This window comes from Strix aluco, chromosome 13 (assembly GCF_031877795.1).
Source record: "Strix aluco isolate bStrAlu1 chromosome 13, bStrAlu1.hap1, whole genome shotgun sequence".
NCBI lineage: Eukaryota > Metazoa > Chordata > Aves > Strigiformes > Strigidae > Strix > Strix aluco.
This window is the reverse complement of record NC_133943.1, coordinates 336,780-585,059: the sequence shown is the minus strand read 5'-3', so window position 1 is coordinate 585,059 and position 248,280 is coordinate 336,780. Positions and strand designations below refer to the sequence as shown.

Sequence of the window (248,280 nt, the reverse complement as noted above, 5' to 3'; positions counted from 1 at the left end):
ATTGTATAAATAGAAAAAGCTGATGTTGTACACTTGTGATTGCATGAATATTGCATGCGCGAGGCAGGATGGTTTTGGCACTCTGCAGGGAATGACCGTTTCCACTCTGGCCAGAAGCAGCGTGCCCTGACCGCGCTTGGGTCCCTCGCGTGGGGATGGGTCGGTCCGTCTTTACTTCGGTCCAAGAAGGCCTTTGCCATAAGAGCTGCTCCGTGGCACGCAGTGAGTGCGTGTGGTGCTTGGCCTCGGGTGTGACGGCGACGTCCGGCCTGGCCGCGCCGTGCGGGTTGGGGTTAGGCGGTATCGGTGTGCGATACTGCTGCTCCTGCTCCGCCTGTGTCACCACACAGACCGTGGGTTTCACCGTGAAACACGTCGACTGAAGGGCAGGAACTGTTACGGTGAACCCCAGAGGTGCAGCAAGAGCAGTTTTTGCTCTGAGAAGGCGGCGGTTACGCTCTGCTGAGAAAACCCGCCACGGCCCCCGAGACCGCCGCTGCTGGCCAGGCACCACGGAGGCATTTGGGTCCAGTTGGGCGGGCTGCGGCGCTGGGACAGGTCCAGCGTCCCGCCAGGGACCAGCCCGTCATCCCCACGGGCAGAGCAGTGCCAAGCCGGGGTGAGAGGGGATCCCTTAGGGACGGCGTCTGAGTGCGAGGACGAGCCGCGGGTCTGAGCCGGGGAGCAGAGGGCAGCCGGCCCTGGGGCACCGAGGGATTCCCTCGGCCTCGTGCTGTTTCACCCCAGCAGGGTCGAGTGGCAGAATCGCTGACCTCCCGGAACGCCCCGCTTCACCCGGGCCTTCCCCCTTCTTCCCACAAAACAAAAACAAGAGCTTTTTCGCTACTTCTTTATGGCACCTGGCAAATACGCTTTTTGTCAGAAACAGCTTTTGAACTTCAAAAAACACTTTATCTGGCCAATTTACTCCAACCCAAACGAGGGCTGTGACAGAGTTGGCGTCGCCACCCTCGGTGCATCCAGCTGTGGTGGAGGCAAGTGACCAAGGCCAGAGGGGAAACCCCTGGCAGTGACAGTGACAGCGACCCCAGCTGAGGGGTTTGGCTGCTGTGGTGGTGTTCATCTCCGTTTTCAGGGGTCGAACCCCTTTTGTACTTTGTCTTGCTGTGCCTTTATCGCGTCGGTGTGGCACCGCTGAGAGCTCTGCACTCAGTGACGTTTTTGAGTTAATTATAGCCTCGTCTGCGCATCTTGCACCGATAACCTTAAAGCACTTCTGCTCTGTGATTTATTTAAATGCTAATAAATTATACATTTCTGGCACTTTAGTAATTCATGTGAAAATTATTTGGAGTCAACTCAACATAACGTACCTCTGTGTGCTCTCTGGTGGCTAAAGCTGTGTCAGACAACAATTTCATCCACTCTTCACTTTTTAACGTGACTTTGGCTTATCTGTGCATCAAAGAGGAGTGAGGAGGACTTCTTGAACAAGCACACTTCCAGCTGTTGGTGCCTCTATTATGAAAGAGGGAGTTAAGTGTAAAACAGTATAAAAGTATGAAACAGATAAAAGTATACATGGCTGTAAAGGTACCTAGGCCTATGAGGCAGTATTTTCAGGCTGTATTTGTATGCAGTGGGAGCTTTAATATCAGCAGGTGGAGATCGATGTGACAAGGAGAAAAGTAATGAGACTTGTTAATTGAACTATAAAATGCATTATTGTCTGAGGTTTGCCTGGGGTGGAAGGAATGGATTCTTACAGATTTACACTGCCCCAAAACTGTTTGATTTTTCGTTGGGGGAAAAGCCTAATTAAGGGGCTGCAAAACTTGATGCCACGAGCTCTAGGGCGCTGCGCTTCCCTAAACCAGGGGAGGAAAGACCTCCAGAACACCACATGTGTGACTTCACACAGTGAAACCTGCCAGGCTGTGCAGGGCTGTACACAAAGCTTTGCTCTGCAGCTGAGCCTCGCGCCCTTGCGGAGCAGAGCAAAGACTCTCCTGCTTCCTCAGCCAGGCGACGCTCCTGCCGCAAACCCTCGCAAGGGGCCGCACTGTTTTCCAGCTCCTCTCGAAGCTCTGGGTGGGAGAGGGCCCTCCCTGCCCTGGAGAAAGCCTGATTTCATCACGAATTCCTGTGTAGCTGTTGACGTGGCACCTTTTGGGCACTCTTAGGAGCAGGGACCCGCTTTAAACAGTTCCCTCCATCACCCGCGCTCTCACCGGCTTTGGGAGGAGCCAGCACCTTCCCTTCAGCCTCTGCACTCCCTGGGTTGCCCGTCTCTGGCAGATCCCAACTATAAGTATCCCCTGGACGTCTCACGTCTTTGTGTGGGCGACATAAACCTTGCCACAACTGGTGGGAGCCTGGGCTGTGTTACCCAAACGCGGGGTCAGTGCTGGGGAGAACCGCGTCGCCTCGGGGTCCCGGGACGCGGCCGAGCGCCGGGTTAAGAGCCGAGCGGGGCCGTCCCACAGGAATGCTCCCCAGGGGCTTCTCGAACGCTGCTAATACAGAAACCTTTTGCTACCTTGGAAATATTTCTTGCCTACAGGGCTTTCTATCTGGGATGTTTGCATCTAAAGGTAAAGCAGGTTAGGAACGTGAGACTTTCTCCTCCTGGTCACAGCAAGGCGTCCTGGGGTGTCTGATGGGTGAAAAACTGTGCATGAAGCAAAGAGATGTCACCTCCAAGAGAGGCCGAGCTGCTGAGACACCGTGTAATGCGTGCAGCCGCCAGGCATCGGCCGTGGCAAAGGGCAGCCGGTGTGCGGGCAGCCGGCCCTGCACGGCCCCGCGGCCTCTGCAATAAAACATCGCCGAGAGCTGCGGGAAACCGCGGCCCGTGGGCGCTGGCACCGGCCGGGGCTCGTGAGGGCGCGGCGCTGGCAGCTCCCAGGCTCTGCCCGGCGGCCGTTTGTTTGCCCCGAGCTGAGATGCAGCCGTTGGTGTGACTTCTTCAATTTAACCCCAAGAAATGCGACCGTGGAAGGGATGAGTTTAACGTCAGGTGACAGGACTTCTCCCCGCCCCCTTTGACTGTTACATTTTCATTTCAAATTTTAATGAAGATTTCAGGGAGCATTAATGTAACCGGGATGTGAAGGCAGCACAGAGCTGAATAATTTTGCAGCACTACAGGACACAGCAGCACCCAGCAGCTCATGACGCGGGTGCTCTGGGCAGCCTGGGGCATCACTCGCCCCTGGGGGTGCAGACCCGCACAGAGCTCCCCTCCCAGAAGCAGCCCCAAACCCTCAGTGCGGGATCCCCTGGTGCCTCATGGAGTCGGAACAGATTCAAAATGAATCCTGAGGCAGATGCGATGGAAAGTGTTTGTTAGAGCACCCAGAGCAGGAAGATTCTGGATTTGGTTATCAAACTGGTAATCAGCCTGTCTGGGGATGCTGGGAGGGCTGCAGCTACAGCCGTGATGCAGCTCTGGCATTTAAGCAGCTTGGCCACCTTCTCGGACTAGTTTTAAGATGCAGCAACTCTAAGAGAATTTTGAACCATGTGGGCATGTAGAGGAGAGATTGTGTACTATGGGCAAGTCTTAAATCCCTTTGATTTGGAAAAAACTTTTGGAAATGTTTTGGCAAAATTTTTTTTTTATTATTTTATTTTCCAGTTTGAAAGCGGGAAAAAAAAAAAAAAAAAAAAAAGTAGGTATTTGCTCTTACTGGTTTATGGATGCTGACCAAAGTGTGGTAAATACGAGGCAAACAGCTGTGCTGGGAGCAGCGTGTGAGGACGCTGAGCTGCTTTCTCTGGCACCGTTTGCCTGAGTCTTCTTATTGCTGCGTTTTGCTGGGCCGTGCAGGATCACGACTGGTTCTGCTCCACACTGTGCTCCTCCAGGTGGATGTGGAGACAAACGCCCCTTCCTGAACCAGCTGGAGGATGTTGAAGAGTCTCTGCTTAAATGTGTGCTGAACAGTCCTCGCTCTGCTCTCATTCAATGAGCAATTTCACAGTAACTGAAAAAATAGCTTTGGGCTACCGAATTTTGGCAAAGCAAGAGGGTTCTAAGTCTTTTTGTGGCTATGTAACCTTTGTCTCTTTGAAGGAAATACATTTTTAATTTTGTTTGCCATTTCAAGCTCTTGTTTGAAAGCAACTTGTTCTCTAATTATGCTTTGATTTTTTTTTTTAAATATTTGTTTTCTAAACAAAGCCATTAATTTTTAAGTGTATTCTGTTAGGGAAATGGCTAAACAGCAATATTTCTGCAGGTTCAATTCATTATATTCACCCAGATAAAGGCCCAGCATGAAAAGTCAGTCCTAAAACCTGCCTACCATCACCTACAGTTTCCTCTCCTGCTGTCGGTGTCCCTGGTGCGGGGCTGCCCCAGGCCCCAGCCGTGACCCCACCGACCCCCAACCAGGGCGCAATGCACGCGAAGAGCCAAACGCAGGTTTTGTTCAAATATTCGGTCTCTGTTTCAGGCCTGAGCAGCCAAATCCCAGTTCTCCCTTTTTCCTATGGCTGGATTTCTGTTTTTCTTGTCTCATTCCCTTAGTCTTTCCCACGAAGGGCTGACTCCAGAGGCCTCAAGCCAGCCAGGGAGCTCCCCGGGGGTTCTTCACCAGAGTTGGGTTCAGTCTGCAGCTGATGGTGTGCTGGAGAGTGTCTCAGTTCAATCCTGTGACAACGGACGGTGTTAGAAAGTATCAGGAATCCTGGATTCCTGATGGAGAAATGTGTAAATTAAGGGCAAGGCTTTGGGAGCAGTCGGGTAAAACATATCAATGTTGTTCTTTCTCCATCCTCCCCAAGATTGCCCTGACAAAGATACAGCTGTTTGACTTGTTGATTAGCAAAAACATTAGCAGACCTACTGTTTCAGGACATGAATAATTAATGTTTGTTCCTCATTAATTTCTTGTGGAACAGAGTCCTGTTAGACTACATTTAGATGTATTTCTAGAATTAGGAGCAAATATAACAAGAAAGAGATGCCTGACAGATAAGTGCTCTGTTCCACCTACCCCCACCCCCCCGGAAAATACTGTCATGTCACTCCTATTATCTCCGTCAGGAACAGATCGGGTTTATTTTTAACAAGCACCGATGTGTCCTTTGTTACAATTTTAATTTCAGGGAATGATACAAGAAACAAGTTCTATAATTCATGCACATTACAAACGAGTACAAGGAAGATCTCCCAGTTAGCGTGAACTGTCTGGCATCTTGCATTCCTGGGACCTCAAATCAAAACCTTGTTTACTGAAAAATTCAAAAATAAGATTGCCTCGGCTTTCCACACGCTGCTGCTGGCAGACAGGCTGTTTGTTCTGCCTCCATTAAACAAGCGTTTCAGTGCTGCAGTGTAGCTTTGGCACCTCTGATTTTCTGATATGGCCACAATACTTTTCTAGTACTAAAGGTTTTTTAGTTTTGGTCTGGAATTAATACAAACACCCACTCAGCCTCCTGGAGCTGCCCGTGCCCACTGTCGGTGACCAGTAGCACAGCCAAGACTTTGCTCTCCCAGAGCTCCTCTGCATGCAGCCAGCAAAACTTCGCTTTGTTTTTCAATTACAGAAGATGAGAGCCACCACCTATCATTTAATTTGAAGCAATGCACAAACCCCAGGTATTTCCACTTTCCTCTCCTTGGAAGGAAGTTCAGCAACTGGCTGGGGTGCCCAGTCCTTGGGGAGCAGGCCCGCTGGGCTAGTGTGTGGTAGCCCACACCGAGCAGACCCGCAGGGGAAACCCATCCTTGCCAAGACAAAGAACAGCAAGAGATGGGAGGGGAACTTCGCCACTACCTCCAGCACCCTGAGCAACAGGACCTGCACGTAGTTCTTCTGCTTCCCACGAGCCTTCCTGTGCTCACAGTTGCCTCCCGGGCCCATTCGGCCCAGACTTCCCAGGCCTCAGCCAGCGCGCAGAGGTAGGACCCGTAAAAGACAAATCACGGAAGAGAAAAACACGGGCTGAAAGCCCACGTCACGAAATCTGCTTGTTGAAGGCAGACGAGCTGGTGCGCGGCTGATAACGAGTCAGCACCGAGCCCCGCAGCCGGTGCGGAGCCTGCGCGGTGAACCTTCCTCTTGTCTCAGGAATGCCACACCTTCGCGGGTCTCAAACCCCCGCGAGCAGCAGCAATCGGGCAGTCACAGAATGGTTAAGAGACGGTGTGTCCAGCTGTGTAACGACACACACTGCAGCTGTCTGGCTTTTTATTGCCACTCTTCCAGGCTCCAGCACGCGGGGGGTCAGTAGTCCGTAGCTCAAGCTGTGTGTCCTGCCGCAGGCTGACGTTCCTTCCCTGAGGAGCCTTTTCCCTGGGTGGATGCTGGGAATCAGCTGCCATCCCCCTCTGCCACGTGGCAGATGCCTGGGTGCCCCCTGCCCGTGCGCTCCAGCCTGGGACGAGCACCGGCCATGGCCCTTTGGGCCAGCGCAGCTCCCCACAGCCACGGCTCCGGGTCCTGCTCCCCTTCCCTGGCACCGCAGCACCTCCGTTTCCCTGCGCTGTGCCGGGTTGGCCAGGCCAGCTCCAGCTGCACGGGGGCCGTGTGTCCAACACCGATTTCTGGCTGTGTTTAGTGCCGGGGCGCAGCTCAGCCGCTGGAGCCGCGGGGCTTTACCAGGTGCCGTGGGACGCGCTGCTGAGCGCCGCTGGCTCCAGCTTCGGTGCCGCAGCTCATCTCCGTGACTATCAGACACACCTTGGGTTCACCCCTCCTGCGGCTCTGCGCCTCGTCCCATCTCCGAGTTCATCCCCGGGCCGTGGTGACCCTCGGCAAGCCACTGAGCCCCTCAGCACCTGGCCCCTTTGCACGGGGAGGTGACTCCTGGGCGGTGGGGAATGTGCTTTTGTCTTAAACTGCCTGTGAGTTCTGTGCTGCGGGACCCAGCTGAGGGTCTCTGCCGAGCAGTACCGCTGTGGCGATGCCACTTCCAGCTTTTCTCTCTGAAATCATCTCCATCCCACCCCCACCTGTATGAAAAACTTGCCGTTCCCCAGCCCCTTGCTTTAACCCTTCAGGTTCTTCTTCAGAACAGCCTGACAGCACCTTCCATCCTCCCAGGGCCTCTCTGGGTCGGGCCCAGCTGACCTCTCTCTGGACCCTCACCCAGGTGTGGTTTCAGCCCCGGCGCAGTCCTGCCTCTCTCTTTAACCCTGTTGCTTTCAGCCCTGCAGAGGAATGGGCAGCTCCAACACCCGAGTGCTCTGGGTGACACTCTATACCCTCGGAGACTTCCTCACTGTCAGACCCCGTCCCTTTGAGAGCCTGACACGGTGTGGCCCCGCTACTGAGCCGGGCAGCTCCTGTAACTTAGCAACTTTCTTTTTGCTTTGTTAAGTTGGCCTCTTCAATCTCCTTAATGAATAAGAGAATCAAGCCAGGTAATTGATGCTTGGCCGTTTAGCTGATGAATAATTGACTGTCTGGGTAATCCTAGATATTTCCTTGATCAGATTGTGCAGTGGAACAGCCATATCATAGCGGGTGCAGCGTGGCTCATGCCTTTAGGGTAATAGAAATGTGCTGTGCAACCCCAGGTTCTGCTGGAACCTTCCAAAGTCAGCGCTCATCACCCAGCCTTCACACGGATCGGGCACACAGGCTCAAGAATTGGCTCTGTGTGAACTTTGTGGGGCTCAACAAGGGCAAGGGCAAGGTCCTGCCCATGGGTCGGGGCAATCTCAAGCACAAACAAGAGTTGGGGGGGTTCAGCTGGAGAAGAGAAGGCTCCGGGGAGACCTTAGAGCGGCCTCCCAGGACTGAAAGGGGCTACAGGAAAGGGGGGAGGGACTCTTGATCGGGGAGTGTAGGGATAGGATGAGGGGGGAATGGGTTTAAACTGAAAGAGGGGAGATTTAGATGAGATCTAAGGAAGAAATTCTTCCCTGTGAGGGTGGAGAGGCCCTGGCACAGGTTGCCCAGAGAAGCTGTGGCTGCCCCCTCCCTGGAAGGGTTCAAGGCCAGGTTGGACGGGGCTTTGGGCAACCTGGGCTAGCGGAAGGTGTCCCTGCCTGGGGCAGGGGGTGGGACTGGATGGGCTTTAAGGTCCCTCCCAACCCAAACCAGTCTGTGTTTTTTTGATAACAGGCTGCATCTCAGCAACAGAATTTATTTTATAATGTGAATCTTGAGTCAGGTCTGAAGAACACGACTCCTTTTCAGCTACACAGTGAAGACAAATGCCAGGGGGTGGCAGCAAAATCCCCCAGGACTCGGGATGGGCAGGGAGGGAGCAAAGGCTGCAAAGCAGGGGACAACGTGGGTACACACGACTGGTTCCCCCAGCGAGGAAAAGGAAAGTGTCTGTGTTAGGTGTGTGTGCTTTAGCTTGCTCACGGATCTTGAAAGATAAAGTATTGGAGTGGTCTGCTCCAAAAGAGCCGGATCTGCAGGAAATTATGTGGTTGTTTTAAATAGCACTTGAAGAAAATTTAATGGGGCAAGTTATGTTGGCTTTGTGATTGTAATAGTGCTGTTTACAGTCATGGACATTAGCATGAATTGTGTGTTAAATAACACGTTTGTGTTTTGAACTTCCCATCAGTCCTGTGTAAGCATTTACTGTATAATTTTTAAACAAAATTGAATTAGTACAATGAAAACAAGAGCCTATCGACAACACTCTGTGATGGGCTTTGAATTAAATTCTAAATAAGAACAGAATATTTTGATATATTAGGAAAGTGGATAGACATCTTTGAATTGTGACAAAGAATACAATAGCACACGCTTTTAATCTGACTTTTACCTTCAGATTTTCAATGAGTGACTAGCGATGTATCATCAGGGTATGGGTTTGGTGAGGTGTTTTTCCAGAAATACCATTAATTATTTACCAGTAGGTGAATGATCTCTGAAATCTATTGCAGTGACACCGTTGAGTCCGCAATGGTTTCTGATGGCAAACCATCTGGGCTCTCTTAGCTTGTTATTGTTTATCCTTTGGACTTCTCTCCTCTGTTTGTAAGGTGTAACGTCAGTAGACAGGGCCAGGAACATCAATATTTTACAGCTTTAATTAAAGGGAGCTCCACAGCTCCATTACCCAGCCCGGTTTCTTTCGAAGCGGCTGCCTTCAGGAGGGAAGGAGAAGGCTGTGCTGGGAACAGGCGCTGGGGAAAGGTGTTCCTGGGGGGCTGTGCCGGGCCGAGCCGACACCAGCCCCGAACCCAGCCCTGTGTGCGCACGGGTGCGCCCGGCTGCCGCGCGTCCTCCCAGCAGCCGGGCGGCTTCGCGGGGAAGGAGGTGTGCGAGGGCCCCGGCATCTCCTCCTCGCTCGAAGGGAAGGCAGCAACGGCGCAGAGGTGGAGAAAAAATGCCCAGTGCCAAAGCTCTCGGAGCCGGGGCTGGGGGACGCGCTGCGGCGAACACCTCGGGCTTCGTACCCAGCTCCCCGTTTGCCGCCTCTTATTTATTTACGCTGACCAGGGAGCACGAAGGGAGGATTAAAAACAAAACAACACAAAGGACTGAAATTTATCCCTCTATTAATTACTTCCAACGCACAGAGCTGCCTATAAATATGGTGCGGCTTTGGATAAAACTTTCATGCAGCTATTTAGGCCCTTTGAAATATAAATGATTTCCTTTAAATTTTTTATCATAAATCAGGGCACGGAGCTTTGCGACAAGGCGCCGGTTCCCCAGGACGGGCGGGAGCCGCTTTGCCAGCCCGGCCCCCGCGTCCCTGCCCGAGCTGCGGGGGCAGCGGCCGCGGGTGCGGAGGGACCGGCCGTGGAGCTGCGCACCCGCGCACCCGCTCCGCGCCCCGCGGCAGGCGCTGTCCGCGGTGCTGACGCCCGGCGGTGCCGGAGCCCCCGGCGCTGCCCCCCCCCGACCCCCCCCCGGGCCCGGTTTGTGGCCGGGCCGAGCCTCGGGAGTGCGGGACGGGCGGTAAAACCCGCGCTCAGACCCTCAGCGGGGGGCGCAGCCAGCGCCCCCCCCCAACCTCCGCGCTTTGTCGGGGGGGGGAACAGCCCCCCGAGTGTGCGCCGCAGGCCGCGGATCTTCCCGGAGTGAATTATAAAATGGGTTCTTTTCTGGCATTGAGGCTGAACTTTCGCCTGTTTCGGGACACCGGGGCCAGACGCCGCATCCCGGGGCCGGGCGGGTTTCCCGAAGGGGAGGGACCGCAGCAGCATCCCCCGCGCTCCGGCTACCGCCGCGGGACCCCGGGACAGCCGCCCCCCGGCGCTCGGGCTGTGTTTATTACGGCTCATAAAACTCTCGGAAACTTTAAATCCAGGAACAGATTTTATTCTTGTTTAAGAACTTCAAGTTTCACACTTGTGAAACACGTCCCCGGGCCGCCGAAGTCTCGTGGCGTCCGAAGAAGTGTGAGATCAGAAGGCAAAACCAACCCGAACCCGCCGCTCAGCAGCAGAATGACGCAACTTCGGGACTCTTTTTCGCGGAGGGGGGGTGGTTGCGCGTTTTCTCGGCCCAGTCCGCCGCGTCCCTGCGAGCGCGGCTCGGCTCGACGGCTCCTGCTCCGCTGCGCTCCCCGGCACGCGCGAGCGGCCTTGGGGGGTTCGGGGGTGGCGGCCCGTGTCTGCGGAGCAATTCCCGCCGCCGCGGGAGGGGCAGCGCCGGCATCACCCCGACACCCCCCCCGCGCCCGCAGCTGCGGCCCTGGGCGAGGGGTCGGGGCCCCTCTGGAACCTGAGGCGGCTCCGAAGACGTTGAAGAGGCCCCGTTTCCCCCCCGGACCGATTTCTCACAATTTCCTCTCAACTCTCTGTCTGCTCCGGTTTAACCCGCCGGCCCCGGGGCGCGGAGCTGCGGGACCCGCCGGCCTGGGCAAGGCTGGGCCAACCCTCACCCCGGGAGCTTTACCCACGGAGAAATGCCCCCCGCTTCCCGTCCCCCTCCCTCGGGACCTGCCCCGGCCCCCCGGGAAGGGCAGAATTCGGGCGGGGGGACCCAGCCGGGGCTGCCCGGCGAGGCGATGCCCGGCCCCGGCCCCGACGGCGCGTCCCGCCGCCCCGAGCGGGGTGCGGGAGGGCGGGGGGCCGGAGCGTCCTGCTGCCCGTCTGCTGCCCGCACGCTGCCCGCGTTGCCCTCCGCTCCCGCGGCGCATCACGCGTGCGCAGGGCGCGGGGCCCGCTCCTGGCAGGCAGCGTGTAAGATGAGTGAAGATGCGGGGAGGGGGGGGGGGGGGGAGCGGGCGCGCAGGGGAAGCTCTGCCATCGAAAATCGCTCACTCGGGCAGCAGCGAGGCAGAGAGACGCCCCCGAGCCGATGCCAGGGGCTGCCCGCCCGCCAGGATGATGGCCATGAACGCCAAGCAGCCGTTCGCCATGCCCGCCGCCCTCCAGGAGCCCAAGTTCCCCGCGCTGCCCGCCGGCGCGGAGCCAGCGCGCAGAGTTTGCCTCCCGGCCCCGCAGGTACGTAGCTGAGGCATAATTACCGCTTTAAGGCACATTTTCTGACAGGCACCGACTTAATGTTTTTTTCATGTCGCCAGAACAATCGCGCGTCGCGGCACCTCGCCCCCCCCTCCCCTTCCTCCCGCTCCCGCCTCCGATCCGCACGTCTGCGATGAGCGGGGCCGCTGCCTCCGTATTAATTTTTATGACCCGAGCTCCGCGGAGGAACCGCGGTGCCGGGGCAGGTTTTTCATCCGGAGATGACACTATTCCCCACTGACCCCGCCATGCGCGTTCTTGCTCGCAGCTGCAGGGCAATATATTCGGGAGCTTTGATGAGAGCCTGCTGGCCCGCGCCGAGGCTCTGGCCGCCGTCGACATCGTCCCCCACGCCAAGGGCCACCACCACCACCACCACCACCCCCCCCACCACCACCACCCCCCCTTCAAGCCGGACCCCAGCTACCCCGCCATGAGCGGCGTCCCCTGCGCCGCCCTCCCGCACCTCGCCGCGCACCCGCACCCGCTCCCGCACCCGGCGCTGGACGGCGGCGACCTGCTGGACCACCTCTCGCCCTCGCTGGCCGTCGGCGGCCTGCCCGAGCCGCCGGCCCTGCCGCCGCACCCGCTGGCCGCCGCGGGGCCCTTGGCCGTGGCCGTGGGCCCCCCGGGGGGGCCGCCGCCGCCTCCCGCCGCCCCGGAGCCCGAGGGGGACCCGCGGGAGCTGGAGGCGTTCGCCGAGCGGTTCAAGCAGCGGCGGGTGCGGCTGGGGGTGACCCAGGCCGACGTGGGGGCGGCTCTGGCGGCGCTGAAGCTGCCGGGGGTGGGTTCGCTGAGCCAGAGCACGATCTGTCGCTTCGAGTCGCTGACGCTGTCGCACAACAACATGACGGCGCTGCGGCCGGTGCTCCAGGCCTGGCTGGAGGGGGCCGAGGCCGCGCACCGCGACCGCGCCGCCGGCCCCGAGCTGCTGGCGGGCGCCGAGCGCAAGCGCAAGCGGACCTCGATCGCCGCCCCCGAGAAGCGCTCGCTGGAGGCCTACTTCGCCCTCCAGCCCCGGCCCTCCTCCGAGAAGATCGCCGCCATCGCCGAGAAGCTGGACCTCAAGAAGAACGTGGTGCGCGTCTGGTTCTGCAACCAGCGCCAGAAGCAGAAGCGCATGAAGTACTCGGCCGTGCACTGACGGCGCCCGCCCCGCCGCGCCACCGGCACCGCACCGGCACCGCCCCGGCCCGGCCCCCCCGACGGCGCGGCCCCGGCCCCGGCCCCGCTGAGCTCCCGGCGCGGCCCCGACGGACCCCCGCGACGGGGCGGGACGGCCCCGACCGCCCCCCCCGCCCCGCCGAGGCACCCCGGGACCGGAGCCTGCAGTTTCCCGCGGAGCGCAGCGCCCCGGCGGGGTTTCCGCGGTTTCCCGGCCTCCGTTCCGCCCCGGGAAGAGCCGCTCCGGCAGCGCGGCCCGGGCAGAGCCGCCCCCCCCCCCTCCACGTCGGGCCGTGGCCCCCCCACCCCGTGCCGCCGCGCGGAGCTCCGAGCCAGCGCCGCTCCCCGCCCCGCTCCGAATAAAGTTTTATTTTTCAACCCGAAGGGACGCGTCTTTCCTCGCCGCCCCGCGCCGGGGACACCCGAAGAAAATAATTAATTTTGCGAGCGCAAAACCAACGAACGCCCCTCGGCGGGACGTGTCGCCCCCCGCCGGGAAACGGGACCGCGCTCCGCCCCGCCGGGCCCCGCGGTGCCACCGCCGCGACCCCCGCCCCGCTCCGCGCCCGCGGACCGCCGCGGAGGGTGACAGCAGCCGTCGCCCCCCCACACCCCCCCGCCTCCGCTGCGCGCCCGTCGGGTGGAACCGAACGATCCCCCCCACAAAACCTGTCGCGGGGTCATTTCTGACGCTGTTTAGAAGGGGAAACGGCTTTTATTTACGACTCCCAGAAGCACCTTAACGATTAAAAATTAATGATCGAAGCGCGAGCCTCCCCTGAATATTTCACTTCAGCATTTCAATGAGCAACAAATATCAAACCTGGGAACCGGGTCTCGCCCCCCCCCGCGCCCGTTAGGGAAGGACCTTCCACCCTCAGCCGGTTAATTGCGGGTCGCTCCCTCGCTCCGGGTTTTTCCAATCGGCCCCGATGATTTTTCCCCAATCAAATGTCCTTTAATAATAAATGCCCTTATGCCATTACATTATATTGGGGGTTCTGAAAATTTAAAATACGGGTGATGCAATATTCATCGCCCACCGTAGCGTATAAAAGGGCCGGGAGGCAGCTCAGACGGCGTCCTCCCCCCGCCGGACTCCGGCCGTGCGGCCTCGGGGCGTTTGGGGGGGGGGGGGGGGGGGGCGTTACCCACCCGACCAGGTAAGGGGCGGTTTTATCTCTTCCCTCGTCCCCGTGCGTGGCCGGGAGCGTCCCCCGCCGCCTCCCCCGGGGGTCGCGGCCGCCCCGCGCTCCTCCGCCCGGCCCGGGGGGGGGCTGGCGACCGGCCCGGCGGCCGTCGGGGCGCCAGGCGAGCGGGACGGGGCTGGAGCGGCGCTGGGGCCGGGCGGGGGGGTCGCGGGCCGGAGCCAGCCCCCCGGGCGGGAGGGGCCCGCCGGAGCTCGGGCAGTGCCGCCGCAGGCCGGTCCCCCCCTCTCACAAGCCTTGGGTCTCCCAGCGTGCGACAGGAATAGCCCGTCCGAAAACTGCCTTCAGGCGGGATTATCGTCCTCCCCGGTTTGCGCTGAACCGAGTTGAGCCTCGCTTAACCCAGCCTGAGCCTCCCTTAGCCCGCGCTTCCGCTCCCCAGTGTAAGAGAACCTGTGGCAGCCGCATCTTCTTGCCTGTTCCCTTCGGAGAAGGACGTCGCGTCGTGCTGGTTCTTACCACGGCAAAGGCATCACTGCAGGTTTACTTTTTGTGGCTGTTCCGGTTTTGCCCAGGTCTGCTTGGTTTTGTGACCATTCTGCATTTGTCCCTTTTGGCTAGGTCCAGAGAATGGCTTAAAGATGTAAAACGAGCCGTAAACGAACTTTCCCAAACCTGCTGTTACTGTTCCAGAAACGAGCTCCTGTGTGCTCGTCTCGCCGTGCCGACCGGGGAGACCCGAAGCCCCTGGTCCTTCTCGCCCGCCCTCCTTCGTGGTTCCCCTCCGCGCGGGGCCAGCGCTGCAGAGCCTCTCTTGGCCCACATTTCACTCTTTGCAAATTCCGGGTTTGTTTTGACTCCGCACGTGCAGGTTTGTGGCTCACTCTGCCCAGATACCACACACGGACCTGATCTCTTCACCTGGGATTCTACAGGTACGTGCTGCTCTGGCCGTGGCTGGTGCCTCAGTCCTTCCCTGGGTTTGGCTCCCAGAGCTCCGGGGCCAGACAAACCCGCCGTGATGCAGGAAACGCCTCCGATCCTCCCGGAGTTGGGGGCTACGTTCCGTCGACTTCAGTGGGAATAGTTCAGAGCCGGTGTCTGCTGCTGAGGAGGCCCAAAGCAGCAGCTTTACCATTTCCTGACACAACAAGCAGTCCCCTGAGGCCAGAAGGCAACGCCGAGGGTGGTGGGAGCACTCGGAGGAGCCGGTGCTGAGCGGGACCCCGGCTGCAGCCGAGCCAGGCCCGGGCACGCAGCTCCCTCCTCCAGCCTCGCAATCCCACAAGCATCAGCACCTCCGGCTTCTCTGCCCCCCCTCCCCACAAGGGCTGTTCTGGCTGCAGCTGGGGGCTGCAAAGAGGGTTTTAGTGGCTGCTGAACGGTAAGGTTTGCATTTCTGATCCCAGGACCCTGTGCCCCGGATGCAGAGGAATGCGTTCCGCGCACGCGGCACCGCTCACCTTTCGGTATCCGTAGTGCTGTGGAAAGGCTCCGTGGGAAGCTGCGTCCTGCCCAGCGGCCCAGCAAATCTGGTGAGAAATGTCACCAGAAGCCCGGGAACAGGGTGCAGCCCCTCACAGGCAGCCTGCCTGACCCCCCTCCTGCCTGACCCCCCTCCTGCCTGACCCCCCTCCTGTCTCCATCCATCCCTGCACACCTGAGCCCCCACCCCTGCCTGTGGGCCGGGGGCTGCCTGCCCTGCCTGGACCGTGGCTGGAGGCCAGTGCTGGCCCTGGCTCTGCCGGCTGTGCCGGGTCACCCTCACCCTCTCAGGGCACGAGTTCTGCGAGGAGCTGCCGCTGAAACGACGACCCCCACTCGCTCGCACCCTGTGGATGTCTCCAGGAGTGAGGGTCAGGACTGAGCTTTCCTGGAGGGCTGGGGCTCCTCATCCTGGTCAGCCTGGGACACATAATTCCTCAACACCCCCCCCAGACCCACCTCCCACAGGTAAAATGAAAGACATAGGCCAAACGCGCCGGGAGAGGGAATTCCCTTTCAGTGCGAGCCAAAGGGGAAAGTGAAACCTGCTGGGCTGGGGGTGGGCAGGGAATGCCCAGTACTGCCCGTGGTTCAGCAGGCAAACCCCCGTCTATGGTTTCTGAACTACTAACAATTGATTTATTATTTTTTTCCCCATTCCATGATTGTTCCTTAATATCCTGCTCTCTGTCTCCCAGGGACTGCGCACCAGAGATGAAAGCACAGAAAACCAAACAAGCCATTGGCGGTGCTCACTCAATTGATTTTTACACAAGATTTGCCTTCATGCACGAAGGATGGAAAAATGATCCCATTAATAATGAATAAAAAAAACAAATGCAGGGAGGAAATCAATAGAAGCACATCTGATATCATGGGAGCTGGGGGGGGGAGCCCCCAGACATACAGAAGAGGGAGGGGAGGGGGGGTAGGGAGGTGAGGGCCTCGGGACAGGGCACGTGGGGACACGCGGCAGCGGTGGGTTTGGGGCTGTGGGGTCAGGCAGGGTTGGGGTGTGCAGGGGGGTCGAGGGGCTGCAGTGCAGACGTGAATGGTGACGGCCTAGCAGGAGCGTGTGTGTGTGTGTGCGTGCACGTGTGTGCGTGTGTCCCTGTGTGTGCACACATGTGTGTGTGTGCGTACACGTGTGTGTACCTGTGTGCGCACACGTGTGTGTCTGTGTCCCTGCCTGTCGGGGTTCGGCCGCCGTGTCCCGGGGGGGCTGCAGGGCCCTGCTGAGGGTCCCAGCTCCTGGCGGCTCCCACTCACCCGCGCTGGGCAGAGGTCCCCCGCTGGCAGGGGAGCACACGCTGGGCCCGGGGCCATGCTTGTTTCCCAGAGAAAACCAGTGATTTTCAGCTGCAAAGCCCCTGACGTCCAGTCTCTTTTTTCTCTGCGCTCCCCCCTCCAGCGTTTCACTTCTCCCCAGTTGGCAGGGAGGAGGCTCGTCCTCCTCAGGAGACATGTCCAGTCTGGGACGAGGAACGTCTCTTGGGAAGGTGGTTTGTGCCAGACCTGACCTGTGCGGAGAGCCCGGCCCCAGCTCCAGGCCCCGTGCGCGGGGCCAAGCTCTGCAGGGCTGGAGCCAGGGTTGGGTCTGCACCCGAGAGACACGGGCCTGGGGCTGGGGAACCCCAGAGCTCTGGGAGTCCCAGCGCCACGGGCAGCCCAGTCCGGCCCAGCCCAGCCTGGCTCAGCCCAGTAGCCAGCCCAGCCCAGCTAAGCCCGGCTCAGCGAGGGAGCAGTGGGCAGAGCAGCTGCAGGACAGTCGCCTGCCTGCGAGCAGGGCCCCCGGGGGAGAAGGGAGCTCTGCCTGGGCAGCCTGGCAGGTCCCCAGCAGCCCGGACAGCCAGCGGGGACGGGACTGCGCCCACCGTCACCCGCCGGTTCAGCCGGACCAGCTGGGGAGGCCGAGAGCGTGTGGCCGTGGGCTTCGCGGGGTGTTTGCATCCGAGAGAAAATGCCGCTTTACACCAAGACAGAGCAGAAGGAATTCATCCCAGCCATGCAGTTTCGCTAGTTATTCTCAGAGCAGAGTGTTTTAAAGCAATTAAGCAAATTTGTCTTTAATGACACTGGTTGTGCTTTGCAGTTTGCCTGGAAATGTTAGATACAAATTGATTCCATCATCAAGACATGGTTTAGACTTTGTTTCTTTAAGCAAATTTAGAACTATATTTGGAGATATCTGTCACAAGATTTTCAGTTGAATTTTATATGAAGGAGCAAAACAATACGCAGAGGAAAATTAAACACTTTGACTGGTTTTAAATCCAAAGAGAATTAAAAATGTACAATAACACTACATAAATCTAGATCAGCTCTTGTAAAACAGTTCTGACATACAGTAAACGTCTTCAACCTTCAACGAGCCTTGTGTGTGGATGGAAATACCAGTTGCTGGATGCTGAGGGCTGAGGGGTCTGGACCTGCACTGGGGCTGCACTGGGGCACCCGGGCTCTGGCCCCGCCATCGGGGTTACTCCTTTCCTCCGTGCCTTTAGTCCATGCCTTTAGTCCGTGCCCTTAGTTAGTCCGTGCCTTTGAGGTTTCAAGTGTTACGTGTTTCCATTCTCTCCAGGCGCACAAGGGGAGCCAGGACCCAAGTGCCTGCATGAGCCATGTCACCCAGCCTGTGCTCCTGGCTGCTGGGGACCTTGCGGGGGGCAGACCTGGGTGACACCAGGACCAGACACCCCGTCACCCCTCCCACCCTGTCCGGGTCGCAGTGGCAGAGCCTGATCCTCACGCGGGTTATTATTTATAAATGTTTGAGGAGTGCGGTATCTCTCCATTTACTCACTGTCATAACAGAAGAGCTGGGAGGGAAACCAAGCCATCATCCACCAAAAAAACCCAAGCATTTGGGTAGTGCGAGGGCACTAAATAATTCAGCTCCTATTTAAAAGTGTAGCGTTTTGTAATTTCAGTGGAACCATCTTGGTTTCAGTCCCTACATCCTGGCACTTGAAGGATATTCTCCCACCAGGCAGGTGAGCCAAGCTTCTCTTTCCAGGAGAGAAGGAAGCAGGGAGCAGGTGGGGAGGTTAATCACGCTGTCAGCATTTACTTGCTTTTTAAACTTGCATGAGTTTGGAGATCAAAATGGAGAGGAGATGTAGGGCAGATGGATTTGCAGGGAAACCTTTGATTTTTCTCCTCCCGAGGCTGGTGTGTCTAACACGTGCCTTCTGTGAGTTTGCCGGGGCTCTTGTTTATGCAGGACGAGCTGGGCCACTGGGTCCCGAAAGCACTGGGGATGCTGCGGGGGGAGGACGGCAGCGCGGGGGACAAACCCTCCTTCTGGCCGGGACCGAGAGGCAGCACCCTGGGCTGCCGGGGGAGAAGCACCCTCCGGGGCTGCTGCTGCTCTGCTCAGTCAAGAGCCGCCCCGGTGCCCTCACAGCCCCAAACCAGGTGGCTGTGATGGCGGGTGTGAGAGGCCCCGTCCCTCTGCCCCCCGAGCTGCCCCTGCAAGGGACCGTCAGCATCCTCCTGCGCGGCTCCTGCCGAGCTGTGAGCACAACAGACGAGGCGCTCCCCAGAGTCAGAGGGGAGCACCAGCACCGCGGAGGGGCCCGGTGTCCCCCGCGCTGGGCAGGTGGGATGGTGGGATGCTCCTCGGTCTCCCATGGTACCCCCCTTGGCCTCGCAGCAAGAGCCCCACCACCTTCGCCTTCACATCTTGATGCTGCTTCCGAACAGCAGCAGGAGCCGTTCTTTGGGCTGAGGAAAGGCGGGAGAGGGAGGCTGGGCGAGGTCCTGCGGCCGAGGGCTCGCTGCCACGTGGGGCTGGGGGCAGGCGGGCGCTGCGGGGGCTCCGGTGCCTCTCGGCTGGGCTGCGCTGCCCGCTCGGGGAAGCAGAGACGAGGGGGGATCATCGCAGCTGATCGTGCTCTTCAGACGCGCAGCGAGCGGGGCCGCGCTCGGCAGCCGCAGTGTTTGTGGCACGCAGAGAACATCCCTTTCATCTCCCGTGTTTGAAATCCTCCTCCAGAGCTACCTCTGGGACAGAGCACGCCCAAACACACTGTATAATTCACACAACAAAAAACACATAAAAGGATGTTACGCCTAGACGACAAAGCCGCTAAAAAAGCAGGAAATGCTTTGGGAGGGATTAAATTTTCAAGACCTCTGCAGAATGCAGAGCTAAAGAAGCTTCAGCTGAGCACCCGTCCTTTGCCAGAGGCTAAAGCATTTTTGCAGGTCACCGGCAGCTCTCTCCTTTGGGTCAGCTCCACGCACACCAGCCACGACCAGGAGCAGCCTGGAGCTTGCACCAACACGTCCCCAGGCCGGAGCAGCCTGCCCGCCGCAGCCCGGGCTGAGGGTGCCCGGCTGGTTGCCCACGCAGCCCCCGTGCCGGTGGGGGGCCAGTCGCTGCCCCGAGCCCGCGGGCCGAGCTGGCCCTGAGCTCACCGGTGCTGCTCCAAGGGAGCCGGGTGCTTACACGTGCCCTCAACAGCTCTGCGAGCAGGAACACATGTCAAGGATCTGAGTCAGAGATGATGTTAAAGATTGATATCGCCATTGTTTCAGAATACATCTGGTTTTCCCCAAATGCCAAAACACATTAGTCTACAACCGTTACCACATTATGGCCTGAGTGCAGCTTTCTGCCTATAAAAAAAAAAGCAAAACTCAGAGATCCTCCTTTAAGTAATGTAGTGAGAACATATAAAAGCATCTGAAAAAAACCCTTGAACTTCTGTTTATTGCTTGGCTGGTTCTGTGCTGTGCGACTCCCCAGCCGTGGTTTGGGGACTGGCAAAGGGACAAGCAGCATGCAGCATTTTCACAGCCCGTGTCCAGTCTGCTCCAGCCGTGGCTGAAAGGTGCCTCGCTGCCTGCGGGCAGGATCTCCTTCCATCACAGAATCCCAGAATCATCTTGGCTGGAAAAGCCCTTGAAGCTCCTCCAGCCCAGCCATGAACCTCACACTGACCGTTCCCAACTCCACCAGATCCCTCAGCGCTGGGTCAACCCGACTCTTCAACCCCTCCAGGGATGGGGACTCCCCCCCTGCCCTGGGCAGCCCATTCCAACACCCAACAGCCCCTTCTGGAAAGAAATGCTTCCTAAGAGCCAGTCTGACCCTGCCCTGGCGCAGCTTGAGGCCATCGCCAGGGCGTGACCAGCTCCTGTCTCTGCTCCCCTCGCAGTGCCCCGGGCTGGTCATTCCTCCCTGGCTGGCCTCTCCTCCCGAAGCACCGTGCTCCTGCGGAGCAGAGGGACGAGCGTGTAGCAGTGGGCCGGGAGGTTGAGGGATGGTGGCTGGGGGTGGGCAGCAAGGATGGGCTCTCCTGGATCCCTTTGCTGGGACAGGAACCTCAGCGGCAGCTGGAGATGGAGGGGAGCTGGGGCCCGGCTCTAAGAGAGGGGTTGACCAAGTATTGATGCTGCCAAGGGGGTTGAAATGCCTTGCAACTCAAAATAACTCTCGTCTAAAGACAGAAGGAATTATTTAGGAAAAATTTTGACATTTCTTTAAACTCTGCACTTTTCAAAGGCAGATTTTGTGCTTCCCTTCAGTAGCTTTTTGGGGGGCATGCAAGCAGTGAAAGAACCCAATATATTTTGGATAGAGCAAGTGTTTTCCTTGTCAGAGACACTGGGGTGGGAGGAGTTGTTCGGTTCTTCCTTTCATGAGGAAACCTGAAATATTGTGGATTTGGGGTCAGTCCAGGCCCAAGCTGTTTGGAGGAGCAGAGCAGGGGCGATGAGCACAGCCCCTGTCCCCCCACTGCAAGCAGGGCACGTGAGCCAGTCCTGCAGTATTAGCGGCTCCGTCTTGCAGTCGGGTTGGATGCCACGTGCAGGCACGCTGACATGGAAAACACATTAGCCCCCACCGAGGAAACCTGAGCAAATTGGCCGTGAGATGCGGTGTCCCGGGATTTAACATCGATGCCGTTCCCCGGGTCAGCACGGCGGAGCTGAGGCGGGGCCCCAGCAGTGGGTTTGCCCCAAATCCCCTCAATCTTGGGCAGCCAAACGAACTCCCCCCGAGCAGCACGGACCCCCCTCACCCTGCTGCAGCCCCCCTGCATCCCAGCGCTTCAGCCCCAAGCAGGTGCCACGGTCCCAGGGCACGTCCCCCCGGGAGCAGCCCCACAGACACTGTCACAGCGCCGTGACCCTCTGGTACCGCTCCAGGAGTGGGAGATCACGTCTGCCCTGTCCCTCCACACTCAGCTTCTATCCTAAAACCGCCTCATGAAATATTAACCCCGGAGATGGAGCACTGCTGGTCTCTCAGGGACAGCGGCACATTTCCAATGCTCCGTGGAAGATCTCCTCTCCCCGCTACCCCGTCACGGGGACTGGCACAAGGCTGCCATGTGGCCACCCCCGGGAGGGGACACAGAGTCCTGACAGACCCCGACCCTGCTCTGCTGGGGGGACGCTGGTGGGGGGGTTCGTGGGGGCACTTCTGGGGTTGGGCAGCCCAGTTGTGTCTGCGCCCTGCACCGTGGGCCCTGTGCTCTGAGGGAGGGAGCTGAGACGGCACCGAGGAGAAGCCCCTGGCCGCGCAGGCTGGAGAAGGGACCTGGGGACCAGCAGAAGCCGTGGTCAGGAGCTGGAGGAGACAAGCCTCGTGCGGGCAGAGGAGCTCACAGGGCATCTCCACGTCCCTCTAAAGCCCTGACCTGTGCCAGCCAGGAGCTCGGGGGCCAAGCGGCTCTGTCGTGGGGACACGCTGGGGACCGAGTCCCTCCTGCTGCCTCCCGGGGCATCGTCTGGCAGCAGCTCATCCCCGGGACGGTGCGGGGCTGGCACGGCTGCGGCAGCGGGAGCAGCAGCGGAGGAAACGGGAGAGCAGCAGCACCTAGGCACATCAATAATTCATAAAACGCCAGCAGCAACAAAGGGAGAGAGGGACCAGAAGCAGGAGAACAGAATATCACAGAGCTTTTTAATGGTCTTTTTCTATTAGTGTCAGCTCTGTGGCTGGTCTCAGGCAGGAGGAGTTGCCCTGGATGCCCCCAGAATGTGGGTACAGGGGACGGGTGTGCCCTCCTCGGCCAGGGCCTGCTCCCCAGCCCCACGGCGGTGGCTAGCGGTGGTCACAGGTCTCAGAAGGACTCGCAGGGTGGGGTGGCACGGCCTGGGCACGGTCCCTCCTGGCCAAGGAGCTGCAGGAGATGATCATGCTGCAAACAGGGAGCAGAGAGCCTGGGCTCAGCTTTGCGGCTGTGCTCTATCCGTAACCTCCATCTCTAACCTCCAAACTGCTTTGAGCACAACCCTCTGCTCTGGCTGGCTCTGGGCACCTCCACAGACCTCACCTCCTCCTCTGCAGCTCCGCAGACCCCTTTCCCCATGTCGGGGGGGAAACTACAGACTCTCCATGCACAGAAAAAACAGGGTTTTTTCATATAAATCCGGGGACAGCATTAGGCCAGATCGGGGAGCTCCGTGCCCGGGGCTGCGTGCGCCATGCCCTGCGGCAGCTGACGTGACGGATGGGGATGCGCCCTGTTAAAGTTTAACAATGCCCAGACCCACAACGCCCAGACCCATCTGCTCCCCCCCGACGCCCGGCCGGTGCCTCACAGTGGCTGCGGGCACAGGCCAGCCCCAGCCCCGCCGCTGAGCAGGAGCACGGCACACACGTGGGGCAGGGGGTGGCCAGCCCCACGGTTTCAGCTCCAAAATCCACCTCTGGAGCCCCATCACAAGGTTGCTGAAGGGTTTAAATGACATTATGCCCATAAATGATATTACATGGCGAGCGGTGCGGCGCGGTGCGGCGTGGCAGGTACCACCACCGCAGCCTGCGTGCGAGGGGCTGGCCTCCCCATCGCTGGCTCCCCGAGCTTCCTTCAGACAGCCCCTTTCTCTCCATTTCCAAGGTATAATTTCCAAAACCAATAATTATTTAAACCTCACAGAAAAGCACAACCATAAATTCCTTTTTCTGCCCTTGGTTTAATAACCTAGCAGTCAGAAAATATGAAAGGATTGTTCTACAGATACGTTCACCATGAAATGCAATTAGCCAGAGTGAAGCCAATTAACGTTTTAACCATTGCTATTCTGCAGAAAAAAAATTACACCAGGAGAGAAAACAGACAGATTACCAGAAGAGTGAGGGCTGGATCCCAATCAGAACCACAGCCCAAGGCCCTTCTGTTTATCTCACCCTTGGCAGCAAGAGTCTGCTGCGCCGGTGGCTGAGCCCCTGCGGAGCCCCCACTAGCCCCAGGGGACGGCTGGGCCAGGGGTGGGGTGCGGTGGGTGCTCCCCTCACCCCTGTGAGCTGCACAACCCCAGCCCCGCTGGCCTGGCTGACCCTGGACGCAGAAACGGTGTCTGGTTTGCCGAGGGCCGTGCTGTGGCTTCACCAGCGCTGCTCTCTTCAGGGATGAATGTCTTCAAGGGACGCCCAGGCCCGGTGGCGGCCACCCCCCCTGCCAGAGTCGTGCCCAGCTTTTGCGGGGACCTTCTTCCCCTCAGGGACCTGTGCTGGGCCCCACACGGGCAGCGGTGAAATGCGAGGCCCTAGGAAAGCGACGGCACCTTCGCTGGCACCGGCAGGAGCCTCCCCCACCCCGCTGCCCGGTGCCAGCTCGGGGCTGTCGCCTTCCGACACGGGACCGGGGGGTCTCCCCAGCAGATGCTGGCGCAGCAGCAGCCGAGAGGCCCTGCAGACAGCCCAGGGCAAAATTTTTAATTCGGCATCACACTTCAACCTGAAATCTGAAAAAATTAAAAAAGAATGACAAGATGTCAGCGTCTGGGAGCCTGCACGACCGAACGGCTCATCGCGGCGCCACGGACAGGGCAGCGCTCGGCGGTGGTGCGGGGCCTCTGCCCTCGCGGGAGCCCACCACGGCCCGAGGGCTGTGACACTCGCGACACCACAGCACTGAGCATCAGCTCACCTCACAGAGCTGCAACAAGGAAGAAAAAGGCCGCTCAGTTTGGACCCAGGAAACTCCGGGACTTGGGTAGATTTGAGAGGGAGTCTCCAAAACGTGAAATTTCAAGCATCTTTCCTGCAGATCTGGCAGAGAAGTTGGACGAGGACAGAAACAATCCTTTAAAAATTACGGAGATCTAAACATTTTAAAAGGTTTACAGCTTAAAAATCTCCACGGAGAATGCTCTCTCTCGAGCAGCAGCTCCATGCTGTTGCGTGGCAGAGCGGAGCCAGCAGTCCCCGAGCCACCCCGCAGCAAGAGCCCGGGGCGGGTGGGCGAGGGGGGAGGAAGGCTCTGCGGGCGCCCTGGCCACGGGCTCTTCTGAAAAACTCCAGGGACGCCCAGCTGGCCCCAGGGCTGTCACCCTTGTGCTACCATGTCAGCCGCTCCAGAAGCACTGCGGTTTGGGTTTGGGGTTCCCTGGGCGGACTCAGGCCCCTGCCAAGCACTGGCTGCAGCCCTGTCCCCCCGAGCATGGCCCACGGTGCCCTCCCGGCCCGGGGAGTGGTGCCGGGGCTTTCTGAGGTGATGAACGAGCCGCGGCTCATCGGTCGCCTCTCACATCTGTGCTCCCGGAGCCTACCCTGCTGGTTAATGAGCGAGGGCGTCCCTGCAACCAGCAGCCTGCGCTATTAGAATCCAGATTTTTAATGTGATCTGGGGGAAGTTCACATTAAGCGCAATAAATTGTACCATTTCCAAAAGCCACATCCAGCTGAACAGGTGCCGTCAACTCTGTCAAAATGACTGGCGTTTTGCAGCTCACAATCAATCACTTCTGATAGAACTGCAGTCCAAGAATTACTAGCTGCAGTGCTTTGAGAAAATAAAGCTGAGCAGCACGGGGGGGGGCCATGGCGCAGCAGCGCGGGGCCCTGTGCGGAACGGGGCCAGCTCTCCCCAAACACAGGAGAGGGCCCTGCAGATGCTCCTGCCTGCCAGCCTCTAATTAATAAATTAATGAGACAATCCTGAAACAAGCAGATGAAAAGCAGGATGAAAGACGCTCCTGGAAGACAGACAGCCCCACTGTCTGGGGAGGATCTCAGCTATCACATCCCAAAACCATTCTCATCTCCTGCCGTCAGAAAGCGCCGAGCGCTCGAGGCGCTGGCGAGGGGGACGGGGGCTGGGGACTCCCGGCTCCATCTCCTCTCCCCCCACGCAGCTCACCCGTCGCTCGGGCTGAGCCTGCGGAGCTTGACCCTGGCTCCTTCCCACCGCTCCTTGGAGGGGCCGAGGACACGGGGAGGGCCCTGGCTCCCCAAGCGGCTGCCAGCCAGGGCAGGGTGGGCCGGGGACCCGCTGGGATGGAGGGGGCACGCACGCACCCGGGGAACCCCAGCCACCCGTCGAGCTGTCAAAAATCCTCCCAGCAGCAGAGACTTCAAGAAAAACACATGAACAAAGAAACCCAGCAGTAAAATCAAAGTGTGCAGGACTCTCTTTAGCACAGTGCTATCAAGAAGTCCCTTAGTAATTCTGATTATTTTTATTATTTAAGAAAAGACGTCTCTTTTTTTGACAGAAAGAGAGGAACAGGAAAAGTGGGATCACAAAATCAAAGCAGTTAGAGATGGAACGACACGATGGCTCAGCGAGGCTCCCCACGTCCTCCCCGCAGTGGGCAGTGTGGCAACATCCCCTGGCACACGAAATGCGGCCTTGCAGGGTTGTTCTGTTTCTTTTTTTCTTTTGAAATGTGTAATTCAGCTGCAGGAGGCTTTTCAACAGAATATTTTATATCGCACTTTGTCTCAAACATAACATCGGCGCCACAGCTGAGCTCCCAGTTTCTGCAGCGGGTTATTGCAGGCTTTACCCATAAATTGAGAGTTTTCTCAGTCCTCACCTGATGAGTCAGGCTACTGGGCCATAAAATAAACACAGGACTGAGCGTCTGAACCAAGCGCGTTTGCTTCGCTGACCGCACGACTTCTCACGTACGTTACTCGGCCGTAACGAGTCCTCAGTCCGTTACCTGCCTGCCAGGCTCCCCGGGGAGCCCTGACGGCCACGTCTCAGGGGAACCCGCCAACACTGCCTGCCAGCGAGGGCTGCGGACCCGGCCACACCGCGGCCGCCCCCCCGGGGCCCTCTCCCGCCCCAGCGGGACCCCCCAGGGCAGCAGGAACCCATTCGCGTCTGCACCAGCCCCGCGGGAAGCACGGCGCAGCAGGAACTCTCCGCTTTCCAGGTCCGCGGGGCACCTCAGGGCGCACACCGCGGTTTGCCACAACCCGCGTCTCGGCCCCTTGGCCGGCTGCCGCGGGGAGGTGGCCAGGCCAGCAGCCCCCACACGCTGGCAGGTTTTTTGACAACTGCAGCCGCGTGCCATTATGGTAAATCAAACTCCAGCTGGAGAAATGAGCTACCCCAGTCAAAACAAGGCTTTACTGCTCTAATGGCATCTTCAAGGAGCTTCTGCCAGTGCACCGTGTGTACGTCAGGCCTTGTGCCAGCAGTTATGTCAGTCAGGGCCTCGGGGGTGGCGAGGCGGAGCAGGATGCAGCCGCAGCACTAATGGGGGCTGAGGGACCCAGCGACAGCCCCTCACCCTCCGCTTCTCGCTGCACCCCCCGCTCCAGCTGGCGCTGCTGGTTCAGCCCCAGCGGCTCCAGCCCTGGAGATGGGCCCGTGGTGCGGGGAGAGGGCGCGCAGCCGCCTCCTGAGCCCCTCCGGCCCCTCGCTGCGGGGACCCCGCGGGCTGCGGGCGGGCTCACGCTGCCTCCTGGCGCCGCAGAACGTCCCGAGCCGCTCCTGCCGCCAGCGCCTGGTGCGAACACTCGCCCGTCCTCTTCCTGCCCCTCGACAACCGGCGCGGCCGCGGGAGCGAACCACCGGCTCCCTGAGGTGCTGCCCGGGCCGCTCCGCTCCTGCCCGGACGTGCGGAGCGGCCCCCGCCGGCAGGACCCGACGCCTCTGCCCCGGGGCGCGGTCACCGCCAGAGCAGGGCCGGACCCCGGAGCCCCCTCAGAGCCCCGCGCCAGGCCCGCCCGTCGGACGGACGGACAGACAGACGGACAGTGTCCCCCGGCGGCCGCGGGCGGGGCCCGCGCAGCTCCCCATTGGCCGGCAGCTCCCCGCCGCCTGCCCGCTCATTGGCTGCTGCTGCTGACGATCTTTCCTGGGCGGTTAAGCCCCGCCCTCGTGCCCCGCCATTGGCCGCTGCTCCAACCCCGCCCCCGGAGGCGGGGCGGGACGTTTCTGATTTGGCTTTTCTGGTTGGGAGCGCACAGTCGCCCGCGGGCCGTGATTGGTGCCCGGGGCTCGCCCGCTGATTGGACGTAGCGCCCGTCCCTTTTTTTCCCCCCGCAGCCTGTTCCGTCTTACGTGAGGTCAGTTCCGCTCCTCTCCCCGGGTCACGCCTCACGTGACCCACTGCCGCAAGCGGCGCGGGACGCCCGCGCTCAGCCAATCCCGGCGCGCCTGGCTTCCCCCATTCAAAGTCGGCGGGCGCGGCGGCCAATCGCAGGGCGCGCCCGCCCCCGCGCACGCTGACGGGCGTGGGGGATGGCCAATGGGGTGCGGCGGGGCCTGGCCGGGGCGGCAGCGGCAGCGGGTGGGCTCGGCGGCGCTGCGAGGCGGCGATGGCGGAGCGGGGCGGCGGCGGCGGCGGCGGCGCGGGGGCTGGCGGCGGCGAGGGGGAGGCGGCGGCGGAGCGGTACGGCAGCGAGCTCAGGTACCGCGTGGCGGCGGGCGCGGGCTCTCGCGGGGGCCGCGGCCTGGCCCGGCCCGCCCGCCGCGGCCTTCCCGTAGCGCGGCCCGCGGGCCCGGCCTGCTCCTGGCGGGCGGCCGCCAGCGGTGGCGGGGGAGCGGGCCTGGGCCTGGGCGCGGCCGGCGGGGCGGGGCGGGCAGCCCGGCGGGAGCTATAGCCTCGCCGCCTCCATTTTCTGTCCCCGCGTGGAGCCGGCGCTGGGACGGGCCCCGCGGGGGCGGCTGAGCCCTCGTCGCCGGGCCGGGGCCGCCCGCCGAGCTCCGCGCTCGGGCGTGGAGCTGGGCTGCCGGGGAGCGGCGGCGGGCGGGCGGTCGGGGCGCCTGGCGGGGTCCCCCGGGCAGCTCCCGCCGGGAAGCGCCTGCCCTTGGCGCTCTGCGCGCCGCTTGCAGCCCGGGTCGGCAGGAGCAGGGGCTGCCCGCGCGCTCTGGGCGCTGAGCTGCGTGTGTGTTGCCGTTCACCTTCTCATAACCTTTGTTTTTTTCAATTTTGAGTCATCATGCCAACATTGGTATTGCACTGGCACTAAATGGTGGGCAAAATTGTTTTCCTGAGAGCAGCAGAAGAGCGTTTGTTGGTTCCAAAGGTGAACGTTTTTTTCTATATATGCATTTAAAAGGCTCCCCGTGTAGAGGGTTGGGTGGCACAGCGGGTTTAGGCCTTACCGTAGGTCACAAACGTGAGGGATGTAGATGGTCCTGTCGGACACTTGTGCTACAGGACAGTTAAAGCCCTCGGCACGATTGACAGCCGCTGCTTGAGAAGTCTAGGATGTACATGCAGACAGGAGTCAGAGCCGCAGGTCGTGTTGAAGGAGCTTTGGCAGATCTGGATGCGCTTCCGCAATGCCTGCCTACCCCGATCCCAGCTCTAGGTTATTCATTTCCATGAGTAAAAATTAACAGTTGAGGACTAACAAACTTGAGCTGTGGAAGGGGAGGAAACTATTGAAGTAGTGGCACGCTTAACTTTGTTTATTCAAACTTGGCATTTTTTCCACACCCTTTTGATTTTTATTAGGGTTTTTCCCTGTTTATCATAAGAACTGATTTTCCTACAGCCAAACAGCAAATGGAAATGAACGTTGTTTCCCTTTGGCCTTATCCGCAGAATGGCTCAGCAGCAAGCACTGAGATTCCGTGGCCCAGCTCCCCCACCAAACGCAGTCATGAGAGGCCCACCGCCTCTCATGCGACCACCTCCGCCTTTTGGTATGATGCGAGGTCCTCCTCCACCACCTCGCCCCCCTTTTGGACGTCCTCCCTTTGATCCAAACATGCCTCCGATGCCACCTCCAGGAGGGATCCCTCCACCAATGGGACCTCCGCATTTACAGGTAAAGAACCGGGGATTCTCTTGTTTTGCTGAGTTGGGATTTAGGGATTTTCCTTGTTTATTTTCACATGTGGAAACGATAAGAGGAAAGACATTAAAATGGATGAGAAAAACAGTAGGACACGATGAAAACATAAGGCTTGCGTATGGTATTATGAAACTAATGCATAGCTGTGGTGTGTAACTGCTACTTGTGTAAGGCTCCTTGAGGCAGTTCTAAACAAATCAATTACGCAGTCAGGATACACGCTCACCAGCGGAGTCTGTGCTGAAACCTGACTTCATGTTGGTGCCCTGTGGCCGTGCTGAATGCAGGATTAAGGCCATGCTCAGACTTCTGAACGTGTCAAAGCAGGCACGCGGAGCACGCGTCAGCCTCCCAGGGTTATCTTAATTTTGCCCGTATTCGCTTAGTGAGGTAGTGAGGGACACGCACAGGGACCGACAGCAAAGGTGCAGCTGAATCCTGTGGGGTTCCAGCACGAGCCACACCTGCTGTCGCTCTGGTGGTTTATTATTGCTGATCACCGAGGGATTGGTTAGGTGGGCAGGCAGCAATTCTGAGAAGTAGGTATATAATCAGTGGCAGGCGTGTTTTGCTTCAGGAGGGCGCGTGGTTCCTAACGCACCCAAAATTGTCAACACACTGACAAAGGAAAAGTTAACATCTGGAAACAAATGGAAGAGTGGGCTCGGTGTTTGCCTGGAGCAGCTGCAGGTGGCCCTTGTGCTGACATAAGTTTACTCTTGGCAGAGGGAGAATGCTCTTTACCTTTTTTGTTGTTGTCTTTGGTTTGTTGGGGTTTCTTTGTGTTTGTTTTTTTTAATTTGGAGCATTCTAGCACCTACAGGGATAGCCTGAGCCTGTTGGGCTCAAGTAAGGTAGATTTCTGTCTGCATTTCATGGTGATGTATGTTTAAGTTTTTTTGTCTACTTTTCAGAGACTCGTACTGTTTGAAAGGTACAACACGTTTGTGAATAAGAAATGTATTGTTTTAATAGCACTGTAGGAGTGTAGTGCTGTTGGGGCAGTGTAATCACTGTGTGGGCCTGCAAGGAGGTGAACAGTACTATGTGGTTTATAAATAATGGTTTAAATCCACTATTTGTAATAAAACAGTAAAAACTTTAGTGCTGTGAAATTTATTTTAAAATGTAGGCATGCGGGCAAGATGGAGAGAGAAGATGCTGACATGGGTTACTCCTTGGCGTTTTAGGCTTTGCTTTGCCTATGGTTTTTGTCAGCAGGGCTCTGGGGGCTTTTTTCCACATACCCGTACCGTGGATCGGGTCCCTGTATGGCTCCGCAGAGAGCTGCGTGTGAAATGGGGGAGTGCTGCGGGAGGAGGCAAGGGAGCGGTGAGAGCAGGAACAGGGACTTAAGCTGGACTTAATCTAAAATAAATGAACATCAAACTGTAGTCTGATTTTTGTGTGCTGTCATCATGCTGAGCACAAGAGTTCAAGAAGAAACCGGTGCACGTTTTCCATAGCAGTTTTCTCTCTGTGTGTTATTAGAACTCGGGCTGTTCAGGGAGGTGTGAAGCAGCTGTTCATTTCATTGAAATGTTCTCAGCTGAACAAAAGTCCTGTGGAGCTGAAGACTGAAACAGTAGGTTTGAGGGGTGTAAAGAGCCCCACTCACCTCGCTGACTGCCATCTTTTCCTTTCCTTCAGTACCAGGGGCGTTGTTCTATGGTATGTTTTCATGCTCAGCTTAAGTTTATGTAAGACTATTTCCACCTACTGTGCCTTTCTTCTGGTGCTTTGTGCTCCCATTTTCCCTCTTGGTGTTAGTGTTCATGTGCCCATGTGCTACCTTGAAAGCTCCTGAAGCAATGAAGAGGATCTTGTTTCTTGCAGTTTCAAGAATCAGCCAGAGTTAATTTGAAGCCCCAAGCCTAGCTGCTGCTATCTCCTTGATTTATGTGTTTGAATTATATTCTGAATGTGCTTCAGCTCTCAGCTGTTACATCACAGCAGCTTTATCATGCCATGCAGTGAGCACGTCTGCTACAACTCCTTACCATGTGTGGAATCCATGCACCAAGCACGTCTGAGTCTTTCATGTCAGCCCCGTGCTCTGCTTCCCACCGAATGTTGGTTTTTAGCTTCTCACTCTGCCACTGGTGCACGGGGAGACACGATGTTGAAAGGTGCTGCGGTTGAAATGGAGGAGAGGGTGCGCTCAGAGCGGAGCCGAAGGGCATTCAGGATGCCCTGACTGGGCACCTGGCATCCCCTCCTCGCTCCCAGGACCGCCCTGGGGCGGTCTAACGCCTTTTTTGGGGGAAAGCAGCAATAGAAGGTAAAAAGTGAACTCTGCTGGATTCTTTTTACAGGTTGTAGAGCAGTAAAGAGAAAGATCATCTTGTGGCCAGCTGGAGGAGCTGTGGAGAAGAAATAAGGAGGCAAAGAAAGACTGTAGTTACTTTAATGGCCTTTTTGTTTGTTTTGAATTCTGTTCATGTACTCTTGACTTCCTTTATAATAGCATTTAACAAAAATCAGAGTAGGTACGTGAGTTCAGAAAGCGGTTTAAAGTATCACTCTTATGGCAGAAATTTTGATCTGGGGAGTACTTCTAAAAGAAGCCAAATGCAGGCAGAAACCAAGGGCATGGCACATGCTGGAAACCGCCAAGGGTGGGACTGCAGCCCTCGGTGTTTGCGTTGTGGCACACCGAGCCGCCCCGTCCCCGTGACACGGGATTCCCCGCACACATCCCGGGTTCAGCAGCACCCCAGGCTCGCTGCCCCTGCGCCTCTCACCCAGCCTGTCAGCTCTGAGCGCAGCACCTGAAGGGCTTTACCCGTGAGCTGTCTTGGCACTGCCTCTCTGAAGAGGAAACCTTTTGAATCACAAGTTCAATTAGAACGGGAGTGATGGAGATAATTAGGTCAGTTGTAGGTGTATGCAGAGTGAGTTAAAGAACTTGCTGGGTTTTGTCGACTGTCTTTTTTATAGGGAAGTATTCACTGTACTTGTTACGCACAGGAAACTTCAGAACAGTCCAAATAAATAAGTAAAATAAAAGAACTTAATGTACTTTGAATTAGAAAGCAGGCGTTTGGGCTTTCAGGTAACGATGGTGTGCAGGGCAGTTCCAGATTTCTTACGATGATGCAATAACGAAAATGTAATTTGATATTTTTCTTTTTTTTAATAATTGGAGCTAGTTAGAATTTTAGTTAATGGGAAAGCAAGAAGTAGAATGGATTGTAATGAAATCCGCTGCTCTGCTATGCCAATAAATTTGGTCCTTACTTTTGATTTTTTTGTATTTCTTCACTGGGAGGATCATTGTGTAACCGTTTAGTAGTGTATTTGATTCCCAGCTGGGGATGTCGTGAGTGGCAGTTATTCAGGAACAATTCTTTCATTCTTTACTGCATTGGGATATTTTCTCCTTTTCAGGAGAGGAGTTTTCTGTCACCCCACTTCTTTTCATGCCACTTTTTTCTGATGCTTTGCATTTACGTTAGTGTCTCAGCAGTTAAATGCTTATGCAGGTGTTCTGCCGTAGGTGGTGGCTGGTCAGGGAGCGCACTCTCTGAGCTGGTAGCTTTAGATTGTTAAAGAAGCTCTCGAGGCTGCCAGAGTTAACCTTCCTATAGTTGTACTGTCTGTTGGTGCTCTAATAAAGGAAAACTCTGCTTGAAAATTGTATTATTATTATTATTATTATTATCATCATTATTGTTATTATATGCCTTTAGAGACCACCATTTATGCCTCCTCCCATGGGTAGCATGCCACCACCTCCCGGTATGATGTTCCCTCCAGGAATGCCGCCTGTCTCTGCCCCTGGAACACCAGCCATGCCCCCAGCTGAAGAAATCTGGGTAGAAAACAAAACTCCAGATGGCAAGGTAAGGCAGTTACCAGAAAGAGCGAAGTAGTGGGTGTAAACGCGTTGTCATACGCAGTCTGGCACTGTGGTAGAATCCTACCCTCTTGTCTATCCTCTTACTAATTGTTTTTAAAACAGCAGGAACTTGGTCATTTATAAACCTCCTCCTCCAGATCAGCAGTGGTTTGATGGTGCCATTCTTCAATTGTAGGTCTATTTCTATAACGCGCGTACACGTGAGTCAGCGTGGACTAAGCCAGACGGGGTCAAAGTTATCCAGCAGTCGGAGCTGACGCCGATGCTGGCTGCCCAGGCCCAGGCGCAAGCCCAGGCCCAGGCCCAAGCAGTAGGTGCCTCCACACCAACCACCAGTAGTCCTGCATCTGTGGCCTCTCCATCCACATCCTCGAGTACTCAGTCCTCCACAACCGCTACCACAACCACAGCCACTTCCGTTTCACAGACGATTTCCAGTGAGTAACTGCGGGCTTCTCAACCTTTGCGATGGTGGGGAGCAGGTGGTGGGGTGCTGCTTTGGGGAATTGCTGCAGCAAAAACTTGGTATCCAGGAGGAGGTTGTTTCAACAGAAAGTGGAGTATGAGTTTAAAGTGCAGTATTTAATCTAGAAGAACTTTGCATGTGAACCTTTTTTTCTTTTTTCTTTTTTTTTCCCCCGCAGTCTGAGTTACTTCAGGATAATAATACTAGATCAGCATGCAACCCTTTTTCTTTAGGTCTTTGTGTATTTTTCTTCTGCTGTTATTGCATCATCTCAAAGCTATTATGCATCCATTTTCTTTTGACTGTAGATAAAGCTAAATTGGGGTTTTTTAAGTATTTCACAAGAAAAGTTAATCTGAGGTAGGAATTCTAGTTGTAGCAATTTCTGCTTTGTTTCCAAAATGGCATCTGTTGCTTGAAGAGGCTGGATCTTTGAGTGCTGCTCCTGGGCTGTGCAGAATTGGCTGATTGCAGAATAGAGCTGCTTCTGGTGTATTACTTTTATTAGCATTATTCTTCTGACTAAGCCTCATAAGTTCCGATTTGTTAGAGTTGCACAAAAGAGGAAAAAGAAAGTCCTTAGAGCCATTATTGTTCACTCATGACCTTTGAATAATAGCCTGAAGATAATTGCTGTTTACATGGGCTGAGCCCTTGCTTTTAAGGGTTTTCCAACTGAGGGAACCTCAAGAGAAAAGGGGTCTGAATTTACGCAGCATGCACATACTGCATGTTTGTACGTGGTATCTGCATATAATAGGAGTAGTGTGAGTTACACTATGGCATCTAGTGCAGAGCATCTGTACAGAGGCGTGTGTTGTGTAGCACAGATCTGTTTGCACGAGCGTGTGAACAGCAAACCCTAAGGTCACCTGGCCTGGCCAAGCAGGGCACGCCTGCGACGGAGCGCTTTGGCTGGTGTCGCTGGCCTCACCAGGGCTGCGAGAGCACGGCGGCTGTGCTGATCCCCAGTCCTGTTGTCTGGCAGTCTTGGGTGTTGTAGCTGCGCTGGCAAAATCGTGTGCACTGAGTCAGGCCAAAGAGTCTGCAGATGATGGGTGATTGCTGACCTGTTCTGACTCTAGTTGTAGTGTATAGTTGCATCTGCTGGAATTGCTTCATCCTTTTCCTGTAACAGGTGAGGCAAGTCAAGCTTGACTCACCATTTAATGCAAACTTTAGAGATCTGTGTGTGAAAGGGAGGTGACCCTCAACTTCTGCTTTCAGTTAACACTGGAGGGAGGACAGATCTTCAGGGTAGCAAATAATTTTGTACCGCTCAAAGCATTTTAGGGCTCTTACTTAATTTGACAGGTAACTTAGTACTGTGTTCAGCTGCCTTGTTGAAATATGGTCTGGTCTAACTATTTTGCTGAGTAACGAGAATCAGGTAGGAGGTGAATGTTAGCTTCTGGCCTAATGCCAGGCTTTGGAGAACTGATCCTGTGTGTGGAATAGCACTTTATGCACCTTCTCTGAAACAAGATTTCCTAATATCGAATCTGTTCCACTTCTATCTGTTCTACCTGCTACACTTTGTCTTTGCTTTCAAGAACTGTTACTGTTGGTGTCTGTGCCTAGGTGATAAAATTCTATCATTTATAATTTTATAACTCTCAAACTTGGCCTGGAAAAAAAAAAAAAGGGACTTCTGGCTGAGCTTCATTCTTGTCTGGTACCTATTTGACTTAGGTCTTAAAACAAATCACATACTGACTGTCTGCTCTGTTTCCCTAAATTTTAGGCAGTGCTAAGAACTTTCACCCTTTCTGAAACACTTAACATCAGATCAAAAAATCTTTATTTAAATGTGCTAGTACTGGTATGTTATTGGGAATGCTTCTGTAGTCGTTAAACACTGAAGAAAATGCACAGTATGCCCATATATAATATGGTCATAAGTTGGTGTGGCTTTTTTGTAGGTTTTTTTCAATTAGTTCATTTTTACAACAGTTCCTCTTCCCCTCCACCAAATTTTACAGTGTAAATTCTCAAGGCTGGTCAATGAGTTGAATCAGTCACGTCTCCAGCTCCTGTTTGCCAGTGCTTTGATACGTAGCACTATTTATTCTGGGTTAAGTGCTGGTTTCAGTCATGTTGCAAGGATTATGGAATTCAATGCTAGTAGTGTATTTTCCCACTGGGAGGCACTGAAGACCAAGAAAGTTCTTGCAGCTTCTGAGCAAAAGTATTTCCTTTTCCTTGCTTATTTACACATGATTTTTTATTGACCTTTTTCCATTCTTGGATTACAACTTAATAACATAGTTTTACAGACTGTTGTCACACACATGCTGCTTGTTAAAAAGCAGAACCTGTGTTCCTTTAGCATAAGAACAACCCTTTTCCCTTTGAAACTCTCTGTAATATTCCCTTTCTGTTTTTCTGAACAGGGATACAGAGTAGAATTTCATTTTGGGCTGTATTTGTCCTTCGATACACCCTTGCTACTGCTATAGAGACTTGTTAGGTGTAAAGAATGGGACAAGGAAAATTTGAACTTGACTTTGTGAATATTTAATGTTACAGAGAAGACAAAGTTTTTTGTCCAAGAGTGTCTTCCTGCTGATTATACCTAAGCATATCTGCTTATATAACGTCTGTTGGGAAACAGAGAGCCAGTATGTTTGCAGCAAATATATTGTAGTGTCTAAGATACAAGGTGTTCTTTGTTTTTTTTTATCAGCACCTACCACACAAGACCAGACCCCGAGTTCGGGTGTTTCAGTTGCCACACCATCAGTCAGTGTTTCAACCTCTGCTCCTTCTGCTACACCTGTGCAGACTGTACCCCAGCCAGTCCCACAGACATTGCCTCCTGCAGTTCCTCATGCAGTACCTCAACCAACTGCAGCAATTCCTGCTTTTCCACCAGTAATGGTACCTCCATTTCGTGTCCCCCTTCCTGGCATGCCTATTCCACTTCCAGGTAAATTGGCAAACTGTAATTGTCTTGTCCGCTACATGTCCATGTTGTCAATTTGTTTGCACTCATGTGTCCACTGTGTACGGAACTTGCCTGAATCCTCTCCACTCAGAGTATTTTTGAAAGAATTCAGGGTTAGCAGACAGACTTTTTAATTAACAAAGAACGTCAATCTTTTTAACCTCTAGTTCTTTGGTGTATATATATTGGAAAAAGCTGCATTTAAACATGTAAACCTTTTCTTTTAGGTGATAGGAAAATTGCACTAAACACTTCTTAATCTCATGGCACTTGTCTATCTTGTCATCCTATTTTAAAAAAAGTGAGCTTCTGGACAGAATCCTTATGTGACTCAGAATATTATAGCACTATATTTTACTAATTGCAATATTGCTATAATTTTTTTTCTACTTGCTTGATTTAGACCTTAAGTCTTGTGCATAAATATTTGTTAGGACGTGTATTATAGCTGAAAGAAATTAAAAGAAAATAACATACTTATGAGCAGGAAAAATGCCCATTCAAATGCATTACCTCTGAATGATGATTGGTGTTTCCAGTTCTCTTGGTTTGCAGCTGTCAGGTGTGATGGGAATGCATTAAAGTGGGGGCCATAATGAAGGTGTTCAAGATGCAAGGGTATTATTCCTGGGCTTTAGATGTAAAGACCATGGAGAAGAAATCTTAGGTGGCAGCCCACTGACTCCTGGGTAAACTATATTTTCTTAAGTTTTTATAAAATATTTAGATACTTAAGGAAGTCATGTTAGGCTGGCAAAATTTTGGACTCAACTGCTGTTTGTAATCGCTGCAGAGGCCCTCCTAGGAGGTCTCTAAAACCACTCCTGGCTTAAATACCATGCTTCAGTTTGCACAGATACAGCTGAGTTCCTCTGCTAGTACAAAAGTAATTAATGTTTTTTCAGTGTGCAGTAGCACTAAATGTATACCAAGAGCTGATGATTTTCTGTTGCAAAGGAAGGTTTGCAATTGCAGACTGGTTACAAGTTAGTTTCTGATTAACATTTACAAAGAAGCAGCTCTGAGCAGCATCCCCCTATTTTTGAGCCTGTACAAGCTGAGTGAGGTGACGTCTTTCCTGAGGTCTTGGAACAATCCAGTACATGTGAAGGGGGGCCTTTGCCTTCCATCAAACTGGCTGGATGACAAGTAATCCTTTAGAACACTTCTTTGAAGGATATAAGCATCAAAGTAGTTAAAACGGGTATTAGTTCTACTAACTACAAGAGAGGACCAACTTTTAGTTACCTCTGCTTTTAGGATAGTCTTCTAAAATAACTGGGCGGAGCAACTTTAATCTGTAATTTGCTCAAAAAGGAAATGGCAGTGTAGTACTCATTGTTTTAAGACAGGAAACAAATACGATGCTGAACATGATAGTCAAGACTGAACAAAAAATGGATAAAGGATAGAGGGAGGATTCTGATGTCTGTATATTTGTGAGGTTTGGAAGAACAATAGAAAGGGTTAAGCCTTCAAGATGGTCAGCTGAATATTCTTACCTGCAATTTCTGACACTGCCAGCAAGGGATCAGTGTAGCGTGGAGGGTCCCTACTGGAGGGTCCCTGCGTGCTTTGAAGGATGTAATCATCTGCTGGGGTGTGACCTGTCAGGTTAAATGTGGGTGGTCAAAGCAGTGGAGAGGAGTGCCAGTGAAAACAGAATCACTGGGATGTGTGCTTGGGTTGGGGTTTTTTGTAAGCTTTCAGTCAAAGTTTTGTGAGTACTGCAATACAGAAGGAAAGACAGAGCAAGAACATCAATCTTCTTCAAGTAATTTTTGAAAATTTTTTTTTTTTTTTTTTCAGAACTTTCCTGGTATCAAGTCTTAGATCTGGCTTCTCCTGTTCTCACAGTGAGATGAGCCTTTTGGGTGGAACCCATAACCGCAGGAGGGGATAGCTAGCAGTGAAGTGTGTGCTTCCACTAATGAGTCAAATTTGTCGTTTTGCCTGATCACAGAATAAAATCAGTTTACTTCTTTCAGCTGATTCTGTCCTGAGTTGGTTGTAATGGTTTATAAACACAGTAGAAGAAAAGGAAACCTTTAAAATATTTTACAGCAACAAGAAACAAAAGAGAAGTCAAAATTACTTCATGGCAGTATATGGTGAATTCAGAACGGCTTATGAAGTTTTAATGTGTAGATGTTTGGGGCTTTCAGCACTAGATACAGCATCGGCCAGATTGCTTTCAGGTTACAGGCAGAGCTGAACAATACTGCTGTCAAGTGATTGCAAAATTAATCTCTGTATTATACTGTAGTAAGACGGAACAATGGAAGAGTTGATTAGTGATATCTCATAATCTCAGATCTTAAAAAGTAAGTCTGCTTTCTCTTAATTCATACATTAAAAGTTAGTTGTGTGTTTGAGAATGAACTTGGCAGAGGAAACAGTTGGGTATTTGCTAAGTCTTATCTGCGCTGCAGTACCTCTAATTTCAGTGATCCCGCAGATGGCATTATTTATACTGACCCAGTTTTAAGACATGCTGTAACTTCCTTAACAAAACGAATTTTCAGATTCATTTTCAAGTACATAACATGAAACAACACCACCCTCCACCCCCCAAAAAAAAAATTTAGACAAACACTTCATTCAGTGCTGTTTGAGTCAATGTTTTTGTGTCTCAATTCATACTTTTTTTTTTATAAAACTAGTTTTGGATTCTTTTACTGAAATTATTAAAGAACATTACAATTCTGTCTTCTCAAAAATAATTTTTAAAATAAATTAGCAATATTTTTGTATGCTTTTCATACTATATCTCTAAACAAGAAAAATCAAAATTACTTTGGTTATAAACACAGGGGTTTAATTTCACTTTGTGCTGGAGGATTTCCAACATCAGGTGATGGAATTGAAACCATTTAAGAGGAAGTTTCTGAAGTATTTCAGTTTCTGAGTGTCCTGACTGGACCAGTGTAGAGAGAACTTCTGTAGTTTCCTTCCATACCCTAAAATGAAGGTTTTTGGAGACGCATTCCCCTTACCCCTGTCCAACTTCCTACTGAATTTAGTGTCTAATTGAAGAGGTTGAGATGCTTTCCTCTTCGTGGCCTTTCTATGTCATTTCTTAATGAGCTGGAGAGCAGAACAGTGCATGATGCTACCTTTTTGAGGGCTAGTTATGCTGCTTTTAGAGCATTTTTCCGCTCGTGACGTTCCTGATAATGAAAAATAAAGAAAATGTTTGCTGCAACTGACCTAGTGCAGCTTTGTGTACCTCTGTTTGCAGCTTCGGTGCTTTTATTTCTTTCCCCCCCACCTTCTTCTGCCTCCAGCCTTTCCGTAATGACCCTCATAACCTCAGCTTTCCCTCTGGGTTGAACTTGGCTTTCACCCTGCTACGCCTCGCTAGTCTGACTAGTTTAAGTCTGCCCTTCTCTTACCACTGCTTTCTAAATGCCGCAGCAGACTGAAAATAGCAAAGACTGTTGGTTTCACTTTGTTGCTGCTCCCTGACGGATCTGTCTGAGCAAAGGCTGTCAGTGGAAAACAGCACCGTTAGTAGAATATTTTCCCGTGGTCCTGCCCTGCAAGAAGAGCCGAGTCCCCCCTTGGATGAACTTAAACCCCTGAGTCTTCATTGAAATACCTTTTTTCTTTTTAATGACATCCCAATAATTTGCTAAACAGCTGATTTAATGTAGGCAGAAACTGTTGCTGCAGCTTAAAATTAGTTTTATGTTTGATCTGGCATAAAATGTTGGAGCAAGAATAATTCACATTTTCTTGCCGGGAGGCTTTCTCTTTGCCAGCTGGAAATGGCATTCCAAATTGTAGCAGGGAATCTGTAGCGTCCAGACCCCCAGTGGTAGCCGACATGCAATGGCAGCTTTCCAACATGCTTGCTTGTCCCTTTTGCAGGTGTAGCAATGATGCAAATAGTCAGCTGCCCGTATGTAAAGACAGTCGCTACCACCAAGACCGGTAATTTTCAAAACCATCTTAGTTCGTTTTGTCTGTAAGTTGGCATGGTAGTGAATGTTGTTGTTTATCTTTTATTTATTTATTTGCTTCCCCAATTGAATGAATATATATACTTTATTTTCAAAACCAGTATAAATGCAAATATCATATTTGGCCAGGAAATAGTTTTCCCACATAACTGTTAGTGTTAGCTTATTTTATACGAAAAATCTAGTACAGTTTTCTGTAATCATTGAGTTCTGTAATAACTGTGAATCTCTTCATGCCCATACTTATTAGTTTCTTGTGTGTGGATTTTTGTTTTTCCTACTTCCACATGTACAGTGACATGATTGTGCTCGCATGTTGGTGTGCGTGTATGTGCGTCTTAGTATAAATTTTCATTTTTCAAATTGTGGATTTAAAAGTCACTTACTGAGAATACGGCAATGTGTAATGTGTGCTTTCCAATATTTAAAAAGATAGATTTTTTTCCATATAAATGTTAAAGGCTCAAAATTACAATCTTGTAATTCTAGTCCTATCCAATTTGTTTTTCTAGAAGTTGTCATTCAAAATACGTTCAGTATGTACCCATTTTGTTGGGATGAGTACAGAAATAATAGGATAACGTAGCATTCTGGCTTTCTTATCTTTGGATATTTACTTGCCATTTTGCTTTAGGATGTGAGTAAAATGTTTTTTCCAATCGGTCTGCAGTGCTAATCAAAACCACCACGCAATCTGAAATCACTTAATTCTCATCAGGTTTTATCCAAGGCTCTGAATTAATGTTAACTTTTTTTAAGTCACGATTTAAGATTTATCAGAGTTCTGCTCTGTATTATATGGCTCAAATTCAAGCCACTGTTGTCTTTTTAAAAGAGCAATAGGAATATCTCTTAAAATGACAGCATAATTAAACAGTGGAGTAGATTTAAAAAAAAATAATTATTTGCTATAGAGATCTAATAAAGACTTTAAAAATAAATAGAGCACTCAATTTTGAAGTATTAAAGCAAATGTCTAAAAGCTAACAAGCTTTGTGCTGTGCAGAGTTACACATTACTCTAATTAAAATAAAAAGCTATCTAATTTGCCTGGTAATATGGGCATTACTGATTGTAAAACACAGGAAGGAAATCTAGTAACAATGCATTGCTTTCCAATTTAACTTTGAAAACAATCTTTATATTTATTTATATAGGTTGATTGTTTGTAAATTAAGTCAGTAAAGTGCTAGGTTTTGGTTCTTACGTACTTCATTGTCACTTACTGTTTTTTATCCTTTTCTTTTTTTCTTCTTTTTTTTCTTTTTTTCTTCTTTCTCCAGGTGTCTTGCCAGGCATGGCCCCTCCCATTGTACCGATGATCCATCCTCAGGTCGCTATTGCCGCTTCACCTGCTACCTTGGCTGGAGCAACAGCAGTCTCTGAGTGGACAGAGTACAAAACAGCAGATGGAAAAACTTACTATTATAACAATAGGACTTTGGAGTCAACGTGGGAAAAACCCCAAGAACTGAAAGAAAAAGGTACTTTCTTTTTTTTAATACAGCTGTATACTAGGCAAAATTGCTTAGTCCATTAATGGTTGTGTTTGAAAATGTGAACGAGAATATTTCTAACCCCTTATCTCCCTTACGAATATTTTGAAATGCTGATTATAAGTATCCGTTTGAGTTGGTCTTGAGTCTGAAAGTTACAGTTTCTTTTGTTTCCCACTGTATTGTAAGAGTATTGGTTCTAGAGTTGCTTCCCAATCCTGTGACACGTGGGTAAATGCGTGTTTCTGCTCCAGTAGAAAGTAAGTACTTTACGCACTCACGTGTTTGAGAGGTTCCCAGTTGCAGAAAGACAGAAAGTGAGGGGAAGATTCAGCTGTTCTAAAGACTGTAACACAGGAAAGAATGAAAATCATTGAGATGCTGCATTTCAGATCTTCAAAAACTAAGTATATAAGCATCTTTGGAATATGAAGAAAAAATAAATTACCTCCCCCTATCCATTTTCCAAAGTCATATTCTGGTCATATTCTGTGACTTGTGTTTATTTGAATCCACATTATATCCATGGGTGGTGTGATACTGGAGGGAAACTGTTCTTGGATCATAAATAAGAAGGGGCAAAAGTCCTGTGGCTTTTATTCAGTTTATAAAGTCTTTTAGAAAAACAAATCCAGTTGAACTCAAATAGTTCTTCCTTTTATGGTCTGCTGAATTTTTTTAGTTACAAGAAATCTTTGTTCAGACAAATTCAGAACACTTACACAGTTAGCTAGTTTAATACCCATCCTTCTAATAATTCAGGTTTAAATAATAGATCTTTTTACTGACGTGAAAACATCGAAGACAGCAAATATCAATTTTTCCAAGTAAAGATTATGCGTTTTATAATTTTTTTTAAGCGGATGCAGAGCAATCCTCAGATGATTCTCCATGAATTTTCTCTGTTGGTTTTTTTATTGTCAATGGCATTTCAAATCTGAAAGTCGTCTTCAGTGTTGCACTGTTGGTTGATATTTTTATTGTTTTTTCAGCTATTTCTGTTGGTACACTTGAGGTAGCTTTTTAGTAGAATAGGCTGCCTTACGGTATTTTGTTTTCCAGTCCCAAGTATATCTTGGTATAGGAGATAATTATGTCTATAAGCAGACACTGTAAAGCCCAAGAAGGACAGAAAGTGGTGAAAATACAATAAAAATAAGTTTTGTTTTGCTGTTGAGCTTAGAAAATCATACTGATCAATTTGTTGGGGTTCTATAATGGAAAATTCTATCTTTATTAAGAAAAAATGGAAGAGAAGATTAAAGAGCCAATTAAAGAACCTACGGAGGAACCTTTACCAATGGAGACAGAAGAAGAAGAGCCAAAAGAAGAGCCTATAAAAGAACTTATAAAGGAGGTAAAAGACCTTGCAACCAAATAGTCAGTATCGCCATTTTGAATCCTACATCCTACAGGTGTGGATGCATCTGTAGACCAGGCATATTGACAGGAGACATGGTTAGTAATTTGAGTTCTTAAATTCCTGGGGTGATTTTGAAAGCCTTCCTTTTTGGACTCATAGCTGCTTTTTTTTTTTTTTTTAACATAAGGAAAAAAGGACATTTAAAAGAAAAATACAGAGTATGCGAGTTAAGAAATTAGTAAGAACATGGAAAAATTAGCTAATTACATAGACATGGTGTTCTCTCACTGATTTTGAGGTGCTCAGAAAAATTAAACTTGTCCTGAATGTTTGAGATCTTTACATTAATAGCTAATAGCTTTTTTCTATTTCTCTTTATTTTGAACAGTTTTGAAACAAAGCTTACAAGTTCTCCATCTGCCATAACTGATGAGTTTAGTCTGTCAGGAACAAATGTCCTAGAAAATGTCTGTAGTGTTTGCATTGCAGAAAACAAAATTAACTAGTTTCTTGCAAGGCATTTTGTCATGCTGAGAAGGCCTAGTTCTTGAAGATGCTAAGGTGTTTGAATAAAAATTAAGGCTTTCATACTGATTTCTGTGAACTTCAACGTAGCTTAGTAAGCAGAAGCGCAGAATTCAGTTGCTGGGTTTTATTACCACTCTACCCTGTTTACTTTTGAAGTAGTTGCTAGTTTGGTTCTTTCTGCTACAGAGGTGGCTGCAGATTTTTGACTGTTCTGTACCCTGTGTTGCACTTACAAGTAAATTAACTTTAAATCAAAATTTCTTTGTGAGAAAGTACACCCTTGCCCCTGTATTCAAGCCTTGATTCAAGGACTTCTGCAAATCTAGGAAGGCATTTAAATAAGGTTTCATTGAAGTCAGAGGTTAAGTAAACACTTAGAGGTTTTCTGAATTGAGATTTCTGAATAGCAGTTACTATAGAAATTTCAGTGCTTCTGTTTTAAGCATGGCTGAAGTGTAATTGTGAGCTGTTTCTTAGCATTGTTTCAAAATACATTTGCTTGCTTTAAACAAGTTAGTTACTTTATAATAAATAATTAGCTAGCTGTCATTGCCTGAGTTCTGTAACTCGCTTTTTCCTCGAGGAGCCAAAAGAGGAAGAAATGACTGAAGAAGAAAAAGCGGCTCAGAAGGCCAAGCCGGTTGCAACCACTCCTATTCCAGGGACCCCCTGGTAGGTAACAGTTTTCCCTACGGTGGGACCGAAACGTCGTTTCCTGTTGCCACTGGGAAGGTTGCTGGGTAGTTAGAACAGTAATAGTGTGTGAAGATCCCGTTCTGGGTATGCTTCTGTCTCAAGGTTGGATTTCTCCAGCCAGCGCTGTTCACGCTGTGCCAGTGCTCGGGTGTTCGGTGGTGTGAGCGCAGCCTTGACTGCAGTCCTGTGAGGTGTGTTACCCGTATAGAGTTCATGTCCTAGCCCCCTTCATCTGCCACTGCTTCCTCCTCATCTGGTATGAAATATTGGCCAAAAAAAAAATTAATCTTGGACTTGTTTTGTCCTTATGCCTTGGGGAACGAATAGGTGCAGCTGCTGGCCAAAACAATCTTTTTTTTTTTTCCACTTGGCATAGATATTCATCAGGTGCCTATGTGTATAATGTCATGATGAGGCTACTCTTGCTGTAATATACATAAATCATCTTTGTGTGTTTGGATGACCAAGGTAAAAATCTTACCGATGGGAAGGAGATACTGATTTTTGCAATCTAGCCATTTTATTAATATTTAAAACTGTCTCCCTTCAAATTACTTCTGCGGTTCTTTCATCCCATCACCTATAAAGTCCTGGAGGGCTCATTAGGTTGCTTTTTCTCATATTTAGTGAGACATTGAAGAGATGAGGTACGTTTATGCCAAAATCTGATTCAGCTGACTAAAACATTTTTCTAGAGAAGAACTGAGTATACTGCAGCTCCTGATAAAAAGCATTCTTAAAATTGCATTTCAAATCTGCTAGCAGAGAAAAGCAATGATTTGGTCTCTCATTGGGACAGTAGGAGTGTCTGGTAGTTGCCCAGTAAGTACGACCTGGATCTGTCTGTGACCGTTCTGTTCCAGGTATATGGAACCGTTCTGTTCTGTGGTAGCAGGTATATGAACGGCTGAGGACAAAGCTAATGCAGGACTTCCCGTCTGACTGTTAATTTCTAGGTGTGTGGTGTGGACTGGTGATGAGCGTGTGTTCTTCTACAACCCTACCACTCGACTTTCTATGTGGGACCGACCAGACGACCTCATTGGAAGAGCTGACGTGGACAAAATTATTCAAGAACCTCCTCACAAAAAAGGGATGGAAGAAGGAAAAAAACTTAGTAAGAGCAATCTTACTGCCGCCTTAAGAAGTCTGAATATAATTTATCACTTATTTGGTGTTGGTTTCTAAAACTAGTAACATTTAAGTAAGTGCAATAAATGTAAAGACATATTGAAGAATGTATGTAACTTTGGAATTTAAGAAGGCTGGTGAGAATGCAGATTTATATAGTCCTTTGGAAAAAAAACAGTCTATTGAAGAAAGTAGATATTAACAGGGTTGACTTTTTTTCTAAATGCCAACAGGCTGAAAAAAACCCCACAGTTTTTACTGACTAAAAAAAGGGACTGTGTTTGTTTTACAAGCAAGAGGAATTTGAGGGCCAGAAAAGATTAATCATAACGTACAAATGGGCTCTCACAGAAGAGGCTTTAACTTAGAGAACATCAGCTGGAAAACAGTTTTGGAAGCAGCTGCCCAGAGCAGGGAACATGCAGGAAGCTGCTGAGATGAGACTTCTTTCTGGCATGAGTTCTAGTAACTGATCCTGGGATGACATGTGGGCTTGGTAGTTGGAGGAGGGCAAAGTGCAAGTAGGTGATCAGGAGATCCAAATGTGCTTCATTAGACTGTTTGGCCTGAGGTTATTTCCCTAGAAATAAGTGGTCAGTGTCTGTCAGTTTAAATCCCAAGCTGGCCACGAGTCCGTTAGTCGTGCCACCACATTCCACAGCGACTGCAAGCTGTATGTCCTCCTTTGTCAGGATACGTTATCGCTGTGTGCCCTGTCCTCTGTCCTTGCACAAGGCTTCATTTGTAAATCACAAACTTTTCATAAATATAAAATCTAAAGTATTATTGAAATCTGTTACAGTTAGAGAAGAGCATGAATCTACAGAGGAAGCAAATGAAGATGAGCCTATTAAAATCAAAAAGCGCAAGTAAGTTTGCTTTTTCAATACTTAATGGTCTGTGTAGATAAAATAACTAAAGTTTTTCATCTGAGCAGTGTGTGTACTGTTGTATTCAGCAGAGTAGAGCAGTGATAGGATCGGTGAACACAATCATCAACTTTCTGCTATTTTACTTTAGCAGCTCAAGTATTTTATGTTTCTCTGAGATAGCTGAAATTCATGTATAGAGGAAATAGCATCTCCTTTGGAAATCATTCAAAATGGAAATAAATGGTACAAGTTGGTGAATGCAAGGAATATTTTGAGTGCGGTTTAATAACTTGCTTCTGTTGCTTGTTTATCTAGCTTGTTAATTTCTGTGCACAAGATTTTGTTGCCAAAAAATCCAGCCATCCAGATTGTCATAGTGATGACTCTGTTTTCACTCTTTTGTAAAGGTTTAAGAGTTCTGTTTAGGTCTTTTGGTCTGTTTTGCCTGTTGGAAGGGATACATGTCACTTTGCTCTGAGTTACCTACACACACTGTTCTAAAAGTAGTTTTACCATTTTATTTGTTATTGTGTACTCTTAGGGATGATGATAAAGTTGTTTGCAATTAGAGCTTTGAGTTTGGGACGAAGTGTGTTTGCTCGTAGTAAACGTAAATCAACAAGGAGCACACTTTTTTCCAAAATGCTTTGATGGGTGGATGTATCACTTGTGTTACAGCATCTTCTGTTGTGGTGATTGTGAGGTGTTCTCCGTTTGAACTAACTCCCTCAGCCGTAGCCTTTCACAGGGCTTCGTGCTCTTGAACAGAAGGTCAGAAAATTTGTGCAGTTAATGTAATATCTGTTGCACATCTGGCGAGACCATTGAACACAACCAGATGTGCTAACTTACTGGAGTCGTGTTGGCACTGAGGTTACTGAGAACACCTTGGGTCTTGAGCTCTTCCAGGGTGGAAGCATCCATACCCAAGTCTCAGAGAAGGGCTTTCATGATGTGTAAGCCTGCGCTTCTGAAGTACTCTGTTACATCCATTCTGGCCTCGTGAAGTTCAATTTCTAACCTACAGCGTTGACATACTACTTCTAAAATTATACTGTATAATTTTTTTCAGGAAAGATGATAACAAAGATATTGATTCAGAGAAGGAGGCTGCTATGGAAGCTGAAATTAAAGCCGCCCGAGAGAGAGCCATTGTCCCTCTGGAGGCTCGGATGAAGCAATTCAAGGACATGCTTCTAGAAAGAGGGGTCAGAAATCTGTGTGTGTGAGAAGGGGAGAGAGGGAGGGGGAGGTTCAGGCAGAGGTCTCGGTTCTTAGCAAATTCAGAACCTGTGGTGCTTTATGGAAGGAAAACAATCTCATCCTTCCTCTGATTAGTGGATGCATTTGGTACAAGACTCCATGTTTCGAAGAATGTTACGATTACAGCAAAATTTTGATTTCTAAGTAACTGAAATTGAACAGTATCAGGACAGTTTGGGGTTTTTTTAAGCTTTTTTCCAAGTTAATTATGTAATTGAAAGCTGCCATTGAAAATAAATAGGACACACAAACTGGACACATTCTTAATGTTTTTGGAAATGTTCCTACATGAGAAAAGCAGTAAGTTCCACTGTGGTCCCTACACTCTTACCCTTAAATGGGAGAATTTTTGCTTTTAGTGAACTAAATTTGAAATCTGCTTGATACAAATCAGTTTTGATAAATAAATTACTCTATTAGAATATAACTTTATATAGTAACTTTAAAAAATGGAAGTGGTTCCAGCTGCCTATGCAGCTTTCCTTTAGCTTCAATAACTGGATTTTACGGGGAGGTTTTAGTAAAGCTTGTTTAAGATGACCTTGAATGTGTTTAAATCAATCTCTTCTGTAGCAGAACTGTCTGCACTCATAACACTTAGAAAAGGTATAGAGGACATGGGATGTGAGAGCACAGGATCTCGAGGCTTCCTTCTGATGTACTTTTTTGTAATGCCACACAGTAGTAGTAATTAAGCATGTGTTATTATTTAGAAGTTTTCAGAGCCAATTAGTGTTGAAACTTGCTATGACAGCTTCTATCATCCATTAGTGATGAATACTTCAGGATGAGCTTGTTTCTCTCTTTTCATCAGATGTACAGTTTTGCTTGAAAACAATGGGACAACCAATGTATATTTGGGAAACTTAACCATTAGTTAAAATCTGACTTTTTTTTTAATTAAAGGTCTCTGCTTTTTCAACATGGGAGAAAGAGCTACACAAGATAGTTTTTGATCCTCGTTACTTACTTCTCAACCCGAAAGAAAGAAAACAGGTAAAAGAGAAGTCAAATTCACTCCCCATCCAGCGACTACAGGCTCTGTCCAAATCCTCAGTCTGCCGGTTTTGTTCCTGCTAACCTTCCACACTAATCAATATTGGAAGGGATTTTTGTTATGATTAGGGTTTGTCTGGAAATGGAAGAAGCCAGCAAGGAAAGAAGTGACTTGATAGGTTTTATTTTTCCTGTGGTTGGAAGATCTAATATTTTAACCCAGTGAAAGTTGCATGCATACAGAGAGCTCCCAAAACCCGAACAAAATGGTGAGAATTGTCAGTATCTCTTCAAAATATTTGCGTAATGAATAGCCTATCTATTTATTAAAGAAAAAAAAGTGGTTGGGGGAAAAACCAAAGCACGTTTTTATTGTTAAGCAGGTTCTCACTCCAGAAGCTTTTCTTCAAATGGTTGTAGGGAAATGGAAAACTTCAAGAATACAGGAAGTGTCTGCTGTCTGAAACGTATGACCCAGAAAAATGTTAACGTAACGTGAATGCGTAAGAAACTTCTTCACAGGTCTCAGATCACATGTTTAGATACGGTTACACTACGTGTTCATCAGATTGGAGTAGTTTGCATATTCAAATACAAAGAGTATTTACTCTTTGTATTTATACAAGTATATCTACAAACCCTTCTTTCTACCTCGTCTATGTTGGTTCTGTGGTGAGAGGAAAGGAAACAGGAGAAAGGGAAAGAAATGTGATTTTTTTTTTTTTTTTTTTTTTTTTTTTTTCTCCTCCCTCTTGCCTAGAGCTTATGTGCCTTCAGGTTTGTGTGTTTTATGTCGGTGACTGGTGTTTCTGTAGGTATTTGATCAGTATGTGAAAACCCGAGCAGAAGAAGAGCGCAAGGAGAAGAAAAACAAAATAATGCAGGCCAAGGAGGATTTCAAGAAAATGATGGAAGAAGCAAAGATTAATCCAAGGTAGGAGCTTCTTGTTCGTATGCATAAGCTCTATTAGAACGGAGTATGTTGGGTGGTGTTAGGTAGGTTAATCTCTTTCAAAATGGGCAAAGAGGAGAAAAATCAGACACTGTTGAAATCTTCTTTTGCCTGCTTGTATTCACCTAACCGGTGAAATAGTAGAACTTGAGATTTATAATGATTTGCATATTTTAAGTTGTTTTGAAGAGCTCCCCAGCATGCTGACCGGATTGTGAGAAAGGCCTCGTGACCCACCACAAGTTTTCTTGAATAACCCTGTTTCTTCTTAAGAATATTAGTAGTTTCTGAGAAGTACTAGACAGGTTTCTTCAGTTTGGAGGGGGCTGAAGGGATGTCTTCCTGGTTACAAAGTATGTTAATGATAATAGGACAGAATATTCTGGCTGCTTTAATATAGAAATTATTACATACCCCTCATATTCAGACCTGCTTGCAGTGATAATAGCAAGGTGGTGACAGTGAATGTAGTAGCATTCAAGATCTTACTAGAATTGTTTGTTTCGCAGCTTTCTGACATAGAGTTCATGAAATATGTCACCAGATGAGCTCTAAAGTGTTCTCTTTCAGCATCTCTTGGGTTATCTGGCATTAATTCTTTTACAGTGAAATAACTCATTTGTTTCACTTCAGCTTAATTTTTTTCAGTGTCACGCTTTGGAAATCTGGTGGAAGCCAGGGTTATGTTCACTTTAAATTACTTCAAGTCTGATTAATAACTCTTATTTAAAACACCTGCCTGCTCATTTAATAAGGGTAGCAGTTTCGACAGTAGTGGGCTGGGAAGAATGGAGGCATGGAAATGTTTTAAGAGAAAGTTCATCAGTAGTAAGTTTAACATACAGTTCAGAGATTAACGTAGACTATTGTGTTAACTTGAGTGTCCTCAGCTTCCAAGATATCTCCGATGTGTCATATTGGGATTGACTCTTACCTGGTTATGGGTTGGGGTGGGAAAGAGAGTTCCAGTTGAAATACTGTCTTGTTTAATCTTATCCTTTGTCTTCTGGTTTCAGTGTTTGTCTAAAGGTATTGCTGTACTTCTGTGAGTGCCAGACTGGTTTTTTATCATCTATCTCAGTCCAACATGCTCAAGAGTTTGTGTTCCACTTCACTTAAAACAGCTCTTGTTCTTCAATATAGCTGTACATTCACTTTCTAATCTTTTTGAATAAGCTACCAAATTCTCTTCTTGTTTCAATTTACCCTACAGCAACAGTAGGCTGGATTTTCCAAGTCTAATTATTTCCATGCTGTGATGAAAACATTCGTATGATTATAAGTGTCTCACGTATTCTTGGGGCCAGATTTGCATCAGAGCTTGGAAAAAGCACAGTAGTGGTTTTTTTCGAGGTAAGTGGCAGTACTATATCTACTGCACAGATTGGAATCTGGCCCTGGAGGTGAGAGAACAGTCAGGGAAGTGCTGTGGGGATGATGGGTTGAAAGCCCAGGATTGCTGCCTCTGCCCATAGTGTTGAAAATATTTGCAACTCCGAGTGTTTTAAGACTAGGCTATGCAGTGTTCACGGTAGGAGGAAAAACTGATTCAGCCAGTGTTCTGTTGTGACTAATACCAAAAGATTATTTTCCTGGTGAACTCTTAGCATGGTTTGGCTGCAAGTAAGTGCACGTAAAATCTTCGGTTTCACAGCTGTGAAATACCTGGACAGACTGGTGGCTGAACCGCTAACCCACAAAAAAGAAGACTTTTGTAGACAACTGAGGTTTTTAATTTCTTCTTCTTGGTTGCATTGTAATCTCTCTTCCTACACCTGCACTTTCTGCAGGTAGCTGTATTCAAACCAACCAACCAACCCCTGTAAGTCTCTAACAGTACCTTTCATGTGTGTGCCTAAACCTGACTCCTTTCTATATAGTACATTGATCAAGCATCTCTGTAGTGAGACCATAGGATGTTGCCTTTTTTTTTTTTTAAATTGTGCTCTGGCATGTATTCTAGCAGAAGAGATTTTTCTCTGCTGAACCTGCTTCCCAGCAAAGACAGCTCTGCCAAATGAGTTCACTTGCCATTTTGTTGCAGAACTACTTTTAGTGAATTTGCAGCCAAGCATGCTAAAGACTCGAGATTCAAGGCAATTGAAAAGATGAAAGATCGAGAGGCCTTGTTTAATGAGTTTATCACAGCGGCAAGAAAGAAGGAAAAAGAAGATTCGAAGACCAGAGGCGAGAAGGTAAGGTGACTTTTTTCGTTCCAGCAGCGTGAATGGCGTGAGCGTGAGTGCGATGGGACAAAGGCAGTGCTTGGTTTCCAGTGAGCCTTCTCTGAGGCACCGTCCTGCTCTTTCCAGAGAGGTTTGACAGTGTAAACACTTCACGGATGTCCCTTTGGTCTTTCTGAACTAACTATTTTGAGTTTGCAGGTGTACTGACTTTTAGAGTGCATAGACTTGAACTTTTGTGAAGCTGAGTTTACTTAAATAATCACACTTTTTTTGTTGTTTATCTAAGCAAGTAACATTCTGTTATTAACTGGAATAATGGCTGATTTTTATTTTATTTTTTTGAAGTTATATTATCCTGAAGCATTAAAAGGAAAAGGATTCTTGCCCCGTTTGGCTGGAAGCCCCAGAACTCTGTTCTCTCAGTGGAGGCAGTAAGAACTTGAAATTCTCTATAGGATGCTCCGTTTAAATTTCAAACAGCTTCCATATCTTCTCTTTCCATCTAAAAGCTAGCACTTCAGTGACTTTTTAATCTTTCAGTAAATATATCTTATGTATAAACTGCTGCTTATTAGAATTAAAGGTCAACTATTAAAGATTAATGAATTCCAAATGTCATTTGACCATACTGTCAATAGCGGGGAGCAGGCTTTCACCACTGGGCAAGCAGGCTGCTGTGGAGGTGGCATCAAATATTATCATTGAAATATGCAGCCACTTACTGAAATGTCCCTGTGTGTTGTGCGAATGGAGAAGATAACCTCTAAAGCCTAATCATTTTTGACATTTTAAAGTCTGCAATATTTAGTTTGTAGTATAAAGTTACTGCAAATTTCACCTACTAAGAATGCTTACAAAAGAGAAAAATCTGATTAACAGGTTAGATTTGGGGACAGTTTGTTATGCAGTAAGTTTTGCATAGTTTAATCTAGGTGCTCTGGTCTAATTTGATTCTGTGCTCAATTTTTTCAAATGTTGACTTATTGCTGATATTCTCAATAAATGATTGTGCTTTCAGAGGAGAACTAATGTAGTTCAAAACTAGACTTTTACATACTGCATTTTGATTATGAATATGGAATTTTAAAGCATTCTTGCAGCTTATTAGTGCAGTTGAAGACTAAAAAAAAAAGTAAATATTTGTTTTGTTATTGCATGATTGTTCTAAAGTTGAAAAGTTAAAAGAAGAGAGATTGTGTTTGTTTGCTTTTGAAATAATGTTTTTTCTCCGAAAGCCTTTTGTAACCATTTTATGTATTCTGTTTTATAACAAGTGGATAGACTTTACAGTTATGTGCTGTGCGGCCTGTCAATCAGTTCAGTCTGACAGCTGTCAATCACTGACACGCAAATATTATGGGATTCCCTAGTGAGGAAAGAATTGGTATCTCTGTGTGGTGACTTTAGCCTCCCGCAGTTCCGGTACTTTACATTTTTTTAGTTTTTTTCCTTGTGAAGTGATGAGAGTTGTACCTGCAATGTGTTAACTGCCAAAAAAAAAAAAAAAAAAAAAGACTTCTAAATACACCTGAAATATTTTCAGTCTTATTTTCCTTTGATTTTGAAAGTGCTTAAAACATAAAAGAAAATTTAAGGCATTTAACTTGAAGCTTTCTCAGTCTGTTTTAAAAAGTCCAAAATCTTTATTTAAGGATTATCAACTTTACAGAAATCTTTAACGTAAGGGTTTTAAATTCTATAATGTGTTGATTTTACTTCGTTGAGTTACAGAGTATTGGATGGTGATGGAGCAGCCAGCTTCTCAGATGGTTGTTTTTATTCGTGTGGCTAATTTCAGTGGGTAAACACAATGCTAATGCTGCTGGGATGGCAGGCATGGGTTTGAGGATATGGGGAAGGGGCTGTGAGCCGGTACCGCTGACCGAGCTGCTCCCCTCCGTCCCAGGACACGGCCTTGTTCCGTGTCCTCCTGACGTGCCGAGAGGTCCAGCTGCAAACGCCCTGCAGGCAGCGGGCCCCGCCACCTGCCCCACAGTAAGATCTCCCAACAGCTTCCTTGAGTAATACCCCACGTAGTCGGGCTACCTGTGAGTTTAGTGTATCTATACGCAGTAACAACACGGAGCTATGATCCAGAGAGATTACTCCTTGGAGAGATGTCTTTGCCCCAGTTTTTTGAGAAGTTTTGGCCTTTTTTTAAAATTGAAACCCCAGTTGCAATACTTGTGCTCTATACATTGCAGATGACCGCAGTTAAACCTGCGCTTTAAGAGCGTTGAGGGTCTGGAGAACTCGCTGTTCTCGGGAGGGAATTGGCTGCACCCTCCGGATCCCTGCCTGGGCGGTGGCTGGCGAGGCCGCGGCCGGCCCAGCTCCGTCTGTCCGGCGGCGAGCGAGCGCCTGGCTCCTGCGGGAGCGAGGGGGCTGCTGGCGGCTCCGCTGTGAGCCAGAACGTTTGACAGTAACACCATGGAAGCATCTTCCCGCAGGCTGGGGGGGTCCTCGGGTTGGTTTTGTGTCGCAGCTGGTGCCACGGTGCTTCCAGCAGCGCTGCGGGCGGGCAGTTCCCATCCGGTGCCACATACAGACGTAGGTGAGTGTGCAGGGCGCTGCCGCTGAAGCGCGGCGATACCCTTACTTTATAGACTTCTGTAGTAACGTCTGGGAATTGTTTGGTTTTTAACAAATATTTCTAATGCCATGGCTTAGAAAGCTTCATATTTTTGATACTGCATGCATGTTTTAAGATGTTTTGAAACAACATTCTTAATTTTACAATGAGTAAACGGTTTGCTTAGCATTTTGTTCAGCTACTTTAAGAAAGTGATAGTGCTGTAGATGTAGAGCAACTTCCCACTGGCACTAACCAGTTGTTTTCTAATCTTTGTTTACTATCTTAATCTCTCTGTTGAGATAGTAAAGCAAAAAAGCCTATAAAGCCTTTATGTTTATATGTTAATATTGTGAAGAACTAAAATTGTCGGTGGGCAAGCCTGCAGAATGTTGGTTCTGATCTTCATTTCATTCTTGCATTCTGTAACGAAACACATTTTTAGAGAATTGGGCTGTGACAGTTCTCTGGCAAGCCAGAGCTTGTTCGCCCGTCGCTCTGCTCGCTTCCCTTATGAACCTCAGTGGTTCGGAGCTAAACTGCTTTTGGTGGGTTTCTTTTTTTTAAAGGTGTGAGAAGTACCAAAGAGTGAATGGCCAGCCCTTCTCCTAGTTGTGTTTTGGTTTTTAATTAATGCGCCATAAAGACGGGGTTTGCTTTGCGGACCCGCGGGTGTGGGTGCTGTGAAGGCAGCACGCTTCGCCTGGCGCCTGGAGTCCCTGCAGCCCTTCCCCGGCACCGGCCCCTCGCCTCCCTGCTCCCGAGAGACGGAGGCTTACGTGCCAAACCAGACTTCCAAGGAAATGACAAGGAGACAATACCTAGGACCTAAAGTGCAGCAGGAACAGGGAGATCACCTACCCCAGAAAAAAGAGATGTAGTAAAGGCACAGTAGTCGCTCTTGCAACTGCTGGTTCTGGGAGTCTGGATGAAAAGATGTTGCTAGTTGTCTCGAGATGAAAAACCAAATATGATTGATCCTCTGCCAGCCCTTTGCAGTGGCTGTGATGGACAGAGTGCTGTCATGCCATTTCTCATTGAAAAAGTAGACTAAAACATCTCCTTAAACTTTTTGTATATATGTGCATATCCATCTTAAGTGTAATTTACTTAATTACCATATGTGGATAATTCTTGATTGGTTAGATCCATCTTAAGACACTGCTCTCTATCAGCAGGTCCAAGTATTCGTACACTTGGAGGATGAATCCATAAATACTTGATTTGTCCAGAGCCTTGTTTAAAACTGCATAGCTTCTCTAGTATTAATATGCAAAATGCTATAATGTAGAATCTGTAACTTGTTACTTTGAGAGAGAGAGAGATATAAAAGCTAAAAAAAAACCACCTTAAATTGGAGTAAAATAATAAAAGCTGTACTGGTGAACCATTCTTTAGTTCATCTTAGATGTAGCAGATCTTCTTTGCTTAGCTCCTTTGCTTTAGCAAAGTTGTCCCAAGGGGAAGTGAGTTTCAGATGCGGTTATGTCTAAATTCAGAGTTTTAGTGATTTCTCTAAATTGTGATGGTATGTAATATTAATATACTTCCCTCTGTTGGAGGTAAGTTGACTCCTTTTTTCTAAGAGCAAACTGTTGGGTATCGAAGTATCTTTCTCAAGTACTGTCTTTCTGTTTCTGTCTGTAAAACAGATCAAAATGGACTTCTTTGAGCTACTGGCTAATCACCACCTGGACAGTCAGTCTCGCTGGAGCAAAGTGAAGGACAAAGTAGAGACTGACCCCCGTTACAAAGCAGTAGATAGCTCTTCACAGAGGGAAGACCTTTTCAAACAGTACATAGAAAAAATAGCTAAGGTACGCACGGGGAGGTCTGACTTTGGATGTTCTGCGGGTCCCGTTCTGTTAGTGTGTGAGGTAACTAACCAGAAGATAAACTAGTATGTGCTTTAGTTCTGTACTAAAGAGAACTCTACCCCACGGTTATTTGTAGAAGTACCCCAGAACAACAGCTTGAAGCTTCGAAGTACTGTCCCTGGTGGTGCTGCAGAGGGTCTGGTACACGTATGCGCACACAGCGCACGTGGGAGAATTCATCCCGCAGAGCGAGAAAGGCAGAGACTCCTGCAAAGCCATTGGTTGTGAAAATGGCTGTAAAACTTCAGAAAATACAGACACCACGTTGGTTGCTTCCTACCAAGATGGGCAGAGTTTCCTTTGCTGTGACTTTTTTGTATTTATTTGTGCTTCCTTCAGGAATGTAGATGGTTCATATGCAGTTCCTTTGCTGGTTTTTCTCTCTTAATCTGATACTCATACCTTTCTCTTCCAGGCAATAAACAGTTGAGAATGTAAAACTGGGCTAACAAGCAGTGATACCGCTCTACCCCTGCCCCCCGTTACTCAGAGTTTGTCACTACACGAGACACATGCTCCTGAGAATAGTTGTTCCATGATCAGTGTTGTGACCAAACTTCTTTCCCCCACGTAAACCCTGTAATGCTTCAACATAGCTGTTGAAGCAAAATTTTGTAATCTATCGATCTCAGATCACTTAGAAATATTTTGTTCCAAGATGCCTTTAGTTTGATAGCCCTTTAATTTACTTACCTGTCTAATGACAATGTGAGAGGTGTTGTATTGTTTTTGTTGAGGAGAATTTGTTATCGCATTTCAGAATTTAGATTCTGAAAAAGAAAAGGAGCTGGAAAGACAAGCCCGCATCGAGGCAAGCTTGCGTGAACGAGAAAGGGAAGTGCAGAAAGCTCGTTCAGAGCAAACCAAGGAAATCGATAGAGAACGCGAGCAGCACAAACGGGAGGAGGCCATACAGAACTTCAAGGCGCTTCTGTCTGACATGGTGAGATATGGACAGGCCTGCTCAGCTTCTCACTGCATTCTTTTTGTAATGGTTGCACTAGGTGAAAGCTTTTTGCTGTTTGTAGTTAAGTTTATATAGAAATAGAATCCTGTTGTCTTCTCCCCACTGCCCTCCTCTCGCCGTTGGTTGGAAGAGAATGCTTTGGTTTAGGGTTGATCTTCTGGCAGCTCTGAGGCTTACGGCTAAGACAGTACGTTCTGCAGCAGGGAGGAGGGTGCTGGATTTTTCTTTTTGAGAGAATACGCAGCCAGGTCAGGGGGGTATCTCCATCTGCATTTGAACTGATGCAGAGTAGTCCCTTCTGCCACTGCCTGTTCAGTATTTGTGGGGAAGCTACTACAGTCTCTTACTTATAAGCTGTTTTGTTGGGTTTTTTAATCTTTAATTTGAACCTTAACTTAAAACAAGAGAAATAAAAACCTAAGTAGTGTATAAGAAATACCAACAAACTGTAGAAAAAATGGTTTAAAAAAATTGTCATCTTCTGGCTCAGGTGCGTTCTTCAGATGTGTCGTGGTCTGATACCAGAAGGACTTTACGCAAAGATCATCGATGGGAATCTGGCTCCTTGCTAGAAAGAGAAGAGAAAGAGAAGCTCTTTAATGAACATATTGAAGCACTTACCAAAAAGAAGAGGGAACACTTTAGGCAACTTCTGGATGAAACCTCAGCGGTAAGAGCTGCGTGTATTCAAACTTCAGATCTCTGCCAGCCTGTTGTGTGTGACAGGAAACCAGAAGATAAATCAATCTGATTTGTTTGGTTTTATTTCCAGGGCCCCTTTGCTTCACCGCTACCTTTTTCTTCTTCATAACGAAATTTGTGCATTACGTTTCCTTACCTGTTTATCTGGAGCGTTAGTTTGGTCTAACGTACAGTTCATTGGCACTTAAACTTCTAACCAGTGATCTTTTTATCTCCTGCAGGATGTCACGTTTCTTCAACCCTGAGTTATTTGATACTCTTTACTATTTGGCGTCTTGCTCTTTCAGATGCCCAGGGTGTTTGTCTTAATGAGTATCAGTGCATAACCTTACCGGGTTCATCTCTTGTGATGTTCTCCTGCTTTATCTTGTGCTACTGAACCTGGGCTTGTATTCTGTGTAGTGCTGTGGCCACGCAGCACCTTTTCTGTGCCTTGTGGGGTGTTAGTGAGTCTTGCTCTTTTTTAGTTATGCGCCAACTTGAGTCAACTTTCTTTTAACCTGAAAGTTTTCCCTCATTTTGTAATGTGTTAGTTAAAAGTGCTTAGAACATCAGGCAGATTTTTAGTGTGATAGAATAAGATGACAGGTAGGTAACTCTGAAGCAAGCAGTGCGTTCACATACGTAATATGTACTAGAAAGAGACTTTGGGATGTAAACTGTGAGGACTTGGATCTGAAAATGCCATCTCAAAATACTAAAGAAAAATAAATATATAAAATCAACTAATTAAAAATACGTATGTACTATAATCAAAACCCAACACTTAAAAATACAGCAACAACTTTCAGTGGATTTGGGAGATATTTAAAAGCTTTAGATGTAGTAGTATTTACATTCTGTATTCTTATAATATTTCTTTTAATTTAACTATTTTTGCTTCTTTTGAAAGATAACTTTAACATCAACATGGAAAGAAGTGAAAAAAATCATTAAAGAAGATCCAAGGTGCATTAAATTTTCTTCGAGTGACAGGGTAAGCGGTTTGCGTCACTGTTGCTGACTTTCAGTTTAGTGCAGGATACAGACAAAATTAGTTAATGGCTGCTGGAGTGGTTTCTGCTTTATATGAACGGGAGTCATATTGTTTAAGATTTTTTTTTAAATTAAAAGTGTAAAATATAAGGAAAAACATAATTAAAGTGTAATTACTGCTTACGTTCAGTATGTTGCATGAAGTCCTCAGCCTGCATTCAGTGTTTCAAGCTTACCTCTTTCCTTTCAGAAAAAACAAAGGGAGTTTGAAGAATACATTAGAGACAAATACATTACTGCCAAAGCTGACTTCCGAACGCTATTGAAAGAGACCAAATTTATAACGTACAGGTGTGTAGCATGATGTCAGCAATGGACTAACCTTTTTATTGCTCTTTTCTATATAAGTGGCAACAAACTGATGTCGGGTTTTGCCAGGAGTTTGCTCCTAGCTAAGTTGATGTTGAAGTTACACTTTTACAACCTTTCATATCCTGTTAAAAAAAAAAAAAGTCTGCCGCAGCTCGAGACCTCTTTTTGCTTTATTTTGACACTTCTGCTGCTGACTAACAAGCAGTGCAAGTCAAACCACCGCAGGTGTGAGGTTCTCCTTGGCTTTGGAACAGCCAATGGCGCCCTGAGCGTCACCTTCCGTTTGCTTTGTGGTGGGACCATCTTTCCTGTCTGCACTAGGCCTTGGCTTAGGCTGAGGAGGGATCAGTACTGAGGGGGGCCTCTGTTTCAGCGCTTTGGAGTAGACGGCAAAGAAATACTGGCTCCGCTGAAATTTTATAAAAGCCCCGTAACTAATTTGCCTGGTTTCTGTGGGAGGGTTTTGCTGAAAGGGCGTCCTTGCGGGTGGGTTGATTCACAAAGCAGGTGCCTTTTTCACTGGGTCTCAGGGACTGATGCAGCATCTTGGGTAGGGACCAAAACAAGTTTCCTATCAGAAACACGAGTTCACTTACAAGGGAGAAAATGCAATGAAGTTCTCTGGGTCCCCAGCGCTGTGCTGTGGGGGGGGGGTCTGGCTCCTGGCATCACTGAGCTGGGTGACAGAGCTCTGAGCTCGTGCTGGACCCTGCTGAGATTTCCACATCCAAATTCTCATTGTTTGCCTCATTTAGATGCTGAATTTAAAACTCTGTTTTGTTTTTTTTCCTTTGGTCCCCTCTAGGTTTTAGCACTGTATAGTTCGTGTAGCGCTGTACAAGGCCCTTGCAGCCAGACACGAGTCCTCCATGGCGCTTCCGTAACGTAGCACAAATGTAGGCCACAGGCCTTTAGTTCCCATGCATGGAGCACTGTTGAGGAGCCTGGTCCTGGCCCAAAGTGGCATCTTTCCAGCTGAAAAGCTCCCCGGGTCCCTGCACCCGTCCTGGCTTTGCTGTTTCACCCCCTCCCTGTGGTGAGGGCGGCTCCCCTGTGCTCGCAGCCGCCGCCGGGGGCAGGGTGGGCTCCAGCCTAGCCCACGCCCGGGTGGTAATTCTTCTGCTTGGTTTCAGATCCAAAAAGTTGATCCAGGAGTCAGATCAACACCTGAAGGATGTAGAGAAGATATTGCAGAACGACAAGCGGTATCTGGTACTCGACTGCGTGCCAGAAGAGAGACGCAAGCTCATCGTGTCCTACGTAGATGACCTGGACCGCCGAGGCCCGCCCCCACCGCCCACCGCCTCCGAGCCCACCAGGCGAACAACAAAATAGTTACGAAATACTCTTAAGCCAAGGGTATCTGTTAAATCAAAAGCTTGCATGAGCCATCTGTCAGGTTTATACATACACATTACCGTGAATATATTGCAAAACCATCTGAGGAGCAGAGGAAGAAGCAGCATTTGTGAACATAAAATGGTCTCTGGGGGGGAAAAACCAACAACAAAAAACCCACGTTAAAGGTATTTATGAATTTCTCTGGGGCATGACTGACAAAAATCTAACGTGTGGGCTGTGTTTGGGAGCTGCAGCGCCGCGAGCAGCGCGGTGTCTGGGCTGTGGGTGTCTGGAGGCTCTTCTCAGCAGTGTCACCCATGTGAGCCTGGAGGACGATCGCGCTCGTGGTTCGCAGTTGTACTACGTGTGTGCGCCCGCAGCCCGGCACTGCCGGGTCCTGGCGGAGGAGACGGGCGCTGCCGGGACCTTAAAGTGCTCAGTGCTGAAGACCGTGTCCTGGAAACACGTCCCAGTTCTCTGCTTGCTTCCACCCTTGTAAATGGAACTAGATCGATGAAAGCCAGAGTTAGAGCTGAGAGAGGAGAATTAGGACTAAGAGACCAAATTAAATTTGTTCACAGGTCTGCTTTGTTCCTTACCCTACCCACGAATTAGAAGCAAAATCAGGTTGCTCTGCCCAAGTGAAGATTTGTCTGATAGTTTTTACTCAAAGTTGGAAATACTTGGTCAATAACTGGTTACCGGAGCAGAACAGGACGGTTGTATAAACACACTTTTATTTACAATAAAGTGATCTTTACATACTTCTGGATTAGACTGTGGATTTCCCCTCTGGGCGGTTCTTGTAAACTATACTCCTGTTTTGAATGTTAAACTTGTGTTTCTAAAGTTTAATTTTGAAATGTTGGGATTGTTCAGTTTATGTATTTGAACTACAATAAACCAACCCTTTTTATATATGGATTGTACAGGCCTAATACCAGTTTTTGTTGGATTTTATTGGACTTTGAATTCACGAGTAAAGCATGAAGTCACATTGCCTAAACCGATGGCCGTGCTTGGCAGAACCCGTGGCCCTGCGCAGCGCTGGATCTCCCTGCGGCTCTGCTCAGGTCGGCACACGCGCAGCGGGGGGCAGGCAGTTATGTTCTGGTTTGGTTCTTTAGTCTTTTGCTTAAATGAGATGGGATGGCGGCGTCGAAGTGTTTCCTTCTGTCTTTGACGTGGATGTCTTCCTCTCAGTCGAGGGGTGTGGAAGGATGGATTCTTCCCTGAGAAATTGATTTTTTTCAGCCATTGCAGTTTGGTGACCACCCCCTGGGCCTTGCAGCCAAGCCCCAGGGGGAGGTTGCTCACTGGGAGGGATTTGTACTGCTGACAGCTGAAACGGGCACTTGTAGGGGTGCTCGTTGGGCAGCACCTGTGGGAGCAGGGAGGAGGATTGTAGAGGCCAGAACTGCTCCACCCTGCGGGACGTCCAGTTCCCACCTGGGAAGTACAACTGAACTCTGTACGGCTGCCGGGGAGCAGGGGGGCCCAGTGGCAGCTGCCCCTCACCAGCCAGATCCCTGTTGGGCAAAAAGAGCAACAAGAGTCTGTTTTGATTTTAAATTTCTTTAAAATCTTCATTTTTATGAACAAAGTCTGCTAAGGCGCAGCAGGGGAGGGTTTGGCAGGACAGGGTTGATGCTCACAGACTCAGCTCATTCTGGTGTTCAGCTGCCAACAGCACAGAGTCCCCTGAGCCCCCCGGGTGTGGGGGGACCCCACAGCCCCCCCTGCACCCCCTGGCCTGCCCGGGGCCCTCATGTCCCCTCAAGCAGCCATGGAGGGTGCCTTGAGCAGGACGAGGGGGGGCTGTGGGTCCCCATGAGGGCAGGGGGCGGATTCATTCCTTCCTGCACGGCTGGGCACAGCCCTGCAGGAAGCCACGTGGTTTTTATGGCTGTTTTAAAATATGGTTAACTTGTTCATTAAATGAATAAGATTGCTATTAATTTTAATTTATCTTGTTTATGGAGACCAGATGTTCATTAACATTTATTTATCTGCTTATTCTGTGGGTAAAGCAATTATCCCCCCCCACGGCGGGGGGGTGCTGCGGTTGCAGCTGCAGCCGTGCTGCTGGGGGACACGCGGGCGAGGCAGGACAGCGTGGAGCTGGTGCCCCCCCGTGCGGCGCCTCGGGCAGGGTCCCCTCTGTGTGTGGAGCTAAAGCTGTGTTTGGTTTCTGTGAGATACGGTGTGTGTTCAGGCTGCCGAGGGGTGAGGGCTCAACAGTCTACCCGGAGCAGCTCGTTTATGGGCATGAACGTCCCCATGCGATTGCTCGTGATCCTCCCACAAGTGTTGTGCAAAGGAGCATCCAGCTGCCGTTAGCCGCTGGCTCCAGCTTGTGCCAGAGACACCCCAGTGCTCCTCTGCCGAGCCAGGCCCTGATGCCGGGTGGAGTTCTGACGGTGTCTGAGTCGCTCCCTGGACACTGTCACCAAACTGAAGGGTCCAGCAGCTCCATTTTCCAGAGGCCAGGCTGCAGGGTAAGAGTAATGGCCCTTGTCACTCCACACAGCCCAGTTATCGGAGTTATTTAGTGCTGAGGCTGGGCTGCGGGGCTAATATCTGGGATGTGATAATGTCTCTCCCTGCATGGGCGAGCAGGACATCGATTGCGGGCTGTTGGCCGGCCCCTCGGGCGCCGCGTGCACCGGGCAGCGTCCCGCGCATGGCACCAACCAACGCTGCTGGCACGGCACGCGCTGCCCCACCCCAAACCCCCCGCTCTGGCTGCAGGGAGCGCTGGGGGTTGCAGCGGGACAGTGGGGACCAGCTGAAGCATCATGTGACATTTCCTCAGCCCCACCACGGCGCTGCCCCCAGTGACTCGCCCTCCCCACGGTGCACCCGGCTAAGGGGGAGGCTGTACTCCCCCCGAATTATCCACTGCCCTGGTGCAGAATCCCTGGGGTCCCTGGGACACCCCAGCCCTCCCTCCTCAGCACAGACCCGGCAGCCAAGCTCTGAGCAGGGACCCTCTGGGTGCCACAGCGCTCCCCTCGCCCAGCGCGCCCGAGGCACAGCAAGCAGCGACTCCACACAAGGACGTGTTTGGGACAACTTTACTTCTGATACCAGAGTGCAGGCTTTCTTTACAGGAACCAAAAAAGAACATTTTTTTTTAAAAAAATGGTTCATTTACTCTTGCTATTTTTTTATACCATTTCGTTTTTAAAAAAAAGTTACTCCTGAAAGCCATCACTTGTAATAAATTTATGAGCCAGTGCACTTCGTTTTTTCCCTTGAGGTCACTCCTCGGAGGCAGCAAGTTCTGCCTGCCCCAGCCCTGCGCAGGCGCCCGTGGCGGGGACGGCCATCCCGGGGGGTTCAGCACCCCCAGGCTCCATCCCAGGGCCGGGGCACCCGCTGCCACACAGCTCCTGGTTTTCCACACGGTCCCTGCGCTCCTGGAGCAAGCGGCAGCTCGTCCGCCTCATCGGTGAGAGGCGGGAGGCCACGGCAGGACATGCGGGAGCCCCGGAGGTGCCTCGCAGAGAGGCCGCCCAGGAGGGGAAAATGCCCTTGGAGTGGTGGAAATGTCCCTGCGCTGCCCCCGCGGAACGGTGGGGCACAGCGGGGTCACCCTCACCGAGACACTTCTGAAGTGACAGTGCTGAATTTTTTAATTGACTTTATTTATTCATTTGCTTTTTGTTGCAGGAGCAGTTTTCAGATTGACTGAAAATTCAGTAGTTCTGGTTTTTTTGTTGAACAGTTGCTCAAGTGAAAGAGGGACCTGAACAATCTTTAGAGTAGAAAGGGGCAGCCTCGCCATGCAAAGAGGAAGAGTTATTGTTTTTATTATTATTGTCATTATAATAATGTAGGACCACAGACAGCCTCTCTCTGAAGCAGTCAGGTGCTAACAGCAATATATGGTTGGATTCTTTTTTAGAAGGTCATAAATTAGCAACTTATACTTTATCTTTAAAAAAATTGAATGAATAAATAAATAAATTAATTTAAAAAGAAAGAGAGAGAAAGAGAGAGTCACGACATGCAAGAGCTTACAACAGAACAAGTAAAAAGGACCAAAGCAAAGACAAGAAATGCAGAAGAGAAGCCCAGGTTCAATTTGGTTTGCAATCAATGCAGTTTGGAAGCATCATTTATAAAGGTATTTCATATACCAAAAAAGGCACCACAGTATCTACAAAGCCAAATCCTCACGAGGGTTTCTGTGGGGCGGGGGGGAAGGCAGCAGCCTGGCTAGAGCAGACGCGTCCCGGTGCGCAGCAGAGCCCCCCCCCTTTAAACTTGTCCTTTGCAAATCTGAACTTTTCCATTTTACGTTTGGTTTTGCTGTCTCTGTTGGTAAAAACACAAAATAATAATAGTAAAAAGACAAATGTGAAAAATGGCAAAGGGGACGACATTCTGATCTCGCAGCGTACCAGGTGGAGAGTTTCTAGGGTCGGGTTCAAAGCAATCGGAGCGGGACGCTGTGACCGGTGCTGGCGCCCCCGACAGCCCCCGCCCCTCACCACGCTCGTCCTTCACCTGCAGCTGCCCCGGTGCCGCCCGGGGGGCACCAGCCCAGCGAAAGCCAAACGCTGCCCCCGCCGCCCCACAGCTCTCAGTGCGTAAATAAAGAGAAATTGGGGGTCTCTGGGGGTGCCCCCCGCCCCGGGGGGACAGGGGTGCTCGCCTCCGCACAGCCACTATCTGCAGAGCAGTAACTGAACACAGGAATAGGAAGGAAAAGGAAAAAAAAAAAAGGAAAGAAAGAAAAGAAACATTTGAAATCTTGTGTTTACTAGTAATCAGTACATGAGATTCCTAAAGAACAACTTGTCCTCCTAGTTAACCTTGTCCTGGAATATATACAGGTTGTTTGTTGCTGCCACGGCAATGATGTTCTCGGAGGGGTGCCAAGCTGTGTGCAGGATCTTTTTGCTAAAGTCCAGACTGTCCACGCTAATCTCGTCTTTCCTCCGCTTGCCGCCCACGCAGACCTTGCGCGGCTTGAGGATGGCGCGGGGTTTGCTGTTCTCCCGCGAGGCCTCCAGCGTCACGTCCCGCTTGGTGTTGCGGTCGAACATGCGGAAGAAGTTGTTGTAGGAGCCCGTCATGATGACGCTGCCAGGAGGGAGGAAGGACGATGGCATCACCACGCGGCCCCGGCCCCCGTGACACCCCGGCCCTGCCTGGCCCCGGGGGCACAACGGGGACGCCAGGTACCTCCGGCACCAGAGGGCGAGGGCTTGGCCAGCGACGCCATGTCCTTCTCCTTACCCCGGGGAACATGCATGGGGGAGGCAATTCCTCGCAGGAGAACAACAGGAGAACAGTCTTTACAGCAAAGATTTAGCTGCCCTGAACCCAGTGATTTTCACACCTTTTTTTAAAGGCAGACTGAATATCCAGAGGCATAATGAGATTTGGATTAGATTTGGAATTGGCTTCAGGCCCAGTTGTGCCTCGTTAACTCGCTCTGATGGTTCAGAGAAAAAAGTGTGGCAATCCTGCCATGTCAACTGGCCACACCTGCCTTTTGCCACCTGGCTCGATGTGGCACACCTGTGGATAGTTGTCATCCCCAGACTTTGGCAATCTGGAGCCAAACGCATCACCACCCTCCCCCGCGTGTGGGAGAAAGGGGGACAGGAACTGAACCCATCCAGGAGGGCCCCGGGACCCCCTTGGCCACCCTCAGCAGCGCCTGGGTGTGGGGCTGGGGGTTTGGGTGATCCCTGGTGTACCCACAGCTACTCCCCAGACCCCGAAAGCCAGGGCAGGGCTGGCGCGGGGGGGGCGGGTGCCACCGGGCCACCGCAGAGCGAGACCTGGAGCTGCGCTGCTCACCTGTCGGACCCGTTCCAGACACACTCGAACTTGTCGAAGATGCAGTCGTTCTCGTAGAGTGAGCAGAGCTTGCTCCGCAGGTAGTCATGAACCTGCCCGCAGGGAGGAATGGGTGTGAGGGCCGAGGCCCCAGCTGGCATGGCCCAGCGGCCAGCAAACGCCAGCCTGGTGCTTGCTGGGAGCTGGAGGACCCAGCCCAGCCCCACGGCCGAGCCGGGCAGCGTGGCCCGATATCACATGGCCTGGACCACAGCCACCCCTCCGCTGTAGGAAGCAGCACCAGCACTGCTTCACAAACGGCTCGGGCAGCGCCAGGCATGGGGCCACCAGCACCTGAGCTTCCCCTCCTCACCCACACGCAGCCTGGTGTGGTCTCCAGCCCCTCGAGCCCACGTTTAACATTTCTTTGTTCACGTTCCATGATTTCACGGCACAACGCTGCCATCCATGGGGTTTGTACCACCGCGGGTGCCCAACCGCTGCTGGAACCCGGCCGTGCCGCACTCACCTGGTAGGTCTCGATGGGCCGGTTCTCCATGTTCAGGTCCCAGACCTTGACGGTGAGATAGTCCCGGGTCATGATATACCTCCCACTGTGGCTGAATTTGACATCAGAGATTGAGGAGATGATCTCGGAAAAAAACGACCGGTTACTCGGGTCTTCGGGCTCTTCGAAAACTGCAGAAGAGGAAAGGACAAGCCCCAGCATCAGCCAAGGCAGGAGTTCCATGTCCCCAGGCCAGGACCTGACATGCCGCCCCAGCACCGCGGGGCAGAGGAGGCTCCGACTCGGCGTGGAGCCCCACAGACGGCACCAAGCTGGGGCAGCCACCGCCCATCCCAAACGCCCTCCAGCCCCACTCCACCGAGCAGCGGCACCCCCGTCCCCACGGGACCTCACCACTGGCCTAGACCAGACAAACGTCCGTATTTAAGGACTTTACTTAGCACAACTGAAGCTCCTTTGGTTTTAATGCATGCAGTAAGCAACCAGGATCACTGGAGACCGATCCATCATCAGCACCACAGAGCCCAGAAGATTTAGAGCCTTGCATGGCACTGCTGCTCCCCAGAAATCAATGTGCAGCGTCAATGTAAATATTTTATAGCCACTGCAACCTACAGACTTAATCTGATCAGTCTGTGAATAAATCACAGTTTGAAGGAGACAAAGTTCCAAATTAAATGTATTTACAAATTTGATTTCAAAGTAACATCAGCTGGGCAAGTCTGGCTTTAAAAAACCATCACAGAGAGATGCTGCGGGGACGTCCATCCGTCTGCCTTTTCCCGCAGACAGCTCTCTGGCACGGCGTTAAAGGACACCGCTGGCTAACACGGAGCAGCTCACACCGCTTCGCTTCTCTAACAGAGAGAAATCCAGTCGCCACCCGTGTTTGTTCGACCCTCGTCCCCAGCGCTGAGGTTCTGCCACGGCGGCTGTTGGCTCCGACACGCCGGTGGCCGTGGCCGGGGCAGGGGATGTGCCAGCAGCCGGCCCGGCCACTCCCTGCCCTGGAGGCAGCGTGCTCAGTGCCGCACCGAGCACCGACGCTCGCTTGGGTTTATCGTCCCCCCGCTGAGCCCCGTGGTACCAACGCCGGAACTCCTGCGTACGGCGGGAAAAATCCCTGAAGTGCCAGTATAAATGATCTCCCTACAAATCAGAAACGGCATCGCCCACAGCAGGACCCAGCTCTGGGTCCTTTCATCACCAGCAGGAAATCTGATGACACGTCAGGTTTTTTAAATAAGAAAAGCGACAACAAGGAGAGGCCCAAAAGATCTGAGCAGTCTGTGGAGAGCAGCTGACGCCACGACTCGTCTCGCTGTACCACGGCGGGTTTGCTCGCTCTGGGCCCGCTGCTCCTGAGCTTGTTCCAAGGGCTGTGTCCTTCCGTCACGGTGTAGGGGAGCTGTGCCACGGCTGGAGGGGTTCAGTTCACAGAACAGGGGCAAGAGGAAACTGTTGCTGATACTGTAGAAGTAGAAGATGTTAACTTGCAGCTCAACTACCCAACAGGAAAGGCCTCAGAGAGTGAGCCCCAGGGCAGCAGCACGGCTGCGGAAGGGATCCCCGACGCCTGGTACCGACCGCAGGGCCCGGCACAGCTGCCGGGAGCGTTCCTGCTGGCATGGCATCACGTCTGCTCTGCTCCTCGGCCATCCCCCGGCCCCCCGCCGTCCCCTCGTGCCCGGGGGGGAGCTGGCACCTGAGAGGGGCTGCAGCCATGCCCAGGAAGGGGCTGGGGCAAGCGGGAGAGCACGCGGGCCCCAGGCAGCTCCTCCTCTGTGCCGAGGAACTCGAGCAGCACAGGATCCAGCCGTGCACAGCGGAGTCCAGCACGGGATCCAGTCCCGTCCGCGGCCAGTGCAGATGAGCCATCGACCTTTCAGACTTTGGAGCAGCCTGGTGTGGGTTAACTGCCTCTTCCCTGCGCCGGTACCATACTGGGGCTCTGACACTGGGAAGCAAAACCCAGACCTACCAACGCTGAGAGCCATCGTTCAAACGGCACTTCTGGAGGTGACACCCCCTGAGCTGCTGCCTCCACACTCACCCCGCGCTCCCAGGAGCACCCCTCGGCCAGGGGACCCCCTCTCGGAGCAGCTTCAAAGCAAATGGGTTTTTTTCCACTCATCAATAGATTTAACCACTCATCAATAAATTTAACACCAATTCAAGCACTGTCTTTTTTTTCTCACTCCTCATTTAATCATGACAATTAGCAATGCAGACTGGAAAACCAACAGCTGAGCAGAGCTGCCCTGCACCACCACCAAGGCCAGGCTGGGCCACGGCTGTCACCCATCCCTCCCTGCACTCAGCGTCACCTCTCAGCTCAGCCCCAGCACCCGCCCCGTTAGACGGCAGCGAGGCACCAGGCCGAAGGTTTGATTTCAGACGAAGACAGGAGAGTGTTGCAAAGGCAAAGAGGTTTCCTGCTATGCTAAATGAGCTCAGGGTGGCACAAGAGGCTTGTTCTTCACCTCCCTGGAGATTGTGCACAACCAACTAGTTAATTCTTAGCTTGAGGTCTTGCCAGGCCTATTATTCCGTGCAGCAGGACTTCATTAGCTCCTGCGAGGGCTTGGAGGAAGATGATTAGTTTCTGGGGGTGACATGACCAGCTCAGCTCTGGTCCAGCTGAAACCTGGGACAATGAGAGCTCAGCTCACCTCACCTCACCGACTCCCAGTGCTGCGCAGGTCTGGCTTTGTCTACACAAACAGGGAATCAGATCCCTGTGCTCTACTTAGATAACCTTTCTCCTCTATAAAAGGCTTAGCTGAAAAAATAGGTGAAGAGAACATGCTGTTAGCAGGAACTCAGGAGTGAATGTGTTTTGCCGGAGCCTGGTTCAGCTTTGCAGAGCTGGCACTTTAGTTTCATCCCTGCCTGCACCAATGGCATGGGGCAGCCCGGGACACGTGGCTCAGAGCCTCTCCTCTGAGCTGGCCAGGGGTGAGGCCAAGCCTCCCGGGGTGTTTAGAGGCCACCCGCTAGCCAAGCGGCAGGTCACCCTCCGGCAAGGCCAGACTGTCACCCGGTGGGATGCGGGTGGCAGCTGCTGGGGGAAGAGCCCTCAGCCCAGCCGCAGTGCTGGGAGTGTCTCCCCAGACCACATGCCGAGGTCGGAGAAGTTAATTTAGTCCAGATGCAGCTACTTCACCCCTGTGCTCTCCTCTCTTTGGAAAGAGCCAGCTAGCAAAGCCCAGCTTCCCTCTCACCTCTTCTCCTCCTCCTCCTCCTCCTCCTCTCCCCCTCTTATGTGCATCCTGAGTTTCAGGCTGCACCAGACCACTGGCTGCATTAAGCAACTTGCCAGATAAAGGGACTCTGGATCAGTCCATCCCAGCTCTGCTTGAGCAGGCGCGTCCTACACAGTAGGTCCTCCCTGCTGAGCTTTTGGGGCGTTCCTGGGACTGGCCACCAGCAAGCGCACTGTGGGTTTAGCTATTTCAGCATGGGTCTGTATTATCCTGTGTGAAACGAACGGGCAGAGCCGTGTCTCTGCTGGGTTCTGGCTGCCTCCTGCCCCCTCCTGCTCCCTCGCACACCCCCAGCCTTGGTCAGGGGGCAAGGGGGCTGCTGGCCCAGGGGCCACATGCCGCTCCTGTGTGCAAGGTGGTTGCACCAAAAACGATGGGGCCACTTGGAGTGTAAGCCCCAGGCAAGGCACCCGACCCCTCCGGATTTCAGCTGAGACTCCAGTTAATCTGGTAATAAATGGGGCCCCCATGGAAACCTGGAAGCACAGCGGAGCAGCACTTGCACAGGCAAATACGTTCACCCTCTGCTCCTTCTCTGGCTTCAAATAAAAAGTCAAAACCCCACTGATAGTTCACCTAAGCACAAAATTAATCATGACCACCACTGAGGAAAAGCTAAGCTAGCACAAGCAGAGAACTGAGCTTTGCTCTGCATCAGAAAAATCAACTCTGCAATCCACCCTCATCCCAGAGGTGCAGGAGCCTTGCAACCGCGGGCTACGGGCAGAAATTACTGGTCTGGTGCCAATTTCCCCCGCAAACTCGAATGATTCGCTTTTCTGCCTCATTCTGCCTATCTGTAGCGAGGCAACAAAACGTGCTCCGCCTCCTCACAGCTGAGGTACAGATTAACGAAGCGCTTTGGGCAGCTCGCTCTGCGCACCGACGGGGGCAGGGTGGGGGGAAGCTGCTGTCTGGGGGGCGGCTGGACCCCGCTGTCCCCAGCCCCTGCCAGTGCTGTCCCCACGGCCACCGGGCAGCAGGGCTGCAGCTGCCCGCTCCACCACGGGATGCCCGGGCCCTCCCCGGCCCTGGTGAGGGCTCTGCCGGGACGGGGGTCACAGCACACAGGCAGGGCGCCCCGGTCCCCAGCGGCTGAGCGGAGCGGGTCGGAGAACGCGGCTGGCCAGGGCAGGGGCTCCGGGGAGCTATTTCTGCTTCCCGGCTGAAGGCTTTTGTGTGGCTTTGCTCCGGCTGCAGAAGCAGATCCAGGCTGCTGAGCTCACGGAAAGGATTTCTGAGCACTAATTCTCTGTTACACAACAAATCCATTTTCCTCTGACACAGAGCAGCCACTGCCCTCCCCGCGCCGGCTCCCTCTGCCACCAGCCCTCCAGCCTTGCCCAGCACCCTTGCTGCGGGGACGCAGCCCAGACAAACCCCGAGGTGCCACAGAGGCTGCACGGCCCCAGGGTGACCCTGCTCCTCGGGGACTGGCCTCTCCTCCGTGCCCGGACAGCAGCGGCGATGCAGAGTCCGGCTGGGCCTTCCTCGCGGGGCCCCCCCAAAGGCAGCAGTGCCTGCCCAAATGAGGGGGGGAGGGCTCATTTCAGAGAGACATCTGCAATATTGGAGGGTAAAACCTGTGAGCTGTGGGTTACCTTAGCAAAGCAGCTCTGTGTGCTTCTTATTTCTAACCAAAGCTGAAACTGTTTTCAGCCAAGAGTAACGTTTGGTAGCATTGCTGTAAGGCAGTCAGCAGGGAAAAGACAAGAAGGCAAAGGCCCCCCCTTGGGCAACAGGCTGTACTCGGAGCCTCCTGTTTCAGGAGCCTGGTACGTACAGTCACAGGTGGCTCCTTAAAAAAAAGGTGGAAAGCCCAACGCCTTTGGCTATGAGGGACTAACCAGTGTCTTTCCTTGCTTTCCCATAGGCTCTCCAAACATTACTTTTGCCGGCGTTACCAGCTGCTCCAGGAAACCCAAGCTCCCCGCTGGCTTCCCGTGCTGCTTCGGACATGCACACCATTTTGTCGGGCCCGGTGTGCCCGGGCAGGTTCCCCCCGCAGGACCATGGCCCCTCTCAGCGCGGTGGCCCGCAGCTCTCCACCTCCCTGTGGAGCAGGCATTTCCGTGTGGAAGCTGATGGCCTCCGAGGCCAGCTACGAGGCTGGAGGTAACAGACACAGTGTCACAGATCACAGAAGCCTCAAATAAAATGGGCAAACAAAAGTTAATAAGTAGAAGCTGGCCCCGAGCAGCAAACTGCATCTATCTAAATAAACATGACTGGGATGTGCAGCGCTACCTTCTGCATTTTTATTAAACATTGACAGTTATTAAATGTCTCCGTTGGAGGATTCGCCTCCAAAAGCCAATGTTGCTTTTCATTTTGAACTTTGATGGACTGTCTCAATTTCAACTCACACATCTGCTGAACTGCAATTGACTGAGGCTGATGCTTCTGAGGGACGGAGGGAAATCAATAAGGAAATGTCACGGGAGAGGTCAAACCCAGCCGGGATTCACCGCTGGCTGGGGCGCTCGCCGAGGGCTGGAGGGACGCAGCAGTGCCCACACAAAGGGAAATGCTGGGGGCGGGGTTCCTGCCGCTGGAGTGTCAGGAAAATGAATTTTGTTTGCTCCTTAATTGTATTCTGATTCTCAGCTGGGGGCCGTCACTGTAGGACTGTGAGACACAATCGGGAAATCCAAGAATAGAGAGGCGTGTTTTGGGAAAACTGACACTTGACACTTCCGTCTCTCCTGCCAGCGATGTAAGCTTTCCTCTCCACCCACTACCCTAGTTTAAAAACAGGCATCAGACTGTGACCGCAGCTCAAAAGCCCAGAAGCACTAGCTGGTGTGTAATTCCCTGTCACCTCTAGGAAACCTCAGCCTGGAGCACAGCCAGGTGCTCTCTGGATGTAGATTATTAGCACGGGGCTCCAGGAAGTTGCACCTGGTCTGTGCATCTTGTTCTCGTAACATGATCACACTTTGAATACCAAAAATCTCCTTCATTTCCCACAAGACATTGGCCATTTTCTGAAAAAAACTCAAGAACAGGAGACACAGGGGTTTAGCTGTCCAGTCACACAGCACAGTGGCCTGTGTTTCTGCTCGGAGGCAGATACCAAACTCCTTCAGGTCTGTCCCACCTCTGTGTCTTATTTACAGCACTGAGCTCAGCACGGAGCTGCCTCCCGGGAACTGCTGGGGCATCAACAACAGCGACAGGGACTCGCCAGCCCACCCCTAACTGCTACAGCTGTTCGTGCTGGCAGTTCACCCAGCAGTTGCTCATATTTCCTGATGGGCCTGGGCTCAGCAGGAGCCACACTCAGCTGGCTGCCTCGGCAGCAGCTCACTGGTCGCATCAGCCCGGGGAGGACCCAGGACAAGCTCCCTGCCTGCCCACCTTACTCCAAACATTGCGGGGGCTTTTCTGCACATTCTGACCCCTGCGGTGTCAACTGCAGCTGGCAACAGGACGTGGGGCTGTTTGGACAAACAGCCTCAAGAAACACAGCACTGTCTCTGGCACTGACAGCTCCGCTGATGCTGGGCACCAACATCCCAGGGACCCCTCAGACCTGCTGCCGCCGAAACATCACAACTGGGGTTTTTTAACAGGCTCCCCCAAGGGTGTGTGGCCAGGACCCAGGGGAAGCTGCTCCTCTCGGGGACAGGGAGGGCTGAGGGCAGGTGGCCATGGGAACGCCTGGGGGCACACAGGACCCCAGCCCCGCACACCCCAAGGGAGGATGGGGTGAGCTGGTGGGACAGACCTGAGCCCAGGTCGGGCTCCACACTCCCGTTTTTGGGGTCTTTTATGCCAAAGGGGGCTCTGTACCGCTGGTGGGGCTGTACTCACACTTGGCGTGGCGGTCGCAGAGGGCGGAGGTGCGCATGTCGCACAGTCGGATGGTGCCTTTGCTGCTGCTGTAGACAAAGGTGTTGCAGTGGTGCGGGTGGAACTCGGCGGCTGTGATCACCTCCGTCAGCTCCTCCATGTTGGCCGGTTTGATGTCCACGATGTCTGGCGGGGCGAGTCAAGGAGCCCCACGGAGCCCGCTCCAGACCCCGCTGCTCCCACGGGGTCTCCTCCCGCTGCCCTCCCGCTGCCGTCTCTGGACACCCCGGCTTCCCCTCGCCCTGCGCAAACCGGGGGCTCCTGGGAGAGCAGCACCGGCCGGGGCAGAACTGCCGCGCCGAGCTGGGACCAGCCAGCGCCAGCGCAGGGGAAAGCCACGTCCCGCACGGTGTGAGTTCAGCCAGGGACCGCAGCTCCACGGCCCGGAGCCCCTCTGCACGGCACAGGACCTGGCTCTGCCCGCTCGCACCACACCAGAGTAAATGTCTTTTATTGCAGCATCAGGGCACTAAAAACAACCCAGGGGAAACAAAACCCAGAGCATGCAAAAACCACCACAGCCCTGGGGCGGCTGCCCAGGGACCTGTGATTTCCAGAATATTCCATGTACTAGGGCTTGGCGAAATGCTGGGTTGAAAACCGAGCTGCAGACCCTGTCCCCAGGCCCCGCAGATGGTGCCAGCAAGGACCCGCACAGCCCCACAGAGCATCCCGGTGCTGCAGGGGACGGCTGACAAGTGTCCGCCCCAGTCTGACACCGAGCCAGCGGTCACCAGTGGAGGCGGCTTCAGTTCTTACAGTGCAGTGCAGACACCCAGCATGGGATGATTTACCCGCTGGTCAGAGGGGGAAAAAGAAACAGCACCTTTCCTCACACCCTGGAAAGCAAATTAAGATCCTGCTGTTCCTAGCAAGACAGGAGTTTAAAAAAAAAAGGAAAAGATGATGATGACCAGATGAATTTCTCACCCACGTGGGGTGTTTTACAGCAGCAATTGCTCCCACAGAAGAAGCCGCCACAGTTCACAGCCGTCGAGTGGTTTCACAGCCCGGCCGTGCTGCAGATGCGCAGCAGCACCTGGACCCTGGTTGAAGCCAGACCCACACCCAGCGCCCGGCCCTGCGGGGTAGCAATCGCTCCCCCCCAAGCTGCCGCAGCCAGGGCGTGCAGGTGTTGGTGAGGCGTGTGGCCAGTCTGCAACGAGGAGCGGTCCAGGGCCGCACCGTGTCCCGCGCCGCCCTCCCCGCGGCTCTGTGCCGACCCAGCGCTTCTGACCCACAACAACAGCCCCCACGCTTTGCTCAGCAGGGGTTTCAAACCCCATCACACTGTGCAGCGCCTGGCTGACAGGCACAAAACCGAGAAACCCCAACCCACAGCACTGCCTCTTCCCAGCTCACAGGCAGGGGCTGGTTTGGGGTTTTTATTGACAAAAGTGAAAACCAGCGACGTGCTCCTCACCTCCCTGGGCAGGCGGGCGGTGCAGCCTCGGCTCTCCTCCCACCATCCGGCCCCTGCAGAGAGCCCAGGGGGGCTGGTCCCGTGCTCAGCCAAAGCAGGGACACCCCGGGGAGGGCCTCCAACAGGCTGGGTGGAGAGGTGACACCAGCAAGCCAGTGGGATGGGACATCTGAGGGGACATCTCTTTGGTGGTGACGTTTCTCCATCAATTCTTAGCAAGCGCTTAGGGTGCTGCACTTGCACCTTGGCCAAACTCCCTCGGGCCATCTAAACTCCCTGAGGTTTCACCCAAATTTAGTACTGCTCACCTGCTTTCCTGAAAGGTGACACGCGCTGCAGCCCTGCTCAATCGTACCCACTGCGAGCTCCCACCAGCCACATGCTGGGATTGCTGAAATCCTCTCCAGCTGCCTAAATTTGCCACATGCCCTGGGGGTTTCTCCGTAGGAAGCACTATATAAATATCACCGGTGATTAGTGCCCCGTTGTTATTATTTCTGATGCGGCTGTTACAAGGGTGACTGGCACAACCTCATTTGTACGACTGTGACTGGCAGCCTGTCACCCTGCTGCAGGGTACAAAGGACACCGCACGATTAATATTTCCTCTCTCCATCTTCCCCAAGGCAGCTGTCTTCTCCATCACCCGCGGACCCCCCTCCTTCCCTCCTTCCCCACGCACACCCTGCAGGCAAAATTCAGAAATATGTCACCCACACCGGGAAGCAGCAGCCACGGTGATGCCAGCTGAGCCCTGCGCCACGGCGGGAGCGACTCGGCCACGGCCCAACGTGCCCACCAGAGATAGCCCGGCACCCCGCCGGCAGCTCAGGTGAGGCAAGAGGGATGTAATGACACCTGGGGACTGGAGATCTCCGATGTCCTGCAGCCGGACGCATGATTTTGTACTCCCGAGCCCCCACATGCCCTTGCCAGTGGGTGAAGCTCCTCTACTGAGGAACCACGATCGGGGTGCGGGGACGGGGCCAGGCAAGAGGCTGCGTTACCAGCTCAGTCACCATTGCAGCAGACACGGGCCTGGCGCCGCTGCCTCCCGTGGCACTGGGCCTTGCAGGTCCCCCCTCTGCCGCTTACCTTCACCAGGGACCTGTCTCCCCCACGCAGCTTTCTCCTGCTCCCACTGACACCTGCACATGTCTGGGCTCCCAGGGCCTTCACACCCCAATTGCCAGCCGAGGCACCTCCCTCATTCCTGCTCTCGGTCCCGCAGGGCAGCACGCACCAAAGGATACTAAAGCTTTGATTTGTGATTTCAAAGTTCCACAGGTTTATCCTCAGGTCGTCCGCCGACATGTAGGTCTCGTAGTCGCTGTTGACGGAGATGGAGTTGATGTGGTAGGTGTGCGCGTTGGCGAACACCCGCCGCGGCGTGGCCTCCACCATCAGGTCCATGGGCCGCAGCACGGGGACCTGCAGGGCGGGGAGCAGAGTGTCAGCGCCCAGGGATGGGCCCGGCTGTCCCACCCACCCCACGCCAGCACCCGGCACGGAGGCACCCCCTTGGCCACGGCACAGCTCCAGCCGGCAGTGCTCCACCCCGTCCCCAGCGCTCCCACCGGGGAAAGCCAACGCCTCGCTCAGTGTGCGAGAAGGACGGGCAGGCACAGACGCCTTCTACACCTGAAAGCGACACCAGTACGGTCGGACTGCAGTGAGGCAGCGAAAGCCCAGCAAACCAGGCTCGGAGCTCTGCTGCCGCAAGCGTTCCTTCTTTGAGAAAAACCAATAAAACCCACTTCTGCCTTGTTTTGTCACTGTTAACCTGAATCTGAAATTCCTGGAGCGTTTCTAACAGAAATATGTTTCTTGCGAGAGCCAGGTCAGCACAGATTTTTCTTTTAACATTTCTGCGTTTGCTTCACAGCGAAGTGACGGAGGTAAGAGATGAGAAGAGACAGGGAAAGGGAACGCACAGGCCAGGGACAGATGGAGGGACTAGAAACAGAGCTACACGTTTGCCTTTAGATGAATAAGCATAAACACCGGGGGATGGCGAGCTGTGGTACCAACAGCGTGTGCAAGGAGCAGTGTACGTAATAACTTCAGACAGAACACTCTTAAGGCAACTTAATGCACTAGAAAGGTGTCAGTCTGTGCTGCCAGTAAGCTCTTCCCTCAAGCTACTTCATTACTGTGTACATTATCTGTGCGCTGCCCAAAGAGACTTCCCATGGCTGCAGAGGTGGGGACGGGAGTGTGACAGCCAGCTTGAGTGACACTGGAGCACAGGGGCTGCCAGCTCAGGGCCTGAGCTTAATGTGACGAGCCTGCCCGCTAATTCCGCCTGACACAGCCAACGACGCATCGTCTGCACTGGAGGACTCTGCCCAGCCATCTGGGGACAGAGCCTCGCACTTCGCTCGGCGATTACAGAACCGGGCTGTCACTCCGACTGTCGGAAACATGACGGCTGTGCAAGGGGAAGGGGTTCAACAGTTACACCAGGCCTTGCCAGGCACAAAAATAAGTAGAGCAAAGGCTTCGGCAGAGGACTTCACTCAGCGAGACGAGGCTGTGTGGCCTCGCGGTCCAGCCCCAGGCCCGGCAGTGTGAAGCAACCAGGGCAACCCAGGTCCGAGCCAGAGCAACCTCCAACGCCCCAGCACAGCTCCCTGCCTGGTTTGTGTATGGCAGCGACTCACAGAGCTAAGATAAACTCTTCAGCCAAGAAAATTCCCCACATGTTACTCCAGAGCCAAACTCTAGGGCATTTTTTATGTCTGGAACTTGGTCCATCAACAGGTAAAACCCCATGAGAGGAACAAACCTGGTCATCCGAGAGTATTTTGTTAAGTCAGGATTTTTTATCTGCTACGGTGGCAAGAATCTGCCCTGGAATATGGAAAACAGCAAGTGTCCACACCCCTCCTCACCACGTGCTGCAAGGTTCTGCTCAAGTTTATCAACAATAAGTATTTAAACCTGAAAGCACTGACATTTTGCAGCAGGAGCGGCCAGGAATGCGCTGGGAGCACACACCGGCCTGGGGATCTCGTCCCACAACAGCAGAAATCTTGCAGCAGAAGGCAAACCCTGGCTCAGGCCGGCCAAGGGGAGAAGCCACCCAGCACAGGCTGGGCCCCAGCCTGGGTTTAATCTCTTCTCTGCTTAAGTCTGCCCTGAAGAGGCTGGAAACACCATCGCCGCGGGGGAGACCGATGTGGGTCTGTGGCGACGGCTCGACCCCAGTGCGGGCACTGGCCTGCTCTTGGCCATGTCCTTCCCAGCGCGGGAACCCCCAGCGCCCCGGGGCCCACCCCGGCAGCTGGCAGACACCCGCATTACACTTCTGCTTCACGTACAATGCAGGAAAAGAAAGGGTGGTCTGGGGAAGACCCCGCAGACCCCTCCAAGCCCAGGGGGGAGAAGGCAGGAGCGGCTCAGGGCAGCAGCGGCCAGTGACGGTGAAGAGAAAGTGCCCGACAAACAGGGCAATGTGACAGAAGCTGAAACTTGTCTTTTTTTTTTTTTTTTTTTTAAGCACACAGAGTCCCAGCCAGCATCTGCATAAAGCACCCGGCTCCCACCAGCATTGCTATGGCAATCCTCACCAGCACAGAGACCTCCCCAGTGCATCCCTTCTTCAATTACAGAGCCAACCTGCAGGGCAGGCTCTGGTATTATATATACCCATTATTAAAGGGTAATTCAGTGTAACAAACCGCATCAAGTACATAGAAAGGCTGTCAAATAAAATAAACCACTAATAAATTAAATTACTTTCTGTTTTCAGGAAGGGGGGGGAATGCCAGTCATTTTTCATTTAAAACAAAGTATGTCTTAATTTTCTTTCTGCCTTTAGCAGGCACCCCCTGCAAAAGAGCCGGTCCCACTCATTCAAAGCGCACATGACTCGATTCCTCTCTCCTCGCCTGTTGAAGGCTTCCCCTTTCCTGGGTTAATGAGGCACTCATCCTCCCCTGAGCTGTAAAATTCATTTTCTGAGTGGCTGGGGGTGGAGGGAGCTGGCATGCCCTGGCCCCTTCCCACCACGGGTGCTGCATGGCCTCCAGCCACCTCCAGCCGCCGAGCACAGGACCACGGCGCAGGGAACGCGATGTCAGTAATTGCTGCCACTTCGCTGCTTTGCCCCCTGTTCCCATCAGGTTTCCCCCTTTTCCTGTCCATCATATCGACTGTCACCAAATGCTCCCTGCTCTCACAGGCAAAAGTTTCACCTGGCAGAGCTTCTCCTCATCATTTATAGCACTGTGATGGACGCGGCCTGAGGAGATGCAGAGGTTCAGCATTTCTGCCCAGAGGTTTTCAAAACACAAGTCAATGCACAGGGAAAAAAGATGAAGGCCTCAGCCGCCAGGACGGCGTGGTCACACAACCCTCACAAACCCGCGGTGTGCCAGGTTTGAGCTGCCCACTGCCGGGGTCACACGGGTGACAGGACGCCCCCAGCACAGCCCCGCAGTGAGACGGGACCCAACCACCACACGCAAGGCGAGAGCGCTGCCGGGAATCCGCACGGGACATGCTGGGGGCCAAAAATTCCTAAAGGGAGGAATACGACAGGGCTGGCTCACGAGGGGAAAGCCCAGCGCAGAGCCTCGCACAGCCCTGGCGAGCCGGCAGGATTCGGTCAAGCAGGGTTAGTCACAGCCAGAACCCAGGCTAACCCGAACTTTGGGTTTGCAAGAAGGAAAATGTAACGGAGCTCCTGGCACACCGAAGGGTGAGCAGGGCCAGCTGCTCGGGGATGGATCCGGCACGGCTCTGCGCCTGCTCCAGCTGCTGAGCTCCTCCCGGTGTGCTCCCTGACATGCGGTTCTTACCTACAGAAGTCACATTCTGCAACTGGCCAACGCTGCCTGCAGATTAATAGTTTGCAGACAAAATGTGCATCCAACACTGTTTTCATGGCAGGCTGACAATTTTGTGCCTGTCAGGATTTTGTCTTATTGGACCTTTCCCGCGAACTGTGGACGGCACTGTCCCGTGGGAGGATAAACCCACTCTCGATTCTGGTCCGTGTAGCTGATAGAGCTTCTGGTTTCATCTCTTCTCCATTGACGTGTCCCTCCCTGCCAAGCACCACACCAGCACCGCTCCTGTGACCTGTTTCTGAGCCTTATTTCACACAGTGAAATGCCGGCTCAGACCAGCTGCCAACCGCAGATCCACCTGCACGTGCGCAGGCCCAAAAGGCAGCGGCTGCCCCAAAAGGCTCTGGGTGCCGGGGGGCCAGGAGGAGGGGGAGAAGGTGACACACGTATCTGGCTGTGTGCCGAGACCCTGCCGTGCCAGTGGCAAGGGCTGAGGCCGCAGGTCCCTGTGCCACCAGCCCCGTGCACCCTCCTGGAGGCCCCAGCCCCGTGGCGGAGCAGAATCGGGATGATTGTCCTTCTGTCCCCAGCCGGGTGCCCCAGCAGAAGAGACAAGAGCCCTTTGCGGGCAGCAGGTCCCAGCCACAACAGGGACGGGGTCACAGGAGCGTCTGCCGGGCTCCGCCCCACCAGCACCGAGGTGCAGGGATCAAAGCCTGATGTGAGTCCGTCTGTGGCAACTGCTGGGGCCATCACCATAAACACCCCCCCAAAGACAGGGCCAGTTCATGGAGGGTTTTGAGTGCAAGGCTGAGTGTTGACTGCAAGTGATGCTCCACATACAGCCCAAAGCATCCCAGATTTCCCATTCTTTGCATATTTTTATAGCTTGATAGGATTTTTTTGTTTCTAACTGAGAATTTGTCCTAGTTCAGTTATTACACTCCCTGATTACTTTCACCATCTGTACCTAAATTCTGAAATAAATCTGCAGAAACCTCAAAAAAAAACCAGAACATTTTTCTTATCTGAAGTTAAAAATCCTGAAGTCTTTGTGCCAATCTCATTAGAACTGCATTCCCCTTAAAGATTGTTTGAAAAGATATTTTTTAACTTATTTCTCCCACTGAAAAAGAGCTGGTGTCAGTAAAATCCCACAGGGCCGTTTACAATTTTCCTACTTTTCCTGGGAGAAGTGTGTGGAAGCACAGCCACGTTACCAAACACACACTCAGAGCAATCCAAACCCCGTTGATAATTCTGCCCGGCGCATTGTTTTTACAATATGTCTAGACACAGATACCAGCAGTGCAATTGCTGTGGAAAAAGAGAAAAAATATCTGAAAGGTCAATTCTGGTCATCAGCATTTCAAGGCAAGTTCACAAATACTGAGAGGATGAATAATGAGTTTTCACCAGAAAAGAAAAAATTCAGCTCATGACCTGGGAAAAACAAAAAAACGAGAAAAGCAACATCAAAACAGGCTCCTCCATTTTTTTTCACATTCTGCAGAACGAAGCAGGCTGAGGTGCAGCCAGGGCACGCGCGCAGGCCGGGTGCTGCCGTGGGCTTGGTGGAGGGAGGTTCCCTGGAGAACCGCCGCTACCGGCATGGTGACTTCGGAGCCCGGGCCCTGCCGACTGGCCGTGCCTCGCCGCGAGACCGAGCCGAGCCCTGCCCTCTTCGCACAAGGTGTTGCTTCCAGAGGGACAAAAATGACAGACCCCCAGCCCTTGCAGCCTGCAGGTCCCCAGCACGTCTCAGACCAGCGTGGCGTCTTCCCTGAGCTGGCACGCACGGCACGGCACGGCACAGCACGGCACGGCGGTGCTACCTGCTCGGGCAGAGGGGCCAGGCCACTGAGGGCAGGCGAGCATGCACACATTAGACATCGAGCTGCTTTAGAGCAATGTAAGCAACTAAGGAAAATGGGAAAAACCTTTTTTTTCTTTTCATTTCTGTAGCAACGGTTTGATGACGATCATTTGGAATTGATTAGTTCTGCCATGTGCATTTTATAGCCAAAAAAAGCCAAATGTTTCACATTACCTTGTCATTTAAATGATAATGCTTCAGAGAAGGATACAACTAACGGCCCTAGGGCTCACTGGGTGCACACCAGCCAGTCTGCAGGCTGCTTCCTTATTCACCAACATTCTGAAGTGCTCGGGGCAGAGATTGGCTGCCCAGGGCAGGGAAAGCTGCTCCCAAATGGTACCTGTGCTCCCCTGGGTCTCCCTGGGACAGAGGAGGGGAGGCAGCAGCAGGCCCCCAAGAGTCCCCGGCCAGAGCCCCGCCAGCCCCAGGGAGCCCCGGCTGCTCTCCCTGTTGTGGACGTAGCTCAGGAGCAGGGGTGGTGGAGTAAGAAACCCCAGCCTGGCTTGAGAACGCATAGTGGCCCGCTCGATACAAGACCCTCCCACAGCAGCAGCCTCGGCCGGGCACGTCGGGAGGCAGGCGGCCATCCCCGCGGCGCTCGGAGCTCAGGCGTTACGTGCCGAGGCAGCGCTGGCAGCACAGCCCACTGCTGCTCCTTCTCCTTAAACGAACAAGGTAAAGATCAGCCCCTCTCTAGAGCAGAGGAAGGCCCAGGAGCCGTCCCTCCGGCTGGTTCCCCTGTTTCGCTCACCAGAGGCACATCAGCGCCTCGTCGCACACACAGCACCCGGGTGCCCGCGGCCGCCACCTCCGGGTATTTCACCGCAGTCTGACTTGGGCTGTGAGTAATCAAAGCAAACACATTCTCTACATTCTCTATTCAGAAAGGTTTAAACCCTGGATATTATTTGTGTTAATTATTTCCTGTACACATCCCACGGCGTAGGTACGGCCGTACATCACGCGGCACTTGAGAGCTCGCAGAGGCTGTTAAATGAGGCCAAAGGGCTGTAGCTATTGGACTGGGGGCTATCCTAATCAGCAGAGCTCTTTTAACGACAGCAAAAGCCTTACTTTACAGTCTGAGCAGAGATAAATATTCCTTTTGCACTATGTGGATTAGAAATTCCTCAGAGAACAATGCTCATCAAGTACATTTAAACCATTACGACGAATGGGTAAGAGATGATTGCAGCAAGGTGGTTTTAACACCTTTTTGCTTGTCTGTGGTTGAAAATTAAACTGTGGACGGATGCGGCTTTACTCCAAAGTACAAGCATCACAGGACAATTAAATGTCAAAGATACACCAAGCTGCAGCAAAATGGTTACAGCTATGTAAATATCTGTCTGAGCAAAATCATCAAAACGTTCGATCAAAGCGGGGCTGGTGGAAGACTCCTCAATCTTCCGCCCTCAGGGACAGCAGGTGTTGCACAGGCAGATACCAATAACCATCTACTGAGCACTTACATCGTGTTTTACCCCTTCCTGCTCCGTGAAGCAGGAGCAGCCATTCCTCACCAGAGAGCAGGGGAATCGCAGCGTCTTATCTCACAGCATGAGGGCAGACACCCAAGTACCAAACTCCTCCAGCCTCAGGGTGCCAAGCTGCTGCCAGGAATAAATGGACTGAAAGTAAAACCAAGGCTGAAACTTTTGAGGCAAACCGCAGACTCCAGTAAATAGTGCCCTGATCTCTGATATTCCAGTGTGACTTTCTACAGGGAAAAAAAACCTCCCAATTCCCTCCTTCCTGAGCAAACTCCATCGCCCCGGCAGTGCAGGGGCACTCCAGGGTGAGCAGGGACGGGACAGGTGGGTGCCCAGTGGGATGGGCCGGCTGCCCCCGCCCCAGGCACGGCCCCCGCCCGCTGCAGGTGGCCCATGTCCTCGGGACACCCCTGGCACCGCGCTGCCCAGGGCTGGGCCTGGCACTGGCCACGCTGGCAGCACCTCTGCATCCCTGCCCCTCCTCGGGGACGCCCCGCCGGGCACCAGTGACGATGGCTGGATGGGCTGGATGGTGTAACTTCAGGCTGAGCACTTCCAGAAACAGCCGGGTTGATTTTCAGCTCCACTTCAGCCCTGCAGTCGCCAATTCAAGTGCCAGGATGTGGTCAAATGCTATCAGCTCGTGCCAACAATCAATAATGAAGAAAAGCATGATGATTATTTATTGTCATAACCACACTGCCCGTGCGCCTGCCGAGGTGCTGGTACCCTCACTGTGGGCTCCGACTGATTGGCAGCCACTGCCCGTCAGCACGGCAGGAGCAGACGGGGGGCACAGAGGTGGGTCCAGGATGGGAGCCCGACCTGCCAGCTCGGCCCTCCTGCATCCACCCTGTGCCACCTCCACGGGTTGGCTCCTCTTCCCACCCAGCGGCTGTAACACGGGTAAGAGAGGAGGAGGAGCAGCTACACAACAGCCTTCAGCCCCCGGCACACACAGCACCGCAGAGCCCACGTGAGCTGTGCCGCAGGGAGGGCAGCAGAGCCGGCACCGTGCACAGGAGAGGACATGGTGCCATGCAGCCAGGGCCACCCGCCGTGCTCCTTGTGGCCTCCCCTTGCCCAGGCAAGATGGTGCACATCCCCCCACACTCCCCACGTCGGCCAGCCTCGGTCTGACCGGGTAGCAGCCACCACAGGCGAGACAGATGTTGTGATGCCTACAGAGCTGACAGCTGGGTCAATCCAAAAGATAAAAATGCATTTTCAAAAGGTTAAAAAGTTTCATTTCAAAATGTCAAAACTCAGTGTTCCCATAATGAAGTATTTTGCTTAAGAGGTTATATTGATTTTTTTGGCAGTTTTACTACAGTTTGTGTTGGGAAAGAAAAGAAATATGCATCACATTTATCCTGGACTCTTGAGTTGCTTCACCTCCCCCAGAAATTCAATGTTCTTAAAGAACAGACTAGAAATAAAAATAAATCAGCATTCAGAAATTGCTCCTTTGAGAACGCTGACCTTGCATTTGCTGTTTCGGGTGGTTTCCAGCAGTGCTGGGGTGCTCAGGTGACCCCAGGCACAGGACCGACGCCAACAGCGACCGCAGCGGAGCTCGGCACCGGCACCGCAACAGCGGATTTAGGCAGAACAGTGACCTGTGTTTCCTCAGGAAGTCCAGGGCCTTTCCAGCACGTTTACACAGAGGAGGAAGTGCCACCTGGAGTAACACCCCTTGGCACCGCCAAGCCCTCAGAGCGCCAACAACCCAGCACCGACATGCAGATGCCGAGCAAACTCCTCCAACGGGCTCTCTAAGTAACGTGTACCAGGCTGGAAATGCTGCCTGAAACGTGGCAGCAGACACATGGATACATGGAATAAAATGTTTTCTTGCTCAGTAAAGAAAAATGCCTGCCAGCCACCAGGAGCAACTCAGCACGGAGAGAATTAACTACCTGTCCGGGGTTCTCAATGGCTTCATCTCCAATGGAACTGGAAGCCAGAGAATGAGCTAAGGGCAATCATAGCAACAATTTTGTATATATAAATATAAAACCACCAAGTGCTCAAAATGCAAATTCTGTCAGGATGTTAATAAATTACAAGCTGCTCTAGTCTGATTAACATGACAAAATTCCTGCACACTTGACACTTCCAGGCCTGTGGGTTAAAGCAGGTACTGTCTGTTCCTGCTCTAGCACCAGGCGGTGGGGAGCACGGCTTCTCCCCGCTCGCTGCTGGAGCCCACGCGCTCGGGCTCTCCAGCACTGCCTGCGCTCGCTGCCTGCACCCGCTGCCTGCGCCCGCTGCCTGTGCCCGCTGCCTGCCAGAGCTGCCAGGGTGCGGGTGAGCTCTGATTGAATTACCAGGGTGCGTAGTGCCTCAGGCCAGAGCAGGCTCTTTATATGCAAATTAAAGATCATAAAGAGCTATCCCAGGACAGCCTGGGAAGAGCAGGTGCAGGCAGCTGCCCGGGCGGCAAAGCGATGCCCAGCAGACGGGCACTGCCATGCCCGAGGGAGGCGCTCCCGGGACACAGGGGCGGCTGCGTTAATGGGGTCTGTGCATCCATCCCCTTGAAGGAAATGGGAAACGCAGCCTTAGATGTTTGCATTTGATTTGGGAGGCCGATTTTGATCTCCTTAGGCTGGGAGGAAAACTCATTTAGAGGAAGTACTTAGGCTCCTGAAGCAGGACTTGCACTTGCAAACGCACTAAGAAGGGAGAGCTCGTTAACTGCCGCCTTGCCCATCGGGCATGCAGGGCACGGGGCACGCAGGGCACGGGGTTACCTGGCACGCGCCGAAACACGGCGCCTCGTGACACACCCGCCCAGGGCCGGCACAGCCCGGGCACCACTCCGGCGGCAGCTCCCGTGCCCACACACCAGCCAAAGCACCAGCCTCCGAAACAAGGAGCAAGCGCTGCCCTCCAACATCGCCCTACTGCGTCAGCGGGGTGTTACCGGTACCGCAGCACGCGGACGACAACGGCAGCCATTTTCATCCAAGAGCCTGAAGAGGAAGGCTCCCGGCAGCCTCGGTCTCCGCGTACTCACCCGTAGCATGGTGATCATGGAGGGGTCTCGGAGGCGGCCGTCCTCATCCTTGAGATTGTATCCCTCCGGCCTCTTGTCCCGCTCGCTGACCTTCCATAGCTTCACAGTCTTATCTGGGGGGCAGGAGAGAGGAGGCGTTACAGCCGGCTGCCCCCGCAGCCGCCCGCTGACCAACACACCGAGGCTGGCCGGTTTATGACGGTGAGAAATCTGCTGCGTTCCCGCCTGCCACTCACTGGAAGGGGCTGCAGAGGTACCTCTCACCACAGCACTTTATCCCCCGAGCCCCAGTTTTCCCATTCCTGCCGGACAACTGCTGGTGCGCTTATGCCCCATGTAAGGAGATGTTGAACAACAGAACACAACTACTGGACTAATGGAGAACTAACAGGAGAAGTGACTTCCCAGGGCTCAGAGCACCAGGGGTCAGGCCCTGAATGTTGGCATTTGATCTATCAAGTGACAGGGATGAGTTCTGCCCAGAGGAGGTGACAAGGTGCTGGCACCGGGACGGGGCAGCTCAGGCAGCGCAGGGCAGCCAAACCCCAGGTCCTGACGAGGGGCCGGTGCCACACGCGCTGCTCTGCTCCTCCATGACACATGCGCATGCTTGTGCACACACAGACACCCCCCCCCTTCCCCATACCTGCACACTCAGCCCAGAGCAGACTCCCACCTAAGATTTTTCCTCCTACAGTTCCCAGCTCATGCAGCAGTTACCCGGGGGCCACCGGTTACTTTTCAAGAGTAATTTCTAAAGTAATTCAGCTTCTGGTAACTGGAAACGTGTTAAATACCAAGGAAGCACCAGCTCTCCTAATTCTGTCCCTGCTAGCTGCTCCGTTTCTCCTCCTCTTTGACCCTCACTCTGCCAACACCCCTCGACCATCCCTGCTGACCCCCAGGCCCACGCCAGCCCCTCTGGCAGCAGGGAAGGAGGGACGGGGACACCAGGGGTAGCTCCAGCTGGGGGTAACCCCGCAGGTGTCAGGGTGCAGCAGCGCCCGTGCCGGCAGCAGGCACCAGGAGCTTGGCACGGCTTTAGAACTCATCAGGCACAGGGTGCCACAAGGTAGATGATACTTTTGGTTCTGGTGGAGTTCCTGCAGAAATCCAGCGTGCAGTGAGCGGGGCAGAGCATCGGGAGACTCCAGGTCCCAGCAAGCCGGCTGGTGCGGCAGCAGGCAGAGGAGCGGAGCGCACCTGGAGGTACACAGCCCCTGGACACTCCCCCAAGGAGGTGAGATGGTGCCTAAAACGCACTTGGACGTCACCCTGACCTTCCCCACCAGTGGCTGCGCAGAGCCCAGCACTCACTGCGGACCAAAGGCAGCTCCGATCTGCCCCCCGCGGCTCCCCGTCCCCTTCTGGCGTCCAACCCACCCGGGGCCACCGAGCCCCGGGGGAAGGAGCCCCAGGAACGTGTGGCTTTATTCTGAATAATGGTGTTTTCTTTCCTCTCTCCTGGCAGAGACTCTATCAGTAGTTTATCATCACTTCCACCAGGTTTCATACACAACCGTATCATCCATCTTCATTTTCTCCTTTACACGGCAATTCCAATAGAGTGCCATTAATTTTGTTTTTATTAACCTGCTTCATTTCAGAGGGTTTCTATATATCCTGTTAGTTTAACAGGAACAACAAAAAGAAACAGCATAACACAGGAGTGTTTCTAAAAGAATCATTTTGATAACCTGCTAGCATATGAAACACCATCCCAAATGGAAAGATAATATCCCTGTTAATCAAAAAACTATTTAAAAACTCAATTAACAGAACATTATGCTCTATAATTAATCTTCATTGCATTTCAATGATTCTTCCCCCAAATGGGTTTAATAAGTCTTTGAATTTTATTACAATGATCAATAGAGTCAATTCTATAATACAAAGTAAGTTGGTTATGGAAGATAATTAGACCCCTCCTTTTCCCCTGAAGTAATTAAGTCACATCCATCTTAAGGTCCCATTCATCCCAAGTAATATTCCTGGACCCTCCTGATATTTATCTGAACATAAGATGGAACTGCTGAGCTGAACACAGCTGCAAATTGAAACAAATCTGCTGCAGTTTTTCTTTTTAAAAAAAAAGAGTTCTCAGGATCCAAAAAATAAAAAATTAAAGTTGTCAGCAGGGGAAAAGGCTCCCTCTCTTGCAGGGAACGGCTGCTGTGAAATAAGGACAAAACCTCGTGTGCAGGAGTCGAGCTCAGCCAGACAGTGTTGGGCCCGATCCTGCTCCCCCATGATACCCGTGTTACCGACATGTTTTTAACATATATTTTCCCCATAGAAACACCACAGAGAAGGCCCCATCCGGCTGTGGGGCCGCGGGACGGCAGCGCTGGTGTGTGCCAGGCTGGCCCAGGCTGCCCACGGCCACCGCCACGTACCGTTGGTGGAGAGCAGGAAATAGGCTGCGTTCTGCTGCGGGAGCCATCGTATCTTATTGATCTTCTCCTCTATCTCCAAACTCTTCAGGTAATCGAACTCCGGCTCGTGGCTCTGGAAGGTGCTGTAGACATTGTACTCTCCCCTGCGATGGGGCTGGTTTTTGCTCTGGAGGGAAGGGAACGGGGCGAAGTTAACGCACACGGAGCGAGGGAACATTTTCTGTTGGCTCTCTGGTTCTCTAAGGTTTGTTAAGTGACAGCAAGTGCCTGGCCGTGGTGACGCAGCGCGGGTCTGAGCCTGAGGCACGGCCTGCTGTGGCCTGGCGGCTTCTGCACGCTGGTGTGCTCGGTGGAGACGGAGCGGGGACAGAGTGGGATTGGAGCAGGGACGGAGCAGGGACGGAGTGGGGATGGAGTGGGATTGGAGCAGGGACAGAGCGGGGACGGAGCGGGGATGGAGCCCACCGCGCTGGCCATCCCCGTGAGCGGCTGGGACCAAGCGGCAGCTCGTGCCGGGCAGCGAAAGCGTCCCCCGAGGAGCGGCCAGCCGCACGCCACCAGCACGGGGGGAGCAGCGTTGGCCCCGCAGGTGCACAAATACAAAGGAGGAGTAACACAACCAAGAAAAGGACACGATCTGTGCAGGAACTGATGCTGCGTGCCACGGCCCAGCGCTCGGACTTGTGCGGTATCGTGTACCTGCAAATCCCACCCGGTGAACCGCCCAGCACTGGGCTCCAAACGGGGCTGGGGTACTGAAATGAAAACTATCGTGGAGGTGAACTTCCTGCATGCAAATGAAGTGTTTGGGTTGGTGAAGCGCCACTTGTCCCCTGGAGCACGGCACTGCTCCGAAGTGGAAGCTGCACAGAATATACTCGGTGAGATGCTAGGAGGCTTAAAGTTCAGGAAAAGAGTAGAATAATAAAATGAGACATGAAATAGTGCTGGAAAAGTTGATGAAGCATCTCTGCATGTAACCTTTAACCGATTGGTTCTCTCCAGCGTATACAGAAACAATTTTGAGGCTATAACTTTGAGAAAAATTTCAAACCATCATCGGACTGTGACATTTTTCATGGCCAGGCCTGACTCATCCCTCCCACCACCAGCAAAGCCCCCCTGAGGCAGACGGCTCCCACTGTGCACTGAGCCGACCGGCTAAGCCGACCGGCTAACCGGGACCAGCTAACTGGGACCAGCTAGCCAGGACCAGCTAGCGGGATGGCTCCAGAAGCGGCAGGAACCTCACAGGGCCATGCAGCTCTGCAGGCCAGGCTGGCTCTGGGCACGCCAGCGCAGGCGCCCCGGCCCATGGCCGAGCACTCACTCCTCCTGCGGCAGATCCTCACCTCGAGGCTCCAACAGAGGGTTTGTTAAAATGTCCTGGGGCAAAGCATTTCGGAAGGGAAACGCGATTTCCGGACATCTTGGCCATGTGAGAGGGTTTTTTAGGGTGGTGTTAGCTATGAGATGGACAAGTTACACGCGGCTGCAGAGAGCTGCAAGCAGAGCAAAAGGATGTGGGAAATGCAACGTGGTTTTGGAAGGTGTTTTACAACACAAAACCTAGTCCTGCTTATGTTAATGGTTGCTTTTCAGTTTGGAGTCTGCCAGGAGAGGCCTGAGGTTAGGAGTGACACAGAAGGATTAGGAAGCAGCAGGAAGCTTCTCCTAAAAGGATCAAATGGGCATTTTGCATTCACTGGCACTCACCTCCTGCTCACGCTGAAATATTACAACACGGCCCCCCTTGTCCCCTGTCGCTAGTAATTCTCCAGTGTGGTTGAATTCTACTGTAGAGATGATGTCAGCTGGAAAGAAGAAGACAAAGACAATTTAAGTAACCGCAGACTGGCTTTCACAGGCCTCTAGAAAGCGCCATTCCCCGTACAGCTACACGCCTTGTCAGCACTTCGTCCCCCTGTGGGATCTCCATAAATCTCCCTTTTTTTATTGTTTATAATAATGGCCACAGCATTTTGGAACTTTGCTCGGCACTCCTGCCCCCTTGGTCTGGCCTGCACCCCGGCGGCCAAATTCAGGGGTGTTTCCATCTCTGTGCTGCTCCTGCGCCCAGCACAGCCTGGGGACCACTGCCGGCAGCAGGGGTGTGGAGCTGGGCAGCACGGCTCGGCTCGGCACGGCACAGCACAGCATGACATGGCACGGCACAGCACGGCATGCTCCCCTCACATCCCGGGGAGCTGCCGCCATCACTTTGGGGGACCGATCGATTCCTGGGACCTGGGGAGGGCTCGGTGCTGCCCCAGCACCTCGCCCAGGCAAGGGGCAGGCTTCGCTCCCGGCCGGCTCTTCTGCTCCCCCTCTCCAATGCTCGGGGAGGTGGTTTCCCTTCGCCCCTGGCAGATGAAGGCACCTTTGTATTCTTCATCCAAACTCACCGGGCAGAGCAGCCTGGGTGACCACAACAGCTCGGCCACTTTCCACTGCCCGTTGCTGAATCTCCCATTGTCTATCAAGGCAAATTAAAGCGAGGCCTCTCAGCCCTCGGTCACCCCAAAAGCCACCATGCTTGTGCCGCCCTCCCTCCCCATGGACCAGGGGCAAAACCCCTGAGCAGGGACGGGTGTTCGCTGCAGTAACAGGGAGAAGCGGGGACACGCTCAGGGACCTGTAACTTGTAAATGCTTTAATCTGCAGTGTTTACCCTTGAGGCAAAGCAAGCAGGAGAGCTGCTAATGATTGGATTTATTGGGTCTATTTTTAGAAGAATGTCAGAGGTTAATTCCACAGCAATTACTGCCCAACTGGTGTTCACCCACTGCCTGGAGCGCAGCTCCCCGCCAGCACGAAGCTGGGGAGGGGGAAGAACGAACCCAGTGCTGGGTGCAAGATTGATTTTGCCATGAACAGCACTTAGCTGTGATAACAGCCAGCTCCCCCCTGCCGCCACGGCTGACAGCATTTGCATTTCTTCCCCCTCTCCTCTCCGCAGGCCACCCGCACTAACAGGGTTGCGCAGCCCATGGCTGCAGCCCCCGTAGCTCCGGGAAGGGGCAGGTCCCCTGCGCTGGCTGCGAACACCGGCTGCGTGCTCAGGCCACCGCATTCACCCGGCCGCGGGCACTGGCACCCGCAGAGAGCCGCGATGATTCCTCTTGCTCCACAGCAGCGGAGAAAACATCTGAACCACATAACCTGAAGTGCCCCTTCTCCCTCTTACGATTTTCATCCCTCTCAGACACGTAGTAGAAAGTTACCACACCAGACTAGAAAAGAGAAGGAAGAAAAGGCCATCAACCCGAATTCAGAGACTGGAACACTTCTAAGGTCTCTCTTCCAGGACATCGGCCTGGGAAACCAGTCCTCCGGTGCAGAGAAACCCAGGACACAAGACCATCCCCAATTTGTTCACGCTGGCCACCACTCTCTGTCTTCAAGAGGACGTCCCTCTCACTCTCTGGATCTTCTGTCCCCAACAGCGTGCAAGGAACCCACCACATCTGCTGAGCTGTGAAAATCCAGACGGCTGCAGGCAGGTGAGTGACGAACTCTGGGCTGCTCCTGTTAATATTGTCCCACCTCTGTGGCATTAAGCACGTTTGCAGTGACACACGAATACGTTCTGAAGCTCATCTTAATTCATTTACACCACTTGGCTGCTGTGAACAGATTTAGGGAGACGGTTTCACCGCAGATGGAGATGGTGCTGCGGAAGCAAAACCCAAGGGGCTAACGGTAACACCCCGTCCTGCCGAGCAAGAGGAAAGTGGGGAGTGCCGGGGCTGGGCTGGCAGGCACTGAGCTGGAAAGCTCGAGGGCAAAGCACCTTATTCCCTGGCATGGAACCTTCTGCCTCAGACCACTTCCATGGGCAGCAAAGTCTGCCAGGAAGGTTTTAACCATCTGCCACTAAAAGAAAAGGCTGAAGCGCGATGCAGAAAGGCCGAGCTCTGCTCTTGCTTATGCCGGAGAAGAGCCAGGCCAACTGCGGCAGGGCGGGCTGTAGCGCCAGCACAGATGGCATCTGTCAGGGATTTCAGTCTTCTGGGGTTAAAGTTACTGAATGGATCTTGAACTTCTTCAGGTCACCTGTTCTTTCTCTCCCGGCTGGGTTTGAGCTATTGGTTAAATATCCTTTCCACTAACCAACTGGGAAAACAGGTCATGGAAGGTTTTCAGGGTTTTTTCATCTGGTTTCCCCTAGGCAACGTAATCTACACATAATTCTTGGTTTCTTCCACTGTTCTTGTAGCTCTTTAAAACCTCTTTGAACAGATCCCCTCTCTGTCAAGAGGTCTCCAGTCCATGAATGCATCAGATAACTGACGCACAGCCTCTGACCTCTAGATCACCGTTTTGCCTCCAACAGGGACTGAGACAACCCGGCACGTTCCCTGGTGCGCCCAAGACCTCCCCGCGCTGTGTGCAAGGCGCTTCCCTCCTCCGCGCGGCTCCTGAGCGAAGCCACAATACACAGCGACGTTACTGGGTTTGGCAGAAGGAAAAGAGATCAACAGCCTGCTCCCACAGTACACATGCTGCTGTTAAACAAGCACCTACTACAAAAACAAACCTCTCGTACCTACCCAGCTCTTTACCCTTGGATTTGCTCGACCAGAATAGCGAGGATCCACGAAGTCCCTGCATGAGGGAAGCCTTTGCGAAGAGGCTGCACTGAAGCTAGAACCTCTGAAATTAAACGAGCCAAAGCCAGTGAACCAAACACCCAGCTGGTAGAGTTCTCCTTCCTACAGTCGCCATATGCAGGGAATGTGTCCGAAGGGGCAGGACAGGTATTTTAAACACCCGCTGAAGGTTGGCAAGGAACACCTAGGCAGGGCAAATCCCACCCACGTCACTGTGAACCTGCCAGACTTGCTACAGTGTTTGAGGGTCCTGCAGAATCAGAAACCAATTTTCAATTTTGAGGAAAGGACGTTGGGTCTAACAAATGTAAGAAAAAACCCATCCCTGGAAAGTTAAGCCAGAAGCTGCCTCCCACTCGCGCAGGTAACCGCATCCACAGCTGTAGACAGATGCCTCAGCCAAAATCAAACCCGCGTGAGCACTGAGAAACTTTGTGTTTGGAACCAAAGCTGGCTTGGCAGCTTGAGTGAGGCCCCAGTTCACGCAGAGGCTTTCACTCCTGCACCAGCCGAGGTGTCAGGCAGAGAACACGCCAGGGGCAGAAGCTGCAGCAGCAGCCGAGGAGCCGCAGAGGCCACGGCCAGGCAGCGTTAACGTGCACCTCACACTAAATGGCACTTTTCCCTTTGAAAATGTATGTTTTGCACTATTTAATCTTCTCCATCCCAGCTGCTGGTTTTAGGTCATTCACTTTTCAATGAATTAAAAATAACTTTCTGTGCTGCAGTGAGACATTTTTCAGGCAGCGCCGGCTACCTAATGCACCACCTTGTCAGCAGAGGCACCACCCAAACACCAGGGCCGGGCACCACCAGGATCCCCACACTGCCCCGGCCCTGCCACCCCCAGGCTCCGTGGGGAAGGGGGATGCTCATGCCCACCGTCAGGATTTCAGACAAGGATAACAACGGAGCCTGGCTAACAACTCACTTCCATACCTTAAAAAAACCCTAACAATTAAAAAACCCCTCTCTGAGAAGAAGTATTGAACCCAAGGCAAAACCCAGAGCATCACCCCCAGGACCCACAGGCTGGGTGCTGGCTCTGGGCAGGACCAAGGGTCTCGTGTTGCACCAAAGAACATCCCCAGGGTAAGATGGAGGAGTCTTGAAGAGGCGACATTTTGGGGGCACAGAGCAGCCTCAGATCCTTTTCACAGACATCTCTCCATGAACTTGGGCCCCTCCAGCACAGGCTGGTTGGTCACGGGCTGTTGCCGGCTCATCCCCCCCCACCGCACTTGAGAGACACAACAGGGCGATTATTAATTAAAATTCACATGTATTCTCATTGAAATGATCAATAATTTATGCCCATTTCTCCTAAGGTTCCTATAGCAGTTTTGTGACAACAGAAAGGAAAAAAGCTTCTCTCTTTTTTTTTGCTTTTTCATTTCCTTCATCACCTCCTACACGCTCAGTGCCCCGAATGTGGGAATTTAAAGAAAACAGTTTCCATGGAGACCCTCCCCTCCGCCAGCACCCGCCCGTCCTCCCTTCCCTCAGCATCAGTGCTCCTTCACGCTTTCATGCTAAAAATATCGAAGACGGGATTTGATTTCCGCCGTAGCGATACAGTTTTATCAGAAAAATAGGAAATTTATAACACACACACACGCCCCCCTCCCCCTCTGCCAGTGTGGAGGGAAGGCGTGCTCTCTGTGAGGAAGGGGAAAATGAGCCCGTTATTAAAAAGAAAGAAGACAAAACCAGGGGAGCTGCATTCGGTGCTGGGACCTGCATCCCTGGAGCAGCCTGACCCAGAGCAGGAAGCTGCCCACGCTGCTGCCCCTCTGCTCTTGCCCACCAGTGCAGGGGCCTGGGTGCCCCAACCCCACTCCTGTAGCATCCCAGGCACCTCTTCACTGCTCCTGTAGCATCCCAGGCACCTCATTCCACTCCTGAAGTGCCCCAGGCACCTCGTCCCTGCTCCCAGCACATCCCACCTGCCCCAGCATCATCATCAGCTCCATGCAGATGGTCCCCGATACCGCCTGTCCCGGCGGGTGTCCCCAACCTATGCCAGGAGTGCGTGCCCCGGCCTGGCAGAGGGTGACACCCCCAGTCCAGCCTGCGAGGGGGTCAGGGCGCAGCAGGGTTTCACCACCACACGCTGCCGCATCGCACTGCGGGACGGCCCAACAGGCTAGAAGGGCCCTGCAGAAGAGCTCGGCGTGGCTTCCAGTACAGAAGGCACCGGGTACCGCGGCCGAGCAGGCCGGGGGCACGGCCCTGTGCTGCCTGCGGGACCGACCTGCTGCCCAGGCCAGCCCCGCTGCCCTCGCCGGGAGGGACGTCGGCAGAGGCGCGTTTCGAGGGTTTGCAGTGTATCAGCTCAGAGCAGGGGATGCCGGAGTCACCGCACAACAGCGTCCTGCCCACCCGCCTCTGCTCCCGTGCCTGCTGCACCCTCCTGCGCACCACCTCCTCCAAACGCAGGGCAGGACCACGGCAGACACACAAATACTTCTGCAAAGCTTCTCTCCCTGCGAACCCCAGAGAAAACCCTCCAGAGGCAGGAAGAGCGTCACTGTAACCACCACTGTGATAAACCGGCTACAGAGGGAAGATCACAAACAGCAAACTTTGTGTCTGGGGTCCACAAATGAGTCAGGCATACAGCTGCAAAATTAGCAATTTCCAGCACAACAAGACATCTCCCCGTTGCTATGCACGGTTTCACCCTAAAGCTCCTCTGTTCCTATAAACACCTCGTACAGCTCACTCGCCCCAGGCAGCGGTATAGAGGAGCCGGCGTGTTCTTCAGGTCCTGGTGCTCCGTCACCGTTGCTCAGCCCCTCATGCATAAAACGACCTGATTTTCACTCCCCCAAAACAAGTGACACGTAGGTGTTCTTGCTGCTACTTTGTAGGACTGACACCAAGCTGGTGGAGCCCGCTGAAGTCAAGTGGATCCATCTATTTACAGTCATGGAAGATCCATGAGAAGAGCATCACATAGCAATAATCAGGAGAGAAAAAGGCAGAAAATAAATCTGCAACGTTTTCAGTGCTTTTTAGGATTATCCTTGCTCCTGCCAAAATGTTGTCAAAAATACAACAAAACTCTCAGATTTTGACCAGCTTCAGTTCCAAGGAACTGGCCGCTGCCTCCCTGCTCCTTGGAAGGGGTGACAGCCATGGTCTGTCCCTCAGGGACACTTAGGGGTAACCCAGAAGGGATTTACCCCTAAATCAGCCCTGGCGATCTGGCTCCTTCCAGCTGTGCAGAGCTTTGCTCTCCTTTATCTCTTTACTTTTTTATGTACCTACTGAAAACACGATCCCAGCCCTTCCACGGGGTGACGGGACGGGCCCTGTCACAGCGCGGCCAAGGGTCCCCTCAGCCAGACACCTGGGACAGAGCAGAGGGGAGCGCTCCAGCCCTCAGCTCTGCTCTGCACCTCAGACCTGGTGCCCCCAGGACCTGCACATTTTCTGTAACTGAGGGCAACTGCAAGCGCTGGGAGTCCAGGGAGGAAGAGCAGGAGGGACCTGATCCTTGTCGCTTATTCCTGCATCTCCTTCCCCTCTGGCTGCTTTCCCAGCAGGATGGATCTGGTTTGGGGTGGGGAGCGTGGGCAGGTCTGTCACCCCGGCCCCGGGGCTGTGCAGATGACACCATCAGGCCGATTCCTTCCCTAATCCCCCAAGGGTGGAGCTCTGCCTTCCTCAGGCAGGTCCTGACCTCTTCCCTGCACCCGACTGTCCCCAGCTCGCTGGCTCGCTCGGCCCTGCCAGCCGGCACGTGGCCCCGGGAGGGCTGCGGAGGGGACCCGTGACCACAGCTCAGTTCCGGATGCCCCGTTCTTTTTGTTATTTGTATAAATCACTCGGCGGATGGCACCGCACACATAGCCTCCAGCTCTGCAGATGATAATAAATTGGGAAGCACCATAAATAACAGCAAATCAGGCTGCCAAATGAAGAAGGATTTAGATCATTCAAATTGCAGGCTATGAGTTGTCAAATCCAGTTTAATGCTGATAAGTGTGGGATAATAACTCACTGCAAACACATCTCTCCTCCCCACCACGTCAGTCCCTCAAACAGAGCCAGGGCAGAGGGGGATTTGCTGAGCAGCCGGGGATGCCGCTCCCAACCAGGAACGTGATGGAGCTGTGGCATGATCCCCCCGCCCAGCTGCTGCTCGGCCACGGTGGAGAGAGCACCTGGGACCGACAGGTCCTGTTAACTGCAAAACAAAATCTACAGCTGAAACCATTCAGGTGGATGAAGAAAGCACAAGGAGGTCATGAAAAATTAAACAGCTTAGGGAGGGAAATGAAGGACACAGCCATGTCTGGTAATGGGAGAGCCAGACCATAAGCCCACCCGTGGATCCTCTGCGGGGGTCTCAGTGCAGGCGAAGCACCACCTCTGCAACCTACCACTCTGTGGCAGGAGGTGGGCCCCAAGCTCAGAGAGGGGTTTCGAGGATGACACAAACCTTCAAGTTGCCACTGAATAATGCAGCACAATCCTCAGCCTCCCGAGGACTCCTGGCTCCGAACCTCAGTGACAGCCTGTGGGTCTTATCTTGCTCAGGAAATTGTGAGACTCTTTGCATTTCACTGTTTCAGAGATCCCTTTGGTTTCCCTTTCTGTCTGCCTCTCTTAGGAAAAAAAAAAAAAAAAGAGAGAGAGGGGGGTTTTTTAATAACTCTGAAACTCACAGGCTGTCAGTGATGAGGAATTCACGCTGCATGTCAGAGCTTTAAATGCAGACTTGCGGAGTTTTGATGGAGAGTTGTGAAAATACCAGTGTGAGGGCTTGAACACTGCAAGGTGTTTTAAAAGGAACCATGACCTGCTCTAACCTTTGTAAATTCAGATTTACAAAAGAAAAAACCCAAACCAAACCCAAACCAAGGAACCAACCAAACCCCAGTCCCAAACGCAAACCAGCCAACCGTACCGACTGTTGTGGGTGCCGACTGGCCGACAAATGGAGGGTGCTCCTGGGGCTGGTCCCTCCAGATCTGCAGCCCAGGGGTTGTCCTGGCCACTTCAGGGAGTCGGAAGCTTTACAGGGTCACCTCTTGGGTGATGCCAGGGCATCCTGGAAACACTTCCCAGGGCATGAAGCAGCCCAGCAGCTCCACGAGCAGCACTGGCAGTGCCGGCTGAGGAGCGGGACCCAGTCCCAAGCCCCCAGCACAGCCCGTGGCAGAGCCAGGCCCCCCAGTCGCCACCCCAGCAGGCAGAGCAAAAAGCTCGTCCAAAGACCTGAATGCAGCTTTCTTCCCTGCTGGTGAAAAAGGGCTAGCGAGGACCCAAAACCAGGAGGACTCCAGGGCCCCTCAGCTACAGAAAAGACAGGCTAAAAGGGAAAGCCTGGGCAAGGCTGTGGAGGGGACAGGGAAGTGACACCTGAGCCCTACCAGAGTCGCAGGGTGACGCAGGGCTCAGCCTGGGCCACTGATCCTCCCCCAAACTGTGTGGTCCACGGTGGGGGGCAGCGGGGCGGGAAGGGAAGAGGACAGCAGAGGTTAAGCTGGGATCTAATGGCATGCAAAATCACGTGATTGATGGGCATTGATTTTTCCCTGCTGAGGTGAATGATAGCCTGGCAAATAGAAATCAATTCCACTGCATTAAGCCCAGTAAGGATCTGGTATCATCAGCAAAATGCCCTGAAACACCGTTGCTGGCCGACACCGCACAGCGCGGCACCTGCGCCCGGCCGAGCCCTCCGTCCCGGCTGGGCCAGGGCTGCGGCCAGCGAGGGAGGACAGGCTCTGTGGAAAAACACCACCCCTGAGCATGGTGAAAAGGCCTGGGAACACCCAGGCCAGTTCCTCTGCCCCACCACGAGTCCCATTCCCTGCAGGGATCGGGCTGGAGCCACAGCTCGAGCCAGACCTCCTGGCAGCTTCGGGGAGGGCTGGACACACGCTGGGCTCTGCCGTCTGGGTACGGCTTCTCGCCGCGACGATGCGATGCTGCAGAGCTAGCAGCAGCTGCTACTCTTCCCCAAAATGGAATAACTCTCCTAGATTTAAGTGCTAAAAATACTGGCACATTCAAAATTTCTCTGCCCTTGTTACAGCAAAGAATAATTTAGTGCTACCGACCTAGACGAAAGAAACTTCCATCTGGCAGCTCCCCCAGCGCATCTCTACAGCATCCCCCACCGCAGCGCCTGTTTCAGAGTGCCTACATGAAAGAATGTGAATTTACATCTCTCCCACCATCCTCGCAAGGTTTGATTCACTGTAACTGCTGGAAATGAGGGTTCAGGAGGAAATAATGTGGAAGTGTTTAGCAGGAAGGCGCAGGGAGAGCAGCGGCTCTCGCGGTCCCAGGTGCCCGGGGCAGTGCCGTCCCCGTCATGTGGCAGCCGCGACCAAACGCTCCTCCAGAGCAGAATGCCCTCAGCAGAAACCATGCAGTTCGACATGTGATGGGTCGGTTCATTAACAGAAGCAGAACAATAAAATAGAAAAGAAAGCCAACACCAGCTTCAGGCAGAACCATAACTTAGCATAACACGCCCAGCAAACCACGGGGCAGGAGCCCTCACCTCAGGGGAGCTCCAGGACCTCTCCCAGCACAGTGCAGAAACACACTCGCTCTCATGGAGCTCATGTAGGGCTCCAGCCCCTCCTGTCCGGCCATGCAGCCTGGCCATGACCCCGAGTCCCGGAGAGACAAACGGCACCGTCTGCCCTGCAGTAACATACTCTCCCCAAGGACGGGGGGACGAGGGAAGAGCTGGGACTGGCAAGTGAAGGTGAAGGTGCGTCCTGGGGCTCAGCTGTCCCTCGCCCTCCCAGCTGGGCCGGGCCGAGCAAGGAACAAGGTGGAGAGGAAAGAGAGAGGGTGAATGGAGAGATGCCGGGGCTCGGTCTGTGTGACAGGCCGGGCCAAACCACCTACCCCTGCCGGGGTACTCACGTGCCACAGGGGTGGGAAAGACCTCCCAGGCTCGGGGCAGGAACACCCCGATCCCGACAAGCCCCGGGGAAACCTGTCCCGTGGGGAAGGATGCAGCCCTCGGGCCACAGCTTTGGAGCGCACCGGAGCGGGCTGTGGACATCGCGCTGCCGCAGCCACGGGCCGCATCCCGCGGGGGCGCGCAGCAGCCACTGCTCGCAGGACAGAAGCGCTCGCTTCGGAAAATGCTGGTGGTTGCAGACGGTGGCTCTGGGCAAGAAGCAGAAAAGGCAGAGGCCAAGGGCTGAGAGCACAAGGCGAAGGCAGGTGAAACCCCCTGCGCTGGGCACTTGCGTCCCCCTTCTCCTGGCCAGACATGAGTCCCTTCGTTAAGCAGAGGCGCTTGCTGCAGGCAGATGAGGAGGTGATGGGGGAGTGGGGGCAGAGCTCCAGGCTGGCTCCCAGGAGGCTGCCCCGGCTCCCCCGGGCAGCCCTGAACGCCTGCGCATGTGCCACGAACCCTCGCTGGTCGTGGATTTGCACGTGCACACAAAACCCCTCGCTCAGCATTAAGATGCGCAACTTGTTAGCTCTTGGATTAATGACAATTTTTAATTGGTCAGGCTATGAAAACCTTATAGAGCTGTTATACATTACACCTGTGATGGCGGAACAGCATGTTAATCAAGACAATTAGTGTGGGACCCAGAGAATCTCTCTACCAGCACAAATAATCCTTCTCACTTTGAGAGGAAAATTAACAGCTGCTTTACAGCGCCCCAGAGCACCTCGCTTTGCAGGAGACCCGGCTCAGCCCTCTGCCAGGCCAGTGGGTGCTCCCTGGCCAGGGTGGCCCAGCCTGTGCTGTGGGGACTGGCCCTCACCCCCATGAAGCCCCTGGCCCAGCAGCAGGACAGACCCTGCCCCACGCGAGAGCCCGCGGCCCCTCCTGGCACCCAGGAATGGCCGGAGCCATCCATGGGGCCTGGCCCCTGGCACCAGGCAAGGGCTGTCGTCCCCTCGGATACCAACTTAAGGACACATGTATGCAGGGGGAAGGCTGCAGTGCCCGCTCATGGAAAGCAAACATGCACACAGCTCCGTGCGTGACAGGAAAGATTTAAAGATGCTGCCTTGATAATCCTGGTTGTGGCGGGACAGACACACTAAGTATGCTTAAGATAATGACAGAACATGCTCTACAGAGTGCAGTAATTTCAAAGCAAATGACACCTGTCATGAATTGTGCAACTACTAAAATCCATCATTTCCTCTATGAGCACTCTTCTCTTTTTCCTGTTCTTTTCTACATTATCCCACTTGCACGCAGGCACACGCACATGTAAGGACAGCCTTCCCAGACATGCCGGCGTTTCGACCATTAAAGGGGATCAGAGGGCCAGGGTTGGGGAAGGGGCACCCCCGGCCCCAGCACCCCCCCCAGACCACCCAGCCTCTCCTGTCACGCGCTGCTGGGCGGGCTCACGCTGCCCGAAGCGTCCCCGGACAACTCATCCAACCGTACTCTGGGCCTTGGCTCACAGCAGAATTTACACTGCCATCCTTTTGCCAAGAGATCTAGGGGCGCACTAGACAGAAAACCTCCTCAATATGGCTGATTTGGGCTTAGAAATAGTAATAGAAAATCCAAGTCCACCTGCAAAAATATACTCTTAAAGTAAATTAGATTTTGTAAAAAGCATCTGAGCACTGACCAAGTCCTCCACTTCACCCTTTCCACACTAATACGTTTAAAAACTCTAAGGATTTCTACAAACCTCGGGCTCTCTAGTCTGCCATGAGACCAGCTGGGCAATTCTCATTCACAGCATAAAGGAATAAGCAACCCAGAAAGTGGCCGGCCAGGTTTCCAAAAACCTTCTGAAAACCTGTAGTTTCCTGTGACATCAGGGGCTGCTGAAACCTGAACAGCTGACATAGGAAACTCAAATTCACAGACATTAACCGTACCTGGCTCTTTGTATTTAAAAGATCTTTATCTTCAGCAGAAATACAAAGACTGCTTTTCTAGGAAGATCAACATCGTGGTGGCCACTACAGCAACCAGCTCAGACCGTCAGTACGTACATGTATTCTCAAGATGTTGCCATGCAAACCCAGGAAACCCTAACACATGTGTACACTGTTAAATTATTATTACAGCAAAAGGGTCGGCATACAGACACCAGGATGGATGTTTTGCCAAAGCGCTCAGTGTGCCATGCATTCTGCCTTTCTGGTCATCTTGCTGAAGCCATCTGCTAGCTTATCAGCAAAACCTATTGATTTTTTAAAAATTTTAATTAGAAGTACCCAAATGTCAGCTAAGCGAGTAAAATTTGGAAGCAGCAAGCTTTCCTCTCATGTACAGCAGCTGTTTTCAGCTTATGACCAAAATTTGTTATCGTCTTGCACTGATGCATTCTCTGTCTCATTATTCCAGTTTGGTGCCCCTGGAACAAACATCTCGGCTGAACGCAGGCAGTGCAGCACCAGAGATTTCCTCCTGCAAGTGGAGTTTCTAACAGGACACTGATACTGAGCATTCAGTAACGAGCACCACTTAGAGAGACTTTGTCCATGAAGGATCACAAAATGTGTTACAAACACAGAGACTCACAGGAACAATTGTACCACTGGGCAGACCCGGGCATGGGATGGCTCCATGAGCTGCCTGAATCCCCTAAGCCATACCCACCATCTGGGCTACTCTGCTCAGAATTTCCCTCACCAGAGAGTTTTTCTGTTTTCTCCTCCTTCCCAGTTTTCTGACACCTGAGTAAAGTCGAGAACCTGCAGCCAGGCATGGGGCAGCTCACGTGAGGTTTCACACGGGGTCCTCCCCTGCCAGCCCACAGCTCCCCTCGAAGTCTGACAGATCAGGGTTCCCCAGCCCGCAAGGTCCGAAGACCTTCTGGCAGTCACCCTCGTGGTGCTCCAGGCCCCACAGCCAGCTCCCGTAATGCCTGTCACGGGCATCGGGCAGTGCGGGGCCGGGCACGGCGCAGCCCTTGAGTGCTCGCACAGGCACGCTGCGGATCTCATGACACCATCAGGCACTTACAGGATGGACATTGCAACTGTTCACCTTCTCTCCAGCTCTGAGGTGAGATGCTCCACTCCCACCTCCTCTGAAGCTCCCGAGATCAGACACCTCCTCACCAAAAGACCACTGCTGGCCAGACACACGCGCTTGCTCTTCAGCAGCGCTTCAGCTACGGACTGGAGACTGCAGCCCTCACAGCCCACGTCGAGTACGGCCCCGGGATACTCCCCCTCCGAAGCTGAAAAGCCATAAGGAGGGCGACGCAGCTTAGAACATGTTTTAGAAAGCTCATACACCAGAGCAGGAAAAGTATCATCTACTGCAAGGGGGTACTTGTGTAAATAGGGTGGACCCATTGCAGGGTTTTCATAAAGACACCCCAAAATGAGAGCATCTCTTGGGCTGCCCGCATGCGGGGGCAGACAGGAGGCAGCGCAGAGGGAGAAACACCAGTGGATTGGCGGTGAGATGATGCGGGTGGGCCCAGCACGCTGGGGAACGGGAGGAGGCAAACAGGGAACGCAGCAACGGGAGATAAACACCTTCCGCATGGAGCAGCTGAGCCTCCTCAGCCATAATCTACCTTTACAGGAAGCACACGTGGAAGCCGCAGCCTTCAGAGAGCGCTGGTATTTGAGAGAACGTGCTTCATATCCCTGCTCTATATTTAGGGGAAAGCAAACACACTGAAGCTATGTACAGACAGTCCCTGGCATTTGTTGCATAGATTTGAATTTAATCAGCTAAAGATGGCTTAATCCAACATCTGGGGCTATATCGAGCTGGAAGGCATCACAAAAGGATTTCTTTCTCGTTGGGCTCAAGCAGCCGCAGCCCAGCGGTGCTGGGCGATGCCACCCGAAGGACGGGGCTGTGCCCCCACTGCCTGAGCCAGCCCATGCCCCAGCAAGCTGGGCCTTTCAACTTGGCACCGGCCACCACCAGGCTCTGCTGAGGGCGTTTCTCCTGCCACTGTCCCAGTCGAGTCCCATCACCTGTCAGTCCTCACGTTCTCCCTGTCGGTACCCACCATCACCCTCCCAGTGCCATCAGGGACTCCCTGAGCGATGCACCCCGTTCCCGCCAGCACCCAAAGGTGCTGCACCCCTGGCAGGCAGCCGTCGGCCGCTCGGGCTCCGCCACCACACTGGGCTCAACTGTGATGCTGCCACCGCCCCACTGCTCCTCGCCTCGGGGCACAAACCCCGCAGCAGACAGTGAAAAACTCATGTTAGCCCAGGAAAAGCGTGACAGAGCCCCTGCACGGGGCCAGTCCACAACACGTGTCTCATCTGCTCGGTTTAAAATTCATCATAAACTACATTTCTGTCTATTTAACATTTCTTCCAACGGAAGCTGGATGTCTGTGCCATCACTTTCAATCTGTCCCTGGAAGAGCTTGTCTCAAGACATTTTCCATGCAGTATTTTAATTAAACTTTCTTTCTTTCAATTTAGTGTTAGGTTCATTAAGTGACATTCTGAGCCGCTGAAATGAATAGCTTAAAAGTAATTTGTGCAGCAGCTGAAGGAGGAGATTATAGCTATAAATAAGTCCATCTTCTTGCATTTTTCGCTGGTATCTGTTCGCAGTGAGCGTGTGCACGTTTCTGTACCTAGCAGCACTTGGCATCATCTGATGTAATGGTTCAGAAAAGGTAACAGGCACCCGTCCCTGCAGAGCCCTGCCCGATTCCAACGCGACGCTGGCGGCAGCTGCCGAAGGAGGAACCTGCCCCCACGGTGCTCCCCGGCCTCAGCACCACCCGGCAGAGCCCACGGCCGCGCTGCAGGGGAGCAGAGAGCGCTGAGGTGCTTGCTGGCGTGTGCTGCCTTCCCCCTGGGGATGGCCTGTGGTCTGTCTGGGTAAGAAACAGAGAGTGAAAAATACTTGGTTTATAAATTGCAAGTGTAAATAACAAATATTTCTTTCTGAAACCAGTCAGGAATTTCACACACACACACACACACCTGGTTGTACTGTTCTTCTCCCAATTTAGATAAGGATCTAATGCACCGCTGGAATATCTCCTCCTGTCTGCCCAAAAGGAAATAACCTTGCTTACTTCCCTGAGTGATAAATCACTATTCAATCTCTATCTGAAATGGAGAGGTCATGGTCATGCTATTTTTAGGATCTGCTAGGTTGTGATAACAAGAATTCATCTCTGAGATGAGAGAACAAGTATCTTTAAGCTTAAAGACGCCCACAGTTGGGCCCTAGCTAGGCTGCCATCACCACCACCACCTGCAAGGAGCACACACAGCACAAGCCGAAGGACCCTTCAGTAATACAAGGCCAGAGGTACCTGCTGATCACTCTCCAGCAGAGCCTCTTCATCGGCACAAACCAGCCTGTGAGTGAAGTCTGCGAACACCGGGATTTCAGAGAGCTGAGAGCAAAGATCCTCTGGAGCACTTTGGGGAGATCAGAGAGCTCCCCCGGTTGTCTGCTGACGTGTATCCTGAGAACTTACCTCAGGGTTATAGTCGGGGGTAGGTGCTGTGTGAGAGGGATCATGTATCGTCCCCACATGGGGACCAGAGCTCCCCCGTGCCAGCCGCTGAGCTCCTGCCCCGGAGGACTGTCCCCAAAGCACCAACTGACCCATCGGCTCGAGGTGCGTTGAGGATGCCCCAACGCGAACACGCTTGCAGCCACTCTCCAGGTGACGGGTTCAGACCAGCTCTTCCACACAGAGCGAACCAGCTGCGAGGCATCTTGCCACGCCACCACCCCCCGCTGCTCTGTTCACCGCCCGCCCAGCAAATTCAACTACAGTCCCCTTGCTTTTCATTTTTAATTAATCATTCTACCATGGATTTTGTCCTCTTGGAAGGAAAATTTATTTGGATTTATTTTAATCTCTCTTTAGTGGAAACAGGCAGACAAACCCTGCTTGCTATCAGGAAATAAACTCCGGGATGTAATACGCTTCCAAATGGAAGCATGGACATTCATCAGATCAAAAGAAAACCCTCTCCCAGTCAGATGGGATTTAATTAAGTTGATTCTGACAGGGAATTAAAGGTCTTTGCTGGGAGCTCTGTTTCTGGTGTCAGGGCTGCACCACTGAAGCTAAACATAGTGCTTCCAAGGCAGTATTAGTACAAAATATTTTGCACAAAATTGTCAGACTGAGATAATCTTGACATTGTTCATCTGCCACAGTGCAGGAACTGGAGTCGGAGCTGAACCTGGGTGTTCCTACTGAGGTCTTACTGTTAACACAGTAACACGGCAAAAATGCATTAGAGTGCATAGAAAACTGACTTGTTTATTCTAGAACTAGTGACAAATGCAGAGACAAATACAGAAAATGATCCTGCAACACGACAGGGCCGAGCAGTGGCAGAGAGGGATCGCTCGTCAAGACGTGGCGACTGCTACTGCACAAGATCCACATGCAATCGAACAGCAACACCCACGTGCTTTTAGTAAAACATCCCATTCTCGGGTCCACCGATTTTCTATGAAACTATGAGTAATCCTGCTTAAACAGATTGCCTGCCCGGCCTTGCCCCGTGGGTCCACGGGGAATGGGGGCTCTTGGCTCCTGCGCCGGGAGCACGGCAGCTCCCGGGAGGCTGCGGCCGAGGTGCTGGGCTGGGGGCACAGGTGCTTCTGATAGCTCTGACCGAGGCCGGTACGGGGATGGACCCGTCCTGCCCCATCGAACCGCCAAGAGGATCACCGCGGCTGAGGGACATGGCAGCTGCCACAGCCTGGACAGGCGGGCTGGGGGAAAGATGGGGGAAATCCCCCCAAAGTCACATCTCAGCCCCTCCCAACTCTCAGCCGACTCCCTCCCGAATTGCCCACAGGGACCCCACGACATGGCAGAAACCCTCTTCCTCTACATTTGGGGGCTGCCAGGCGGGTTCAGGGCTGGCAGCGCTGCCGAGTGCCTCTTCCCCATGGGCAGCAGTCTCACCCCCCACTACCCTCTGCCCCCTCACCCCCCTCAGCCCCCCCACCCCACCCCCAGCCACGGGGCAGAGCCCGCAGCGGCTGCCCTGGGGAAGCACCAGTTACTGCCACCCCAGGGGGCTGCTCAGCTCCGCAGGGTCACACCGGGAGCATTCAGGCGTGCAGAAAATAAGAGTTAATTAATAATTTCCAGGGAGGCCAGAGCCTATTATGAGCAGATCCCTTGCTGTTCCCCGCGGTGACCCACAGCTCAGGGACGTTCCAGACCTTGACTGGTCACAGGCTCACATCAATCTCTGATTTGTGGCACAGGCTGCAAGGCAAAATCACCTGGATTTAAACAGTCCTTTGCAGCACCGCCACTGAAAAAATTGGGCTTTACTATATCTTTTTTTTTTTACAACTATGTAATTTCCCAAGAGTTAGGGCCTCGTCACAAAAGAAGATTTTTCTTCTATTGTCCACACTTTGTTTGAACAAAGCTCTGGTTGGTGTGAAGAGCACGACTCCCTATGTATCACAGGTGAACAGCGTGGCACCACAAGCATAAAGATCTTGAACACAAACCTGTTACCGACATGAGAGGAGTGGGGCGAGTGTGCAAAATGGCTCCGACCCAGCAGGAGAGGTTATCGAGTGTGTCTCCTCAAGCACCCATGGCCAACACCAAACAGATGTAATTATGCAACATCCACCAATTTCCACTGAAAACACTCAGTGATAAACAATATGTCCTCTTACAGACCATCTTCTGGAAATTATTTCAGGGCTTTGCAAGTATTAATCACCACCACGCCTCTGGGAGATAAGGGCTGGGTCCCTGCTCTCTATTCCTCCCCACGTTGCCGGTGAGAGAGCAGGTTACCAGATGTTACCAGTTGTTGGGCAATGCCGCTTTCACACACCACCCGTGGCCCGCCCGACGCTTATCCGCAGCCGAGGCACTGAGCTTCCCTCTCCCCTCACTGCCCGCTGAGGTTCACCAAGTAGTGAATTACATTTTTGGACTAAGGCCACGTAGCACGCAGAACAGATCTAAATCCTGCTTTAAATCTGGGTCACAGCCAGCTCCAGTTCAGGGCTCCCCCCTACCCCCACAGCATCACCCGCCTCCGGTGACCCTGCGCATTGCTGCCGGCCCAGTGGAGCCTCCTGAAGCCTGGCGGTGTCCTGTCACGCTAACGAATCTGGGACAGTCTCTGCCACCAAGAGGGATGGGTGCCGTGGAGGCTCGCACACGCCTGCCTCGGGTGGGACGCTGCAGCGTGCAAACGCAGCACTCGACCCTGGAGCCCAGCCAGGGGCAGGACCAGCAGCTCCCGGCGGCAGGGGCCCGTGGTCAGCACAGCACCCTTCCCACGCTGCGCTGCCGCCAGCCCGGCACAGCCCGCACCAGGCACAACTGTCTGCGGAGGCTTCCGCTGCGGCAGACGGGAGAGCTGGGCAACCAGCTCCTGCTTGAACACTCCAGAGCAATGCTCCGCGCAGGTCAGCAGGCTGCCACTGCGGCTGCCGCTATGCAAGGCGAGACAGTGCCTCGCCCCAGGGACGGGGGACAGGAGCACCACCCTCCCCCAGAGGGGCCATCGCAGCGAAAGCGGCCGCAGGATGCCCAACGGCTGCCGCGGCGCCTTCCAGCGCACTGGGGTGCAAGCTCAGGGTGATGGTGTGGGTTTTAGCAGTTGTGCTGGGAAGCTGCTCCCCGCTCTAATGGAAATCTGGGGATTACTTAATTCAAAATGGGAAACTCAAACTGTGGGTTGTGAGCACATGTTTGGGCTAAGGGGAAAAGTGAAAATACTAATTCACCTTGGTTGTTGGAAGAATGCCCTGCAGAAACGTGATTCAGAATGGGTCACAAATCATAAAATAATAATAATAATAAAAAAGCCACAATGCTCTGGGGACATTAAGCGATTACAGAGAGTTGTTATTTGGCTGATTTTCACACTTCATTAGCATATGCATAATTTAACAAGTGAACGTGCTGAGGGCTGGCAAGACATAAGAGCCACTTTCTTGAAACACGAACTGTAAATTGGGACAGCCAGATAGATTTTTTTTTTTTAAATCATGATGGAAAAGCAACAGACATCAATTCTAGGCCTTCAACAGAAGCAACTGATTTTCAGGGACCGAGGACCCTGTGGAAAGGCAGCGTAACGTGGCCCAGAGCACCCAGTTTTACATGGCTGGGAGCTACTTCAAGACAGTTTAACATAGAATTAGATAAATATAGGGGAAAGCCACACAGTGAATCTGTGACTTTCTACCATAAAAGGTAGTGCACACTCTGGCAGTTAACGAGGGACCTAGTGATGAAAGGCTGTGCCAAACCAGCCCGTGTCAGAGAGCCTGGTGCTGCGATGCGCAGCTCCTTGGTTTTGCAGCAGCAAAACGAACTGCAACACCGAGTGTCCAGGCTGCCCCCATGGAATAATTGCTGCTAGTAATTAATGGCCCGCCAGTCCCCAGGAGTGCTTCCACCATACACGCAGGCTGAGAGGAGAGAGGACTGATGCCCTGGGCCTCAGCCCCGCCAGTCGGTCCACAAGCCCCTGTGCAGCCCAGGAAGGGCAGGGGGAGGGCACGGGGGTTTGCCCGAGGCTCACGGCGGGTTGGGGAATCCGCCAGCAGCCCCAGCCCTGGGGAGCAGGGGGGTCTCTGCAGCCACCCGCGCCGGGGGAGAGCAGCTCCCATGGCCTCGTCAGCAGCCGCTGCTGCTCGCCCAGCGCTGGCCTTGGGAGCAGCCAACGACACTAAAGGAGAGGGCGGACACACTCCTGGGAGTCACCGTCAGAGCGTGGCCTTCCAGCACACTTCTTCCCCTCCAGCGGGGGAGAGATGAGGGCAGGAAACAAAGAGGATTCATCCGTACTGTACCGCCGCGTTCTCACAGAAGGGGCGATGCCAGGACGCACCAGCCCGCGCGGGGCCCTGGGCTGCTGCCAGCCCTCGTTCACGCCGCGGTGGCCGGGCTGTGGCACCGGGGACCAACGCGACACCAAAGGTCAGGCAGCCGTCGGCCATGCACGGGGCACCCTGGGTCAGCAGCCCAGGGCACACGCAGCCCACAGCGGGGTGCCCGGGCAAGTGGGGTCCCAGCCCCAGCCATGTGGGTACTGTGGGGCCCGAGCGGGATAGGGGGACTTGGCCTGAGGAGGTCTGCAAGCAAGAGAGAAAAGGACGGCTCAAATGGTGGAGAGACCGGCCTTTTGCAAAAAAAAATAATCACGCTTCTTTGCCCCTACAATCTGCAGCAGCCACATTTCTAACAACCGTTCCAGACCGTAATTTCTCCCTATTTTAACAGATGTTCTGTTTATGAAACTGCAAGAGGATTTAGGACTTATGAGTAACGCCATGAGGTCTGGGAGACATTTCTTTATATGATTAACTGACCACAGGCCATTTGTTTTATGACAAAGATGCTCAGCGATCCATGCACATCGCTTCATTCAGAGCCCGTCTATGGTAACGGCTGACATCTCCTGGTACCCCTCATTAGCACCCACCCAGCAATGGGAGGGATGCAGATGCCCAGGGTGCGTCCCACTGCTCCCCTTGATAGTCCATCAGCTGGGGCAGAAGCCACAGGCAGGAGACCCAGGATCATGATGAGGGGAACCTAACAACTGGCAGGTTTGGTGAAGTCCCGCTGTCAGGGCATCCCTAGCACTCTGCTGACTGCGGCAGTTTTGCACCTTTCACCTACATGTCTGATTTTAGATATAATAATATTTGCTGCAAAGATAACAGGTATCGCAGATAAACTGGGGGAAGCAAATAATAGTCGTCACATCGGAACCCTCCCTGACATTGTTTGCAGCTGAAATATTGCTGCACCGAGGCAGTGTGTGAGAACTGGCAAGTGGATCTCACTCTAAATGAAAGTGGAACAGACAAATACACCTTAATTGGCCAAATTAAACAGCTGATGGCGAGTACCTGGCATCATCCAGGTAACACAGATTTGCTTTCCATAAGTGCTTTATTTTGATCGGTCTAAGTTCCAGTGAAGGCAAATGTTAATGGCTGCTGGAAAGGTTATTTTTTATGCTGACTCTGGCACTTAATAAATGAAAGAGAAATTTTATGACTGTGAAAGAACTTTGAGTTTCTCCATCAAATGAGACACAGCGATGCCTGGATGGCACTTAGTGTTGTTTTGTTTTGTTTTGTTTTGCCACACATAAATAATTACGAGTGAGGAGGCAGTACTTTGAAGTCGAACTTAGGAGTATGAGCAAAGCTACAGCGAGTAATAAATTATGCAAAACTATTTGTGCTTGGAATGTCAATATTTCAAGATGATGCAAATAGGCACTTTTGGAATCTCTTCTAAAAACCCAAAGAAGCCTTGGGACCAAACCATATGGTTCAAGTCAGCTACCCATAGCCAGTGTAATGCTTCCACCAGCCAGCAAGGATTTGGTCAATTAGTTTATTAATGTGTTTATGCAAACACAGAGAAAAAGAGTTGGGGAAAGTCTCTCTGATTTCTCTCTACCAAACTTATTGAGCACCACAGGGCTGAGAAAATATTAATCTAAAAAAGAAAAAAACCCCAACAAACTCCCCGCATCGGTCCCAAGCACCCTGACAGGCAGAACTGATGACCCCATCGGATGGACGGGGCTGGAGCAGAGCTGTGTCTCACCAGAGGTCAAAGGGAACAGGCAAAACGGTCCCTTCCGACCTTGAAAATCTATGAGATTTTTCAGCGGAAAGCTGCCATATCAGTTACAGTTTATTATTGTATACCCTTGGCTCAGGATGAGGAATATCTAATTATACTAATTGCTTCTGGTTTGGGAATGGACCCTTTGCGCTTGGATAAAGGTGCCTATGAACAACAGCGTTTTTGCCTGCTCAGGCTGCGGGTCAGGTTTTACATGCTCGGAGAAGATTAACTTTATTCCTAGTGAAGAATTTAATTACAGAAGTGATTAGCCAAGTGCTCCCAGTCAATACAACTGCAGTAGGAGCTGCGCAGGAGCCTGCGCGTCTTCTGTTACACTGGAAGCCCAAGAACGGCGAAATTGTAGCGAAGCCGTTTGGGTTTTAAGTGATACCAGCAAGACCTGGATCTCCACAGGCCAATTACAACACGCTGACTCAAGCAACATTCAGCAGGGCTGGGAAGGGGAGAAACCAATAAAAAGACAGCAGGGGACTGAAACTCCATTTTAAAATACAGAAATAACATCATTTTATAGGCTTCTTGTTTTCTAATTGCAACACTGCAAAAATCAATGGCTTTTGGAAAGTAAAAGAAATGCACACAGTAAACTGCTTGCAAGCCCTGCTGGCCAGAAAACAATGCCTGCCAATAGATATAAATATTGTTTTCCGCATCTTTTGGAGGGGGATGGGGCAAAAGAATGCCTTGAATATTTCCCATCTGCTTCAACATTTTTCACTACAGGTTAATAATTGTACCAGCAGCTATTCACTAAGCAAGAAAAAACTGTAATTAAATATACCTAAAATAGCCTTCCAGCCTCCAAATAGCACTGCCAAGAGCGTAACAAAAGCTAAATCTGACAATCTAGCCAAGCTGTCTATTAGCTTTCTCACACTGGCGGTAACCAAGTGCAATGGTTAAAACAAGCTTCTATTTTAACGTCCTGTCACGCAGAGACTATTTAAACTGCACTAGGAAAAGGCAGCCCGTTCCTACTGAAAGGGCCTGGAGATGCAGCCGCCTCTGCAGCTCCTCACTGGGCTGAGCTGGCCAGGGCTGGGGCACCCAGGGCCACAGGTGCCCGCGGGGCGAGCAGGCGTTTCAGGCCTGGCTCCCAGAAAGGCGTCTCTGCAAGGACAGCTGAAGGCGACAGAACAGCCAAGAATAAATGTCACCTAAACCCAAACACTAACTTTGCAGAACTAAAGTCTTTCCAAGCACTCTGCCAAGACAGGATTCTTCCCAACAAACTATTCCCAAAAGCTTCGTCTGCATGAACTGGTATCACCATCCACTGGGAGTGTCTTGCCATTTAACGGATCATGGACCACAGAACGGTTTGGGTTGGCAGGGACCTTTAAAGAGCATCTGGTCCAACCCCCCTGCAGCGAGCAGGGCCATCTCCAACCAGACCAGGCTGCTCAGAGCCCCACCCAACCTGGCCCCGCGCTGCATTCTCTCACCCTGACCCCCCTGAGGAAGCCAAGTCCGTCAGCAGATGGCAGAGCACTCCTGGAGCCCACACCAGGGCCTGCGCCCAGAGGCGCATCCGTGCCACCATCGCCAAACACCGCAGTGATCCTGCCACGACACAAAGTTCCTGGACACCGGGCAGATACGAAACAGATGCATCTTGAGACTGACTCTGTAAGACAGCATTGAAAACTGCTCCTCTTTCCAGGGGATAAAATTGCTGCAGGTTTATCCTAACCAGGCACAGGACAGGGTTTGGTGAGCAGTATCCAGCACCCGGGGGAAGAGAACTCAGGACAATATCTCAGTGCATTTTTCTTGTACTAACAATCACCCTCATCTCTTCCAAGGCCTGCACGTGCACTGAGAAGGTACTGCTGGACCCATGGGCCACAAGACCACCAGCCCAGCAGCTGCTGTCTGCAGCCGCTGCCCTGAACCCCATCCACTGCGCATCGGCACACGGGTTTTAAAGGGGGATGGTTTCATTTGAAGGCCTGAGACTGCACACGCAGAGGAGAAAAGCCTTCTTTTTCTGGCAAATCCTAGTCCACCAGATTTCATCACCTTGTCAATAACTTCGCACGTTGTCAGAAACAGATTGCAATGAAAGAAAGAGGTTTGGTGAGGCAGTAGCTCTTGAAAGATAAAGAACAAAGTGCCACAGAAGTCAGGAATTCAGCTGTGCGGTGGTTCTTCAAACCAGGGCACGTCTCCTGTCTGGAGCCACGATGATTGTTTCTAGCCAGCGAAGTGAACAGCTACATATTCTTCAGCCCAGCTGTGTTATCACCTGGCAAACGGAAAAGCCACGAAGCGGAGCAGGCAGCCATGGTGCCCCTGTTCGCAGGGGAACACTGACACACGCCGTACTCACCACAGGGATCGCTCCCTGGGGCCAAGCCACAGTATATAAACACACCAAAGCCTTCGGGCAGGACCCATCGCCCCACTCCAGCAAGGCAGAGACAGGGCAGCACCCCCAGCCCGATGGGGACGGACAGCTCCTGCACATGGGACACGAGCATCCCTGAGGAGACGCTTCCCTCCAAAAAGTGCGAGGAGAGGTAAAACGAATCTAAAAACAACCTCACAGTTTTAACAGCAGGTTCTTAAGAGAAAGCAGAGCTCTCTTAATTAAAGAAACAAAGCCTTCAAGAATAAAACTCCAAAGCCTCGCTCGTTCCCAGGGCTGCGTGGGTCCCTGGCAAGGGGAAGCACACCAGACGTGAGCACAATTTGGCGCAATTTCTGGCAGTTTTTCTCCAAATACAGCTCTGTGCAGGGTCCCTTCTCCTGCCTCTGAAGGAGGTCTCTGTCCCACCCCGCGCCGATCTCCCGTGAGAGGGGCCCTCCTGCCTCCCCCCACTCAATCCACCGCCTGCCCACCGCCCCTCCTGGCCCTCAGGCAGGGCTGAGTGGTGCAGGGCCAGCCCCCCATGTCCCTGTGGTTCTGGGTCCCCCCGTCCCCATCGCAGCACCGCCGGGTCCCCGCAGGCACCAGCTCTCACGGCAAAGGCGGGAGGTGGCTGGCACTCCTGGGGCCCGGAGGTTTGTACAGACGTGGGGACTTCACACGAGCTCCCTGCTCGGGGGTTTTGCCAGATCAAACGCAGGCCACGGGCTCAGCCAGATCTCTGCTATTCATTTCAAAATGAAATTCATTTGGGTTTATCTTGTTCCCATACCTACCAAGGATTTTATTCTAACACATGGCAGAAGAGAAGCTTGCTATTTTGGTTAGAAAAGTAGTAAAATATACAGGTTGCCATTTGAGAAGACAGATGTCCTGGTTTCAGCAGAAATTTTAGCAAAATTCTCAGTTCTCAGCCCGGAATTAGACACATCAACCCCTGCGGGACAGCTGCCCAAACCACAAACTGACTTTATTTCTTCTGCCCAGATCACATTTGTGTTTTGAGCTATTCCTGTTTGCAATGAGTATTACACCACAGAAACTCTGTGAAGCTCACAGGCCCAGTAGGTGAAATCCTGTTGAAATATGCATTACCAGTTACTTTGCAATGTTTCATACTCCCCTTCAGGAATGATTTCCATAGGTTTCAGATTTTTTGGTGTTTTCATAGAACAAGGAACACTTTCTCAAGAGCCCCACCTCTCCTGCTTTTGCAACTCAGGACTGTTGTACTGGAACGTGGTACTTGTTATACGCCAGGCAGGGAAATACCATTTTTTTATGTTTTGCAAATGAACAAAGGAGGAGGAGGAGGGTTGGTGGTGCTGCCTGGCAGTCGACGTGAGGACAGACCCCGGCCATCAAGGTTGAGGACAGAGTCACGTCACTGTTGGCTCCACCCAACGGTGCCATGGAGGCAAAGGGCCTGACCCTGCCGTCAGGTCGGTTGAGGAGATGTTGGCCACTGCCTGGGGTGGGCCAGAGCCCCCCGAGAAGAAACAGTGGCCGAGGTGCCTTTGTGCGAGGATGCCCTTCAGGCTCCTGAGCAGCTCAGGGAGGTGCGGAATTCAAGCGAGGGATCTATGAATGATCTATAGAATAATGTCACGGGTTTGTAACTCTAGCAACAGACTGACACAGTTACGGAAAGATGAGGCAAAATGCAATTTGGAGAATAAAATGAGCTAGAGTTTCCAAGACTCCAAGCAGAGCAAAAATAAACACAGAAGTCCACAGCTTTGAATCTGTCACGCTACCAGCCACCAGCATCTGACACAGCTGTGGTGGTGCCGTGCCCCCGCACCCCTCGGCGCTCCCTGCAGCCACGCACCCACCCGCAGGGACAGTGCCCTGCCCGGGAACCCGCCACGGGTGTTCTGCCTGCTTCGCCTAAGCTGTCCTAGTGCACTTAATCCAGGCTCCCAGCTGCTCTCAGGCCAAGGTGGTTGCTCTTTTCTCTCCCTTTCCCCTCCTAGTAAGTGCTGAGCCCAGCAAGCAGGAGCAGGTTCATCACTAGTGTATGTGTGTGCTGCCAAGCACGTGGGTACACAAGGTGGTGAGTGAAAACACAACCAACCACCCTTAGCTGTTGGATGCACAGCTGCTTGTCCCTTCAGAAAGGGGTCCCAGAAATGCTCATGAACATTCCTCTGCCCTTCCACCTCCTCCTGCAGGTAAAATACCCCCCTCAGAAAGGGAGACTTGGCTTCTACTCGCCACACAGAAAACCCTCATGGAAAGCGGGCAGCTGGCACTGTGACTGGTTTTAGTTGTTCAAGGAGATGGCAGGAAAGGCACCCAGTCAAAGCCCTCGACAGCCAGCGTCCTCAAGCAACCCAGACAAGCTGCAGAGCAACAATTCTCCCACCCTGGTGCCATAAACCACGTGGGACATCAGGACGGCACAGCCAGAGGCGTCAGGACCAGGACCTCACGTCTCTATTTAACAGGCAGACAGTGCTGGTGGCGAAGCGCCACGGCCACGTCGTCAGTGACGGGAGTGACATGGGGATGTGCTGGGGGGGATCTGCAGGCCAGGACACAACGGGCAGCCTTCACAAAACTGAGGGCAACGTTTGGTCCTGAGAACTTCACTTAGAGCAAGCCTAATTGCATTAAGGACCACACAGCGTATTGCTTTATTTGTAATGAGTTTTAGGCTTCAGAAGCGGAGAATCCCATCTGCAGGAGCAGACTGTTGCAGGATTCAGCTATTAATAGCCACTGGTACATGCTTACTTCCAGCTGAGGGACACGAGGGGGGAGGAGACAACCAGATGGAGATAATGCATTAGGGTGACACAAAGCCAAAAAAAGGATGATCCACTTCCCCACATCCTCACACACATCTCAGCCTTGCAGCGGGGAGCAAACAAAGTGTCACATGTGATTAACTCATAAACATCCTAATTAGAAAGTTCTTATGTTAGATCAAATGTCCAAACATGACAAGACTTCACCGTCTCCTCTCAAGAGCCCCGTACAGACAAGGTAACGCTGCAGACTTCAGCTCTAGCTTCAAAGCGGCATCGCCAGGATCAGTGCCCAGCCTGGAAGTGCACTAAGAATCGGTAAATACATCTGTAAAATATGAGCAGGAAGCCCCATCTCATTTATGAACCGCTTTGAGAGCTGCTAGTGAAGGAGTGCTGGATGAGAACCAGGAGCCGCTGCTCCCTCACCGACCTCACAGCGGTTCCCGAGTGCCTGGCCGGGGCCAGATCCCCGTGTCCATCTCACAGCCAGGAGTATTGTCACCCGACGAGCACGCACCGACGGTGAACACTGAACTCTGCTCACCTCAAGGCCAGCGAGGAGAAATGGATCTGGCTCCACGGACACCGGGGACAGCCCTGGCTACGGGGTGATCTCTGCCAGCATCACAAATACAATCTTGGGCGAACTAAACCAGTTCATGCCACAGGTACTGACCTTTGACTTTATTTTTATGCCTGATGACTAATAAAGGATGTTTCTTCATTACTTCCATTGCTGAAAAAAGCTTAATAGCCTGTTATTAGCTGGAGGTGCTTCATCAGTAACACTAAGCTGCTGTATTTTGCAGGACTCCTAATGAAAATATTACATCAAGGTGTCAAACAACAGTATGAAACAGGATCCATAACTGAAATGCTCTGGCTGGAGGGGGGACTCAGACCTAGCTGGTGCGGGGGGGAGAGGGGCTTCCAGCTGCACCTTGCTGGATGTGACAAACAGTAGACACCTTCAGGGTGCCAGCAGTGTGAGAGGTGGCTTCCCTCCAGTTTCCTCACGCACCACAGCCTAACACACTCGCTAGCAACAGTGCAGAGACTCCTCACAGCAACTGTGCCTCCAACTCTCTCCCCTGCCCAGCCCCCAGGCTGCTGTCTACTCCGACACAAAGAGCACAGCAGATGCAAAAATCACCAGCTCAGAGCATCATTCCGTGCGTTCCAGCCCAGCGAAACTCCTGGGCCTCAGAGGCATTGCCGGGGCGGTCAGGGCCCTGTCGCCGCACGACTCCAGCTACACTCTGCACGTGGCTGTGTCTCAGCAGGCTGAAATCACGCTGGGTCTGGTGGCTGCATGAACCCCCAGCCCAGAGAGCACAACGAGGGCTGGGGCAGAGGGACACCTTCTCCAAAACTTAGCCAAAATTCAGCAGCACATCACGGGCTGGAGATGTGCAGACCCCTGTTCACTCCAGTGCCTTCTAACATAATGACTCTTGCAGAAGGTAATTGCTGCCGAGACACTTGAGAAGATTGTGATGGGCCTATGCAATGGGACTCTGGCTTCTGCCAAGAAACTAGGCAAACAGACCAAGCCACCCCCGGATACCTGCGTTATTTGTATCCTCCAGCTGAGAGCGTTACCCCGAGCTGATCCTCCCAACCAGAGGCAATCACAAGCAGACATCTGGCATACCACTCCTGCTAGCCAGAAATTTTCAGTGGGGAACCAGTTACAAAGCAACACTGCTCATGCTGTTATTATAATTAAGGGTCTGTCAGCCTACTGCAACCGAGGCCAAGTTTATTTAGGCATGGTGAGGGAGGGCACTCAGAAACCACCTCTCTAATTCTCCCTCTTCCATTCCCCTGACCCCACACAGACACACGTCTCCACAGACAGCTTCCCAGCTCAGGCTGGAGCTGCTTCCACCTCTGCCGACGTCTGACCCCCAGCAGCAGAGCACATCTCCTGCTCCGAAACACCAAGTGCAAGGGTCCTGAGCCAGGAGTCACAAAATAATCGGCTCATAACAGAGGCTTCCTCTACCTGCCAGGCAGGTGGAAATTGGTTGATACACACAGGTTTGGAAAAGTGTTAATTTTATATGTATCTACCTGTAAGTGTTCAGAAAATTCAGATCAAATGTGTGACATGCTTAGCTCCCTTTCGTTACATCTCACGTGAATTATGCACCCCACTAAACCACTCTGCTTAAGATCATCTCCTGCTGCAGGTGGTGGGGTGACAACCTTCCCCCTCCCCTGGACAACCCTGTTGCCACAGCAGAACAAAGACCAACATCGGTCACAAGAGCCGTTTTGCTCACTCAGGAAACATCAAGTGTGTCTCATTTTCTCAGTGCAGAGCTCTCATCCCAGCACTCAGAGAGCTCCTCAGAGCTCTACAGCCCAGCTACCTGCACCTGGGGCCCACAACAGTATTTTATGACAGAACATCATTAAGCGCTTCCCTTAAAATAAAGTGGCTAAAGAAAAGAAAGAAATTCTCTGAGCCCTGCACAAGGGGTCTGGGGACATACATGACAGGCTGAAGGGGCATCTGGGCTGTTCACTGCTCTATCACAGTTTTATCACAACTTTTAAACCAGAGTAATAGCCAAAGCTGGACACCAGCAGCGTGACCTCTCAACAGACTCCTAAGCACCCAGAGAGCAGGATGGTGACAAAAGCGGGTGAAGAGGGAGCTGGGCTCTCCAAGCAGCCTCCCCAGCCCACAGACGTTCCCAGTGAGACTGGGAGCAGCAGGCACATGCCCCGGGGGGAGGCAGGTGGATGGTGGCAGAGCTGCCACCGGTGCCTCGCTCCTGCCTCGAGGGTCACACCACGTACCCACCTCCCAGGAGACCGCATCAGGCAGCGATGGAGCAGGGGCCCTAAAGAAACACAGTTTCACACTGGCTGAGCCGCCCCAGGCCTGCACAGCACAGCTCTCAAGGCACAGCTCTCAAGGCACGTGCAGCAGGGCTGCCGTGCCCCTGGAACGCCACGTGTAGACGGGCACTCTTCCTGGCAGTGGGTTTTTGCGGGAGTGGCATGAGGAACACCAGAGTACAAGCGCTCGGCATTCTGCACCATGCATCTGAGCAAGTTTAATGGGTAGGAGCCAGGTGTTAAACAAGCCTCAACCCCCCCCAGCACGGGTCGGCATCTGGCGCCCATCAGTCTGCACTCTGCAGCGAGACAGATTCATCAGCGAGCGCTGCAAACGGTGCAGGTGGATGGACGGGCTCCTCCGCGCTCCCCTGACCTCCCTCCCCTTCTCACTTGGCAAAATTTACTCAGCGTGCAATGGAGTCATCTGTCATCCCAGCTCACATCGCTCATCAGCTGCTAACGCTACGGGACAGGCGGCAGAAAGGAACTGTCGATAGCTGGGACTTGGCATCTGGTCCCAAGCCTGTGCTGGTCAGACTGGTTGCTCTTCACCAGATTGCCTCTCCTTTACTCGGGAGCTAACGAAGGGAGCGTGAGGAAATGCCTAACGACTCCTCACCCAGGTTCACCCAAAGCGGCGCTGACCACAGGGCCACGCTGGCTTGGGTCGCATGTCAATATGTTTATCTTGCTAGCAACATGTACGTCACCGAGGACTTGTGTATCACAAATGAAAACACCAAGACAAAGCTTAAAAAACCAGCGGTCTTCCAAAGTCTACAAAACCTTGGAAAAGAGCATGTTCGGGAGGCCACGTGTGTGGACTGGGTTCACTGAGGCTGCAACTGAAACAGCGGCTGTTTCGGGATCCAGGGGTTCTCCCTGTGCTGTACTTCTTGGGGAGCTCGTTATCAGCATTTGGGCAGTGTCCACACCGATACCCCTGCGCTAGAATGAGTTGCAGATCAAACCAGGCAGCTAACAGAATTTTTAAATTAAGCCACAAAATTATTTAAAATCCCCTTTGAGGATGTTGTCACCGGGTTAACACCCGCTCTGGCTTGAGATAATACAGCAGCAATAAATGGTAATGTGCACTATGGAACATGATTTATTTTTGCTAAGCAGACTTGGCATCTATAAATCTCAGCACTCTTAACATTTAAAGTTGTTACTCCAATGACAAAATAGACATGAGGGAGATAACAGTCTTTATCTCCATTAACGTTTTATTGTTATTCAGAGAATATGGATACGGCCTGATCCAAGGGTAGGAAAATCACAGCAATTTGTTTGCATACTCGGGAAGCTGAGATAATGGTCGTGTTTTATGACTGCACTAGGGAATCAACGGAAATGTAGGACAGAGAAGATCGAAATGGGAGATTAGCTGTCTATTCTGGTTTCTATTTCGGTTACCTTTCCATTCACAGGATCGGCTTTAGCACGGCATTGGGAGGGACGGTCCATCGCGCGCTGCTGAACAGCTGACTCGCTGCGCACGAGCAAGCGGGGAAACAGTTTTTAAAGGAAACAAAAAGGCTGCAGAACAATTCTGTGCAATGCAGACAAACAGCATTGCAATGGAGGCAGGATCTTTCTGGATAGGCCAGCCGCCTGGAAACGACTCCCTGCTCTCGCCCAGCCCTGCCACCCGCATTCCTGCGACGCCTGCAGCCCCCCACCTGGCTGCAACACAAAGCTCCAAACCTGCTGGGCATTCTTCCTTCTTCTCAAGGTACATATCGCACCTCAGAGCACTACAATGTCCTCTGTGAGCTGACTCCAAAACAAAGTGATCTGAAGCTGCAGCGAGAGCTTGACTGCAGGAGGCTTAAGCAGTTAAAGGCTGGAAACCAAACCAAACCAAACCAGAAAACCCACAGAACCCGCAGAGCCACCTGCCCAGCCCCAGGGCCCGCTGTGCCCAGGAGGGCAATGCTTCCGCTCCGGCACAGAAACAGCCCGGGGGCTGCAGCCCCTCGCTCCCGCCCGGCAGTTGCCACTCATGTTTGCTGCACACTGGAAGGCAACAGCGGTACCACAGGCCGTCACTCCACAGGCAGCTGCATTTCCATTCCCATTCCCATTCCCGCTCCACCACTGACCTGCCTGGCCCCACGTTGACCGGGAGCAGGTATGACACCGAGGAGGAATTCGGCAGAGCCTTCGTCCCCAGCACAACGTGCAACTGACCCCAGGGCATCCTCCACGCAGGCAGGGACAGGCAGTGCTCCTCCACCAGCCAGCGTGAGCACTCGCCACAGAAACCCCGGTCTGGGATGGGCCAGCCCTGCCTGGGCAACACCGCAACGCCGGACAGATTCAGAGGACCAAAGAGCTTAGGACAAGCTTGAACTTGACACAGGGAAAGTGTAAAGTCTGCACTGCTCATGGAAAACACCCGGGTTACAAGAAAGGCCTCAACAAAAATGCAAAGCTATCACGAAGGGCACTACCTCAGACTGTTCTGCCTGCCTGTCACCTTACTGTGCTCACTCATGCTGTGCCGAGCAGGCAGAGGGGCTGCAGCTCGCCCAGGTCAGGAGCCGTCTGCCATATTGGACTGTCAAGGGCAAAGCGAAAAATCACCCCAAACCAGTCAACTGCTGGATGCAACGGCAAAGCTGACAGGGAATGACACCAGGATGTCAAGGATGGCAGCAGCGCCCAGGACTCCCTTCGCTCACTGCCACATGGAGCCAGGTCCTGCTAATCCCTCCCTGCGCTCCCAGAGTGACCCAAAGGCCGGCGGCACCCTGCAAGAGGAGCAGTACCATTCCCCGCTCCGTCCGCGACAGCAGCTGCTACGGGAGAACAAAACCGCTCAATAAAAGTCCCTTCAAATGTTTCCCCTCAAGAAATTAGGGTCACAATGCATCAGGAGAAAAATAACAACTGGTGCTGGAACAACTGCTCTGAATGGAGACATTGACACTAATGGCTCAATTACGCCTTTATTGGGGAGGGCAGCGGGACACAAGCTGTGCACAGCGGCCCCGACAACGTATGGACAACGCGCCGAATGCCTCCACGCCTGGGCTGCGGTGCCCAGGCGCTGGGGCAGGACGGCCACGGTTGCTCCTCACCCCTTCCAGGAGCACGGGGGCCAGGCACAGCGTGCCCAGGCCCATCCCAGTTTGCTCTGCCGCAGGTCCCCAGCTCCAGGGCAGGGCTGTCACCTGTCCCGTGACTCCCAGGGACACCAGGAGGACCGTGAGGAGCTCAGGTGCTGCCGCACAGGGCCGCCGGGTACCCGGGAGTCCCGGCGGCACTACAGGGAGATGCTGAGATAAGATGTCAGTGGGTGTTTGGCTCCAGACAGACTGGCCTCCCCGGGCACCCCAGCTCCCGCTCCAGCCCCGTGGCAGCGGGCACCGGCGTGGCACTGCCCGGCGCGCTCCTGCGGTACCCGCCTGCAGCCGGGGCTTTCTGCCTGCTCAGCACATTGGCCTAAGCGCTTCCAGCTCCCGGTCGCAGCCGCGCAGCTGAGAGCGGGAGGAGCAGGGAGGAAGCAGCTGCTATTTTTAACCTGCCTGATCAGCATCCTGCCACGTCGACGCGCCTCAGCTCTGCTCCGTGTGCGCGGCCCCGCGGGCCTCACCTCTGAGCGAGCCGGCACACACCTCTCACGGTGGTTACAGGAGTCACCAGCCCACACCAGTGACATTTCCAGCAACCCCAGCACCTAGGACTTAACATTCTCAAAGGATCTCTTCCACGAACCTTTATTCCCACAGCCGACCACCACCAAGCACCCTTGCAGGGGGACACCTCTGCTCCAACCCCAGAGTTTAGAGCAGCGGATGATCACCTGGTCTGCCGGGTCTTTGGGGAGGAGATGTTGGGGGTTTGGCAGAGCCCAGCAGACTCTTGTTCACACAAGTGGCCACAAGAACCTTGCACAGGAGCAAGGCTGGGTCAAATCAAAAGCAAATCCAGCCCAGCGTCCCGTCTCCCCAACAGAGAGTCCCTCCCCCCTTTCCTGTAGCCCCTTTCAGTCCTGGGAGGCCGCTCTAAGGTCTCCCCGGAGCCTTCTCTTCTCCAGCTGAACCCCCCCAACTCTCTCAGCCTGTCCTCACAGGGGGGTGCTCCAGCCCCCCGAGCATCTTCATGGCCTTCTCTGGCCCCGCTCGAGCAGGTCCGTGTCCTTCTGATGTTGGTGCCCCCAGAGCTGGACCCAGCACTGCAGGGGGGTCTCACAGAGCGGAGCAGATGGGGAGAATCCCCCCACTCACCCTGCTGCCCACACTGCTCTGGGTGCAGCCCAGCACACGGGTGGCTTTCTGAGCTGCCAGTGCACGTTGCTGGCTCACAGGCAGTTTCCCATCCGCCAACACCCCCAAGTCCTTCTCCTTGGGGCTGCTCTCCAGCCACTCCTCGCCCAGCCTGGATTTGTGCTGGGGATTGCCCCAACCCATGGGCAGGACCTTGCCCTTGGCCTTGTTGAACTCCATGAGGTTTGCTCGTCACCCCTCTCCAGCCTGTCCAGGTCCCTCTGGCTGGATCCTTCCCTCAGCGTGTCACCGCACCACACAGCTCGGTGTCGGTGGGGAACTTGCTGAGGGTGCCTCGATCCCACTGTCTGTGTCCCCAACAAAGATGTTGAACAGCACCAATGCCAACTCCGACCCCTGAGGACGTCACTCGTCACTGCTCCTTCTCCAAGATGACCCCATGTGCCCAACAAGCCCTCTGGGCAGACACCAGCAGTCTACAGAGACTGGACATCACGGCGGAGCCAGCTGAGGAGCAAACACAGCCAAGGGGAGGCACGAAAGGGAGGCAGGTACAGAGTGGACGGGATGAGAGGGGCAAGGGGAAAGCTGCTGTGTTACCCCCAGGGCCTCCACCACCACTTCACCCAGTCCCACGACCCCATTTGGAAAGGTGATGCTGGGGCTGTCCTGTGCCGGCAGCCCGAGGCTCGCCATGCGAGCACCCCCAGCACCTCGGGCTCGAGGGGAAGACTGGGGATGGGCTTCAACCTGACGCAGCTGGTCCCCAGAGCAGAGAGGCCCCTACAGCAGCAGGGGCTGGGCTGGGTTTTAGGGCCAGACCATTCCATGTTGCTGTCGGTGCCTGCTGGTAACCACCCGGCTTTCCCCAGCGCTGCAGAGGGAGCAGCTCCTGACCTGGAACTCGCATGGAGACGGGGAGGGGGAGACACCAAGCCCCGTCTCCTGCAGACGGGTGCGAGCCCCGCAGGTGCCATCACCGGTGACCGGGCACTCTCAGGGCCCATCTGCGGTAGGTCGGAGTCGCATCATTACCTGCTCCCAGTCCTCTCGGTAATCCTAGATTACAGAGTCCCCTGGCACATCTATTCTCTCATTAATCCGTGGATTAAAGTATCCCCAAGTCGGCTTTGACGCAGTGCACTACAAACAGCTGAGTTACCCGCTCTCCTCGCAGTGATCCCCAGATTAGACAGAAGGAGACGTGTCTGTGGGTCCTTCCAACCCAGCTGGAGCACAGGCTCAGGGAGAGGAAGGGAGGTCTAAACATAGTCCATGTATATAAATAAAAGGCATAAAGGATGGGATTGTGTTTCGTAATCAAAGTACTTATGTGATAAAACAACAACTTCAAGGAGGTTCCCGGATTAATTAAATCCCAATCCATATGATCCCCAAACAGCAACTCACATCATTCGCAACAACAAAAATACACAACAGCTCTCGCCCTGAGCCCAGCGCTGGGGGAAAACACCTCCCTTTGTGCTTTTCTGGGGACTACACATAGGTTTTTTTAAAAAGTCACTGTAGCTGCCACAGCAAGCTCTTGGCAAACTGACCTGGAAAGTGAAAAATCTTACCTGGAAGGGCTGTGGGGCCGCATGGCCCAGCCCCAACCCCCACGGCCTGGGCAGGCAGAGGGAGGGAGGGATGGAAAACCCCCGGGAAACAGACACACACCTCAACACCAAAGTAAACTGGTGACCAACTGGTCAGGTTTGAATCACACGGTTTGCTTCTCTCCCCAGAACAGAAGAGTCTGAACTTGTCCTTTGCCATATGTGGAGGCTGCTTACACATCTGACAGCTCCGGGGTACCCGAAGGCCCTGTCATGGTGCTGGTGGGGGGCTCGTGTGGCCACGTGCCCAGTGTTGGGGTGGGGGGACAGGGGACCACCATCAGGGCTCCTTCCCACAGCACAATGGCGGGGTGGGAATGACTGAGAGAGGCATGGGGGTTACAGCTGGGAGTAACAAGATTAAACTAGGAAAAGGAGATAAAGGCTTAATGATAGATTTCTCAATGGGAAATCTATTCAGTTTGGGAAACACTCCTCGAGGAGATTGAAGACTCGCGGGGAGACCAGCCACCACCCTGGGAAAAGGGGTGTGGGAAGCAACTGAGCAGCGGCCAGGGAGTGAGTTCAGGGCATCGTGGTCTTCCCACCCAGGGACACAGCGCATCCCCGGAGCCACACGGCCCAGCAGGGCCGGCCCCATGCCCGCAGGGGACACGCTCCCGTGGCAGAGCCATCAGGAGACAGGGATGTCCCTCTACAAAGGCCAGCATGGCCCTGGGACACAGCTGGCCCCACAGCAGGCCCACGCCATGGCTGTGGGGCAAGGCTCCTCCTCCACCAGCACAACCACCTGGCCACAGGCTACCTCCCCCATGCAGCCCCAGGGGAGGCCACCAAACCATGGGTGCCACAGCGGGCCTGGGGGCACTGCACTATCTGTACAGCCCAAGCGCACCCCCCGGAAGGCACAACTCCCCCAGAGGCTCCTCCTGGTGCCTGCCACAGGGCAGACATGTTTAAGTCATGTTTAAGACATGTTTAAACATGGTCCGCAGTGCCTGTGGCACAGGGCACCCTCACGCCCCGTGAGATCCTCCTGCCTGTCGTACCAAACCGTCAGGAAGGGACATGTCTCCACAAAAAGGGTCATCCAGCCACGGCTACTGCAGGGCCAAACCCTGTGGGGTCTGTGCGTGGAGCCCAGGACATCCTGCAGCATCAGAAGGGGGTCAGGACAGAGCTGGAGAGGAGAACCCCGTCCCCACGCTGGCGCTGCCACTGTACCCACCCGCCCCAGAAGGGACCCGCCTCCCCTGGGCTAACACGGCACTCAGCATTCCTCCCCCATCGAAGACCCGGCCCTGCAACAGGACGGGTGTCTACGGGCATGGAACGCCCTGGTTCCATCATTAGGCTGAGCCATGATGGCCACGGTTCCCATCCCACCCAAACCCACCAAGCACGTGGGCTCGGTCACCACCAGCACTCTCACCAGGGGCGTTCACACTGCTCCTCCTTTCCTGGGATGCGTTTGCCCACCTATAACCCAGCAAGAGGACTCAGAGACTTGCCGGGTGGACAAGCAATGCTACACAAAAAGGTGACACCCACAGCTTGAAGACTTCAGAGATGGGCGTTTTGGGTCAAGGTACTGGAAATGGGCCAGCTTTGGGGGGGTGTGAAGGGCCCTCCAACATCTCTAGCAGGCACGTCTAGAAGTGGAAGCTACTCAAACGGTTTGTTTGTATTCAAATAGTCTCGATTTGTCCTGCTTTTGGCCGGGCGCTCAGCAGAATTGCGGATGAAGATGGATTTCTGCAGCAGAACAAACCAAGCATATTTTCTGGGCATTTTTGACATGAGCCCTGCTGTTCCAGGGCAGGGCTGTGAGGCCTGAGCCAGCGAACAGCTTCACTGGCATCACCCTGGAACCAGCTCTCCTTGCTCCCTGCACTGGGCAAATTCTGCGACCCCAGCCCTGCTGCATCTCAGCAACTTAATATTCCCTGGCAACTAAAGTCGAATTAGCACAATGGCTGCACTTCCTTCATTAGCAGTACTTCTGAGCACCACACAAGAACAAGGCATTCAAGTGTGTGCTTTTGAAATACCATCCTCACCCCACATTTGCATAAAAATACCAGACCTATTTAAGCGACAACACTTCACTAAACCAAATTACATAACCCCACTTGTTCCCTCAGTTGACACACCAGAGACACCTTCATTTCCAAAGCAAGTCTGCACCTTCTGATCAGGATTTGGAAGGATTTTATTCTTTTTTAAACAGAAAGCAGGTTACCAACCACATCGTCTTAGCCATATGCTGCTTTCACATATAGAAAAAAATCAAACTGAATTATCTTCCCAAATTTTTTTCCACACTAGCAAGCTCTACCATTTCAAAGGGTATTCAGCACTTCCCCTGGCAGAACCGCCGCACAGAGCATCAGGAGTCCTGAGCAGCGCGAGGTGCAGAGAACTCCCAGCTGACACGCAGCCACTAAACGCTCCTGCAGCTCCTCCAGCCCCGCCACGGTACCGGGGATCACCCTGGCGTAGTCGGCTGCCCACCCCACACGCTCTGGCTGCCTCATTTCTAGAGGTTTGCTCCAGTCTTCTGGTACGACGCACACAGCTCTTCTGAAAAGGGCAGCACACAGCTTGGGGCAGTTCTCCACGGATTACTACACCGACCAGGTCTTATCCCTGAAACCCCGACTTGGAGAATGCCTAGATCTCCTGGTGTCACGGGCTGAAGTCACTGCAGGCTCATCTCAGCACTCCATCCTTCCGACCAGGAAAACCAAGTTCTCAGCAGGTCACAACAGGGCAGCTCATCCCATTTTTTATTTGCCGGCTGCTGCAGTTGCCTTTTATAATGCAGCAATGGCACATTCACCCTTCCACGGACCGCAGCACAAGGCGGTGCGAGCCAGACGCGGAGCACAGGAGCTCAGCCCCATCCCGGCTGCACCACTCCACGGGAAGCACCAGCTCAGGCCATCCTCCCCCCCCCCCACCCCGCAGAAACGTCCCAGCACCCTGGGCTGGCAAACTGGCTGCAAGGAGCCTAGCATGGTCCCCACGTGCCACCGGGCCCCACCAGGGAAAGTGGCAGGGCCAGGGATGCCAGGGTGCCACCCCCTGCCTGTGGGGCTGACAACGCGGAGCACTAGCCTTCCAGCTACACACAAGCCACATGAACTTGCAAACGCCCGCTCTCTGCAGCTCGCCAGGTGTCCAAGGCTCTGCATTACTGTATTACGTCAAAGATTTCCCTGCTAGATAACCCCTCCTTTAGCTATGTGCTGGAATCGTAAAATCCCCAAAGTTTGGTCCTATGGTGGCTTCCTCTAGAGCCTTAGGAGAGCGAAACAGTCAGGGGAAGCCTCCCGGGCTACTAATTAAGCTGTTAATAAGCCTGTTCAGACTCTCTGGTGTGGAGCCTGTTCTCTGAAGTTTCATGGAAGGGGTCAGTGCTGCCGGGAGGGATGGGGGGGTGGGCTCTGCTTCACTGCAGCTGTGTTTCCCCTGGAAGCGAGGGACCAGACGGGGGTTGTGGCGGGGCTGAGGCGAAGTCAACAGCACTTCGGCTGCCAGGGAGGACGGAGGCAGCGTGGCCGGGTCCCCGTCCCTCCATCCCCACCTCTGCCGGTGCAGCTCTTTGTGGCAGGCTGCCGCGTCATGTGCGGGCTGCAGCTCACTTCGCGATGCCTGAGCTGAACATGGCCACAGCGTCTCCTCCGCTCCCCGAGCCATGACGGGGAACCGTGGTCGAACGCGCCCGCAAGCTCAGCCGGGGCTACGGCATCAGCCCTCTCTAACAGTTTTGGCCTCCCCTCGCCTCTGCAACACACCGGTCAGAACACGTATTTCTCCCTGCAGAGGCTTGTAGGAAAAATAGCCCAGAGACAACTATTTAATTTCTGTGACAAGACCCGCACCAGTATTTGCCGTATCTCCTGACCGCACGAACGCAGCCACAGCCCCAGATCCCTGTGGCGGCCCCGCTGCAGCCCGGAGCCGGTGAAGCCTCTTGTGAAGCCGCGGCCGCCCGCACGCCCCAGCCCCGGCGAGCCCAGCCGGCACCAGCAGAGCCCCGGCTCGGGCGGGTGCGGGGCTGCGAGGGGGCCCGGGCTCCCCCCGCTCCCCCCGGCCGGTCCCGGCAGCGGAGGAGCCCAGCGGCGAGCGGGGAGGTGGGGGGGGGGGGGAGGCTCGGCCCGGCCCGCTTCGGCTGCCCAGGGCGGGGGGCGCGGGGCTGCGGGAGCCCCGGGGCGGGGGCCCTCGGCTCGGCCGCGGCTCCGGCGGGCGGGGGGGGCCGGACCCCGCCAGCCCGGATCGGGGGGAGGGCGGGGGGAATCCAGCCGGTGCTGAGTCACCGGAGCGGGTCCAGCCGCACGGCGCAGCACCCGCGGACCCCCCGGCACCCGCCGCCGCGGGGCGGGGGGCGGCCCGGCCCGGCCCGGGGGAAGATGCGGAGCGATGCGGGCGGATGCCGGGGGCCGGTCCCCACCTGCTGCGGGCGGGCAGGGGCCGCCGCCGCCCCGCGGCACTCGCTCACCTTCCGTGGCATAGCTGTGGTCTCGCAGGAAACTGCTGCTGATCTTGCGGGTCTCAACGTCCTCCTCCATTGACGGCGGGCTGGCGGGCGCGGGGCGTCAGCAGCCGCAGCCGCGGATCCATCATCCCCCCCCGCGCCCTGCTCCGCGGCGGCCGGCCGCGAAATGCGGCGGCGGTGGGGGGGGGGGGGGGGGGCGCAGGGGCGGCGGAGACCGCTGGCTCCTCCCATACGGCTCGGCACGGCTCGGCTCGGCTCGGCGCCGAGCTCCGCCCGCCCCGTCGGGCACGGCCCTGCCCCTGCTCCTGCCGGGGGATGCTCCTGCCCCGGGGGATGCTCTTACTCGGGGGATGCTCCTGCCCGGGGACACCCCTGTCTCCGGGGGACGCCCCCGCCCCCGGGAAGCTCCTGCCTGAAGGAGAGCTGCTCCCTGACCCGCCTGCCCCAAAGACAAGAACCGAGCCGGGGTCTGACCCACTGCTGCGCCCCACAGCACAGCCCTGCGCTGCGGTCCGGACCCGCCTCAGCTGCACCCTCGGCAGTGGCACAGCCCTCGTCCTCTCCAGGACCGTCGTGGGTGCTGGGCGCTGGCTGGGCGCAGCAGCTCGATATCCTCTCCTAGCTGTAGTATCATAATTAAAATCTCATTGGGAAGGTGTAAGGTTTTACAGCCTACGTTATTCTGCTGAGACTGCGCTGCCTCCTCGGGAGCTGCCTGTTTCGGGGGAAGCGCGGAGGCAGCGTCTCTGAGCGAGACGGCCCAAGAAGCCCAGTACGTCCAGTACACCCAGTACACACGTCTCGCGGACAGGGCACTCCGCAGCTCCGCAGCTCCACCTCACGCCTTGCGGAGGAGCGTGTGGTTCCTCTCAGGCGAGAGGCAAGAGAGAGGGAAAGCTCCTTCTGCCCCGCGTCGTGAGCTCCTCAGGAAAGGCGAATTCCCCGGCTCCCGCCTGCCTGCCCCCCCCCGGGCGCTTTCTGACACGCTGTCACGCGGAGGTTGATGCAAGGTGGTGTAAAACGGCACCTCGGAGGACTCTGGCACTTACTCGTACGTGTGTGTAACTTCAAGGATTTGTCAGTCAGCCCCATCACATCACGGGCCATTCATTAATACGTGGATTACTGATGTGACAAGCCAGAAGCACTCATCAGACAGGCATGAGCCTGGAGTCTCCATGCCCAAAGCCTTCACCAAATTATTCTGGGACGCGAGTTCCTCACTCCAGTCACCGGGCACTGTTAAGCGAAGACACTGTGTCTGTGGCTGATGCTGCCCTTGGCTGCAGTGGGCCAGACCCATGGGTTAGTCTGAATTCACTCACTGCGACAAGGCACAGGACCTGGCTGCGGTTTCACAGCAAAGTCCAGAGATGTATTCCCCAAAGCTCTCCCGCGGGCCAGAACGGGTCACAGCACTAACATTGGGCTTTAAAAATCACTTTTGTGTTGCTAGTGACTCCGTGTACACGTGACAGAGCAGGGGCCCAGACCCGAACACGGCACGGCAGGTCTCGGAACTGCCGCTGGCTCTGGGCATGTCACTGACAGCTCCGTGCTTGGGGCCTCCTGTCTCCAAAGGGGGAGAAGGGTTCAGACCCCGCAGGGAAGGAGGGGAGGAAAAGAAAGGTTAAAACCAACCCACTACACCCGGGAATGCGATTACCTCTGCCTACAATGTGCCTTTGCCTGCAGGTGTGCACTCGTGTACGCCGGGTAAAACACAGGAGCAATCCAGCTTAAACAATCCCAACTCCAGAAACAAAAAATAAAGAGATTTTTAATAGGCAAATGTTACCGTATCACATCCTCCCTTCAGATCTCAGATGGCGAGCCTCAGCCAAAAGGCAATGCCCAGCTGAATAACAAGCTCCTGCGATGCTTATGAATATCATTTAAGAAACACAAACACAAATCAGCAACCTCCTTCCCTTTCTTTTCAGCAGGCTCCGTCTTTCCAGTGCATTTCCATTTTAACAAGCGCCAAGTCCTTTCTCCTTTATTAACTAGAAAAATTATTCTCCCCATTGTGCGTGAATTATAATTATGTATTCATAAGTCCTGCAAAGTTTTTCAATACACCGCATCATTTAAATACATCCACCAGCCACCTGTTTGTTATGCAATGCGCATAGGAGCTGCATCATGAAATCCATTTATTCTCAGCTTTTTAAAATCCAGGAACGAGCCTTTACAATAACTAAAAGCATTAGCTGTCCTAAGCAGGAATCCATTTGCAGATTAAATTCGCCAAAGGTCAGCTTGTAGCTGTCACTGTTTTCCAAACCCCCAGGTGCCTACCATGTTATATACTCTGACATCTCCTGAAGGGCCAGGACACTTTCCACTCGGCTGATTTTTGCTTCAGTTAGAATAGGTTTAAGAGCTCCCGTGTGCAGGCTTCTGTGGGACCTAAGCAGGGTGTTAAGAATAATTGAATCAAACCTCCGATTTTATGCTCAGCACAAAACTTCCTTCACCTCATTTATTTTACCTTCACATCCACGAGCACTAAATCTATTTTCCTAATTACTAGTTTGGGGTAGAACGCTAGCCTCACTTTTTTAACTGTTAAATATAATATTAGATAACAAAATTTCTTTTAAACTTGTAAGCATTGTTTCTATCGATCAGGTGACTGTTAGTGCCATGCTGCCGCTGAGGCGCTGACTTGCCGGACGATGCCGGGAGGTCAGCCCGTGCGGAGCAGCCCTGGTGACAGCACGGGACAGGGACGCAGGGGACAGGGCTGGCCACGGCGTCCTCGTGGCCACTCTGCTCTGCCCCGGCCGCAGGGCATGGGGCAGCACAGCAACCCGAGGCCGCAGGTGGACGCTGGGCCCTGTTCTGCCCCTTCCCGCCATAGGAACGTCCTCCTGCCCCGGGGTGGGACGGGAAATGCTCCCCGGGAGCAGGACCAGCTCCCACCCTGCAGCTTCTTCAGCCACTGTCACCACGTGGAGGAAGAGGCTCGGTGGAGACTGAGCTGCTGAGCAGCTGCCCCGCCCGCCTGGGTTTTATGGAAGCGGCCACATCAGAGGGCACGGCCAGACGGGCTGTTCCTCCAACCACCCTCGGTGGGCACCGGAGCTGACACTGCTGCGGAGCATTGCAGGGGGTCCCCAAGGAACCTGGCAGGTGGTGGGAGCAGGGGTGCTGGGGAGAGGCACCGACAGTGCCCAGAGGAGATCGCAACGTGGATAAATATTTAATTGAGTATGTTTCAAAGAGGAATACCATCTTTCTCAACAGTGCACTTTAATGCATATGTAGTGCACTTTAATGCATATGTAAATTACTTAGAATTCATGACATTCGTTGTGCCAGTCCTTACTTATAAACTGATGCGATCCCTTAGACCATTATTGGCTTTTGAAAACACAGCCAGCTCCACACGGGTGTTTTCTTACGTGGGAAAGAAGTTTTCTCCCAAGGAGTGCTTGTAGACTTACCAAGCTGAGGACACAACACCATTGGTGGCCACCACTGTCTGCACTAATCAGGTCTGCTTAACCTCAGAGCACGCTTAACTGAAAAATCGGCTCTGCGTGAGACAGGGAACCCAGGCTAGCACGACACCGTGCCGCACCTCACACCTCGCTTCTGCTCTGGGTGAAGGTCGTGTCATAAATCAGTATCCTGAGAGGGAGAGCACTGAAAGTCCTTGTACAATTTCTCTCACCGTGTCAGGCTCCCAATGCATTTATAAATGTGCTCCAAGTCCTTCGGCCGGCAGATTCCAGCAGACAGCGCACCTCAAATCTGAGAGCTAATTAAGCACCAAAAATGTGGCACACCACAACAGCTGACTGATTTCACTACACTGTCAGTTTGTTTTTCACGTTTTCAACTATAAGACACGTTAAGAAAGGTGGGGAAGCTGTAACTCATGTCCGGGATGAAGTCTCAGTCACATGAACCTTAATTAGCATGACTTCAGGAAGACCAGTAATTTACTGGATTAAACCAAGATCAAGAAAATTGGGAAGTCAGGTCACATGCAGAGGGCGAGCTGCAGCCCTCTCCTTCACAAATGAGGGAGAACAAGGGTCAGGACCTCAGGGCAGAAAAGGGAAGAATCAGTTCATCGAATGCAAAGTAGGTGAAGACTTCTGCCTCCCAAACGTCGTATGATAAATTGATCTACTTGGCCTTCGCCCCTGCTACGTGCTGTTACTGGTACTGGTACAAGCTGTACATGATTAACAGCACACCAGTAACGAGCACTGCCACACACCCAGCCCGGCTCGGGGAATAGCTGCTCTCCAAGTGCTTTCTCTCCCATCTTCAATGACACTGACCAGCTTCTGTTGCATTTTAGTCGGCCTTTCTTCAGTTTTACTCTTTCCCTACTAAGCATTTTATGCCAGGGTCTGAAAACAGACTCCCTTTGCCTATTCACTGCTTTTGCCCTTTTTTTGAGCAGCCCTATCCAATGCCCATTGCCAGTGCTTCTAGCTTGCTTTCTTCTGAGCCAAATCTTTGCTCTCCCTTCATTCATACCCAAATAGCTACAACCGAGCTAGTGGGACACGCTTTTTCAGTGCAAAACTACACAGATTTTGCACGAGTGTCTGCGTGTGACTGTGCACACACTGCACATGCGGTACGGAAAGGTCATGTCAGCACAGAGCTCTCGGTGCACCCAGCGGTGCTAGGGGTGTCCACGAATCGAGTGCAACCATCAAATCTCAGCATCTTTGGTCGCAGCAGAACCATTTGGAAGAAGAAACATTTTTTTGCTACTTGATCAAGGTTTCACAATTTGTTCTCTGCTCTTCTGAGGGCAGTGATAACTGATGACCATTGCAATTATCAGGACTAATCATCAGTAGGAACTCTTCCCGCAAGTTCAGACTGCGACATATACATATATATATATATACATCAGATAAGAAATAGCTTTTCTCAAACGTGTTTTCAGGTATTTCCTTCATATTATCTCATCATGCACTTTGGACGTACTGTTTACTGGTACTTTTACATATATAAGTTATCTTATGGGTTTCAAAGGTGACATGACAAATGAGGGAGAAACAACAATGGACTACACTGAAATTAGAAAGAGAAGAGTTATTTCTGTGTCTCTTAAGCAGTAGACCTGGAATATCGACTGGCTGTTCCTCAGCAAGCTGACTTATTTTTTGCAGTCCATTGCCCTGCTGTTCTGCAGTGGCTTGACTTTGACCAAAACCAGTACGGAGCTAAGGGCCTGGCTCTGAGCTTGCCTGTGCCCGTGAAAGCCTACAGAAATGCTCCCGAAGCCAAGCAGTGCCTGTGGCAATCGGGCGTCCCTCTCCCTGCGGCCGTACCCCAATCGCTGGATCGCTGCCCCAGCGCTATGCAGTGCTGCACAGCAAGGTGATGGGGCAGCCTCTCGCGCAGGAGAGGGCCCAGCACCGCGCCAAGCCCCACGCCGCGCCCGGGAAGCCTCGGGGGACACATCGATGCCTGGCAAAGAGCTGTCCGGGGTTTTGCCTCCCGTGCCGGCGGAGCATCCCCGCCGACAGCCCAGCGCCGCCCTCCCTGCCGCGGGAGCGGGCCCTGCGGCCACAGGTCGATCCCCGCGGCTGCTGGCCGCTCCTCCATGGACACGTGCCTTCTCACCTCCCGGCCTCTCCACAGCGCCTGCAGAGCCCATTTAGAGCTTCACACAGCAGGCTCACTGGAGAAACTGTAGTGTTCTTATTTAAGGCATTGGCACGGGAGCTCAGCTTCAAATGCAGCTTTTCTAAAGCCAAAACATCTTTCTGTTTACCAAATCACTCCTATAATGCACCAGGTACCATAACTGGGCAACTGCAATGCAAACATGGCGCTTCCAGGAAAGACCTGTTCTGAATTCCTTTACAGACAATCTAGACATAACATACTCATTTTCTCTGTATTATTACTAAATGGTATCATTGCTAAATACACTGCAGAACACACACGATACCCCAAAAATGGAATGAGGCACAGAATATTTCATGAGGGTCCAAGACTTCAATGTCTTTTAAAGGATACAGTGTGAACTGTTTGTCACATGTGCCTCACATCAGAGATGTAATTAGCTTAAATACTTACACAGTAAATAGGATTTGCCATTTCTGAAGATTAAGGCCACATGTTACAGCATTGGTGCATCGGGACCAGTTGAGCACAGCCTATGCTAAGGAGTAAGTTTTTGCTTGAGAACAGCTCCTCTGAGCAGTGCTGCAAATGAGGTCTGTCAGTGCTGGGGTTCTGGGTTGGGCTTTGGTTTTTAGCTGGACGAACAAACTCCACTGCCCCTGACAGTGGAAAGCCAAAACCTGGCGGGTGTTGGTTGGGTATCCGGGTCTGAAACACCCTCGTGAGACACCAGCGCAGGTCTCCCGGGACTTGCAGCACTATTTACAGAGCACAGGGCCGATGTACTCAGCACCGTGTCACACACAAATACTGGCTCCTTGCCCCAACGCGCCGACAGTCCACTGCAGCCAACCGCGATACAAGGCATAAAGAGGATGCACGGTGACACCTGAACACTGTTCATGAGATAAGCCCTACAGGAAGTCTAAGGCTGAATAACTAAATCTAGCGAGCACAGAATGGAAAAATAAAGGCAGTATTTTGTTTCTTGGATTTCCCCGTTGATTTATTGTCAGTTGGTGAAGAAAATCACCATGTTAATTCCACTATTTCATACAGAGATACAACTCCCGAAATGTTTTATGTTAAGTTAGATCATCGTATAGGAGGGGAACGTGTGAACTTGCCCGTGCATTTGAGTGGAACAGATATTGTAAAATCATAGTGAAGGTTCTCTGCTTATCTTCAGCTGGCTGCGCAGCTCAGCCCTGCACGCCCCCTCCCATCGGCTGCTGGCGGTACCAACGCACACAGGCTCTGGGGACTGGCTGCCCCAGCGCAGACGTGTGTCAACTGGCTTCCTAGAACTGTTTCTCATTCATCGCTCCTGCTTAAAAAAATTCAGTCATCAAGCTGAAGGCAAAAAACAGTTCCACAGAGCAAAGATGACAATCGCACACCACAGTAATAAAAAAACTCAAAAAAACTCCCAAAACCTGGAAAGCTATCAAAAGACCAATAATCTGCAAACTGTTTATCCATCAGCTGAATGATCAGAAAAAGCAAGAAAAGGAGAAATTGGGATCAGTCTGAGTGCAGAAAAAAGCTAAGTTTGCCATGTAATGTATTTATACTGATCACTCAGACATATCCTGGGACAAAATACTATTTGTGAGACTGACTATTTAGCATTTATTTCTGTTACATTAAGTATGTAAAATTTTGTATGGCCCCAAAGGTGGATTTTATTTGAAAGGATGTATGCCAGTATGAGAGACCAACACATCTAGGTCATCTTGAGTCACACATCCTAAACTGCAATTACGCCACTGCCTTCATTTAATGTGAACATGGACTATATCAAAAAGTAATGAAATCATGGTATAAATTGAGCCAGGACTGCCTACATCTTGTAACACGGGCATGGTACATTTTGCAGCATTGCGAACTTGGCGCTGGGTTTATTACTTTATAAAAATCATTCTGCTTGTCCTCAAATGTCATCTAGCAGCAGAAGAGAGGAGAACACCCAGATGCAGCTTGGCCATCCTTGTAAAATGGAAAGCACAAAGGCTAATCAGTCAGACAGGATTAATTCCCCAAAGAAAAGGAAACTGTATGTCTGGCAGAGCAGCAATCTTGACCCGTACCGGGAAGTTTCGCAACCATCAGAAGGATGGATGGGGTCTCAAAACCGGGCTGGTGGATAACGCAGAACTGGGTATGGCAAAATAAAGCAGCTGATGGCTGCAGTACTGAAAGCCGGACAACCGAGGGGGCCTGTAAGTACTGATCTACTTGCCGACTGTTTCAACATTCATAGGAGTTTCTAAATTTTTAGTGATACTTCACAAAGCAACAACACGCAGGCCTGGCCCCTGATAACTGTGTTTCTTCCACAGCTGCCTTGGCAGAAGGATACAGTCTGTTGGAAGGGCACTGCACTAAGCTGAGTCTGAAATTCAGCCAAGTGCTGGAAAGCCAGCCCAGCCTCATGCACGCTTCGGTTAGTGTAGAACGTATTTTAAGCATGAAACTATTTTGGTATGGGAAAAAATCACACAAAGTCATCACGACATGCTCTGATTCACCCGCTCTTTGGTAGCGTATGGCCACACGTCCCACAGGCGCGGCTGAGCTGCCTCAGGGGACGGCAGCCATGGCACCAAGGGGGCACGGGAGGCTCCTGCCGAGCCTGGGTGAGCCTGGGGACTGGAACGGGAGGGCTCGGAGGCAGGCAGCTGCGCGCCCCGGGGCTGTGCACCAACGGGGAGATACTGCTGTGTGCTCACATCACATCTGCATTTGCATGTTGTCATTATACGATGATATAATACGTTATATACTGTATCATCCTGTAAAACAAAGCCCTTCAGAACGGAACCTTTCAGCTTAAATTATGCTTGCGTTTGAAGCCCCTAAGCATTAACAGAGCGTCAGGGAATGTTATGCTTTACCCGTTCAACGTTTCTTACATGCACGTGATCCTAAATTCAGTCGGTGATGCTGCTTCTCCATGACTCAGAGCCACAAACAGGGAGTGGCAAACGCCAGCAAACGGAGCGTCTGCGTCTCCAGCCCTGCGGGCCGGCGCTGCCCTCGGCGCAGCCCTTCCCTCCCACATTGTTCCCATTTCATTCACTCCCTGTGAACACCTGAAATTCAGCGTTCAGATTTGACCACTCACCCCTGGGGCTGTGCATCCTCCTCCACAGGACCTCTGGGTGCCTCCAATAAAAACGGCAGCTCGGGGAAACGCAGTGTTGAAACTGGCTGGGTCCCCGTCTCCAGGGTGTGCCCTGGTACCCAGCTGGCCCCCGCCTGGGTGACAGAAGGGGCTGCTCCGTCACAGACCAAAAATACCCCCTGTTTTTGGACTCCCAGCACGAGGTCTCACCGGTGAAAATGAACCTTGCGGTGCCCTGCGCTGCGCTGCCAGCCCCTCGCTATTCCCCAGGACAACAGAGCTCGTCTTCCCATTCTCCTCTTCAGCCGTGGACAGCAAGAGCTCCCAGAAACAACTGTAGCCCAGGCTGGGAGAATTCTTCTCTCCTGTGTGGTACGCAGTCTTCATACTCGTTTACACTGATTTCCACTTCTGGAAATCTCCGGAAAGAAAGCTGGGATGCGAGTATCATACAGGGATGTAAATGGGATGGAAGAACACCACGTAGGCAGGATAAATACAGAGAATGGCTTCAGACATGGGCCAGCTCTATGCTTTCCTTACGCTAAGGAGAGACCAACCTCTAACAAAACATAAAACCAGTTTTGCCACTGAAGAATTATTATGAAGTATAGCTTGGGGGAGAAAAAAAAAGACACCATGGGGAGCCTTAAAAGTTTGCACGGCTTCTCAAAATGCTAATGTTGTAAAACTAATATTTGTATGTCACTAATATTTACATATAATCTACCTCATGTCATTTGGAAAAACAAACCTGGAAAAACTGTTAATTAATAAAAGATATCACGTCTTATTAATGTTCATACAGTAATTACGAAAACCACAAATCCATCTGTTAAGTAGTCAGCAAACAAGACAAATGACTGTGTTATGTTAAACAGATTATAAAATGCCTGAGGGAAGGCAATCTAATAGCCCCGACCAAACGATGAATCAAGCAGCAGCCCAGACTAGCACATGGGCTACAGGCGAACACAAACACGTGCGTGTGCTCACACACGTACCTGCCTTTCCCAAAGCCTTTCCCTGAATTACATACAGTAACAATACAAGCAATGAGGTCAGTGTGACACTATGTATAAAAGTCTGCATTGAAATGTGATGATGTGATCATGAAGATTTTATTGTCCTTTGAAAAAAATTTACTTCCTAAACCAATCAACTATCCCCACCAAGATGAGACTGGAACAATATGCAAAGTAACATTAAATCCAATCACTCCTGTCCACATGGGAATCCAGTTACTTTAATCCAATTTAATAAACAAAACTGTTTTCATTCTTGTCATGTTTCTGAATGATTTTAAAGGAAGAAACATTCGCGCATGGAGAGTAATTGATTCATTAGCATGATCATCATTGATCCATCAGTATGTTCTCTGGACATTCAGCACAACACTGAGGCACGAAACACTGAACACCCCATTCTCCACACTAGATCTGCAAAACTGGGTGCCAGCTTGTATGTGGTCTTACCACGATTACTCACCCAAACCGAGGACCTGTGCTCATTGAAAAAAGGCATCCAAATAGCATATTTCACATGATTATCCTGAGTTCCCATGCACTGGCACTCACTCCACTCCTCCGGAGCAACACGCACCCGTACTGCTGCAGAAGGGTGTCCCGGGCTAAGGGACAGTGCACCCAGCTCCTCCTCAAACGAACCACAGACATTAATTAGCGCCTGCAGCTCTTGGTCCCCACCAGCTTGTCCCAAGCACTTCCCACGCTTCATCTCTCTTAGCCCTTCCACTCCAACTTGCCAGTCCGACCAGAGAGACAGTCACAGTCCTGCTGACTGCAGAGACTAGTTTAGATCTATCCACACACCGTCACAGGTAACTTCTGCCAGCAGACTGTGGCAAAGAGGTCACAGTGCTCCATTCTCCTGGGATCCAAATTATGGGAACAAAACATCAAGGGTGTAACAGCAATGGTCCCCTCACTCCTGCCCTCAAATAATCTGTCAGAAAAATATGGCCATGACATTCTATCAGAAACATTCTCCCTTGGTCTTCCCAGTCTTACACACGTGGAATTTCATCAGTGTGAATTTTATGGCTTTGAAGTTTAGACAACACGGAGAGTGATGTCAAGCACAGCAAATCTGCAATGCCTTTCCTCTCAAGGACAACTACCCTTGAAAAATTACAAAGCCAGCACAAAAAGGAGAAGATAAAGATCTGAGGGCAGCCCGAGCAGTGGAGGATTGTAAATGGAATCATCTGCAGGGAATGTGTTTGCTGTGCAGTTGTACCCTGAATGTGAGCACACACACAGCACCCCAGAAAAAGACAGAGAGCTGTTTGCCTCCCTGGTGAGAGGAGGACAGGGAAGACACAAGAACCCCCCAGGGCCACGCAGTGGGTCTGGGTCACCCCCACGCAGGGCCGAGCCTCTCTCCTTGCTCTGCACCAGGCATCCTTAGGTCTGAACCCGCCCGCGCACCAGGAACTGTCACTGCGGTCCTGCAGCTCTCCTGAAAATGAGCCTCTCTCTGCAACCCTCGACCCTCTCCCCCTGCAAGCCACAGGGCCCCGGAGCCCCAGGCTGGAACCCCCCTGGAGCAGCCCCAGGGCCCCCTCCTGGGGACAGAGGCTGCCCCAGCCCTGGGGAGCGATGGCCCTCAGTGGAGCCTCTGCCCACAGGAACACTGCAGACGAGAACCGTGCGGGGAACACGACTGTCTCTGGCTTCCCCAAGCCACAAACACTTCTGCCTCTTGCTCTTGGGCTGCTCCTGTTTGTAATCAGCTGGATTATTTGCTTTCTTCTCCAATTTTTCTGTCGCCTAGGACTTCAGATTAACAGTGCAGATGAAGAAAAGCCTAGGCTGCTCTTAGGTTACCCAGTCAAGTCAGTTAGCTTCTTTCAATGGAAAAACATCTAACTATGGGGCAGTGGGTCAAAAAACGCACCGTGACGGTTTTTCATCACGGGTTAGCATGGTGGGTTTGTTGCCATCTGCTTGTGAGCTGCTTACTCTTTCATTTCAGGAGGAATGTTGAATTTAAAGGCAGAATCAAGGAAAAAAAAAAAAGCGAAGCCTTCTCATCAGCTCCTGCTTTCGAATGCATTGATTGTGTTGTGAAATTTCCACTTCAGGCGGGTTACTAAGAAACCAGATTAAAGAGAAGTAACATCAGTGTGCCAGCTTGTACTGACAGGACCTGCACACGCGTGTCTGCTTGCTTGCGTGGACGTGCGTGTGCACGGACATCCCACAGCTCTGAGAAGAAGCATCCAATGAAAGGGAAGCGTAAGGTGAGCTCTGCCTGCGACGAACAGGGACACCTCGCCTGGACCAAGGCACTTCTCGACCCGCTCCTTCCTGACGCCCGGAGAACACGGCTGTGCAGACACGTTCCGCCCTCCCGGGGCTGATGCGCGGGTGACTGCAGGACCCTGCCCAGCCTCACGCCTGGTCTGTGCCACCGCTCCGGCCCCGGGGAGCCGCGCTGCAACGGCTGCTGGGGCAGAACACGACACAAATGGCCCCAGATTTAGAGCCAGCTCTGCTCTGATCCAGCCCAGACTAAGCCATGAAGTCCCTAGGAATACTCAGTGCAATAAATCCTTCTTCAACAGGTAGTTCAGGTGTTTAAAGCCAGACTCCTGACGCTGCTGGAGCACCAAGGTCCTTGTGATTTCACAGCCTCAGGAGCCGGCAGCTTGTTGGTCTCCCGGCAGGAGGTGAACTCACGTGCAGTTAGAGGTGTTTCCACAGGCAAGAACTGAACATGGCCCCAATGCCAGCAGACATGGTCCCAGCGCTGATGGCAGCTGTCCTCCCTTGGGCAGGGAGGCACAAAACACGGGCAGGAGCCACCAAGGTACATGCTCACCCCAGGCTCTGCCGGGCCCCGGCACAGCCGCACTGCCTGTGGTGCATCGCTGGTGCTTGGCACCCCCAAACCTCCTTCGGGGCCGATGCATTTCACAGTGCTGCTGTGTGCTGCCGTTAATCAGCCCAAAGTCATTCCAGTTTTCATAGCTCCCAATAAAAACAAACCACAGTTCAAACCTTATGGTATAAACCCTGCTCAGACAGCCACTGGTTTAATAGGATCATGGCATTGACTGGTTTTTACTTCTATACAAAAAGCAAGATGCCTCAGCAGCTACATCACTGCAGCCCAGACCCACAGACCAGGTATCCAGGTAACTGAGGCAGTGGGGTCCCCAAGCAGAAGAAAGAAGAAAATAGACCAATTTCATTAATTGCTGGAAGAATTCAGGAGAGAATTTGCAGCTAGCCAAAAGAAGAAAAGTATTTAAAATCAGGAAACTCCTCAGAAACCCAAGAGTGTCTCTTCCTGCTTAAAGGACAGACAGCCTGACCAAAAGGAATTCCCTCACCCATCACACCGTCTCCTGGAGCACACGAAGCCCAGCACCACTTCGCTCCCCCGCCAGGCCCTCCCTGCGCTTCTCTTCGACAGCCGACCCTTCATCCTCGTGCAGGCAGGGATCGCACCAGTGCGCTGGCAGAGGGCCCTGCGACAGAGGTTTCCTTCCCCAAGATGAACAATTCATGCCCAGCACAGCGGGAGAGAAGATGTTATTTTCGTGTTGTGGCTCCTTCACAGCCACTCCTGGGAGGTGGGTTTTGTGGGTTTTCATCCAGTTTCTAATGGGGAGACACTCACGGCACAGAAAATGTCTGCTGTGATATCTGCACTGGACAGCCACGGCCTAAGCCCTACCTAGCGTGCTCCTTTTCCAGGCTCCTGAAGGCCTCCTCCAGCCGTGCTCCAAGCCACCTGCGTAATTTGACGATCACACTAACCCCTGCCAACGCCATCCAGCACGTGCTTGGTTTCCTCCCCAAACCACAGGCTGCAGCTGCACGTCACTCTGTTTGAGGGGTGGGAGCTGCCGCTGGCACGCGCCGTGGGAACAGCTCGATGGGTGCAGGGTGGCAGCGCCCAGAGCGGGGCACGGGGCGCAGCCGTGACCTCCTCTGTGCCACCACGGACACGGAGCTGCGGCCCCAAACCAGCGGGAAGCCACAACCAGTGTCACATGCTGCCGAACAATCGCAGTGATGCTGAACTACTGCCCTACCCTTCTCTTGACTGCTCCTGTGGCTTTCTCACCATTCCCACCAATTTCTAGGGAAAAGCAGAGGCAATCAGATGTATCCATTACTAGATGTTTTTAAATAAATGATCCCAACAGCCAAGCATGTTCCTCTGTGAAAAACTGGGATATAAGCAGCACAGCTTTATGCTGACTCCTGCCTCTCCGTATGCAGCACTTCCCAGGATCGCAGCTGCCAGAAAGCATCTCCCCCCGTGCCCAGGAGAGAGCAAGGAGAGATGTCTGGCTAATCGTCAGGCGCCAGGCTCCCCAAGGGACTGATGACTCCACAGCAAGGGCGTCTTCAGCCGCCTCCCCCTCTCCTCCTGCTCACGCGTATGCTGCCACAACAGCAGCAAGCATGAGTGGCAGACGGTGGGGGATGCAGGGCACACCAGCTCCGGCACAGCAGAGGGCACGACCTGGCAGGTTGGCCTGGGCAGGTCTTGGGGATCGTGTTTTCCCGATGCCAGATCCTGTTGAGGGAACACCCTTCCCAGGAGCTCCACTTGAGGCCTCACTGCCCCAGAAGCAGCTTACCAGCGCTGGGAGACACATGTATGAAAGGGCGCAAGATCACATGAAGGTGAACACATGTACACAGACACGGACTCATCTCTTTTGCTTGCACATGCAGCCATGGATGTTTCCAGGCATCTGTGCTTCACAGAAATACCTAAAAATGCAGGTCCTGAGCCCCTGCCAGCCTGCCTTTCCAGCTGTGGATGGCAATCCAGTGTGCTGTGTCCTAGGGCAGAAGGTGCCTTAAAAGACAGAATAAGGAGCTTTTGAGCCCAGTAAAGGGTCTAACCCAGGTACAAATCAAAGGAGTAAACTTGTGTTCTCTGCTTAGTGAGAGCAGAGATTAAGAACCGATAAACCCTTTGCTTATGTTTTAGACAGCTGCGATTTTATAATAATGCATTATTATGAAAATAAATACTCCATTCCAGACAAAGACAACAAAAGGAAATGGGCTGATAGAGCAGCTCAGCATGTAGGTGCAAAGCACACCCACATCAGAGGCATCGAGTGCTGAACTCAGCCCCACCTGCAGTCCCTTTTCTGTTCTCCCCTTGAGTTCCTTAAATAATGCATAGCTCCTTAGCAAAGATGTTGTGCAGGTTCATTAGTTCACGTTTAAAAGGCCTTTGTGAAGCTGTTTAGTGCTAAGTGCCATCATTATACAGGTGGGCAGAGCAGCTGGAACAGGCACAAGGGAAAGATTTGTGGCGGCTATCAGCTACAAAGCAGCGAGGGAAGCAGGCACCGGTACGCAGGGACCATCCCGAGGGAAGACGCAGGGAAGGAAGAGGAGCCAAGCACCCTCTGCTCCCTGCACAGCCAGCGGGGTCGAGGGATTCACCAGGGACAATTGTGACTCTGCACTCACACGGACCCAGGCTGTAGGGACCAGAGCAGCAGTGACCTGGGGGTGTCAGCGGTTACTCCCACCGTGAGAAGGTTGAATCAGGAGGCAGCCCAGGAGGCCCATCTCAGGTCCCTCCATCTCTGACCAGCACGGCATCCCCCTGCTCACGGCCAGACGCGCTCTCACCCTCTCCTTTAACCCCGCTAGGTCCGTGATGGGGACCAGCTGCTCCCCGGCCAGGTGCTGAGCACACCTCTGCTCGCACACAGACCCTGCTCGGCAGAGCCCGGGCTCCAACACCTGGCACTGTCGCAGGACACAGAGCCCCCTCCCCGGGACAAGACCACCCTGCTCCAAAGGGCACAAAGAGGATCTCCACGTTCCCACAGAGCTGGTACCTCCAAGACCCCCCGCCCTCAGCCAGATCTGGTGGAGCAGGAGCAAGTGCCAGGAGTAACAGAGGAGAGCGGGTCTGATGGCCACAGACACACGCGCCAGGCGTGGTTTTACAAGCCCCATTTCCAGAGGAAACTGAGCCAAAAAGCCACACTGCTGTGCCACGCTGCACAGAAAGGAAAAAAAGCAGCCAGCAGCATGGGAAACGAATCTGTGCAGGGACAAAAAACTGATGATGAAGTACACAAGAGTTTGTAAGAACTCACTAATGTAAGTGATTAATTATATTGCTGAACACGCGTTGCCCAGACAAGAGGTGGCCTACAACTGCAGCCAGCTGACCGCTCTCAAATTATATGCTGGAAAAGGAGAAAGAAAAAAAAGAGTGCTGAGCTGTATACTGGAAAATGTATTACTAAATGCCATGAACTTGCATTTGAAAGGAACTGCTGATTGTGAATAAATCCACCACATGGCTTTACAAAGCTGATAGTGCATTTTTTTCCCAAATATAGCAGGATCAGCCTATGACAGGCTGGTTTTCTTTTATAATCCGTATCAGAAATTGTTTAGAGTATAGTATCAAACACAATTTGTTGGGTTGCTATAAAATAGTCTCTGGTGTGATACAAGGCTCTCACGGTAAGAACAGGGTCTTGTGTACAGCAATTACACCTGCACAGCTTCACCACAGTCTCAAAACGTTTAAGGAATTTCTGAAGCTTTTTTGGTGACCTTGCTTTAGCAAAGCTGCCTGCAGAGAAGAGAAAGATTAAACCTCAGACTATTGTTTTTGTGAACGTTTTTGCTGAGTCAACACAGGTGGACCTGTGGCCCTTCGTGCCCTCTGCCAGCAGGGCCATTTGTGACATTCCTGGGGGGTTCAGTGGAGAGAGCACACAGAAACCGAGACGCTGCAGGCTATCGCTGGGTATTTACCACCCGGGACAGCAGCTAAACACCCCTCTGGGCCTGAGCAGGGTCACGAGCTGTGGCTTGTGCCAAAGGCAGCCCATGGTGCTGGGGGACATGCGTGCCCTCACCCCGGGCCCAGGCAGGAGAAGATTGGGAACCCCGCCAACATGCGGGCGAGGCTGCCCGTGGTGGGACAACAGACAGAGCCAGTTCCCCTGTTTGTTCTTACAGGTAGGTCACCCCGCCCACACGCACCGTCCTGCCTTCCCCAAAAGTGCTTAAAATAACTCCGTGCCAAGCCAGACGCAGACTGGGAGATGCTCAGCCTCCCAGCCAGCTGCTCTCTCCCACCCTGAAGCATTTCTGGCTGCACAGCCCTGCACCTCAGTCAGGTCTCCTCAGAGCGGGAGGGATGGCAGAAGGTACCTTTGTGCCGATTTAAGCACTGACTAAATATAGATGACACGGGAACACTGGGAAGCTACAGCTGAACCCATCTGCAGTGAGTGAAATACAACCACTGAACGGAAATATCTCTAGAGCCTTGGAAATATGCTCTTAACTCGGCTCCTTCTTTAGCTGGAGCTGGTTTGACCGCTGAGCTGCGGGGAGCTGCAGCCTGGGACGGAGGGTCGCGCTGGGATCGCTCCTCAGCACCAGAGCGGGATGGGGAGCGACTTCCCAACACGGACTGGGGGAGAGGAAAAATCCTTTTCAAAATCCTCTGATGGTAGGACGGAACATCCATTATTTTTGATTAAAAACCCCTCAGCAACACTTTTTGTTACTGAAGAAGAAAGCCGTTTCAGCTGCCGGTGGTCCCCAGGGGCGACGTGATGCAGAGCCCCCCCGGTTTGATCGCACCGAGCATCCCCCGCAGCGCGGGCGGTGGGGGGGGAGCCGTGCCCCGCTGCCGCACCCCGGTGCGGGGGGAGAGGCGAAAGGAAGAGGAGTCAGAGCGGCCGGTGCCCCCCGACACCGCCCGGCGCACCCCAGCAGGGCCCAGGGGCGGCGACGGGACCCCGACCGGAGAGGCCGCCCCTGCCCCCGCCGCGGGACCGGGGCGGCCACCGACACCGGTACCGGTACCGCCCTCGCCCGGCAGCCGACGGGAGCGCACCCGCCCGGGCCGGGGCCGAGGCCGGGCAGAAGGGAGCGGGGGGCTCCGGGGCTCCGTCGGCTGGTTCTGGCTGCCCCCCCCGCAGTCCCGGGGGGTCGCGCCGGCCCCGTCTCCGCGGGGGTGTCCGGGTCTGTCCCCCGCTGTCCCCTCCCCGCGGCGGCGGCATGTCTGCCCGCAGCCGGAGGCGCCTCAAGCTCCGCTCCCGAATAACGTCTGTCCCCGAACTTCTGGGAACAGCCCCGAGCGCACTTTGCCGCGGGAGCACCTGGTGACATCAGTGCTTGGGGGACCCCAGCGGGGAGCCGCCGGCCCTGCCCGAACCCCTCCAGCCGCTGCGCAGGGGCGGGAGGTCTAGGGGGGAGAGGGAACACAGACTCGGGGGAAAGAAAATACTAATTTGTCTCCAGTAAGCGAGTAATAGCTTTTTTTTTTTTTTTCTTTTTAAGAGAAAATAGCCCCAAAGCCTAGAAACAACGCTTCAGAAGAAATTGTATACAACACCCTCAACAGGCTGTTCAAGTAAACGGCGTGCAACTCCAGTAACCACCTCGCCTGGCAGGGCTAATCTAGATCCACCATTTCAACCGCATTTCAATTAAAACTTTAAAAACTCAGCAGAATCGTCTCCTGCTCAATGCTCCCTCCCACTTAGAATCATGAACTCCATGGTAAGGGATTTTCCCATTCTTGGCCTTCCAGCACAAAGATGTCGTTGCTAAAAAGCAGAACTTGAAAGGACAGACCGGTCCCAGTTTCCTTCACCGGAGCTGTACGGCCCCATGAGCCAGCCCAGAAAGCAACCTTATTCCACATCAATAATCCCCAAAATCTGACTGAAGACAACCCCAGGGTCTTGACAGGAGTGCCATGGCACTGCCCACAGCCACTCCAAAGGGAACCAAAGGCAAAACCTGAACAACCTGCTCAACTGTGTTTATTCAGATAGCTCAGAAGGGTCCCAGCAGGGTATGAAGATTAATTCATTTCAAATAGCAGCTCAGTGTCATGCCCATGAGAATTTAAAACCAAATTCAATCCCACTCTCTACCCAATAGCTTTGAGAGAATACAAATGAGGCCATGTTTCAGCCTGGGAAATTAGTGCAAATGCATATACTTTTGTAATAATAAAAGCTGATTTCCAACGCAGGCCTTGTCTGAGCCTAGGAGCTACTGGGCTTTTTTTTCCCCTCCTTTAAAAAAACCTACTTGAGCATAGTCATACCATTTATGGCTGCAAACTTAAGAGTAGTGTATGATCATGTGAGGGATCATGGCCTCTATATAGAAATGTTTATGCTATCAGAGCTTATCTGCAGATACAAAGCACTTTTAAGTTGCATTAAGAGGTTTAGAAATGCCACTGGCTAGAACTAAAAATTCCACCCCTAACTGAGGAGAGCATCGTGTGCAGCTTAGACCTCTGTCCTCGTTTACAGCAGCTTTCAGCGGGGCCGCCATCAGCCCCCGGCTCAGAGCCCAGCACAGAGACAGGAACCACTCTGCTCCTCCAGCCGCGGCAGCTCGTCACGAGGGAAGCGGGCAAGGACCTCTCCCAGCCAAGGTGCAGTTATTACCTGCAGGAAATCAAGAGGGACATTCACACAGAAGATGTGGCAAGGATCTGTGGGCTCCTGGAGGAATCCTGACTGCAGCAGAGCTGGGACAAGAGCACAGAACGACCAGCTGCGGGGCAGCCAAGGAAGGCAACACGGGGCAGCTGGAAGAGGCTCCTGCTGCCACCCCAACGGCCAGCGTGGCTCCACCAGCCAGCTGCCCCCTGAGCCAGCCCACACAGGGAGCAGCCCCAGTGCACAGACCGCCGCTGGGCTCTTCCACAGCTGAGACCTCAAAAGGCAGTTTTTCGTCTTCTCCAACACCTGGTTTTTGTTAGTCTCCTGGGCCCTCAGCACTGCATGCCTTGGACGGCGGGGCAGGTGCCATTCAGAAACACAAGGCACGAGATCAGCCCCGGCGTGCCCCGAGAGCTCAGCTCCTGCACCGGTACGCCGCAGCTGGGATCCTCAGGGTGCAGGGAGAAGCTGCGGAAAGACGTTTTTCCAAGAGCCTGCGCACTGAGCAGCAGAAGGGCGCAGCATGACCCCCTCCTGGGCTGTAAGGAGCCTCGACACTTCTCCTGGCCTTCTCCCGAGCTCCTTCCCTCACCGCAACCTCTGGTTGGGCATCCACCCGCTGCCGCCTGGGCCAGGCGTCCCCTCCTGCCCGGACAACCCTCACTGCTCCAGGTGACGCAGTGAGAAGGCCCAGGGAGGGATCTCGGCTACTTCCCTCCCCACCACAGGGCAAGAGCTGCGGCTCGCCAGAGCCATCCCGCCTGGGGACACCAAGGGCTGGAGCCTGTGAGCAAAGAACAAAGCACAGAGGAATCATCCAGAGTGAGTCCTCCCTCTCATCTTTGACTGCCCTTAAAAGACAAAATTTAGCATCTCGTTAAGGAGAGACTTCAAGCTGAGTTGAACAAAACAGTAACATCTTTCGAAGTGGCTTGTACACTTTTTCCCCAGTGAAAGCGCTCCAAGCATATCACCATTCAGACAAAAAATATGGGTCTTACCATTACTGTATTCTGTGGCAAAAAATTATACTGAAAGAGTGTAATTGCAAGAAGAAAGCTCCGTATCTGTGACAGCTGAAACAGCATTCTCTGTCTTTTATAAATTCCTGAAGCTAGTAGAGAGCAAAATAAAACCCTGTAAGTATACATGAATAATGAACACATTACTTTTTCCTAAAAGGCCTTGAAATGGACTCAGTAAGAAAAAATGCAAAGGAAATGCAATCAGTGCAGCCAAGGAAAGATATTTCCAGCTCCTGAGTTACCACAACAAAAATGCAGGTGCACCCATCATCCCTAACGGAGAGAACAACCCATCTGCACCACCAGTACGCCCAAGTACCAGGAACCCAACCTGGCAGCTGCAGAGCTGGGCACCTCGCCACTGCGTGAGCGGCGGCACCCCCAGCTCAGCCCGTCAGGACAGAGTTCGTCATTTCTTCTATTAACGAAGTCCAGTGCAGTGCCTGCAGCTCTCCCTCCCCTCCGGCTGCAGCACAGCTCCCACCTCACACCCGGCACCATGGCAGGAGCTGAGCAGTGCTGGGATTTACCTCCCCCAGGTAAACAGGAACGAACAAAGGTGTGGATGTAGCAGAAACAAGGCTTTGAGCTCACTGGGAGGAGAAATAGTTTCCACATGCCATGATTCAGTTTGACATTATGCCTAGTATTATGGAGAGGGAATTTGCTTCTTTTTCCCCTAGCAACCATCCATTTCTTCATGGCCGCACAAAATTAACCTCATTTCCTGCTATGGAGAGAACAGACCAGGCGGTTGGACTCCTGCACATGGCACAGGTTCTGATAAACGTAAGAACTGAGATTAAAGCGAGTCTGATGGTTTTCACTAAAAAGCAAGGGTTGATACGGCTTTCAGACTGAGAAATTGAAGAATGGCTAAATCAGGAAATGCAATTATTGTAGGGAGCTCAATCTTAACTCGGTGTTCTCCATGAGCCTTAAACTAATGGCCTCTCTTCATGTAATTATAGACTATTAGTTACACCAAACCATATTTGCATAGTTACACAATCTTTCTGTACCTCTAATGCAGATACTATTCTGTAGTATTAACACTGCTTCAAATTTAATTTATGTGGGTTTTACTCCAGGGTAATTCAGGACTTCAGTGAAGCTCCCAACTGCTGGTGCCTGATTAACTCAGGTCGAAGTCATCGGAATGACTCACCAGAAAAATAAACCCACTCATGGTCAACACAGTGGGGACAAAACTGACAGGCTGATGGTGAGTGTTAAGGGTCACCACAACAACAAAGCTAAGGTCTTCAAAAAAGAATGACCAGAAAATTAGCTATTTTAGGTTCACTCCAGGCCAAGGCTTTCGGCTGTGGAGTCCTGCTGTCCTGAGAGCTCTCCAGCATCCAGACCAGGGTTTGCCCAGCAAAGCCTCGAGCAGAGACTGAGCGCAGCCCAAGGAGAGAGTCAGCCACCAGCCAGCTGGTCCCCACGGCTGCTCCACTCCACTGACGCTTTAACGTCTAGGATCAGGAGTTTCAGGACACGTTTTAAACAGTTCCCAAGCAGACTTCCCTTCACTTTGTTAATTGGCTTATTCCACTGATCTAAATACGGTAAGAGGTAAAGCCTGAACGTACTTTCTGTGGTCACGCATAGAGGAATCCGCTGTCTGGAGTGCATGAGGAAATAACTATTTTTATTTTTCACATGCATCACTCAAAAATATTCCAAAGGCCAAAAGCTTAGCCTAGAGGTACCCCTAAGGTAAAGTGCTTAGTTTTAAGGTGCCTCTGGCTGTGCTTTCATGTTGAAGACCCCTAAAAAGCTAACCCTCTAGCTTAAGGGCACCTTTGAGCTAAGCTTTAAAATCGGCTCAAACACGAGTGATTAAACACCCCGGCCTTCGTGTCACCTCCGCTGGAACCTCCAAAAACGCTAGTGCAAAGCCTGGGCACAGACTGCGAGACGCAGAGAAACAGAAAACTGTAAAAGGCTTCAGAGAAGACAACAAGATAGTTACCTCGGAGCTACTTAAACACAGGAATTGCTCCACTCTTTGGTCGCCCTTCTGAGCCAGGGAACTATACATACAAATACTCTGGGAATTATAACGACTTCAACATCCTTTATTTTAAAGGAAAGTCAGTCACATTTTGGTCTTTCAAGGACCCTGAATCTTGTGAAAATCATGCTATTCAGGAAATAATCAGTATGCTTAAAGATATGTGTTTTTTTCCATAAAACAGTATTTAATTTTGAGCTAAAAGTCGGTTTCACTAAGAGCACTGATTACCTGAGTGGTGCTTGCTGCTTACCTTGCCATTGAGAAATTTATAAATCAGGCACTGGACAGTCTGAACACTCAGTATTAATGAACTAAAGGTGAAGGAATTCCTAAAGCAATAGATTAACTTCCTTAGAGTAATCACATTAAATGGACCAAGTTAGCTCCAGGCCGAGGCTGTATGACCTTTTCTAGCTTTGCCTTTGTCAAAATACTGATACCAAATAAAGAGCGCAGGAGCCACATTTGCAAAAATGCATTTGCATACATTTGTATGAACTCGACTGAGGAGCAGAGCCCAGGCACAGCCGAGCACAAGGAGGTTTACAAGGACGTGCAAGGACTTGCCATGTCCTCTGGGCAAGGCCGGCAGGCTCCAGCAGCATCACAGCGCTAATGCTTTCCGCAACAGGCTCCTAACGCGCAGCTGGGCTTTTTGTGTGACTCCCACTGCCCACAGAGGTGATGAAGCCAAAGCCAAACCAGAGATGCCCCAGATCAGGGAGACACAGGAGCTACTTAACAGAAGACAGAGGAGTTGCTGTGAGTTATCAAGCAGCAGGGATCAGAACTGGTCCATGCCCTCCCTTGCTCTCCGCACACGCAGTCTGTAATTTGGAAGTACGTGTAATTTCTGAAGATCAAATGTAGATACACTTTCTGTTTAAACTCCCTGCAGGACAGACCCAAGCTGCTGGCAGGAGGAGAGCACGCTGCTGCTGACCGAGCTGCCCGCGGGTTCACGCCTGGTGCAGCAGCAGCAGGGGGCACTGCGCTGGGACCGGGCCCACAGCCAGGGGGCAGCCCCTTGGGATAACTCCAGCAGGCTCTGCTTTCTCTCAGGGATGAGGGGGATCGGGGACAAGGGCCTTCTGTACCCGGTGGCAGGGTGGAGCGGGGCTGCACCACGGGCTGGTGCCCACCCTCACTGCAGACAGTCACTGGCCTGTGCCTCTGCTGCAGCTGCAGCTCTGGCAGAACCCCCCAGGAACGGGTGCCAGCCATTCTTCAGAGGCCCTGAAAGAAGCATTCATTTTCAAATACAGAATATTTACCCCGTTGCTTTTTTAAAATCTATTTGTTAAACTGCCTTTTCACTCCTTTTCCTCCGCTCAGCACTACGGCAGCTCCTCCCCGGGGTAGCTGCTCAGGGGGACAGACAGCCGCCCACCCAGGCCAAGCCGGCAGCCCGCGGCGGGGAAGGCGGCAGCGGCACCAGGGCACCCGTGACAGCACCCACCGAGGCCCTGAGAAGGCAGATCACCTGCTTTTAAATAAATGGGCTTTAGAATAAAGTTTTCAGGAGGGTGGAGGCGAGGAAGGCTGACAAGCTTAACCCTTAACAAACCATTTTTCACAGTCTAGAGTGTTACCTGACACAGCCATGACTATTGTCAGCAATACAGAAACTCACAACTTCAGCCAGAATTCCTCTACTGTGCGTAGAAAACTCCTCGCAGTGGAGGACACAGATGCAGTAAAGAGCACAAACTGAGTTTAACAGCACTACTGGCCCAAAGGTCACACAGGTGGTGACAGATCAGCCAGCTGCCACACAGTAAATACATAAAACACATTCGCTACTAAGGACAGGCGATTTTCTTGGTTACAGTACCAGTTCCCTTCCTGGCCATCCCGCCTGAAGGGAAAATAAAAGGGCCCAACAAGAGTAATAAGAAGTTCAGAAAGCTTCATTTGTAAGGACAGGCTCAGACAGGGAATTTAACGGAACAAGGCTAGATACAACATCACCATAAAGCCAGTGCTGAGCAATCCTTCCGCAGGCTACATAGCAGAGACTGAGAATCATTTTAACTTGCAGATATTTTTGTTAGAGATAAATGAACACACGCGGTGAAGACAGCTCAGCACTAGAACTGATTAGCAGCAAAGAGAGCGACTTGGCATCCTTTGAGGATTGAGAGGTGTTTGACAAGAACCTGTTAAGTATCTGCTTTAGTAGAGCCTACTACAAACAGAAAGGAGCTAAGAGACCTCCCTAGCTCTTACCAGCCCTCCAGCCATTCGTCACTTCTCTGACTGTATGTTCTGTGCTAACTAATAATTATCACTTAAAATCACTTAAATATTCTCACTTAAATCTTGGGAGAAGATGATTTTCAATAGGCATGATGATTTTCTCCTGTATATCTCCTCCCATTCAAAAATCTCAAGTCAATTTATTAATTCATTTATTGCTAAATTAGAAGAGCCTAGAGACCAGCTGGATGGGAGTAAGATTCCAGACCAAATCTGGCATGGATGGAGATCTTTCATAAGAATCCCTGTACCATGTCAATACTACCAATAATTTCAGTTAATCCCGCTACATGACTCCCAAGGGACTCTTCAATGCTATTTTCTTGATTCCTTCCAAAATGCCACTAAGAAATCTACCCACATTTTCTTCCAGCCTTGAACCAATCCTTTGATTTTGGAGGAATGTGTAAAATCCCAGACTGCTGTGCCAGCAGTCCCACCGAGCACAGACCGGCACTGGTGAAATATCAACAAAACCATCTCCTGGGAAAGCCTGGGTTCCCAGCAGAAGCGCCAGCTGCACAGCCAGGAGGGCAGCGAGCGCAGCCACGGCGAGAACGTAATAAAGGCAGCTGAGACTGAGACCCCGATCGCGGCCTGCGGTCACTGTACAGCCAGCCCGCTCTGTGTCATTTCTGCAGCTGCGATTCAAGACCTTCCTGTGCTCCCCCCCACTTGTTCTCCATCGCGAGGCACACGGGAGCAGCACTGCTGCTTTCACCTCTGCAGCCCACAGCGGCCGGGATGAAGTGTGGCCGGGTTTCACAGCACCAGCAGTGGCTGCTCCCTGCTCGTGTCACAGACACAGACCTGCTGTACCTGCCCCGCACTGTCACGGTTTTGGGTACGCTGGATGTAGGAAGTTCTCTTTTACTTCTATGTTTTCTATTTCCCAAGCAAACAGAAATCTATCCACAGTCCAGAGTGAAGCTGTTTTGTCCCCCATGAGAAAGAAAGCCAGCCAGCATCAGAGTTCTACACCAATGGTTACAAACCTCAGCCCACTGCTGCTCAGAATGCACTACCACTGTAACTTTCTGTAAGCTACTGATTTAGGCATTCTAAATTATTTGCAGAAATAAAAAAATGTGCAGGAATGAGCTGCAAAGCAATATCAAGCTCCTGGTGGACTCTTCAAAGCAAGAAATACCAAGACTTGTTGGGGCAGAACAGAGAGCGAGTTTATTGCTCGTATCAGTCCTGCCTGAGCCTACTCGCAGCAATGACTGACCTCCAAACCTCCGGCCTCACATGGCTTATGCTCAGTGGACGCTTTCTTTTGGTCCTTCACAAGAGCACATGGGAAGTATAAAAGCAGTGCTAAAGTTTCTTATTACATTGTTACAGTAATTAGAGTTAATCAAATAGTACAAAACCTATAGCATATATATGTTTTGAACCTAGCTTGAAAGTAGCAGTGCTTCCTTGACATACACCTCCTACATGTGCTTTTCATTGTATTGCCCAGATTTTTAGCATCGCAGTATCAAATGTGCATCATTATTTTTCTGCTACAATTAAAAACTTTTATCTAGACCTTAGCGGTAAATTCAGATATTGGATAAAGTATTTAATATTAAATAAAGAATAAATTTTAATAATCCCTGTCAATTGCAATGTTAGTGAGTGAACTAAAAGCAGATGCATTTGTATTGGTCACTGGTTTGTATCTGCACCAAACTAACGTACCATCACACAGAGATCCCACACCCGCAGCAATGAATGGCCATGCTTTCCCAGCAGGAAACACAAAGGGATTCAAGACCTTCAGTCTAACTCAACATCAACCAAATTTGGGAAAATTTGGAAGTTACCGAACTATTACATGTCTAAACACCAATTAAAGCATCCAAAAGAATTAATACTTCTGCAGAACAGCCAACACTTCAAACCCTGCTCAGGAAAGTGCACAAAACCACATCTCTTTAAATTCTGGAAGAACAACATATGCATGACTCAAAGTTTGGCGATTGTATGACCTCAGAGAACTCACTTCCCATCTTTGTGCTTGTTTCCTTGTCTGCAGGAAGGGATATTATTTTCTTAATTCAAAGGCTTTTTTTCTGAAGGTTACTTAGCTAAAAATTTAAATGATCTTTGATATCCTTGACTTGAACATGTTGCAGAAATAGAAAAATAGTTTGCATTTTAAAAAACAGTAAGTTATATTGATCAGTATGTATGTATTCATTCTGAAGCATTTTATTTTGTAAACGTACATCTCGAGGCTGCCAGCTGCTGCAGCCTGTCCAGGGTTCTCAGCAAACCTGATGCACACTTTGCGTAAGGCACCAGTCCCTCTGTCATTTAGCCCTTTTTCAGCAAATAATAAATGATAGAAAGCCCACAATGCACATTCCACATCGAAAGACACATTTGGATCCATTTTTAGCGCACACACCACCGTGAGAACAAGGCAGACCCAGATAACTGTTTTGCATCTTAAGTAACAGATCAAGAAACGCTTTTCTACAGCAATATTCCTCCAAATACAGTTCAGGAGGAGCAGTCAGGGTCCAAAGGACAGGATCGTGGGCTCCAATTCTGTCAAACTGCCATTGTTCAGTCAAGCTACAGGCACACCTTTAAGGTCGATGGGACACAGGTGTGCACTCCTACGTGCTGCTGAGCAGGACTGAATTCAAACTGGCAACACCAGCCCCAGGTCTCCCTGTGCCACTGAGCTGTGCTCTTAAGGCCCAAGTAGCCAGTATTTTCAAAAGATCTCAAAACCCACGTGCTATGCTGCATCCTCAGCCACACGCCTTGGTACGAGGAGGACTGGTGTTTCTGGACGGCATTGAGCATCAGGAGTGCGATGGCAACACCAGGTCATACTAGAGAAGCCAGCATGTCACCCACTCAGCCACGCCACGGCCACCACCGAAGGTGCTTGGCTTGTACCAGCTCCTGCCAGATGCACCCTCTGCACCCCCTTCACCACCAGAATCCCGCCCCTCCACGGTAACGATAACGACACTGCACCATGTCCACAGGCATGGCCAGGCAAGGACTGTAACTTCACAGCAAAGCAGAGCCGGACAACAAACGGGTCTGTGAGGAAATAAATTAAAGCTCAGCTGCAGCTTTCTAAAGCCATTTCACAGGCAGTGCCAGAAGAGGATAAACCGCGTGCTTGAGTTTCAAGTTTATTGCAGCTTGGTGCCCAGTCTTTGTTCTCTGTTCCAGGCTCTCTACTGACCTAGATCTCTCGTTTACAACTCTGGGAATTTGGGATGAAGGAAAAACAGAATTTTTACAGTGAGGTAATAAGAGAATAGACCAGGATTTCAGGTCTTGGTCTGGATGGAGCTGGGATCAGCAGGGTCTTTGGAGAACGCCTTCGCCAAGAAGGGGTGAGTCCAGAGGGTGCTGCAGGGGCACGGAGGAGTTCCTCCTCTGGCTAAGAGGGATGCCTCTGTCAGGCTGTGGGCAGAGAGGAGCCTCTTCTCTTTGACAGGCTCAGCTGTCCTGTGCCTCTGTCTTTCTGCAGGGTAAAGCTCAGCTGAAAGACGGACCAAGGCAGCATCTGACTGAATCTGGCCCCTGAGGCACCGCAGCTTCACCCTGTGAATAGTTCTGTCCATCTGTGAGCCTGCACTGCACCCAGAGCGACCCAGAAACACCAAATCGCAACTTCATCACTTCAAATCATAGAGGTATGAGCACTGGATCCTACTCCTGCTGCACATCATATGCTAAGGGTTCTTGTCTGTGACACTGGCCTTTTTAGCCCCTCTGAAAGGACCGAGGCGGGAGTCAGGCTCTGGGTTCTCGGTTCTGCTAGTGATCTGGCCTGCAACAGAGTCGTTTAAAGTCCCCAGACCTCAGTTTCACCCCAAGTTAATTATATGCATTTGACAACTGCATATAAGAAACAGTTCTGTACAAGTTTCATTCTTTATATATTGTCTGCAATGGAGAGGAATAGACAGCACACTGGTGTGGCATTCTTTAATTATTTTTTTTTCTCTCAGTAGTCTCGTATGACCTCCCCTGAAACAGCGAGGTCTGCTTCTCCATTGAATTACTTATCCCAGTAGAACAATCCAAAAGTTACTTATTCAGAATACCTTAAGGAGCTGTGCCTTTGGACAAAGTCAACATGAAAACAAAATAAATCTTCAGAGAAACTTTCAAAGAAAGAACTCCAGAGTTAGTCTGAGTTATCTATTGGCATAATTTTATCTGCTTAGAACTTCAGAGAAAATTAAAAAAAAAGTCCATACTGTCTGCTTGGACTACAACATAGCAACCAAAGCAGATACAATAATTTAGCCTGGAGTGTCCTCACCTACTGCCCCATCCTTCCTGCTTAACCCTTCAGCCTTATGACACTCTTGGCCGAGGCACCAGGAGCCAGGGCAAGGTACCCTCCAGTGCTGCTTTCTCACTAGATACAGCCAGTGGGCAGAGACTGAAGCCAATCACCCCAAAACCCGCTGCAAGTGTACACCCCTGCAGCGCTGGTCTGGATCTCCCCACTGCTGGCAGACAAGGTTGGTAACTCAGTCAGCGCCCACAGCTTCCAATTGGACGAGTCTGTGGAAAGCTGGGTGAGAGGAAGGGTGTTTTCCCTCATTAACTAACTCTGCTCAGGGCATGTGAGGAACATGGCTGTGGTTCCACATCGGGGAGCAGAGTGGTGTGGAATTTTGATCCTGCGGAGCTGTTCGGACAACTGCAGATGATGCACAAAACTGTCTGGTGGGTCACGCACAGCGAACGAGCCTGCAGTTGTACCACAGGGGGTTATAACTCAGCACAAACAAGCACTCCCGATGGGAGAAGTCCCACTGAAGTCTCAGTGGACACAGACCTGATACTCTGCATTCCTACCCAGAAAATACAAAGTTCAAACACCGCTGAGAACATTTCATTTACCCCAAATAGCTGCAGAGCTGTTTTGCTGAGACCTGAAATCAGGCTTTACTGGATGAGGGAAGGGGCGTGGGTAACCAGACGCAGGCAGTGATAGAGGTGATTTTTTCATTTTCTTGGGTAAATACAGATGAATTAAAGGCCACAGTGACGAACTACATAAACCTGAAACAGGCACAGCCCCGTCAGCAGACAGTCTTCCCTAAGCCGGCCCTGCTGCTCATTCGCACAGTTAGTGCAGAGCCAAGAGTAAACCAGGGCACCGACGGGAATAAGCAAAGTCCTCTCCTGCTCAGCCTTCAGGCGCCCTCCGGGCCTTCTCCCGGCCGCCTCGGCCACCTCCCGCGGCAAACAGCCGCCCCCCGCGCTCCCCCCGCGGCGCGTACCTTCCGCATGGCAGCTGGAGGAGAGGAGGGCGCTGGGCGGCCTGAAGAGGTACGGCAGGTACCGCGAGAAGCATTTCATCTTCCAAACCCGTAAGTTTGGGGGTTTTTTTAAAAAAAAGGAAAATAAAACCATACAAAGCTAAAAAAGAAAACAACCAACCACTACAAAAAATGAAGAAGAAAATAACGCGAGCCCTTCTGGGTGCCCGAGGAGCCCAAGCAGCCCACACGGCGGGGGCTGGCTGCGGGGGCTGCCCGGTCCGGAGAGCCGGCCGGCCCCATTCTGCCGGCTCCGGCCCCCCCGGTCCCGCGGCTCCGGCGGAGGCGGAGGCGCGGCCGGCAGCGCTGACTAAGCCCGTCCTGCCCGCGCCCCCCCCCCGAGCAGAGCAACACCCGGCCCGGCGGGGAGGCACCGGCCCGGGGGAGGCAGGGAGGCTCCGCCGGGCCCCCCCCCGCTCTCCCTGCCCCGCGGCGGTCCGGCAGCGCCGGGCCCCGCCGGGGGGGCCGTGGGTCAGGAGGGCGGTTTGTGTTTTGACACCGAAGCCCAGCCTAAATCCGTGAGCCCAGCGGCTCCGCAGGCGCCGGTGCCGGTGCCGGCCCCGGTGAGCGGTGACGGCGCAGCCCCAGCCCCAGCCCCGCTGGCGGGGCGCTCCGAGGGCGTTTCGGCACCGGGGAGCGAGCACAGGCCGCCAGAAAGGCGCTGACAAACCGCAGGACGCGAAGCGAAGCCCAGGACGCAACCGCGCCCGGCTGGAGCGCGGATTCTGCCGAGGCAGCGCGCTGAAGTCAGGCGCTCCACGCCCCGGTTGAACCGGCTGCGTTCCCGCGGTGGAACTGATCCAGAACATTTCGAACGCTTTTTCAATCACAACCCACTCTCCAAGGCCAAGTGTGGTCCAAACCGGCGCTGCCGCAGCCCACTCAGGTGCACGTAACCGGCAGCATCGCGCTACCAGGTCAGAAGGAAATAACGTGATCAGCTGCTGATGCCACCCCCCCCAATCTGCGTTTTCCTGCTGGTTAATTCCTCTGCGGACCAGCTCCTGGTTTAGGACCAGACCACTCACCGCTCCGGCCCGCTGCTGCTGCCTCGTGCGGAGCACCAGGCCTTTCTGCAGTTCGGTTCCATCACCCGGCTGCAGCCTGCCCCGTCCTGCTGTCACGGGCCAGTGATGGAACCACTGCACTTACAGCAAAGAGATGCGAAGCACCCGTGCCACTGAAGAGGGAAGCTTTTCATTCCACTTCAGTATCTTTCTCTTTATCCAAAATACCCTCTCTGGATGTGGGAAAAACAATCTAGGTGTGGGCTGCAAGAACACAAACCCTTCGTGGTTAGGGATGACGGCTCCCAGATTGCATCACACAGAAGTGGAGGCTGAGGATCAAGTACTGTTGTGTATCTCGAGTCCATCCCAGGAAACGAGATATGAACTAAAGAGACTGGATTTTATAAAGCACTCCTCATGGAAGGTCACTGTACGTGTTCACGTACGACTCGCACAACCAGATTATTTCATATACCAGCCTGGAAATGTAAACGGCTCCCTGGAGCAAACACTGCTGCTTGGCTGCACCCTGAAACTAGTCAGGTTTTCTGGAGAAAGTGCTGAATGCTGCCTCCAGCTGAAATCAGAGGGAGGTTAGATGCGGTATGCATAATTAAACCACATCACAGACGTGCAAACTGCAGTTACTTATCTCTAACAATCACAGCAGCTCACTCGACACTTTCATAGGAGTGCGCAACAAAACCTGGAAAAGAATATGAATTTCCAAGCGGCTGGTTGAACTAGTGTTCTGGAGCCAGGGCGCCTCTCGACAAGGCTGCGGCCACCGCTAAGCCAGGCCCACTGCGAACAGCTCTGGAGAAACCACCCGCTTGCTCCCCAGGAAAACGCGTGCGTTACTGTGGTAGTTTGGACCTTTCCCTCCCAGCAGGCAGCCGATGCCCTGCCCACGTGGGTGCGTATCGGAGAGGAGGGCAGCACACTGCTTCAGCACCATGCTGCCGCGCCACGGGCCTGGTCAGCCGCTGCGCACAGGCCAACCTGCCAGTCCTCCAGCGCAGATTTCCACGCCAAACACATCCCACTGCCAGCTGGATCCTCCCGATTGCAGCCCTGGGCTGGTAGCTGAGAGCTGGAAGTTCACCCCACCACTGGGACTGAACGGATGAGGCGTCAGCTGCTCCAGGAGGGGAGAGGAAAACCGACGGCCCCCAGACCAGTCCCAGTGCCTCGGCTGTGTGGACCCAACTTCTTCGGTCCCGTGCTTATGGGCCCAGAAAGAGATTTGCCCCAGTTCTGCTTACAAGATCACCACAACAGCTTCAGGCAGAGGACTGCACTTCTTCCTGAACCCATGTCTCTCCCCCGTTCATGCCTTTTTAACTATTTATATGGCATCCCTGTAGTCTGTGTGTCTGGCTGTGTCACCTCCTTGCGGACATAGATAGAGATCACAGAGTCGGATGTTATGTGACCCCCTGGAATAAATATTGTCCACACCAAGCTGTGCAGTGACTCGCCTCAGGTTTACCCAGGAACTCAAAGTCAGCTTGAAACAGAAGCTGCATCTGAGACCTACTTGCGGGAGTGAAATCTGCAGATCCTGTGCCTCTCTTCCACCACATGCATGGATGTAATGGATTCCATTGTACATGACAGAAAATATATTTTTTCCACTTAAAAACAGACACAAACGTTCCCTGAGAAACAGCTTAATTCCACCTCATTAAAATCATGTACAGAAAAAAACCACAACACCAAATTATCTTTATTGTGGCTTGGATCTATTTAAATATTTATACTCAGTCTTTATGTTCCATTAACAAACTGAGTTTCACTTCACATGCAAAAATCAGGATATATATATTTGAGCTTAATTAGCAAGAAACACAAAAAGGAAACCAACATATAAGAACACAAGGCCGTCTCTGAGCCAGCTTGGTGAGCCTGCAGGCCATCACGCAACCCTGAATTCTTTGCTTTGGAGGGACTGGTTACACATTTGGATGATGTGGCAAACATGGGCGTGTGCCAGCAGGCAGAACAAAAATCTCAAACCCACTGGAAATGACTGTTGGTCATGGAGCTTGCTAGGATCTGGTGACATTCCAACTGCAAAACATTCCAGACGCCAGGCAGAACAGCTGACTCCATTAGGACCATTTCAGTTTAGCCATTAATACTTACATGATATTCCTCCATTTGGTAACTTTATTACATGTATGCTTTACACCGGACTAATTGAATATGACCACAATTTAAATGCTGAGCACCTGAGTTCCTCATCTGAGGCACACAGCCCACAGGCATGGCAGCCCCAAATCTGGCGAGGCTGCCCTCACCCTCCTGACCGCCGTGGCCATGGCAGGACTCTCCCTGGTGACATGCCCTTCAGCAAGCGCTGGGGCAGCTTCTACACCGTGGATCTTGAGGCTCAAGAGGACTAGAGGAAATGTCACCTCTTAAGTTTGCACTAATCTAGTTTCTACACTAGACTGCTAATTATCAATACATCAAAATAAGGCAAGATCTCTAAATATTGTTTCCTTTTAGTAGTAATGAAACATAGTTCAAAGCACTGGGGCACCACAATGGCAAACAGCAACATAATTTACTTCATATTTAACACTGAAATCAGTGTTTGTTTGAGCAGCTGAAAGATGTCCCAGGCCTCCCATCTATGCACAAGAGAGCTCATTCATTCCCACAGTCGTGTGAGAGTTAAAGGATCCATTACAGCACTGGTTTCATCAGGACGAGTACCACACACTGCGACACCACACTCCAAGTTAAGGAAAGCAATGAACAAGGAAAGAACAAAATGGGAGAGTCTACGTGTAGCTCTGCTTGTGCAGCTTTACACATGCATGGAAAAGAACAAGCATATTATTGGAGAATTAATACAGAATTATTCTCGGCAACATTTTAAGTATCATTTGAAAGCCAGAATGACAATCCATCCTGCTGAAGGAGGCAGGCTCTTCTACATTTAAAGAAGCAAAACACCATAAACATAATAGTAGCATCTCCTTTCACCTGACCATACACAGCTGCATGCATTCCACTAACTAATGAAGCACATTTTGTAAATTCAGGATGCTCAGATGTTACCAAGAGTTCTGAAGGTCAAAAACGTGCCACAAAGACTAGCATAAAATAACAAGTTATGCATAAACTTCTGATGAAGGTGAGGCATCTGTGATAGAAACACATTTATTACATGATTCATGTGTATGGACGTCTGTATCCACACACATCCACGTTCACACGCAAAACCAGCGTAACAACCAAAAGCCCAATCCTGTACCTAAAATACTCTCCCGAGCTTTCTGCTCAGTCATGGTGAGGCCACTTGTACCTGTTGATCAGATTCAACAGACCAACGCGATCACCTTTTTGTTACCAGTTTCACTGAATATAGCCTTTAAGTATTATCTATCAGCCTTTACTTTATGAGCACCAAGTTATCCAGAAACAGGATCCAACTGACTCCAGTAAAGGATGTTATAGTGAGAGAGGCTGTCTCGTAATTCCCTGAAACTGTAAATAACAGCTGAAAAGCAAAAGGAAATCTATTTCAAAGACTATTGATATGATTAAGCCACAATGCCTTCAGATTAATTTTTTGGATCAGTAGCTAATTTTAGAGACCTGTCTCTTTCAAATGCATAGGTACATAATGAAGGCAGAGACGAAAAGAGTGTAACTTAGCTCTTTGCCAGCCGTTTTCAACAACATGGGAACAACCCCCTGCACACTGATTAGGGGAGATGTACACGACAAACAAGTTATTTTTGATCACAGCAACAAAAGGAAAAATAAACTTACCTTCTGTCACCCCAATATCTATAGTTCCTTTTACTTGACTAAAGCACCACAGCACATCCTGCATGAGGTTTCCAAATCCTGCCAGGGAAACACATGCAGAAAGATAAGATACGATCATATTGGTATTTAGCTTGTCCTTTTTTAAACAAACACACACACGCACATACAAATTGGCACACAAATATCTGCAATCCCCGCATGAAGATAAATAGCTGCTCACCTGGTATCATTCTTCCATACAAAGCGCAAAGCTAACGCTGCAAAACTGAAAACATTACGCCCACGTTATGAATTGCCCGTCTGTTTGTTTTCTCTGTTCCATGGCAGGGCTATTTCAAAAACGGTGCAATTGGAGTCAGTCCCCTCCACATCACTGGCAGCATCACAGAAGAGTCAGGAGGCCCTGTAGTCACGGTCTTTGTCACAGCCTCTCTTCATCAGAATACTAATGCCCCCAATCATCTCCAGCACCATTAAAGAGCGAGTGGAGGAGAGAAAAAGAGAACTACTCTTGCTACCACAACAATATTTTTTCCAGTTCGTGGTCAGTGTAGTTGTGAACCCAAGCAGAATGAAGCCACTTTACAGGATGCCGTACTATTATAATCAAAATTTGCCTGGAATCAGAAGTGTACTGTAGTTGCTTTAAAAGAATACTACAGGCATTTCTATTAGAAGGCATGTTATTAAGCTGTAGCTCTCTCAGCTGTGCTTGCTGCTGTAGCAATACTCTGTGTTAAACCACTCTGAGAGAAATTAGGATTTTATCTACTGCTGCTCCTCATTTTCTTGATAGCTCAGCAGAATTTTCCTTTCTGTAATGCAGTTTTCACTGTAGCACAAAAAATCCACTGCCTCAAAGGACAACTTACTTTCTTTTATCCTAACACACGTTTTATCTCAAAGTAATTTCCAGACATGAAGAAAGCAGCACAACGGAGCCATGAGGACAGGAAATGTCATCTTACTCGTTTTACACACTGGTGAAATGTGGCACAGAAAATGTGAGTGTTTCACAGTTGGCAAGTGTGATACTGGAGACTCAGTCAGGGGGTCGTGCTATGGGAGACTCAAACTTGTGACTTCCCTTCAAAAGAAGGAAAACATGGCATTGGGAGATAATGTATAGCTGGAGATATAACTGAGTTAACTGGGCTATCTCATGACCTACCCAAATGTCTTTGTGAGATTTCTGTCTGGTTTTATTTAAATCATGGTGAGTTGCTGCATAGTAATACAGGTCTATATATATCATATATATTAATATAATGTTATGTATCTTTGATACATAACAAAGTCCAGAATGAGCTTTATTGGATGATTCAAGCCAAATACAGGGGAAAACTGGAGTTTTCAGAATGTGAAAAGATCTGGAATCTGAGGGTATGAGACAGTTTGATAAGATTATGAAAGAATATTAAGTTTACTGAGATTCATAACTTGAGATGTCTGAACAATGGGAACAGCTACAAAATATGACAGGAAGATATGAAAAAAAATGACATTTACAAAAACAGGTCTTAACATTATTGCATGAACTTGAATGTCTCCTAAATTCTGCTAGAATATTTCAAAAGCAAGTGGACAACATGGTGGGTGAGAGGAGCAATACCATGACACCTTTTCTGGAAAGCTCTCTTGTATTATCTAATTCCCCTCATAAAACTTCTCAAAGGAAAAAGGATTTATGACTTAAAATTCTTCCTCTTAGACTGGGAGTCTGATGACATCTAACAAGTTTCTGAAAACAGGGATTTTGGTGTTTTCCAGTACCTTGGCTGCTCACAGAAGTAGATGTGGACAGGATGGACAGACAGCACAACACCCCCCGCAGTGGTTTCCCTACTGGCCGCTTGCCCAGCTCCACTCAGGGTTGTTCCCAGTTCTTGTTTAAGGAAAGCTTCTCAGTATCAGAGCGAGGCTTTTTTCTTCACGAAAGGTGAAACTAAGGTTTTAGAGGGCTGATCTGTACCTCTCTACCTTCTCAAGAGCCCTGGGAAGTGGCACCTCGGACCTTGCTGTGGGACCAAGAGGCCTCCTGTCAGCTCACTGGGCTGTCTGAGGCAGCTGCCAATGCCAACTCCTCAGGCACGGCTTTAATTCCGAGGACAAACAAAGGCGGTACCTAACAGGGTCCCGCCTGGCTTTAGCATGATTCGCTTTCATCGATTTCCCCTAATAAAACCGTTTCTGCCCCCCGTGGCACCTGGCGGCCGCTCCCCGGGACCGGAAGGCGCCAAACGCCACCGCGCGCCCCCTCAGCCCCGCGGCTCGCGCCGCGCATGCGCACCCGGCTGGGCGCGAGCTGCCGGCCGGGTGGGGCGCTCAGGCCAGGCCCAGGTAGGCCCGGCCTGGCCAGGCCCGGCTGTGCTGGAAGCTGGGCCTGTCTGGAGCTGAGTGGTAAAGAGGAGGCGCCTGGGCTGCCCTTCGGGCAGGCTGCGAGCGCAGGTCGGAGCGGTGGGGCTGGGCGCACCCCGCCGCTCCCCTTGGCCCGCCCAGCAGCTCCTGCCCAGGCCCGGTTCTGCTGCAGCAGCACCCCCTCCCTCAGCTGCTGCCCGGGGTGGCCGGAGGCTGGACTGGCTGCTCTGGGCTGTCGTGTTTCTCCTAAGGAGGCTGTTGAGCCGCTCTGAGCGAGTGGCTTCGTGTGTCTGTCTCTGGACGGTGTTGAGTACAAAGATGAGCGGTACCAGGGAATATCCAGGTGTTGTGGGTACGTGAGTGCTAACACAGCACATGTGTTTCTTGCCCCAGTTGTGTGCTTCCAGGGTTGCCCTCCTAACAGTCCCTGAACAGTTTACTTCCCTGATGTGTTTCAGAGTGCTCGCAGAGGCCTGGTCTCAGCCTTCCTGTGTTAAGACAACGCAGCCATGGGGCAGCGGGCGCCCGGCTGGCCGCCATCGCCCTGATGGAGAGTCTAGTGCCAGAGGAGTGGGTGAAGGCACCACATACCTGTCGTGTGCACCCAGTCAACACTTGGTCCAGCTGTCTGACTTGAAGAACTGAAGCAAGAGAGAGGTCAGCTGCTGCAGGCTCTCGCACACCTGTGAGCTCCTTGTACCCTGGCTATATAGTGTATGAGCAGAGCAGTGCCTCTGTAGGAACCTCACTGAGCTCTGCTTCTCTCTGTGCTGCAAGAACAGCAGATCCTGGTGCCAGAGTCCCTGCCACCAGCCCCTGCCCAGCAGGCTGCTCAGGAGGAGTTTGTCCTTGGCTAGGCTGTGGTTAACCATAGCGCTTAACCTTTTGTGCACACACGTGTTCTGGATGAAAGCTGTTCCTTCTGACCTCCCTGTTAATGCTTCTGTCTGTCTGGAGTCTCAAAAATAACTACTTGAGCATTTGTAAGTAACAGCAACCTGTTCTCCTTTAAATATTTACCATGCAAGGTGGAGGATGGCATCCAGCTGCTGTAGGCTCTGCTGCTGGGCTCCTCGGTGTGTGGTTTTGCTCCATGAGAGTTACTACGGAAGATGGTCTGCATGTGTGTTTGAGAGACATCGCTAATGATTTGCCCTCTAATTATGTGTTTCTGTAGCTCTCACGTGAGACTCACTAGCAGGGGCTGAGCACAGGGCTGATAGAGGTAACTTGGCGCTTTGTGCTTTCCTTTAGGCTTTCTAGGTGTCATCCCAAATCAGTAGACTTCTGTTACCAGAGGTCAGAAAAATTCCTGAAGTTTAATATGTGGCTGTGCAACTCTCACAATGAAGTACTGCACAATACTGAGCAGAAGGGTCTGTGTGTGTGATAGATGTCTAAAGTTTTTACTGATGCAGTAACTGACATTTTACAAAGATTTCTATGCTTATAAACACATCTGTCTCATTTTATATGATTGTTATGAAGAAGCCACAAACAACCATATGTTTGACATTTTCTCTATGTTTTCAAAGCATTTCTCGGGAACAGCTGCTGCTGAAGACATTCCTGAGGAGTTTTTGGCAGTGGGAATGTGGAGTTGGACACCTGAACTCTTGAAGATACTAAGCACCTGTAAAAGAAAAGCCAGTTCTGTACAAGGTGTGTATACATAATATATATAAGGTCATGAAAACATGATTATGCACACTGTTTTTACAGCACAAATGTAACTGTCTCGCAGGTCTCCGAGACATTGAGAAAAATTATCCAGAACTCCTGATTTCCATTTTTAATCTCTAACTGCTGTGGCATGGCCTCCTGGCTTCTCAAATAGTTGAGTCCAGACAGATACATAAAAAGTGTCCTGAATAACAGAATCAGCATCTTCTTAGTTTGCACTCAAGCAATCCTTTATGGCTGTGTGTAAGCTTGCTAGGAGTTTTGCTGTGGGCCTAGAAATAATGAGAGCTGGTTAAAGACTCACCATCAAAGCCTTATTAGTCACTTCCAAGAACTTAATCCACAGCAGTGTCTTGGACAAAAAAACCCATATTCTATCTTGTCAGAGAGTACCCCGGAAGCCTGGTCGTGCCCGGGCAGCCCGTGCGGGAGGGGCCCTGGCAGTCCTCGGTCCCATGCCAGGCGCTGTGCCAGCAGTGGTCACACCGATCCGGTGCCAGGGAGCCCAGGAACGGTGCAGTGCAGTCACTGTCGGAGCCTGTGACAGCAGCTCGTTGTAGGTGACGTCTGGTCATGGAGTGGGACTTCGTATGGAAAGAAATGAATTCAAGGGAAAGTTGTTTGTGGGGAGAGGGAGAGGGTGAAATACACGCGTGCAGGTGATGGAGGGGTTGCCGTTTTCCACAGGCTCTGTGGCGCTTGTTGGAGATGGGCCTGAGGCTTTGAGAAGAGCGATGATGAGTCTCTGCAACATCTGGGCAGTTTGCAGGGTCCTGCCTCGGGTCTTCACTGGCATAAATGTTGTTCAGTAATTTTTTAGCCCAACAGTCTTTGACAGGATTTGTTCCTGTGCTCACCACTGTAGTTCTCACATTTACACCAGGGTTTGTTTATGCCTGCTTTACGCTGGAAATGCTGGGAGCAGCAGACAGGGTTTCTTGGCCCTCGCTACCTCCTGACTCCTGGAACATGAATACTGCAATATTTCAGACATCAGATTGGAAAAAAAACCTTTAGTAACTGAGCCCCCATTTGGCATGTTCAAGATGATTGATTTAAAGAATGGTGGTGTGGTTTTTGAGTTTTATTGCTGACTTCACTTCTGCAAATTCTCCGTGGACCATGTAGATATCACCTGTAGTTCTTGGACTTGTTTCTTTTGAAACACCAGTTCTTGCGATACGGGTAGGATTTCACTAATGAAATACATGTCTGGTGATACCGATGTATAAAAAAAGCTTGCATGCAAGCTTGGTCTCTTCCCTGCGTGCAAATTAAATGCCTTTCTATTCTACAAATTTGAAGAACTCATTTAAAAGTCAAATATGCCTGGGGAAAGGCTGCACGTGGATATTGATTAGTTTTAGGATGTCTGCTGCTAACTGCATTGCGTTCGGTCCTGAAACCAAACGAGTCGGGAGCGCTGTGTAGCGGTGGGAGAGCATCTGTTTGAGTTGGGTGTGAGGGTCTGTTAACACTGATGGGATTGGGTGATGTCCCCAGAGAACACTCCCCCTGTGCGAGGGTATGATATGTACTAGCTAAAAGCAGTGGGAGTAGGAACACTTTTTTTACTTCCCAGCCCACCTATTGACACATCGTGTGACCGTAAAACTGAGTTAACTTCTGTGTTCTCCCTGCTGTAAAACTGAGCTCCTTAGTTGTGAGAATTATTATTAACATTCCAGCTGCCTGGAGGAGAGCTGTTAGACACTCACTATTTATTTTGGTGCACAAAGCTATTCATAAAGCATTTGTTTCTGCAGAAACTTACTTAAAACTTCACTTAAAACTTTTGCTTCCATGCTATGATTTTTCCCCTAAAGTTTGGTTGTTTTTTTTTTTTCAATGTAAATATTATGGAAGGCTTTTTAAAAAGTCAAGAAAATGAAGATTATGGTGGTCTTCATTGTGAAAAGAGAAACACGTAAGTGGAATGAGGTGGATTTCCTTCTGTATCTGTCCATGTCAGAAAATGGACTCCCCTCATTCCAGGTGTAAGTAGAGCTGGAGGAAGGGAATGCGTAGAGCGTAACCAAGTGTGAAAGCAAGGCTGGAGTTAAGGGAGACCCCTCGGGACAGGGAGCGCAGGCCAGGGTGGTGTGAAAGGGCTGGTGAGGATCCCCAGCACCGAACAGAGCCCAGATCTTCAAGGAGGGGCGTGGGGTGGGAAGGGCTGGGGAGGGAACAGCCTCCATAAACCACTGTAGTCAGCTCCTTATTTCTCCCCTTCCCACTCCATCTACAGCTCTTAAGGTGTCTTTGGTGCATTTGTAGCTGTGAGTGCAATAACTTGTAGAGATAACTGAGCTGGAAGGAAAATGAGTTCGACAGAAACTGATACACCCTGTTCTTTGCCTGGATTTTGCAGCTGACTCTGCAGAAGCGTTGCTACCTCATCTCGCTAGTTTAACGTTGCCGTTACCAGCACAGCATAGTGGGTGCTGTGCAGGGGGGAACCATTTACTGAAGGGGAGTCAGGAGCCTCAGGTCTGCGTCTCAGGATTTCCCTTCAGTGTTCTTTCTATTCCAGTACTCCAGAAGTTGGAATCAGTTGACAGTAGGTTGAGAAGGATTAAGAGATGTGAGAACAACAGGAGTCCTGTGTTGATTTTCTGGGAAAACTGAAACCTTTAGAGTTGTCATCTTTTAATCTTGCAGACAAACAGGAAAGCGTGGTGAATTTTACTGTTTGTACAGACCACTGCCAGGTAGTGAATCCTCCAAAAGCTGCTGTGGGCAAAGCTCAGGTTAGTGAAATAAATTCCATCTGTGAAAAACTAATTTGTGTCCAGTAGCCACAGAGTTGATCTGCTGTTGGTGACTAAAATCTTTGTGGTAGCTTTATACTTTCAGTTAGCATGGAGTAGGAAACAGGGGGGACCTGAGTAACAGTGGTGCCTAAATGTGTGCTGAGAAGCAAGTTCAGGAAACATTCCTGAAGTTTCGAGTTGTTCTGGGAAGGATGAGAGAGAACTCCAGGGTGTATCTCACTAGTATCCACATGAGTTACTTTTTTGCTTTCTTTCCTCTGTGAATTAAAATGGGAGAAACCTGTGTGAGTCTGTGCCAGTTGCTTAAGCACAGCAGGGACAGCACCAGCGCTTACACTGCTGTGCTGTTAGTTTTGGGGGTGCTGGCTGTCAGCAAGGGTGTGTGATGCGTGTGTCTGATACCAGCTCCTTTCTCGCTGTCCTTCCCGCCCCGAGCTGCTGCCCTGCAACAGGAGCTCCAAGCAGGTGTTTCTCTCCCTGACAAGTACTCCTCTTGCCATGGGAGGGTCAGAAAAAAACAGGCGCTTTCTGTGCATCCCACTTGTATAATCCTGTTTATAGATTTATCAAGTTGTATTTTAAACTGCTTGGGTTGTCTCCTTGTGTCTTATTTTGGAAGGGAGTTTCCAGAACTTCGTTCTTCTGCTGACAGCGTTCTGTAATGTTTGGAAGTAACACCTGCAGCAGGAGATACACATTTTATCCTTATAAATTTAACCTGTAATGTAAACTAATTTACTGAACTGTAACGTATTGACAAGCCCGTTGTGAAACATTTTTTGTCCTTCAGGTCTGGGTGCACTCATATGTATCTGGGATTCAGTGTTGACCCTTTCAAAGCAAAAAACAGCCTGCTCCGTACCCTGAGGGCACGTTAGCAAGAGGGATGGGTGACGTAGCCAGCCTGGTGCTTTGGCTGTATGTCACAGAGATGGGGACAAGGATGCTGCCTTGCCAGGGGTTTGTGCAAGTTTGCAGTGGTTTGTGCAATCTCTTTACCAGGAGCAGTACTATAGAAGGAATATGGAACTTCAGTTAAGATTACCATTAACGCACAAAAGCTTTTATCCAGTAGTCTCTGTAGAGCATGTCCTCCCTCCGGGTTAACTTTAGCTTCTGAAATCCTGTTCTGCCTTAAATTCTAGTGACCTCTAGCTGAAGAGTCCTGGCACTTCACGTGCTGCAGCCAGGAAAAGCCACTGTTCAGCTGTTTTCCAAACCAGAGCCCAGACCGGAACAGAAATCTTGCAGGGATTGGTGTGTTTAAAAATTTTCTTTTAACTCGGGCACCTGGGTACTGTGGTTTGCGTTATGAGAAGGATGTCCAGGATGGTTTCAGGACAAGCCACCTAACAGCGCGTAGCACAAGTGGGTGCTGAGGCTTGCTGGAGTCTGTGAATCAGGGAAGTCGCACGCACACACTTCCTTCCTTTAAGCTGGATCTGTTTAATAGCAGCAATTTTAAAATCACAGTACTTTTTAAAACAAAATGAACCCATGATACTGCCAGGATATCAGCAATTCTGCATTGCTTTAGAGGTTTTGTGGTGTTGAGTGGCTGAAACTTTAGCTCAACCCAGGAATGCTTTCTGCTGCATTGAGGGACTTTGTGTAGGGATGCTTCAGCAGGACAGAGTTGGCTGTGCTCTTTTTCCCCGCCTCTGCCAGTTACCTCATTAGTACAGGCATAATGGTTGCAATTTAAGAGACTACAGGCAAGGCCTGTAATTTGTTGGATGCACAGTTCCATCCCTTCACGAAGGTGTACAGCTGCATCCTACCTGTGAGTGGGTAGACTACTCTTGTGCGTCAGTAGATGGTGTCCTTCATGCCGCTCTCTTCACAAGAGAGTCCTTCTCTGGACACGCTCCAGCCCCCCAGTGTCTTTCCTGTGGTGAGGGGCCAAAGCTGAACCCAGTATTTGAGTGTGGTCTCACCAGTGCCAAGTACAGGGGGATGATCCCGTCCCTGCTGGCCACACTACTCCTGACACAAGCCAGGATGCCGTTGGCCTTGGCCACCTGGGCACACTGCAGCTCACATCCAGCCGCTGTTGACCACCCCCCCAGGTCCTTTTCCTCCGGGCAGTTTTCCAGCCGCTCTGCCCAAGCCTGTGGCGCTGTGTGGGGTTGTTGTGACCCAAGAGCAGGACCCGGCACTGAGCCTTGTTGAACCTCATGTGATTGGCCTGGGCCCATCGACCCGGCCTGGCCAGACCCTCTGCAGAGCCTTCCTGCCCTCCAGCAGATCAACACTCCTGCCCAACTGGGTGTCATCTGCAGAGTTACTGAGGGTGCCTCGATACCCTCATCCAGACCAGTGATAAAGATATTAAACAGAACTGGCCCCAGTACTGAGCCCTGGGGAACACCGCTTGTGACCGGCCACCAGCTGGATTTAACTCCAGTCACCGCAGATAGTTCAGAGGCAGGAGATAATGTTGGTTCTCCATTGGCCTGCTGCTCCACTGACGGGCAGGACTGTGTGTGGGGGAAAGAGGGTGTCCTGGGGAGATCAGCTCAGCAGCTGCCTGTGGCTAGTTTCCTCTCGCCTGTATGTTTGGTGTTGGAGATATACGAGCCATGAATTAAACCCAGTGTGGCCTGAATCTCTAGCACTTCTCAGGAGGAAAGCCCTTAAATGGCAATGCGCAAATGTAATGGGATGTGTGTCAGTTGGGGAAACCAGACTGAATCCCTAGCCATGGCTTGCTTCCTTGTTGGACTGATCCACGGGATGACGTTTTGGACACTTGAGATGCTGAAATTCTGCTTACTAGCATCCAGCCTGCTTCGATTGCTTTGTCTGTACCTCTGTGCAGTGAAAGAATGTAGGAGTGGATTATTTTTATTTTGTTGACGTTTTGAAAAAGCCTGCCTGAGTTGCTGTCCTGCCTGGGGGAGAAATTAATCCCTGTGCAGGGGACCAGCTAAGGTCCCACTGTCAGTTATACTTTGCTGTTTAAACAGGTGTAAATGGGACTTAACTGCTGAAGTGATTTGGGCTGGCTGTCTACAGAAGTGCCAGACAGTTTTTAACTCACATAATTGTCTTTTGCTCAAAGGAGCTTGCCAGAGCTTTTCTTGCTTTTTTAGAGGGTTTTTTGTTTTTTTTTTTTTAAAGCAGTTTAACTGAAAGGGGGCATCATGGCAGCTCTGATGATGATTTAGCAGCTGTTTGGGGTTTTTAAAGGTGCTGTTAATGGGCTCTAATTGCATTTGTTAACATGATGTGGAAAGCTAAAACCCTGCAGGAGGAGATTAGTTTAACCCCCTTTGCCTCTCAGGCCTGCAGTTAAGCAGCCAGCCAGGGACAGAACCTGGTACTTGTCAACCAAACTCTGCTACCAGTTACACTATTTCAGGCTGAGCGGGCTCCAAGCGTAAGGCAGAGTGGGGAAGGGTCAGTCCTACCCTGAAATGGCGGGGATGACCGAAGCCACCCAGAGCAAACCAGCTTGAGGCAGATGCAGTGTGATGCCTGTCAAAAGGAAGCTCAGTTTACTTGGAGTGTTACTGCAGAAACCAGATCCAAGATGCAGGGTATCACTGAGGATAAGGCCTTGTTTAAGCTTTCCCAGAGGTGTGCTTTGTCCCAGTATGTAACAGCTATTTGATATTTCACTCGGCTGAACTCTAATATGAGCATGTGCAGCATGAAGCATTGCATGCTGAAAAGCCCAAGCAGGTCTTAATGGTTCTTCAGCAGGCACTGATGAAATGCCACGTGGACCCTTAGTGTTATTCTAACAGCATTTTTGAAGAATCCCTGATGTCTATATGATGAGGAGCTGGTAGTGGAGACACATCATTGCTGCTTCAAAGCACAGTTCCTAAAAGCCAGTGAGGAGCCTTTCCTGGTAAAAATTCTGGGGAATAATTACATTGCATTTGTATGACCTCAGGAAGCTGAACAACAGGTTAAAGAAAGAAGGAAAAAGATCAAGCTGTAATGCAAGGTGATTATGCAAAAAAATGAACAAGAACAGATTATTTTCTTTTTTGAAGGCTGAGAAGAGCTGACCGCCCTGCTGCAGATTGCTTGCTTCAAAAGTGCAGCTTTCTCACCCTAAAGGAAACATTTCTCCAAAACTTGGAAGCATGCAGCATACTGTCTAACCAGTATGGCCAGCTCAGTGCTGTGGTCAGCAGGGGCTGTTCACTCCTCCCATGGCAGGGGGACGCCTGAGTGTCTCCTCTCCTCTTTTGCACAGTCTCTCCGCAGGCCCAAAGGAGACGTTAGCACAGGGTTTAGAAGAGCTGTGAGTGAGCTGTGCACATGGTGAACAGGAGTCAAGTGGTTTCCACTTTTGGCAGTGGCGGTGTGGAAGTCCCTTCCCTCGCGGGCTTTGGGTTCCTCTGGCACACCACGGGGTGAAGGAGCACTTTGCAACACAGTCCCGGTACATGACTAGAGGTTGGGCAACAGACCCCTGAGCCAGGGCCAGAGACATGAGAAGTCTCAGGGGAAGCAGCTGACATTCGAGATGCCGTGATGTGACTCCCCATCTCCCAAATTGTTTAATGTTTTCTCCTTTTCTGGTTAAAGCTAAGACCCAGAACAGATGGGAAATACCCAAGTGCTCTTGGCTGTGGGAGGAATTTGGGCTTCATACCTCACAGGAGTGGGCCACTTTGATTCCTGAGGATAAAGGTAGCAATTATGTCTGTCAGATATAAACTAAAAAAACCCTCCAATCCCTAACAGGGCTTTTCATTGTTTAACTTCTCCATCTCTGACTGGAGTTTTCCAAAGCCTTTTATTCAAGCCAATGTATGATATTGGCACTGTTTCACATGATCTGCTGAAGACAACAATCTTTTTGTGCACTGTCACATTCAAAGTTGTGTCCTTGGAGGAATCGTCTCCTCTCGTGATTTTTCTTAAGCAAATCTCATCTCCTATGACTTCTGAGGCCCCTTCAGAGGAATAATATAATTCCTTCCTGCCCCAGGAGGGTTTGCAGTCTGTTATTAATAGACAGTAGTTTGATCCTCAGCTGGAATAAATGAGTCCTTGCTTCCCTATGGGTTAGACGGGTCAATTAGACGGACAGATTTGCCCATCCAGAAAAACCTCGCTTCCTGCTCATGGGAGAGCCAGTGCTGCTGGAGGGGAGCCTGGGTGCTCCCTGCCTGCCGCTGTGAGCAGCGAAGGCAACAGGCTCCAGGAGCTGCTGCAGCTGCGGGTTTGGGAAGCGTGAGCCGTCAGCTCCCCACTCATGAATCCCCCCCAGCAGACTTCACCCTCCAGAGATGACTCTGGGTGGAGGCATCTGAACCAAGAAGAGTTGCTGTCGGGGTGAGCCCAGAGAGGAGAGTGTCAGTCAAGAGTGACCCTCTGTGGCCAGTGGCAGAACTGCTGTCCCTGGGTGGAGACCTCAGCCCTCCAGCACTGAGGGGTACAGACACCTGCAGATTTTGGTGGGGGAACTAAATGAAGTAGATTAAAATATTCAACATACCAGTTTTAAGCTTGATTATATATGTATATCAACACCTATGCCTTTGAACCAGCATCCACCTGCAAAGCATACAGAATTCCTCTAATGCAGTAGAAGCTTTGGGCACTCGTGTGAATGTGAGCCCACTTTTACCACCAGAGATGCCAGCAGTGGATATTGAAATCTGACACAAGGAAGACATACCATAATGTTAAAGTTCACCAGAGGGTTACAGCTGAGATATAGCTGCTAAGTATAATCTCACTTGTTTTAGGGCTTAAGGTTCCACGAAATACGTACCATAAATATGCCTAAACTGCTCTAGTTTTGTAAGCCATTGCTAAAAATTAGCTTGGTACTTGAAACAAAAATATAGTTGGCTGAATAGCTAAAATCGTAAAAGAGACTTAAACTTCTTTCTTTTTTTTTTTCTTTTTTTAAAATTCAGTGGCAGTAATTAGGTGCTTCTCCCTCTGACCTGTGCGGAGCCTGGGGGGTTTGTCCTGTGTGCACAGGCTGGGTGGGAGGGGAGGATTTCGGGATGCTTCTGGTTTGTGTCAGGAGCCTCTGGGAGCAGAGGGACCAGCCTCGCCTCCTGCCGTTAGAAGGCACCAGAGATCTGCCGTGGTGCTCCCGTGCCACCAGCCAGGGACAGCGGGCGTGGCTGTTCCGCATGATGGGCGCCTTGGGGACCCCACTCCTCTTCCCCGCGTTTCTGCTTGGCACGTTCCGGTGCAGGCTCGCCCCGCCGCTGCCTCTCCTCTGCAGAGAACTCTGCCACACTTAGGAATTTCGCTTCTGCTTCCCAGCTCTGCTGTGTCTCCAGGAGCACGTCTTCAGCTGTTGCCCAGAGATGTCTGTGCGCGGTGGGAGTCCGTGCTGGGACAGGGTATCTGCTGCTGCTGTGTGCTGGAATCCTCATCTCCTCTTGGTGTTGCTGCTTGTTGGTTGTGTTGTAAGAAACCCAAGGAAAATCTATACAAATGGCTCTAACATAAGCTTTCTAGCATATTTTTGATGTGTAGCTCCTAGCTACACACATAGGCCAGGCGGATGCTTCATTTTCCTTCCGGGCAGGTAGTTCCCTGCATTCAGCTGTGACGGATCTGTATACCATGTATTGCATATAAGAGGGAATTTCTAGCACTTTCCCTAAATTTTCAAGTTGGACAAATGGGTGTCAGTAGAAATGAAGGAGAGCTGTGAGTGTGACCGAGGTAGCAGAAAAGAGAGCTGCAGTTCGTTATTCCCTAACTCATCTGTACACAATGCCCCTATTTTGTGCAGCAGACTGGTAGCATGTTACACAGGTGAGTGACTTGGTTCAGTAAATGGGGGTCTGCTTTTGGAACAAAGTCCCTCTTTCTCTTCCCACTGAAAAAATTCCTCTACTTGGGACATGCCTCCTGTTTCTGAGTTGACAGAGTAGGAAAGCTTCTTAAGAAAACTGGGGGAAAAGTTTTACTGATTTTTTTTTTTTTTTTTTTTTTTAAAGCGTGCCTTCTTTTCACTGCAAACCCAACAAAGCCCCAGCTGAAGGAGCTGAGGTGCTCTGTCTGCCATGGAAAATGAATCCCATGCCAGCTTGCAGCCAGTGCTGAGCTGAGCGTGTTTCCTATTTCCCAGCGGTGGCTGGGCTCCGTGGCCGGGCTGGGGCGCAGAGGTTGGCTGTTCCTTAGAAGCTGTTGCGGGAGAGCTGCCTTCTGCCCTCTCATCTGCTATTTCTTTGGCCTGCTCCGGAATTTGGCCTTAATATTTTATTTCTGTCAATGTACAAAGGTACCAAAACTTTCCAGATGACCCACTCTGTAGACAACAATTCTGAATTAATACTTCTGCAACACTTTCACTTCTGATGCCACTAACTGTACTGGTTTTGTTCTGGATTCTAGCTTTTGTTGAAAACAAAATCTTAAGAGAATAATGATTCTGTGAGTAGAATAGTGATTCTGTGATTCTGTAATGTTTAGAAAAGAATTCTAATGACTTAAGGTAAAAATTTTCAAATTTCATTTAAATCACTAATGTGAAAGATCAGATAGAAAGGATCCTCAATCCAGCACATTTTAGTCCATTCAGGAAAAGCTGCTTTGAACATCAAAAGGCTGCAGGTGGATGCTCGGAAAGGTAAAGTCTTCCCCTGGGCAGGGAAGGGAATCTCAGGCCTCTCCTGTTTGCTGGAGCCATAGATAAATCATTAAACATTCCCTGCAGCAGGAACTTGTTATCCCACCCACCAGAGACGCTTTTATTCCAGCCACTTTGTTATTTTCTTTCTGTGCAGTAACTGCTGGATCCCCACCCTCGTTGCAGGGGAGCGCAGGCCATCGCCCAGGGACAGGAGCCGGGGTCCTTCTGAGGGGGAGCCAGCCCGTCCCCAGCACCCTGGTGAGTTCTGACCCCTGGCTGGGTGCTGAGGACGGGTGCTCAGCGCTGCAGTGAATCCAGCCCCTTTCTCCTTGGCAGCCCATCTGGTTATTTTTCAGACAATTCGATTTGGTGCGTTTGACTACAATTTGAATAGTTTTAGGGGAACCCAAGCCATGTTTCAGCTTGTTGGTTTTTCTCCAAGTAATACATGAATATGGCTAGAACTGGATAATTATGCTGACTTCCAGCTGTCCTGAGGCAAGGACCGCGCTCCCTAGGAGCCCCAGGAGTCGGAGCCCACCCCAAGCACTGAACGATGAGAGAGGAAAAGCCAAAGAATACGGGCAGTGATGGGAAATGTGGTGTCTGCCGTTTTTCAGGACCCTCTCAGATAGGAGCGTGGCCGGCACAGGGGACGGCGTGTGCCCGCTGGGGCTCGGCCTCACAAGGCGTGGGGTAGCGGGGCTGCGCTCGGCCGGGCCCGGCTTTGCTGCGGGTGCCAGATGGGCTGGGCTGGGCTGGGGTGCTCCGCGCCCTGCGGGGTGACCCCTTCCCTTATCAAAATCAACGGCAACCTCCGGCGTGACGGGGGTTAAACCCCGACCCGGCCGGGGCCGCAGCTCGGCAGCACCGCTGGGAACGGCTGCGGGTCGGCTCCGCCCGCAGGCGATGTCAGGGCGCAGCGCAGGTGCCGGGGGGGCCGCGGGGAGGGGATTGGGGGGGGGGCGGGCACCTTCCTCTGGGCGCGGCGTCCCCGAGCGTGGGACAGCGTGTGTCCGCGCTGCCGCTGAGGGGGAACCCCCGGCAGGGCCGGGTGCCCCGGCCGGCACCCCGCGGGGCTGTCGGGGGCTGCTCGGGCTCCTCCCGTGCTGCTCCGGCTCCTCCGGGCTTCTCCCGGCTCCTCCGGGCTGCTCCGCTCCTCCCGGGCTGCTCCGGCTGCCCCCGCTCCCCGCCGCAGGCTGTTGCCGCCCGGGCCAGGAGGCTGCTGGGTCCCGCCGGCGGCCCCTTCCCCTCCCGAGGTAGGTGCCTCTTCGGGTGCGTCTGCAGCCCGGGGTCTGCCTCGGCCCCGGCTCGATCCGCTCCCCCGCGGCGGGGGGGCTTCGCCTGCTGCTGGCGGCGGCGAGCGGGCGGAGGGGCTCAGGGGCTCAGGGGCGAGCAGGCAGAGGGGCAAGCGGGCACGGCTGGGGATCACACGGCTCCCGGAGGCGAGAACCGAAGGTGACACCGATAGTACCTGCTCTCGCCCTTCCCGAGCTTCGCTGTGGCTGCAGAAGAGTTCAGGATAATCTTTAGTTTCTCTGGGACAAAAGCGGTAGGATAATGTCATGTATTGCTCCTGCTGCCCGGTGTCAGTTCGACAGAACAGCAGCAGCACTTCGGCAACGAAAGGGTGGTAAGAGAAGTTATTTGTGAACCCCTCGAGTTAGGGGTCCTCTTCCGAGGAAGCTCAGCAGTCGCCCGTCGGTGATAATTCTAACAGTGCAGCTGGCTGCTCGCCGTGGGTGCCAATGCCCAACCCTTCCCCGGGTCCTGCTGGGCTCCTTTCCTCCTCAGAGAGCGCAGCGTGAAACCCCGCAGGGCACTCAGGTGGTCACGTTTCCTCTGCTTTGCTTTGGTTTTCCTTGTATCTGTTAAGGTACGGCGTGCGGGGCAGGGTGCAGGCGTGCTGGCCGTGGCACCCCGGGCCTACCCAAGCAGCTGCTTTCTCACACCCGTAAGATTTCCGCTGTGGCCGCCACACGGGCTGAGGAGACCCCGGGACCGCGGGGGAGTGGAGCGAGCGGTCCCACCCAGCACAAAGCTCACGGGGAAGCGTTAGTTGTCTTGGCCCAAGGGAAACTAGTGATTTTAATAATTTTGTGACTTTGCAGTGTGAAACAGGAAAAGATGTATCATAACTGTACCCTGGGTGCACTTTATAAAGATACAAATCCTAGTGATTATTACTTGGATTAGTTTAACTTCAAGAAATACCTGTGCTCTCTCCTCAGAGCTTTTATGTATTGACGTATTGTCAAAAAACCATTAAGTTGCACATTCCTATACCAGAAAATGTCCTTGAGCAGCTGACCTTGTTTGACACCAGTAAGAGCACTGTGATGTAGCAGCATCGGTATGTGAACCTGACTTATGGCTATTGCATCTGAGGGTGTATTTTGCCTCCAAAGACCAAGTCTGGGGGCTTGAAAAGGTGCTGCTCTGAAGGCTCGACCTGTTCCCTTCAGAGTGACCAATGGGGATCATAAACATCTGCTGCTTCATTTGTTTTATTGTTGGATCTTGTTTCAGTTCTCTGAGATGAGAAATCAAAACTTTAGGTTTTTTAATAGTTTGCACTGGGGTTTTTTTTGCCTTTTGGGAAATGCAAACTCCACTGCTCTTTGCTGGGAGTAGAGATCTGTGTGAGCTGCAGCAGCAGCAGCATGGGTGGGTTGCAGTTGAGATCGTAAAACACCGTGGAGAGAGTAGGAGCGTCCTGTGTGCTGCCTCTGGTCTGTTCTGGATGCCCCTTGGTGGTGCTGGGAGAGACTGGGGAGCACTGAGAGCCCCCTCGACTCCCGCTGACGTGGAGCTGGTGGATACCATTGCAGGCAGCCAGACGCCGCTTGGGCAGCCGCTGCAGGTTGATCCACAGTTGGGTTCCCAGGATTGTCATCCTGGGGATGAATTTTACATCGCTGCAGCCCGGTTCAGGAAGACCCCCAAATAGAGGCGCTGCTTTTAAACTTCAGGCAAGCTTTGACCCTCGTTTTAAGGCAACTGACCTCGGCAGGGTGTGAGGTTGGAGCTGAGTTCTTGGCTGAGTGGTGGAGACAGTTAGCTGGAGAGAGGGAGCTGAGTGTGCTGGTGCGGGGCGCCCACAGCATCCCGTGGCAGCCCCAGTTCCCAAGACTGTCCCAGGAATTCTCTTTTCTCCAACATTTTTTTAATGGTTCCCCCCTCTTGTGCTTCAGTAACACGATTTTGTTACTTTAAGGTAAAAAAGTGAAGCTACTCAGTAGCTGTGTTTCAGAGTGTAGATCTGAGAAAAATGAGTAAGGCTGCGTTGCATCCTTAAATGTTCAAGGAAAATAGGAGTGTCCTGGACAACACTCCTGGCTGGACGAAGTCCCGATTGTGCTGCTGTTACTCCCTCATTTGATTCTTTTAGGGTTTTGTACATCCAACAAGAAATAAGCGTGTATTTCACAGGGATGTCAGTATCAAAAATAAGCATATAAAGGTGCTTTACATGTAAACACTTTAAAAATAAAACTGCTACTGCACCCATCTAAGGATGTTCAAGCTATCTTGAGTGTCACTAAACTGTACAGAATCATATTCTCCAGTATACACACGTGTTTGGGGAGAATTGGAAAATTAAAACCTGTGTTGTCTAGTGAACAGACCTGTATTTCCACAGTGCAAGAGGAAAACCCACCACTGCAGCCAGCACTGAACCATAAATCAGAAGGTTTTCTTTTTTGTTCATAGCTCATATCCAAAAAATTTTTTAAAGAAACTGTGTGGTAACTACACCTTGATTTTCCATGAAATCTTTTCATTAAAAAAAAAAAAAAGTATGATTTTGCCTCAAATGAAAGACTTCTGTAACAGCTTAAATCAAAAGGTTGACTCTTTGAATTTCTTCTTATAGAGCTTTTACAGTTCCATATGACCTCAGGAGTGCCTTTCTGATTTTATTCAGCCAAGTCACTCTGCCCATTTATTTTGGTTACTGACCTCACTGCAATTGGTCATTACTGAAGCTACAAAATATCGTATGTTGGATGATGCAGCAAACCTGAGCCAGATCCTCAGATCTTGTGGTCTGTTTCCACGCTTCCCTTAGCAGGCAGCAGTCCTGGTCTGGGTTATAAGGTGATGGTGTTAGTGGTTTTCTCTAGTAAACTCTGTTATAATGTGCTTTTCCCCTGATCCTCAGTTTTGTCTGAGTATCACCTCCAGTGATATATTTGCAAGTTGCAAAATGCTTCTTAATCCAGAATGATGGTGAATTTTTGCCTCCTGCCTTCTCCAGGATGCACCAGCAGAGCTTTGCCCAGGTCTGCTGGGAGTGACCTGCGGGCGACACCGTCCTGGGGACAGCGGCTTCGAGGGTGGTAACGTAGCAGAGAGGTGGAGAGCGCTGACCCTGAGCGGGACACACCATGGGAGCAAATACCTCCAGCAAGTCGCCACCCTTCCGTGAAAGCGAAGACGGTGAGAGTCTCTCCTAGTTGTTGTCTGGGGCTGCAGAGTCCACCAGTGCCGAGGCCAAGAGTCGCCGCCAGCTCCAGGCTGGGGTTGCCAACGCCCAGACAAGGTGTGTCGAGGCATGCGGCCATTGGCCTCCTGCAGAGCTGAGGTCAGAGGGTCCCGTCGCCTCCCCACGCTGCAGCCCGGCACCGGCAGTAACTGTCAGCAGTGAGCTGGTCTCTGGGATGCTGCCAGGTGCTCCGAAAGGGAAGAAATGCTGCTGTGCTGGGGGCAGGGGAGGGTTGCTCTGGAGATCAGAGCCCAGGCACTGGTGCGAAGTGTGGCAGGAAGGTAGCCTGAGCCACACGCCTGCCATCCCTGCTGCGGGCTCGCTGGGAGAGGCCTGGCCGGCAGCGGCAGAGGTGGAGGCTCTGGTGAGCACCCAGCCGGGCGGCTCTGCCCGCTGGCACTGGGAGACCAGCACACAGGCTTGGCCAGCTGGAAAAGGAGAACACACTGCTGAGAGCAGTACTGGAGGCCAGTGTCACTGTGCTGCCAAGATTATAGAGACACTCATTAAAAGGCCATTCCATAAATACATTTACTGTTGCGTGAGTCAGCTTGCTCACTGCCATATGGGCAGGTAAAATGATAAAATGTATATGTAGGTAGATACAAACACTTAGAAATAAAAGTAAAATATATGAGAACCTAGATAACTGGTAAACTGCTGTCCTAGAGATAAGAACTCCAGCCAGGGAGGACGTAATCCTGATCACTGGGGACATAGGGGAAAAGGAGGGGATATTGGCCCAAACCTGGTCTCTCTCTCAGCTCCTTGAGGAAAGAGGTCTCGAAGAGGAACGCGCTGTCGTTGGATGTGCAGTGATTATACCCCGAGTAGCACTGTTAAAGCCTCCTGCCCCAGGCTGTGGCAGTCCCGCTGCTCCGTCCCCGCCCGCAGCTGCCTATGCAGGCGGCTGCTCGGGGAAGGGAACAGTCGTTCTGCGTGGCAGCACGTTCCCCTCGCTGTGCCAAACCGCCCTGCTCCGATCCAGCCCTTCCCCGTGCGTCCCAGTTTGTCATCCCTCAGAGATTTCCCACCTTGGGGTCTGCGTTTGCTGCTGTCGCCCTCTGGGCACAAAGGCAGCCGGCGAATCGCTCCGTCCTCGCGCTCTGCACTGCTGCGCCCGCGCTGCCAGCTGCGCCTGTGGGGCTGTGGTGCCCAAGTTAGTGATACGATTGTGATTTTTCTTTGGTTTTCATAGTTTTTTCCAGTTACTTCAGTGGAAAAGAAATTGGTGCTGTGAGGCTTTCCTGGAGATTTTATTCCTGGTGCATCTAAATGCTCAGTATTGGCATCTCTCATAAATAACTACCTGTGCTTGCCCAGGATGACTTGCACTTTTCACGTTCCTGATTGCCTTCCTCGGGGTGATATGTCCTGGCTGTGAGAATGGCGGTGACAAGTTGAATTTTCCTTGGAGTGGCTGGTCTCTCTGCTGAGTCTTTCTCTGGATCCAACGTGCTTTGTGCGGTATCAGCTCCTGAGAAATAAATAATACCCCGGGCAATGCAGTGACCTGTGCGGGGTGACTGTCCTTGGGGCAGTAAATTTTCTCAGACAGGTGATTTCTTGTGAGAGCCAGTTCTGTGCTTGGCCAGGGCTTGGTTTCAGCAGACAAAACCTGGCAGCATGTGAAGCTCCTGTTAGCTCTGTGGAAAAGGGCACTGGCCTTTCCGAGTGTGACACGCCGTGCCCCCTACTCGGTGCGTTTGTGTGTCGTGCTGGCAAGTCAAGGGAAAGGCCCAGTCCTGACCATCTCGAGTGGTTCAGTGTTGGTCTGTCGAGTTTCAGTAGGCTCAGGGGTCACCCTTGCACCCAGATACAGTGGCCAGACTGGTGCAGTTGTGCTTTCGTGGCCCTCTCCAAATATAAAAAGCAGTAGCAATGTTTTTTCTCTTAATTAGTCATATTTTAATATACTGGGGGAGGAGGGAAACCCAACTGAAATGGGGATGTCCCCTATTAACTTTTCCATTATCTTGGCAAATTTGTGACCAGAGACTGTATCACTCTAGATGTCACAAACTTGTCCTTATTCTAATTTCAATTAAAATTGCAACAAATTAAGAGCTGCTGGGTGCAGCAGGAAGTGGCACAATGGCTCTTCTGCTCGGTGGCACTGGCGGGTCACTTCGCTGGGCTGTGGCCGGCGCAGAGCGGTCCCACCTCTTCGGCTGTGCCATGGAGAGACTTTTCCTTTGGCACCTGCGTGGGTGTGAACAGCAATAGCGAGTGGTGCGAGTGCTGCAGTGCCGGGCAGGCACCTGTCTCTTCACAGCCCGAATTCCACCTCTGGCAGCTCCGTGCCGCAGCTGCCGCTCGGGCCATTTGCCTGGTGCTGCTCGCTGGGGTGCTCCGGGACCCGCTGCCGGGGCAGGCGGGGGGGGGAAAAGTCCCCATCTAACGAGTGCTTTGCCATTGCACCAAGAACTGGGGCTGCTTCTCAGAGAACCATGCCGTAGTGTTCAGGGATTTCATTTCATTACCTCTCAATTTTCTTAAAAATAAAAAAAACTTCTTGAAGAGTACTCAGGCAGTTGCAAGAAGGTGAAACCTCTTGCAAAACAAGGTTGTTAAGGAGCTGACTGGAGGGTGAAAACACCTGGATTGTGCCATGGGCAAATTGCTTCACCTTCCCGTGCCGTTCTGCAGCAGCGGGCTCCCTTCTCCTCCCGCAGCCCAGCTGCTCACTCATGGAGCGTGGGCCCCTTCAGCAGCGGGGCTCACACCTCGCTCGGCATCCACCGGCCCTCGCTGTGCACACACAGTCCTAACTCCTCTGGTGTATTTTTCCAAATTGCTGTTGCTATAATTTGGCTCTTTTCTGTGGCACCGTGATTTTGTTGTTTGTTTGGGTTTTTTTAAGATGGACTTCTCAAAGGGGCTTTGTTTGCCTTCGGCTGAAGTGGGATGACAGGATTATTTTTCTCTCAGCGTTTCCTCTGAGTAGGCACAGTGGTGGGTAATAAGCTAGTGACATGAAAAGAAGATGTAATAACCAGACAGAGATTCAGTGCTGCAAGTTGATCTCAACTCCCGACGTAGTCAGGATAAGACCATGTTAAAAGCTGGATTTTGTTTGTGCTGCTTGTGGGCAAAAGGGTGTGCAAAGCCTCCCGGAGGATGACGGCCAGATATTCTCCCCAGCTGGCCAAATCTGTTGGAAGATAAAGCAGAAATAGATAGTAGGTGAGGACAACAGCTGGGTGAGATGGACGTACATCATTCGGTGGGCCTTTGCCAGCGTCCTCTCCAGCCCACCACCCGCTGCTCTGACTTTACTTGCCCAGGACTGGGAAGAGCGTTAGACGTGTCTGCGCTCCGCTGCCTGGATCTGCGCCGAGCTCGGCTCCCCAGTGCGGAGGGACTCGCGTTGCCGTTCCTCATTCTGTGGTAGCGCTTGTTTTCCTGAGGCTGCAGAGCAGAGAAGGGAGGGAGGGAATAAAATGAAAATGGGGGAAATTACAGTGGCAAGAGGAAGACGAGTCATAACAGACTGTGCAGTGCTGTGCTGCCTTTACTGGGGCGGGCAACAGGGGTGGGAGGACCTGAGCCCCGAAGCATTGACCTCCACTCGGCAGTTGGAGTCCAGGGGCTTTGGCAGGGCTGATTTGTCTCTGATAAGGATGTTTTTCATGGCTGGTTCTGTATTTTTTTATCTAAATATTGTTCCCTGAACCTGGGTTTAGCAATACAACACCCACTTTCAAAATGCTGTTTCATGCTTATGCTTCAGTTGCTTTTTTACAGCAATTGTATTATCTTCCTTGGCATCTCTTAAACATAATTTGTCTGAGTTGGCATATCACATGAATTTTCTCTCTGAAGGGCAAATGATTTGGCTCTTTCGTTGTTTTAGATGCCATCAGGCAGTGAAATGAGGCGTGTCAAATCTGTAGAGGTGGATTCAGGACTAAGAGCATGTGTTTGGTTCCTGATTCGGACACCACAAATTTCAGTACTCGTTGGAAGTGAGACTCAGGGTTGGCTCACTGGGAAAACTGGGGATGGTGAAAGCTAAAACAGAGAGAGGTTAAAATGCGAGCCTACATAGTTTGAGAGTCTTAAATAAAAACCATGCAATTTAGCTTTCTTACGACCAGCTCAGTTATAGACTCATGTTTAAAATGTTAATGCAAACATTAATATTAAAAGACAAGGAGGTAGAGGGTGCTACACATTCATGAAAGCGTTCCTATTAAAAGACAAGAGACAGAGGGTGTTAACATGCAGATCTGGCTGCTGCCTTAGCTCCTCTGGATTTGCAGCTGGCCCAGATGTTAAATCCTGGCTGCACCTCTGTGCTCTGCCCTGCTCTTGCTGAGCCCCATGTGGGGTCCCGGTGCCAGGGACCCACGAGTCCCCTCTCCCCACAGCCCTGGGCTGCACTGGATGGTGCGTAGCTCCTGCAGCGAGCCTCTCTCTGTAGCGGGCACAGAGGGTTCCTTTCCCCTCTTATTTGTCCCTGCAGGTGATAAGCATCTTCACTCTCCCTTTGTGTTCTGCAGGTATCCACTACCCTTCTCTTGGATGGTCTGACTGGTAAACAGATCCAGTTAAACTCAGTCGTTATCAACTCGATATTTGCTGCTGTTGTTCCAGGTTTGAAAAAGAGGAGCACAAGGCAAACAAACTCCACGATTTCAAGCCCATCACATCGGTGGTACCTCTCAGCTCCAGGGGTCATGCTAATTAAAGCTGATGAGTTGTTATAAATCCATCAGAGGCCTTTTTCTGAGGAATGAGCATCTGCGTGTGGTTTGGTTCAGCCAGCAGTGGCTGGTTAAGGAGTGGGTCCCTGAGCGTGACCCCCCCTGAGCTGACGGGTGCTGGGCACCACGCGGCTGCACCGGCATCTCGGAGGAGCCTTAGCAGGGGTCAGAGCACTCCAGGAATCCCTGCTAGGGTGCCGTATCCAGCAGTCGGCAGCAGGTTTGAACCAGTACAGTTAATCTGTGTTTGCTGTATGGTAATTTGATTTGCTGTTTCTCTGGATCTATTTATTGCCTGAGATGAAACACAGGCAGCTTCATCCTGGCGCATCAGAAACACTTGATATGTAGGGTCCTTCAGATGAGCACTTCACAAAACATTCTCCCTTGCTGAGCAGATGGTCACCTCCCAGCTCCAGCCGGAGGCCAGAAGGTGAAGCGAGATGCACGTTCATGTTCCTCCCTCCCTGTTTCAGCACACAGTCTGCAGAGCTGCTGCTCTCCTGTTTCCTTTCTGAGAGAAACAGCCGCTCCGGATGCAGAGGGGGGCAAAGCTTGCAGCCAGGGCTGCTGTGTTTATCTTGCACAGTTATCCCATGGTGTGGCCTAGAACGTCACAAGAATATGAAAATCCAGCTGCCCATTTTTGTCTTTCACATGGTATAAATGTTTGATGGACTAAACTCCTTTGCATTTGGTTTCAGCAGGAGCAAGATGAGGCTTTTGTGTTTAACAGGCAGGGCAGACTGAAAACATTCACTCAGTGGTTCCTTGCCTGATCTGCCACTGGCAAAGGCTGACCCAGGGAACTTGCCCTTGCAGCTGAGCTGCAAAGAAAAAAAGGCTGTTAAATGCCAAGTTTTAAACAGCACCCGAATCTCCAAAAGCAACAGAAAGTTGCTAGGGTATCCCTTGTTTTTCTCAGCTCTTATCTTATGGCAAAAAAGTAGAAAGAAGGTAATATCATCAAGCATTTGCTCAGCCATTTAATATTCGAATGTTTGCTCTTTATTGCAGTCACCTTCGACCATTTTGAAATTTTGCGAGCTATTGGGAAGGGCAGCTTCGGAAAAGTAAGTATTTTGTGAACTAATCAGCAGTTGGACAGCTGGAAATGTAGCTGATTGAGAAATGGGTGAATTAGAGGCTCATATGAGAGTAAAGAAATAAACCCCTGCATTGTCAGTGAGCTTTGACCTGAGTTTCAACTCCTGGTAATCAAGAAGGGATCAGAGCCTGATTCCTCATCCATTCCGTAGCCACAAATTGTATTACAGGAGATTAAAATGAGAAACTAATAAATCAAATGAGCTGAATTTCATTATGTTTCTGGATAAGCATTTTCTAAGATTTCCCAGCCATGCTGATGCATCTTCATTAAAGAACCACAATCAACATGACAGGCCTGGCAATTTTTTTAAAAGAATATTTCTCTGTGAAACACAATGTTTGTTATTAAGCATCAGGTTACGGTCACACATTTTATTTTTATGCTGTTATGGAATTCCCCATTTGTATATGCTGAGAGAATTCTGGAAGGTCATTTGCCCCTTGGTGTAAAGGCCCACTCATGCCAGAAATGGGGTGTGCCTTAGGTGCAGAGTGTGACAAAAATCTCTAGACAAAGAGATTTATTTGGTGGTGAAACAAACATTGACTGTAACTTTTCAAATTCGTCCCAACCTCATCAACTGTTGTGGAAATAAATCTGAAAAACCAGTCTGTTTTGTTTTGCACTCCTAAAAACTCTGAGTCTTTAATTGAAGCAATGTTTTGTTCTAGATTTGATGAAATATAAGGGTTAAAATTCAAACCGCAGTACCCCTCAAAGCCCAAGGTTCATCATGAGCTGAATGAAAATTATCAAGAAGGGGGAGTTCAGGAGCTGCTCCCCAGTTTCTAACCTGTAGTTCTGTGGGGGAAGGGACTCTTCCCAAACAGTAACTGATGTGTGAGGGATGGACGTGACTGAGATTAGTTAGTGCTATTAAATAAAATGTTGGCTTGTGTGCAGTCACCTGTCTCATATCTTTGTGGTGATAAATTCCTTCTCCTCACCTTCCCCCCCAGCAAAATTTCTTCTTTGGCTGAAAACTGGGTGAGAGATTTACTGGCACTGTCCAGCGTTGCAGCATCAGCGTACGGAGCTGTGACTTGGCAGCTAAAGGCCCTGGAGAACGTTCGTGTGACTGTGTTTTACCTGCCTAAATTTGCTGACAAATCATCTCTGATTTATCCCTTGATTTGATCACTTAGGTCTGCGTTGTGCAAAAGAACGACACCAAGAAGATGTATGCCATGAAATACATGAATAAACAGAAGTGCGTGGAGCGTAATGAAGTGAGAAATGTTTTCAAGGAGCTGCAGATTATGCAGGGCCTGGAACACCCCTTCCTCGTTAATTTATGGTAAGATATTGCTCCTTTCTTACTGGCACGGTCAGCGCTGTCAGGTGGAGATGTTTCTGAGGCCAGGCCTCGAGCCAGCACTGGGAGTGGCGGGTGTCTCACCGGCAGCGGGTGGGCTGCGCGGTGCTGGCGAGCGGTGCCGATGGCCGGCAGGTGCTCTGGGGAACACGTGTGGAGTCCCCCCCCTCACCCTGGTGCCCACACTGCTCTGGGTGCAGCCCAGCACACGGGTGGCTTTCTGAGCTGCCAGTGCACGTTGCTGGCTCACAGGCAGTTTCCCATCCGCCAACACCCCCAAGTCCTTCTCCTTGGGGCTGCTCTCCAGCCACTCCTCGCCCAGCCTGGATTTGTGCTGGGGATTGCCCCAACCCATGGGCAGGACCTTGCCCTTGGCCTTGTTGAACTCCATGAGGTTTGCCCGTCCCCCCTCTCCAGCCTGTCCAGGTCCCTCTGGCTGGATCCTTCCCTCAGCGTGTCACCGCACCACACAGCTCGGTGTCGGTGGGGAACTTGCTGAGGGTGCCCCGATCCCACTGTCTGTGTCCCCAACAAAGATGTTGAACAGCACCGGTGCCAACCCCGACCCCTGAGGACGTCACTCGTCACCGCTCTGCACTTGGTCACGGAGCCATCGACCAGAACTCTTTGAGTGTGATCACCCAGACAATGCCCATCTTGAAGAGCTGAGTGGGAGCCCAAGGGGAGCAGACAGGGTTCATCCCAAGCTCCAAGCTGGATTTCCACTGCTGTATCGAGTGACCGATTGCTCGGCCAGCTGGGACTTCGCGGCAAGTGAAGGGAGATTTACGGACGATTTTCACCGAGCACCAGCACAGACGTGACACGGGTGATGTCTGGAGCTGCACTGCTCGTGGTTGGAGGGGCAGCTGTTTCAGCCCATGGCCAGCCTCCCCGGCGGTGTGCAGCGTGTGGCAGCGCTGCCATCTCCCTCCTCATGCGTCCTAACTGGGAGCGTTTATTAGCTCATAGCCGCTGGCACCAGCTGCTAAATGCTGAGTAGACCCCTGCGATTCAGGAAGAAGCAATAACTAAGCATTAGTGTGAGGTCCTCCCCGACATAAAAATGCGCAGTCCACACCTCCTGGGCCCTTTCTGGTCTGTGCTGGCAGTCACTGCCCCTTGCATCCTGCACAAACACACCTGGGAGCCATGCCACCTGCCAGCCTCCTGCCATCTCCCGTCATGGCCCTCAGCAGGAGATGAGCAGCAAGCTGCGTTAGAGTGATGGGTTTGGGGGGGTTGGATGTGGCTTTGCTTTTGAAGTGGCTGTAAGTAACACATTTGACATTAAAACATTGGGTTCCTCTTCCTCTAGTGAGCCTGCTGGTTGTTGTTCAGACAAACTGCTCTGGCTCTTTATGGATCTGAAGCTAAATTATTGTAATCTCAAGTATGACAATAGGAGTTTAGTTGCAGTGGGAAACGGGGCATGGAGAGGTCATGGAATTGTTTTTCCCCAAGTGAAAAAGTTCCAAGAAATGATGAGTATTCCCAGAGGTACCATATCTCCCTTTATAACCTGTCTTTTTTCAATATTGTCATCCTTGAACCCTGCTTATGCCATTTTAGGTACTCGTTCCAGGATGAAGAAGATATGTTTATGGTTGTAGACCTGCTGCTTGGAGGGGACCTGCGTTACCATCTCCAACAAAACGTGCGGTTCCAAGAAGGCACCGTGAAACTCTTCATCTGTGAGCTGGTGCTGGCCCTTGACTACCTCCAGAGCAGGCACATCATCCACAGGTCAGCGGAGACCTCACAGCTGGACTGGTGCTTGTGGGCTCTGGTAGGGGCAGGCTTGTTCCTCTTTGACATGAAAGGGCAAATGGATGCTTAAGTGCTAAACAAAATATTCTCCCACATACATTTGCTTTTATGTAAAACAGTAGGCTTCCCGGAGAAGCCATTTCATAGACAACCGAGAGCATCTTATTTCTCCCTCTGGGATAGCTATGATACAGCGTATTTGTTTTGTTTGCTGATCCTGAAAAAAGCTGTCTCTAATAGGTTTAATTAGCTGTAGCTCATTAGCTGGTCCAGGGGGGATAGGCGTCAGCATTCAGAATTCCCTGCTGTCACACTCGAAGGTGTCTCCCTTTTGCTCCCCGCTCTGTACCGCGCTGAAAGATGAGGAATGGGACCAAATGCAGCTTTTTTCTGTATGAGGTTAAATCCCCTTCTAGAAGTGGCAAGAGTTTCTTTTTGGCTACCAAGAGTTTTCATGGCCAGTTAAAACATATTTGAGCTCTCCCCACACATTCAAAGACCTGCAAAATAACAGAGGAGGTAGAGCTCTTCCGTGGCTGGAGAGGCAGGGTTTGGCTCTGGACGGACAGACGTGCGGCTCTTTCCTGCTGGTGCGCTGGGCAGTGCAGACCTCGGGGGTCCGAGGGTTTTGACTTAGTAGCTGCTAACAGGGGTGTAAACAGGGAGGGGCTAGCAGAGGGTTAAAGGCGAGGAGAAGATAATTTCGTTTATAAACATCACTCCAGAAGAGCGTTCATGTGAATGTAAAAATAAAGCATGGTACAAAATTCAAAATTTAAAAGACCCTGGTAGTTAGCAGGGAAGGAACATGCTGTTGAAGGGCTGGTGAAGATTAACGCCTGTTCACGGCTGCAGCGTTTGGCCACCGATTCTGAGACACAAAAGCAGAAAGGCTGGTGCTCAGCGTGCCCGCAGCGAGCCCCCAGCAGCTGCAGAGAGCCCCAGAGCACCCAGAGGTTCTGGAGCCCGACCTCCCTGGGGACAGTGCCCACTTTCTCAGGAATCTCGTCTTTCCTGCTGCTTATTTTGTTTTGTACCCACATAGGGCTCTTGACGACCCGAGCTTGGCAGGCAGCTGCCCCATTCTGCTCCGGCGGGCGCTGCAGCGGTCTGGGACACGGGGCTGGCACGCGGTGACAGGGACCTTGCGCTGGCCTTCCCCACCCGGCACCTGCTCCCGGCACCGAACAACGGATGAGCATGAATGAAGTGCGAGGTGCAGACGGTGCTGTCCCTGTCCAGGGCAGCGAGGGGTAAATCCTCCCGCTGCTGGCTTGGCCTGAACAGGCTGAGTGGGGCACGGGCCTAAGGGAAGCACAGGGAAGGAATCCTTCTCTATTAGTGGTGTATTACAGTCAGTGCTCATAGGACTGAGGGGCCAGAGGTTCCTCACGATCCGCCACTGTAAGAACGAGTCTGCGTGAGGAGCAGACTGTTCCTGGCAGGGATGAAGGACGTGGGAGCTGCGGGGGCACGGGGTGCCTGGGGGGCTGTGGGCCCCGTTCCGGGCCGTGTCCCTGCCCTCGCGTCAGCATCGCCGAGGGCGGGTGCGAAGAGGACAGCCAAAAGGCAAAACTCCTGGGAATTCCCAGAGGGTTGTGTGTAAATATAGGTGGGAGAAGCTGAGGTTTAGGCTGCAGCGTGTATTTCAAGGAGCTATGCGTGTTTAAGGTGATTCGTGTATGGCAGTAGGTAAAATCTGCGAGTTATTTAAAGAACACTGTAATGCAAGTTGTTTAATTAACAGTGTAACCCAGTGGGACAGTATGAGATTGATAAAGTGACTCTGCTGAGTCAATTACACCACAACATCTGTAACTGGGAACATCAGGAGACAGAAAAGGGATTCCTTATTTTGTCTGAACAAAGCTGTGTGGAGCCAGCAAACAGACTGATGGCTGGAATTATTTCCCACCTACGTGTAGAAGAGTGGGAAAAATTTGTTATTTTTTTCAGGCTAGGAAATGGTATAACTAGTTTCTAAAAATAAATATACAAATAATCAATAAACAAAATTATCCCTGTTCATTGCTTGCATCATGGGAGTGATCTCACTGTGCTGGGGTAGTTCCACAGGCTGCATACCAGACTGAGATCAGAAAAGGCCCCAGTGGAAATAAAAAGAATATTAAAAAAAGGTTGAAAACTGGGTGAGAAACAAAAACCTGTCTTTATGGTTCATTTCAAAATATTTTTGTATCAAGGGATTCAAAGAATCCATTTTTTTCAAAGTCTTTTTGCTGAAACATTTCTTAAATTTTTTGCTTAAATTAGTGTTTTCTCAAAAATACCAAGTGTGGCATCACTGTGTTTCGCTTCTGCCCGCCTGGACTGCTCAGCCCTAGCCTGTGGCACAGTTCTGCTATGCCTATGGGGAGAACCAGCTGCTTGCCTGCAGCCGCCCCCCCCCCCCCCTCTACTCTCTTGATTAAATGGCCAGGTGCTGGCTCCAGCTGATAGCAGGTGAATGGGGACTGGTGTAATGAGCTCATTAAAAGCAGGTAATGTCTTGTAAAGTCACTCGGGTGGACACAGGAGGCGTATCAGGTGTACATTCTCTGCCTTCCACAGAAAGTATAGGTATTACTGTTTTGGTTGGGGTTTTTTTTTAGTTCAGGAACAAAACCTGTGGGCAACCAATTTGTTTCTGGAACAAAGATGTTAAAATTATTTGGTTTTTACTGAGGAAATGGGGAACAGCTCTCAATAGAGTACTGAAACAGATTAAGAAGTAAAAGGAGGAAAAAGAGAAAAGGAAGCTCTGATGTTGTAGGTGGACTGCCAGTCCAAACCTCAGTGGCCTTCACAGCCATAGCCCTGTACCACCACTTCTGCTTCTGTGGTTTGATCAGCCATCCTCTTATCCCTAAACCAGACCCTGCAGGAACAGCAGAGCTGAAGAGCCCAGCAAAGACGCCTTCCAGGGCGTGATGTCTCTGGAAGGGTGTCCCTCCGGAGCCGGGGCTTTCCTGCAGTGCCTGCAGCCATGCTTTGTGTCACTTTTCCAGGCTAATGGCTGTCTCCCTTTCTCTGCCTTTTTTCTTAGAGACATCAAGCCTGACAACATTTTACTGGATGAGCATGGTAAGTGCCAGTTGCTTTGTGGTCGTGCGTATGCATAAAAGCGGAGTCAGTTAAAGTTTAGGTGCTTGCTGGTTTTCTCATTGTGTGTTGCTTTCTCTCCCTCAGTTCAGTTAGGAACAGGACTGTGCTTTCATTGCTGTCCTTTGCTTTCTGAGTGACTGTGTCTTGCGCCTTCAGGGCCCTGGGCACCCTGTGATGCTGTGGTATTTCTGGGGTGCCTTAGTGTTTAATCAACACCTCCTCTGACTGGCCTCATGGTGTCCCTAGAAGGCATTGGCAGGGATGACACATTTTGGGCTGCTTGTGGTCAGGTGTCTAGCAGGCCTTAGATTAAGACCTTCTTGGCTCTTGCTTAAAACTTACTCAAATTGTAATCATTTGAATGGAAATGCTCACGTAATTGCAGGCTGTGTGTAATGTATGCTCACAAACAGAATGAATTATGGTTGAATAAATATTCTTCATTCAGGTATTTTCTTTTTCCTTGAGTATTTGACATTGGGAGGGAGCTCCAAAGAGGATTTGGGGCTAAGTCTATTATGGATGTTGCTATCATTTTTTCCTTAGTCTTTTTCTCAGGAAAAAGTCTTTAACTATACTCTTGCATTACTCTCTAGATGCATTTTTTTGTCCCGGCAAAGCTCTCTCAGTGAAGAGTTGTCTGATATTTATTAGCTTTTAACTCATTAGAAAAACACTTTGTCATTTCCTAGTTTTTGAAAATCCGTGTAACTGGCTTGTTGTGAGAAATCTTCATTAGCAGCTACAGCAAGGCCCTCGGAGAGGGAGAGTCAGTGCAGGGACAAGGTGTTTCTGAATTCGTTATCACTTCAGAGGCTGCAATAGAGATGCTGAAGCTCCCGAGGAATCAACGTGGCTCTTGTGTGTGACTAGGGTTGCCTGGCAGCACCTGAGCCCAGACTCTACCCGTTTTGCATATGACCTCTAATTTCAGAGTGCTAGCTAATTATTTATTTAGGAGCTGTCAGCAAAGCTGCTTCTGCCTCCAAGTGCAGCAGCCTCTCTCCTGCCTCACTCAGCACTTCTGCCCTTGCCCCGTGCACAGCCCGATGTGGGGGCCTGGACTCACCCCTGGGCTCCCCTGGCCAGGGCTGTGCAGGGCCACGTCCCATCAGTCCTCACCAGCAGACACTCTCGGGTGACCTGTCACCATCTTCCAGGAACCCCTGTGCCCTGTAGGACTGGGGTGGCACGGCCACCGAGAGGGAGCTGGAAGCACCAGAGCCATGGAAATGTAGGTCAGCATTCCCCAGAGAGGGGGAAAACAGAGGGGAGGAAGCTCTGCTTGTCTCTGCAGTTGCCTTCAGTTCAGCAGGACGTAACCTGCAAACTTCTGTAATGACACTGCAATTTCGGTTGATTTTTGAGCCTATTCTCTGCTCGCTGTGATGTTTTAACTATCTGTTGCAGAGGTTTCAGAGTTATTTTCTGTGGATGTGCCCTTGACTTCAGTGTCCTGCTGACTATGACTTGCAGTATTTCTTTTCTTCATCCATGGCAGCAAAGGTGTGTCCTCTCATGCATACAGAAAGCTTTGTGCACACACAGTTCAGTTTTTTCTTATCCCCAGAGCAACTGCTATCGTAGCGTGTTTATCTATATTTAGCCCAGTAGATTGTGCTTGTTTCTCAGTATCTCTTTCCCGTGGAATGGAGCTGCAGCTCCCCACTCTCTCTCCTCTCCCTTCACCAGGGTTTCACAACTGTGATCACAAAACATATGCTATTTGCTAACATCAATTTTTTATACTGTTCTCGACTGACACCCGTCCCCTGCGAGTATGATGCACCTGGAGGCCTTTAGCAATCAGGCTTCATCCTTCATTTTCTAGATTCTTCTTGCCCCTTGACTCTGCCCTTTGTCCCATCTTCCTTTCCAGCTGTGAGTCCTTCACCCTTTCAGATTTACATATCGAAAGCTGCCCATGTCTGATACAAATTGCAGCCCCCTTTTTGCTGCTGTTACTCACTGATGAGGCTGCAGGAGCCTTTGTGCACGTCCTCTGATCTTTGTGTAGGAGGCGGGTGTGAGTTTTTGCTCATACAAATGCCTCTCGTGATGCCACACATTGAAATGGGTTGTCCTGCTGCTGACTAGCATGAACGTGCATTTGCCTCTGTCACCCTGCTCGGTGACAATCTGTATTACCATCTCCATTTCAGATAAGAAATTAAAGTGAGCCATAAATAAAGTGGAATATTGGGCAAGTGTCTGTCTGTGCGATAAATCAAGCGGTTGTTCAACATCAGAGATTGGGATCAGGTCCCACAGTGAAAAATTCCTCAGCAGATGACCACCTTCAACAGTCATTCCAAGCAGAAAGTGATTTTCTCCTTTAATAAGTCTATCTATTTGGCTCAGTGACAGCACAGCTCACCTGTGAATAAAAGACCGTAACAGCTGGCAGTTTCCAGGAATGGTGACTAATTCATCAGGAGTTTTTGGCTAGGTCATTTGTCTAATAAAATTGAAGAAAAACTCAGTTTTATCTCTAGGAAAACTGAGAGGTTTTTTGCAAGAGCCCTGTAGTGGCTTTGCTCAGTATTATTTCTTGTACCACTGTCGAAAGGTTCTCGAGGGCAGCGCTAGAAGGGGTGAGTTCACACCGAGGCAGGCACTGCACGCGTAGCCCATTTGCGCTCTCATCCCAGCCCAGTCTGTCCGAGAACCTCCATACCCCGCAGCTCCTAATGTCTCTTGTTTCATATTCTTTAAAATGCTGTCTTCGTTGAATCTGCAGAAGCCTTATATTTTTTGCACAAAAGATGCTCTAGAAAGGTGAAGGAATTACGTAGTAACAGAGGTGCTGGATATAGTAAGAAAATTCTTTGCCTTAATGCAGAACTGAGGGCTTGATCCAAAAGTGCCAGTTTCAGGCAGACAGGATGAGCTTTGGGCAGGACCTGGGTCCCAGTGTACAGCTCTGGCTGGGCTGTTTCAAAACCAGCTGCAGTTAGAGATGCTGAGCAATCAGGAGAACACAGGCCTTAGAGTCTGAGCCTAAAGCCCGGCAGCAACACCCAGCACATCCCTCCTGGTTACCAGTAGCTGCCGTCGCTGGTCACCCAGGCCACCCTGTTCTGTAACGCTGCTGCCGCTGTTCAGCCTCTCACACCACCCGGAGCCGCCTTCCTCAGCATCGCTGGCTTGATTTGGTAATTTCCCAAATGGGCTAGTTCATAAACCGTGGTATTTATTTGAAGAGAATCATTTAAAAGATGCATCCAGAGGAAGGGATGTTTGTGCTTGGAATATCAAATTCTTAATCAGTCTTTATGATTCCTATTTAGGAAAACAGCTCACCGCAAAGCGGAGTGAGAGCTAGAGATGAGAGAGAGCAATGCAAGGACGTAGAGGACAAGACAGTCGTATGTCAGTCTGTTCTCTGAGGTACTCCCCAGCGATTTGACACCCGTTCTGTAGTGGGCCGACTGAGGAAGAGCAGGCCTGGCTGGTTTCGTAAGGCAGGTGTGAGCAGCAAGGAGGGACACCCCGCTCGGGCACGTGTGCTCCAGGGTGCTGCTGCGGGGTGCGGGGAAGAGGCTCCTGCGCTTTACACACGCACGTCTTGGAGAGACTCAGGCAGGAGCGTGGCATGATACAGTGTTTTTAGGTAAAATCACAAATTCTACTTTTATTCCCCAAATTTTCCCAGCTAGATCAGGTAGTTGCAGCAGGCAAACTTGTATCCCTGTTCTCATAAAACAGATATATAGGCACAACTGTAAAGATTTACTTAAATGTTTCATAGCATGCAGAGGAGACAACGGGAGTTCATTACCAAAGCATCAACTTTTAGACATATAAAGGTGATCTTATTCTACTTTAACTCCTGAACTAAAGCAGCAGTGAATTTCTAGCTGTTGAAGCTAATGACCGAGGGAAGTGTTGTCATAGCACCTCCACTGTAGAAGGCCACTCTGCAGTTAGAGGAAACAGCAGCAATTCAGCCACCCTCTGTTGTTGCAGAGGAGGGTGGTGAGGCTGCAAAACAACCTACAAAACATCTGATGCATTTGGTAATGAGCCCACCTTTGTCAGGGATGAGCAAGTGCCTTGGGAGAAGATGCACAAGGCCAGGAAGAAGAGAGAACTGCCTGAATTTAATCAGAAAAATTAGGCTAAACTAACACACAAGTTTCAAAGCAGTTCACTGCAGTGAAGCCAGCCCTGTATTGATCATCTGTGCTGCAGTACATGCTTAGTCTGCTCACTGGTACCAGTTCAGTGAATAAAGAATAATAAATTAAGTGCTTGGAAAAAAGAAAAAAAAAGCGCAAGCAAAAGAGCAGGCAAGAGCTAGGTGGAAGCATTTCCTTTCGCATCCCTGCAAATCACATCCACCTCATTTCCTTTTCAGTTTGCAGGCAGCAGTTGTGCGTGTTGTAGCAGTGACAGCAGAAACCCTTCCTCCCCCCCAAGTGGGTTTTCATCATGTCGGAATTTCTTGCGCAAGGCTCTTTTGCTGCCAAAGGTGTTTTGTTCCATTCTAGAGACATCCTCTATGGAGGAAAAGGGAGAGAGTGCTTAGTACCTGGAACACCAAAGGGCAAGTAGCTAGAAAGCGAAAAATATCAAGGATTTTTTTTTTCAAAAACATAGTGGAATTTTTTCTGTGAGAAAAGTTCAGTTCTCTTTTCCCCAAATTTAGGACGATTCAAAACAATCATCATTAAATGATTTCTTGGAGAACTCCATTTTTTTCCCCCCCAAAGGGTAAATGAGGGGATATTTGATGTAACAAGATATATTTGTAAGCAACCTGCAAGCTGAAATATTTTCTATCAGTTCTCCCACCAGAATCTTTTTTTGCTGGAAACTCCTTTCCATACAGTATTTTACTTTAAGTTTCTGATTTAAAGCTGTTTTTCATGTGAAATTAAAGCAGATCAAGTTACACATTAACCTCTGTCTTTCAGGACACGTGCACATCACCGATTTCAATATTGCCACGATGCTGACTAAAGAAATACAAGTCACCACCATTGCTGGCACGAAGCCGTATATGGGTAAGAACCAAGGACAGTTATGTTTTCTCGAATTACCATTTTACAGGCTTGATTTGACAGCTGTCGTGAGATACAGGTGAAATCCTTTTTGATGAGAGTTTGAACTCTTTTCCTCCTGGTTTGTTTGAGATGAGGAACAACCTCACGAGGTGCTGCGGGGAGCATGGCGGGAACCCCTCCCCAGTCACACCCTGATGCAGCTGGAAAATGTGCATCCGTCTACTGATTTCACACCACAGAGCAAAGCACACGTACTGCAAGCGCAGATTTTACTGCTGTTATGCCATACTGTGCAGCGTGGTTTTGATTATAAAATAAGATAGTTGCATTCTTGAGATCTCAGAGCTTTTCACAAGCAGCAGCCAAGCTATGTAGCGATGATTAAATGCTCTTGTTACCCTTGAGAAGTAAGATGAAGCACAAAGACTTGTATTTGGTCCCTCAGTACATTAGCACAAGTCTTACGCTGCTGCATCGCTAGCAATAATATGAATTTTTATATGAACTGGCTGCTTTAAAACCTAGCATTACTCTGTGCTGAGGCCAAGTGAGTGGACTTAGGGCTTGGACCAGAGAGAAATGTCCTGAGCTAATGCTAAAGAACTGTGCAAACATGACACAGGAGAGTCCTTTTAACTATAAGTTCAACTTTCCTAACTAAACAAAAACACTCAAAAGCATTTCTGTACAGCCAACACAACCCCTCCCACACAAAATACATACTTTCATATACAGCAACACTCTCTCAGACCTAAATAACGTGGCCTCTCTACAGCTGTTGCACAGCCAAATGCCTTGGGGCAATCCCCTGGGAATCTCCTTTTTATCAAGATGACCAAGTTGGCCTTTCACCTTTGCATCACCGGTGTGATCCTTTTAAAAAGGCAAACATGCACAGAAAAGAAAGCAGGGCTGCCTGGGTTTTTTAGAGCAATTCTTGCCTCCCAGCTCACACAAAAATCCTACAGTACTTTTTTTCCTCACTCTCAAAAGGGAAATCTATTGGCCAAGAAAGAACATTTCAGCCTGTGCCTCCACCCACTTCCTATTAGCCCGGTAACCTCCTCCTAAAAAGCTGTGGTGCTCAGGCTTCGTTCAGTTAAAATTTGCTTTTCCCTGCCAAGGGTGCAGTTGGCACGATGTCTGCGTTTACACTGCATATTAATGTTTCTACAGAGCTGCTTTCATTCACTGTGTGAGGCTGTGTTTAGGCTCTGCCAGATTGAAGTACTTTAAATATGAACAAAGAGATGTGAGTGGGATGGAAACAGCTTTCCAACGTGAAGATCTACTGAGCAGAGCAGCTTTCTGGGGGAGGCGAGGAGATACTCGGGCCAATTTTATGGTTGGATGAAGTGAATTCGGGTTGGTCCTTATTCCAGAGGCTATTAACTGTGGGATAACAGGCAAGTCCTCTGTCAGCAAAAGGAATTTATTCTTTCTGGGCTTTGGGGGCAGAGAAGCACAGAGAGATCCATGTGGAGGGGATGGTGGGGCTCTCGGGTGCCCCGGGAGCAGGAGCACAGCAGCGCTGGGAGGGCTCTATGCTGGGACAGTTGGAGTTTTAGTGCTCTGTACAACGTAGGAACTGAGTTGGGTCTGGTGAATCTCTTAGTGATTATAGGAGTTAGAATAAAGCATTCTGTAATCCAAATGAATTGGATTGCGCTTGTCGAACGTTAAAGGTTCCAGTTACAAAGGGGATAGCACACCTGTTTCTTAAGGCCATCCCATCATTTACATGCACTAATCAATTAAGTTTTGTAACAGTCTCCTGAAGTAGAAGTTACTGACAGTCCCATTTCACCGGTGGGGAAAGGCACAGAGGAGCTGAAGCACTTGTTTGGCTTTTAACACAGTAGAGAATGTTTCACACCGTGCTAATTGCACGTGTAATGAGCAGGGTCAAGGTTAAGGGGTGTATCTGTTCCCAGGGCAGGCAGATATCTGGGCCGAGCTGGCATGCTGGGATCTGGGTCAGGCCTGGCTCACACCCAGCCGGGCTCAGTGCCATGCGGGACGCGAGGTCGGCCGGTCCTGCTGTGAGCTGCAGGGAGCGGCCACAGTCGTCAGCGGGGGAGATCAGGGTGGTTTGCACATGCGGGGTTTGCTCTTCTCTCCGCACCGAGGCTCCTCGGAGTGGGATGTTTCTGTGCTGAGGCTGAGACAGCGGGCGAGGAACCCGACAAAGGCCAAAAGGTGAATTGCTGCAAGGAAACCTGTGCATTCTGATTTGTGTCCACCTCAGCGGTGTCTCGGTAAAGGACCAGTCTACCAGCCATATGCCATTGGTTTGAAGAAAAAAACTGAAATGATCAGAGGTAATGAGTATTATGCTGATTTGTGTCCTAGGCAGACTAGCGGGGATGCTCTCTGTGGCATGGATCAAGCGTTCTGTGTTGCTCGTTTCCACTTCCATTGCAGCAAGGCAAACTTTCCTTTTTCTGTGTTTCACAGCACCTGAAATGTTTAACTCCGTGAAACCCACCGGCTATTCCTTCGCCGTGGACTGGTGGTCCTTGGGAATCACTGCCTATGAGCTGCTCAGGACCCGGGTACAGTGCGCGCGGCTCCCGTCCCATCCGTCTCTTTCCTCAAACACTCTGTTGGAAAGGTTAATGCTTTGTAACAGGGGTGAAGGGGCCGAGCCAAGTGCAAGGCTTGAAGGGTTATTACAGCATAGGAAGCAGAAACCACACCTTTGCCAGGGTTCTTGTGATCACGGCTAAGAGCTCAGAGAAACGGTCACAATACAGAACAGTGTGTCACAACGGTTCCCGGCTGTGCCCTGGGGTTGGTGTAAGCTGGGCAAGGCAAACAACTGACAACTCCCAAAGTCTGGGCCACAATATGATTTACTTTGAACTCCCATCCTGCAAAGAAAAAAAGAAAACTTGAAAAAAAAAAAAATCTCATGGCTCTTATAGTAAGAGTGAGCAGTTTGAGCAAAAGGAAACTGCAATGTGTAAATTATTAATAAAGCACAATCCCTGCCTGTCATGTCAGTGCTCTGCTTCTAACTCAGGTAAGGTTGGGGGCCTTGTAGACAGACAATCAGGTTAGTGTTTTGGAACTGTTGTGTAAAAAAAGTGGGACAAAATTGTTTAAATTACATTCTTCTAAGCAAAAGCTTGTTTAAAATCTTGTGAGGCTAGGAAACTTCTTCTTTCAGTATGAGTGTGCAAAACATGTTTTTAAAAAACTCTATCATCATTCTTTGCAGAATGCCTAAAAAAATATTTTGATGAATATATTTTGAATAACAGATTTTCAAATGAAGTTGCATATCTTGAATTGTGAGTGATCAAGTTAGTACACATTAAGGGGATACGGTTGTGACCTGTTGGGTAGCTGATGCCATGTGCCCCCTGTAAGCCTATTTGTGTAATATTTGAGTTTTCCGTTTGTAATGTTCAGTGGATGGCAGGACTGTTCATCACGTTGGCTTTTGACTGGCCGGCACTATTCCCAAAGGTGGGAGCGGAAACGCCCTTGGGTGTTCAAACCCGAGGGCAGAGCCGTGGTGAGATGGTGGCACCAGTGGCAGTTACTGCAGGGGGTGGTTACCTCCAGGTCCACCCAGTGCCGGTACACGTTCAGCACAATGATTTGACCTTGCAATTTATAACTAGTATTTTTCAAATGTACTTTTAACACCCTCACCTCCCAAAATACTGTAAAAATCTGGGAATCAAACATCTTTCAAAATGGAGACCCCCTACCATCGTCCATTGTCCCTCTGTGCGAGGCAGTGGTGCTGTAGCTGGCGTTGCCCGTGGAGGTGACGCTCCCCACAGGGTGGCAGGGGCTGTGCGTGCCCGTCGGTTCAGACCGGCGCTCGCCACGCAGCCGCGGGCTCCTCGCAGACGGCTCAGCGCCGTTTGCCGCGGCACCGCTCGCGGGGCACCTGCGGCCTGGTTCCCACTCCTCTGCACTTGTGTCATCTCCAGCGTGAGTGAAGAACTGGGACCAGTGACACATTTTACAGGGAATATTGGGAGTGCTCTAACCACAGCGCTATATATAGAAAATCCTTTCTGATAGCCCCTGAAGATACAAACGGTGAAAAGGCCAAGCAAACCCAAGCTGGCTGATGACTCTAACCTTTGGGCTTTGCCTCCTGTCTGTGCTCATTAAACATCTAGCTGTTATCGTTGTTATTGCTGACATTATTATTTTTATTTCAACTGAGCTATGATCACACAGGGAGAGACTTCCAGCGGGAGGCTTGGGGAATGTACAAAGAGACTTTGTTTGAAGCTTTTTTGCTCTGAAAAGATTTCCCAAGGAGTCTGAAAAAAACAGATAAATTAAAATGCTTTCCTTGTGGCATTTTTCACAGAGGCCGTATCACATTCGCTCCAACACTTCCATAAAGGAAATGGCTCACATGTTGAGGACGGCGCCAGTGATGTACCCCGCCGCCTGGTCCGCGGGGATGGTGTCTCTGCTCAGGAGGGTGAGGGCGGCCCAGGGCTGGGAGGCGTCGCTCTGGGCACGGCCGAGAGCAGCCGCGTCCCTCCATTGCGCTTTGCAGTAGATCGTGGGGAGTCAGACTGTGTCCAGAGCCAGCGGCGGGGACCCTCAGAGGGCACCGCCTGACAAATCCCGGCCATAGCGCGGGGGTGTGGTGACCGGGGAGCTGCGCTGGGCCCGGTGGCCGGGGCTGAGCTGCTGGGAGGCACCTCCTCTAAGGGCACACGCAGCCTCTGCTTCCAGAGCTACTCCTCTACCTTTGCCTCTCTGCAATGACATAGCTTAGAAGTAGGTATTAATACATGTGTCAATACATTTGGAAAAAAAAAGCGCTTTTAATTTTTAAAAAACATTTTTCCCAGTAATGAAGAGATTTGCAAGAAGTGCTGATACTATTGAAATCCTTTGACACCATGTGGTTCATGCACGATTGAAATTATTTTTTAATAAAGCTGTTATCAAAATTGCTTCAAAATCATTACTGGAATCATTTTGAACCTGGAGTCACATTTGAAGTGAAGCCATATCTTCAATAAACAAAACTATTGCTTGACAGTGTCAGACACTGTTTGCCTGCAGTGGCAGCAAAGCTGAAATACTGAACCCAGCGTAACAGCACTAGCTGCAGGTTTTGGAAAATATGCAAGTAGTTTTCTAATTTTCAAATAAGTGTAGGCAATAAAGTAGTATTAACGTAGCTTTCATCTGTTTTTATCTGGTGTAACTCTGCCACAGACACACCTGTATGTACCTAATCTCTGATTCCGCCTCTCAGGGTCTCACTTTCTCACCTCTTCCATTTAACTCTCGCTGCAGTTGCTTGAGCCGAACCCCGAGAAGCGTTTTTCTCAGCTGAAGGATATCCAGGACTTTCCATATCTGTCAGATGTGAACTGGGATGCTGTTCTCCAGAAAAGGATAACGCCAGAATTCATTCCCACGGTGAGGCAATTTGATTTGAAGAGGTTCTCAGCGTGCCCAGGCGTTACACGCTGCAGCCCGTCCCCGCGCCGGGCACCAGGTCCTGGGCAGTGCTTACAGATTTGCACAAGAGCATCAGCTGTCATAAGGGACTGGGGAAAAGAGAGGCAAGGGCAAAATTCTCACCCTTCTCTGGGTGTAATAAAGAGCAATGGGGGATGGCTACAAAGTGTGGGTGCCCCTTGGTCTGCTCTGTTCATAATATTCCCGGCATTTCTGGGTGCAGAGCTGGTCCGTGGCACTCTGGGTGAGACACGCACTGCCCCATCCTCAGCAGCCCCGCTGCCCCCCAGCTCCTCAGATGCAGAAACCCAGCGAGCAGACGTAGGCTCATTAGCCTGCAGATCACCTGCCATTTTATCATCATTGTTTCCTCCTGTAAAGACTCTCCCTAACAAGCCTGTTGTTCATAGTAAAACAACACATACAGTAGATTAATGTTTCTGATCCTTTTTTAATTAGTTTAAAACAGCAGAGAAATAACATAACCCTTAGGAAAATAATCCAAGGGCTGTTGTGTACAGCGTTACTCCAGCTGCTTTTCATCCAAATAAAAGGTGGACTAAATGATGAATATTTGTTAACTGTATGGATTTTCCCCCTCTGTTGCTGGTTTTCTCTCTGGTGGGTTTATGCTTTAAAACCAGTTTTGCAGGCTGCTGCGCTCCTCAGCAGCAGCACAAACCAGCTGAGACACAACCGTGTCCTTGTTCAAAAAGAGCAATTGTCCCACCTTGCCAGTGTCCCCTGGCTGAAGGAACTGATAAAATAAGTGAGAAGTGCAGCAGGTGTTCTGGCTCTGTGTGCAGTTGTAATTAGTTTATTTTTTACAAAATTCAGCTCCCAGATGCAGTCCAATTTATAAGAGACTCTTCTAGACAGGCTCTGATCACTTAAGGCCACCTCTCTTTCCCCTCCAGAAAGGCAGACTGAACTGTGACCCAACCTTTGAACTGGAAGAAATGATCCTAGAATCCAAACCTCTTCACAAGAAAAAAAAGCGCTTGGCTAAGAAGGAGAAAGACACCAGCAAAAGCAATTCTTCCCAGGTGAGAGCAAGCAGGTACAAGCATGTGGTCAAGGGAGTCTCTCATTTTCCAAGAAAGCTGATTGCCATCTAGCACAGCCACAGCAAACTAAACAGAGCAGTTTTTCCCTTGTGATCAGCTTTATCCCCAGACTCTTCTGCATCTTCCCTTTGGTGGAAGGCAGCATGTGTAAGCACCAGTTTTGTATGAGGAGGGTTAGTGCCGTTCTTCCCACTCTCCATACCTAAAGATACCTCTACATCTCCTTGAAACTGTCCTTGTAATGCCTTTCTGTGTCAACTGGGAATTTATTCCCCATCTCTTTATTTTTCTGTTTGAATGTGGAAGGCCTGCCACCTTCAAAAGCACCTAGAGATGCTCCAGAGGGACTTCATTGTTTTCAACAGAGAAAAGTAAGTACTGGTGCAGAGGAAGCACAAGAGACTGGCCCTTGCCAGAGACTTTCGCAGACCTGGGCTTTGGGCAAACGCTGCAGATGTGGTTTTAAGGAGCTCACTGATGAGGCTGAGGAGAGCAGGTGCCGGTGGCTGCTGGCTGAGCTGTCCTCGAGGCGGAGCGCTGGGCCCAGGGCCACAAATGGCAATAACTGCCCCGTTCCTGCAGGCAGAGTGTCGCTGGGGGGATCGGGGCTGGGGGATTGGGGCTGGGGGGATCAGGGCCCAGCACAGCCCCTGTGGGGCTTGTGGCAGCTTGTGCCAGGGATCAGGGTGCTCCCAGGCAGCCGTACCACTGTGTGGGCCCTGGCACGGCCTAGCCTTTCCCTCACAGCTCGACCGTCCCTTTCTCTCCCTAAGGGTGAGGCACCGCCACAGCGACAGCCAGGAGACCATAACGCTGCCCAAAAGCAGAGGCATGTACAAGGAGGGCAGCCAGAACAACCACCTCTGAGAGCAGCATGGCCCTGCCGGAGCGTTCCTCGTGGGCCAGCGCACACCCACCCGCACCCCTGCGCAGCGCTGGCCCACGGGATGCTGCTGGTAGCCCAGGGCAGGGTGGCCGTGCGGGAGCTGGGGCACCCGCTGCCTCTGCCTTCCACCCCACAGCCTGGCCGTGGGGGGAGAGGCCGTGGGAGCTGCCCCCGCGATTTGCCGCCATCAGTTAGACTGGGATCCTGTTATTTTGCCTTTCTTGGTGGCAGGAACGTGACCGTGTGTGAAGGGATGAGGTTTCAGTAGTCACCCTCTTGGCTTGGCTAGCGTCACAGCCCGTGGTGGCGACTGCCGTGTCATCGGTCCCCAAGATGTCATCACTGGTGTCGGTCGTGGTGGCGGGTCTGTCGCAGCGCTGGGGGTCCCAGGACCCCGCACGGGCTCATGGGCACCTGCTCCAGGGGGAAGAGGCTGCTCCCGGCTGCAGGGTCTCTGCTGGTGCGTTGCAACGAGGGTGGCCTTTGCCAGTGCCCGTGAGCGGGGGCACAGAGGGATGGAAGGGGCAGCGACCGCCTTCCTCGCTGGGAGGAGGCAGCAGAGGTTTCCTGTCCGTGTTCCCTCTCCCCACGCTGGTTCCTGTGCCTGTTCCCGGCAGAGCCGGGCTGCGGTGGTGGGTGGTGGGAGCCTGCAGACGGGTGTGGAGGTGACGAGGTAACGACCAGGCACAGGTGAATAACCAGCGTACAGATGCTTTTCCAGGCCAGCCTGAAAAACCCACTCATCAGCACATGAAACTGCTGCAGCTCCCTGAATCCGATGGGGTTTGGCTTCCAGCACCAGAGGTAAAGCTGAATATGTTTTTTTCATCTCTCTGCCATTGGAATCGTGCTTGATCTAGTGTTTGCAGGACCAGCTGTCCTGGTGTGGGCCTTGCCAAGGCTGAGATTGGCCAAAGCCTTTCTATTGCGGTCGAGCTGGGACTGATGCTGTTATTCAGATGCTTTGGCAGACCCAAGGTTTCACCTCCTTATTCACCATTTTTCCTGTTCTCAGCAATACAGTGACGAAGCATTTGCCTCCCATTTACCCAAAGCTGTTCTTTCTATCGCCTGTGCCTTCCTGTCTGCCTAAATCTGATCAACTCAAAAAAAAATAATAATAAAACCAACAGCCAATGAAGGGCTCCTTCCCAGTTGCTCAAAAGTCGGTGTTACTCCAGCGGTCGCTTGCATGGGGAGGCAGCACGGGTGTGCTGAGAGCTCCTGGGGAGGGGGGTCAGAGCACCGCTGGCGTTTCCCACCCATCCTCTGCTCTTTGCACAGCCCCACACGGGCTGTGGGGCCGGGGGGCTGAGAGGGACATGCCAACAGCTGTACCTGTCCCCTGCCCTGGCCCAGCCGCCATCGCCTGGCCCCAGGGCAGGCAGGGACAGGTTCACACTCCAGAAATGTGTGTGCGGGCCCAGGCGAGGACCCGAGCCCGGCTCCTCGCTGGGGAAGGATCCGCTGCTGCAGAAATGCCGCTGTAAGGCCGACCGCAGGAAAAAACCCTTGAGAACAGAAATGGTAAGAACATTGCGGCTTTAAAAAGTCCCCAGAGACTTCTAAAACCATCTCCCCTTTCCCCTCTTCCTCTGTAAACAGAGTCACAGTCTCAGCTTAATCACTACCAGGCAACAGGGAAAAGCTGTAATTTTGATAGCAGAACTTCACAAAACTTCTAAGTATGAGCAGCCTTCCCCACCCCTGGCACAACTATTCTGGCACGGCCCCTGAAGGGCTGCTGCATGGACAACTTGTCCTGTCTGAGCTGCAGGCATGTAAGAATAAATATTTCAAGGTCAAATACTTAAGGAAGAAAAAAGAAAAAAGTATTTATTTAGCACAGCCTAAATTGACACTTAATTTTTGTCATATTTGAAAACCAATCAAGTTCTTTTTTGCATGCTTTGCAAGCTTTAGAAGGCTGTGACCCTCTGATAAACACCGATAGAGGGGCAGTGTTTAACTCCCAGGTGCCCACAGAAAACGGCCCGCGATGGCCGGGGCGGGCGGCAGCCAGGGACCAAGCGCAGAGGCTGTCGCAGACGCGGCCACGGCACCGTTTCGCCGGTACCTTCGCTTCTGCCTGAGAAGCGACAGCAATACCCGACACCCACGGCTGCGGGCTCCATCCCAGCCGCCTCCCCCCCGGAGCCGCCCTCGCACCGCCCGGCCCAGCAGCAGGCGCCATCCGAGGAGGAAAAAAGCCAACCAGCAACACCCGTTGTTTGAAGGAACAACTTTTTTTTTTTAATAAAGTGTACAAAGTAGTAAAACTCCTTACGCGAGGTGCTGTGACGGCCGTTACAGAGATGATTTGGGCTCCTCTGCGGGCTCGTGGTGAAACGCCACTGAGCGCCGGGTGGGGACGAAGGACGTGAACAGGACACAGACCCGCCTGCCCCCACCAGCTCCCCGGCCAGGTGGTTCCCGCTGCCCCGCACCACGACATCCCCCACACGTTCAACACGACTAACACACCGACCCGAGCGACCTGTCTGAGCAGCATGCACACAGAAAGGAGGAGGAAGAACACGACCCAACCGAACCCACAACGACAACAACAGAAGTTTAAGGCTATGCAGAAAACAAAATGAAGCAATATCTTTAAAGCTAGGTAGCAAGTAGCATGTGAAACATAAGGCTTGAGGCTTATTGATTCTTCAGAACAGGTTTATTTGTTTTTCCTTCTTAAACACCAATGTACCATTTTTCTTCCTTCACTTGAACAGGGATTTTGTTTCCTCCCCGGCAGGGACGTTTAGCTCAGGGAGGTTATGTTGGAGCGGCCTCCCGGCGGCGCAACGATGCGCTTGCTCGCTGAGCGAACGCCTTCATCCACCTGGGTGCCTGGGAGAGGATGAGAAAGCACAACGGGAAGGGGGAAAGCGAAGTTCAGAGCGTTTTCTTCACCGGACTGAGTGGCCAGGCAGCCTGGGGTCTGGCCAAAGGGCCTCCCAGGGCTGTCTGCAGCAACCTGCTCCCTCTCCAGCCCCAGCAATGACCCCGAGAGCAGCAGTGGCTGGAGCGTCTCTACAGAGGCTCCTCCGTGAGCAGCCCCACACTGCGAGAGTGGATCTGGTGCTGCACGAGCACCTCCATGGCCACAGGACTCCCTGCTTCTGCTGCCAGGCACAGCTCCGGCCACGTCCTTTAAGGGACACGCAGGGTCCAGCCCTGCGACGCTCCACTCTCGTGCTCAGCTCGCCCCAGGCCACCTCCCAGCCACCCTGCAACCCCAGGCCAGTGGCCCCGCGCTCCCCCAGCCCAGCCACTGCGAGCGTTCACCTGACAGGCTGAATCCAGACTGATGGAGGTTCCTGACAGGGGGTGTCTGCCGCGTGGGGGACCCCCTGGTTGACCCCGCAGGTGTCCCCCCCTTGGGGGTGGTGGTCAGGTCGAACACGGGTCCGTCGTACATGCCCCGGGGCACGGCATGCATCTCCGCCATCTGTCACCGGAGAGTGGGGGTAGTGACACTGCTCTGCTCCTGGGGAGCCTCGTGCTCAGCCCCCGGCTCCCCAGTCCCCTCATTTTTAACTCGGTGCTTCCCTCCAGACCCCTGCAGCAGCAGGACAGCAAGGGGCAGGCATCACCCACTGACCCAGCTGAGCATCTGCCTCCAGTGGTGGCCCAGCACCAACCCTAAGGGCAAAGCTCCACCCAAGCCTTGACTACCCCAACTGTGGGTTCAAAGCACAGAGTTTGCAGCGCTGTTCCCAGGGTCCAGCAGGAACAGCAGAGAAAAAACAATCAGTTGTTAGGGAAAAGGGTGGTCCGGGCTAACGGTGCCCCAACGCTGTCTCCTAGCACCCCTGCCTCCTCACCTTCCTCCGGGCTTTGATGCGCTTGTAGACATAGTCAGGGAAAGGGCTGCTGGGCAGGAAGCGTCCCGTCCCCTGGGTCACGTGCAGGTTGCCGTCCTCCAGCATGATCTTCCCCTGGCATATGACAACCAGCGGGGCCCCACGTAGCTCCATCCCTTCGAAGATGTTGTACTCGGCCACCTGCAGCAACCAGGGGACGACGGTCAGGAGGGGCAGGAGCACTGCCAGCCCCACACCTGGCTGCTGCCGTCACCAGCGCAGTGAGAGGACTCCTCCAACAGCCCCAGGGGCCACTGTCAGTTCACTCGTCCATCACACCAGAGCTCCCAGCACAAACCAGAACCTGCTGCTTCAGAGCTCACCGTGAGCAGGGACTCCAGCATCAGAGGAGGGTGGGACCTAAGCTTGAGGTAAGGCACAAACAAAGCGCACTGGCAAAGCCAGGAAACATCTGTACCTGGAGGAGGAACCCAGGTAAGGAGAAATGCGAGTCCTGACACCTGCGTGGGCCCAGCTCAGGAGAAGAGCAACGGAGCAGGGTGGAAAAATCCCCGTGTGCAGAGCCCAGGGCTTGCAGACATCCCACCCCACAGCCACAGCTGGCGTCACCCCGAGCCTGCACCCACTCCCCCCTCCTCAGAGCGCAGCACGGCAGCCTCTGTCCAGCGCTGCACTCCCACAGACGGGCAGGGGCTTACCGACTGATGGGTTTTTGCTGTGACGATCTTCACGGCATCGGGATCCCATATAACCAGATCGCTGTCCGAGCCCACTGCTATTCTCCCCTTCCGCGGGTACAGGTTGAAGATTTTTGCAGCATTAGTGCTTGTCACAGCCACAAACTGGTTTTCATCCATCTTCCCTGTGGCCTGTTCAGACACAAAGAGAACTAAGTGCTCTTTGAGGAATGGGAGAGTAAGAGCCCCAGGGACCACCAGACTCACTCCCACAGAAGCCGCTGCCTGGCTGGGCCCAGGTCGCTGCTGCCGGTCTTACTGGTGCCAGATGGACCCAGAACTGGGGGCACAGTCTCAGCTCCTGCTGCTCACCCTGAACCCATGGCAGCTGCCTCTCCTGCTCTGGCTTCTTTTGACTCTCAAAGACAGAGAGCAGACAGGCAGCCGAGTGCCCAGCTCTGCGGGGGCAGGAACACGGGAGCCCGTCAGCCCCACCCACTCCGCCCCTCCCTGGTGTCTCTTACCACCGCCTTGTCCCAGATGACAGACATTCGCTCCTCTATGCCGTTGGTCCCTTCTGGGATGGCTGTGAAGTTGTCCTTCCCAATCGCTTTCTGCGCAGTGCTGAACGTGCAGTGGGCGCTTCCCGAAACCTGCAGGTCACCACTGAGGGGAGGTGGTAACAAAAGCATCAGTCGTTTCACAGTCAGACAACAGCACTCCTCTGGGCACGGGCAGCCCCTGGCTCAGTTCTATTTTACTCTGCCCCCTCATTTCCACAGCCCCTCAGCCTGAAGACTGGCCCCTGTGGTGGTCACCCCAGGGCACGGGGACAAGAGCTCTGCCACACTGCGCTGCCCACCCGGGGCACGGACAGTGGCCGCACGCAAGAGGAGCCAACAGCTCCGGTCCCAGGGAACAGGGTGGCCTTTGTGTCAAGCCAAAAGATGTTCTTCCATACCAGAGTTCATCATCTGAACTAACACAGAGGTTAAAAAACATCCCAGTGTGAGTCAGAAAAGCCATTTCTGGCAGTTTGTCAGGTCTGCCTGGGAGGGCTGCGCTTCTGCCCCACGGGGAGGAAAAGGCCTCTCCACCCGAGGACTGTCACAGAATCCCAGAATCATCTTGGCTGGAAAAGCCCTTGAAGATCCTCCATTCCAACCATGAACCTCACACTGACCGTTCCCAACTCCACCAGATCCCTCAGCACTGGGTCAACCTGACTCTTCAACCCCTCCAGGGATGGGGACTCCCCCCCTGCCCTGGGCAGCCCATTCCAACAACCCCTTCTGAACAGAAATACTTCCTAAGAGCCAGTCTAACCCTGCCCTGGCACAGCTTGAGGCCATTCCCTCTTCTCCTATTGCTTGTTACTTGTTCCCACAGCCAGCACTGTGGTTGTGTACTGCCAGCCCCTGCAGCCCCAGGGCCAAGCACAGACCCCTCGGCCCCACGGGAGTCTCCCTTGTCTCTGGGAGGGGGATGCGGCTGCAGGAGGGGGTTTGTGGGGGGCTGAGCTCACCGAAGGCTCCTCTCAGCCCCCACAGACGCTCACGGCAGCCAGCAGCACAGACCAAGGTGTGCTTGTGAGCACAGGCTGGCCTGAGCTGCAGCATCCCTGCCACATCACTGCCACAAAGGCAAACACCTCCCACGGCCACAGGGAAATCTGACAGTGGGATGGAGAGGGCCAGGACTCCCCAGAAGCTGCTCTCTCCGGGAGGCCCAGAAAAGCTCCACTGCAGCACCCTGCAGCGGCTGCTGCCCCACGCCATTACCCTGAGCCCTCTGCCCCAACCCACCCCTCTCCTGACAGCGATGGCAGGGGGCAGGAACGGGCAGAGCCGGCAAGCTGCCGACAGGCCAGGCAGGGCGAGGAGCTGCCCATGGCTCCCTGGAAGTCACCCGGCTGCTGCTGGGCCCAGCATCTGACAGGCAGCAGCTGGAAAGTCATCGCTGCAGGGCGAAGGCAGCAGATGAACACAGGCCAGCTCCGGTGCCGTCCCGTGAGGCAAGTGGCCTCAGGTCCCCGCTCCCAGACCGGCTGCGCCTGGACCCGGACGGTGCAGACACAGCGGCTCTGCTCGGGGCTCCAATCGGCCCTAATCCACTGGTAATCTCCATCTTCCTCTGATAATTTCTGCCATATGTCTGACCGACTGCACGGCCAGAGGCCCAGGCTGACGACACAACATGATTCCTAATCTCCACCAGATCTGTCCTGGCGGAAGAAAATCCATCCAGCCCAGCTGGAGTCTCGCAGCCTCTCCTCCTGCTGAAGCCTCCCAGAAAATGGCATGGGAGAGGTGCCAAGACAGATGCCTGTGAACTGGAGGGACTCAGAAGCGCTCTTGCCTCTGCTTTGAGATCTGGGGTAAATCTGAAGTGGAAGGGAAGGATTAGAAAGCCAGTTCAGGAGCTGGGCTCACCTCTCCCTGGCAGTCCCCTAAGACCTGCACCTATTCCATACATCCAGACTGAGCAGAGGCATCTCTTGCTTCTTGACCACAGCAAAATCCAGGGTGAGCTGCATGTTCAGACCCCAAACATGCTGGCACCTCCTAACACCACCACAGCAGCTCCACCTTGGCACAACCCAGGTTTATCCTAAGGCGTCCCTCTGCCCCAACACCTCTCACTGACCAGCCATCCCTTGCTCATCCAGTCCGAAATGTTTCCAGCATTACCTCAAAGGTCATTTCCATTTACAGCCCCCTCAGTGTCAGCCATCCCCTGGCTAACACAAACCAGCCGCCACACGCACAGTTTGACGTACAAGCGGAGGGTGAGGGGGGCGTGCGAGTGACACGCGGCGCGGGGACAGGCCAGCAGTGAGCTCTGTCCCCTGAGGCTGCGCGTGCCTTGCCAGTGACAGGATGGAGCATAACTGTGAAAGGTCAAAGCAAATTGCTGAAGTGCTTTTATTGTTTACTCTCTATTTTCAATAAATCCCTTCCCCACCCCCTTGCCTTCAGTGTGAAAACACAACCTACCATCCCTGTCAAACATGCACGAGCTGCTCTTGGAGCCTCCTGCACTCTGTGCCACCTGCACCAACGTGAGAAAACAACTGCTTTGTATTCGACCAGTGGCCCCACCAGCCTGTGGCACCTGTAACCCCTCCACCTTCTGCACCATCACACCCAGGCAGCCACGTCCCACCCCGCGCGTGTGGAAGCTTGGTGACTGCTTTCGCTGACACATCTGTGTTAGCTGGTCCTTGTTTCTTTGTCTTCTTCAGGGCATTTTAAATGGTTCCTGACTACCTGCCCTGGTATTTTTCTCATTACTGATGTCAAGCGCATGGTGCCACCCCTGCCCTCCCTCTGCTCTCCGGGGTCAGCCACCACGGCTCTGGCTCAGAGCCACTTCACCCCCCGGCTCATTAAACACCTACAGCGAAGTGGCTCTGGTTGGATTAATGCCCGTGCTGCCGGGTACTCCCTCACCTCTTCCTTCCCTCTCCGAGGCTGCAGTCCACCTCCCGCTAGCAGCATCGCCCAGCAGAGCTCGCTCACCTGGCCAGGAGGGAGTTGATGTAGTCAGGAGTTGTTGGGTCTGGACTCAGTGGTGGAGAGACCACAAAAGCTGCAGCCTTGGCCCAGTTCTTGCTCCAGTAGTGCGTCCCGTCGGTCCCCAGACTGGCCGTGATCGGCTCACCGAACACCACGTTGCCTGGAAAGGGGGCAGAGAGGACACTGTTTGGGTGGAGCCGGGAGGCGTTCTCTGTTCCACAGCACTACCAACAGCCCGCCGTGCCCAGAGGACACCCGGACCCGCGTGGGGCTGTCCCACGCTGCCACAGAGCCCTCCTGCTGCAGGGCACAGATCCTGCTGGCGCAGCACGCCCCGCACAGGGAGGCATGGCCGCGGAGCTGCGTTCCCCAGAAGACACCAGAGAGGGACGAACGGCACTGGCAAGCTGCCCTCCTGCCCCCGAGATTGTGGCTGCCCAGCCTGCCCTGGCCACGCTCTGGGGACCGGCCAGGGGAGACGGCACCAAGGGGTTTTTGCAGAGCAGGGCTTGTCATGCTGATGAACGAGGATGGGGACCGAGAAACTATGCTTCTTTCCAAGCAACCTCTACAGCCTCGCAAGTGCTTCTGGGAGACACTTGTTATGTCCCACAGTTACCAACTCCACCAAGACCTTCTCTACAAACACATTTTTTTACACTTCCATCCCTCCTCTTTGTATAGAGGCTGCAGATCCTCAGAGTCTTACTACCACTCAGCTAAAAGCTTAGTTCTCCCAGTCCAAAGGCAGAAGGGTGCAGCACTCCTTCACCTGCAGGCAGAACCCCAGCCCTGGAGCAGCCCAGGCTGCAGAACTCCCCCGTGTCCGAGCTGGAATTGGCACAGCTCCACTAACCACAGGTAGCCCAGCCCGGGCCGTGGGCCAGCACCATCCCGCAGTCCTGCGTGCGGAGGTGCCTCGCTCCCCCGACAGCACACGCGCTCCTCTGCCAGCAGCGGCACAGGATGGGGGTACGGCAGGGCTGTTCCCAGAGGGGAACCAGGGCTGGACACGGAACGCTGTCTGTCAGACTGCAGAGGAGTACCTGTGTGTCCATGTGTGCGCACACCCGTGCCTGTCCCGCCAGCGGCAGGAGCGACGGGCACGAGCAGGCAGCTGCCGGCCCAGCACGCAGGGTCTGGCAGAGAAGAGCTGCCTCCAGCCTCCCCGTGCACTGGCTCTCGGGGCAGGGGCACGCAGCTCACCGAACACGGCTGTGGACGTGCCCCCGCATGCGTGGGGAGCCCCTGCGCCCCACCGCCAGTGTCCAGTGGAGCCCCCGGGCACTGCTGAGGGGCCAGCACCCCAACGGGGGGCCAGAGCCACATGCAGCAGCTCAAACCACCTGCACGGGGATTGGACGAGTCTCCTCAGCGAGCCCTTGGCAGCTGCCGACAAACTTTGGTGTTTAAAGCGCTGCCCACGACCCACACGTGGACGTTACCTGATGTGACAGCAGGAGGTGGCTCCACGTGGCCTGGAGCAGTGTCCCCATGCCCTTCCCCACCTGGGTAAACCCCCGGACTGAGGGCTCCCCAGCAGAAGGGGAAGCACTGGACTGCTCTGGAGGCACAGCAGTGGTCTTGGCAAAACAACTGTGAGGACACGGGGACCACTCCACCCAGCTGTCCGGGGTCCCAGCGGCAACCGCGAGGCTGCGTGCCATGGCAGCTGCCACTCACCCTTTTTTCTGGCTTGGGAGATGAGGTCAGCAGCGCTTTTGCTCATCACTTTAGTCACGTAGAGAGGACAGTTGGTCTGGCTGGCAATGGTGATGGCCCGGAAGACAGCTTCTGCTTCCAGCTGGAAGAGAGGGTGGTGCACGGCTGCAGAGGAGCGCTGGGTGTGCAGGAGGGAGCCCCACTCCTCTCGGCACACCACAGATTGCCGCTGACACCCTGGGCCCTCACTCTTACCCCTGATTCCCGGAGGGCAGGTTCATCGGGGACACCTGAGGGGGGAAGCTTCAGCCTCCCCCAGGCCCGGCCCAACCCGCAGGCTACGCCTGGCAGGGGAGCGCTGCCTGGAGCGTGCTCTGGGGCCAGCACAGAGCTGCATCTGCTGTTTTTTCCAGTGCCTGGTTCCAGCTCTCCCGGCAGCCAGAGAAGCCCGGGGCCTGCCGCCCACCCGCAGGCTGACAGCGAGAGGGTCTTCCCCCCCGGACCACTCCCTGCTCCTGCGGCTGCACTTGGTTTAACCAAACGCCTCCCTGCCCGTGGCCGGGGTGCAAGAGCTGTGCGCTGGCTGTTGGCAGCAGGGTCCGGCTGTCCTGCGAGGCGGCCGCCTCGTCCCAGCCTGCTGACACCACCCCACCTCGCCCTGCCCCGCTGTCAGCGGAGGGTGCATTTCCATCACAAGGGATATCTTTGGACTATTACATCAGCCCGTGCTCAGCCTGAGCTCAACCCCAGAGGTTCTCCAAGTGTTTGTTCTACAATTTGGCTTCAAGCTTCGGCATGAGGAAGTTCAGAACAGAAGCCTTAAAAAGACAATGTACGGACCGGCAGCTCCTGGGGGAGCCCGGGTCACCCGCCGCAGGGAGCAGCACAACACTGCACCCAGGCACACACACACCCCTACACCTCCCGTGCTTCTGCAGGCCTGTGTCCTGCACAGTGAAAGAGGTTTTTCTCTTCTGCCTGAAGATTCTTTAATAGAAATTTAAACCAGAAAACATTTTTATCAGCGCACTTATGGGCCTGAGGAGTTGATGGTGTTTAACATGTGGGCGGGAGCAGAGCCATCACTGAACACCCTCACAGCAGGTCACAATCTGGAGCAGCACCATCCTGCCCTACCAAATCACCATCACCTGACAGAAGAGCCTGTCTTTAACCCGCACAGAGGTTCCTCTGGGACAGAGCAGACCCACGGAGCCAGGGACCACTCTCGAGTGCTTTGCCCGCAGGCTTTATGGTGGGTAGCAGGGTCATGTGTGCTCTGACATCTTCCCAGGTAGAGTATGCTCTGGAAGAGGGACCCTGTTTATTTTCAAAGGCAATGAGATCTGGATTTGGCTGAATGGGTGGTATCTAGAGCCTTCTTGCACTGTTCTCAGTTGCCTTATGCTTTAATGGCATTTGAAGATCAAACACTCAACAATGTTTTACCAGCTTTGGACGAGAAGAACCACAAGTGCTGTCTTATGACAACAGGACAGTTCTCAAATCCTGGCACAACCACAGCATCCCATAATCACGGGTTAGCTTGCCAACTAATGGCAATGGGTCTAGAGCCATAAAAACAAATGGTACTTTACACACAGAGGGACTCTGATCTACTGTATTTGACACTGAGTCTCTTCCCTGCACAGGAAAATGCTTTACACTCTCATACTTCAAAGAGAAGCAGCGCTGTATTACACTAGGCTGTATATGTGGTTACCAGCCATAATACGGTCAACTTCTTACACTTTTAATTTAAGCCAACCAATTTTACTACCAGCAGACCCTGAAGTACAAATCTGTCTCTGTGCTCCCCTGCTCAGCTTTGCTATTGTACCAAATCCCTATTGTTTTCTTATTTCACGTGCTGTGGAAAGTTAAAAGCACCTCTCAGCAGGGAGCTATTTCAAGAAAACCCGTCTAAAGTTAAGATTCAACTCAGATTAATGGACCAAACAGAAAAATACCATATGAGCTAAAATTAGAAATAATCTAATTAGTGTCCTGACAATGATTTGTAACCAGGGAATTCCCCCTCTCCTTCCCTCCCACTCCCTCCACCAATGGCTTTGTCTGGCTGATTTTGAAACACACGTTAGACCCAAAGCAGAGATCAAGCAGGAAGAGGCTGGAATCTGTCTGCACTCAGACAGACATGAACAGTGAATTTTCAGAGGAACTAAAACTCACCATTCGATTCTTCTCAGGCCTCTCACACCTGTGGAGTCACCTATACAAGACAAACGCCCCCCAAGCAGCCCCAGATGCTGCTACAGCCCTATCGAACTTTTTGCTGATTGATTAATCTCTGGGAGACTCAGGAGCCCGACTCTGCGAGGAGACTTGAGCAAGATTGGAAAACGCTTGTCATAAACACGTACCTCACTCCTTCCTGAGCTGATGATGAACAAGACAGTATTGCCTGTGTAAATGAACACCTGTGGATGCACACACCCCCTCACCGCCGTCCCCAAGGCTTGCTTGGCCCCACTAATACGCTAAGCTCTACTGTGAGTTGTGGGGAAAGCTCTTCATGCGGCCAGGCTGGTACCATCCTTAGCGCCTTACCTCCTCAGGTCTGCTCAGCACGTGGCCCTCGGGGCCGGTTATTCCCATCTCCAACATCCTGCTTTGTTCCTAGGACAGCAAAAGGGCAGAGGCATGTTACAAGACTCGGAAACCATCACCCACACAGAAAAGCAGAACCCTCCTGCATCGAGCCCTTCCCTCGGGACTGCCACCACCTTGTGACCTGTGGGACCACCGTGCATGGCAAGACCCTGCTGCATCCTCAAGGGGTTTGAGAGAGAAAGAGGGAGGATGGGGAAACAGGAGGGCTCAGAGGGAGCACAGACACCGACTGAAACCTCTTTGATGAGCCAAGCACAGTGTGGAGGAAAAATGGGTACAAAACTCCCCAGCTCCATGCACAGCACTTGATGTTTGCAGTCCCTTTCCAAGGCCCTCCCTGGCTCCCCTTCTGAAAAGCAAGCAGTGCAAGTAGGAACTATTGAGAAAACAATCATTAAAGACAATTAAAAAATTCTCCTCCCACGGTTACTCCTGAGTCCCTAGTGCTGTTATTTAATCATTTGGAAATCAGCAAGTGGTAAATCCTACCCTGTATCAATTTCTACAGAGGCTGGTGGTGCGGGGTGTGGGTTCCTATATTAACATTACCCCAAATATTTTGCTGTTATAATTAAGGACCGTGTGTGTGTGTGTGTGTACCACATGTGCTGGCCTGCCTGCCTCCTGTCTGTACCCCAGAGATTTCTCTCACATTCCCTCGTTTCAAACGCCTCCCTTTGACAGAGGTCAGGGGGGCACTGCATGCCCTTGGGTATCCTTCTGACCCTCACACCTTCACCCAGGTGCTGACACTGCCTGCGGCAACACACATGTTTGCTCCTACCCGACACCTGCCCCTGGCTTGCAGAAACCATGTGCAGCTGCACAACAGGCACCACTTCTCCAAGAGGTGTCCTGGACATGAAGTGGAGGCACAGCAGCAGTAATAGCAAGCCTGTAAGCAGCAGTTTTATGCACTTTTTCTTGTGTCTTGTAGAGTACTGAGCATATTATGGGTGTTAAATAACGCCACCAATCTGCATCAGGACTGTGTAACTCCAGCAAGGATAACAGATGTGTTCACAGCTGCTGGAGGAGTTATCAAAGGATAAGGCTGCACAGCAGGGAAGTGCTGTGTGTTACCTCTGCTGATACCTCCTCTGCCACAGCGGAAGCGCCAAGCAAAGACTTGACGATACTCTTCTTGCATCTTGCTCTTCCCCACCACGAAGCACTGTCCCACCACATACAGCACCTCGGAGTCTGGAGTCTGGAGCTCTGCTCACGCCCTGTTTCTGTTCAGGCCATGCATCACATCTCTTCCCCTGCAACCTCCTCTCCTGTGTTGACCAAACTCTGGAGAAACACACAGTCTCCAGGACCACTGAAAGTGAAATGGACTGAAATGTCCAATGGGGAGGACAAATCCTCTGCCTTCTTCCTGGGAACCACCACCAGCAAGATGACCACAAGCATCGTGCCCCTGGGCCAACACCATGATGAGCCCCACACTAGCCTGTGATGTTTCAATCAGTCCCGACAGAGGGAAGCAATTCCCGGGGCTGTAGAGCGCTACCAGCTAAGAGTTTTGGGGCATTTTGTGGTTGGGCTGGGCCTGAAGTAGAGGTAAACTAGTGAATACAATTCCTCTGATCACTCTTTGTTTTCAAGTGAAAGAGCCATCTAATTGTGCACTGCAGCTCTAAAAAGTCCAAAGAAAAACTGATTTTGTAATCTGAGAGGATGTTTGAAGAATGACCTCTTAGCTTACACTCCTTCAACTCCCAAGAATACGAGACAGGAAAAAACAAGTAGTTGCAGAGCGTAACTGAGCAATGTCTTCTCTGTCTTAATGAAAATCCAAACATTTGGACCTTCGCTCATCCAGCAGCAATTACAACATAGCAGGCCGATACAGACTACCCACTCGAACACCAAACCACATCCCTCATAACAATTCCCTTCCAAATCCAGCTCCATTAGCCAGCTGCCTGCTTACAGCAGGGAGAAAACTCCTCTCTTGCCATGGCACTTTTCAACACACTTTTAACTCTCTTAGCTGATTACGTGCAAGGCAAACGTCTCTGCCTCTCCACACTGAAAAAGAGCTGCGGTTGGAGTGAACGTACCGTACTGGATGGCCCAGCCTCTTCCATTTAGATAATTGCTAATCCACTATTTCAGGTTCGCTTATGCACCACACATTCACAGCAGAAAACCTCGGTAAATTTGATAGCGCTGCTGAGCAGCAAAGAGATCACCTTGCAAAAGATGTCCATGCAGCTCTGGAGTCATTTTGCCAATGCCCCACGCTGAATCTGCCTGGGATAGATTTTCAGCCCCTGCGCACCAGAAGAGCAGTCAGTTACCTGTGCAATTATATCGCCGTTTTCAGCATGAACTTGAGCTATGGCACCCAGCTCTGCCAGGCAGCTGAAGATCTCATACAGCTGAAACAGAGACAAGAAAAAAATTATTATCAGGCAGCGGGACAGAGGAGAGGAGCCCGAGGCCCGGGGGGGGGCTGCTGGCCGCCCCAGCCTCCTGCGCCCAGCGTGGCTGCCGTCCCCCCGCTGCCCCTCGCATCGACACAGCCAAGGCGGCAAAGGGGATCTCACCTCAGTGTTTGACATCTGGTACAGATCCTTGTAGGCCATGTACACCATGAAGGAGTTAACTCCTGGGGTAGAGCAGAGAGGAGAGAGGGGTCAGCCAGGGCTCTCCCTCCCACTCCGGGTCAGGCTGCCTGCTCTGGGCCGCCTTTGGACCCGACAGCGAGAGGACGGACGACAGCGTGGTCACCCCTCGCCCTCCGTGGCGAGGGAGCGTGGCTCGCCAAGGGTGGGCAGCAAACCTTTCTCTTGGACCATGGTGTGCAGCTCCTGCCGCACGTGGTCGCTCCAGCGCGGGATGTCCACGTGCAGCGCGTAGTCGCAGCAGGCCTTCCCGTCCGCCCACTCCCGCCACCGCTCCAAGGCCTCCGCCAGCCCACACTCGGGGTCCGGCACCACGTGGTCCACTGCAGAGACACCGCAGGGCACAGGGTGGGCAAGGGCTCCCCACACGGGCCCCCCCACACTGCCAGGCACCTCCACCATCCCAGGCTTGGCTCCTCAGCAGCTTCGGGGCCACTCTGAAGAGGTCCCCATCACCCCCGCCACGTGCCTGGGCTCCTCTAAGTGCATTTATCAGCAGAGAAGCACACAGAGCCTTTGCTGAACAGTCTTTGGCACGGGACCAGGGGCTTTTACAGGCTTCTGCTGAGAAATCAGCTGAAAGCTGAAGGGCCTTGTCCTTCCTCACCCCACTTCCATCCCATTAACACGTAGCCTCCTCCCACGCTGCAATACCAATGCACTTTTTATTGCCCTCCACGTAATCCCCATGCCCTGCCGCAGTCCATTTCACACATCTTACTTTTTTGGCCCATGGGGAAGGAGAACTGGTGGGGGGAGGATGAGAAAGCCCATCGTTTACTGGAAGGATCAAAAGTTGCTCCCACATCCCAAGAAACCCTGCCATGCACACAGCTGTGACCACTGCAAGCAGTAAAACCTGGACCTCAAACCAGTGCACAGCCGTGGCCTTCTCCAGGGGAGGACCTCAGAATTCCCTTTCCTTTTTCGTTAGCACTGTTTATTTCCAAGCAGTGTGGGATGCCAGGGCACTGCTCTGTTCCTCTGCTCAGTCATCTGAGCATCATGCTGCCCTATTTTTACTTAACAGGGAAAAAAAGTTATGCCATTGTTCCTTTTGAGGGTCCCAATGGCTGCAGGCAATGAAGCACTGCAGAACATGGGGTCTGCAAGGGCAAGGGGTCCTCTGCAAATCTCCTGTCCCACCACTTCATTATTACCAAGGAGCCCAAAGATTCACCCCAATCCCCACTCTCTAGACTGCATTGACAGAGATCACAGGAAAGGTGAGCACACTCATGGATCTTTAATACAAAGAAGACTGAGAAAAGCAAAGAGAGAAAGAAGTAACTGGGCAATGTTCCAAGAGTGTGGGGTGCTGCCACGTACAGGACCCGCCTGCTGCACTCACTGATCATGGTGGTTCCCCCAGCCAGGGCCGCTTTCGTTCCTTGGAAGAAATCATCCACAGCTGTCATCCCCTTGTACGGCATCTGCAGGCGAGTGTGGACATCGATTCCTCCAGGGATCACCATCTTCCCATTGGCTTCTATGGTTTTGACCCCTCCAGGGACAATCAGATTGTCTCCAATCTGCCTGAGGAGATCATTCCAAGATGGTGAGCCACACGCAGAGGAGGGCCAGCCACCACCTCATCACTGAGCAGTTCAGCTAGGAAGCAGCCAGGTCCACTCCCCCCGCTGACAGAAATGCCCCACTCCTCCTGGCCCCACGCCGGGGCTGCGGGAGTGAAACCACCTCACTCTGCAGCAAAACACAGGACGGCCTGGCCTGCTTAAACCTACGGTTTGCACGGTCCAGGGGCGGCTGCCCTCCGTCTGATGGCTCTAGGGGTGTCTGTGGAGGCACCCACTGCCGGGGGCAGGCCCTGGGCTGGGGTAGTTGGGTCCGACAGGCCTGCAGGTCTCTGCAGCGCACGGTGAGAAGCTGCCTCGGACAGTTCGTACCCACAGGCTCGTGAGCCAGGCTCCCGCAAGCATTTCCAGCGCATCAGCCCTGCCTGCTCACCCAGGGTGCACGTTCACAAAACCCAACACCAGCCCTGCTTCCAGTAAGTTGCACCCCTAATCTCTCCTCTCCCCCATCCTTCTGCCCACCTTAAGTAAGGCTCAAGTCTGAGGCTTACGTACAGAGGAAGATGTTTTCCCACTGTAATGCCACAGCTGCTAGGTCAGCTCGGGGCTCGTCAGGGACTTGTAACGCTGCTCACAGCACAGAATCACCAGAGCAAAGGGAAGCTCCTCTGGGAAGCTGGGGAGGAGCTCACGAAGCGCACCGGGTGGCGGGCTGCAGCCCGGCTGGGCTCAGTCTCTTCCCAAGGAGCACAGAGTCGTCCCCTCCCCAGGACCTCCCCTCTCACGCCATCTCCTTCTGCCCCTGAAGGACATCTTTGCTATCAGCAGGGCCCCGCTCTAGTGAAGGCAGCTAAAATCTCAAGTACCTAAAAATAACTTCTGAAAACAGGAAACTTAAAAAGTTCCAGGATACATCTGCTCATAACCTAAAATACCATTACAGTCCTCTGGAGTCTGTGCTGTTCTAACACACGACATTCTCCACCCTAGACATTCCCCGCCCTCCTGCACGCCAGGTCACCTGAACCTTAGGACTCCCTTCACTCAGCCCCTGCCCCTCAATCCCTTTCTTTGTCCATATGTAGCACTCAGCCTTCAAATCTCTTCTTTCAGAAATCCTATTTTCATCAAGCCTTCCTCAGACTTCCCTGATAAATCAAGATAAAAGACAAGTTGGTTTTAGTGGAAAACTTCTGATTTCCTTGGCACACTGGGGATGTAAATGAGGAGCAAATTACACTTTTGTATTTCATTCAACCTTAGTGACTTTGCAGGTTTTTTTCCTTAGAATAATAAAAGTTCTCTGGACTGAACTGCTCACTCCAGTGTTCTCACAGCAATAAACCAGCTGCTCTTTTCAGAGCTTTTACTGAGATGAATCCATCACCAAAGGATTTAAACTGCTCACTGTATTCTTACCAGAATTCACTTGTGAGAGCACTTCACTTCCAAGGCAATGAAATTCTGTGACCTCCAGGCTGCAGACGAGACTAAGAGATTTGCCCAAGGATACCCAGAAAGTCTGTCATAGCAAGACCTGAGGCTGGCTCTGATCCTTACCTGGCTACAAGTAGTAGTCAATCACCAATGCTCTTGCCCACCAGCTAAAAACAGCCTCATGAAAATACAGTCCCACTTCTTGGAGTATTTCTCTGCTGCTGGATTTTTAAAACATACTATCCTGGGAAGGCTGGATATCTTCCTCTCACCACAGAGCAAGCAATGCCTTTTCAAGTCTCTCTGCTATAAAATATCATGGTCCTTTCAATACACCCAGCCTGGAGCTGGTCCCAATGTGATACTTCTGCCATGTTTGAACTGCAGCCTAATAACTGAGTTATTACTGCACCTCTGACACAGACACACGAAGCAGCTGGGGGGACGCAGTGGTTTGCCTGCAATTCCTGAAAATCTCAAGCATGCAGGTGACCTGCAGCACAGCACTGTCCTTGTTAGTGCTAGCAAAGGGGTCTAGTGTGGGGTCATTCACGCTAACGCTGTTAACACAGGTCAAAACAGGAGTCAGAGATAAATCTTGTTCCTGGTGCAATTAGATGCAGCTCTGCTGGACAATGGACGTTGTACCACAAAGTCACCAGCCCAACTGCAACTCTGTCACTGGAGTTACTCCATAAATACGTCAAGCAATCACATACGGGCTCACACGCTGCAGAGAGCTGAGCCTCTAACAGGGTGGGCTATCAACTTTTACTGGCTGGCAAGTTGGGTACAGACCACATCCACAAAAAGTCAACAACCATCCAACCTGGAGATGGGGAGATGGAGATAAGAGAAGTCTCATACTTACTTTATGAGGCCATCCTCCATGTAAATGTCAGCATAGAATGACTGGTCATCGTTGACTATTCTCCCTCCCTTAATAAGGAGACGATCACTCTGTGAAGGGAAGGACACAGCTGTCAGCAGCTGACAATACCCACGCCAGCACGGTGCCTTCCTGGGTGCTCTCCCACTGTACCAGACAGCTCACCGACGCTGCAGGAAGTTCCCATCCGTACCAACACTCGAAACAGTAGGGCAAGAGCAAGGACTGAAAAAAATCATACTCATAGGGCTGTTTCTGAATGGAAGAGGTGCTGCCAGAAACACCACTGAGGCAGAATGAGTACAAAGGAGAGTCACTGGGGACACAGCAAATGTGCTTGCATAAAGTATACAGAGAAGTCAAAAGCTTCCTACACCAGGTCCTTATGCACACAAATCTGCAGGCAGCACAAGCCACACACCAGCATTCAGAGCAAGCTTGTTACTAAGTTCCAAGGGCACGTCCTTAAATCTTATCCAAATACCATGCAAAATAAGTTGTGTTAAAGAAGACAATTTATACCTCTCTCATCTGTTACTGCCTCACAGACCACCAACAGGACAGGCAGCCCTGAAGATGACGCATCTGCTGCTGGAATCTGTCCCTCCCCTGCAATGCTCGGAGTAGTCCTGAGGCATTTCTCAGCGTCACAGGTCTACACAAGACCCAGGAGGCACTGAACTGTGTTCCTGCCTCCACATTTACCACCTCCTCTGTTCTCCTTTCTACTGACCCAAGCGGCCAGCAGCCTCCTCCAAAGGGGCGCAGCCGGACAGTGGAGGAACACCCAGACCAGAACCGCTCTCACCTCTTCCACCTCCACCTGTGCAAGCTCAAGCACCAGCTGCAGGGAGTACAGGGGCAAACAGCCCCATCTCACACACGGCTGCCATGCATTCGGGTGACATAAACTGACTGTGCTGCTCCAAAAATACGCAGTCTTCCCGACGGCTTGAAACGCCTCCAACAACCCTCCAGCTCTCAGGCTCCCCTTACTCCTCTCCGCTCATCCCCGGTGCCCACAGCCCAGGTTTTGGCATGTGAGTGCACCCCCCTTCCACGGTCTGAGCCTGGACCACAGCTGACTGGAGCCTTCAGCAGGGCTCACACGCCTGCCTCACCCACCCTGTGAGGCTCCTGCACAATTAATTCCTCTACAGGGAACTGGGTTTGTTCTTCATCTGACGCCCCTGGGGCGATTTCTGGAAGTATCACCACAGCAGTGGTAATTTGCTGCTTCCTCCCTGGCAACAGAAGGATGGGAGAGAATCCCCCCGCATCCCTGCAGCTCGCAGATGCCAAAGCCCCAAGACCTGTGTGCGTTTTTACAGCAATCTCATCTCACACACAGTCGAGACAAAGAAACTGGGTGGGGAAAGGATCAGAATGCACGGCGCTCTCATCTCCGGCTGCAGCTCGGCGCTGGCACAGGGGAAAGAGCCGCCGTCTCCCCTCGCTTCCCAGGCAGGGGCCTTCCCACGGCCGTACAACCCAAGCCCTAGCAACGGGGATTTACCTTCCCCACTCAGCACAGCCTAACGCCGACCAGGAGCCTCGCCTCCCACCAGGAAAAGAGCACGGCTGAGCTGTTCCCCTGGTCCCATCCCACCCACCGTCCTCCCCGACAAGCAGACCTGGAGTCAGCTCCCCTTCTCCCCCGACTTAAGCCAACACGCCGGTGCAGAGGTCCAGCAGAACTCTGCTGTCTAAGGCGGGGTCTGGAAGCCAGGGCATGTTGCAGCTCACAGACCTCCCCACACAGCTCCTTTGAACTGCGGGCTTTAACAGACCACAACCTGCACGTGAAGCTACCGGTCTTGGCTAGCGACCCGGGGGCCACTGACTAGTGACCTGGGGGGCCAGTGCCACCTCTCACTTGCAGCTCTTTTCCTCGGGTACAGCCGAGGCAGGACAGCCACGTGCGTGCTGGCCTAGGTGTCCCGGGTTCTCGGGCTGGGCACAGGCCAGGCGATGCTCCGCGTTGGGGCTGAGGGCCCCGGGCACAAACAAATGCTGTTGACGAGCCACTGACCCTCCTCCTCCCCCAGCACAGGGCACTTGTCCTTCCTCTTGGTCTATCCAATTGTCGTCTCACTAACAATATCATAATTTTAAGTTCAGAAACCCCTAAAAGAGCAAAGTTGCTTACAGCCTGTCAGTCACAGGGGGCAAGCAGCTGAGCTATGGCTCCCATAGATAAAAATGTTGAGTATTTAAGCAACAGCACAAGAACTGTAGATAGAAACTACCAAGCAACAGTATCAGGCGTCAGCTATGGAAGAATCAGGGCCACAGTTAGAAACAGAGGGAAGAATATTCTTGTTTTATATTTCCGTCAACTGCACATAGTTTCTCACACATAACCAGTCCCCTACGCCCTGGCAGATTCTCCTGGGCTTTACCTCACTTACATGATGAGAAAAAAGAGTCTGCCTGCCCAGATCCAATAACACAACGGGGCCTCCATTTTTTTTGTCTTGCCCACACCCTTTAAACCTCGCCAACCTACTTTCCCAAAGGTCCGGGTGTTTGTTCTCACTAGAGTGTGGGAGCACCAGCAAATACTGATGCTGGCCTGCCCCCCGCCCCGCGCATCGGACGAGAGAAAGCAAAGGGAGATAGGCGCGGGCGGCACGGGGGTAGGGGACTGCAGGACTTGACAATTATTGAATAAACTGTTAATATGAACTCAGAAAATATGCCTGTCCACAAACACAAATGGTCATTCTGTGGCAGATGTGAAGGGCTGCTCAGTGCTAACTCTGTTAGTGCACAGAACTGTGAGGTCCACAATAGCTGGAGCATGAACAAGGCGTTCATTCAGGGGACCGGGCGCTGCCTCGGGGCCTGCCCTGAGCCCGGCTGCCAGACACCCCCTGTGCCCGCCGGAGAGGGGAGGACTGCATCGGCGCCTACCCACCAGCTACGACTTAAAAAAAATAATAAATAAGTAAAATCCAAATGACACCACATCTACAGGCTCTGGCATCATTCAGGAGTGCACCCAGACATTAAAAGGAGCAAGAAAGGAAGAGAATGAAGCAGTTACAAGGAAACAAGTCTGACTTAATAAGCTTCTGCAGCACACGCTGCCAGAGCAGCCTCAGATTACAATAAACGCACTGTTCCCCCTGCCAGGGCTCGTTTATGCATCTCCACACCCACCACGTCTCCCCGCTCCGCTAGCCAGTGTCGGGCTGTGTCATCAGCCATTGTTGGTGCACGGAAAAACCCTCCTGTGGCAGGAGCGGCGGAGGCAGGTCAGGGAGCACCTTCCCTCCCGCCGCGGGACGGGGCGACCGTGCCCAGGGAAGGTGCTCTCTGCCCTGCGGAAGGTGCCATGCAGAGCATGGCTGGGCACAGCTCTCCCGATGGCTGGCACTGACCTGTCGGGCTCGCCGGCCACGTCCCCAGCTCTGACCGTGTCTTGGCGAGTCTCGGCGCAGCCAGCGACAGCCCGTTTGTCACCGGTGTGGTGCCTCTTGCAGCACCCATCGCTGCAAGCACAGGAGCCGCTCCGCAAGGCAGCCTGGAAGCACCTTCCAGCACAGCTTTGCTGAAACAGCCCCCACCACCCCTGCCCTGCCTTTTTGCTGAACACTCCCCATTTCTCCACCTGTTGGCACTCGGGATCAAGCTTCCAAAACCATAACCCGTTCCCTCACGGCCACACTCTGCTCTTAAGCATCATCCGGTCATTTGAGATCCCAGAATAGCAGAGGGTGTCTTACATCTCTCAGTGTGATGCTGCAGAGGAAAGAGGCAGCAGCTTCCAGAAGGCTGCTGAACCCGGCCAAGAATAGCGCTCACCTTGTTAACAAAGCACAAGGGCATAATTAGGGTAGCATGGGAGCAGGTGTATGGCTTTACTGCTCTTTCCCTCGTAAAAGAAGAGACACTAATTGCAGTGGTGTTTCATCAGTAGCTGGATGTCTCCTCCTTACTAACATACCACACGACAGCATGGAAAAACCCCTGGCTGGAGTCACCGGGATAGACAGCCAGCCGCTAGCTACACCCTGCGACTGCCCACGGCCTGTGGGCATGGTAAGAAACGCCAAACTGATAGCTGCCAGTTTACCAAGATCTGTCTAATCTGTAGCTGAGGCTTTTCTCCCCACTCGCACCCGACACAACACACCAGCCGTCCCTGTGCAGACCTCATTGTCTTTAGAGGTGTCAGAGACACCACAGAGGTGGTGCTGGTGGGCTGTGACAGGGTGGTTGAAGGGGATGGGCATGGCTCACACCAAGAAAAAACATGGGAATTCCAGTCTACCTGGGATAGGAAAGGCTTTTGTGACCAAAGCACAAAGACTGGGTGATTTTGATTCAACCAACAGCTCTGCTAACAGTTAATTTGTGAAATCGGGGCAAGGTATTTCACCACTTCAGTCTTCCACCTCTTTCTGCAGGAACAGGAAAACATACTGTGGACAGCAGGAGGGGAAGTATTTTAATCATATCTCCAAACAACCAAAGAAAAGGAACTAATAAAAAGTCTCTCAATAGACACACAAGGTTTGAAATTACTGTTCTCCTGAGCTGGGCATCCCAGCATCAGTACACATCTGGAAAGCAATACCACATTTACTGGTCTCTGATGCACTGTGCACAACCTGTGAAGAGCAACACTTCCATACCAAGATGATGAAGCAATCACTGAGAAACCCAAAAGACTCAGTTAACCTCCCCATGTTTCCTCCACATCGCAACCAAACAGACATGCCCATGCTTCCCAGTCTTCCCTCAGTGGCTACGGTCTCGCCTGTCACACAGTCACACGTAGCTTTTGACCAGGCTTTTACAATTCAGGTCGGGAATAATTCCCACAGCAATTTATCGCACACAAACACAGCACCCCTCGCTCACGCTCCTGGCTTCTCCACTAAAATGGCTGTTCTAGAAAAGACCAGAAATTGCTGCAAACAGATAAAACAGGCAACCTGTGGTTTTTCAGATGTTATTGTCAGAAACTAACTATGAATTCTGACTGCAGCACTGTTGAGCACGAGAGGAACCAGGAGGGAGTGTTTGTGCATCTCCAGAATCACACTAGACAGTTTAAACAATAGCTGTCAGGAAGTAAAAATACTCAAAATTCCAATAAATCCTTCACAAAAGCCAAACCTGCCTATTGCTTGGGTGACAAGGGAGGACGGCACGGCTGCCCTCACCTGCAGGCTGTCATCACTCAGTGCTATTAGCACAGTCACTGCCAGCACCCTTCTCGGTGTACACTCACGCTTCAGACCTCCCCCAGCTGTGATGCCTGACGTGCCTGAAAGGTCTCCCAGATATCCTGTATCCCAGTGGCACAACGCAGTCCCAAAAGTCTCTCTACTAACAAGTGCAGCTTCGCTGACAATCTGCCGTCCCCAGAAGTCACCGTGTGTCCTGACATACAAGAACAGATCCTGGGGCAGAGATCTAGGAAGGAGGAATAAACAATCAAAACAATGCCCAGGGGGCCACGGTCTGCAGAAGGGGACAGAAAACGCTTTGTTCTAGGGGAGACACTGTAGCTGGGATTTTCCTTCTGCCATTCCATTAAAACAGAGACCACCCAACACCTGACTTCACTCCATTGCCCCCCTTGGCCCCAGAGCACGGGCTCGGGACATAATGGGTGTCCTGACCAGAATTCCAGAGCAGCCTCCTCCACCCCAGCCAGGACACGATAACGCTGCAGAACCAGGCAAGCGAGTCCCGGAGGGTGGCCACCAAGCTGCAGAAGTCAGAGGAGAGAGCTACCTGTAACATCAGCTACACGGGCACCACACCCGCAGCATCTGCAGCTTCAGCAGGCTGAGGAGAGCATTTAATAGGGAGAAATAAAGCAACTGGTGAGATTTTTGCTACCACTGGGGTGAGAAAGATCCCGCTGGATCCCAGAGGAGCAGGAACAAGCCCTGCATATGGGTAAAGTGTATCATAAAGGTCTTTGCAGAAAAAGCCCCAGAGAACGGGAGGAATCCCACCTGCAGCAGTAACGCTGTTGTCGCCATGGTGGTCTAAGGATACACAAGAGTGCAAAGGGGTGATATTGCTGATTAAAGCGACTGAGTCTGGGTTGACAAAGGAATTTCTCTTTCCAGTGGTTAATGACCTTTGTGCTTCTTTGGGAGAGTTCTGTTCGCATCTGTACATTAAAAAGAATAATGAAGCTCAAGTGCTTTGTTTTTCCTTTTTCTTCAGGGGGCCGAAGCTGCCCTCGGGGGAGAACTGGGAGCCACACAAAGCCAGCGGAACGCCGTCAACAAGATGAAAGACCTGACGGTTTTCCAGGAGAACGCCCCGGGCAGCCTCCCCCAGGGAGAGCCGCTGGATCCCAGCGGGAGCGCCCAGCGCAGGAGCACTGGTGGCACTGGGGGGACCAGGGGTGCCTGCGCCTTCGAGGGAGACATGTCACCGGCCCCCTCCCCACTCCGCGCCGGCGGCAGCCGCGGTCCCCGTCGTACTGCGGCAGCCACCGGGGCCGCCGCACCTGAGGCGGCACCACAAGAGGACAGACCGGGACCGGCGGGTGGCACCGGCCCGGGCATCCGTCCCCTCGCCCCGGGACACTGGGGACCCGCTCCCGGCCCCGCCCGGAGGGATGCCCGCCGGTGCGGTGGGCTCTCCGGGCCGGTCCCCGCGCCCGCCGCCGGGATTCTCCGGGAGGCGGGGGGGGCAGGCGGGCAGCGCCCGGGGAGCGGGTACCGCCGGGCACCGGCCGCTGCCGGAGCTCCAGCCAGGGCCGAGCCCGCCGGGGCGCGGTCCCGCCCGTCCCGGGCTCACCGGTACCGGCAGCACCGGCAGCGCCCCCCGCCCCGCCCGCGGCACCCACCGTGATGCGCGGGATGTTCTTCTTGCCCTGGTACGACATGGCACCGCCCGGCCCGCCCGCGCTCTCCTCCGCGCCGGCTCCGCACAAAGGCGAACCCGCGCCCGCCGTGACAACCGGGGACCGGACCGCCCCGCCCCGCCCCGCCCACTGCGCCCCCCGCGCCCGCCAGAGGGCGCCCCGCCACCGGGCACCGGGCATCAGGTACCAGGTACCGCTCCCGAGGCACCGGGTACTGGGTACCGGGCTCCGGGCACCACTCCCGGTGCAGCAGGTACCAGATACCGGGCTCCGGGCACAGCTCCCGGTACACCCAGCATCGGGTGCCGGGCACCACTCACGTCTCCCTGCACGCCGGGTACCGGGCACTGCTCCCTGTGCACAACTCCCCGACACCGAGCAGGGCTCGTCACCCTCCACATGCTGGGTGCTGGGCACCGGTACGAGGTGCTGCCCCCCCAACACCGTCCCCCGGCAGCCAGCACCGGGCAGAGCCCAGCCTCCGGGCACCGGCCCTGCCGCGGCCACCCCGAGCCCTGGGCTTCCCCCCGCAGACGGCAGCGGGGGGAGCAGGCCACAACCGGGCTCCCGACAAGCTGAAACTTTTCCATGTAGTAATAGCCAGTAAAAATGAAAGAGATTTCTAAAAGAATGGATTATTTGGTACCGCCAGAGTGCATCTGGATTGCCCTAAACTTTCTTTCACAAGCACAAGAATTGGAAACATTCAAAAAATAGCAAAATGCCGTACGCATCTAACCACGAGTGCTGGCAGCCCTAAGAACTTCTGTATCTCCTCAGCTGCGGCCTCAGCAGGAAGGTTTAAGCCGTGGAACCGGTTACCAGTACTGAGCGTGCGCCAAGGCAGGCGATGCTGGGCCGGGACCCCGCTGCCAGCCAGCACTGGAGCTGTGCTACCATGGGAAGGGCTCGTCTGCCCTCTCCCGCCTGGCGTGACCCGTGGTGCTGCCGGCAGGGCCGCAGAGCCGCGGACGGGCCTGGATCTCGCTTTCTCTCCCCGGTCGGCTGCGGCCCCTCTCACGTGCAGAGCTCTGAACACCATCAGCGAGATCTTCCCACAGCTCCTGCTGCCAGGCAGCAGCCAACGGTGTGTCCTCCACTAGCCAGACCTCGCAGCCACACCCGGACGGGCACTGCTGTAAATCCCGTGTGCAGCTCCTGCTGAAGCCATCTGACCCAGGTGAGGAGCACCCATCCCTCCCTTCGGCTGCTTTCCCAACCAGAACCTGACGACGTTTGCAGGGGCCCAAGGAATGCTCTGCTCACCCGTGCGTGCGCCCACAGAGCCAGAGCTGCCTTCCCCGCACAGCCCTGGCACCGCAGCCAGCTCGGACTCAGAGAAGCGGGTGATGGCAGCGTGGCCTGTCTGACGCGCGCTCTGCTGCGGGGTTCAGCGGGGGGTCACACTCAGTAGTGCTAATTATACGTTCTCCTTGCTGAAGGTCTAAGCACGCAGATTGGCATGGCAGCCCTCCCTTACCACAAGCTTTGATGTCCCCACTGGCTCAGTAACCCAGCCCAAAGCTTTTATTACTCACTGAGTCTGTTACTCTGTGTGTGCTGCCGCTGAAGATCTTAGAAAGTTTTACTGGATACATATTTACTCTAAACCCAAAAAGCTTTCACCAGCTTAAAGCGACAGTCAGCAGCTTCTCAATAACCTACTTCTTACTGCCAGGACTACGAGGGCATCTGCAAAACTGCGTGGGCTGCTTGGCCCAGCTGGACCACCGCCTCCTGCCTCCCTTCCCGCAGCTCCTGGGCGGCTGCCCATGAGCTGCAGCACCCCAGCAGTCGGCAAGAGACGGGCTGGAAGCTTCCCCCTCCCACGTGGGTCTGTGGGCAGGGAGGTGTCTGCAAGCGCCAGGAAGGGAGCAGGGGAGCAGTGCTGGACCCTCTGCAACCAGGGAGTGCATAGGGAGGAGATAAGGCACCCGACCGCACTGTCCTTGCCATGACACTGCGATGCCTCAGGAACAGGCCCTGGTCTCTACTGAAATTAGACTGGCTGGGGCTGGACGTGAGAAAGACCCTTGAGCCCTATTGCCAAACTTCCTGAAATTTCACTCACCCGTTTTCCAGAAAGTTGAAGGGTGTCCCTATGCTAGGTGGTACCACGTTACTTCATCTGGAGTAGCAGTTAATTAGTTAATAGTAGATAAATGACAATGCAGACAGATGCAGCACGTGGACAGTTTCAAGAGCCGAGCCTGCATCAGCCCCGTGGATGCTGGACAACCACGGTGACTTCAGATCCTTCTTTTGAAGAGATGTGCTTTCCTCCTGGTTGCTATGTGACACTCACACAAACACACAGTAAAACCTGCTTCCCTGGGCCCAAAAATTCAAAATGGAAAAAGATTTCTTTTTTCCATAGGACCTCTTCCAGGTGCAGTCAGTGAGGTGTTACTCACATGCTTCGAAACATCCTCAACAAGAAGCAAGGTCAACTTGAAAGTAATTTAAAACTGGCAATACTCTTACAGCTCATAACCTCCTCAGAAACACCCACTGGGATAAGAGGGCACTAGACGGTTGTGGATAGCCACGATGGGTGACAGGAGCATGGCGAGGAACACCAGCAGCGTCAACACGGAGCAGAAGGCAGGTGCTGCTGCAAGGACTTTGTCACCAGAACAAACCCAGCTCTGGCTGTGGTCGGCCAGAGCTCAGCAGCCCAGGCTCAGCACCTGTCTTAAAGAAAGACCAGGATGCCGCTGACCCAGCTCTAGCGCAAAGGATGAAAGCAGATCCCACCAGCCCTACACGTCTGCAACCAACGGCTCTTACGGACAGGCACAACCTGGGTACAGCGAATATAACCGGTCATGGAATAATCACGGCTCCAATGTCACAATGTTCAGCAGAACTGTAAGGACAGCCCGTCCCCACGCACACAGTCTCCTCCTCCCCATATGTATTTTTTGTATAAAACCACCCTCTCTTCTCTCCTAGCAGATGAGTTACCAGGGGCTGACCTACACGGGAGCACAGCGAGTCCAAGGGACTGAGGCACCACAGCTGGTGCACCCCCTCCAGATGGAACCTCCAGCAGGACACGGGGTCTCGAGGCTGGGCACACGCTCCTACCCCAGCGCACCAGGAACTTCCACCACACAAACTTCAGAGAAGCCTTTCCTGTGCTTGTGCACACCGCTGGAGCAAGGGAGTTGCTGACCCAGAGCCGTGGCTCTCCCTCCACACTCTCTGTCCCCTTCCTACTGAGATCCATGGGGTCACCCCTACTTCTGTGGGGAGTCCAGCCCCAAGTGATGAGTGCTCATGAGCGTTTGACAATCGCACTACTCAGTGCTGTTGGCTCCAGCTCTCTCAATCTCTCACATTCAACTTGAGAGCCAGAGCTGGAGGAAACTGGGAAGAGAGCCCACTGGCTCTGTTACTGAGAAACACAACTACACTGACTTTCACACCATTCCCACCATCCACACCATCTCCCAGAGGCAACACAGAGCTCTGTGGTCCTTCAAACTCCCACTCTGGAGCAGACATGAATGGGAAGGAATCTGAAACTCAGCTGCTTGTGCTGGACGCACGTGAGGTTTGCCAGGAGGCAGCAGGAGACACATGTTGTATGAGGCAGGTGGTGGGCAGGGACACAAGATTTTCCACAGTGAAGCAACTCTGCTTAGTTTTCTCCTGACTAGAATATACATTGGGGCCTTGTCAGAGGAAACAAGAAGGGAAATCAGCAGATGTATGGCCTGAAACAAACTAAACTTCTAGGTCAGCATTTCACATTTTCAAGGAACTGTTAGGTTAAAAGCAGTAGGTGTTGCTGCCACTCCAGCTGGATTACCACCTGATTTCAATCACCTGTCCAAACTGACATTAGGGTGCCAGAATTTGTTAGCAGCCCTATTCAGGACCATTCCTTTCTTTGACCTTTGGACTGAGGTGACAGGCGATGCCATCCACAAAATCCTCGTCTGAGATGATGCCTCACAGAACGTAACAAAGGCTCTGAAAAAGCAGATGTCCCCAGAAGGGATTGCCCTTGACCGTCAGGAGCCCACAGCGACTCCAGCGTGCCCACAGCAAACACCGAGACAACGTCCCTAACAAAATACCAGTTTTCACCCTGTGGCCTGGGGACACCTTGAGGTTTGTGGACCATCCTACGCTGTCCACATGAAGCAACTAAGCACAGGGCTAACACCAGGGTGCTTTAATCTACGGTACAAGACTCCTAACCTCCACCTACGCTGAGGTGTGACAGTGGCCAGAGAGGAAGGTGGGAAGGGGCAGCTGGTGATGCTGACATGGTTCATCACCGACTTTGGCTACCAGTTGCAGCTGAGAGGCCCAGCAATCCACAGGCTTCAGGAGTGACCAGATCCCTCATTTCTCCTGAGCAAGCCCACCTCTGGAGGTGTACCTCGCACTGCGACTGGCCCATCCCTGCACTAACGCAGGGACCCTCACCCCCCCTAAACAGCTCCTGCTCCCCATGTGCACGCAGAGGAGGTGTCCGGGCGAGGGAGAAGCTGTTTCTTCTCTTTGCCAGAAATAAATGAGGTCGAAACCAAACATGTCAAACGGAATATGCTAATATGTGTACACGAGTGACTGCTGCTTCAAGGCCAATTAATTCAATTACAGCCTGATCCTGCAGAGCCGTGACGTGCCCTTGAGTTGGGTGGCTTGGCAAGTGCTTTTCCTTCCCCGGGGCCAGGTTGCACAGTGTCCGGCGCGAGGGCAGGGCTGGGAGGGAGCTGCTGGCCCAGCGGGCTATGGGACCCGGCACTGCCACGGCCGCCGTCCCTCTGCTCGGCCCCGCTGCCGGCCTCGGCTGGTGAGACACTGCCCGCCTGCTAGCTCCGGAGGTAGCACCTCTGCCCAGATCCTCCCTTCAGAGGCATGATGGAAATGCAGAGAGCCCAGCAGAGCAGCCTGTATGTCCCAGTTTTGTTACTGAATACATACATTAATGATTCCCTGCCTTTCTCTCACACACACCCCCTCAAGCCCCCAGATTTCTGCTCTGCCAGAGCTCCTCGCTGCCCGGGCTGCAAGGTTAGCATGAAGGGAGCTGCTCTGCCCCGGGCAGGCTGGCGATGGGAAACACAAACCGCTGTCTCCTGGGGGGCTGGAGCTGCTTCCCCCCCACAGCCCCTGGCTCTGGTGCAGGACAGGCTGTGGGAAGGACACGGGGCTCCTGGCTGTGAGGATGGGCTGGCGAAACCACACAGCCCAGAGAGGAGCAGAATGAATCCAGACTCACCAGGAAAAAAAGGAGGGGAGAGAAACACAAGAGCAAGAAGGTGGTGGCAGCTGGGCTGGCAGAACTCGAGGGTACCTGGCAGCAAAACTGAGTCTGTAAATGGCCTTGGGGGCTCAAGGGCATAAAACCTGAGTGCAGAAGTAGGCTCCAAATTAGATCAGCACTACAGTAAAGAAGCAGAAGTAGCAGAGCATACAGCCAGAATTGCAGGAGAAAATGAGGGGTGCCCCAAGAGACATTCCATTACCAGTCAGGACCGTCCTTGCCCCGCCCAGCCCCTAGCCAGGCAGACCCCCGGTGCCAGTGGCAGGTGACGGGTGCTCCTGCTGCAGTATGTCACCAGACCGCAGGGCCAGACCCTCTGGCACCCACGGCTGGTGCAGCTGCCGGAGGGGGCTGCTGCCACCTTCCTCATCCCACCCTGCAGCCCCATGGACACAAGACACTCGACCCGGACAGGATCCTCCCAGCAACGCTAAGACATGGAGGCTCTTGGCCAAGCGGGTGGTGATCCAGGGCACCAAAAGAATGCTCAGAAATAACTCTTCAGTCCTCAGCCACGAGCAGAGGCCCTGCTGCAGGCTGCTGTGCTGTCATGGCAAAGAACCCTGTGAAAAAAGAAAGTCCAGGGATATCAAGACCTCGCTGCATCCCCTGCAAGAGGTCTGACACCCCTGACCAGCAGATACGGGGAGCACACGGGCACCCCTTCTCTAGTCTAGCTTTTGCCAGCTAAGGAGAGCTCCCCTATCCACAGGCATCTCTAAAACCGCAGGTACCTGGCTGGGGTTGGCTCCCGCCAGCATGCTGGCTCAGCTCCCTGGAAGCATCATTTATTTTACATCCCAGAGAAAACCAGATGCTGTAAACTACTGACAGACCTAAACTCCACCCAGGAACAGATCCTGACTCATGCCACGTGCAGGATAAGTGCAGCTGTGATGGTGGCTCAGCTCCTCTCCCACATGGGATCAGAGCATGTGCTGCATCTGATGGTGGCAGCTCCGTCCCTTCTGCCCCTCAGTTGAATGGAAACACCTGTTACAGACCCAAATCTGTGTGTTGTACAATGGGGCTCGGCTGTTCCCAGCAGAGCGATGGGAAAGATGTTGCTGGATCTGACCCACAGTCACGAGCCAGCCCAGCTGAACAAGCCAAGGTCCAGCTACATTTTCCAGCTTCTCAGCCCTGTCTCCAGGAAGGCTGCTGGCATGTTTGTTTTTTGTTTCTTCCTCCCATTTCCTCCAGCCATCCATAGCAACTGCTCCCCAGCAGAAAAACCAACCTCCTCCGCTTTCCACCTCTTTGCAGAGGTGAGGATGGAAGGGGTCCGTGTGGTGAAAGCTTTCACCCAAAATGAAGTGACAGAGCAAACGCAGCTCTAGCTGGTCTCCACCATGGTCTTCCTTGGGATCAGGGCTGACTGTCAGCGACCAGCTTTGCCCTCACTCAGACCATCTCCGAAGAGCAGGCCACACATGAAATGACTTTTCTGGGTCTCATCATGAAACCTCCTTGTTTTGACGCCATTTGCAACGGCATCTACATTTTACAGTCTTTCTCTACCTCTGTTTGCTTGCACTTGTCAGAGCTGAATCTCTTTTTGTCATTCCTGGCTCACGTCTCTGAGCCCTCAAGACCATGTCAGAATCATTCCTCCCCAGGTGCCATTCACAACATCACTGCCACATGCTGTACCTCTCCTTCCAGGTCACTGGTGATACTGGAGAAGAGCTGTTTCTAACACAGACGCATACAGCTTCCCACTAAATTCACACACACCCCCTCTAAGCCCCACACAATTTTTCCACGGAGCTGCACCCACCTAGTCCATCTGCAAGCTCCCGCCCCGGTGCTGGCAGCGCAGCTGACAGGGTGTGCGCAGGGTCAGGCCATTTCGAGGTCCCCCCCTTCACACACGAGGGCTCAGCCTCCTCCAGGCTGCCCTGATCCATGTGCCCACGGCTGCGGGTGCCGGCCACCAGCCTCCAGCCCGACCGGCCGCTGTGGGACTTCGGTGGGACCACAAGCAAGACCCTTCCGCAACAGTCCAGGGAGCATCCTGCTCGCCCTCCCCTGCAAGAGGAGCCGAGCGGCCCCCTGACATGGGAAAGCTGCTGAGCTACAACCCCAGGACCCTGCTGAATCCTCCTGGAGGACCCGCATCTCGGCAGCTGCCAGCAAGACACCATCCATTAGGAAAGGAAAGCCCCAAAAGCTTAGTCCACCTTGCCAGTGGCACGCTTGGCACGTACAGGAGACAAACACTCCTTCCACGCCTGGACAGGCAGAGCTGGGGTTGTTCTGGCCTGCTGGAGGTAGTGACATCTAAGATAAAAAGAAAAGGAAGAGATTATTTTGGATGGAGCCAAGTATTTTGTTCCAGCCAAACCACAATGTTTCATTTCAATTTAAACCTACTGAAGTTTGTGTTTGACACTTTCAACTACGTTCATAAAAAATGCTTAGAGGAGTTTCCAACACAACAAAGCCTCTTCCAAGTGAGAAAGCAGTGAGTCTTGCCTTGCAAATCTCAAAACGTTTAGCTACTTCTCAGAATTTTTCATTGTTTTCCTTTCTTTCCTAAAATGGGCATCTCAGAAGTCACACAAATGTGTGAGAACAACAAGAAAAGTCCACGTGGCCCATGTAGCTTGTTTGGCTCCCGAGGTATGTCTGTCGATTGAATGCTACCTGCCAGGAGGCTCCCGGCGACACCTCCGTGACAGCCCTGGCAGGACAACAGGCGCCTGGGAACCAGCCCTTCGTTTCTCACCCCAAAGCCAGCAGCTTGGCAGGGACAGAGGCCCCTCGTACCCTGCTGGGCTTCACAGCCCAGAACCACTTCAGACAAGAGAAGCTGCTGCTTCGCTGACACCACGTCCTGCTGCAGGTGTTCTGGTGGCACCCCTCACCAGAGCACTGAGCGAGCCCACTGCTGGTCTGTGGTCAGGGAGAAGCAACCTCAGCTACTCTGGAAGCTACTTGTGAAAACAGACTTTTCCTGATGCAGCAGCAGGTGCAGGTCTTGCTGTGTTTTCTGATAACCTCAAAAAACCCCATACAGTATTAAAAGAAGCATCACCTCTCCTACCTGCTGCAACGGGCTGTTGCTAGAGCATCTTGAGTACAGTGCACCTCATGGCATGCTTGGTGATGTCCCACTGCTCCCATAAAATGTGCCATGGCTAGGATCTGTTACTAGTTGTTAAATGTGGAGAAAAAATATCACTGGCTTTTCAATTTAAATAGAGAATCTTTTGGGGTATCACTTTGCAAAGGTAAAGAGCATTATAAGCCCTATCATGGACACAGAAAAGAACTCCTTGCCCTGCACATGAGCCCCTTCTAAACCACCAGGTCAGAATCCCTCTAAACGCTGCACATTCCGGGGTCATAACACAAAAGAAAGGCAAAAATTCTCTTCTTGGAGGTGGTGCCAGCCAGCCCGCCCAGGGCCCCTGCCTTGTCAGGACAGAGGTCTGCTTCAAGAAGGCTGAGAACAGGCCGGACCAGCGCATGACTGAGTGATCAGCCAACCCCTTTTCCTACACCTGGCTGCAAAACCCAGTTTCTTTTCTGCATAAAAGTTCCAAAAAGACATACATTCTCCCAGGAAAAGCATGAGGTTTTCAAGAACGTATCACCCAGAATAACAACTTGCAGCGTCCTTCCCCAGCCCCGGCGTAGCGAGCTTGGCGTGCCGTCACAATGCCTCACGGATGTGGGGGGCTGGTACCCCCTGTGTCCCCACTCCAACCCCACCACCCACGACACTGGGGCCAGCAGAGCCTTGGCCACCCGGAGCTCAGAATGAGGACAGAAGGAAACCAAGGGCTGTTGCCACAAGGTAGTGTAATAACTCAAACTATTTCCATCTTAGGGGGAGTTTTTTGGAAAAACAAAAGCTCTTTGCAGCAAGCGGGAACTTTTCAACTGAATCCCTAATTTCTATACAGCACTACCCCTGCTGTGTAGCTCCCATGAAATCTAATCGAGTCTTCTTACGTGGCAGGGGGGGTAGTTTATCAAACTTTGCAGTTTTGCATAACTGCTGGCAATAATCTGTATCCCAGAATGAACAGCCAAAGAACTGACCTCTTATTGTGGTGCTTCAGGCATCAGATTTCTTAAAAAACACAAACAAAAATGTGCAGGATTTTTTTCAATAAAGATCAGCGTATCTAGCATTAGATTCCGTGAATTATAATACAGGTTTCACTGCTGTATTTTTGTTTTAGGAACTAGTTCAGTGGCTTGGGTTTGTTCCTGTTGTTTGTAGAAACACCAGAAATAATGTAACTCCAAATCCTTCTCTTAAAAAAAGAAAAAGTAAAACCAAAACAAAAACCTGAGCTCTCTGCTGAACAGGGTGATACTGAGGTTATGAATTAATGCTATCAAAGTACTTTATGATCTCTTCCACAAATGCAAGATCTTAATCTGTGCTACAAGACAGCACACAACTGCAACTTTTAGATCACGCTAAATTCACTGGTAAGGGAAAGGCTGCAGCTGGCTTGGTGCTTCTGCTATAAATTACTGGCAATGGAAACAAAAAAGCTGAATGCTGAAGTCATAGCACATTTTACAAGTGTCAGAAAAAGAAAAGCCAAGAGAGGATCGAGTTAGCTCAAGCTTCCTTCTCCATCTGAGGCAGCCCTGTGCGTCCTTCCAGGATCCGTCACAGAGGCTGCGCGGTGTCACACAGCTGGGCACGAGGAGGCACGTGTGACACCGGCCACTCCAGTGGAGCCCAGGATGGGCTCCAGCACATCTCCTGGAGGGGACAGACCCCTCGCCTGCTTTCACTGCCCAGTACGTTCCCTCACACTCCTGGCTCCTGCAAAGGGCGGGAGCCTCCTCCTCCTCCTCGCGGGCTGACGGAGCTGCCCCAGCCTGCGGTGAGGCTGCAATCCCGTGTTTGTGGGAGCACAGCCAGTTGCCTTGGAAATGACGACTTCACTGCAGAACCACGCAGTGGGACGAGACAAAACGTCTCGGGGTGAGCGTAACAAGCCGAGTGCTCCCGCCCGTGCCACCGCACCCGAGGATGGCAAAAGCAGGGTCTGCACGGCCAAGCAGCAAGGAGCTGCACGGAGGAGGCTGCCACAGGCTCCTGGTTTACCTTTGTCCCAGGCACTGGCACAGAGTGTAAAGCTCCTTCCCCGCTCCTCAAAGCCACGTTGCCTCCACAGATGCACAGCACTGCAGCTCTCCAGTACCTATTCATACATTCCTAGCCCTTAGTGAACATCCTCACCACAGGAATTCAGAGGGTGTTGTCTGCAACCTACAGAGAAACTCTCTTTGACTTCATTATAGTAAAGCAAGCATAATCCACTCCAGTTAGACAAAAGGCATGGCAGCTCTCACGGAAAACTTCACAAGGATAGAGTCCACACAGCCTATTACTGACAGAAACCCGCACCAAGTTAAATTGCTCTTGTTAAATAAGGTCTCTGTGAATAGTCCAGAGCAGAGCAGAATCTGGCCCCCCAACATTGTTCCTCCAAATCTCAAGTGTTCTGCAATAACTACCCTTGCTGCAGCACACCCTCGTACCAGCGAAAGGGGCCTCCTGCTTTTAGCAGAGAGCAAGAGCATCTCTTGTTCGGGCGAGTCCTGCACCAGGACGGGGCACCGCAGCGGACGTGGCCGAGTTCAGAACGCCCATGTGCCCGCACAGGCAGGCAGGAGCCTGCGCAGCCAGGGCCTTCTCCAGCAGCCCCTGCCCCAGCCACCCGTCATTGTCCCTCTCCCTCAATTAACGGGCAAAGCTCCAGTTCCCACTGATGAAGCAAAGGCATGGCACCTAACGGCTCTTAGTCGCATCCCTCGCTGTAGTGCAACCAGGGTTCCACTGTGTCCTGACCCACCACTCAGTTTTTGTCCTTCCAACAGACTGTGCTAAAGCAAAGTCAGGTTGAAACATCCACCTGGGCCCGTATCACACTGGCAGGTTGTATGACATCACGTCTTATCACTGCGCAGTTACACGCTGCAGCTGTCCTCCTGCAGAAACGCTGGTGCGTTAATGGCAGTGAATGCCATTACAACAACAACAACAACAAAGGTGTGTTGGTCTGTTGTACTTCCAAGAAACTGTTCACTGCAAAAATCAGGAGAAACATCTCTGTCTCTGATCTGTGCACAGGCAAGTCTCTTACTTTCAGCTCTCCTAATAAACAAGTTGCCTGGTCAAGGGCAGATGATTTAACCTCTCTCTTTGTTTCTTAATCTGTGAAATTATTCAAAGAAGTTCGATTTGCCCTGACAAAAGAGCCTTTGTGTGCTCTGAATCTGCAGAGTTCAACACAAGCTGCCTCGGTGGCACCCGGTGCCTCAGGATGCACTTCCCATCGGACTGTCGCAGGACTCGGGGATGCTCCCGAACTGGAAGTCGTAGCACCCAGTCACAGGGTTCCTTATAGCCGTGTGTGCACAAGAACACATTCAATGAAGCTTCCCACCTTCTTGGGCAAGACGTGTGGATTGAAAGGGTTTGGATGCTGATGCCTATCAGGTGGAAGGTCTCAGAGGCAGAAATCTAGGAGTGGAAATCACCAGGAAGAGAGGGGGTGTTGAAGGAAAACCTCAGCTACAAAACTCCAGTGATAAGGGTCTACCTAAGACCTTAAAAGGCAACAATATTTCAAACTTTTGGTACGACTAAAAGAAAAGCTCACAGCAAAGCCTGCTGACAGGCCGTTGTGAGTTGCTGCTCCTTTTCCAACATGCAGCAGCATAAAATTGTTAATGCAGTGGTCAGTTCAGCAGCTGCTGTTCCAAACATATGGACAAGGTGGGTACTGACAGGAATAATGTTAATTTTGTTCCTGACCCTGTAAAACAGGCTGTAAAGGAGCAAAGCTCAAAAAGAGGAACCCAATAGTGTGCCGCTAAGAAACCAAAAAGCAGAGGCTGAAGAAAGTAAAGTGTGATGAAGAAACCTCAGAGCAACCCACTGCCCAGCTAGAAGTTCTACAGCAGACATTAAGGGTGGCCTGATGCTCTTCCCCAAAACCGAACCAGGCCGAGCCACGGCTCTTCGCGGCTGCTGCTCCACCCGACCCCAGCCGCTGAGGTCTGTCCGCCACAACCGTCTGCGCTTTATCGAGGCTCACACCAGCCGAGGCTTCTGCAGGGCCCCGAGACAACCGCCCCACTGCTTCAGGCAAAGCTGCAGCCTTGCTATTTACTTCAGTGATTTTTGCTTCCATTTTTAAAAACGGGGGTTTATTACTTTGCCCTGTTCACCCTTGAAAACCAGTGCCCTTAAGACGACTATTTCTACAGAATTCAGCGCCAAACGCCCTCCTTGCCCGACAGGCCAACTCTGGCCTCTCCCCTCGCATACACGAGCAGCAGCGGGCTCGCCGAGGCCCCAGCTGAGGAATTCACCCCACACAATTAACTTATTAATCACCTTTCTGCCAGACCTACCTGATGGGACCAGAACCCCCCAGCCCGGCGCCCTCAGCCAGCCCCTGGCGGGCGGATCCACGCTGCGGCGCCGGATGAGCCCGACCGTTCCCGCCGCTCTGCGCGGGCCGGGACACCTCGCGCCTGTGGCACCTTCAGGTGCTGCCCCGCCGCGCGCTCGGGCCTGGGCCAGCCTGAGGTAAAAATCCGCCCGGTTTGGAGTAACAACTCCAAAAACTCACTTTTTAGGGAGGGGGGGGCGGCATTCTTTCGTCCGAGTATAAAAAGCAACCGCAAGGGCCGCTGAACACTCGGCTTTACCGCTCCGGTAACGCGGCGCCGACCCCTCGATCCTCCCGGCGCGAACCCCCCCGCCCGGCGGGCAGGGTCTGGCTACCCCGGGGGTGCCCGGCCGCGGCTGCCCGCGCCCCGGAGAACCGGGCGGGCCCGACGCCCCCCCACACCCCCCCCCGCCCAGCGACCAGCCCCGGGGGCGATCGGCGGCCGGACGGCGCCCGGGGGCAGCGACCCCCCCCGCACCCCCCCGGCCCCTACCTTGTCGTCCACGGGAGCCGGGTCCTGCAGCCGCTCCTCGTCGGAGGCGGCGCGGAGGTCGCCGGCGGTCGGTCTGGGCTCGGGGCCGGGCTCGGGGCCGGGGCCGGGCTCGGGGCCGGGGCGGGGGGGCGGCGGGGCTCGGCGCTGCCCGACCCGCAGCGCCCCGAAGTCCAGGGTCTTGCTCTCGAAGGCGCCCTCGACGCTGCAGAAGAGCCCCCCGCGCTTCTGCCGGGGCACGGCCGCCGCGCCCGGCCGCGCCAGGTACACCGGCAGCTCCTCGCCGCCGCGCCGCCCGCCCGCCGCCATCCCCGCCGCGAGCCCCGCCGCGCCGCACCGACGGGGCGGGACCGGGCGGGACGGGCTGCACCGACGGGACGGGGCGGGACCGGGCGGGGCGGGACGGGCCGCACCGACGGGGTGGGCAGGGGCTGGCGGGGGCTCCGCGGCGGGGAGGTCCCGGTCACCGGCGTTGGCCGCGGCAGCCTCTCGGGGACCGAGAGTCGGGGCTCGGCAGGGAGGCACCGAGGGCAGCCCGGTGCTGGCCTGGCCGGCCGTTGTTCTCGGCCTGTGCGGGCCCGGTCCTGCCCCGGCGGGTAACGGGGCGCTGCCAGCGAGGGGGCGTCCGTCCCCGAGCGCGAGGGGTGTTGTCGTCCCGCTCGGGCCGCAGGCCCCGGACAGGCACCGGGTCCCACAAACGTCCCAGCTAGACACGGGCAGTGTCAGGCGTGCGAAGGCTTCACACGTGTGTGCAGGCGTGTTCCTGTCACACAGACCCCGCCGGACGCAATGGCACGAGCAGGCGCCGTGTAACTGGGGTTCTGACTTAAAGTTCTTTTTCCAA

General features: G+C 52.3%; 5 protein-coding genes across 16 annotated transcripts; 3 read left to right on the top strand and 2 right to left on the bottom strand.

Moving 5' to 3' along the window:
• Positions 1-11,224: 11,224 nt before the first annotated feature.
• On the top strand, positions 11,225-12,556 carry POU4F3 (POU class 4 homeobox 3). The gene is made up of 2 exons (XM_074838583.1): positions 11,225-11,344; positions 11,634-12,556. Exons 1-2 carry the CDS (start codon positions 11,225-11,227, stop codon positions 12,507-12,509), a joined length of 996 nt encoding a protein of 331 aa, XP_074694684.1. The 3' UTR covers positions 12,510-12,556.
• A 15,100-nt stretch (positions 12,557-27,656) lies between these two features.
• On the top strand, positions 27,657-61,623 carry TCERG1 (transcription elongation regulator 1). Of its 6 annotated transcripts, XM_074839064.1 has the most exons (22): positions 27,666-27,774; positions 28,302-28,393; positions 28,918-29,143; positions 32,863-33,015; positions 33,208-33,469; positions 36,185-36,427; positions 40,319-40,381; positions 41,694-41,894; positions 43,148-43,263; positions 44,381-44,469; positions 45,450-45,610; positions 46,427-46,493; positions 47,569-47,704; positions 48,666-48,755; positions 49,571-49,689; positions 51,752-51,902; positions 56,118-56,282; positions 57,103-57,285; positions 57,800-57,979; positions 58,904-58,987; positions 59,237-59,337; positions 60,492-61,623. In XM_074839064.1, the coding sequence occupies exons 3-22, from the start codon at positions 28,919-28,921 to the stop codon at positions 60,691-60,693; spliced, it is 2,991 nt and encodes a 996-aa protein (XP_074695165.1). In that variant the 5' UTR covers positions 27,666-27,774; positions 28,302-28,393; position 28,918; the 3' UTR covers positions 60,694-61,623. The 6 variants fall into 6 exon arrangements, with proteins under 6 accessions (XP_074695163.1, XP_074695162.1, XP_074695166.1 ...); XM_074839062.1 differs by lacking the exon at positions 28,302-28,393 and having other exon boundaries at positions 27,657-27,774; positions 44,384-44,469; XM_074839061.1 differs by lacking the exon at positions 28,302-28,393 and having other exon boundaries at positions 27,657-27,774.
• A 2,139-nt stretch (positions 61,624-63,762) lies between these two features.
• Positions 63,763-165,602, bottom strand: PPP2R2B (protein phosphatase 2 regulatory subunit Bbeta). Of its 3 annotated transcripts, XM_074838519.1 has the most exons (10): positions 165,464-165,602; positions 165,244-165,321; positions 90,874-90,971; positions 89,158-89,323; positions 86,762-86,874; positions 76,825-77,002; positions 74,110-74,274; positions 67,028-67,197; positions 66,520-66,611; positions 63,763-65,793 (listed from the first exon to the last, which is right to left on the bottom strand). In XM_074838519.1, exons 1-10 carry the CDS (start codon positions 165,471-165,473, stop codon positions 65,514-65,516), a joined length of 1,350 nt encoding a protein of 449 aa, XP_074694620.1. In that variant the 5' UTR covers positions 165,474-165,602; the 3' UTR covers positions 63,763-65,513. The 3 variants fall into 3 exon arrangements, with proteins under 3 accessions (XP_074694620.1, XP_074694619.1, XP_074694621.1); XM_074838518.1 differs by lacking the exons at positions 165,244-165,321; positions 165,464-165,602 and adding an exon at positions 160,406-160,730; XM_074838520.1 differs by lacking the exons at positions 165,244-165,321; positions 165,464-165,602 and adding an exon at positions 130,636-130,806.
• Positions 165,603-180,637: 15,035 nt separating this feature from the next.
• On the top strand, positions 180,638-209,706 carry STK32A (serine/threonine kinase 32A). Of its 4 annotated transcripts, none has more exons than XM_074838308.1 (13): positions 180,638-180,890; positions 183,893-184,074; positions 189,847-189,902; positions 191,086-191,237; positions 192,828-193,001; positions 196,072-196,109; positions 201,050-201,139; positions 203,597-203,694; positions 205,482-205,598; positions 206,432-206,557; positions 207,517-207,645; positions 207,973-208,037; positions 209,262-209,706. In XM_074838308.1, exons 2-13 carry the CDS (start codon positions 184,023-184,025, stop codon positions 209,281-209,283), a joined length of 1,119 nt encoding a protein of 372 aa, XP_074694409.1. In that variant the 5' UTR covers positions 180,638-180,890; positions 183,893-184,022; the 3' UTR covers positions 209,284-209,706. The 4 variants fall into 4 exon arrangements, with proteins under 4 accessions (XP_074694409.1, XP_074694408.1, XP_074694411.1 ...); XM_074838307.1 differs by having other exon boundaries at positions 208,440-209,706; XM_074838309.1 differs by lacking the exon at positions 180,638-180,890 and having other exon boundaries at positions 184,000-184,177; positions 208,440-209,706.
• A 1,499-nt stretch (positions 209,707-211,205) lies between these two features.
• Positions 211,206-247,760, bottom strand: DPYSL3 (dihydropyrimidinase like 3). 2 transcript variants are annotated; one of them, XM_074838304.1, is made up of 14 exons: positions 247,440-247,760; positions 227,353-227,441; positions 224,861-225,045; positions 223,668-223,832; positions 223,432-223,493; positions 223,183-223,263; positions 220,811-220,879; positions 218,261-218,381; positions 216,581-216,737; positions 213,584-213,725; positions 213,081-213,251; positions 212,383-212,562; positions 211,844-212,006; positions 211,206-211,405 (listed from the first exon to the last, which is right to left on the bottom strand). In XM_074838304.1, exons 1-14 carry the CDS (start codon positions 247,743-247,745, stop codon positions 211,317-211,319), a joined length of 1,980 nt encoding a protein of 659 aa, XP_074694405.1. In that variant the 5' UTR covers positions 247,746-247,760; the 3' UTR covers positions 211,206-211,316. The 2 variants fall into 2 exon arrangements, with proteins under 2 accessions (XP_074694405.1, XP_074694406.1); XM_074838305.1 differs by lacking the exon at positions 247,440-247,760 and adding an exon at positions 234,200-234,328.
• Positions 247,761-248,280: the final 520 nt, after the last annotated feature.

Excerpts from the sequence above, each read along its gene's own strand:
- POU4F3 (XM_074838583.1), top strand. The coding sequence starts at position 11,225 with ATGATGGCCATGAACGCCAAGCAGCCGTTCGCCATGCCCGCCGCCCTC. Across the intron at positions 11,345-11,633 it reads TTTGCCTCCCGGCCCCGCAG|CTGCAGGGCAATATATTCGG; the intron begins GTACGTAGCTGA and ends TCTTGCTCGCAG.
- TCERG1 (XM_074839061.1), top strand. The coding sequence starts at position 27,683 with ATGGCGGAGCGGGGCGGCGGCGGCGGCGGCGGCGCGGGGGCTGGCGGC. Across the intron at positions 33,470-36,184 it reads CGTTTCACAGACGATTTCCA|CACCTACCACACAAGACCAG; the intron begins GTGAGTAACTGC and ends TTTTTTTATCAG. Across the intron at positions 57,286-57,799 it reads AGGCGCTTCTGTCTGACATG|GTGCGTTCTTCAGATGTGTC; the intron begins GTGAGATATGGA and ends CTTCTGGCTCAG.
- PPP2R2B (XM_074838518.1), bottom strand. The coding sequence starts at position 160,538 with ATGGTTTTATTTTCCTTTTTTTTAAAAAAACCCCCAAACTTACGGGTT. Across the intron at positions 77,003-86,761 it reads CCATGATCACCATGCTACGG|GTCCCCGTGCTGCGGCCCAT; the intron begins GTGAGTACGCGG and ends CCCGCCCTGCAG. Across the intron at positions 67,198-74,109 it reads CTGCGACCGCCACGCCAAGT|TTTTCGAAGAGCCCGAAGAC; the intron begins GTGAGTACAGCC and ends CCTCTTCTGCAG.
- STK32A (XM_074838307.1), top strand. The coding sequence starts at position 184,023 with ATGGGAGCAAATACCTCCAGCAAGTCGCCACCCTTCCGTGAAAGCGAA. Across the intron at positions 184,075-189,846 it reads CTTCCGTGAAAGCGAAGACG|TCACCTTCGACCATTTTGAA; the intron begins GTGAGAGTCTCT and ends TCTTTATTGCAG. Across the intron at positions 191,238-192,827 it reads CCCTTCCTCGTTAATTTATG|GTACTCGTTCCAGGATGAAG; the intron begins GTAAGATATTGC and ends ATGCCATTTTAG.
- DPYSL3 (XM_074838304.1), bottom strand. The coding sequence starts at position 247,745 with ATGGCGGCGGGCGGGCGGCGCGGCGGCGAGGAGCTGCCGGTGTACCTG. Across the intron at positions 225,046-227,352 it reads ATGGAGGATGGCCTCATAAA|GCAGATTGGAGACAATCTGA; the intron begins GTAAGTATGAGA and ends TGATCTCCTCAG. Across the intron at positions 223,494-223,667 it reads CACCATGGTCCAAGAGAAAG|GAGTTAACTCCTTCATGGTG; the intron begins GTTTGCTGCCCA and ends GCTCTACCCCAG.